Source organism: Tachysurus fulvidraco, chromosome 11, assembly GCF_022655615.1.
Source record: "Tachysurus fulvidraco isolate hzauxx_2018 chromosome 11, HZAU_PFXX_2.0, whole genome shotgun sequence".
In the NCBI taxonomy this organism is placed as follows: Eukaryota; Metazoa; Chordata; class Actinopteri; order Siluriformes; family Bagridae; genus Tachysurus; species Tachysurus fulvidraco.
The window spans coordinates 10527979-10792432 of record NC_062528.1 but is presented as its reverse complement, the minus strand read 5'-3'; the positions used below and the strand labels follow the sequence as shown (position 1 = coordinate 10792432).

The 264454-nt window shown below is 38.3% G+C and overlaps 12 protein-coding genes and 2 long non-coding RNA genes across 32 annotated transcripts in view; 6 read left to right on the top strand and 8 right to left on the bottom strand.

The window, feature by feature from the left end:
• Positions 1-3545: 3545 nt before the first annotated feature.
• Positions 3546-12917, bottom strand: trarg1a (trafficking regulator of GLUT4 (SLC2A4) 1a). Of its 2 annotated transcripts, XM_027146518.2 has the most exons (3): positions 11720-12884; positions 6079-6205; positions 3546-4648 (listed from the first exon to the last, which is right to left on the bottom strand). In XM_027146518.2, the coding sequence occupies exons 1-3, from the start codon at positions 12101-12103 to the stop codon at positions 4641-4643; spliced, it is 519 nt and encodes a 172-aa protein (XP_027002319.1). In that variant the 5' UTR covers positions 12104-12884; the 3' UTR covers positions 3546-4640. The 2 variants fall into 2 exon arrangements, with proteins under 2 accessions (XP_027002319.1, XP_027002311.1); XM_027146510.2 differs by lacking the exon at positions 3546-4648 and having other exon boundaries at positions 6065-6205; positions 11720-12917.
• Positions 12918-14485: 1568 nt separating this feature from the next.
• Positions 14486-42566, bottom strand: aipl1 (aryl hydrocarbon receptor interacting protein-like 1). Of its 3 annotated transcripts, XM_047820914.1 has the most exons (9): positions 42444-42566; positions 30803-31039; positions 28616-28860; positions 27761-28532; positions 17488-17667; positions 16569-16757; positions 16086-16262; positions 15603-15744; positions 14486-15458 (listed from the first exon to the last, which is right to left on the bottom strand). In XM_047820914.1, the coding sequence occupies exons 5-9, from the start codon at positions 17644-17646 to the stop codon at positions 15052-15054; spliced, it is 1074 nt and encodes a 357-aa protein (XP_047676870.1). In that variant the 5' UTR covers positions 17647-17667; positions 27761-28532; positions 28616-28860; positions 30803-31039; positions 42444-42566; the 3' UTR covers positions 14486-15051. The 3 variants fall into 3 exon arrangements, with proteins under 3 accessions (XP_047676870.1, XP_027001947.1, XP_047676869.1); XM_027146146.2 differs by lacking the exon at positions 42444-42566 and having other exon boundaries at positions 30803-32255; XM_047820913.1 differs by lacking the exons at positions 27761-28532; positions 28616-28860; positions 30803-31039; positions 42444-42566 and adding an exon at positions 18504-18654.
• A 10002-nt stretch (positions 42567-52568) lies between these two features.
• Positions 52569-60951, bottom strand: abhd15a (abhydrolase domain containing 15a). Its single transcript, XM_027148151.2, has 3 exons — positions 60045-60951; positions 57415-57767; positions 52569-54978 (listed from the first exon to the last, which is right to left on the bottom strand). Exons 1-3 carry the CDS (start codon positions 60546-60548, stop codon positions 54429-54431), a joined length of 1407 nt encoding a protein of 468 aa, XP_027003952.1. The 5' UTR covers positions 60549-60951; the 3' UTR covers positions 52569-54428.
• Positions 60952-85427: 24476 nt separating this feature from the next.
• exo5 (exonuclease 5) lies at positions 85428-91151 on the bottom strand. Of its 4 annotated transcripts, none has more exons than XM_047820748.1 (6): positions 90282-91151; positions 89504-89625; positions 87631-87881; positions 87422-87526; positions 87111-87283; positions 85428-86243 (listed from the first exon to the last, which is right to left on the bottom strand). In XM_047820748.1, the coding sequence occupies exons 1-6, from the start codon at positions 90393-90395 to the stop codon at positions 85767-85769; spliced, it is 1242 nt and encodes a 413-aa protein (XP_047676704.1). In that variant the 5' UTR covers positions 90396-91151; the 3' UTR covers positions 85428-85766. The 4 variants fall into 4 exon arrangements, with proteins under 4 accessions (XP_047676704.1, XP_047676705.1, XP_027003755.2 ...); XM_047820749.1 differs by having other exon boundaries at positions 87631-87776; XM_027147954.2 differs by having other exon boundaries at positions 89504-89591.
• Positions 91152-91306: 155 nt separating this feature from the next.
• On the bottom strand, positions 91307-94241 carry rflnb (refilin B). The gene is made up of 3 exons (XM_027147957.2): positions 93660-94241; positions 92782-92876; positions 91307-92688 (listed from the first exon to the last, which is right to left on the bottom strand). The coding sequence occupies exons 1-3, from the start codon at positions 93858-93860 to the stop codon at positions 92370-92372; spliced, it is 615 nt and encodes a 204-aa protein (XP_027003758.2). The 5' UTR covers positions 93861-94241; the 3' UTR covers positions 91307-92369.
• A 1084-nt stretch (positions 94242-95325) lies between these two features.
• Positions 95326-115297, bottom strand: vps53 (VPS53 subunit of GARP complex). Its single transcript, XM_027147775.2, has 22 exons — positions 115118-115297; positions 114507-114587; positions 113513-113562; positions 113321-113387; positions 108948-109034; positions 108525-108640; positions 108292-108411; positions 105912-105990; positions 105558-105701; positions 105327-105469; positions 104708-104849; positions 104489-104584; positions 103838-103932; positions 102876-103118; positions 102341-102488; positions 101632-101714; positions 101446-101524; positions 101110-101258; positions 100935-101004; positions 100572-100709; positions 97508-97612; positions 95326-97181 (listed from the first exon to the last, which is right to left on the bottom strand). The coding sequence occupies exons 1-22, from the start codon at positions 115202-115204 to the stop codon at positions 97008-97010; spliced, it is 2496 nt and encodes an 831-aa protein (XP_027003576.1). The 5' UTR covers positions 115205-115297; the 3' UTR covers positions 95326-97007.
• A 702-nt stretch (positions 115298-115999) lies between these two features.
• slc35f2l (info solute carrier family 35 member F2, like) lies at positions 116000-126188 on the top strand. Of its 3 annotated transcripts, XM_047820254.1 has the most exons (9): positions 116000-116154; positions 116607-116782; positions 118217-118344; positions 118480-118639; positions 123212-123368; positions 123549-123601; positions 124244-124398; positions 124696-124949; positions 125811-126072. In XM_047820254.1, the coding sequence occupies exons 1-9, from the start codon at positions 116072-116074 to the stop codon at positions 126055-126057; spliced, it is 1413 nt and encodes a 470-aa protein (XP_047676210.1). In that variant the 5' UTR covers positions 116000-116071; the 3' UTR covers positions 126058-126072. The 3 variants fall into 3 exon arrangements, with proteins under 3 accessions (XP_047676210.1, XP_027002204.1, XP_047676211.1); XM_027146403.2 differs by lacking the exon at positions 125811-126072 and having other exon boundaries at positions 124696-125382; XM_047820255.1 differs by lacking the exon at positions 116000-116154 and having other exon boundaries at positions 116647-116782; positions 118505-118639; positions 125811-126188.
• Positions 126189-130113: 3925 nt separating this feature from the next.
• Positions 130114-131083, top strand: LOC125145871. Its single transcript, XR_007144332.1, has 2 exons — positions 130114-130252; positions 130356-131083. It is a non-coding gene; the product is annotated as an uncharacterized LOC125145871 (long non-coding RNA).
• A 6636-nt stretch (positions 131084-137719) lies between these two features.
• ppm1da (protein phosphatase, Mg2+/Mn2+ dependent, 1Da) lies at positions 137720-144741 on the bottom strand. The gene is made up of 6 exons (XM_027148065.2): positions 144129-144741; positions 140923-141151; positions 140672-140796; positions 140345-140526; positions 139975-140211; positions 137720-139840 (listed from the first exon to the last, which is right to left on the bottom strand). The coding sequence occupies exons 1-6, from the start codon at positions 144595-144597 to the stop codon at positions 139472-139474; spliced, it is 1611 nt and encodes a 536-aa protein (XP_027003866.1). The 5' UTR covers positions 144598-144741; the 3' UTR covers positions 137720-139471.
• Positions 144742-145223: 482 nt separating this feature from the next.
• On the top strand, positions 145224-160359 carry ccdc9 (coiled-coil domain containing 9). 4 transcript variants are annotated; one of them, XM_047820436.1, is made up of 16 exons: positions 145224-145380; positions 145836-145899; positions 146177-146281; positions 147446-147595; positions 150692-151144; positions 151564-151647; positions 151740-151904; positions 152037-152218; positions 152402-152460; positions 152650-152694; positions 153073-153196; positions 154814-154925; positions 155028-155571; positions 155852-155965; positions 156075-156173; positions 158889-160359. In XM_047820436.1, exons 2-16 carry the CDS (start codon positions 145897-145899, stop codon positions 158891-158893), a joined length of 2244 nt encoding a protein of 747 aa, XP_047676392.1. In that variant the 5' UTR covers positions 145224-145380; positions 145836-145896; the 3' UTR covers positions 158894-160359. The 4 variants fall into 4 exon arrangements, with proteins under 4 accessions (XP_047676392.1, XP_047676393.1, XP_047676391.1 ...); XM_047820437.1 differs by having other exon boundaries at positions 152647-152694; positions 155855-155965; XM_047820435.1 differs by having other exon boundaries at positions 152647-152694.
• Positions 160360-165006: 4647 nt separating this feature from the next.
• kiaa0753 (KIAA0753 ortholog) lies at positions 165007-182108 on the top strand. Of its 3 annotated transcripts, XM_047820798.1 has the most exons (18): positions 165021-165134; positions 165281-165393; positions 166489-166782; positions 166888-167140; positions 167234-167340; positions 167885-167947; positions 168033-168254; positions 168388-168574; positions 169257-169441; positions 169653-169786; positions 170903-171040; positions 171760-171849; positions 172157-172244; positions 173873-173995; positions 175137-175212; positions 175788-175908; positions 179238-179456; positions 181400-182108. In XM_047820798.1, exons 2-18 carry the CDS (start codon positions 165331-165333, stop codon positions 181560-181562), a joined length of 2526 nt encoding a protein of 841 aa, XP_047676754.1. In that variant the 5' UTR covers positions 165021-165134; positions 165281-165330; the 3' UTR covers positions 181563-182108. The 3 variants fall into 3 exon arrangements, with proteins under 3 accessions (XP_027003697.2, XP_047676752.1, XP_047676754.1); XM_027147896.2 differs by having other exon boundaries at positions 165007-165393; XM_047820796.1 differs by having other exon boundaries at positions 165008-165393; positions 170906-171040.
• A 1706-nt stretch (positions 182109-183814) lies between these two features.
• LOC113643638 (membrane-associated phosphatidylinositol transfer protein 3-like) lies at positions 183815-227827 on the top strand. 5 transcript variants are annotated; one of them, XM_047820773.1, is made up of 23 exons: positions 184308-184418; positions 184852-184927; positions 186584-186649; positions 187016-187111; positions 191270-191333; positions 197562-197593; positions 197678-197898; positions 205040-205229; positions 206720-206842; positions 207002-207117; positions 208956-209110; positions 209422-209583; positions 212845-213018; positions 214368-214516; positions 215352-215468; positions 216834-216950; positions 217223-217371; positions 217568-217717; positions 217851-218034; positions 220111-220239; positions 220790-221163; positions 225101-225290; positions 227329-227827. In XM_047820773.1, the coding sequence occupies exons 4-21, from the start codon at positions 187088-187090 to the stop codon at positions 221108-221110; spliced, it is 2577 nt and encodes an 858-aa protein (XP_047676729.1). In that variant the 5' UTR covers positions 184308-184418; positions 184852-184927; positions 186584-186649; positions 187016-187087; the 3' UTR covers positions 221111-221163; positions 225101-225290; positions 227329-227827. The 5 variants fall into 5 exon arrangements, with proteins under 5 accessions (XP_047676727.1, XP_047676728.1, XP_047676731.1 ...); XM_047820772.1 differs by lacking the exon at positions 184852-184927 and having other exon boundaries at positions 184284-184418; XM_047820771.1 differs by lacking the exons at positions 184852-184927; positions 186584-186649; positions 191270-191333 and adding an exon at positions 183815-183891.
• Positions 227828-238717: 10890 nt separating this feature from the next.
• Positions 238718-240517, bottom strand: LOC113643639. Its single transcript, XR_007144312.1, has 3 exons — positions 240456-240517; positions 240303-240345; positions 238718-239065 (listed from the first exon to the last, which is right to left on the bottom strand). It is a non-coding gene; the product is annotated as an uncharacterized LOC113643639 (long non-coding RNA).
• Positions 240518-255099: 14582 nt separating this feature from the next.
• pitpnm3 (PITPNM family member 3) overlaps positions 255100-264454 on the top strand; it is a 49021-nt gene continuing 39666 nt past the window's right edge. For both annotated transcript variants that reach the window (XM_027147982.2, XM_047820505.1), the window contains exon 1: positions 255100-255404. In XM_027147982.2, the coding sequence (XP_027003783.1) occupies positions 255380-255404 (25 nt within the window). In that variant the 5' untranslated portion in view covers positions 255100-255379. The remainder of the gene's footprint in view (positions 255405-264454) is intronic.

Below are 264454 nucleotides of genomic sequence, written 5' to 3'. Positions count from 1 at the left end.
GGCAAAAGGTGACCATCACACTCATGTGTTCCTTCTACCACAAAGTTAGAAGCACACAATTGTATAGAATGTATTTATATGGTATAGCTTAGTATTGTATAAGAATTCTCTTCACTAAGAGTTCCAGACCTGTTCCAACATGACACGCCTCAGCCGTGCCTCACACAGAGCCTTAACGTCCTTGAACATCTTTGGAATTGAATGTAATGGAAACTGTGTCCCAGGCCTTCTCACCTCAAATTAGTGCCTGACTTCACTAATGCCCTTGTGGCTAAATGAAGACAAATCCACAGTCACACTCCAAAATGTAGCAGAAAGCCATTTACAAAAGCGTGGATGTTATTCAAAACAAATTAATACTAAATCTGAAATGGGATGTATAAAAAGGACATGTGGGTATGACAGGGAGGTACCCACAAACATCTAACCACAGTGGAATTCACAAACCACAGTATATTGCAGTATATTGCGCTCTCTCTCTCTCTCTCTCTCTCTCTCTCTCTCTCTCTCTCTCTCTCCCTCTCTCTCTCTCTCCCTCTAAAATTGGACTTATATATATATATACATACACACACACACATATATATAAAATATGTATGTATATACACGTTTATAAAAGAACTGTGGGCCTGTAGTGTGTACAAGCTCTGGCACACAATGTATGTTCCTGTCTGCATTGTGACAGAATAATTTTCCTTGCTTCTTGTGCTGCGCTTGGTTTTTGTCATTATAAATTATGTGCCTTTTTTCTTAAAGGTTTTCCATCAGCATGTTTTGTTTCGCTCTCCCTGTGCAGGCTGGTTTGTACTGAGTAAATCCAGTGCTCTAAATGTTTTAACACAGCCAGAGTCATCAGTCCTGCAACAATGCTCTTACCATTTGGGGCTTTATCTAAAGGTCACAGCAGCATCACACTGACTGTTCTAGATATGCTTCCCTGAAATAAAAATAAGCTCAAATAAATACAAATATTTGGTGCTATGGCTTTTCTAATGGGAGGGAAGCTCTAAAAGGAGATTACTGGTTTGTTCCCTCTCATAATTCTCACGTGGGTGTGTGTGCTGATGGGAAATCTCTTCATTCTGACCTAATGATGTATACTTTAAACCCTACTGGATCGTCTTCCTGTGTTACACCTGAGTTGAGGCTTTACAGTTACTTAGAGTGAAGAGATGACTAGATTAGAAGCAGATGGACTCATGATGGACAGATTATCAATCCTCTCACACACTGCACTGTTCTCAGCACTGAGATGTTGCTGGAAGATTCCTCAGTTCCACATTAAATTTAAAAGCATCAAACACTTAATCTTATTTACTTAGAACCTCACAGAAGATTGTCTAGTTTTCACATAATGTGTTTAAAAGTACAGAGTGTTTTTAAGGTATGAATATGTTTTGTAATCATTTTTGCAAATCTCTGTACAAGGGGAAAACTCCCAGACATCCCAGACTTGGTAGAACAATAAAGGACCATACTTAATGACCAACCAATCAGATCAAAGAGGTGCTTAGTCTTTCCTGGTAAATAATTTTGTGTATCAATTCAGAAAAAAATCCCCTTATTTCGTATGTCTACATGTATGAAAGATTGCTGCTGCATTCATTCTGTAGTCGTTTGGAGTGTTGCTTGTGCATGTCCTCCAAAATGAACACAATGTGCTGCATATCACTGTTTGTCAGTGTTCACAACTTAATGAACAAATTAATGTTGTCACAAATCTACTTGTGCACCTGCACGTTCCTGCAGTTATATAATCGACCAATCGTGTGGCAGTAGCACAATGCAAAAAAAAAAAAAATGCAGTTATTCATCAAGCAACAAACATCAGAATGGGGATTATTTCTGTGACTGGGATTGTGGCATGGGCTGGGTTGTGTATTTCTGAAACTGCTGATCTGGAATGCTCTGTAGAGTTTAAACAGAAAATCCTGTGAGCTTGTTGATGAGAGAGATCAGAACAGAATGACTAGACTGATCTGAGCAGACAGGCTACACACTCTTTACAGATGTGGTGAGGAGAAAAGCATCTCACCACACAACACATTAAACCTTGAGGGGAATGAGCTACAACAGCAGAAGAATTAGAAAAACAGTCACCCTGCTCTGGTGTTCAGTGATATTATACTCATGATGGCCTCAGGTTCTTGTTCTTCCTCACCAGAGTGGAGCCTAATGTGCTCTTCTGTTTTTTTTTAGATAATCTAAGTCTAATAATAAACATTTGCTGTTAATTATAAGAAAAAACATACATTAGTTGATATGGTGAAGTTTTCTCATACTATTCTATATAAACTCCTATGACGGTTGCATTGTTTCCATGCAAAATGTTCCCTTTAAGAAAGCTAGCACTGGTAAACATCTGGAAGCTCTGAAGGTGTGTCGTTCAATCATGATGATTAAAAATGATTTGATTTTATTTTTAAATACGTGACTACATAAGGATCATTTTCATTAGATAATTTTAGGTATGTTTCCATACCTGTGTGTGATACAATGAGTTGTGAGCTGTATAGATCAGCACCAGCAGCTTGCATATAAATTGCAAAATCAGCCTGTAGATGTGCAGTTTTACTGATCTGTGCATTCTTCCTTTCCACAAACAGACTGTGAAAAATAGCCGTGCGTGTGTGGTTGTGATGGCGTAAGCCTTTGTCAAAGAAAAGCATAATAACCTCTGTGTGTACTGCTAGTTTTTATTTTTTTTTCCTCATTCTGAATTCTGCTGCACTAATGGATATCTACAAAATAAGTAATCAGACACGTTGTAGACCATGCAGGTTAACATTTATTCCACCCATGCAGAAGTATGCTATGAACCTACGAAATAGAAATTCATATCCTAATTGAACCAAGGTACCATAAACCGTTGAAGGGAGAAATAATAAAATCACAGTTTTAGACACATAGCAGCACTTGTGCATCTCATCAATATTGGCACTGCACTTAAATGTACAGTAAGTACCTGATGTATGAAACAGATATACGTGAGCTGTGTTCGTCTAAATGTTCCACAGCTTAGAGCAAAGCATAGCATTTCTAACTCTTACATTCACACACGTTCTCACACACTCACTGTAAGGACAGAAAAACTGTGGATGAGGTAAAATGGTATACAGAATCCAGTGTGATTCTGGGTGGTTTGTAGATGCTAACAGTCTCTACCTGTACAGAAAAATCAAAACAGAAACAAGTCAATATATCAATGACAAAAATTCATACATTTAAAATTTGTTAATGCATGTGAACAGAATTATTCATCTGGAGTAAAAATCCTGAAAAAACGATCAGGTAATAAAGTGCTTGGAAATCACTGAATGGGGCAGTAAAATTCTTGAACAGAATGAGAAAGTGGTCATGTATTACATTTATGAAGAAAAAGCCTAACAGTCCGAATCTTGGTGTTTTTTTTATTTGACTTCAACAAAGTTTTAGACTTAAAATTTCAATTTTATCATTACCTTTGCAAAGATGCAGGAGATACTGTAATTTGTGTCATATCAAAGAAACAATTTGATTTAAAGTGGCGCTTTTGTGTGTGTGTGTGTGTGTGTGTGTGTGTGTGTGTGTGTGTGTGTGTGAGAGAGAGAGAGAGAGAGAGAGAGAGAGAGAGAGAGAGAGAGAGAGAGAGAGAGAGAGAGAGAATAGCAAACAGATATACTGTCTGTCTACAGCATGCCTAAATAGTTTGGTAAGTATATGGATATATAGCATACGTATACAAGTTAGGAGTCCAAAAGAGCTAGAGTGGCATTCTGCACTAGTGGTTTCAGTGATTGTGGATAGAGTTCAGCTCTGAGGGCTTTGGCACCGAGCACGGTGAAGTGGTCCTGCTCCAATCATGCCTCTAGACGTTTGTCCATGCTTCAGCAGGTAGCTCAGATGTGGGAAGGGGATTTGACATGCGTTTCAGTGTGTAGTACTCGCAGCACTTCCAACAGCAAGGCCAAGAGAATCAGCTCATCTGTGCCGAGACCAGATCCAGTCATGTAGTATGTGCAATTCATTTTAAGTGCCCACGAAAAAAAGTCTTTCTAAAGGGACGTGATGATGTTTGGCTTTTTTACATGCATGTGTTCATTCTTCATAAATCAAAAGCTACAAAATAAATAAAGCAAAACAAAAATACTCCCCCTGTTCATAATCCTTTCGTTTTTCCATTGACAATGTCCATAAGGTCATGTGGCAAAGCTAAGACTCTCCTGCTTCCCCTAATTCAAATCTTTACGTAAAATATATGCGAAGAGAAATATTTCAAATATATCTGTGCATCTGGATATTTCAGGAGTAATATAATGTTAGAATCTATCTTGCAGCTTGAGGTCCCCATCTTGCTGAAGAGATCCACTCTCATCCTTGGCATCATCATCGTCGGTTTGTCAGTAGAACAGTGTTTGGTGTACACTAAGCACACTTATTGTTCACTTTAAACCTATAGTTGTGTTTTTTTTAATCAAGCACACATTAACTTATAGCATGCATGTCATTTCTCTGTAAATAGATCTTATTTTTGCTACACTCCTTTTAATTTCTTTTTCTTTACTATGTCATTTTATATGAAATATCTCTTTTTTAATTACACAGTAGAGACTTTTTTTGCTGTAGATGGTTGTTTCTTGTCAGATGGGTCTTCCTGTACTTTAGCTCACTGTAGGAGAAAGCAGAGACACACTCAGTTATCTATCACCCGATTATCCTTTTACTGATCTTCCACATGCTATAATCTCTAAATGTATCTACTGTATATTCTACAATTAAGCAGAAACAAGCTACATTGCTCAGTGACTCTTATATATATAAAAAAAAGTGATTTTAGATTATGCTGTACATCTAATGTAATATAAGTATATTTTGGAAAGTGTTACATTTAATTTTATATAACAAGACCAACTGCACAAAAACTGGGCTGTCACTTCTTCTTCAGAACACAGTGCTCACAGGTATGTATAGACTTAAGGTAGTAGCACAATGTATAAAATCAAGAGCGGCAGTTATTGTTCACATCAGAAAAGAGAAAAGTTGAAGTATTTCAGAAATATCTGTGGAAGATAATCTCCAGAATGATTCAAACTGACAGGACAGCTAGAGCAAACCAAAAGAATCACTATTTGCATCCATGTTATGCAGAAATGAATCTCAGAGAGATTAATATGTTGAACTTTCAACAGCAGACCTACATACTGAAGATGTGCACATGCTTACTACAACTGGACAGCTGAAGATGAAAAAGTCTAGGTAATATTTTTCATCTCTAGGGTTTGTGTACATTGCAGCCTCAGATTCCTATTTTTGTTTGACAGGAATTGAACCTGCTATTGTCTTTTGCTGTTGTAGTTCATCCAATTTAAGGTATGGTGTGGTGTGGTAGCCTAGTGGTTAAGGTGTTGGATTACTAATTGAAAGGGTAAAATTTTGAATCCCATGTCCACCAAGCTGCCACTGATGGGCCCCTGAGCAAGGCCCTTAACCCTCAATTGCTCAGTTGTATAAAATGAGCTCAAATATAAGTGGCTCTGGGTGAGGGTGTCTGCTGAATGCTGAAAATGTAAATGTGTTGTACATTCTCTTTTCTGCTCAGTCATAAGAAGTTTTTAGTTACCATATTTTTCCTGACAGATCTGTACTCCACCCTGCCTTGCAGTTCTTCTCTGTCTTCTTTCATCACTAAGCTGTTTCCATCCAAAGAACCCAGAGATTTATTTTTGCACAAGATGGAGTAACCTCTACAGACTGTTGTGTGTGAAAATTCCAGGAGATCCATGCCACAGTCACTGAGATCATATTTTAACTGAAACTTTTGATTTTATATATTGTGAGATATGGTATAACACTACTGTTCTCAAATCCTAATCAATCTTATCTGTTTGTTTAAGCAGATTTCATTTCATATATATTTCATTATATAATTTCTACTTCAGTTAATGTTTTCAGCTACTGACTGAAAACAAAAGTATGAATAATTTAAGTCTAGTTTAGACTTCCTACCCTAGATAATGTCTTTTAACAGACTGATACTTTACTAGCACTGGGCCACAAAAAATTACAAACAAGCAAGATAAATGCATCAGTGTGTAGTACCTGACACCACAACGTAGACAATAATGGCGACCAGGCCCAGGATGATGGCCACGATGCTGAGTAGACGAGCCAGGCGACCCAGTCGTTTTGCCCCGTCAATGTCCCCCTGCTGTAGGCTGTTTCTGGACTGAATGAAAAAGACAGAAAGATGAAGAATGTTGCAGAAATATCACAAAGAGCCTAAAGTGCTTATTGCTTAAATATATATGAGTTGCCATTACAGTTGCAAACTAATGAAGGTAACACCTGAACACTATCTCATGCTGCATAAAGATGTATGAAGTCATTTTGACTAGGAATTTTTCCCAGCTGAGAGTATGGAATCTCATTTTGTTAAGACACAAGCCAGCTTTTTATTCTGGAGAATGAAATAACAGCAAGGTGCTATTATGAGTCCAGCCACAACTGTCATCAGTGATGCAAAGACATGCTGAGCTTCCTGATGACTATGTATTTTCGTTAAAAGGGACCCTATGCCACCACTTCCTATTAGCGCTTCAGTGCACTCTGGGGAAAGCCCCTCTAGACTGCATTAAAGCAATCGATACATAGCAGCACAGCTGAAAAAAAAAAGCCCCTGACAAAGGCACCTCACCCTACAGCACACTTTCCATACATACCATTATCCCTATACTGCTGTTTACAAGCTCAGCGATGTGATATAACCTTAAAAAATCTTTCAGCAGATGCAGAAGGGCAGTAACACAAGACTTTGGACTAGCTGTTACACTGCCGCTGTCCGTGGTGCTGAACCCCACTTTGGCACTGTGATGTGAAATGGATGCCTTTTTCCTGCAGTTCATTGCTGATCTCAGAAGAAATATAAATCTTTCACATTCTTTGGTGCATACATCAGGAGTCATCAATTAGACAACCTGACCTCAGGCCAATTTCTCAAGGAATTTCATATACAGCCACAGGGAACATCTGGCAGAAGAAGAAAAAACCTTGGCTATAAACATATAATTTGGTAAATGTTCATCTGTGTTTTAAATATTTAATTGAATAAGATTAACTTGTAATCCCAGTAAAAGCTACTCTTAGACATATATTTCATTTTGTATGAATAAATATAAAATTTCAAATGAAGTCTTAATCTGTTTCAGTATGCGAGGCAATCGTTTTTCCTTTTTTTCATGACCTTTCTTACTGGAGTGTGGTCCTACAATGTGTTAGGATTATATTTAATACTTTACCTTTTTTTCTTTTTATATATATATATCAAATTAATGTAACTGCACAATGAGTTTGAGGATGTGTTGGGGCAGAAAAAACGTATTTGATGACTCCATATTTTAACATCTACAGCAGAAAGAATTATCCCTTTTGTTGTAATAAAATGTTGTGTATTTGTTTGATCCATGGCACAAATCCTTGCCCAGCTTTATATTTAAAAATCAACAAAGTAATTACTAAACAAGCCTTATAATCTTCTATTCATACTAGACTGTTTACACACCACTATTATACTCCATCTCAGCATTGCAGGTGTGTTTGCTTAAAGAAGGGGTCACTACAGCAGGGGATTGAATTACCACCCTGTCAAACTGCTCCTGAGAGAAATGAGAATCTGCCCCCCGACACACACACACACACACACACACACACACACACACACACACACACACACACACACACACACACACACACACACACAGCCTGTGAGCAATAGCTCTGTTTCTGAGAGGAGAGTGATCCTTTGTCTCCAGACATTATACTGAATTTGAATGCTGTATAGCTTCTGTATATGCACATGCTATAAAAAATGGTTCAATTTACTGGACCCATAGCCAGTGGAACCACAGCCCCAGTGCTAGATCATGAAATATTTTACTTTTATACTACACAGTGTGTATATTAGAAAGGAGAAATTTGTAGACCCTCATCACTTCATAAGTTTCAAATACTGCAGAGTGGCTCTGACTTCTTAGCAAAGATATGTGTGGATGCAACAAATCTTTATTGGTACTCTAGTCCAGTCTAGTCCAGAAAAGCCACCTTGGTGCCTTGAATCAAGGGAATCCAAGTTCTAGAAACACAGTAAAGTAAAATGCAATTTACCTCTCAGACCTTTCATCAACTTTGATTTGTAATGGGACAGTATTAGGACAGAGGAGATATCTGTAGTGTAATGGTGCCAAGTCTTGTTAATACCTTTTAGGGTTGGAGCCAATCACAGATACTTTATTCCAAATTAACATCTGTTCAATGTGTATAAACATATACAAAAATAGACAAGATTTTTGACATGAGAGAATTTTTCACATTTTTTTCAGATGGACTAACAAAGATATATATCATATAATAATTCACCATATATATATATATATATATATATCATATAATAATTAAAATTCTATCTATCTATCTATCTATCTATCTATCTATCTATCTATCTATCTATCTATCTATCTATCTATCTATCTATCTATCTATCTATCTATCTATCTTAGCAGTACATACATAGCACTACGATATATATATATATATATATATATATATATATATATATATATATATATATATATATATATATATATATATATATATATATAAGTGTGTAACAAACTTTTATGTTAGGTTTTGAATATTAGTTTTTCATAACTGTGAGCAGTGAGAAGCTAGCTGTAAAGGAATCGAATGATTTATGTGTTTTTTCTGCAAGGAAGAGGACCAGGATTGCCTCCCACAGTGTGATTAATGGATATCTTTATTCCAGGAATATTTTCATCATGGTATTTTACAAACCTGATGACATACTGAGCCTTTGCCCCTCAATACTGGCCTGCTATGGTGAAGTATTTTCTTACAGGATGATGCCATAAATAATGGAAGGAACAGCCCTGTTAGAGGTCAGAAGCAAAAGTGACAACCAAGTAATAGTTTACTGAAGCACTGGAAGAGCTCCTCAACCACTGACTCAGCTCTCTTACTGTACATAAAGCCTCTGCGGTCAGTAAATGAGCAGGTGCACTAGAAACATGATCTCACTGATACTGAGCATCTAAAATGTGATGGTTCAATAGTAGTGGAAGAACTCTGCAAATACGTTTTCAAAATGTGCAGCTTGGACAAATTGCTCAATAAGCGTTATCAACCCTTTTCCTTAGCTTTTATTTGTTTGCAGCTGCAGAGCTTTTACTTAAAGAGCCATCCATTGCTGGAAAGGTTCCTGTTCTACTGAGGTATAATAAAAAGGGAACTGTGAACACAAATGAGTGGGCTTTGTTGCATCTCTGACAGCAATAACTCACCGACAATTCTGCCTAGCATGCGGTCTTGTAGCTCTGACTCTCCCTTTATGTCAAACCTTGCTTCATCCAATAAATGGACTTAGTAATGGGATCCTTCCAACATCCAAGAGCTGCAACTTGCAAGTACATCTTACTGAACCAACATCTCTGTAACCAACTGTATTCTCTGCTTTCCAATTTGTCTCAAGAGTCTTTGATAATGCACTAGCCAAGAAACACCTTAATAATGCACTGCCTGTTCTCTGCCTCTCTTTTTCTCCTACACTTTCTGCAATTGCTAAGATGTGTAAAGGACCTCTGCTAGCATCTAACAGGGTGTAAATGTTGTCTCTGTGCTAACTAACAAAAACTAACAACCTCACTTTCCCTGTCTCTTCTAATAATGAGTTAAAAGGCCAGCTCTTTTTTCTTCTGGAACTCACCCCTCTGATGGAGTAAAAATTCCAAAGCCAAAGACATTTGAATCCAGTCGTCTGGTGAACAGCTCAGGCTGTTTGGATAATTGTGGCTGTTGGTCAAACCATATTTGCAATACAATATCAGCCAATACAAACAACACAAGTATTCATTAAGCAGTGTCCTGTCCATACACACTTCTTTTTGTCCCTCTGTCAGAGCTCTCCAAGGACCTATGTAAAACCCTACATTGGAGTGTTTCTCTACCAGAAAATGGTTCAATATATCTATAACTGGAAGCTAAAATGCCTTCAAAATTTGTGGAAGTGTGAAAAAGTGCTAAGAAAATATCCTCCTGAACTCTTGTGTCATATCTTCATTTTCCCTGTAGTGTGTCAGTGAAAAGTAGAGCAGATTCTAACTTTACTCATTTGCAGCAATTTACTGCATGCACATGATACTGCTGATACAGCACTTCAAAACAATCTGTCTTTGCATTTCTCTAGAGACAACTCTCCATTTTCCCTGTAGAGACAGAATGATAGGTGCAAGGACAGTAATGACACATTAGATCCCAAAGAGTACACAGGAAAAACTGGGAAATAATTATATTATACCCCATATTTCTATTCTTCTCCATGCCATAATAATATAGATAGTAAAAAAAAAAGGATAGAAAGAAATGTTTAAATTCCAGGCTATGACTGGCTAGCTGTGACTGGGAATCCTCAAAACGGAAAAAAGACAAATAAGAAAAAAAAGAGAAGGATACAGGGGAGAAAGGAGGTTTCCTTTTCCCCTTTTAAAGATCCAATTTCCAATATGCAGATATTCAATTTCTCTTTTCTCCGAGTGTTTCTTTCATACTAGCCTGAGTCAAAAGGGCATTCCCATAAATAACTATTTCTGATTCACCAACATCAGGGAAAGACCATTTGGTTCAACATCGCTTATGAGTGAGTCATTTCTCTCAACAGTGCACACACACAGACCAGGCCAATGCATGGAGCCACACCCAACACTACCATCCTGCCTCTTACACTAAATGAGAGGCTGTTATGATTCCCTGTTGGAGACTGCAAGAATAAATGATTACAGTGGGAAAGACATTATCTTGGCACATTATAGATATTCGATATAAGCAGCCAGGGCTTTCTGGTGGCTAATGCAGATTTTTTCTACCTATAAAACTGGCTTATATTGTTAGATTTCTATCTTTCGGGCAAAGGAATGTACTAAAAAATATTAAAACACTACACAATGTTGCACATTGGAACATAATAAGAGATAATATCTTTTTTTTTTTTTAAGTGCACATCCTAAAGTGCATAAGATTATTCTGAGAATCAGTTTGCTTAAGGTTTTGGCCATGAATGTGAGAAACAATATTTTCTCAGAACCAAGCCTTAACTCAGCATGTAGTCTGGAGATAAATCATTTGGGTTTTGCATACTTAGCTCTGCAAATGATCTGGGCATATCAATATGAAATTAACTTGAACTGGTAGACACAGATGAGAAATCTTCCAGTATAAGTATATGTGTGTCTTTAAAGTGGAAGAGTAAATTCAACACAGCTTGATTATTATAACAGTACATTCTCAGAGAAAAGTACCACTCCTAGTCTCTCAAGTCGGACCATCAAGAGTACGCTTTTCATATATTTGTAAATATTTTTTATGTATCTTTAAACTGAAAAAGGTGATATAGTATTGCTTTAAGGCTTTATTCTAAAAGTTAATTTCAGCTATTTCTATACAGCGTTATAAAGGTACACTATTTGCACGTTTCCAGGTGAAAATGAATCTTAAATGTGAGAGTAGTGTTTTCAGAACAGAGTAGATTTTTTTATCATAGTGGTTGATGTACATATCATAGTGGTTTATCTATTAACTAAATTCACACCCCTTATTATATTAAACATTATATGAAATACTGGAAAAGTCGCGCAAATGTGTGGGGAAAAATGCAACATTCGTTTAATTTCCTTACCATGATTGAATAGACGAGCGCTACGATGCTTACGGGCCAGACAGGACAGAAGCAGGACAGGATGACCAGCAGCAGGTAGTCTTTGGGTATGGGCTGCTCATGCACCGCGTTGCCGGTGGATGAGGTGCGGCTCAGGCTTGGTCTGGAAGAGGACAGGGGTGCTGAGGCGAGCTGGACCACCGAGCTCGATCTCTGTGGTCCGCCGTGGCCGTTCTGCTCGCCCTCGGCTCCTTTCTCTACGTCCACAGTGAGAGTGCCGGAGGTGGACATAGTGAGCCCGTTTCCTGCACCGCCGTCAAACAGCAGCTTCTCCGTTTCCTGCTGCACCTTGCCGCGTTCAGCCAGGCCCGTCTTCTCAAACTCACTGTCGGTGTTTACGGCCATGCTTCACCTCCGAAAACCAGTTCACACCGAGATCAAAACTTCCGTTGTCTAGAAGCACTTTAGTAGAAACGAAGTAATGATGCAGCGTTAAACTTCCATCATTTGTAGATCAGTTACGCATTGGTCTAGTTGGTCTAGTTCCCAATAAAACGTGAACAACAGAACCTACTAATAAATAGCACTTTCAGCATCCACTAGACGCTCGAAAGATCAGTCACATCCGGAGAACTGTGGGCTGCAGTGTGCTTCCATTCACATCAGCTCATTTCCTCTTCCCCAAAACACTTCAGATCGGCTCTTCCATTCAATCCGCCCTTTTCACTACACCAGCTATCAAACCCACGCGATTGAGGACACACACACAAAAAAACAAAAAAACAAAAAAAACGGAGAGAAATAGAAGTCATTCACCAAAACGCACCATCATCACTTTTCACTTTTTCTTCTGCGCACACGATTCGAAGGTGTTTGACAGTAAAAAAAAAAAACCCCTGAATAAATAAATAAATAAATAAATGAAATCAAATAATTAGAAAGCCACTTTTCTACACGCACAAACGCAGAGAGAGAGAGAGAGAGAGAGAGAGAGAGAGAGAGAGAGAGAGAGAGAGAGAGAGAGAGAGAGAGCGCAGAAGCTGCGTGTGGCTCCGCAGGCTTTTCGCTTTGTTTTGTTTAAAGCTGCTGATGAGGAGACTTGCTCAAGCTTTACTTCACTGCACTGCACACTACACTACAGGATTGTGAACTGTTTCTCCCATCAGCCTCCGCACTGCTTCTGCGCCCAGACCATCCCAATGGACAGAGGTGCAGAGAGACACTCCCTATCTCTCACATCATTACCACCATTTCAGTGTAACAGAAAGAGGAATTCCACAGTTCAATAATTCAATCATTTTTGTACATAAAAGTTTCAGACTCTAAGATCAATAGAATTATTGAATGGCTTTACTCTTCAAATTTATCATGACTGCAAAAATGGCCATAGTATTTCTAATAGAAAGAGAAGTAATTAATGATTGTTACTGCTGTTTATCATACATGTTGTTTATTATAGATTATAGAGCTCTAAATTGTTTGCTGTAAATGTAGTCGTTTAGGCAAATCTTGCTTTTGTATTGCCAACTTAATATTTTGCATCCATTTAAATGCAATTGAATTAAATCCTATTAATCACATCATTCACGTTATTCAAAATTTTGGCCTCACTGAAGAGACGTGTGAGAAAATCTTGTCATTATTCTGTAAGGTAAAGGTTCTTTAAAGATTAATCAAATGAAATAAATGCAGTTCATACCCATGTCAACATGATTTTTCTTGATTTCATGAACTTTATGCTTTAGTCAAGGGAAGATTAAAACTCCACACAGCCACACTGGAGAATGTGTAAAACGCCTCGTAGACAGTAACCTGAGATTTGTATTATTATTATTATTATTATTATTATTATTATTTAATTTTTTTTAGACTAGAGGACTACCTTCAGTACGAAGCCTAGACACCTAGGATGACTGTTGAATCTGTTATAGTCTATGAACTAGCTGTAGTTTATACAGTATGTTTATTTTGTGCCTATAATGTTATCTATCTACATCTATCAGCCAGAAGAAAACAACAGGAAAAGCTTAACTGAACATGTTAGTTGAATCTAGACAGGTGCTTTTAAAGTAGTTAATGTTTAAAATTACAATTCGCAATGCAGCATTATAAGGTCAGAGCCAAGTGTCTGGTTTCAGTAATATGAACAGCATGTAAAACTTTTGTGAAGATCTAAACATTGTCTTTTGGGGAACTAGGGGAATTTCCTGAAAGCTAATTGACAGTGAACAGTCTGTCTTATATTGGGCATTTTACTTCATGCTACAGATTCCTCAGGTACAGACCTAGAGTAACAATTTGATTACTATCTTCTTGGAGCAGAATTGTTATCTGCTTCTCCACCAGAACCAAATGTGAACCCAGGATAATTCTAGATATATGCACAAACACTAACACTTTAAACTGAACACACAAGTCACCAATGACTATTCCCACTGTCTACCATCTAGACACTGCTGTCCTGTGCTTAATAGGTGTATAGTCTAATGTATAGTGGTGTGTATAGCCTAATATATGACTATTGCCAAAGTTTCCTGGAGTAACTATATTTCAGACCTCACTCAACACACTTGTGACAGTAATATTGACTTTGAGGTTTGCTGTCTGAGTGCATGTGTGAATTATAATGACAATATGATTTTTTTCTTCATTTAGCAAAATAATAATTAAAAGCCAGGTAGTCAGTGCCTTAATAAAGAGGGTGAAAGAGCATGGTAGAAAATCAGCACTCTTTCAAAACATTGAGTCTGATAAATGATGTTTATTGCAGATATACATGTATTGTATGAATAATAGTTTACCCCAAATGGAAAATTATTAATATAAATATTATGCTGTAGTATTTTCTTAAATATCAGATACATATCAGGTTATATCTTAAATAAGACTCCTGAAAGTAAGCAATATGCTCACCTCGTGCCATATTAGATTAATAACCAATAACAGGGATCAGATGGGGATCAAACTCTTTCACTAAGTACCTACATCACTGAAAGTCATTAAAAGTTTTGTGCTACTGCTGAGGTTAACTGTGATACATTTTCTTGTTCAGGATTAACTTGCTCTTTCTTTGCTGGAGCTTCATTCTCAGCATTTCTTTAAGATTTCCTTCTCTGGAGTTTCCTGCTCTGGAGTTAATAACACTGGAGTGCTGTTCTCAGGAATTTCTTGCTGTATAGTCTCCTGTGCTAGATTTATTTGCTCTAGCATTTTCTCGTCTGGATTGTATGGCTCTGGGGTTTCTTCTTCTAGAGTTTCTTCCTCTAAAGTTTCTTGCTGTAGTGTTTTCCTCTCTGCATTCTTTGCCTCTGGATTTTGCTCATCTATAATTTCTTGCTTTACATTTTCCTGCTCTAGATTTCTTGCTCTAGTGTTTTCTCTTCTGGATTGTTTGGTTCTGAAATTTCTTGATGTAGAGTTTCTGGCTTGAAAATTTCTTTCTCTGAATAGTCTTTCTCAGGGGTTTCCTGTAATGTTGTTTCTTGTTCTGTAGGCGCTTGCTCCAGAGCCACTTGCTTGAAAGTTTCTTGTGGAGTAGCTTCTTGCTCTGTTGCTGTGGCTGTGAACATTCCCTTGTATTTCTGTCTTTCCTCTTCTCTCTTCTCCTCCATGCGCAAATTGAGAATAGATAGCTCTTTCTTCACTGACTTCTTCATACCTGGGTCTAGATCCAGCACCCTCTGAAAGTCAGCTCTGGCCTCAGCCTCGTTCCACACTTCCATGTTTGCTTTCCCCCGTAAGTAGAAAGCTTTCATTACCCCTACATGACACATGTAATGTTTTACATACAATTCTCAAAACAACTTGCTTTGGTGAATCAGATATTCTACATTATTACACAGTTAGTGACTTTGGCCAGGAATAAAATCAAGCCAATGATATGGAGTCTATATTCTACACTCACCAGGATGCTGGTTAATGATGTCAGTAGTGTGCTCGATAATTTCGTAATACTCCTGCATGCGCAGCAAACACTGGCAGTAATTGAGTGTAAGAGTATTGGCCATCTTTTCAAGCTTCAGCCAGGGGACCTCCCAGGCCTTCTCCTAAACACACACACACACACACACACACACACACACACACACACACACACACACACACACACACACACACACACACACACACACACACACACACACACACACACACACACACAATAAATACACACACAAAATAAATACATAATACTGTAATCTTGGTATAATGCCTTGGACAAATTCCCACAAACATGACTAATTTATGGTATTATTATAAATAGGTAGGAAAAATCTGGGATTATTGTAACATCAGATGTATATCAGACATTCACATATCAACTAAAATTTTTATTCACATTTATCCATCTACTCATCAACCATTAATATACAGGTCTTAGCTTTCTCACCTTTGACTGAATGTTCTTGATGCAAAGGATTGCCTCCTTGTACTTGTTTGTGGCCTCCTCAAAGCGACCCTGTTTGAACAGTTTGTTTCCTTGGCCATGGAGCACAGGAACAACCTTTAGTCTCTCCTCATCATTCATCGCCCATGATTCCCTGTGATACTCACTCGGCTGCTGAACCTGAACAACACAACCCACAAATACACACTAAATAATTAATATAATGTAGTAATGATGTAGTGTCTACAGTGTTACAGGATGAACCATAAAAATGTACAGTATTGCTCTTAAGCAGCTTTAACTGAAAATAAATCCAGAGCTCAACCTAGTGGCCGTTCTTGAGAAGTAGTTTTGTGCACTCCTCAGATTTAAAGAAATTGCACAACACAAATCTGTTACACAACTGATTCATGAAACACGCTGACTAAATCAACATGGGCTTGCTTAAGATTTAGTATCTCTTCGTATGTGAGAGATAGGAATGACCTTAAGCAGTTCTAACACAAAGATGAGAGGCTGTGGTTCTTTCTGGAGCTCATCCAGGTCATCATAACCCAGGGTGTGAAATGCAAACATGTTAGCCATGCCACAGGTGTGTATGTGCCAGTCCACTGGATCTTTTCCTTCTGCAATGCGTCGAAGACTTTTTGCCACCATGGGGTACATGCCAGTGTGCTGTCCAGTAAACAGACAAACCAGAGAAAATTAAATACATGCACAAAGATGACTGCTGTCTTTGAAGTTATTTTTTGAATTATTTGTATATTTCTTATTGCTTGAATATTCTAAAACTCAAACTAATTCAAGGTGTCGTCCCTTTTTTTAAAAGCTAAATGAAGCAGAGCTATTGTCTTTTTTCTGATTGCTGTGAGAACAGGGAATTGGTGTTAGGTTACAGGGCTCAGTTTTGACAGCAGTACATAATAACTACATCTTCAGCTTAATCCTTCTGTAGGCACTTGAGCTGTAGACACTAGGCTCCTGTCTCTTTACACTGTTAATGAACAGAGCTTATGAGAGCAACAGAGCTTACGAGAGCACAAAAATATCAGCTGTGTGCTGTAGCTCTCACAGGAGCTGAACTGACACTGCATTTAACAGCATTTGCCTCTAACCTTTTATGAATTTACTTTAATATACAAAGCTAAGGATCATGCTGAGTTTGTACACAAACAGCATGACCGTGTCACTTTTGCTGGTAATGAGCATGACATTAAATCATATAAGTATCGCTAACTATTAGATTTTCTGTCAGGTGTGGTTTTGTTGAATTCCTGGAACATTTTTGATTAACTTTTTACAAAGCTTGTTTTGGCCTTTCACTGTGGTCGGCATTTTGCATGGGGATATTTAAAATCTTACATCAGTCATGTACATTTGAGTTGTTCTGAATGATGGTACTTACGATTATGTCACACCAGAACTCTGCAACTTCACCTATGCGCATGGACTTGAGCAGATTCTCCCACACGTCCAACTTGAACATGTTCCCGATCACCACTTCCATGGGCACCCCGACTTTCTTACTGTCATCCAGCACAGTGCGATCGTCATTGCACAGCATGGTTCGGAAATGGAAAGTCACCTGTGAATCACAGAGGATAAAGGTGAGAGGACACAAAATAGCCACCAATTTTAAAAAAAATAAAGCATCGTCAGTATAAGTCAGATACCGTATGTGTATAAAATGTCTAGTTGGCATGGTAATGTAGCTCAGAATCTCTGCAGGAGGGCTAAAATGCTGAAGCAGTTAGTGTTTACCCAGCTCTAATATACATAATCAAAGCCTCAAAGGACTTGATTATTAGCTGGTGAGTTGAATCAGGTCTTTCCAGTCAGCGAAATTGGCAAACTCTGCAATCATGTGTCCCCTGTGGTCTAGGTTGTGCTTCTTATGTTCCACTTCAAAATAAATATTCACTATTACATTAACTTTTCATGTTCATTCATTGATCTGATGGATTCTGGTCAAAGGTGAAGATTCTAAACCTATCCTGGGAGCACTTGGGCATGAGGAGGTAGTAGTATGTGAGACACCAGTCCATTGCTCAGCATCAATTTAGCATAGCCAATCCAATTATCAGCATGTTTTTGGGAGGTGAAAGGAAACCAGAGAACCCAGAGGCAAACCACATGGACCATAAACTGAGCTAAGGATTGAATTGGTGGCCCTTGAGCTGTGAGGCAGCAATGCTTACTGTTCTGCTCACCATTTTACAACTAGTCTTAAAATTGGTAGATTTGCACAGGACAGTTACATGCTTTTGTTTTAGAAACAACTAGTGAGTTTCTTTTTTACTTCCTTTCCTTGTTTACATAACTTGATAAAGAAGAGAAGTGTTAAATATATGTAATATATCTGAAATTAAAGCAGTAGGCTATAGAGTTTGATCAATTTAATTATAAAGCTGCTTATCCTACCTTGGATCCTGTGATGAATTTGGGAATCTCACTGGTTCCTCCATGCAAGATAGTTTTTCTTATTCCCTCCACACCAAGCAGCAGACTGTCTACCATATTATATATATAGATATATATATATAAAGAGAGAGACAGAGACACAGAGAGAGAGAGAGTGTGTGCACTGTATAGTTGAGTATTAAAGACTGAAGTGTTGTCTGTGGATTAAAGGACAGGGATAACAAGATTAGGCCTGACAGCTCCACCTGCCATCCACAGAAGGGCTTTTCTCAGCACTTTTCACCTGTGATCATGTCTTACAGGAAATGTCTGGAAAATGCAGGGAGACAGACTAGTGTTTGTCCCTCTGTGTCAGCCCCCATGGTGGTCCATGCTAACAGGAGAGAGCAGAGAGAGTCTCCTGGACTCAGTGCCCCTGGTGTACACATGTGGCTGACAGCTGCAGAATGTGCTCACATATCTCCTGCTGTACAGCGGTCCAAACAAGTCATCCACTTTTACAACTTCATAAGATTACAGAGATGCACTGCTATATTTTGTGTATGAGTCACATTAGTGAGCAACAACTTCACTTTCAGTTGGAATGTTAGGATAGTAAGGTTTGAATATTAAGCCACAGCTGTGTGGAAAGGGTCCTGAGAAAAGAGAACTTCCTTTAAAAGGAAGCATGCATTGCTTACATATACAAAGTGTGCTTACATTCCTGCAATCATGTGGCCATTGCTATTGCACAACAGTTGAAATGAGAACTTGGATCTAAGTCAATCAGGCCTGTCTTGCAGCATGGTTTATCTGCCCTCTAGTGGCAGCAATGTAGGTACTTCCATGTGCACTGTGATTTGCCAATGTGAACTCTTTCATGTGCACTAAACTATGTGAACATCTGGGATTTGCAGACTGTCTGGTGTGGCCTTGAAAAGGCAGAAATTCTTTTTGAGCCTGGCTCTGGGTTTATTCCTAATGCCAGCTCAGGGACACTTTCCTTGAGTCTGTCAAATCTGGCTTTCACTCAAAAAAAGTTTAGACCTAGTTTCTGTAAAACTGTTTTGTGACAATGTTCATTGCTACTCATAAAACAAGCAAGCAAGCAAGCAAGCAAGCAAACAAACAAACAAACAAATAAAAACTTCCATACACACTGAGCTTATATTACTCTTTGTATATTCTTGCCCTAGTTTGTATTTTTGCACTACAGTTTAGAGGTTACCTGGAATGTTAATTCTTACAGGACTTCTAGTAGAGGTGGAATGAACACTTACTGATTCTGCATCATAACTGGCAATTACCAACCAGTTTCTCTTTATTTATTAATCTCTGTTTTATTTAGGCTTGTAATAAGAAATGGCAGAATTTCCTTTTATTTATTTATTTATTTATTTATTTATTTATTTATTTATTTATTTATTACTAATTTTACTTTGGTTTATAATGCTTTTTTTCCCCCTCTTTCCTTTCCTTTCCTTACTTCTTTTCATTGTGTGTGCAAGGGGAAAAAATAAGCTGAATTTCATCAGTCATACATATAAGAACAATGTTATTGGTTTCCCTTATTCTCAAAAGACTCTAAGAAGTCTTTTTTCCCATTATCTCAGTGTTGCCATGGGTACCGGCTATGTAAAGCCTATGGAATACACAGTATTTAGTACTTGTTTGACTTGTTAGGCCTTTTATGCCTGATGAATTTCAATCATCTTTAATAACAACTTGAGGACAGGTCTATTAATTTGTTCATTTGAGGCTGAGAGATTTACATTTGGTTCCACTTTATTCCTCAGATTAGTACATAAAAGGATATTTGATCAGATGTGCTGCTTAAACATCAGTCATTGTATTGCAGTGTGAATGTAAAACTCTCAGTACCTGGAGAGATTTAGGTGAGACTTACTGTACATGACCTGGAGCAGTTGGAGCTGTTTTATGTAGTATAGCTGCAGTAGAACTGTGCACCGTGCTAGTTTGTTTTTCCACCTGTCTAACACATAAGGACATTACCGTTACCGTATGTCAGCTCTGGTGACTGGTGTGTGAGTCACTGTGAGTCAGTCCTCCTGTGCAGATGCATGTATACGGGTGTGCACTCGTAATAGTGAGGAAAAAATGTGCATCTTTATAATGACACCATGGAAAGGGGATTAATAATTATGCATCGCAATCTGTTTGTGTAATGTGATATTATATGTTCTCTGCAAAGCTCAACTCAACAAAACTTTCTCATTCATAAAGTGATGAGGCTAAATCCCTGGAGCAGGTGCTACAGGGACTTGGTATGGAGTCATGGTTACTGCTTTATCACTAGAGCTAGAGACTGATCTGAGTATGGAAAAGAAGAAACTGTGAGTGGCCCGTTTCCACTGTGTATGTAATCAGTGCTCAAAATGAGGACATCCATGAGGCTACCATCAAAGTTATTATACTGAATACTGTGTTCTTATAGTTATAAGCCTGTTTTAGTGGTCACTCAATGGATTTCATTCAAACTTAATTATAAATTATGCCAATTCTACCTTACTGGTGAAAAATCTCTCAGAAATGGAAATCTATATAGTTCAATAGCAATAATAAATATTCATTTAATCAATTAATCTGTGCTAAGGGGACCCATATAATTTATTGTGCACATAAAGAAACGACTAGGGGAAGATGAAGCTGGTCAAACACTTTTCCTCCACTGGGATTTGGCCTTTTCACACTTTCACCTGTGTGCATTCACACAGCAGGAATTTGTGTAGAGCAGATCAGCTCCTCTGTGATTCACTGAAGTGTCATCTCTGGAAATTTCAACATGTCATGACAGACGCCTGGACCACCATCTAAATCACAGTCTCCCTGCCCTCGACATCTGTGCAACAACAGCCCCTACACACACACACACACACACACACACACACACACACACACACACACACACACACACACACACACACACACACACACACACACACACACACACACAGACACACACACAGACACACACACTCACACACACATATACTGAGTGAGACCTTTACTGTGTGTGTCCTGATAATCCTCTTATTTTACACCCAAGTTGCTGCCTCTGCAGTTACAAAATGGCCTCCTGAATTCTGTGCACAGGGCAGATGAAATGAACTGACCAGATAATCAGTAGGGTTGAACCAGTGTCTTTTATTATATTGTCTTTCAGTATATTTCATTGCCATTAGTAAACATGAAGTGCTGCCTGGCCTAACAAGTAAATGAGGCTTTTAGAAAGAAAGAAAGAAAGAAAGAAAGAAAGAAAGAAAGAAAGAAAGAAAGAAAGAAAGAAAGAAAGAATGAATGTTATTCAGTAGAGCTTTATCCTGGTCAGATCTGCAGGTCTGGAGTCTATTCTGGGGACACCGTATGTGAGGTGGGAACACACCCTGGACTGGATGTAGACATCAGAGGACACCAGAGGACACCAGAGGACACCAGAGGACACCATGCAGACACAATCACACCCAAATTCACACTAGGGGTCATTTAGCATAGCCATTTCACCTACCAGCATGTTTCTGGGATGTGGAAATAAAGCAGAGAACTGCAGGAAACCCGTCCGTACACAGGAAGAACATACACAGAAACCAAACACAGTCTCACACCTGATCTTCATATACAGGCACCCTGAAGCTGAGAGCAGCAACATTTTTTATACTTATTAAAGGCATTTTATTTCTCTATATCAAATAACACTGAGTGTCTCACGATGTTCAAATGTTTGTTTTCCCTGTTGAAATAAAAGCGTGCAAAAGCTATCCGATGCTCCATGAGCAATGAGGTCTGAGAGTCTGGGCCCTGAGCTCCAGTTACTGTCTGTGTGGAAGTGAATATATATGTGTGTGTGTTCATCTGGGGTGTATTTCAAGATCTACTGTTTCCCTGACCAGGATAAAGCAAGGTTGTTGTGTTTAATTTACTTATATATTAATTGTCATTTAACAAAATATATTTCATTGCTATACTAATAACAAGTATTGCTGTTAGATGGCATGGCAGATTAAACCCTTTTCCTCTTTGAGACCTGTATATGTTTGAATGTATTACCTAAACGTTTCACTAGGTGGATGATCAAGAAATTTGAATAAAGCATTAGATGAATGAAACTATAATATGCCTTTTAAATTAAAATCGACATTTTTTGTTGTTGTTTTGAAGATTATAATTTTGTGTGTGCAGGTAATTATCATAACCTAGCCTTCTTCAGATACAGTATATGAGACATGCAGCCACGGTGCTGTCCAGGCCTGTACTGTAGACACACCTCTGCTTCATTCTGCACAAATGTTCTCAAGCTACAGCTTATTGAAGTGATTCCATCCTCTTGTCTGATTTACACAGCATTGTAATTTGAGATAAACTTAAACTTTTCACTTTTCTCAACCCATAATTTTTGACAAATGATTTCATGCGAATTCTTTTACATTTTTGTAGATCTGAGCACAACATACAGTTGTACAAATGCAAGAAGCAAAGCTGGGGTTGATTTCTTTTCTAGACCAGACTGTAGATTTATCTAGTTTATGAGTGGAGTGACAGCCATGCTAAGTGATTACACACAATGGCACGCTGATAATTTTTTTACCCATTTCACTGACACATCTGTAAAAAATTATCAGCAGTGATTGAGAAAGCACATGTGAAATACAGTTGTAAGTTAGTGAACACAATGGAAGTGGATCATTTGTCATCTTATTTTTAAGAATAATCTAAAAGTTGACTGTCCAAAATCAGAAATCACAAATGTAGCTAGCTCTGTGTGTGTGTGTGTGTGTGTGTGTGTGTGTGTGTGTGTGTGTGTGTGTGTGTGTGTGTGTGTGTGTGTGTGTGTATTAATTTGCCCACAAATCTTATTATAAGATTTTCTTATTATACCTTAGGTGAGACCTTGTGATATAATGCACTGCTAAATCCTGACAGTTTCATATAGTGAGCTTAAGGTGAGTTTGATGATAGATGTTAAATTTTAAACCTAAAACCTTATATCAGAACCAGTCATCACTCCTCACATGTTGAGTTGAATTGAGCCCGGCAATTCTATAAGCTTTGTTACTCAGAAAAGGAGATATTATGTAAGGTATATAAGGCTTAGACACTGCTTAACCTCTTTGAACTTTGGAGAGTCACAACCTTGAAGAATTTTACTCTGAAAATGTTTGGCAAAAAATAATTTAATATTCGAAGATGTTTATATTAGACTTGGGACCATAAAGTAATTAATTTTTTTATATTGAAATATAACATTCCTTAAGACAATTTATATTCTTCTAGTGTAATGGATCGTCAGTGTACTGGGAAAAAAGTTCAACCAGTGAAGTTGAAATATTCAAGATGGAGGTGTTGCTGTCAAGCCCAGCTCAGTGAAGATCTACATCTTTTAAGCATCATGATCCAAACTAACTACTAAAAGATATATCATGTCATATATCACATATGATATTCTGAAGGCCATGAGACCCAGAGCTCAGATTCACTATTTGGTGAATTTTATTGCCTAAACAGTCCTCTCCATCATCTTTATCTTTTCACTTACAAACTTTGCCTGTCATTAAGGTTGTCCTGTCAGCTGTGCACAGTTTCCAGCAGTGATGTAATCACTTTGACATATTCTGAACCCTAGAGGTATAAAACAAACCCTCCCTCGATGCCATCACTCCAAACCTCATTCCAAACTCATAAACAAACCGCACAACTCAGAGCCCTTTTTAAACTACATCACCAGCTCAAACCACCTGGTCACTTGAACAGAACATGTGTGTTGGCAGCAAGAGAGGAATTCTCAGTGTTAGTGTGTTGTATGCAAGTGTGACTCAAATTCCTCAGAGGCAGACTCATGTTGGGAGGATTAAAAATTCATTTTTGCTGGCTACAACCATGTTTATGTTCATTCTGACAGAGACAGGGCTAAAATGTTTGAACAGACATTTGCAGGGTGTGAGGTTAACTCTGAAAGTGAACTCCGAATGCACTGTGGCCTACGGACATGGCCACACTCTAAACAAGACGTCCCATAACTCACAAAGTCTGATACATTCACAATCACTGGACCTCTGATTGCACTCACCTGTTTCTAGTCTCCAACACATCCTTTATAAATAGACTTTGGACACTGTTTTGTTGTCATCTAAACTTACCAAGATTTAATTTCTATGATTATTATTCTGGTAATTTTCCTGATTTCTGCATTTTGCATTAGTCTAGTTTACGCCATTTACTGATCACCTCTCTATTGTCTTTTCTGTGTTTTCAATTTGACCAATGATCTGGGATTTGTCTGCCAGTATTTCATATTTTCTGGATAAAAAAATATTAATTAGGACATGTTAAGAATAGCCTTCTTAATTCTTGCACATTTATAGCCTATTCTACAGTGTATTACTACAGGACACTTCAAATGTCTCCATACATAGAGAAAAATAACACTTTTCACAAAACGTCTTCCAAAATAAATTTGTTTTTTTCCTAGAGAGCCTTTAAAGATGCCTCTGACAAACAAAGAACGTAATGAACTCCTTCTTATGGCTGGATCAGGAAGCTGTTGCAAGGTTGTAATGGACATAACACCAGAAGTGTTAACACAAGTGTTTACAAAAAACTGGCAACCATGTAGAGGATGTTTTGCAAATTCAATTGCATGAAGTGTTCATATCCCCTACTGTAGGTATGAAGACTTTTGGGTCATGCTGTATGTTATATCATTATATGTTGTCATGTTATATCACATATATCACAAGAATTTATAATTCACAGCTGCATTTGATCTCAGGAAGTTCTAGTTCAGTCAAATGAAATCTTTACATGTGCTACAAAATAAAAATACCAAGGTACAATTCAGTAGAATTCTGTTTCCTTTTATAGTAAAATATCAGACTCTGGCTGCGGCTTCTGCATGTCTCTCAGTGGTCTGCCTTCTTTTGTGCCTATAGAGTTATGATGTATGAGCTTACATATGATGTAGGTTTTTTAGTGCTGACTAAAAGATTATTCCAGGATTGTCAGTTATTCAAAGCAGCTCAAGAAAATCAAATTACAGACTAGTTTTTTCTCCCTTGACTTAATCTCACATTTCAAATAAACATCCTACGTCCTGTAGCATTAAATATCAATGATGTTATATTAAATAACTGATAAAACATTTTTTTGTGGATATCGTAACTAGCCTTTATATATATATATATATATATATATATATATATATATATATATATATATATATATATATATATATATATAGAGTGAGAGGGAGAGAGAGAATTGATTAAATGGTCTACTAATTCTCTGAATATTTGAGCGAAAGTTTAAGGTTATGAAAATTTTTAAGAAATTCTGTCAAAGTTTGTTGCAAGTAAATAAAAAGTAAAGCACAGATTTAGGGAACTGACACGTCGGTGCATGAGTGAATAAAACAATCTCTTAAAGCATGCTTAGCACGGCATTGCTAGCTCAAAGCAATGACTGCTGAGGGCTTTGCCAGTATTTAATAGAGCAGAGCGCTCCGAAATGCACTCAGTGACCCTCCTGAGTCATGCTGCTTGTCCTCACACATTAAAATGGGTCAATTAGAAAGAACAGGTGGGGGTGGGGTGCGGTGGGAGTGGGGAAAGCTTTAGTGACAGTGAAAAAAGAACTTGGTCTTTCTCTGACAGCCAGAGCTTCGTGCCCAGGGAGAACCTGACCTGAGCCACAACTGACAATTTCCTCAAGTATGTATTTATGTGGCTCACGCAGCTCATGGCCCAGATGAGCACTGCAGCCTGAAGCTAAGCGAAATGAAAGGCAGACTGATCTCACATGGGCCCGCATGTGGTACACAGAGCATTGGGGGACATTTCAGTGCAGATCTTCAGAGAATAGCAATCACTCAAACGCCTTGATTTGCACCGCTTCTGCACGTTAGGGTTCACTGTAGGATAGCAGCGAAGGGAAGCAGTTCCTGTTTCATTATACAATAGTTCTCACTAACTCACTGCTCAGTTGCCATGTGACCTATTCACACAGACCCAGTACTCTTCTCCCAATGGACCTTTAACAGCACAAGCTAAAGGTGTTACAGATATTATACATCTATGGCTACATCTTACATTCGTGCAGGATTAAACTTGACAGGTTAATATGGTCATTTAATTACACAAGCAGTCAAGACCTCTAATGCACTAGCCTAATTTAAGTCTGTTGTGTAACCTCTGCTTTACACTCTTGTTCTAGCAAGTGGCACGTCTTGGCAGAGATCATCACCATGACTGAGAAGGAGCTAAATATGGATTCACTAACAGCAATGCAGCAGATCAGGCTTCTCAGACTTTCTGCAGCCAGTGTGACCATTCAGTATGAAAAATTCACTGACACTATTATTTTATTAACAGAAATAAAATAGGCACATTTAATAAATATGTATACTGTCATATGTATTTAGTGATAGTAATATTTTTATTTATTTAAAAAAAAAAAGATTTTATGCAGAAAACCTTTATGATCTGAAGAACCATTAGCTAAGCCAAGAACGCTTGGAAAAATATTTTCTGTCATATGTCATATTAACTTTTTAAATTGGTGTGCATTTTAAACAGGCAAAATATATGTTTATTACTGAGCTAGAGATGGAATCGAATAAAAATACATAATTCAGATTCATCAAACGTGCAGTCAGATATAAAGCTTGCAAGACAAAGAATGACCACTAACATGAATGAGAACACTGACATGAATGACACTGCATTTATAGTGATGCATTTCATTAACATTAGTAGCTACCTAGTGGGGCTTTAAATTGAAAAAAAAAAAAACCTTATGTGATTTAAATAAAATTTCTACAAATCTTTATTTTAAAAAGTAAAAGACTTCAGAGTTTTGACCACAGTAAGTAGTTTTTCCCCCAAAGAAATATGTTTATGTGACTGATATAATTACAAAACCAGTACCCAGTAAATACCATTAAACAGCAACTGATACTGATCTCATAACGTCGTTAAAATGCTTAAAAATGGCAGCTCACACTGTGATAATAATGGCAGTATATAATGAGAGCAGCCCTTTTAAAATATTCAAAGCAAGTATTTTGTGCTTTGGGCAGCAGCATCTGTGATTTTTTTCTGAGCGCGGAGAAAACGAGACATTTCAGATTTGGTTAAAAGATGCAGAAAAAAGGAAAAGACATTTACTGAGGCCACATGCTCATTTAAAGAGACTGTCTGGCTCCTGCATTTCTCCTGTCAGTTGTTCCATGGAATTACATAATTATTAAGGGGAAGAGAATCAAGTACCTGAAACAGTCTCGTCCTGATGTCACCAGCAGGATTAACTGCAGAGGTAGACAGCAGATTAAAGGCCCACAATGAATCCTATTCACCCACCGTTGTGCCCTTAAAGTCTCTTACTCTCACATTTTTCCTTTTCATCCCACCTCGTGGCAACAGTGCCGCATTAAACGCGACACATTGCCGGTGGCCTCGCTTTGCCGAATGCGTCACAGAGCTTGTTCAGGGCTCCAGTGGAACAGGAGGCTAGTTAGTCACTCAGACATCGTGGTGGCAGTGGGTGTGCATATGCTCTGAGTCATCAGGATGCATTCAGACATCCGCTCATGGTATTTTCCAGCAGTAGTTAATGAGCTGGCCAGACTGAGGCTATCGTTTATTATAGGCCTGGAGATGATGGACTCATCCATTCGTCTGGGGGTCACACAGGTCTTATACATTATCTTTGGCTTAAGGCATGATACATGACGCTGCATCACATCTGTACTTGCTTTATATAACAGCATATGATCCTATTCTATTTTTCACATTTATTTTTGACTATGGATAAAAAGGTGGTTTTGGGATCTCAAAACTGATATGAATCGTAGGAGAGTAGAAAACAGACCCAGAAGCATGGTGTGCTCTACTGTACTGTAAGTGTGAGTGTCTGGCTTGTCGACATGCAGAGTGAAAAAGCTTGTTGTCATGAGTCATATGTCTATGTGCTGCCTCTTCTCAGTCTTCGCGCACAAAATGGCCTCTGCTGGGCAAACTTATGATGAGTCATTGTAAAGTGCTGGGAAAAAAAACGCCTTTAAACATTTGGAAACAAGCACTATAATCTTTTAAAATATAAAAGGCCACCAACTGCCTCATTACCTGTTCACCTGGGGAAAAGTGAGTCTCACAGCACAGCAGGTAACTTGTGTTCGATTAAAACGGCAGCACTCTGCCTCAGTCACAGGGCCAAAGATCAAGCAAGCTTGCAAGAGGTCTGGCACAGTGTTGCAACATGAATATTTCATCAGGTGCTGTGATCTCCTGTCTGCCTGGAACTCAAGGTAATCTGCGTAAGCAGCTTTAACCTGGTGCTGAGTAAGTTGCCCTGGAACCTTCTTTCCCCTCTTCATGTGGCATGAGGACAGCAATCAAACCAGACACAGGAGAAAAAACAACAGCACAGGAACATAAACATTATTTTAGTATAGATAACATCACTATCTACATTTTGAAGATAGAAGGTGACCCTAAGTAATGGCAGCACTTACTGGCAGGAACTTCAACATCAGGGCTTCGGGCTTCATACATCCCATTCCAGTTTAAATATTATCTAATGTGTTGAAATCCCACTGCTGACTGATCGATATCAAACTTCAATGGGTTAACAGGGAGCATCTGACCCTTGACATTTGTAATTCTATTGCTCTTCCTCCAACATAGAGAGTTTAACTTTGTAAGTCTGCACGATGCTGGTTTCTTTCTGCATAATTGATTTCGCAAATGTGATTTTTTTTTAAACTTCTCTTTTTTTGGACAAGTTCAATCTGTGGTAAGTTTTTTAGTATGCTGTTTCAGCACACTTTCTCAGTAATTTCTCAATGACACGTAAAATGGACAACGAAACAGCAAAGCTAAATGTTAATTAGAGCAAAGCTTTAGGTGAATTTTTTTTTCTTTGTCTCTGGTGCACCATCACTGCTACTAATGAAAAACGTTCCTTTCAATTGAAGAATTTAAACACACACACACACACACACAAAAAACGTCCAAACATGCAGAGACAGTTTGTTGTAATAATCATTTATAATACACTTCAATATTCATTATTTACAAAACACTTTAATGTTAAAAAAAATCTCCCCACACAGATATAGGGGGGCACGGTGGCTTAGGGGTTAGCACGTTTGCCTCACACCTCCAGGGTTGGGGGTTCGAATCCCGCCTCCACATTGTGTGTGTGGAGTCTGCATGTTCTCCCCGTGCCTCGGGGGTTTCCTCCGGGTACTCCGGTTTCCTCCCCCCAGTCCAAAGACATGCATGGTAGGTTGATTGGCATCTTTGGAAAATTGTCCGTAGTGTGTGAGTGTGTGAGTGAATGAGAGTGTGTGTGTGCCCTGTGATGGGTTGTGATGACGCCTGAGATAGGCACAGGCTCCCCGTGACCCGAGAAGTTCGGATAAGCGGTAGAAGATGAATGAATGAATGAATATATATATACGTATACGTATATATACGTATATTATATATATTAATATTAATTAACCAGTCTGAATTTCATAAAAGCCTGCCATCATTAAAAAAGTTAAACTGCATCTATATCAGTATGTACAGCAGCCTCAGAGATATGATGAGCACAAAAACAAAAAGTGTGGGCTTCACTTTTCAGGCCATGGGCATCTGGTTCTGCTGAGTGGCGAGAACATTTTCTACCTCACTTTTCATCTGTCTGGGAGGCTTAAGACACATTTTCATATCCTGTTTTCGACACTGCTTTTGCCCTTGAAGTGAGGCTTATTGCTTGCTGAGGGTCAGGCACTTTGTGTGTGTGAGAGCGCACACGTGCATACGCATGTGTGTCGGTGGTTGTACTCATGCACAGTATGCATAAGCCGAACAAATAAACCCAAAATCACATACCACAGCAGGGCCTGGGGGAAAACTGAGGGGAAGTTACAGATGCAAGTCCAGTGAGTGTGTTCTTCGTTCGATCGAAGAACCCGGTGACTTATTCATAAACAGAAACACATGTAAAGGCCTGGGCTTTGATCCAGAGAACACAAGAGCATTGCAGTTCTTCTTTCAAACCCCACAAAACATTTTGATCAGTAGCAGAGAGGTTAAAAGGGTGTTCCTCGCCTGTTCCACACCCAAATAAGGGCAGGAGCATCTCATCCGTTCAGGAATGTTGCTGAGTCAGCATGGGCCTTGCCAGTAGGTTTAGTTTATGCTTGCAGAGAATGCAGAGCCAGGCCCAGACAGCTCACGTGACACCTTCCAAATGGGGCATGGGAGAAATTGGGATGCGCTGGATAAACGAATTAAGATAAAAATCAGGACCTGTCTGACCTGAGATTGATTTTGACTTCTCTACCATCTGGTTCGTCTCAGATTCCTCCAAATCCTGACCCGTGATGGTTTCATTCTAAGCTGGGGTGCCAGGAAAGAGCCAACCACAACAGTTCTTCAGCTGGCAGCTTTAGCTGATACACAAGGACATAAAGCTTGCCAGTGAAGAACTGCTGCGGGTCAGCCAGTGGGCAATCGGGCAAGAGCTGGACATTCCAAGAGATAGAGAGGATCAACCTGTAAAAAGAAACACAAACAGAAACAGAGATGTGCATAAGACTTAGCTTGGAATCATGCAAGAGCTAAAGTAATGGTAGATTTCTCATTTCTAACACACATTTAGTTTTTGATCTCTTTAAATCAGCCTATGCCAGAGGAAGTGTGGTAAAAGGAGACGTATAAAAGCTGATAATGAAGCTATGTGGATGGGGTTTCAGCTGCACCTCCCCTCGCTGCCACAGCTATGCAGGCTAGAACAAGCAGTGGAGTCATGTGCTCTCTGCCCCAGGGGGTTTTCAGTCCGAGGCAGTTTGCTACTGCTTTCCCATTTACTTCGCTTAGCTCAGCTCAGCTCAGCTTCACTCAATCCTTCCGTTCCTGCTGCTGTCAGCTCAAAACAGCACCAGAACTTTAGGTCCAACCAGAAACTGTTCGGGTAGCCTTTTCAACATTCCAAAGGGTGTAGACTGATCAAAGTTCACAAATGTTAAGAAAGCTTATTACATTCGAAATCAAAAAAGGCAAGTGAGGCCATGACAGTGTTACGCAAAACATATTTCATAATATAGAAGCAGTCCTTATAACAGAAACCTCAACGAGTCAGAGAGTCTAGAGGCCTCCATCTCAGTGTGCAGTTAAAGGTGGCTTTGTAGCACTGCATTTTTTCAGCAGTTCAAGGATGAGAGCGGGGCAGGCACAGCCTCAGTAGCGCGCTGAACCCAGCGACCCTGCAGCACCATGGAAAGAGCCAATCCACACAACTCCGGCCAAGGACAGGACACCCACAAACTAACACGCTCTCACAGGCAAACTCACTAACTCCTACACGCTCACCACACTGCTCAAATACACCCCTACAAACACTCACCCACATAAAAACACACTCTTGCCAAACAGCAAAGTTGTTTAAAGCCAGCCACACTCATTTGACCAGGTAGCTGAGGGGATTGAGCCAGCAGCGTGTTGGAGTCATATCAAACCGTGTGTCTGTTCTGTTAACAATAATTGAAATGACTTTCAGTAGCAGCTTCCACTGTGTCTAAAACAGGTTATCAGACACCCAAGCAACTGAATCACATATTGTCTGAGGTGGAGATAATGTCCTCTCTGTGGCCAGGATACGGATGTCAGAGAGAGATGTGGGCTACGGTTACACAGAGAGCAACCTTCTCTGTCTTTCTCATACACGTGACCTGCGCTGCACTACATCTTAAAACTGAACCTCTAACACACACCTCCCGCACACACTAGAAAAGTGGCATCTCTAGGGACTCATCATTTTTATTCAGATATCACAATGTCATTATACACCAATTCTTTATGTACTGTATCTTAGTGCAGTACATAAAGAATTGGTGTATAATGACATTGTGATATCTGAATAAAAATGATAAGTCCCTAGAGATGCCACTTAAATCAGTGATTTCTATATTATGATTTTTTCCCCTTAGTCTATTTGCTTTTAAAATGTTTTTTAAAACCTCACTTGAAACCAGGCTTGATGCATTTCCATTACAGCTGTCAGCATGAATCTCAGTATGAACAGGATACTACACTTTTCATAATATTTACAAAAAAATCTACATTTTGGATGTTCTACTTTTAGTTGCTGAATGATGGCTAAATGACCCAGGAAATGGGCTTTGGGACATTTTTTTTCCCTTGAATCTTGTTTTTCAGCTTCTCGTGAAGATGAGCGGATTGCTTTTTTTTTATGCTTCCATTTAATGGCCTTCTAAATTGTTGAATGTATATTGATTACTAAAATAGTTCATTTATATCTGAATCAGTCATATCTGAATTAGAGAGCTCTCTTGGCTAATATTTATATTAGAATTGTATGTTAACAATGTTTGTATGGATAAAGCTATGTAAAAGTCTGATTAAAACCATGCCTTCATAAAGAACCTTTTAAGAGAGATTTACAAAGCTTTAAAGGATCGATGTTTTTTCGCTTCCTTTCACACCAGACAATAAAAACCATTTACTGTTCAAGCAAACACCACAAAGTCTCTCCTGATAGGCTGTGCTAGTGTTTCCATAAAGCACTTCATATTGAATTCTCACTGTTCCTGGGTACATGCAGGTTTCCTTCCTATAGCGGGATACACTGCCACAAAGCCACACTCTGCGCTCGGAGCTAAAAGCTTCATTCATAAGCAGTCTGCTTTGCACACAATGAAGCATATTTAACCATAGCCCACTCTTCCTGTCTCAAACACACCGTGACTCATTCACATACGCACACTCGCAATGGCTCAAAAATCCCATTGCAGCACATGGTGTTCCAGAAGAGTCAGTGATCCTATGGATGTAGATGTTTCTTGGGAAAAGTACACTCCAAACCTCTGCTCTCTGAGAGACTTTACATAGACATACCACTTACTGTCTGTGCCCATGAACCAGCACATCTCAGGCAACTGGCTACCAAAAGAAAAGAAGCCGTTAATCAATAGCCAGACTATGTGTAATGAGAAAAAGGAACAAATTATATCATCTAGATGTGCTGTAGTTCCATTTAAGACTCAAGGTTTTAATACATACAGCATGTTACTGAACAGTTAACTCCTTAAATCTTCATTAGATTACAGCAAAAAAAAAAAAGTCTTATGTGCTTTAGAGTTGTCTTCAATCTCAACTTTAACCACCTTCACCAACTATGCAGGGGTACAGTTTAGTGACGAGACACTTTAATTAGCCCCATACCTGAGCTTACAGTTATTTAGAGAGGTCAGGGCCAAGGTGACGTGACATAATGATTAAAATCAGCCAAGTTGGAAACTCAAGCTCCCAGGACAAGAAGGTACATTCCAGCCATTCTTGCCCTGTCGAGAATGAGGAAAGGGGGGTTGGAGCGAGAAATAGTGTAGCAGGAGAGAGAAAAAAGTAGAGACAATCCCAGTGGTTCGAAAGCTTGAAAAATGTAGTCTTTCAATGTTCTGAAAATTTTGAGGTTTGCGTTCTTAAACTGTCAGTGAAAACCACTACAGCGCTGAAATACCATGAGACATGCAAAACAGAAAATGATCAGAAGAATTAAATCAGGTTTACTGTGTATCACATTCAAGCAAATTGGTTAGAGTCTGTGCTTGATTTGTGGGTCACTTAAAGTTGACAGCTGGTTTAGGAAATTAAACAGTATGTGAAGGACACAGTCTTTAATTTCATGCTTTATGCTTTTGCTCGTTTTAGCCCATTTGGCCTGAGTATCAAACACTGGATATGGTTTATGTTTCCCTCGATATCCAATGAACACTGAGAATGCAGGGAAAAAAGTTAAATCCATAGCAGGCAGACATTTATTTGCGGCTGCTGTAGAGAATAGAGGATTTTCTCAATAGAGGAAAAACAAATTGAGAGTAATACAAGTTCCTGTAAGAAGTAAATTCAACCGCTTGGATGAAAAAAAAAAAAGGATCAGTTGTGACTGATAAACCTTTAATTCAGTCACATGAGACAGCCATGTTTGTTTTACCAATGTTATCTTTCTTAATAAAAAAGCCATCAGAAATGTACACATATTGTACTCTTATTGTACCAGGCACTGTTATTGACCAGTATAAATTCTAGAAAATACATTCATGGAGCGTGTGCTTGAAAGAAATGGCAGATGATGCACAATTGATGCTGAATGTCCAGCAGCATTCTGGAGCGGCGCTCTCTCCATCTGCGCTGCTCACACAGCACTATACTGTACATGAATTATTCATGGTGAACACTTGTGCAGGAAGAAACATGTTCACTTGACATCTCTTTAATCAAACTGTTAGCTTTCCTCAGGCTTTTCCCGAGCCAAGGCAATCAAGCCAGTTCACCAGGTTAAAACCAACGGCAAGTATGACCTTAATCAGCCATCTATGACTTATACATCAAGCAGTGAATGAGACATGAGACAAAACTAAGATATTGAAAAAACAGATGTAAATGGCAGAAGGACAATGTGAAACAAAAACTCCAGAAAGGGATTATTAAGCCAAAAAATAAAATAAAACCATTACAAGGCAAGCTGCTAAGAAAGAGGATGTGTATGATCTGGATGGAGAGGAGAACAGGAAGCTCAATGAGGACTTAAACTCCTGCCTGCCTGAATGAAGCTCTGGTCGCCCAGGCTAAGCACTGATGCTGATCCTACGAGTGATAATCAGGTATACTATGAGCTTCCTGTCACCCTGTGAAATAAACAGAGCCTGTATATCCTCCTGGGGCAATCCATACAGCCCTTTTAAAGCCATCTTGGCAACCAGTGCAGCTGCTATGTGTTCTAGGTCTGGTGTATTTTCCTTGTGGAATTTAGAGGATGAACCTGATTGGTTAAAGATACCATAATGATAGGAAAAGAGCTGAAAACTACCAAAACCACCAACCTAAAACTCCTTGCAGTCCCACATTCTACCTTTGGGCAGAAGTTTCTTACACAACACGGTGATAAAGCAAGTGATTGTTAGTCATACATGTGAGCACTTCATGCATCTGAGCATCAGGATTAAAGCTGGACTGAACTTATCCACAAAATTATCTAATATTTTAATATATCTAATAAAAATAATAATATTAATACAAAAAACCTACATCTGAGCCATATTAGCACCATTTTGGTTGAATTTCAGGAGAACTGAGGCACATTTTACCCACTTTATAGAAGTATAAATGTATCTCTCTCGCCAAACCACATTCAACAAACAAAACCACACCCAATAGGTGACACACTGGCTCCTTGAGTGCTGACATGCATACCTTAAAACATAACGTAATAACAAAACTTAAAAAAAAGAAAATGGTTTTGGAATGGAATAAGTTGATTTGCTTATTATTGTGCAATACAGCCCTTGGATTTCACTCTGGCTCCCCGGGAGATGCTGCAGGCATAAAACCATGTTGTTAAATCTTATCCTAAATTCCATCCAGATACAAGAGACAATAATGTATTTGAAGAATTAATGCAAAAGGAGAAAATGAAGTGATAAACTGAAGTAAACTACTGGCTCTCTCCGGTATCCAGCCATGACTTCCCTAAACTGCTGTGTGAGAGAATAAAGACTTTGTTTGTGCTTGGTCCTGCAAGCTGCAGGCTCTCGTTTGACTTGCCAGCACCTCACACTCATCTCTCTGTAGCCTACTCTCTCGCGGTGAACTTTGCCCCAATGCTAAACACATTCTTTTAACTGCTTGCTAAACAGACAATCAAATAAACAAAATAGTTTGATGTGGGAAAAAAAAGGAAATTCCATCAGGCTTATACAATGGAAATGACTGTGAGGCAATTCGGAAGTAGCAAAGCCATTTCAGGAATTCATCTAATCTCCTGCTAATATTGGAGCTGGAGGGAGGAGACTAGAGGCTGTCTATAAATCACCCCACAGAGCTGCAGAGACCCACATACAGACACTGCAACACACAGTGTAAAACTGTGTAAGGTTAAACAATCTAGTGGAACTCACTGGCTATGTAGTTTGCAAGAATTCATTAACAACCATTTTTGAAGGTTTACACCATCAGGTTTATGCATCAATATGCAGCAATGAAGGCAACTTGTGCCACTGAAGTGCTGCTGAGGCATCTTTTTTTAATGTATGTGCATTATATTATGTAGCCATTAAATAAAATCTTATCCAAAGCTTAATCTGTTTGCTCTCTAAGCCATCCACTCTTCCTGATTTTTTTTCTGAATTATTAGCCTGTGAATAAATTATTCATATCTCTAAATTATAGAATACAGAGAATATGTCGATGGACAAAATGTTTCGTTAGTTACCATTGTCATACAGATCCCATGACACATATGGACATACTCATGTTGTAAAATAGTCATAAAGCACTTTAACCTCGTTATGTTACATAGAAAAAAAATACAAGTACGTTACTAAAGCTGTGACTCCACCAACACTGTAAAATATGAAAACTCATCCTTTCTTATTCGGTTTGCCTTTTTATCCACACCAACGATACATTTTCATCCCCTGACAATGCATGTTTTCTAATCCGCTCTCAGACCTGGCTTTTTGGAAACGCTCATGTATTATTTTCATGCGATGCTTGTGGTTCCAAGAACACTGAACTCTTTGCGATGCTGCTCTCTGGGTTAGGTATTTAGATTTCATGTCTGACTGCACTGAATGTTCGACACAGTTGTGCGCAAGAAAGCGTACTTTATGTTCATGTTGTCAAAGCAAACATGGCAGAAATTACATAAATTATACGGTCACGCGTCAGACAGCAAGTGCTGTTTTCTGTCATTTTCATGTTTCATTGCAGATGGGAAACTTAGTGTTTTCACTAGTTTTCACTTAGTGTGGAATAGACCTAGTATTAGCAAGTAACAAAGTCTGAAAACACGTAAATCATTGCATCTGTTTTAAAAAAAAAAACAGAATAAAATGAGCCTGTTTTGACGCATAGCTGTTTTAATAAGTGAACATTGTGCTTTTTTTGATCTAGCTCATGCTTGTTTTTATACATCAACATTTCATTTATCCTCACCTGCTACTTCTGGTGACTCAGATCATAGGGTTTACTGGGAGACTGTGTTAGTGAAGAATGTTCTACCACTGAAACAATGCAAAATATTTTCTTCATGCTTTGAACACTGATAAGTGGCCATTACCATAAGATGTAATCATCAAGGTTTGCTGCTTCTAGCTGAAACAACAGTCTAAACAAATACAGTCCCCAAAGCACATGTGTTCTGCGTGTGCTAGAACACCTGACAGATGGAGCTTTCTGAATTGAGGTAACAAGTAGAAACTTTGGATACATTTTCCTGGTCCATATTTTTTTTGTGTGTGTGTTCCAGACAAAAAAGTTTAACCTGTGGTAAGATATTTTGTTAAAACTGCTGTAAGCTTCTGCTTTATTGAAACATTATCTTTAAGACAAATATGAACATGTCTACACTGTGACAGCCTGGGTCTGTGATTAATAATGATACTAGTAATGTATCCTATAATTAAAAAATAGCTCTATTCTTTTAAAACGCACAGCTCCTAACCATTACTTACCCTTATGGCTAAATAGGTCATTGGAAACCAGTCATGGAATTATACACCACAGGTCTGTTCCTGCAGCTTTCTCTCCCCTCCCTCCACCCATCCTACTCTCTCTCTTTTCCATTCCTCTTTCTGTCGTTCTTTCCATTGGTCAGGTTCCTGTGCCACACATTCCGGGGATGCCTGGTACATATGGTATAAATTCCATTCAGTCTGGTGAGGCCCTCTATGCTGTCTGAACTGCTCTGTGCTGGACGGACTCCACCCTGCCTCAGAGCCAGGCCTGCATACACTCCCTCCCTCGTTCTCAAAGAGCCTTGAAGAGTCAAAAAGATTCTTCAATATGGAACAAACAAGACTGGATCAAGTGGAAAAGTTCCCTGCAACGGCTCTGTATATGTGGCTCATGTCTGTGACTGATATTCATTGTCGAAAAAAAAACCCCTTAAACTGGGCCACCAAGCCCACAGGCCATTTAATCAACAGGGCCCCTAGGAAAGATGGCACTGGGAAATTAATTTCAAATGTCTGTACATCAATGACACCAGCAATCAATACCAATTTCAAATTACTGACATCTGGGCTGCTTCCTGTTTGACTTGTCCATATGTTCAAATGTGAACATACATATGAATGCAATCAGAGACTGTAAAGGAGCCATAAGGAAAGAAATGTTTGCAAGCCCAGTTCCATCACTGACTGAATGTCCAGTATTAGTTCCCAAAGGACCACACGGCTGCACTGACAGGAAGCTCCACCATCTCAGAGACAGCAGAGCGAACTCAAACCAAATGCCTGCCTTCCCACATGGACAAGACAGAGACAGTTAACTGCCAAGTGGAGAAAATCACTTTCACAGAGAGCCTCACACACCCCCACAAAGCCTACTCAAAATCTGTTACACCAACCATACATTACAAACCAACAAGCAAAGGCAAGTCTGTGCACACAAATCCCACCAGGGCTCTTCAACCCACTCACAGGATCATTTGCAACAACTTCAGCACAGATATCAGTACTGTGATATAACTCTATGGGTGTGGCCCTAGCTAGCATTTTTCTCCTCAGGCCAATGAACACTTGCCACTAGTCAAAATTAATTTCCAGCATTCTTACCAAAAGCCACAGTCATATCCTTGAAAAAAAGCTGCTCCTACAAGCATGATAAGTTACAGGGGAATCAATAGCACAGTGCAGTCTCCAGAATGCTGTCTCACATATCTCACAGATGTTCTTCACACAGAATTCTTCTCGGCCATAAAGGAAAACAGAGAGCGAGTTAGCAGTGGACAAGTGCGGACCTGGAATAACAATCACGTTTCATTTCAGATTTCGCCATTTGAAGTCTGGCCGTCGGGAGACCAGACCGAAGAAACAGTGAGACAGCCATTTGTGGACATTTGTAGTCGTTTTTCAGTGTAGACACTTCGAGCAGCAGGCAAACATTTACTGAAAGTTACAAAAAAAATAAATAAATAAAATAAAAACCTTGTGTTATTTTGTTCACCTTTGAACAAAATAACACAAGTGCATATCTAAGATGATTATCCACTCTGCACTGTGTTATTGCGTTCTTGTTTCTTCGGGTTTCTTCTTAGCAGGTGCTCTTAGCAAAAACATTCTCGTGCTGGTTCATCCACATAAACGTTTTAACAATTCTAACCCAATGGAAAAACAACAAAAATGATTGTATGACTTATTGAATGACATATATATATATGTATTATATACCTATATATTTTGTTATATGCTTTAAGTAGATTTTAAGAAATGTACTGAATGACTACAGCTGATACTAAGACTTTGTGTGAGTATCTATTGCAGAAAGGAAAAAATTATCATGCCATCTGTAACAAATACCAATATAACTAAGCTTGTCAGACAGTTCTATCAATATCACCCTGCTTAGTGTTGTTTTTAAAATTGCCAGTTACATTTTGAAAAGAGTTAAATAGGTGTCTTTAAGGATGATTTAATATTTTACTTGCTAAACTCGTATTGTCACTTTATAATTTTGAGGCCAACATATACTAGACATCTCTCCATAATAAAATTTCTGAAGTAATAAAATGGATGAAAACCTGATTATGTTGTTAATTCAACTGCTTCTTTGTTGTTTTTTTCTTCCTATAATCATTCAGCATTTCAACTCTTTTATGCAGGATTAAATAGAAAAGAAAAAAAAAAAACATAGCCATTTGCTGTTTGATTTAGTACAGTATAGTATACTAGAGCGAATGATTAATCAGGCCTAATTTTACTGAATATATAATCAGAAGCCTTGTATAAATTGTAAATATATTGCAGACAGGTGGCTGGTTAGCATAAGCATCATATTCTGTTTTGTGCTGTTTATTCACTGGCTGTTTTGCAAAACAGAAAGGAAAGCTGGGTGCCACATCTGTGATCCAGCTGCCATATTGGAAGCAAAACAGAGCCAGGTGACAAGAAAAAAATACAACATAAAAATGTATTAGTAAGCTCTTGTGCCACAACAAGCCTCTGGAGCTGCTTTGATTAAGTTGTCATAGTTTATCAGAGTCTACGGTAATGTACAGGAGCAGAGAAACTTCTATTTCCTAACAAAATAAAAAAAGAAATCAACTTATTCGCTGGTGAAAGGTTCTGTCTTGTCTATAATGTCCAAACTATTTATGTTAAGATATGTTGACTATGAAGGTCATAAGCCATATGAATAATATCTGTTTTACACAAATCAAGTTCACTGATGCCTCGTGCCCTGTGGATGTGGACATTCTGATCCTGGTAGATGCCACTCCCAGCAGGGTAGAAATGTTTCATCACGGGCCAAAGGTGATCAGTCAGTATAACTTTGTATGATTTACAGTAACCCTTCCCTCTAAAGAGCCAGATCGTCGCAGATATACCCCGTAAATCGTAACAGCGTCAGCAGTCTTTCATGTCATGTCTAACCCATGTGAACAGTAAGTACTAGGCCTGTGATAATAGGGTAGGCTGGTAAATGGCGTACTATTTTCACATACTGTTTAGTACAAAAGGCTTATGTTTTTGGGAGCTGAAGTGCTTTTTTTTTTTGGAGATGCGTAAGTAGCCTTGTAAACATTTTAGCCTGCGTAGTCATTAAAACTAGTGTCAACTGACGATCTATCACTACTGTGTCTATAAATTATATTAATCTCAATTAACATTGTATTAAAGAGAAATAATCATTGTTAATTTTATTACAGTTGGTGTTCTGTGCATACTTTAGGTATTTGACATGGCTTGGCTGAGTAAACAGTAATGACTTCTACTTTTATATATAACAGTCCATACCTTTATATCAGCAGGCTGTCAGTCAGACAAGCAAAAATCCATTAGGCCTTGCAGCACTGAGGAGCACAGACGAACATTTCTACTGTTTACACACTATGTATGAACTGGACAAAAAAGAAAAAGTAGTCTTTGAAAACTTGTGCTGACGTAAAAGAAAAACAAAGGAAACAAGAAACTTTATATGGGGGAAAAACTTGCTCATCCATAACGCAGTGTAAAGGGTGGGGTCCTGAGAGGAATCAGTGTCGATGCATAGACTACATAACCGACTCTGCTCAGCTGAGAGGCTTCAGACCTTTCAGTTAAACAATTCATTCACTTGATTTATCAAAACTAACTAATTAAACAGAAGAAGGAAACCTGACGGTCATCCGTGTGCACAGCCCTTTAACTTTTATCAGATGAGATAAATATATATATATATAAAATCCCTAAAGAGGGGAAGTAGGACAGAAGCCGTACCATATGAAGACAAACACGTACATATTATACTGGGTCAAGTATAAAACACTATTATCATTCATTAATTCCAGGAACATTTTGGAGTCTGGATCACAAGACTGTAGCAACAACTTCCCTCAGAGCACTGACTGATATCTAGACTACTTACTTTCACAAGACAGTCTCCTTCAGCACGAAACAGTGCGAAACTTCCCCCCAGACACAGACTTTGTTGTCCGTTTGGTTGTTTAATGGAAGCCCCGACATGACTGATCTCCTCTCACCGACTCCACGCCCTTGTTACCATTTCACGTCTCTTTAACACGTCGACTTTCCTCGGTAATTACACGTTTATTACACGTCTGTTACACTCTGGTGTTGTTTCGCAGCCCTGCAACATTTTCTTTCACACGTCGCATCCTAAACAGCTGCCTCCTTCCTAAAAAAAACAATTACAGATTATAATCCCAGCAGATTATAATCTCAGCAGATTATAGTCACATGTCGTCAATCAACAAACCGGGTCCTTGGTCGAAAGTTGGATTCGAATGTTTTAATTACAGGTCTGTAAAACGGCATTCGCACAAAGCCACACCTTAAACCCTAAAGCCATGCTGACAGTTCGCACCGCTGCTGGAGCTCTAACACGTGTTTATACGCGAATGTGCGTGAGATGCTGCAGCAGTAACTACTAATACTACCTTGTCAACAACTGGGTTAAACAAGACCGTTAGGCTGAGTCTGTCTCTCCCACCGTGTGTCCGTCTTTCCGGTGTGTTCACGTCGCCTCCCGAAGTCTGTCCGCTTCTACTCCTCTCATACCGGCTTCTCCTCCGATCAGCTGGCAGCGTCGTGACGTCAAACTCACCAGCTGACCAATCAACTCTAACGTCAAAGACTCGTTAAGACGCCCACGTTGGAAAGCTCTCCTGATTGACGCGTGCATTCGCCAATCAAGCGCATCTACTCTGGAGTCTGTACAACGTGTTGACCAATAAGATTTCTCTCCGACCAGCGTTCCATATAAAGCGGCCAGAGGAGCGTGGATGCCAGGTTCGTGTTTTTCCCGCGTGATATGTGTACAGTTTACTTTACTAATCCCAATCTTTGGAAATAACAAAGACATCTCACGTTATAATGTTTAATTTTGATTTGCAATGATGCAATTTTTTTTCTCTCTTCTCATTTTGTCTCTTGCGTCTCCTTAGTAATTAGACCAAAGCATACAGTAAAATGCCTTGTTCACAGCTAACACAGGGTAAATCACAAAGTTAATGTTCATGCAATAAGGAAGAGTTACAAGAAGTTTTGCATTTATATCATCATTAATATCTCACATAAGTTAAGCATTTTATATCATTTCTGCACAGCTATGTCAGATATTAGCCTATTGTTTATACATTGCATGTGTAAAAAAAGCTGAGTCACTGGCTATCTACAAACAACAGGTGAGGACCTGCCTCTAATGCTTATTTCCCCGTTTTATTTATTTATTTGTTTGTTTGTTTGTTTGTAACTGTTCTATAATTCCTCCCAACAGAGTTGTCGGATGATGATGTCCTAAGTCTGTAACCTAGTAAACCAGGGGTAATGTATTCATTGATAGAGACTTTAAAGCACTTTTGTACATCACTCTGAATAGGTGCGTATAAATATACATGTAAATGTAAGTTAAAGTCAGACAGATCAGAGTATGTTTTCTATGCACGTAACTGAAGTATCTTTTTATTTCTTTTTTTTCCCAGCTGCTCCGGGCTTATTTCAGAACCAATCATCAGATTTTTCCACATAATAGACTATATTCTTCCATTACATTATCATGATTTTGCTGTTGCCGTATTGGATATATGGAATTTCCAAGAATTGGAAAACTGGAGATCCTACAAAAAGGTCCTGTGTTCTGTGTCCTCATAACCAGTTATTATGGCAATTTCCCAGAGTTGCCTTGGGGTTCAGTAGCATCTCATACACACTCACTTTGATCATATTCACAACATTAGCCAAGTATATATAATGTGTTAATGGATACACCTATACTCAGTACGGCTATGATCTAATTATGCAAACCTATATGTAATGATATTGGGCAATTTTAGGACCATTGTGAAAAATATATTTAGGGAAACTGCATGTTATATTACTTCTTCATTTCAAGTCAAGTCAAGAAGCCTTTATTGTCAGTTCAACCATATATAGCTGTTGCAGTACATAGTGAAATGAGACAACGTTTCTCCAGGATCATGGTGCTACATAAAATAAAGTCAGGGCTATGACTTAGTAAGTAGTCCTAGCCACATAAAGTGCAACTGTGCAACCTGGTGCAAACAGTGCAAGACAAGACAGACAAGACAGAGGAGGACAATACAAACAAGACAGACAAGACTTAATGACTTAATAATTAGATACATTTTAACATGATATTTAAGATAATGCCCTTTAAGACTGGCATTGGTGTTTGGGGATGGGCATTTAAATTTTTTTTAGTGGCACTGTTGTAAGATTGGCATATAGGTGATTTTTAGAAGTATGCCTGGCAACTCTGCTTGAGACCTTTGTTACCTAACCTTCTCTTCCTGCATTAATAATGTTATCTATTTCAGATAAAATATATGGTGTTTTTTTATTTAGGTATGAAATAACTCCTTACACAACGACGTACTACAGTGTTCTCGTGTAACATGCTTAGTAAAGTACATTGTCTGGTGAAAAATATAATTTCTGACATTTTTGGTGAAAAATTGTTTTAATTTCACAATAATAACCAAATTGAAGACAGAAACTTTAATTAGCTGTATAAGAAAAATACAGGGGTATTTCCTTTGAAGGTTAGGAGATATTTGGAAACTGTATGCTTTTATTATTTTATGGTTACACACAGATATGTCAATGTCAGTTACTGTGGTCACATGGGCTGGAACTGTCCAAAAAAGAAAGAAGAAATCTCTTAGTTGTTAGAAATATATGGCACCAGAGCTCCAGCGTCTAACACAAGAATGTGCAACATACTGACAAACCACTCCACCATTAGCAATTCCAAAAATTATACACACAGAGCAGCAGAAAATATATCAGCCAACTCTCTTATTACTTGTAACAGTGCAGTTTCATGCCAAAGAAATGCTATGCAGTTTAAGCAATAAATCCCACCACTAGCTGTGGAATGCACAATAACATCAGACTATAGAAAGAATATGGATTCCGGCTCATGCATGGCTCATGGGAGATCCATAGATATCTTCTTGTTGTTCCTTCCTGTAGGTATTCCTCATACCCAAACCTAGATGTACACCAGAACATATTGCAGTATAGTATCCTGTCTCTTAACCAGCCACATCCAAACCACTACTTTACTCAGAATTGGGTAAAATGAAACACACTTATTTGGTTGGAGTTTAGTAATGTTGCTGCTGCCATTACTCCAGGAATGTTAAATATTTGCTGCTGTGAAAGCTCTTAATTGAACACAGGAGGATATAATTCTAGAGGCTCAGTGGAGGCCAAAAAGTGCAAAAAGACACAAGAATAATCCAGACTTTAGTTTATGCATGACATCTGAATTGGAGAACTATAGTTAAGCTAAGTGGCAACACCTACATTTCATGCATTTTATTGTCTCTTTGTTGTATCAACACATAGTGGGTGTGAGTTTCAGATTTTTTAAACTTATTTAAGGTCCAAAATACCCCAGTCTGCCATGAATTCCATTTAGGAAATACTTTAAAATAGTATGCGCTTATCCTAGATCAACCAGCCATTCAAAATTCAACCAGTCATCCTGTTCTAATTATAAGGATATTTTTAGAAGAAACAGAACTACCTTAAGAAAGCTTTGAGGACTTGATTCAACACCCTGCACCCTTGTTCTACGAGGCACAGTCCCTGACAAAGCCTCATTATGTCAGATGCACTAATGCCACCCATTCAGGCTAAGGCACTGACTTGACTTCAGGGCAGTTCTGATTGAACATACACTGTAGATATGTGTCAGTTTGTGTTTTGTAGCCTTAACATGCCCTGCACACTGGCCTGAGGATACCTTAACCCAGCTAAATGCATTCCAGGAATCCATCACTCCTTTCCAGGCAAGTGCCATCCTGTAGCAAATCAACAGCTGAACATATTTTTTACAATGGGTAAAATATTTTGAAGAAAAAAAAAAAACTGCTTTATTTTTCCCTTTTATTAATAGGTGTATTAGTGAGGTTTTCTGACAAGTAACGTATTATATATCACATTATAGACTATAAACATCCTCGCTGCCTGCTATTTTTCCCTGTCATGAAGTTAATAGGTATAAAATGCATTTGGCCAAAAACCGACAATGGCATAAATGTATTTTGTTTTACGACCAGAGTTGGTGATGCAAGTCTTATTCAAAGACTGAAAGCTGTCATCCTTGGATGAATAAATCTGTTTCAGTTCAAGTAATTTACCAGGTTTACTGGGGTGATGCGGTACCCCAACATTTAGACTCCCAGCAATGCGACTAACAATGAGATGAGAAACTTGATGTGATATCAGCTGGAGAATTTGGTTTTATGATATATTTGTTCTTTAGTAATAAATCACTTGTTTGCTTCCCCAACATTGTTGTTGAGACAGTAAAAGTATATTGAAAAAGTGCATATAGCTTTGTCTGCATCTGTGCTCAGATATCTTCATCTCTTTTTTTTCATTCTTTCATTCATCCTAGCAGCCCAACTCTATTTGCCCTTACCACAACTCTATTTGCCCTTATCCACCCTGTTTGCTCTATCGCTTAGCACACAGCGGCGTCAAAACCGGCGACTTTCACTTTAAGGGCAGACCCCCCCCATTTTTTTTTTTGCATTACATTTTTTTATTATTGGCTCTGACAGCCAATGAATGCCTGCTTCGTGAAAGCTCCAACCAATGAAGTGACGGTAGGCGGGGTTTAATGACACCAGCCCAAACCCAGTGACTCAGCACTGACGAGCTCGTGCGAAATGATGCCTGGTGTTGATTTAAAGACACAGTCCCTAGAGTCTGAAAGGTATGTGCATCCCCCCTCCCCCAACACACACCCCCCCCCCCCTCCAAAAAAAAACAAAAAAAAAAACAACAAAAGTTGCACAGTGTGAGAATTCTCAACTATAGGGAAAATTTGGACTTGTGGCAACAGCATTTAGAGAGGGGGACACAATTGCAGTTACAAACCCAGCATGACTCAGCCTTGCCCTTTCTAACCCGGACCCACATGACTGCCAGCAGGGCAGAAGTTTGGGTGTCTTTGATTTCATAATGTTTCAATGACATATTAACAGACACCAGCAGCCAGGTTCTGATTGTAACATTAACTTAACTTTGAACTTTGGGATCAAAGTCCTACAAAACTGAACTTTTCTGTCATTTATCATTCAACATATATGACAAAAAGCACAGACTATAATGCAATGGTTTCGGAAACCGTTCTAAATTCAGCAGGAACCTTGATCAGCATGTTCCTGCGCCATCAACCAGCAGTGCGGGATGTGAGTCACATGTTGTTCTAGCAGTTCCCCTTAAAGTGTAAGAACAGATTACTGTTGGCCTAGCAAACTCTGATAATATAAAGAGGTTTTTCCCCATGCATTGAAAGCAAAATTATTTATTATACTCAAGTACACAGTGAGAAACTCATGTGATGATGTTTGTGCACTTCATTTAATCATATGTGCCAATTCCTGTATTTAGACAGTCGTAATCAAATGTAATTTTTTACCACATTGGACAGCCTATGACCTCTAACAAACTCTGCATTGAGTCTGGTGAGTTATTTATGGTAATACTTATGTAATGTACTAGTGCCAAGAAAAGTACAATACAATAGAAGTTCATTAGGTTTTATCTCTGTGCTGTTTAGAAGAATTTTGATGACATAAAGAAATAAAGCCTGCATTTTTTTCTGAAAACTATCCCAATAAAATAGAATAGCATTCAGCAAAAATGCTTTCTATAAGTGATATTTTAACATTTATGATAGTAACATTGTGCTTTCTTATTCATCTGAAAAAGCAAGATGTAACACTCCCATTAATCCACTTATTGTTTGCACTTCATGTGGTGCCTGGCTGGTGGACTCTTGCCCTCTGTATGTGAAAATATCTGCCCTGGAGGCAGCATAAATGAAAGTTTTGAGAAATATTTATCGGTCTGTCAGTGTGCAAGGCCAAGGCCTGCTTACAGATAGGAGCTAGCCTTGCTCATAGAATGGAATGAGCTTGAGCTTGCTTGGGACAGACAAGAGAGAGTATAAAAACACCCATGCTGAAATGCAGATGGAATCTGCAACACTGTGTGGACCCCAACAGTGTATTATCTACAAATACAAACAAAAATGTTAGCTGATGCAGATACACAACCAGAGTGAAAGTGTTCCTGGTGTAATCATACAGTATAGTACAGTACATACTGAATAGTGCAGCATTTCTGTATGCATGATCAGACATCAGAGCATATTTCCAGTCTTTTGGTAAAACAGCAATGCAGCAAATCATCACTTCCATTCAGTTCACAAAAATATGCTATTGATTTGACCAATATGAGTGATTTCAGTCTCTTTGGGCATCCACTGCAGGGATAAGGGGTGTGTTTATCAGACTAAAGTTTAGAAAACATGTTTAAATGATTAAATGCTTTCTAGGGAATTCATGTGAATGTGCAGAATGATAAATACGTGGTTCTGAAGGGGAGAACAAAGAAAACATACATGAAGTATAACAAAGACCGAAGAGCCACTTCTCCAGTAAGCGCTTAAGCAAGCTCTACACAGGTTACAAAAATATTTGCTAATCTAGCAATCATTCCAACCCTAAAGGGTTTTAGCCTAATGTTACCCTTGAAGCACATGCTACTTGTGTTGGTATGAGGATATGAGACCAGAAAGAACACTTTAAGTCACTCTGAATAAGGAATCTGATACATGCTATAAATGTGAATAGTGTAATTGTGTCATAAAATATAAGAATCAAGAATCAATTTATATTGTAGATATTGATTTATACGTATAACAGATCGAAAGCTGAACTACAGTTATAATATGTATTACAGTCAATAGTGGAAAATTAATGTTTAAACTGACATTATTTCAATATTGTTTCAGTTCTGTCCGTTCTCGTATGTGACATTGCATACTCTAGAGGATTTAACAAAGGTTTACAAAGTAATGGCATGTGACAAATAACTGAATATGATTTTTGTAAGATAACCCAAATGCAGTCTCAGAGGAAGGTGGCAATTGTGTACAGAGCTGAAGTCTATTGGCCACTTCTATGGTTAAAACCTTTGGTCGATAACCCTGAAATTTCTGAGCAGTTGAGGCCAAATTTTAACTTTTTTACCTTTGTAACTGTGAATGGTTATGGCACTTTTCTGTTACTAGGTGAAACAGCACTTTGCTTTCTGCCTGCAGCTTACATAATGGTGCTGGTGGCTAGAGGTGTGATAGGATCTGACAGGGCACATCACAATGCATTACTGGGTCAAAGTATACTGTTCTGTGAGCTTATTCTTATATCAATCTTCCTAAATCTCACTCATCTGTACAACCTGCTTTAAACAAAACAGATTATCTTAATGTGTTGTTTGGGATCATATGAAACAAGAGCTGAGATGACCAGAGGAAGTGTCCCAACTCTCAACACTGCCTTGGCTTTGTCTGCACGATCACGGTTAAGCTGTGACAGAGGTCTCTGTGGAGGAGGAAGCTGCCATTCACTCTGCTATTCCCTATTCACACCTGTTTGAAATTCGAAACACAGCTGACAGTCTTACAGTCTGACACAGGTCCAGTAAAACTGCCAGCTGATTTTCCATAAATAGAGCCCAGTGCTCCAGCTATAGCACAGAGCTCCACTCAACACTACACATTTATATTACCTGGCATGCAGGCAAGCATGGAGGAAGCAGAGTGTTGCTTAGCTGTGTCACTGCACCACCCCCACCAACCATAGCACTGACACTCCCCTGTCCTGTGTGTGTGTGTGTGTGTGTGTGTGTGTGTGTGTGTGTGTGTGTGTGTGTGTGTGTGTGTGAGTGTGTTAGATGGTATTTAAAGCATGTGTAGATACCCTTCACAAGCACATATATACTTTTACCTAGAATCCTTTTTATTAGCTTATCATTTCAAGTGTACACATGATGGTTCAATCAGTTTATATTCAGTATAATTTTATGAGTTAGTCTGAATGTTCTAGAAGTACAATCTAGTCTACGGATGACCCTTTGCCTCACACTGTAATCAAATACACTGACCATATTAGTCCTTCCCTTCCTGTACCATTCACATGACTGAAAACGGAATCTGATCTGTTCCCTTAGTGCTGTTTCTGATGGTATATGTAGCAGGATGTGAATGTCCTTTCTCTCCCAGGTGAAACTTAATCCATGAAGAATGTGAGCAATTTCTCATAGAGATGCAGCCTAGTTGGCTCAGACTGCACAGAGAACACAGAGGCGACTTGATTTCTACTTTTGGAAGAAAAAGAAAGCAATCATTAGCATAACTGCTGATTCATGATATGCAAAGAGCCACAAAGCTTACACATTCGTATTAGTTTCCTGTTACAGGCAAGTCTTTAGGACAGATGAGTGCTGTTTCTTGTCATGGTGCATTTTTTTGCATTACTAATATAGAGAGATAATATGATACATATAAAATGAAAATGATAAAAGGAAATGACTCCTATCTCTGATGTTACACGATATTAAAAATAACTACAGATGTATAAAATTATGATGCATTGGACCAGCGGTTACAGAGCAACAATCAACTTTGATTGCTGTCCTGTGACACCACCTCCTGTAGTGTTTTATTCCTTATATAATACTTACATTAGGTTGGATGTACAGTGAGAAGCTGGACATTTTAACCCTCACTTTGTAGAGCTGATAAGAGTTTAAATAATAAAATCTATTTGAATTGAACGTTACAAGTGCCCAAGGCTGCTGTCAGGGTGTTGGGTTACAGTGTGACATGCAGCAGATTTAAACTCTGCTCAGGGCAAAGGCCTGTCCCACTTAAACACATAAAAGGCAACGTTCTATTAAAACCCTAATCTTAGAAACATGTAGCTATTATTTATTAAATGGCGATATTTCAATATACTGTGTGTGTAATTATTTTATTGATTACAACCCTAATAAAGTGCTTAAAAGTGTCAAGTATTCAAGCTCTACATACTCCTGTATTAAGTCCTTCTATATCTGTAATTTATTTAACTTCTTTTTAAAAAAAATTTAGATCTCTGTGGTATATGTAAATTCAGTCTTACTACATTTCCATGCAAGGATTAATCACATACAACAGAAAAAAATGGTAGTGGTATTGAGCAGTTTGTTTTGGGAGTGGTGACAAAAGGAGCAGTACTCTGAGGCCTTCTCACGCGGACATAATAAGACATAACATTTCAAAGAAAGATATGTGCTGTGCTTCTCTGGTATGCAAAAGTGCTTCATAGTTTTATCATTAGGAGTGGAAGTTCAGCTCTATGGATTGAAGAATGGAGGTGGAGGACGCCTGTCTCGTTCTCCATAGTTCCTTCTAATGACTAAAGTCTTAAGGACAGAGTTTAGATGATCTGTTTCTGCAAAGCGTTTCCATTAAATAACTGCATGTTGCAGGTAATCAGGGTAGTTATTAAATTAGGTCCTTATTTCATGTTTCATGTTAAGCAGAGAAAATACTAAAACCTACCCAAGACAGGGACTTGCTTCTGGTAACAGCCCTGTGGAATCTAAAGATCCTGTTTAGACTTTTGCAATGTTCAAAGCTCATCTGCTGTCAGTGTCTAGTCATGCTATGCAGGCACAAATCTGCATAATGGAAAAAAGATCTGACGCAAGTCTCCACGAGGGAGTGCAATTTCTCTACAGTGAAACAGGGAAGTGCAAGACAGCTTGTTTAAGCATCACCAGCTCCTTTTTTCTTTTCTTGCAAACAGCTATGAAATGTGATTCATCTGCAATCAAAGGAAGAAGAATGTAAGATCCTCGCCCCAGTTTCTCCACTGATCTGGTCTCTTCCTGCCCAGCAAGACAACATGTCACATTGCATTACATCTTCTTCTGACTGTGTGAGTCCTGCCCAGGGGAAAGACATTAACTGGCATGAGAGAGATATTTTTTTTTAAGGTGACCCCACCTAGTGTGCCTGCGTCATGCTCATGTTGGGAATTTGCCGAACTTGCCGAAGGCCACAGCAAATATTTGCTGCTTGAGTTGGAAGTAGTCACACCTGGATAGTGGAAACAAGGAACAGCTTTTGTTACAGGTCAAACAGCACAGGTGTTTTCAATGGTGTGAAATAAAGAACAATCCCAGGGAACTCGAAATAAATCCAAATAAAGACAAGGCCATTTACTACTTTTTTTTGTAACATCCTGTAAGTGGGAAAACCAGACATTTCGGATGGATAAACTGGTTAAACTTCGATTCCCATGGGATTTATGTTATATGTAGGAGCAACCTTATCATTAAACTATACTCAGTGATTGTCAGATCAAGATTTTTTTAAACAGATGATTACTGAACCCATGAGCACTGAGTCACGAAGGCACATGAACAGATTTACAAAAAACTGGAAACTTGCTGTTTAAAATTCAGGCATAGTCATGCAGTGGATGCATTTAACATGTGGGCTGAGTTTTGATTTATGCAGTGTTTCCACTGAAAAGGAGTACTAAATATACATTTCCAAGCCAAACATGAAGGGACTGTGTCTGCCACGTGTGTGTGTGTGTGTGTGTGTGTGTGTTGTCTTAGTCTGATATAGCTGCTGGTAATGGTAATGCAGTATCTAAGCATATACTTTTAAATATAAAACCACCTATAAAAGAATTTTGGTTTTATTTAAAATAAAAATCATTAAACTTAATGAGAATTCATTTTCAGTCACAATATCATGGGTAAAGAAACAAGCAACAGTTTTCTCTTTTTTTTTCTAACAAGCATATGCCATCTTCCAGAGTGAATTACACACAAATAAATAACTCAATATGAACTCAAACTCATTCACTTCTCAGATTCGTGATGCCTCAGTCACTGCTATAAAGCTATAAAGAAGAAAAAATAAGTAGACTCAACTTTTTCTTTATCTTATTTTCTTTAGCAGTATTTTGTAGGTTAAACCAGACCAAAGTCTAGAGCAACACAATACATTACTCACAGTTTTAAGTCAGTCGATCATCATCATCCTGTCACCTTTCAAACGGTGCTTTAAAGAATCAACAGCTTGTCAAGCCACAACAATTGAAATCAAATGAAAACTGAATAGGTTCTTGGCACTTGGAAAATAATGGCACAGTATGTCTGAGATGAAAAAAAAAGTATTTATTCTTTAAAATGTAATTTATTTTCTTATATTTAGTTTGATTTGCATACTCTAAGTAGGAGTCGGTTTGATTTTTATTTCACTGCAAGTCAGATACTGTATAAAATCTAGAATCCTGAATTAAAAAAAAAAAAACATTTCATGCAATATTACACAAACCTCTACTCTTACCTCTTGCCTTCCCTGTTCCTATGCCAGAATAAACCAATGATATAAATGAAGTTGAATAGTCAGTTGTAAAAAAAAAAATGTTAGAAATAAAGAAAAAAAGAAAAAAATTCTAGCAAAAACTAACGAGTTCTCATTAAGTTTAACAACATTAGACAGTCCACTCTTTTGCTATGCTCCATTTGTTTCCATCAACCCTCTTCAATCAGTTTGATTCTCCACTAGATGGCACTGGGAGCACATTACAATTTCCAACAAAGTCCTTCTTCTGTAAGCCATTATATCACAAGCTATTACAACTTAGCAATTTAAAATATCCAGCTAAAAAAAAAAATGCAGCAGACTTGACAGGTAATTTATATGCATCTAAAAGAGGAACTGCTGGGTACAGAGGTCACTGAAATTTACCAGAGAACGACTGAAGCCTAGATCTACGGTATATTGGGGAAGGTCTGATTTAAACAAAGTGAATTGTGGCTAGAAAAACACATCAACTGATGCAATGAATTTTTTTATTGTATAAATCTGTACAAACCTTCACATACAATACAGTTTTGATTAAAAAAAAGTAAATCTCAAGTATATGATTTTAATTAACCTCTTTCACGGAGCATGTAGATAATTTAAACATTGTGTTATAGATTAAAATTGAAAAAGATTGGCATCTTGAGTGACAAACGCAAGAAGAACACTACAACTCTGCAACCTTAGTGCGGTCAACAAAACCCCAGTAGTTCCGACAACTACTTAACGACACGTAACATGTCAGACAACAAGGCAATTATAAATATCCCAGCAGGCTCAAAGAATTATAGCACAAATGTAATGGCCTTGTGATAACATTACAGCTCATTGCTCCACCTTCCAGAAGCTGCACATACTGAGAGCGTTACCTCATGGAAAATTCTGTGTTTATCATTTTACATGCAGGATGTTGTAATGGCAGTGAGATCAGTGACAGACAGCCGCTGTCCAGATGAATGTAAGCAATAGATGAGGGAATGAGATACAGGAAGCACCATGTAAATCATGGAACTCAGTTCTGTTACATGACTACTTCATTAGCTTTTTTTCTCAACGTGTACGGTCTTATGTATGTAGATATCTGACATATACCTCGTATGTTCTGATATATTTACTTCTTTTGGAAAAAAGAAAAAAAAACTCCTCCATGCTGTGTCAGTAATCATCATCTGGTGTAAGACCTCTGCCAGTTGTAGATGGTGTGGATGTCATGTGAGCAGACTGGTAACCTTTTGTAGCTGCTCACACTGCGATGGCGGAAAGCCTTGGCACCGAGGTTCACACCACGATGCCTGGCGGACACCTTGGCCCGCTCTTCAGCTGCAAAGAAGTCGCTGGTTCCCCTGAAGAACTCAAGAACAGCTTCATGGCTCCAGAGCACAGAGCCTTCATTGGCAGTGGAGAAGCCACAGTGGCCTCCACTTTCTGTCAACAGCAGGAAGAAGTGAGGGTTGCTCTCAAACAGCTCTAGGGGTAGCGTGGCCCGAGTTTCACCACGGATCGGATCGTCACGGCTGCACACGCACAGCACAGGGATTGCCACCTCGTCCACGTCCCTCAATGCGTCATTGCGTTCCCAGTATGCCTCCCAGGCTCCTTCAGCTGGCGCCTCCTTCAGACCGGATTGACAGAACAGTGCCTCTTCCATGGCCCTGAGTGAGTGGCTAGAGAACAGGCTGTCGATATGGATCAGCTCCCCCAGCACTGTTCTGTACCTGCGGGAAATTTCCAACCAAATCACTAAAGATTTTGTCCAGACATAAAAGCAGGCTACCATCTTTAAAAGCATGTAATACATTATTGAGCTTTAACCAATCAGAAGCATTATAGAAATCAATACCACAGTAATCACAATACCACATAATTTGTCAACTGCCAAAATAATAGAAATCAACGAATTCACTTGTACATAGTGGCCAAAGAATAAAAGCAATGTAAATTTAAAAAAAGTTTAAGCCAAGGTAGAAAAATGAAATGTTATGCAATATTGCTTTTAAATTCTAAAATCTGATTGTTCAGAAAATGTTGATTAATTTCCCTTAACAGTAGTTCTGACCGCGTTGCCAACTGTTCATCAGAGCACAGTTTTTTATTAAATGTGCTCTTCCTAATACTTTATCTTGTATTGCTTATATAATGACCTATTCAGGTCATCAGGATGTGCTGTTATAGAACTTTGGGTTGGTAATAGTTTTGTTCAGGCATCATCACTTCACCCCACTGTTGATTATTTTCATAAACGGCTTCAGGTTTCATTCCTTCTGTATTGAAAATGTAAAGTCAATGTCTATATTAAAACAGACTGGGGTGCAACCACAGATCATTTGTTTAAGAAAGTCATGCAAATTAATGAGACTGTGTACTTCACATCATTTGGAACATCCAGTGTTTAGCTGATCCTCAAAAGCGCACACTGTCACAGTAAACATTCCAATTTTGTGTGCAATATGCATGATATGCAAGTTCAACCAGTGGTGTGTAGGTGTGATGCCTGAGGACTACTGTGACCTTAACTGGGATAAACCAAATACTGCAGATCAATTAATTTACTTGAGATTTAGCCTGTTTTAGATAATTGATGTAAAGTCAATTAAATTCATTTCAAATGAAAACTAGTGTAAAAACATATTGGGTACAATTTGGTTCAGAATGATTAGTTCAAATGAACAACAAAACTATTACAATACTGCCAAAGATAGCAGAAGAGTACAAGAAAATATGAAATGCACTATAAAATTCTGGATGTAGAGATCACTTTTAAAAAAAAACCCAAAAAAAACCCCCAAAGAAACCACAAAAAATAAATAGAAATAATGGAGTGTTTCATAACAGTCTGTATTATATATAAAAAAAACCCCCGCAAAATTCATAGTAATTATTTATGTACATATTGGCTGAAATTGTTCTTTTTGTGATTAGTCACACATGACAGGTTTAGTGAAGGTTAAACTTCCAACAGGTAACCAATGAGATTGTGGTTTTATATATAAGAGCAGATCAACAGAGCAGCCAGACAATGAGCCAGAAATCAGCAGTGTCTCAATCAGCCGAGCTGCTTTGTATTTGATTGCTAATTAATACTGTGAGTAAAAGGAATGTTTCATGCTCAGCACAAGGCATGTATTTGAGAACTAATTCATCTATCATTTGCAGAACATCCTTCTGAGTGTTGCATATAATGCATGCATTATTTCAGCATTACCAGTTTTGTCCTGAATAAATGCCCACCATTATGCTAAATAGTTTTTATACAATATTTTGCTATTGTTCTTTAACTTTAAGTATTTAGGTATATTTCTTGATGTCTAAGAATGTTTGCTTTATACATACTGCTCTAGAACAGAGCGAAATTCCAGTATTCCATGGCACAAATGCTACCACACTAGTGTGACATGTCATCGGTGTGATGAGAATAATCCACTGACCAGATAATATCTAGTCAGTTCCATTAACATTGAAGGATGAGGAGGAACTGGAAAATTGATTATAGCAACAGATGGGCAGTGGTCACAAATCATACATTATACTTACAGAGCGCACCTTTATGGTAAGTGTACCTAGTAAAATTGTGTGTGGAGCTGGTTGGATACTACTCTCTGACTTTATGTCCTACCACTGCACACATTTCCTAGTACCTTTTGTATTAAGGGTTCCTGTTTTCCCTAAAATTATATACACTGCCCAACCATGGAAGAGCCTTGTTAAAAGATATCAGAGTAAAATAGGCAGTCCTGGACAGATAAAAAAATGGGAGGGAAAAAAATAAAAACAAGCAAAGCTTCATCTGTCTCGTTTTGATGAACATGTGCCTACTCTAACCTGTACTTGGCCCATAGGAGTGGATCTCCATGTGGTCTTCTGCTGTTGTAGCCCCTCTGCTCTCTATTATGCCTTCTGAGATGCCTTCTTTTCTGCACAGCACAGTTGTCAATTTTTTTAGTTATCTTGGCCTTCCTCTCAGTTCTCTCATCAAAAAGCCACACACAGAACTGCCTCTCACTGCACCCTATCGTGGACACCAAAAATTTGTGGACAATTGCTCATCATACCCATCTGTGAGCCTTATGTGGCATTAACATCCCTGCATTTTTTTTTAAATCAAGTGGTGGGTAGTTTTATAATGCATGCTGATAAAGTATGTTTCATTTTACCTGCTAAGGCAGACCTTCTGATAAAGCAGGAGGACCCAGTGGAAGGGCCAGCCAGGACCGCTCTCAAACCAGCTCTGACAGCGGAAGATGGGCGACAGGCAGGCAGCAGCAGTCATGTAGCTGGAGGAGCCACACTCTCCCAGGTAAGATAGGAGAAGGCCTGAGCCAGTGCTCTCACTCACTGCATAGACACGGCCTGTAGGCTGGCGGTAGCGGATGTAACGTACCGCCTCACGCAGATCAGCTGGGTCACCAAACTCTTGTAGTTTGATGGTGCTGAGTGGCGTACCATTCTGACTGCGCCGGTTGAACACCACTGGGAGGTAGCCATGATTCAGAGCTGCCTCACAGAGCTGTGGAGAAAAAGCAGACACCATTATGTGCCAATCACATGGGGAAGAGAAGTCTAAGAGTCATCACATAAACAAAGATGAGTCTCTTCCAGATGTTCAACTTTTATAGCCTTGAGAAAAGAAATGTTTCTCTATGTGTGTGTATTACAATTTGTAGAATTATTTATATTATGGGTGTGTGAATGTGTGTGTGTACATGTGTGTTTGAAAGATTCTTTTTATCCTTATGCACAGTACTGCCTCAGATTTATTTGAAACAAACAAACAAACCGTTGGACCGTGTAACTGCAGTCGATGCCGCTCAGTATTTTTTCTGTGTAAATCAGGCACATAGGGAATTCTGTCAAGGGGGCTCAAGACTCAGATAAGCAGCACTATTGCTTTACACAACATTCCTCACATGTTCAACGAACCAGAGAATTCATCAAAATCAAGTATTCAGTCAACGAGACAGAATAAGGTCAATAATGGACTTTTATTTCAAATGCTCATCTGTCTTTTGTACAAGACATGACTTCAGCACTTTTGCTTGATGCAGTCCATCACAGTCAGCAAGACCAAAGCAATATTGTGTAAAGTTTCTCTACAAATGATTTTTTATATTTATTGGTCTGTATGATGATAGTTCACATTATAATTACTGCTGTCTATGATGCTGGTCTGACCACAATATGCTACATCTGAAATACAGCAGCAGCCTTTTCATGCATGCAAAATGACACCTTGTGACACGGGCAAAGGTTAATCTACATATCGGTGCAGTATATAAACAGAATGCAAGTTTGCATGCAAGCAAGGGAGAGGAGCAACAGCTGATACAAACCATTACTCTGATTCCACCACCAAAAAGCCTTGCAGGTAATTTAATAAAGCACTCTTAGGTTCTATTGATTTTTGTAAAATTACTTTTGAAAAAGGTTTATAACCAGATGTTTTTAGCTAGAATATTCGATTTTTATGTTATACCGGAAATAGCCTATCACTGGTGCCTATGCAACACTATCCAGTCTTCCATTCAGGGAAGGAAGAACGAATAAAATCCAAGTAAATTGAGAGCAGTAAATCAAATAACCACAAAGACATGAACAAGCGGACTTTACTGCTTTTTTTCTTGGCATCAATCAGATCCCAAGGAGTCTGAGCCAAATTCAAACGTCACTAAAATCATGACCAACTGATCTGTACACAAAGGTATGTACAAAACAGCTTTCCAAGAATGTTTTGGACCAGGAAATAGATGGAACCATCAAACAGGGAACCCTCAACGAGTGAACCTTAAGGCTTGATTTTTCATATGCTATTTTGTTATTATCCTGTCCAAAAACTATTTTTCAATCTTCAAAGCAGCACCACAGACCTGCCAAGCAAAATGAAGATAATGACTTCCACATTTGACTTACTAACCTGAGAAGATTGTGTACACATTATATATTCTTACCTTGTAGCCCAATTACTATAAGGTTACTCATAAAAGTCCCCAACTGTTATTAAGCAACACACTAAAGAATAAATGATCTAATCAGTAAAAGTTTAATCGGGACCTTGGAGTAACAATGAAAATAAAATACTCATGCTCTGCATGCAGGAAGCTTCATAACTGTCAAGCCTATGTGACATGCCTGCTACTGACAGAAAAAAAAACAAAGAACAGCAACCCACATTTCCTCTTGCCACACAGTCTGGTGCACGCCAACATCCACAGAATATTTCTGCATATCATTTCATTACAGGGAGACTGTAAGGCTGTGAGCTCACTTTGTAAAGACTGCAGCCTTATGATGCAAGTAGAGCAACGCGATCCAAATAAAATAAACGCACAGCGGGGTGTCTCCAGTCTCTGTTGCAGCAGTAATCCTCCTTATATAGGTGAAAGGGATCCAGTGACAAAAGACAGTCAAAATTTCTTTCATGCATTTTGAATCTAAGTGTGCACTAATTTTTCTCTGTCTTGTACGTTGCAAGAGGTATATCATGTGTTCTAAATATTATAACAGAGGATATGGCCTTTATCGAGATTATAAGATCTCTGTCATGATCATGCTATGTTTTATGACTCTTCACTTTATGCATATAGTCCATTTCATGAATAAAACATTAGCTAAATAAATAAATAAATAAAGCAGATCATATCATAATACACAAACTGCTGTGGGCGACAGACTATTCATTCCTAATTCTTTGATAGAATTAGGAGATTAATCTTCTCATACACAGTGATGAGACCTGATACTGATTTGGTATTAACATCATATTCGGACAAGTCTTGAATCTGATTACCTGTAATACGTTCCTGGTGAGCTTTCCGAAAGAGTTAGGAATGATCAGAAGAATGGGACTAGAGGAATTGCTTGAAGTCCTCCTCCTCTTTGGACCAACAACAGCCCAATCTAGAGCTACCAGGCCGTCGTCACTCAGCTGTAAATAATCTCGGATGAAATGCACGGCGCAGTCGTGCGGCCAGAGAGCACCCAAAACTGTCTGCAAGCACGGACTCGCACGCCAGTGCCACGCCGGGCACGGTACGTATTTACAGAAGCTCGAGCAGTGTTTAAGCAGATATTTGGCGAGTGCCGAGGGTTTGCAGATGAACGCGACAGGGGCTGATGATTCACCTGCCGGCTCGTGCGCTTTAATAGTCTCTGTCCCGGTTGCAGGCTCCGATGCGCTCCTCTCTCCTCGTGCGATTTCAGGCCCCCTTAAAAACGCTCCCAAATGCGTGAGCACTGGCCAGACCGTGGCCACCAAGAGGAGGACACAAACAACGCCGATCCATTCCAGCATTTGAACGGCCTCTCCGAACGAAAACAGAGAAATCCAGCGGCGGTGAAAGAGGAGGTGGGGTTCGTTTAAAAAAAAAAAAAAAAAAAAAAAAAGACACCGTTTCACCAGAAGCGAAGAAGCCAACGCTCCGAATCCATTCGGTTCATGAGCGCGCGCTCCATGCGCTCAAACCTCTGTGGGAAAAGTCTCGAGTGTGCGCTCAGCTTCTGCAAGTTCAAACAACTTTTACAAGCTGATGCCTTTTACTCTGATTAACTACGACTGTTCACTTCTGGAGAAACAATAATTAACCATTGTATCCATGCGGCAAAAATAATATGCGTTTTAAATCAAACCTGCATCCTTCGTTGGCGCCATTAGGTTTTGAAATGCTGTGTGTGTGTGTGTGTGTGTGTGTGCGCGCGCGCGCGCGCGCTGGAGCTCAGTGCAGGAGCTCGTCTCACGTTGTCAGCGTTTTTAAAGCCAGCAGCAGGCGCCTTTCTCTCCAACATGCAGTATGTAGCATACATCTGTATAACGCCATACGACTGCTGTTGCTTAATCCAGTCCCTAGTAGACATTTCTATAATTCGCATACAAGGTCTCAAGGTGAACTACGCTGTCATTTTGCCCTATATAATAATAGTTTTTTCGTTGTTGTTGTTGTTGTGTGTGTGCGTGTGTGTGTGTGTGTGTGTATTTGTGTTTTACAAATAGAATATATTAGATAAGTATATTTATCAACACAATTCAAATTAGGACATTTAGACAATTTGAGAACTGACACATTTTGACCCTAAATAAATTCAAAGTTTATTTTTCACATACAGAGAAATGCTTTAAGTTTTCACATATTCCAGGTTATTATGAGCCCTGGGGTCAGAGCACAGGGTCAGCCATAATGCAGTGGCCCTGGAGCAGGTGAGGTAGGGCCTTGCTCAAGGACCCAACGTTGATGTCTCAGCAGCTTGTGGGCTTGAATCCCGACCTTCTGATCAGTAACCCAAAGCCTTAACTACTGAACCATCACGTGCCTCAATACATATGTATAAACATTTTGACAATAATGATTTTTAGTAGTGAGATGATTTGATTTACTCGCCAAGTGCATCATGGGGAAACTCTTGCATCATGGGGAAACAATGCTTTTGTGTGAAATAGGATACTTGTTTGTATGCAATATACTGTGTCCAGGCCCTGGTATAACTGGACTGGCAGAATGAAGTCACACCTTTCTTCCTAAAGTCACATCTTTCTTTTTAAACTTATATTGGTGTCTCTTAAAAAGACAAATATAAGGTATTTATTTATTTATGATTTAAATTTTTTACTTTTGTTTTGCATCAATATTTCCTGCTATGTTAAATGGTAAGGCAGACATTTAAATTTTTTGGAACAGCACCACTAGCGGTAAGAAAAAAGACACAGAAATATATTTAAAGAAGTGAGACAGAGGCTGATATTGTTTTAGTCCAGTCTGTGGACTCATGCGGCATCAATGATGGTCATACACAGATTGAAACACCTCCTAGATCCTAAGTGCTGATATATTTTTATCTCATACCAAAGACACATCACGAACCCATCATCAGCTCGGTAATGAAAATAATGGATTATTTTGTCATACCATTTAATGCCTTTAAAACAGATTGAAAAGAAAGACAAACACGTTGATCAAACAAAAGTACAAATGTAGAACTGTAAGTTTCCTTTCTGTTTGGGATTCAAAGAAACTGCTGCATGAATCTAGTGGTTTACTGCAGATTGGACACACTTGGCAAATTTAAAATCATGAATGCATTTTCATAATGAAAATTTTACATAATGAACGTGTTTATGTATAGATGTTTGCCCCACATAAGTCTTATTCTGCCATTACTGAGATCTCATGATTGCTCAGCCCTAGCAATTCCTTGTCAAGCTATTTTCCTGTAAATGCAGCCTGAAAAATGCACATAAATTTTATTTCTATGTTTTTCCTTTATTAATTTAGTGAATAGAGTTCAAACTCTTGTCTGCTTTTTTACCATAACATACACCATGCAAAAAATCATTCTTTGTAGAGTTAATTTGATACTTTTACTTTTTTTGTACACTATTGTGCAACAAAGTTCTTTCAAATATAAAACCAACATTGGCCTGCACCTTATATGTACACATTTGCTTGCAGCTGTAAATCTTTATGAAATATTGTTCTCTTGTGCAAAGAAACATTGTAGGATCAGCATGAAGAATACGAGCAGACAGAAATACAGCTAGTTTGCTGAGAGCCTTATGTTCTCCCTCAGACAATTCACAGAGGAGGCTATTTATTTATTAGTGTTCAGGAATCTACTAAACTATAAACAGTGTTTTGGGCATGAATCATTTCTAATCCATTTAACATTCTGTACATGAGCGGTCATGACTTTATATGTTCTCTGAATTGTAAAATAAGTTACACAACCCTGATATTACAGTACTTATCATCTTACTCTATTTAACCCTTTTCTGCCAGTCAGTTTGCCCTAAAGCATAATTTGCTGCTCTTAAATGTAGCCACAGGTTACCAGAATATTTATAGCAAAAATACATAAATCAATGTTTGGTTAATTCTGCTACAATGCCTTACAGTATTTATGACAGTATGATAAAAAAAAAGAGCCCCTTCATGCATCTTGTTATCATGTAGTGCCTCAGTCTGCCTTCTTTGGGGAATGTAACAAATGTAGCCTATAGGTGGCATTGGGCCATTTGGGTGTATTGCAGTCAGAGATGGCTGGCAGCCTCACAGCTATTGTTCTCTATGTATTATTATAACTTTGAGAATAGATACCAAAATATCTCCCATTCCATTCTCAGCTATTATTTTTCAAATAAAGGACAATCCAGGCAGCAGAATTAGTGAACAAACATATGACACCAAGGTTCTGCCCAACCTTTGAACTCATTTTGTTTAAAGGTTCCCATACACATTCTGCATCATTTTCCAAACATTATTTTTATATAAAGTATGGATATGAATTTAAAAAATACTAATAAGGATGGGAGAGAGATTTTGAGTTATTTCTGCCATCTTTAACCTTCGTGAAATAGTCCCTTAAGGGACAAGTGCAGGAAATCTGAAATCAAACATAACTCACTGATGTATTTTCGGGTGATTCAATGACAATTAGAGCCACAACACTGAACAGGAAGGGCTTAAGAATGGTCTGTGAAAGACGCCGGATCACCAACAAAGTCCTTGGGAAGACAGTGAAGATAAACAAAGAAATGAAAAGACAAAGAGGCTTTAACCTGGAAGGAACATACAGTATCTTTCTGATAAAATGTGACTGTGACCTCTCCTGCTCTTGGTTCTCCTAATCTTGTAATTAAGAAATATTCTCCCCCATATAAAGTGACAACCCTGTATTGTTCTTTGTTGAACTCTGTACTAGAATGCTGGATCACATAGTGGTAACAGAGTCGTGTTGCTTAGAATCTGCTCTTCTTTTCTACTTCCCTGTAAAGTTTTGGCCTTCACTTGGCTCTCTGCTTGAGTGCTGAGTCCAAGGAAACTCCTAAAATGAATATAAGCCTACATAATTACTTGAATCATAGCATATGTACCATCACATATATCATAAATGAAAGATCTCCAGCACAGGCAGATAGCATTTCTGCAAGTCATTTCCTGCTAGTCATGCATCTTTAGTACAACACATTTTGGTTTCCTTTAAATAACAAGGTTAATGGTATAAAGAGAACTGACAGAATATATATATAATTTATTAATTTTTTTTTTAAAGGGAAGTGTACAGGATTTTCAGCTCTGACTTACTGTACTTCATTCTGCACATTTGGTGTGCTAAATTCCTGAATTTGATAGGTCTCATTGCTGGTTCATAATGGAAACCAGCTGTGGCTGTGTTGAATACATTGAATGAGCTCCTGGTTCGGGTTCACACTAACTCAATAAGACTCTTGCTCCAGCTCTCACTCTCAGCTGAGAAATCACTATCTCATTACCACTGAAGGTGTAAGACAGAACTGTCTCTTTCTTTTGCTCTTTCATGGTTTAGCACGGTCAGTGTGGCAACTTTTTCTAATCTTGCAGTCCCACAGTGTACAGTACAGTCAGTGCAATTACTCCTGAAAGTTATTCTAAACGTCCTGTTTCATTCCTAATGTTTTAGCTCTGTGGGCACCGTTTAATAAGACTATACAAATATAAAGTGCTTCATAAAAAGGGGGATGCTAAGAGACAGATCTCTGCTCAGACAGGCACTATGACGTCAAGCAACAGACACACTTCAGCCCTGGCGAGACATGATCTTGAACTGTATGCTCTGCTATTGTAAATAAACACCACAAAAATGATAGACTCATTTTACCCCAAGGACTTTGCTATTTGGACACACTGTTTCAACCTTCACAGAATGACTGATGAACCAGTGGCACATGTTTCATAGTTTATGAACTAATCGCATATGTGTGCACCCATTAGCTCTGACGATAGGTTGAGAATAGGCATAAACTGGCATTCAGTGTGATTGTGGATATGTAAATACATGTGGCAGAATCTATCAGCTTTGTGTAGTAACGCCACAGTGAGCCACTCTATAGTTTGAAGCAGTAACTTCAACCGCATGAAGCATGTTCAACCGCATCCTCTGTGTCAGTCTTCCTGTCCTTCTTACACTTCCTGCTTTGCAATACAAATTACAGATGACCTGAAACTGACACTTGGCAAAGTTGAATCTACTGAGGTCTTAAACACAGACATTGTCCTTGCTAATTTTATTTGTTAATATTTCAGAGGTCTGTTATTACTGTGAGTTTTATTAACACATTCACACCTTCAGATCATGAGAAATGTTGAACACTTTCTCCCAAAGTTAATTTGTTCTGTATTCTTTTTATCTCACGTTTGACAAAGCAAGGAAGTAGGTCAATTCAATGAACTGAAAATTATTAATAAGTATATTATGTCTTCAATTTTGACTTTGTAAGTTATGGGTCAAGGTAACAAGGATCCTCATTAAATTTATAAAACTACTGAGGATGTCTATGAGGAAGCATAGTAAAAAGCTTCATCCTTCCAACTGCCACACATGGCCGGTAAAGCTGTCACTATATATCTGCTCTGTATGACAGGTTGCTTTTAAATGGTATGGTAAATTTATCTCTCTTGAAAAGTTCTCCTTAACACCACTCATTCTGCACAGTCTGGCTGTCAAACCCAATTTAGCAGTGGTAAATAGATTGATGATGATAAGTTTTTGAAGTGTACACTGCCTCTTGCTATTCTTTAGAGAACATGATGTTGTGTAACAAGATGCTGTGGCATGTTAAATATGGATTAAGTGTAATCAGCAGTGACTCTTCTCCCTTCTCTGTAACAATATCAATGTTACAGGCCTCTGTGGATTTCTGGTTCTCACAAATATCTATAATTTATCCCAAGTAATGCAGCTGAAGATTTGGAGTATTTTCCTATTCCTCGTTCAACTCCATCAATTTGATGAACGACTATAGCAAAGCAACTGCACTTCAAGTGCCTAAATCAGAGGTCATCAACTGGTAGACTGTGTTTTGGATATGGAATCGAGTACTGTAAAAAAAGAACCAGCCAAGGTCAATGATGAAAACAGAAAATTTAAAGATTCTGTGAAGTTTGTGTTTATTCTCTGCTGTACATAGCACTAGGAACAAAAACAAAACATGAAGAATTCAAATTGTCTTATTTATAGCCATGCATGAATCACAAATGATCTAGCATATGAAGGTAATTTTAGGTTACAAACTGTAAACGTTTGTAAACAAAGAATTTTATGTTACCAATTACAAAATATTAATTGAATAGCTTTCATGAACATTCTTTGATTTTCTGATTTACTGTAAAAATGTTTTTTTAAATTTGATCATACATAAAATGAGGATTAAATTATTTATTTTCAGATATATGATGGACCAACAATTCAACTTTACCAACATTATTGCTCCATTTGACCATTGTCTAAATATTGCTGGTATGGGTTATTTTTTTTTCCCCCAGGAAATTTAACATTTAAACATATGGAATTGAAAAGAACAATATTCCATTTGCCTAAGTAAACAGTGCAAAAAGACTTGTTCTAGTGGTGTATTTGCTGTCACACATTGTCCTAAATCAACAAGAAACAGAATGGCTTGCAATATCTTCAGGTACTATTAGTTCCAGCTGGTACCAAACACACCTGGAACTTTTTGACTTAAATTCCATTTAATTCAATGATATTTACACACAGCTTTTACCCATAGACAGATGGTCAGATTTTCAAAAAGCATATGAAAACAGATGTGGTTTAAGTTCCTGAAGAAGCGAGCTATGAGGTAAACAGTGGGCACTAAAAAAAAATACAGTTCCAGTTTCCAGTCTTTTGTCAGATTCTTATGAATGAAAATATTAAGCCATTGTCCTTATGGTACTTTGTCAGTAAGATTTCTAGTCAGACCCTCGGGTTAATTTAGCTGACTGTTTTCTCACCAGCTAGCAACTGTGGGCTTTTTTTTAAGTTAACAATAAAAGCAAATTTACAACCAGTTATATATTTGTGAAAAAAATAACTGTTATTGTCTGTACAGTTAGTTTCCATTTTATCTGCCTTCTCAAAATGGAAAACTTTGAGTTTAAAAATGTAAGTTTATGTACAGTATGTCACTGAATGGACGGATGTACAGAAGCCCATTTCCAAGAGCGTGGAAGTTAAATGACAGCTGATATATGTAATAATTAATTTTAAGGTATCTTAGATTAATCAGAACAATTAATTGGCTTTCACATGAATAATACTGCTGAGTCTTTTGCTTCATCTTCAAACCAAGCTAGCTAACAAAGAAAGTAAAGATTCAATTGCTGGTCTCACACAAAAACAAGACCTGACGGTTTCCATAGAGATGTGAGCAGATGTTTCCACACAGTGGCACCGAGGGCAGAGTTTGGCTGTAAAACAACCTAGTAAATTGCATCAGTGAGCAATTTAAGGTCTATGTCCTAAATTCAGGTTAACCTTAAATTAACCTTTGCTAATGTTTGAGTTGGGTAATGGCTGACCAGAGAGAGAGAGCAGGAGCAGGTCTGGTGAACAAACTGAGTCTGCAGAAATTGGTCTCTCTCTTCTTCATGCTATTTGGTTCTCATGCTGGACGCATGAAAGGTGTCAGATGGCCACTTAAGTGGTACAGTACTTCATACATCAACTGTAGGACTAGGCTAATGGGTTAATGTGCGCACAGCAGCTTAAAAGCTGGCAGCTGTTCTCAAGGTATAGCTTAATGGGAAAAGGAATCAAGAAACATAAAGACAGAAAATGAGAAAGAGATCACAAGAGAGTTAGTAAGCACATCCACTACACAGATCCCAAGCTTGTTACTCACAAAGACACATTCACAGAGAAATGTAGCTATTACACTCTTTTCATGTGTACTGTCTATATGTTCCTCTACCCAGTTCCTTTTCTGTGCTATTACTACCCAGTAAATAGAAGATAAATATAATTAATAAATAATTATAATTAATTATAAAGGGCCTATAAATAGAGCATGATCATAGAAAATGGTTGTTCTGATAATGAGGGGATAAGACAGGCAGGCAAAAGCTACTTAGATAAATCAGAAACATTTCAGGTTCCTCCTAGCATCACTGCTCACCCAAGAGCATTCTATAGTCCCTGGTTTATTAATGGAGCTGCTATCAGCAATGTAAATATGTGTAAATTATTAAAATGGAAACTAATCAATACACTCAAAAATATTTTATTTTGTAGCTAAGATACCAACCAGGTCAGAAATATGAAATGCTTTTCATAATCAAAACGACATTATAAATTGCACAGTGGAGCAGAAAAATAACTGCACTTATGCAAGACCTTGAATGGCCCACCAACATTTTATGAGACCACCAATTGAGCATTGTTGCCTTATGTAATGCTGACAGTAATGTGCTGCACCCTATGATGAACCCATGCCAAACCACATTAGACCATGTTGCCAGCGTTCTTTCAGCAGACGTAATAAGCAGACTGTTGCTATAATGCATATTTTTTTCAATTCACCTCAAAATGTGATTTACATTTAAAGAGTTGAACAAGCAAAACTTGGATCTTAACATGTTCTTTAAATTTCAGATTAGGTTTCACTATGTTTGAATCCATTTACAGTACCAAAAGCAAACATAGGTAGAATGACATAAGCCAATAATTCAGTGAAATCTTGAAATGTTACAACAACTTTCAAGTTCAAAGGCATGTCCATACGCTTTCTGAAATCTCATCTTCATGCCTTTTCCCTCTGATTTTCCCACTTCCCTAAAACGTCTGGAACCTTTTATAAATGTACTTCTCGCAGGTCACGTAAAAGCCCTGCCACATCATCGTCTGGATACAAAGCCCTTTTGATTCAAAAGGAAACCTGGCTCAGGATCTGTGTGTTTAAATGAGTGTAATGTCATTCTGATACTGTATCTTAAATCAGTTTAGATTAACTCAATTAAAGCTACAGCATAATTTGTTTGTTTAAAAAAAAAATCATTTTCAAGTCATGGGAAAGAAAAACACTATAAACTGTATTGTTCCTAGGATGAAATTAGTCACCCTGAAAAGATATTCACAGTTGGAGGGTTGGATTTGGTAGGAATTTTGATGTGTGTTTATTATGTGTCTGCTCAGATCTGCTTTAGATCATTTAATTTCAATTTTAAACAAAAAAAATAGTCAGTCTTCACAACAAATGGCAAGAGCTGACAGCCAATCAGGTAGAGACAAGGAGATATTTGAGATTTTATTGTAGTATTTTATTAGACTCTGTTTCAGTGAGTCTAATAAAATACTACAATAAAATCTCAAATATTTTTCTTTTTTTCTTGCTGAAAAACTCAAAAAGCCATTTATTTGTTCTCTAATTTGCTATATATGCAAAATACATTGTGTGATTTACATTGTTACCCAGTTTTAAAGCAGTTTGGCTGGAAAACTCAAGAAAGCCAACTAGGTGTGTTTAATATATTCATGTGCGTTCTATTTTAAAGTCGTTTAAATTGGGAAAGTGTAAGTAAATTGTCACTTCTGTTCACTTTCTGCTATATTTTTCCAGCTATAGTATAACATTGCATATATTTCATCTATGCTTGGGATAGTTTTCTATTCTCCGAAAATTTCTGTAATCCTGAGAGGATGAAATAACAACAACAGATAGTTATGTATTAATAGTATATAGTACACCAATGGACCATTATATAAATGTATGCACAGGTAAGTCTACCTGCAAGGCATTTCTGCCAGACACACCTCCGCCGGTGCCGGGTTTAGTCAACATGTTTGGCATTTTGAACGCAGCTAAATTTTTATTGACTTTGTATTATTTGGCACTTTTAATGCCAAATAATTGGAAATGAATCCAAACCATGGAGAAGGACATGACACACATTATGAAATGTTCCACCATGAATAACATGCAATAGCATCAGTTTAATGAAGATAAATGGCCAAATATGGTCAAATCTTAAATTCAGTTTTAGATCCTATCATTTTGGCTATATAAAAAAAATTAAGCCAAAAATGTGACTTGCTGCCTTGATTGCCCTGTCTGAGCATTTATAAGATTCACTTACACAAGGCCAAGGCAGAACAGTTGCATTAAATAGAGCACCGTTGGTCAGTATTCATTTTTCATTATTCATTCATGCTCTAATGTGCATTTCCTGTCATTTTTCCCGCTGCCTTTGCATTTGCATTGCAAAATAAATATTTTTTTGGTACAACTGAATCTAAGTGGAATTACTACAGTTATTTTTAATTTACACTTAATGTGGAAAATCACGTGGATAACAATTCTGTCAGTGAAATGTAGGACTATTTAATTATTTCTCAATACAGCAGCAGTGGATGCAGTCTGATCTAATGGTCCAACAGAATGCCTCAATTGGGCAACATGGCACAATTTAGATAATAATATTACCTCTGTTGAAAACATGCATACTCTTTTCCCAAAGCAGTCATTCAAAAGGAGACCAATTCATTTCTGACTTACTGGCATAATTTGGGGATATTAGTAATAGAATATTTATATACCGTATTTTCCGCACTATAAAGCTCACCGGATTATAAGGCGCAGTCTCAATTACGGGTCTATTTCTGTACTTAACCCATACATAAGGCGCATGCTAAAACATACGGTCTGCAAAACAGTGAGTTTAGTTGAACTTTATTCTACTATTGATGTTGAATTCTTTCGCAGCTGCTCTATTCCCATTTACAACCGCGTAACTGATAGCATGTAGTTTGAATTGTACCTCAGAGGCATGTCTCTTCACTGGTACCATTTTTGGGGGATACCTACCGGAGGCGTGGCGTAGGTAAGCGTACGTACTGTACGTATTACGTAATGTTCTCTGATTGGTTTAACGCTGCCAGCGTACGTAGTGTATGTATTACGTCCCTGTGTCAGCGGGAAATGGTCGGACAGTCAATCAAGCAGAGCGCTTACCAAAGTCACACAACAACATTTTTACAGATTTTTGGAACTCGGTGCACACATAAGGCGCACCGGATTATTAGGCGCACGGCCGATTTTTTAGAAAATTTAAGGCTCTTAGGTGCGGCTTATAGTGCGGAAAATACGGTAAAAGCATCAGCAATACCACGATTTCTAGCAAAGTGAGAAAGATTAAATATTGGACTACAGAATACTGCAAAGAATGCTAAGGTCTAGGCAAAACAAAACTGCATCATTGGCAGTTAAATCAGTTTGTAAAAATATTGTAAAGTATGTAAAATATTATTTTTGTTTTATAAAATATTGCTGACATTAAATTACACACCTTCCATTAAAATTATACCGTGATCACCTTATTTTATTTTACATTATTGGCAAAACCAATATTTTAGTTCTAGGACCTCAGTACATACTATGCAACTGCTTAGAAGCAGTATATACATGATACATTACAGAGCCATAAAGCACAGCCACTTTAAATTTAAAACAGAACATTGACTAGTTTTATAATGGAAACATCCCAACAGATGTTTGCCAGAGCATCTGGTCATAATTTTATAATAGTTCAAAATTCTTGTTGAGCTAATAACAAATTATTTGAACCTACACATGGTATCAAACTTTAATACATTCAAGTGATAAGTTAAAAGAAAAAACAACATACAGTAAGGCGTCTTAATATACAGATGCTATTGACATAATATACGGGTGCTATTGACATAATATACAGGGGTGGGTGGAGTTTTGTAAGGTGACAGCCCTAGGAAAAAAGCTGTTCCTCAGTCTACTGGTTTTGACCCGGAGTGAAGGGGGGACAAACAATCTATGGGCAGGGTGAGAGGAGTATTTAAGAATGCTACAAGCTCAACGCAGACAGCGTTTCCTTTGGACATCCTGAAAAGCTGGAAGTAGAGTTCACATAAAAGTTCACAAGGGTGGCTGAAGTCAGGTAACATTTCTTCAGATTCCAAGAGTTGTGCTCATGGTTCTTGATTCAACCCCACTGAACTGGAACAAGAATGCACCCCAGACCTCTGTACCTGTCCTCAGTGCCTAAGTTCATAAATGGCTAAATGGTCAGGCCTCCACATCCACTCTCCAAAATCTAATGGAAAGTTTTCCCAGAGGAGTGGAATTTATTATATCAGCAAAGTGCAACAAAATCCGGAATGAGTACATAGTTGATCTTGTGACAGTCAGGTGACCACAAACTTTTAGAAATTTAAAAACATTTACACTATAAAATAGATGAAAGTAGAAGAGACTCTGTTGGTTTCCATGTATACAGTAAAGTAAAATGACTGTAAACTACAACTTTGTCTTTTGTTTAATGCTAGTTAAGCAACATAAAGTTCACTAGCATTCTAATGTGTTTGCCAAGAGCTTAATATTAAGTGACACTTTGTTAGTGAGAAAAGTGTGACATTTCGTCAGCAATATGCTGCCCACAAATTATCCCCATACTTTTGGCAAAAGCAATTTACATCCATCCTAACAGAGATGTCATTGTGTTGCAGCTAGATACTATTGACCACATCACATCACAGAACCCACATAAAAATTAGCTGGATTTCAAATTCTTCTTCAAATGAAACACATTCAGGACAGATTAAAAGAAGAGTCTCTCTGTTTCTTTCAGTCTCTCTGAAAGCACATATCATCACTATCATGAGAAAATCTTGCATGTCTGTGACAGTGACCTTTGAAGAAAAATATTTATAATTTAGATTTGCAGTTATATTCACACACCTGAAAGATGTTTAGACATCTGTACACTCTCATGAGACACGGAAAGCATTGTGCCTGCTTTTGAATCATTTAAAAAAATAAATCAATCCCACAAACTACTAAGATTAATTGTATAAAAGTGCCTTTGTGTGTTCTTCTCTCTAAACTGAATTCATTTTTAATTGTCTTGAAAACATTCTGAGGGATTTATGGCACATACAAGACGTTACTCTAAACATGCGTCAATGGACTTTCCCCTGTAACTGAGATGTATTCCAGCTGACCCAGGCTCTTCTGAGATGCTGGCTGCCGGCCATAAGCAACACAACTCTGCGCTCCCCTTCCTCCACTCTTCACACTCTTCCATGTATGCTAAAAACAACTGTGCCAGCAGAACATCATGCAAATGAGACACATCAATTCCAGTGCTCATGTTGACCATAAGCTGACCTGTACTTCACCACAGCTCACTACTGAAAAGGTTATTGTTTACTAGAGACATAGTAGGTCACCTGATTTATGTCACAATTTTGGAATATACTTTTGAGGTATTTGTTTCAATTCAGAATCTGCTAATCCATGCCTTATTATTACAGTAAAATGAGTCTAGACCCAAACTATTTTATTTTTGGATTAAAGTCTATATACGTTTGTATACTATAAACAGTTTATTTCATAATACTGTTTTCTTCTTTCCCAGGTTTCCTAGACACATGCAAATTACCCCGCTTCTGATCGGCCGACTATTGGATTTAGCCTTGCATATGCTAAATGTTATGCTCAGGTCTCCATCATTGAACATTTGATGGTTTTGCCAGAAAGGAATTTATGTTAAAATTAATGAATTCAAAAATTGCACTGATGCTGATACTGGTTTCTGGTTTCTTCCTCATGTCATCTCAGGGAGTTTTGCCTTGCAACCTTTGCCTTTTGCTTGTTTGTTATAGAGAAATACAAATTAAAATTAATTTATTTTTTCCTATAAAGCTGCTTAGGGACAATATCCATTCATGGTAGTGACCTTACAAGCATAAAGAATTGAAATGGACTGTTCATGCAAGTTAGACTTTCAAATATGGATGCGTTAACTAGAAAAATACATTATAATATGTTATAATATTGTTTACATGGTGTACTTAACTCATTTTAAAGCAAGAAAATTTACAGAATGTACAATTTAAAAGCATGTCCCAGCATTTCTTCAGAATATTTCATAGAATTCCTCCTTTCAAAGACTTTTTATGATTTAAAATTTAAATAACTAAAATGACTTTATATTAACTTTGTACTTTATATTAACTTAGTGACATAAAGTTGAATACTACATAATGTAATGTACTTTTTTAACATTTGTCTCATAATGTGAGTATATTACAGTCATTATTCCTTAAATGAGTTTTGAGTAAACAAAGTTTTTTGTTCTACTCGCAGTATCAGAAAATGTCAAAGCAAGTTGTGCTATAGAAGCATTGAGTAGAGCTTAAATTAAAAAAAAATGCTTTAGTATTATTTGTTACTAATTTTCATCCAGTACCACTGGCTATTATACTGACAACTGAAGTTAAAATGCATAGAAAATAAAATGTTTAACAAAGCTAATTATCCAAAACTGAAACTGAAATCCACAAGGGAACTGAACACAATTTAAAAAGCTAATTAAGAGCACTTTTATAGAGAACACTATTATAACTTTGTGCTGAACTTAAGTTAAAGGGCATGCTGTTTCCATCAGGATATCCATCTCTCTGGTCTTTCTGCAGAGCCCCAGACTGACGTCATGGCTGAGATGCACTCCCTTCTCCCCTCAAACAGTGAAGAGGGCATCTATAAATACCATTCCTGATGGAGCCCTGTGGCTTTTTGCCAGCCTAAGTCACTGCATGAATCCACCAAAGCTGCTTGCTGAGGTGATCTGCTCTTTATCTCAAATACTGTATGTATGTTTAGTGCCCAATCAGACCTTTCACAATGCGGACTCAGAAACTCAAAACTTTACAGAGCCATGAAACACCATGTTAACATTATGAGCTTACAGAGTTTAGACAAGTGATCAAAAACCCTACCGCATATAGTTCACTTAAACCATATCTAACACAGGATCACAGGAGCAAACTAAACTCTCTGCAAAGGTTGCCCTTAATGAAATTTGGTGAACTAAGAGGCTAGAAGACATGATTTATACATCTTTGTACTGGTGGATAGCTGAAATAGTATATAAGATCATGCAATTCTTTATATTCACAATCAGATATAAACCACTATTCTTTTTTGCCTTATCACTTTCGAAAAGAAACTCTGACTTTGTTTAAGTTCAGACTGTTGTTTTTGTACCTTTGCAGCTTTCTTCCTCCTAATATTTTTTAATTGACTTTGAATCTCAGAAAAATGCTTTAAAAATAAATGTACTGTGAATTATTATCCACGGCACTGTTAAATTTTTGATTCTGATTGATTAGTAAGTGTTGATAACTGTTAACATTGATAGTAATGTCTTCTTCCACTTAAAGTACAAGTATATATTAATGTACTTGTTTCAATACGTTATCAATTACACAGAGACTTGCATGAGAGATTCTTTATTTAAATAGTCTGAAAAACAAGCATAATTGTTGATATGTTGAGTTTTCTGTCATGAGAGCATTGTTTTAAGAAGCACAATAACTGTATGGACTGCACAGACCTACACCAAATACACACTCTTCCAGTATACATCCATCAAACTGCTTACATGCTGTTTTGCACACTGTTTTTGCTCTTTGCACATGCTGTCTCACATTTCAGTTGATTGCTGTTTTAATACCTCATGTAACTGCTGCTATAATACTGTGTTCATTCCAGTATTTCTGTACACACAATATTGTTTGAACATACAGTATTTACACTGGTCTGCACTGTTTTTTTATCTTTTGTGTACTGTCTTTTGTGTAATGTCTTGTATTTTTTGTCCTGCACTGTCTTGTTTGTCTTGTCTTGCACTGTTTGCACCAGGTTTCACAGATGCACTTTATGTGGCTAGGACTTACTTACAGTACTACTGTAAGTCCTTAGCTCTGTCTTTGTTTTATGTAGCACCATGGTCCTGAAGAAACATCTCATTTCACTGTGTACTGCAACAGCTATATATGGTTGAAATGACAATAAATGCTTCTTAACTTGACTTGACATTATGTGACATTCGTCAGGACAGAGAGCATAAGTAAAACTTTTTGTTGAAACAGAGGAACATACAGAGGCTGGTCACTAGTTACAGTGCAAGTATTTAACATTTCAGTACAGACTTTCTACAACATTTAATCTTCTCTGTATCAGGTATGTATCAACTCATCTCTGTATCAGGTCTCATCACTTCACATCAAATCACACCGTAACTGATTATTTTTTATGTCTGTGCTATGTTGTGTTTAATTCCTTACTTTGTGTATTAACGATGGTATTAAAATAATATTTGCACCCCATGTTTACTGGAACTGGAAGAATATTTAAATTGTTATACATTTAAATGTCAATTACCAGCATGCCATCCATATTTTTATTCATTCCAGTTAAACACCATTAACATGCCACACACACAGCGGGTGGAAAACCAATTCTGTGCGCATGCTGGCGTAAAAAAGGCTTAACAAGGTTTAACATAAGAGCTAATTGGCATCACGGTTTTAGACCACCATGTAACTTTGTTTTTTCTTTTTTGTAGAGAGCTCTCATGCATGTTAAGTGAACCATTGTACCTTATGCCACTAATCTTCCTCCACATACACATGAGCAAACTATGTATGCCTCACCACACACACACACACACACACACACACACACACACACACACACACACACACACACACACACACACACACACACACACACACACACACACACACACACACACCACACACACGCACAGTCACAACTTCCTGTTTTTGACTATAAATGTCAACATGTCGTCTCCACCTGCAGCCCCCACACTGCAAGAGAGCATCTCATAAAGGCCATATCAACACTCCACAGATACACGACAGCATAAGGAACACCATCTTCTAGGAAGCACAGAGTGGAAAAAATAGTGCCTTTGTGTTAGGATCTTTATTACAAAAGAAAAGAACATTGAGTTTATTCAACCCCACTATGCCTTTCCAGTAATTCCAGCCGGGTGATGACGCTTCTCCTGGCTTGTTTTGTTCCTTTCATAGGTACCAGCTGACCAAAGGATAGCACATGCAATCATGATAGTAATTGTTTGAGGGCTGCAGTCACAGTTACTTGCTGTCATTAAAGGAAATAGCTCTTAAGTGTTGTCAGTAAAGCTCGCTTAAACTCTGTAGGAGTCCTTCATAGCAAATGACCTCAGTCATCGTTAAATTAACTCAATGAAGAGACACTTATGTTTACATGAACAAGGTGATTCAGGGACATGGACACAAATCCTATTATAAATAATAAATGACTTCAGACACCATAGCTGATATGTTTCACTTTAAAAAATCTTTTGTTTATTAAAAAGTACAGAGATTAATTTTTATTCAAACGTATTGTAGGACTCCCACATGTTGTTTTCTTCAATTAGAGCCTGTGAAATCTTTACTACAAAAAAAAGAGAGGAAGGACGCAGCATTCTGTTCTTGCTGTATTTATTCATTCACAAATTACATTTCCTTAGTACATTTTCTTAATGGCCTAGTGCACTCTGCCTTTCACAAAGAGAGCAGGCATACATTATGCTCAAAATAACTAATGAAGCCCTATCTCTCTTGGAGGAAATGGTCTTCGTAAATGTGTGTGTGTGTGTGTGTGTGTGTGTGTGTGTGTGTGTGTGTGTGTGTGTGTGTGTGTGTGTGTGTGTGTGTGTGTGTGTGTGTGTGTGTGTGTGTCTGGTCTGTGTGTGTGTGTGTGTGTGAGATAGATAGATAGATAGATAGATAGATAGATAGATAGATAGATAGATAGATAGATAGATAGATAGATAGATAGATAGATAGATAGATAGATAGATAGATAGATAGATAGATCATAGATAGGCTGCTCACACTGCAGCCGTAGAGTTCACTCATAAACTCGTCTATGCGTCAGACTTGCAGGGCTATTTTCAACTGCCATTTATAATAATCACACATTAGTGCAGTCTAATTAATGCAATCTATTTATTGAGTGTTCTCAAAGGTATTCATTGTGTTCAATAATAGACAAACATACAGTAGAAATAGAAATTTAGTAGTTACTCAGTGTATTGAGTCTACAGTGCATTCTACAGTGTATTCACTAAATGACATTAAATAACACTGATGATTTCTTGCAGAAAACTTCATGCAGGTCGCTCCCTCACATTGGAAACATATTTTCCAAGACAAGAAAAAAATTGCATATTTTTACACAGCATGTACAAAAGCCTTTGGTAACCGCAAACAAACATCTCAAAAAGCCTGGTATAATATCCATATAATTACTATTTTTATTTACCTGATCAGAGCACATGCTTAGTCACTTAATCACTGATGGGTCTGCTTTTTTGTGGGTTTCTTTCATTACTTTCCCTTTTTTTTTTTGGTTGTCTGGACAAAGTGATATAAAGATTATCTAGCAGCTACCTCAGACGAACCTTTTGCACACTATACATTGTACATTGTGCACTTAACTTCCTTCTCACACTTTACATTTACTTTATTTTACTTTGCACACTGTCATGCATACAGTATATATATGTTTCAATAAGAAACAGTCATAAAACACATTTCACTGCATCATACTGTATATATTTATACATAATATTTTAATTTGATTTGAATTTGATATTAAAAAGATTACTGTGTATCCTTTTTAAGCTACTGGTGAGATCTTTAGGCCTTGGGTCCATGTGGAGTTGGAAGTATATCAGCCGTTTCCGATGTGTCTGAGATGCATAGATACATATACATACTGTGTATTTGTATATTCTACATCCTGTATCTCTGACTTTGTATTCTTCAACCACTGACATATCCAAATTTACAAAGCCAAAAGTTATACACGTCTATTTCAGTCTGTCTTCTGAGAGATACATTTAGAGCTGTAACCAAATTATGTGGTCACATATTTTCATATACTGTACATAATAAAGTGCACTTCCTTTAATTATATATGGCCTTAGCTTAAACCTACTGAGGCTTTCATCACTATTTACCAATTTGAATTTTTCCATATTCTGTAGTGTTACAACCTAGAACCAAGATGGACTTAATTGGGAATACGGTTGTTCTTTTTCATTAAACCCCTTCTTTAACTGTTTTTCTGGTATCCTTGCCATGTTTTAATCAAGAATTTAACTTTGTTCGATGGGATGCTCAATCTTCTGAGTATTTTAACTAAACCCTGACTGATATTTTTCCAGGTTGACATGTTGTCCCTCAGTGATTACTTAAGGTGTCTTTTTCTTATCATTCAGTTCTCATCAGATTACTTTTATTAATTTTTTTCTGCTTTTTTATTTTTCATTTGTAAATAATTTTGCATACAATATTGTTTCAAACCCTATTCTCTCTCTCTCTCTCTCTCTCTCTCTCTCTCTCTCTCTCTCTCTCTCTCTCTCTCTCTCTCTCTCTCTCTCTCTCACACACACACACACACACACACACACACACACACACACACACACACACACTATGAATTATTATATATTATATGTTTTCCACTTTTCACTAGATCTTGGTGTAACAGTATGGTGGCCCTCATGTCCCGAGGGCCCTAGGATAGACTCCTGGCTAACCTTGACCCTCTGTATGATGTATGAGAAGCGTTACATAAAAGGAATGGATGGTTTATGTACTTAATGTTTTGATGGTGATGCATTAGACCTTACAGTTACAGATGACAATGTTGTTTGTCATATTGGAATATAACTAATAAGACATGGGGGTCTCACACCTTTTTTTTTTTACACCTGGTCACTTCATGCGTTCTCTGTGATCCGATAGCTACTGTATCCGATCGTAAAAAGACCAGGTGTAAATGCCCTCCGAAACGTTTTCGAGACGGATATAAATCTGATCGCTCAAACCCCTTCAGGAGGTGGTCTGGGACACATTACAGATGAAACTGGACAGGTGTAAATGCATGTGGTTGTTTAAGCCACATACGTCAGCTCTATACTCCTCCCAAACGTGATTACGTCACTCGCAGGTGACTCGCGAGTCGTGCATCGCGCCAGAAACAAACATGTTTTCCCACCAGCACTGGCTCCGGTCTTTCACCCAGGTGTCTCGTTGGGTCTTAAAATGCACTGCTGCCGCCAGCGAAAATGCAACAAACAGTAAATGCTGTTTTTTTGTAGCAACCGCACACACCAAAGCGTGTTCCATTTCAATTGGAACGGTTTTAACAAATCAGATAGCTATCGGATCAGAAAAAAAACACATGAAGTGACCAGGTGTAAAAAGGCCCTTAGATTTCCAACACCAGGCTGATGTTGACACCGGAAGGATGTTGAGGCTATGGCTCCCTGAAAGACCTCCGGTCAGGGTATTTTTCCAGTTTAGGTTTGATAGATTATGTGTCTCAGTTTTCCCATGTCTGGAAAGTGTAGAGATCTCCAAACATACAAGGGTGGAGGTCTAACATTACCTTATTCATAATCAATGTCAGCTTAACAAGGTCAACTCCACAATCAGTTGACAGGCTCAGTATTTATTTCTCTTTCATTTTTCATCTTTTATTTATTTAGTTCAAGGCTTTATCCTTGAAATGTTTATTATATTTTGGTTCATTTTTAGTCAAAGAACTAAAAAAAATGTTGTGAACCAAATGAATGATTCACCAACTGGGATTAATATAACAAATCATAATCTGTACTATGTAATTCTAATTCAACAAATTTCCCAAAAGGATAGTAACAGTTCAAAATGTTTATTCATAGTGACATTAAATATTGTACTGTATTAATATCTCTGCTCATGTTCTTACTTTTGCCACACATTCCTTTTCCCTGTAGATAAATATGAGGAGGACACATTTCCTTCTCTGAGCAGCTTTATAGGCACTAAGTGAGCTTAATGGCCTCAGCAAGTAGGACATTGTGTGAATCAGTGGAGGACATTACAGATGGCCAGTTCCTCCATGTGCCAGGTGTTTGTGGAGTGTTTAGTGGTGAGCAGGAGAGCTTTTATGGAGCCTGGATGAGCAGGTCATTAGTGTCTGAGTGACTTCATTAGTGAGCCTGAATTGCATGGCCCTCTGTTTGTGCAGGCATTTTCTACAAACAGTACAGTGATTGCTCTTAACTTATCAAGCAGCAGATTACAGCCTAAAAGCAGCGATGTCCTTCATCCTCCAAGGGACACGAAGAGGGACAGAGTCAGTAGGTGGAGCACAGATCGAAGAGAACTCCCTTTTCCTTTTCTATGCTGGTTGAAAAAGAAACTTAGACTGTAGTTTCTTTTTATTATCATTAATTGGAGTCTTCTACTAGGTCCAGGCTTAATTAAATTGCACAAACATATGTTAGCCATTGTTTATCATAAAACGTGAAACCTTTATGTTTCAAACTTCAAACTACAAAAGTTAAAGTGTTTTAATCTGTGTTTCTCCAGATCTGCATCCATGCTGACATTCTATGGTTAATCTGACTGTGAGTCATTAAGGTCTAATGACTTAAAATAGTTAACACATGTTTATTTTCTTCTTACAGTAAACTAGGAAGATTTAATTACACTTACTGTACAAGCACTTTGCTGTAAGTAGTGAAGTTAAGACTCGATGGAATCTGAAAACAGCCCTCACAATCCTAAAAAGGAAAATACTGGCCCACAACGCAGCTGGAAAAAGGAATAAAAATGTGTTCAGAGATAGCCTAAAAACTACATTCAAACACAAAGACAACAGCCTAAGACAAAACCTGACAATGCACATAAAAAAAGGCCACAGAGGAAAAGAAGTCATTGGTTTTATCATATTATTATACAGGGTTGTCTCATTTTTGCAGGTAACTGAACACTTTTGAAGTAACAAAATATATTATGCAGCACGTATAGCTTTTCAGAAATAACCGTCTTAAATGTTCTTGTACAAATACAAAAGGCTAACCACTTCGTTTTTTGGTTTGGAAAATTTGACATTCTCAGATCTTCACTAAATTCACCTTTTGATTTAAATTGGTCAAAAGTAACACAACAGTACAATTAGTTTCATCATATCACATGTCATTGCTGAGATTCAGTATAGTATACAATAGTGCTGTATGAGTTAGGAGGAAATAAGTTGCTTAGATCTCAGCTTTTAAATATGATAGTAAGTGCACTACTGTGTTTGTACTGACATTTCCAATGCAAGGTGTAAATTATGTGAAAATTGGTAGACTTTTATTTTTCTGATAAAAAATACATTTTTGTCAGACAAATGTGGCCTTCCTAATGCATCATGCATGAAATCAAAGTATGGCACATTTTGCCAAAAAAACCCACAAAGGGTAAAACCTTAACGATTTTCTTGATGCTCTTAGATCTTCACTTTACCCTGTGCATTAAGACAGTTAAGAGAAACAAAGCAGTGCACTTAGTTTCATCCTGTCACACTCTAAGCCTGAGATACTGTATAATAAATGTGCATTGCTGTATAGTACAATATAGTGTATGTAAAGTATGTAAATATAATGCTTACAGCTCAGTGCTGGAGCACAAAGGGTGAAATATGATGTGTTTGTCTTGAACTTTTTTAAGTCAAGAGGAACGCAGCTGTGCACTTAGTTCCATCCTTTCATACTCCAAAGCTGAGATACAATATAGTACACTACAGTACAGTGTAATAAAACATAGTGTAGTATACGGAGTGTAAATGTCTGTAATTCACTGCTCAAGGGACATATGAGAGATGCATCTTCCCACATATGACAGAATCTCTGAGTCTTTTAAAACAACAAATGCAACACATGGCTACTATCAGTGAACAACACACCATTTCAAAAATAGTACACACACACACACACACACACACACACACACACACACACACACACACACACACACACATCATGATTTAGTTTCAGCTTTTATTTGCTCCAAGTAACCAGTGCATATGTGTGTGTGTGTGTGTGTGTGTGTGTGTGTGTGTGTGTGTGTGTGTGTGTGTGTGTGTGTGTGTGTGTGTGTGTGTGTGTGTGTGTGAGTGAGTGAGTGAGAGAGAAAGAGAGAGAGAGTGTGAGAGAGAGAGAGAGAGAGAGAGAGAGAGAGAGAGAGAGAGAGAGAGAAAGATAGAGAGATAAGTGCCCTGAAGGGAGTCTATCAGGCCTATTGCCAGGTTTCTGATGTGTTCAGCTCTTCTGTGTCCTGGTAATAATGAGGACGAGGCCTGCAATATGACACACCACTGCCCTGACTGCAGATTCAGTTACAAGTGCAAATAAACATACAGCTTTTTTCTGCCCACATCAACACTCCAGTGTCAGAGATGAATTTAATGTCAGCAGTAAATGTCACACAGATTTTATGAACAAGCTTTTCAAGAAACAAAGACAGAATTGTATGTCCTTATTTGGTTATTTTGCAAAGCAAAATGGGCTTTATCATGTCACAGTATCTAATCTGTGTTTCCTTTGTCTAGTTTCTATTAAAAAAAAAAAAAAAGACCAATAGCCCCACCTAATGGATGACTGCCACAAAATGCACACATCATATATAAACTGATTTATGGGAAAATTATTTTTATCATTAAAAAAGATATAGCATATCAACTTTGTGAAATTGGCAGAAAAAAAAGAAATCAGTGCAAAATATCAAAATTTCTGAATAAATGAATGGCAAACCTTGCAGCATTTCTTTGCCTCGTTTCACAAACAACAATGGCAGCAGCATGTTGCATCTCTAAAATGTACACAGAATCATATGGGGAGGGGGGAAAGGTAGATGGTTAGAGGAGAATGTCCAGACTGCTTATAGATGACAGTAAAGTCTACAGTAACTCAGATAAGCTTTCTTTAACTGAGCTGAACAGAAGAACATCTCAGAAATGTAAAAGATCACACTGATGTGGTTGAGCTAAAAGAGCAGAACACTTTACCATGGTACACTCCTGACTGTCAAAAACAGGAATCTGAAACTGTGGCACAGGCTCACAGAAACTGGACAGCTAAAGAAAATTATTTTAACCCACATAAGTATTTTTAAGCACTGCATTATACACAGCTGTTTTAGTACATGTACTGTTATATAGCTGGGATGTACTGCTGGAATGACTGCTTCAACGTTTGCCAGTTTCAGTGGGATTGAGGTCAGCTTTCTGACTTGGCCATACTCTTGTTAATGTATTATATTTCAGTTGCTTTAACCTCATGCTTTAAAATTCATCGAGTTCTCTGGTCATTTAGTGGGTTTACTCCAAATATCACCCTAGTATTCCCAAAATATTTTGTGTCAACAAAACCTTATAGAAGGATAATTGGAATTTGGAATGAACACAGTGTTCTAAACACATACAAACACATCATTTATTATTTTGTAGACATCTTGCCACAATAAAGTTCAAAGGGCATCTGGTTAAAACTAAAGATATTCATTTGGATCAGGATCCCATATGACATAAGTACAAATCCACACATGTAGAAGGTTTATACTTACAGTTTGCAGGACAAACACAGGCCGCATTCGATTACCATGAACATGCTGCACTGTCAAATGCAATTACAAGGTTTATTCATTCATCTTTAGAGGCTGCCGGGTCTGGCTTGCAGTGGTTTAAATTAGGCTGCTAGTTTGTTTGAATTTTATGAACCAATTATAAACTCAAGCTGAGGTTGAGGAACTGTTACAAACCATGCAGAGAGTGCTTCCATTTCTACATCTGTTTATTTCCAGGATTTTCACTGAGCATAATCGTAGGGCTCATACTGAGTTATACAACAACACAACCTTCCTGTTTAGAACACACCCAATTTGGGTTTAAATCTGAGTAAAGATAAATATATGAATATTCAGAGCAGAAAACATACAGATTCAGGCACTGAGATACATCCATCCATTTTCTGTACCACAGGATTGCAGGGAACCAACCACGTGCATTCAGGGGATTTAGAGCACAAAGCAAGGAACGCCCTGGATTGAATGACAACTCATTGCAGCTCACAATCTCACACACATTAATTCAGAGACAATTTAGAAATGCCAGTAAGCTTATAATACGCCTTAGGACTGAAGGAGGAGACGTAGGGGCATCCTCCATTTTCCTCCCGAAGTCTGAAGACATGCACTGTAGACTGATTGGCATTTCCCACATAGGGTGTCCCCATCTTTTGCCACAAGTCCACTTGAAGTATGCTCCAGATTCCCTGCAAACCTGTGTAGCATAAATGGCACAAACTGAAAGGATGCTGCACTTTTGGTGAATGTTCTAAGAGACAAGCTATATTACAAGCTAAAGTGCGCTTTAACAAAATATCCATTAATGAGGTATACAAACTTATGCAACCAGGTTATCTGTTAGGTTTTTTTTTCTTTTCATTGTTTTTCCTAAATAAGCTTCTATTTGCTTTTCACTTGTATTTTGTTGGATGCTATATCAAATAAGAGGTGGTAACATCTGAACATTTATCTTAGCTTCATTTTCTTATTACAAAACCCTGCAAATGTAAAGACTTTTTATACACTGTACCTGCTGCATTTTAAGATGAGTTGAGGTTTTTTAACCCATGAAACATTACCAGAGAAGGTGAAATCAGATAGAGAAAAAAGGTAATGAAAAAAGACTGGCTTTATTTATCATGATTATCAGAGGATTATCAGAGGAAGGTAAACTTGTTCCATACATGAATTAAAATAGTTTAACAGTCTCAGTTTCACCTCATGACACTTTTTACACAATCTTTGTATTAAAAAAGTACATTATATTTTAGTAAAAAGAAAAGTACATTATATTTTACATTAAAACACCATTTTTTTTAGATTTGGGATTAAGAGTTAATGCTTACTAGAAAATAATCCGTATTTCAAAAATATAATAAAAATCAGTAGTTAGAATCACAGACACAAGTTAATGAAATTAGCATAGCTGAGTGTAACAAATAACTGCATGTCAGTTCATGTTGACTCTCTTCCTGGTGTGAAGACTCTGGTCATGGACCAGAGATCTATTTTTTTTCCAGTCACAGATCTCTTCATAGACACAATATGTGCATTTCCAGGCATCTTCTATATCCACCCCCTTGGGCTCTCTCTGTCCTTTCCAGTATTCCAAGTATCCACGAAGGTCTGCCCTCATCTGGGCCTCGTCAAACTGCACCGACATGGTGCCAATGAAACTGCTAGAGCTCTGGTGACAGTACTCCAGCTGAAGCACGTCGACACATGGCAGATCAGAACAGGACAAAGTGAGGATAAAGGCATCCAGCAGTTCATCAAAGGTGGCTACATTTACTTGGACGTCTGCGGCGTGAGTTATGACATCAGTTCCAAGAGCCAGGGAGGCTTTGAGCTTGAGGTGCTCCAGAATTTGTTCTTTCTTCACTTCCCCCCTGACCAGTGCATCAAATAGAAGCTTATACATGCCAACCTAACACACAAACACAGAAATGACAGTCAACAGAGCATTGACAGACACAATAACAATACTAAGCCTAACTTGTAAGTGTATCTTGGTCCCTCGTCCAAGCTATTTTATATGCTATTCTTGTGCATGTGAACGTCCCTCTTCAAATCAGGCCAAAAGTCTTCAAAAGAGTTAAATATCCTCATTGGGATAATTACTGGAAAAAACAAAACACAGGCTATGCTACTGTACCTTTCATTATTGATTTGGAAATATCAGTATTTAGCGAAGACTAAATCTCCTGCCAGAGAATATAAACCAGGTCAATGGCTAAAATGTCCTAGCACATGGAGGAATACACTATGCCCTCAATTCTTCACAACAACCCCTGAACCACTAATCAGAAAACAGCCCCAATGCATCAAAGATCCAATGTCAGATTTTCTGTTTTTATTTGGTGCTATTCCTTGTGTTAAGTTCACTTTATTCAGAAAACATACTGATGTAATCTTGGCCAAGTAAAGCTTTGGTCTCATCTGACCACAACACATGATTGCAGTCATAGTTAAGGCTGCTCTTAGGAATGGTTTCTTTCAAGATCCTTGAGGAAAATCAGGGTTTCAACACTAAAGAAACAAATAATCGAGATGAATGTACATGAGGTGTCAATTTTACCACATAGGTCTGTTTGGAATAATGTGATTAATAAAACATAAGATTTAAAAGAGGACAGAGGAGGACTAAGCAGTACCACAAATTTGATGATTTAAATTTTTTTGCCCATTCTCTATAATTGTGTTGGATTTGATTGTTTTTACTGCATAACATAAAGGTCAGTTAGGTCAGTTTAAGAAGAAAAAAAGGTTGTGGGAGAGAAAATATTTCACACACCTGAAAGCGATGGCCGAGAGCCTGGGCAGCACCGGGCAGAGAGTCATGCCTACGAGTCTTTAGCTCCTTCAACACCAGCTCCCCCTTCTGGTTATAACTCAGCTCATCAATAATGCCCTTAAAATACACACCCTCTACTACACCGAACACTGGAAACTCACGCACACACTGCCCTAAAGACACCATAAACACACAGAAAAAGCCAATTAGATGTGTGGACATACAAAAATACATGGACATATACAATCTTGAGCTATCTAAACGGACATTCTGTTTTGAACAGCGATATTGTTTTCTTGCTTTTGACTTACCCGTCTCTAAAATCGGAATCATGTTTAGCATGTTGATCAGAGTAATAGCCACAGCATCCTCACGAGTTTGAATATTAATCGGTACAACATCATGAACCTCCAACTCTGTGTGGATACAGATATGCAGCATAGAATACACATACTACTCAGCTAGGACATGTTACAGAAAAATAAATGGGAAAAAAAAAAACAAAGCCAGGCTTTTTCACCTCTTGCTAGATGAATGCTAGAGCCGTTCTGCACCTCAATTCGCTGTTTATCTTTCTCCCTGATTTGAGGTTTCAGTATGCCATACACAACTTTCTTTTCGCACCAGGTCTGCTCACACAGGAGGCTGACACTCAGGTGAAGCTTCCTGAAACGCAAAGAAGGGATAAGGCTGTCCTCAGCATCTCGCTTCCTCTTCGCACCTGTCTCTTCATTTCTTTTAACAGGACCCTGCTTTAACTGCTCCCGAGTACTGCAAGTCAGGATAGAGACAAGTACAATATTTATAAAGAACTGAACAGAATGGTACTGCAGAGCAATTGCTCAGGTATTATCCCACATCAACAACTAGATAGATAGATAGATAGATAGATAGATAGATAGATAGATAGATAGATAGATAGATAGATAGATAGATAGATAGATAAATAGATAGATAGATAGATAGATAGATAGATAGATAGATAGATAGCAAATAGTAGAAAATGTGCAAAGGAATAAATTCAGATAAATATATCAGTATATGTACAACGATAAATCAAGCATTGCATTAGTTCTGGCACCCCACGTCGTCAAGCGTGCATCAGCTGTTAATCAGCTGTCCGCGACGTGCACCAATCCGGTTATGACATCCGTATTACCCGACCATTTAAATTCCCATTCATAGAGCTGTTCAGCGCTTCGCTGCTGCCGCGATCTAAACTCCCTCCTCCAACCCCGACTCCACCACGCCGGAACCCGTGTTCGCTGTACCAGTTGTCTTAAATCTCCACATACCTTTTTCTCTCTCTCTCTCCCTCTCTCTAATTATTTGATTATCTATCTATCCATTAATTTATTCTTTCCAAAAACGTGTAAGTGAGCTTATCAATATTATGCATGCTAGTGGTTCTGTTAGGGGGGGTCTATTCTATTTTCTAGTCGCTGCTCTCCCCGCTCTGTCCATGCATGCACTTGGACAGGCACGTGGATTCTTGCCCAGAACAGAACCATACCGCCAATACTAACTGTATGCATATCATCTAATTCCCTTGTGACAAAGTGGTCCTGACAGAAATAAGGTTATGGCAGGTAGGTTGTGCATAAGTATAGTATGTGCATAGGAATATGTGCCAGTTGTATATTGAGAAAGCTCAATATGTCACTTAAAAAATAATAAACAATTAAAAAAATTCAAATGTCTGTTTTATGTGCATTTTATGTACCAGACTAACCAAGAAATATACAGTGTATGTACAGATAATATACATAAACACATTAAGGGGTATAAATTATGGTATGCAATCGATGTACAGTTATATACAAATATTATTGGTGGAAAAGATGTAACGGAATGTACGGGGTGGAGCAGAAATGCAATGTGATTACAGATAGTGAAGAAATATAACTCAAACGAGCACATCTGTCACCAAAAATGCCATTTTCAAAATCACTGAAATTAATTTTCCCCCATTCTGATGGTTGGTATGAACATTACCTCAAGCTGCTGGTCTGTATCTGCATGATCTAATGCACTGCACTGCTGCCACACAACTGACTGGTTAGATAATTGCATGATGGTGTAGGTGTACAGGTGTTCCTAATAAAGTGCTCAGTTAGTGTAAAACAATCATGTCATTTGAAACATGACTTTTAAATATGCTACACAATAGACCTTGCTATTTCATTCATATTTATTAATCATGGAATTACATACTAGTAAAATGAACACTGTCCCCAGATCAACTCTGAAAAGTAGTTTAATGAAGAGGGATGGTGTCATTTGTGTAGAAAGTGAAGGCTGGTCAGTGCATTTGTAGTTCAGCTTACAGGCAAAGAAGGGCTCTAAAACCCACAAATTTCTGAATCCAATATTTTGAAATGATCTTGACTTACTTGGGCAGTGATGTGGGGAAAGTAATGGAACTAGTAATCGCAGGGTCTCCGCTTGTGGCACTAGAGCTAGTTGCCTCAGAGGACTCTTCTGAAATTTTACACACACAATCATGTGGCAAGAACTGAAACAGGTTTATTGTAGTATGGGTAAGAGACGCGTTTAATTAAGTGATACAGATTAAAACAATGGAAAATAGCACAAGCTATTTAAATGTGCAGAATACTGCCTCGGTGGATTTGAGCAATTCTAAAATCTTTATAATAATTAAAATAAAAAAGAATAATAATGAATAATAATAATGAATGGAATAATAATAATAATAATAATAGTAGTAGTAATAATAATAATAATAATAATAATAATAAAAACTTAAGTGATTAGTCCTACAAACTGGTACAACAGCGACATCTTGCGTTATGACAGACTCATTACAGTTTACTCATGGCGCAGAACTAAATTTGGAAATGATGCATGCCGTATATCATCAGGAATAGGATATATATCATCAGAAATATTGCATGACCTGTTTGCCTAGTTCAGCCAGCAAAACTGCAGAGTATTGCTTGTACATTAATAAGAATCAGCACTAATAGTAGACTATGGCTTTAAAACGCCGTTTTCTGCACTCACACACACACACACACACACACACACACACACACACACACACACACACACACACACACACACACACACACACACACACACACACACACACACACACACACACACACACACACACACACACACACACACACGCAGAGAGATGTTATTTACCGATACAGAAATGTTCTGACTGGATATCCAGGAGTTCAGAGTCGCTGATGTTGCCCCAGTCTCCTTCCTGCTCCATGACGCACGCGCTTGAATATCAGTGGTGTTCCTGGGCATCTCACACAAAGTGAGAACTTAATCCACCCTTAGTGTGATGTTTGAAATACCTTGGGATTTACTGTTTAAATTAAGTCTCCCACCTCGGATTTCAGTGCTTTTCCCCAAATCATTAACCCGGGTCTTGTCCAGACTTAACCCTACTTTAGACACGCCCACAAACTGGAGGACATATACAAAGCTGAGTTTGCAGAGAGAAGAGGCTCAACAAAACCTGGACAATTGAAGACTAATAAACGTAGCCTGGTCTGATGATCTTGATTTCTGCTGAGACAAACAGATGCATGAATCCATGGACCCAGCCTGCCTTGGCTCAACAGTCCAAGCTGGTGGGCGTGGGGAATGCCTTGAATGAAACAACCTATTGTGTTGTTGATGTGTATGTAAGTATTGTTGATGTACATGTGCATCTCTTTATGGACACAATTTACCCATCTTCTAATTGCTAGTTCCAGATAATGCAACATGTCACAAAGCAAAATCTTAAACTGGTTTCATGACTCCAACAATGAGTCCAATAGAAAATCTTTGGGATGTGGAAGAACAGGAGATTCAAAGCACGAAAGAAAGCCTGAACAATCTGCAGTAATTTCATGATGCACTTGTGACCAGAACCTCAAATAAATGTTTCCAACATCTTTTGGAATTATTTTTATGAGGAAGTAGCAAATTGTGGCTCTATGAATTTATTTATTTATTTATTACATTTTTTCCTTGTAGGGGGCGTTAAAGAGCTACAAATAAGTTCATGGTTCGTACGATTGGGTCTTTATTTGAAAAGCAACATCATTTATATCAGGATTTACCTAAACCTTTTATGCTTGACTTTGAAGCATACATATTTTAATAAATTAAAACAAACTTTTTTATTATTATTATTTTAGTCTGAATTTGATATAACAATACCAAGCTAAGAATAAACCGATGCTTTAATTTAATTGGAAAGCAATTAAAAACATGAATGTAGTACAGCTGAAGTACTTGTGTGCTGTTGAAACCATTAAAAAGCTTAAATAAATATACTGCAGTAATATTTATATCTATGCATGATAAAACTGTTCTAGAACAGGTAAAGTGCTCTAGAACAGGTAAAGTCATTGCAAAAAAAAAAAAAACAATGATACTGTCTTTGAGTTCTGCAATTTAGGTTTGCACAAATATTCAAAACAGTTCAGTTCCTCTCAGAAGAAACCTTTAACTTCCTCATTCTGACTGCAGCGGTGCAATTATTTAAAAATATTTTATAATTTTGGAATAAAATGTTTGAAGAAACAAAACACTTGAATGGATGAAGTGAAATGGATAGAGAAAACATCAAATTGACATCAAATAAAATAAAAAAAAAGCCCAAATGTGAACTTACAGTAGTAGACATAAACAACCTCTATCAGCCTGTTCTATTAAATCTTGTGTTTCAAACATCCATGTACCTGTTCTCACCTAAATGACTGTGCAATATGTCCCACTATTCCATACCTAATGAAACCCATTTACAAACTAAAGATTACTGAGTCATGTAATATTGCAAATTCCTGGACATTTTACAAAATTTTAAATGAATGCAACTTTCTTTAATGCCTTTCTTGTTTGAACACTTTCAACACTTTCCTGTTTCACTTACAGCTCTTCTCTGCATTTGCTAAGCACAGTACGACTACATTACCATGAAACTTTCTAGAAGTGATGGATCAACATCACTGAGCAGAATTTTAAAACCAACAGGGCTTTAAATGTTACATAGAATGTCTAATATACATTTATAGAGCTGTGACATTAAAACCCATCCGAACCTCCAGACGCAGGATATCCCATCCATCTAAAAACAATCCTGCTCATAAAACCAATATTATACCTAGATAGCAATGCCACCCATGCCATTTTAAACACCCTCGATGGTGAATGTGGTTTTTAATAACCAAGGATGAGCATAATTTGTTAGCATTTTTCCAAAAAAAAACAACAAAAAAACTTCTTTCAACACTGATTGACCATACAGTCAGACGCCTCTAGTTCCACACTGGAGAGGAAGCGCCTGGCCAGCTTGCGTCCATCATAGCTGAGCTGTGTGGTGTACATTGTTCTGGCATGTTTGGGGTACACAATGGTAGTGCTTCGGTAGCAATGCACCCGCTGACGGGGCTTGAACTCCAACTGGGTCTTATATCGTCTCCATGTGCTCTCAGAGACAGCTATGATGGTCTGGCTGCACAGCTCCAGGCCCAAACCCGTGGGCTGTAAACACACATCCTGGATGTAGTGGCGATCTGAATCATAGCGCACTGATGATGTGTATCTATAAATGATAAGATAATGCATGTTTAATTGATCACAACCTAAAAGAACAATGTACAAAGCTTCAGTCAGCTGAACTGCAAATGAGCATCACCTTAATTCTTTTGGGGGCAGAGGATCAAGCTCAATTCCTTCACCATAGGAAAATGGTTGCAATTGGAAAACACCTCTGACAGGTTTCATAGGACCCTGAAAGAAAAATGACAGGAATTTTTTTTTTTCTAATACAGTAAAGATTTCAGAGGTGTAGATAATAAGATATATACCTGTGACATATTTTAAAACAGGTTTGCTTTGTATTCAAAGAAAGCTCATGAAATCATGGCATAAAATACTTCGGTAACTAGATTGAACTGGAAAATATGTCAAATATATTCCAACATATTTGAGCCTGATAGTTTAATTCAGTTTCTTTCTTTTCTTTCTTTTTTTTTTGCATTTTAATTTGTTCACTGATTTAGCAACACATTTAAGGTTAAAATGTCTCGTATGTACATTATACATTATACTTATGTACATTATATTTTATATGAAACGTTGTAGTTTACAGCATCCAATAAACAAGTGAGCCTCATTATTAACTCAGTACATCCATATTGGTACTACTAAAGTTTCCAGGTACACAACTGCACACTATTTTAGGTATGCAAAATACATTAAAAAAATATGAAACATAGATACATATACAAATATAGATACAAAATAAAGTTTCTTGTAGGTAGCTTTTTTAAAATTGTATAGTACCTAAAACAGTGTTTTAAAACTTTTTTTTTTAACCCTAAACTGTGTTAATCATTAACAGCTAAGCAATAAGAAGTGGTGTCTCAGTGGTTAAGGTTTAGGCTGCTGGGTGGACGATTGTGAATGCATATCATCGCCCACTGTTCGGTCAGTTTTTGCTTATGTGTATGACGGTTTTAACTGAACGCTGATTTAGATTAAAACATCATTTAGACTGTGCGTAAAACTAACCGCAGCGGGTGTCGTGGCTCTGCTGTCGTCCTCACACACGGAGCTGGTGGTGCTCCGGTCTCCACTCAGCCACGGGCTCGGACTCACACTGGGACTGGGAGGCAGACCAGAGTCCGGACTGTCCAGCAGTCTCTCAGCTTTCAGATTCATGTCCAGCAGGTCTTCATCATACACATTGCGCAAATTGAGCCTCCCCACCATTGCCAGCCTGAGTGTAGTGTAACGCGTAATGCAGTACCTTTTAAATCTGCAGCTTTCAGTGGTCCTGAAAGCTCTTTCTGCCCTTAGATCCCTTCACGGATACTTCTTTAAATCCACTTAGCTACTTGTATCCCTGTTTAGTGCCCTGTTTAAGAGAGTAAGTGCAGTCCTTGTACCTGTTCAGGAGAGAGTCACCGGTTTAACATTACGCATAAACATCCCACCGGGGTTTAATCGTGGACTTAAAATCGGTTACATCCAAAATCGTGCAAAATACACCAGTTCTGATTTTGCCTAGTTTTTAAACATGTCCTCCTTCAAAGACGCTCATTGTTTTACCCTCAGCAGGAGAAACGGAAACGCTTTTAATACTGAGGTTCAGGAAACGCTGTCCGGCGCACAGCACAAGCCCCGCCCACTTCCCCACAATAACAACAGCCAACAGCAGAGTGTATAAAGTCAAAGGTACAGCTCATAGCTCATCCTATCCGACACTCACTCAAATTAATCACACAACATTCTACAACAAACTGAAGTGAACTATAAAACTATACAGTCCTTTTGTCAGCCAGAACCTGATATTACCACAGACAAGATTTCTCTTTTTCTGTGAAATAAAACAACAACAAAAAACCTGATTATTCAAAACTGGTTTATAATAAAGGTCTAAATCAAGGTGGACTTGTTTATCCAGCTTGCAACCTTCTACTTGTTGTTCCCTTACAAGTGTCTGCACATTTTTTCAATGTTCAATTTTCAATGTAAGTTATCCTTTGTACAGAGATGAGATTTTACACTTCTTTGTTGCAGGGCTGGTACCAAGGGTTTTGAGGTTTTCACTGGAAACGTGGATATAACCTACCTTCAAAGATAATTTGAACAATATAAATGGACCACAATCAGAGAGATAGTAAAGATTTAAATATACAGTACATCCACAAGTGCAAAAGGTGTATGCTTGATGGTACAACCCTAACAACAAGGTACAGTTTAGTGCAAATGACGGTTGAAGACCTACTTACTCATGAAACATTTCAACTAGCACTTCCTTCAACTAACACTTATATATATATATATATAAATAAAACTTTGACAAAACAGAGTTTTAGACTAAAACTTAAGCACTTTTGGACGTCGCTCTGGATAAGGGCGTCTACCAAATACTGTAAATATAAATGTACTCTTTTTCCTGAGTGTACAGTAAATGGTGTGGACACAGAAAACACAGAACTGTCCATTTGTGCCTGATCATACACAAGTCAGATACTACAAAATCAGGAATTACTTTCACAGTGTTTCATTGCTGAGACGTTTGATATTTAAGAACTACTTAATAACAGCAGCAGTAAGAAAGTAATAGTAAAAACATGCTTAAGACCTTTTGGCTAACAGTAACATTTTCAGTTTGTTCTATATGGTCATACATTTTAAACATTTTATGGTTTCCCAAAAAAACAGACTTTCATTAGATGTGAGTTTTAATATAAAGGTTTTTTGCTCAAAACAGTACAATTAGCTACATATTGAACAGATTGTACAGATGCACTGGAGGCAGATTATGTTGTAAAAGTGAACACAATATGACAGATGGCAAATTAGCTGTCGGCTTGCCTACCAAAGAAGCACATTTAATATTCATAGATAGTTAAGACATACCCTATACAACCAAAAGTATGCAGACACCAGACCAGTCATACCCACTGGCTTAACAAACATAAAAGCTCTGTGTAGACACTTACTGTAAGTACATTTACAGTAATCCAGCCTTGGCAAACCATGTCTTCACTGACCTTACTTCATGCTCAGGGGAAATGTTTCAAACCCTTAGTTCCCCTGAAGGGAAATTGTATTCTGTAACTTTAAAAAGACATTTTTGACAATTCCACACCTCCAATTTTGTGGCAGCAATTTGGAGAAGGACCACATACGGGTATGAGGGTCGGGTGCCCATTTACCTTTGGCCACAGTGTATATGTGGTATATATTACTGTTATTACAGTGTGGTGTTTTGCACTATTTACTATACACTACAGAAATTACAATTTATTCCAAGGAAACAAGTCTTTGCTATGTCTTTTAATGTCAACTGAATGATTAAAAGCAGTAGTCAGAGTAAAAAGCAGTAAAGAGGTGGCAAAAGCACCACCTGTATATAAAGTGAAAAATCTCTAAACTCAAATCCATAACACGCAAACAAGTAGACAGAAAAAATCATATAAATAGTTCACATTTTCACACATAAGCATCAAATTTAAGATTATGACTGTTATGAAGATTACCATCAAGATTATGACGGTTATGCAGAGTCCCTAATAAGGCCCTTTTAAGGAATTTCAGAAAGACTCTGTGCATAGGATCTGCTCATGTGCTGAAAAATATCTCAAAACATCTTTAAACCTTTACAGTTTTGTCCATTCCAAGGCAACTCGTTTGTGTCCCATTGAGAGACAGGAAATCCCTAGTTTCTCTGTGGCACAGAGCACCTAGGGCTCTACTCCTAAACCTGGAATCTGCATTACAGACTCATACCGTTTACGCACCGGGTCCCCTAACACACACCATTCGCAAAGTGCCTCATAACCATTTACTGTAATGGTGAGGGTGAAGGGGACATTTAGAGAAATCACTGCCTTTAAATCATTCTGATATTTAGATTCCCAAGCCGGAAGAATTTGTGCCAAAGTAGCAGCAGTAGGTACTTTTTGGACTATTCTGCCATCCACTTTGCTTTAAGTGCAAACATATTTCAGAAAACTCTGCAAAGTAAATGACATGCATTCAGCCACTATGGAAAGCCTGTGCATTAGTGTTATAAAAGAGAAAAAAGGAGGAAAAATTCAGGGACACTAGGGTAAATGACTCATACATGCCAGCAACACAGCAATGTGTTACAGGAAATTTTACAAACAACTACTGATTCATGGGGTTTACGTTAATTGATGGAATGAAAGCTTCATTATTTTAAGGGGGTTTCAGTACAAGACGGCTGATTCATGTTAACATGGGAATGTTCTCTTTTACCAGCTTTAACATGTATGAATAATGCCTCTTTGATCTTTGAATGTTTTATGAGTTAAGACACTGCAAGAGAGCCATAATCGGATATAGCTTTAACGAGTCCTGTGTAATACATTGATAAAGAAATGGTCACTGAATTCGTTTTTTGATCAGCTTCTCCAGTTTGCGGATGCGTGAGGACTCCTGCTCAGGCGTTGGCGTGCTGAAGGACATTGAGGGCCCTGTATCTGGCCCCGAGGGGGGAGTGGGTAACCTCTGTCTGAAAAGCTCCAGCATACTGCTCTGCTCACTGCGCTTCAGTCCCTGAGGATACACACAAATACATACACACAAAAACATGAGAGGCCAACAAACACAAAGACAAACCGGCTTCAAGAAAAGCGCAAAAGGACTAAAAAGTCAGACATTCTCTTTACACCAGCATTTTGGCCCATGAGCCTAATTCATTTATTATTAAAAAAAATTTCAACGAGAAAGTACGTTTAAGTTTATTTTGAAGGTTAGAAAAAGTTCTACAGTGACAGTCTGAGCACATAATACATACTGACAGCTACTTTAGAGTCCATGTAACCATTAAGTAACTTCAAAATATAATAAATTGCACAACTGTGACTTGTGCATGGATTTACCTTCATGTCTAGAATTTTCTGGAAAGTCTCTGGGTTCCCATCAGCAAGAAGCTTGATATAATTATCCACAAAGACCACTGATGGCTCATGAGGAGCCATGACCACCTGAAGAAGAGAAAAGTCTTTAAAACTGAAAAGACCTTGGTCCTGTCTCAGTGCTTAAATGTTCCCACATGAGCAAAGTATGGAGAGCAAAAGAGCATTAGACAGTCACCAAATTGCAAACAAAGCAACACTCAGGAGTTATATTTAGGACCTTTTTTAACAGAGCAATTACTCTACGCTTGAACGGAGCTGAATTAGCCTAGTCAGTAATTGTTTTTGCTATAATGAGAGACTCTGGGCAAATAAGCAGTTAAAAAGGTTAAAAAAGGCATGGGCCCATGACATGGAGATCTTTTTTTTTATTGTGAGAATAACTTGCAACTATTCATATTTATAACAGAGCTGGAGAACACATGGTGTACAGACACTGAAAAAAGATATGGACTAGCACCCCCGACATTTCTTTCCCTGCCAACCTCCATTACTACTCATGTATGCCTCGAGGGACAGGGCTCACAAATATGCACAAGTCAAAGTTGGAAAAGCGAAATTTAACTTTGTGGATTTTGTGGAATTTTAATGACAATCCCTCCCTTCAACAACGTGATTTACTTAGTGGCTGCCTGGAGTTAAGCCAATGAAAAGCCTTGAAGCTGCTTGTTGTATTTAGCATGTTGTAAAGGAGAGAGATAAAGCAATGACACGGGTGAGAGTGTAAGAGAGTGAGAAAGGCAGAGATATAGACAGACAGACAGACAAACAGACAGGGAGAGGCCAAAGGGCTGCCTTTCCGTTTAGTTTCCAAAAAGAGCCACAACAGGAGGGAGAGAGACTGTGGAAAACAGACACGTCTCACTGGCTGCTTGCTTGGCCTGCAACACCTTTGCTAACTTCTCATCTCTACTGGGTCAGGAGCAAACTCTTTCCCAGCACAGAGATCTAAGAACATCTTTAACAGATTATTCTCAGTGTTAGCTCTGTAATGAACATCATAAGGACAGCCAAACACTAGCTTCCAACCACAGTGGGCTCACATTTCAACCCTAAACCAGTGAATGTGTCACGGAAGTAACAATGTTTCACAGAAGTAACTCATTTATGCTTGGAAAAGACTAACATTGTGAAATGCAAACTGACAGCAGTCCACTGAGCACAATATACACATCAACCCTTGCTAATTCAGTGGTCTTTTGAGTTAAAACCCAAAGCAACAATATAATGTTTGATTTTTTTTTCACCAATAAAACAAACTTTAAAGCTCTGCAAAAGGCAAAGTGGTACAAAAGATGGGAGCAATTACCCAGGATGTACCTGGGGCAGTGTAAAGTTAATCGTTAATGCTAACCAGATCTAAAGGATCTCTGTATGCATTTATTCAACTTGTCAATAGTAAAAGGAATGCATATAAACATATTCATTACCAGGATATTAAACAAGATCAACAGCACATAGCTTTTATGCTGACACAGTCCAATAATCCATATTATCTAGCAGGCTAATGGGTAAGAAGACACACCAAAAAGCCAAATACTCAAAAAAAAAAAAAGTCCAACCTCATAACATATTTGTAAATTATTTTGTAATTTATCTTCAGCCGTTAAAAATAAAGCAGTATTGAATAAAGGTTTCCATAAACAGATATTTTATCAAAATCGTAAAATGGTCTTGTTAATACACAGCCTAATTTGACAAAATTAATTTTATATGAGACCCACAAGCGGTACAGCAATTCACTAGCACACACCAGACACAGGCTTTGGGCATAAGTATGATTTTATCTGAGATATTTATTACACTTATGTTATTAGATATAAGTAAAGAAAACTCTCTTCCCAAGACAGCTGTGATAACTCAAGACCTGGCAACACCAGTTTGACAGCAGTTCAGTTGCAAACTGAACCTCGAAAAATAAACATTCCTGTAATGAACAGTACAAGCTGATATTTTTAAACAAACTTATCCTAATATCAAGATGTCACTGTTCACTAAACGTTTATCTGTTAGGAAATTGCCTGTGCTGGCATGAGAGTGCACAATTAAACCTAATCCCAGTCTGCCATTAGGAATATCAAGGCTGAATTCCAGGCAGATGAGTAAAAGAACAGGAAGTCCCAGGGGATCCTGGTGGGTGGCATGGGAACAAGGGGTCAATGTGTCCCATTACTGTGGTTTCCATCCACCTGTTTTGATGTGAGGTCTGCACACACGCAAATCTGAATGAAAGAAAACTGACTGCAAGTATGTGGTGTTGTTTTGGGTTTGTTTTTGTTTTTTTGCAATGAGTGCTTTTTCAATCATAGCTTGATACTTTTCAGAAAGTCACAGAGATACTTTTCTCAGCAAACTGAGCCAAACCATCTAACCTTGTCTATTTATGCTAAAGGAATAACCAAGCAAACCAAATCAGAGAGAGAGAGAGAGAGAGAGAGAGAGAGAGAGAGAGAGAGAGAGAGAGAGAGACCCTAAGTAGTGGCCTGCTGAGCCCAGGTACTTCCTGCTGTGGTTACAGAACTCATTAAAACACATGGACATAGCGGTGAGTGAAGCTCCTCTTCAGTGCATAGCCATTAGGACCTTTATGAGCTGCTCATAATGAAATACTTTTCAGACCTGTATATATATATATATATATATATATATATATATTCTTCTTCTAATGTGTATACATTCAGTCTTATATACACATGCACACTTTGTTGTTGTCTATGTCTAAATTAATGACTGATTCAAAATGTAGACACTTAAAACAATGCTTGGCCCATTTGGGAACTTTGGGGGAGAAAAAGCCATCATGAAGCTGTTTGAAAAGATAGCAAGAGTGAGAAAAGCTTCATTAGGAATACGGTTAAGAACTTAAACATTAAATAATGTGAAGTGTTTATCACTTTTCTTGGTTAATACATGCATGCTCACTGATACTGTAATTGTTCTCGTTATTATTATTATTATTTGAGAATAGTTCTCCGCACAGATACAACCAAACTTTTCACTGCATTGATGGATGAATTGAGGCGATTACCTTTAGAATCATCTCTGCCCGAGTCATCCCTTTGACCACTATTTTAGTGTAACTTGCTGGAGCTTTGCGAAGGACCTGCGAGCCAATGGATGGGAGGTCTAACAAAACTGTCTTCAGAGAGTGCGTGTCCAATAAAAGCTACATACAAAAATGACAAAACAACCCGGAGGGAGCTCAAATTAACTTAATTTGTTTTTCTTTAGTATTACAAAGCTAACGAAAACAAAAACAAGATGAAAAGATTTACTGCACCACATTTCATGGAGACACAGTTAACCAGCAACCATTTTTGGTTAATCAGCAACCATATAAATAAAATTAAATCAATAGTTTCACATCTAATCGCTGTGGCTTTGTGTTTACCTGCTCAGCTCCAACCATGCTGATGGGTTTACACCTGAACAGGTGGTTGATGAACTTTGGAATAAAGGAGCTGAAAAGATGTTACGGATATAGATGAAAATATTTATATTCTGAATTAATTGTTTTGATTTAAAAAAACTGTTTAAAAGTCATTTGATAGGGTTCAGATACAGACTTGATGAACTTTATGCAGAACTGGGTGAAGTATTTGCGGGTGGCAGCCAAGTTGTCTCTGATGATTGGGACATTTTGTTTTATATGCATGATGACTGAAGTAACGTAGGGGCTTTGGTCACCAACATGCTCCACGCTCTGCCATGGCATCTGCACAATCAGAGGCACACACACGCACATGCAAACGTGCGCGCACACACACACACAGTTGCTAGTCTGACAGAAATACACCAGTCATCACTGTGGGATTACAAAAAATTAATAAAGTTTGAGGCAAAAAAACCCCCAAAAAAACAATAAGTATTTTAAAACAGTTTGATGCATGTCTTTAACCTACCTTGCTCATGGCTGAGAGTGCGGGGTCACAAGCCGCATCCAGATCCTGAACCAAAAGCTGGATGCTGTTGGAGATCACACTGCCACGCAAGCAAAAGCAGTTATAGCTAAACACATGCAAATAAAGAGAAACAAGGAATTTATTTGAGAATCATATGCTGTATATATTTAACCAGTTGACAGTTACGTGCTAAAGGTGTCCATCTCTCCTGTTAGATTAATCCGTTCCATGAGTGGCTTGTCCACTTTTTCCTTTAGCTTCTCCTCCAACTGTGGGCAAAACAGCACATAAAGACCATTAAATAAATCCAACCATCAGTAACATTTTGCTAAGTTGAAACTTCAGCTGTAGCTTTAAGTGCCAGGCATCCATGACCAACAGAGAAGACAGTTCACTAAAATAAAACAGTACCATAGACTGTCGAGTGAATAATGTATGAACAGTTCCTGATTTTTTCCCCTGAATATTCAGTTCTGTTCCACTACTTGGTGGAATAATCTTTTTTCATTGGAATCCAGCAGTGCATTTGCAAGCATCAGAAAGTACATACACATAATTCAGACTGATTTCTTCTGGTTTCATCTTGCCAATATGATATGCAGTACGCACTCCCAAACATGGCAATTTCTGAATACCTTAAATGTACTTATCCAAGTCACTCCCTTCTATACCACTAATAATTACTGATATGTTTGGCAAGCTAAAATATTGGAAAATGAATCTATATCGTGTAGGAACATATTGCATGCAAATTTTTGATAGTGTAAATAAACACCTGAATGAAGCTGCTGCTGCTGTCATTTTATTGTTTTGTATAAGCCTAGACTCTTTAATGTTTGGGTCTATATGACTGATTAAATAGATAGGCAATCTGGTGTATTGTGTTTGTAATGACCTGCTGAGTGGTAGCAAGGCAGTATTCAGCTGTGCTGAGGATACTACATATAAGACAGAGCTCGTCTGTGGTAAATTTGGCCACCTCTGAACCCTCTTTTTCCTTTAACAGGCTGCTTATGGTCAGACCGCCACTGTTACTGCTTGTCCTGTAACACACACACAGACACACACAGACACACACAGACACACACAGACACACACAGACACACACAGACACACACAGACACACACAGACACACACCCTGTTCAAACAACCCACAAAAGATTTTTCTTCAGTTTATATCCTTTAGTTTGAATCCCCAATTATATTACAGGGTGAACCAACCATGCTAGAGATTGGTACTTATTTGCCTTGGCAGTGCAGCACAACGTACTTTTCTAAATGATTTTGTTCACTAAGCATTAGCCATAACCAGAGCATAAACAGCTCCACATAGTATCAAAAGCCAGTCATGGCAGAAATAGAAGACAAAAAGCAAGTCAAAGTTAAACCATATGAGGGGCTGGGTGCACTGCTGTAGGCCATCACTTACTTGGGCAGATTCCCAGACAGGATCTTCCAGGCATACTCGCGCAGGTACTTCTGGAAGATGGTAGTAAGGGCAATCATGGGTTCTCCTGTGCTCAGCTGAGAGCACTGGACCATACACTTTTTATAGTATACAAAGAGATCTGCACAGCTGGGCAACACAGCTCCCCCTTCTTCTGTGCCTGACTTAGGGGGACCTTGTGCTCGGAAATCAGCCACAAAGCGGTCAATCAGCTCCCCGAGGTTCCTGTTACAATGGCAAACAACAGAGAGCTGAAACACCAACAGTAATATGACTGGTACTGTGCTGAGGTGTGAGAACTATGTGGAATAAGGAGCACATTGTCTGTGCCAACACTGTGGGTCATCCCCTTCAGCACTCAGTAACCAGATAGCAAATGCCCAAGTAAAGAATGTGGCCATTTTTCATGCCAAACAGGTCAGCCTGTACTGGAATAAAGGAGTCCATTGTCAAGAAAAGGTCAGTCTACTTTAGCCAATGTACCATAACAAGAATAGACAAACCCCTCTTTAGAGCTTACAGCTTTGGAAGTTCTGGTGAGTAAGAAAAAGGGCAATGGAGAGAATATGGGAAAGAAGGAGAAAATAAAAGGAAAATGCAAACAGAGACAGAGAAACAGATCTCCTGCTATTACACTTCTCGGTTGCTGTGGTTAACATGGGAAACATTTCTGCTCGATGGAAAGATGAAATTGGAGCACAGATGAGGGAATGACTGATGAGGGATTAATGCTGGGGACATTTATAATGTATGCAGCATGATGACAGGATTACATATAAGTACACAGCACACACATATGAACACGCACAGAGGACATGAAAGCAAACTGCTCACTCCAGTTTGGAAGTAAATAAAAGTCCAGTGTACAATGTAATACATAAGCCACTTGTATTGAGTGTATGGGTCACTTTGTCCTTGTATAATGGCTTGCACATTGCACTCACTTGTCCTGTGATTCGATGTAGACGTAGAGATGAGGCTCGAAGCATTTTGAAACAATGCCATGGAACGGGTTCTCTGGGGTCTTGGGCTTCTTCGGCTGAAAGCAGGAAAGTATTTAGCAAACATGAGGTTCTTAAGAAGCTTGACAGAATATCTGATAAGTCTGAGAACAAGGAAGGAAATTGCACTGTGTGTACATTTGCAATCTTGTAGATTTGCAAGATGTAGAAATGCCAAAAATGACGCATCAAATTTCAAATAATACTAAAACTGCACATTATCTTAATTCACATAAAACTGCAGGACAGGCCGAGATGAATTGCTTACAATTTCACCACTGAGTTGTACAATCAAACTGTATTTTATGAAGATGTTGATTACATAACAGAATAGTAATGAAAACAGTAACATGCTCTAGACGTTTGGTGAAGTATCACATCACATGGGGTTTGTTGATTCTGGAAGTGTTTTTCTGTACATTCCTCAGCCCCAGCTGACCTTCACACAAATGTTTTAACTATCTTTGTTTAACTATTGTAACTCATCCATGAAATCTTAATTCAAGCAAAAGCAATAGACAAAAACAATCTATATTACTGACTGTAATCCATAAAGACAGGATGAGTGATGATGAGGATGATGAATAACCTCACCCTGACCAGATCTTCATCCTTCTCAGAAATGTTGTCCTCTCCTGACTCATCCTCCAGAAAAGGGTTAGTGGGCTCCAAGGGCGTCTCAGGTCTCTTCTGCAAACAAAGGAACATTAAACTTACAAGGAAAAACATCTCTGCCTCATTCACTCTGGTTTAACGCTCCAGAACTCCACCGTGAACTGGACAGTAGAGCCAGGAACATCCTGCTGGCCTTACCCCCGGGCTGTTACTCAAGGTGCTGCCTGAGAAGCGCTTAGCCAGCAGCCCCTCAAAATTGGTGGTCCTCTGAATAGCAAAGAGCAAGAGTTTGACCTCAATCTCCCTGGCACGAGCTCGCATCAGCTTGGCCAGTTCAGTCCTGGCACAAAAAACACACACAGTGATCAGCAAAGACCTCACATACGGACTGGAGCTTCAGGTCAGGCAGTTAAATAGGGTAAAACATGGACATGGTTAAACTGACCATGGCTGCAGGCCAAAAATGAGCTCCACCTGCTCTAGGTTTTATAAATGAAGCCTGACTGAATAGAAATGTATGAAGCTTATGCTGATGAAGAGGGGAGCAATGAGTTCTATGAAAATTACAGTGGAACAAAATCAAACATTCTTTCCATTGAATCTCTGGTAAAACTTTTGCCTGTGAGTAACAGACAGCACTTAAAATATTTTGCTTTGCCTATTCAATTATTTACCTAATCGTTTCCTTTGCATAGGTTTAATTAAAGGATTTGTCTAGAATATCTCTTCCTAATTATTTTATAATATTTTGTCATTTAAATCCATGAGAAGCTGAAGAACTGGAAAGATTTAATTTTAAACCCTTGTGTGCAGGCACCTGGTGATATGGCAGAACTCCACGGCGATACGCTCAGTCATGCACCACTCTTCAGGAAACATGCGGACGTACTTCTCCTCATAGTCTACTAGCTGACGCTTTATCCATGCATATCGGCGGTCAATCTTATCCAACCATGCCACCTGCATTTAAGGTACGACTGTCAGCATTCAGATCCGCACATTTACACTAGGAGTCTTATAGTGAGGACAAACTGTAAACCACACTTACATCCTGGTTCTCTTGAAAGAGTACCAGGTACTCAGAGAGATGCTGCCTAATAAACTTCTTGATTATTTCCTGCTTAATGCGAGGATCCAGGACATTGGCCACCAAACAGGCATCTCTAAGCACAATGCTGGGGCCTCCAGGCCTCTAATAAACACACCAACACATAATTATTAGAGAGTGCATATGAGTAAGTAATTAATTAACACTAACAGCAATAAGAAAAATATATGGATTTTATAATACATATTAAATTGACCCTTTTTATATGAAACCCGAACATTTTCAAAATGTAATATAATATGTTACATATATAATGAATGCAGTACTTCTGATTTTTTTGTTACACTGCATTACCTTTGAGCCCTGAGCAGGAAAAGCCTCATCAAAGTCAGCTAAGATCTGTGTGCCTAGTTCACTTTGTGCTGCTTTCACTCTGCAGAGGAAGAAAGACAGACACACAAGTTTCAAAGGGTAAGAACCCCCACAGGCACAGACTGGAAATCTCTTGTGCAGGATCGGCTTTTAGGAGAGGTAGAGTGACTTTCCTTGTCACATGACCCCATAATGGAAATCCACTCTATCCGATCTTACTCCTAATCCTTTGAATTAATGATCAGCAGAAAGTATCATGGGAATGAAACAGAATATTACATATGTATTACGTACATGCATAATATTATCATAGAATTATGCAAAAAAAAAATGTTTAGCACCAGGTTTTTATATGCAAACAATATTCAGTGTCCATCACAAGAAAAGCAGCCTTCTGCTAAGTCATTTGTTTATTAATACAGTAAGTTATTCAGCTATGGAGAAATAATACATTGCACAAATTTTGAGCAGGAACTGCTTATCTCTGCTTCTGGCAAACTGTATCCCTGAAAGCTTTGGCATTCATGTTGTTCAACAGAACTTTACTAATACTTTTCGTTTCATTAATCACACAGGATCAGCTAGTTCTAGCTGAGGTGCATTTACCAACAGAGTTTTTATTTTTGGAAAATAAGTCAAATCCGACCTGATATCGATCTAGCTTTTCATGCCAATCATTAAACAACAATGCTTAAGCTCTGATTTGGGAATCCAAACTGGATATGAATATTGCAATGTATAATTATGATAACTGCTCTATAAATCATCCAGTCCTAATTTTGCATGTTTATTTAGTTTGCACACAACAAGTTACGATTACATTTTATTCCTTTAGCTTTTTGCTGTTTACCTTTAAAACACAAAAAGCCAAACAATGTGAAAAATCAAAGAAAATGCAATGAGGCAAAAACCTTTTTAATGATACTGTCTGCAAATCTGTGTGTATTCCTGCACAGTGTTTGTTAGGTTACTGCACTCCCAGCAGTGTGCAGGTTCATGGTTATTTAAAACTGACATTAAAGTATCACAGAAGGATCACAACATTTTTTGATGCTGGATGTAGCCTTCCAAGTGCTTTCCGATATTAACAGGAAAGGAGAAAAAGCCGAGCTCATGGACGAGTCTTTCTCAAGTATTCTCAAGACCCAGCGGTGTTTGAAGTGTGGCAGGACTCACAGCTGCTGTCCTTAATCAAACGTCTTTACCACACATTTGTCTGTTTCTATTCAGGGTGGTACGGGGTGGGTGAATAAAAGTATTTGATTTCTCCCATTTCCGGACTGGAATAAATAATCCTGTATTGCTGTAGGGAAAGAAGATGCAAAACATCCTCCAACAGCTTCTATGCATTGCTCTTTCCCCAAAGTTACGTTCAGCATTCAAAACACAGAAATCCTTATTGTGCTCTAACAAAAGCACCACCCAAGCAACAAAGGGGGTAATATATGTTTACACTGTTGTAAAAGTCAGAACAAAGCCAAATGGTCCAGCTTTTTTAATAAGCTGCAATGGTTTATTACAAATATACAGTAGTAGAGCTCCTCATTTGAAAAATTATATTTGCAGCTCTTTAAGGCTGCATCGCACTTATCCATAGCAAGTGCTGGGGTGGGGAACGATAACTATAGGAGCAGGGAAGGGCAACCAAAGCTACAAGCCTTTCCAGATAAACATAAAGGCACTGGAACATTCTGTGGAATAGCTTTCCACATGAAAACACCCTTCCTTGCCCCTTATTTATGAAACAACAGCCTTATCAGTCTACCCAGTATAAATACACAGTGGGAAGCACTGAGCATTAACGACACGTGGAATGAGATCCAGGTCTTAGGTCTCAAGATCTCACAGTCTTCACTAAAAGTCTAGTCTCTATGTCTGCAAGTACAGAGACCACACCACACAGCCAGAGACATGGCTCCACTGTTGGAAGAATTAGCCTGAGAAAAAGAAAAAAGAAAAACACACACACACACACACACACACACAAACACAAACACACACACACAAAAAAAAACACTGGAATAATAAAGAGCAAGTGGAACAGATTTCCTTCCTGTGTTGCATCTGTAGTAAACATAAACAGGAACCTCAAACCCTCAACATCATTCAATTTAGTGAATTACACCAGAAAATTAGTCGTATAAACACTGCCTGCCCTTTAGCTCATTCAGATAACATACCGATTGTCTGAGTATACAGTTAGACCACGGCTCACATCACATGCCAAAATGTATTACAGTTTGGATGTTTATTTTTTTAATTCAGGTTAGATTGTAACATGGTTGCAACATTAGGATGACCTTCAACAGAGGATAAATGGGTTGAGAAGGGCTGGAGAACAAGATTGCGAGGGCACGTTCACCTTTCAGACAGTTGGCGGATCTGAGGGATGCCCATATACTTTTGGAAGTGTTCCAGCACGTTGACTACTCCCTGGAGCAAGTTGGCGACCTCCCCATACTGCCTCTTGCGTGTCATGGCTCTGAAAGATATGCAATTAAAAAGACATTCTAAACTTATATAACTGACCAAACAGCACATGGTTCAAGTGCTTCTATCTCTAGTCTGTTTATAGCAAACAGTGTGGCCACTTACTCCAGTGAGTCCACCCCTCCTGCTAGCATGTGCAGGTGATTAAGGGTAGTAATGGACGTGGTTAGGTTACGCTTTGCATGGTCCAGCTGCTTGATGTCCCGGGTGATCTCTTTTACCTGGGCAAGAGAACAAACATCTTAGAGCTGATGGCTCCAGCATATCCAGGCCTATGCGGTTTCCCCATTGTTCTCCTGTCCCACTAGCTCCAGATAGCCATACCCTGCCCTTCCTCTGACCTACTCAGCACCGCTTACATGCAGATGGCTGATGCATAACTCAAGGATTAAAAAAGGCTGCAGCATAAGGAGGACACAGGATGTCATGATTTCCTTCCTATTTAGCCAGCAGCAGCAGGAGTGTTGGGAGACAATTTATACATTTTGACCAGACCAGATTCCTGTGTGTAAGCTTATTTTTACTCACCATTTGCTCAGATTTTTCCGCTTTGTCCTTGATGTCTTTGATTTTGCCAAACAGTTGCTGGATGGCTATCTGAGCCTCCTCCAGGGCCTGGAATAGATGCAGAATTTCAGACACACTGCATCTGTGATCACTCTTGGACGTGCCATAATGGTTTCACTGCTGTCATGGTGCCGACAATGATACTTCAATTCAATTCAATTCAAGTTTATTTGTATAGCGCTTTTTACAATAGACATGGTCTCAAAGCAGCTTTACAGAACATAAACATAGAGCAGTAGGTAAACATAAGGAATGATAAAAGAAATAACGAATAATAAAAGAAAAAGAATCAACAGAATAAAAAATTCAAGATTATTATTAGATATATATATATATATATATATATATAGTTCACAATGTGTATGTATTTATTCCCTTATGAGCAAGTCTGAGGTGACTCAGGCAGCAGTGGCAAGGAAAAACTCCCTTAAATTGGTAAAGGAAAACACCTTGATACTTGCTGCATCATTACAATAGTGGCAAAGGTTTAAAGGGTAAAAGCTAATGCACATTAAATACTATATTCAACATATCAATTCCAATTGTAATTAAATGTTTTGTTTTTTAGACAGCAAACTCCATTTTCAAACCACACCAAAGCAGTTTAAAATCCTAAGTAAACACTGTTTCAGAGTATTCTTTAGTCAAAGGGTTCAATAAAAAGAGACGACGAGGATGATGATGATTATGTTGTTGTTTTCCTCCTCCTCCTCCTCCCTTCACTTTATTTTTAGTGCCCGTCTTTCACTCATACAAGCAGAGAAATGAGAACCAAATGGGAACACTTGATGAAAAATCCTCACTCACAGTTTGTCCTCACATTCCAACAGGGTAAGTGTACAGCAGATGCTTTGACCAGCATTGGCCTGCCACATGTTCGCCCACCTAACCCACTGCTATTGACCAGGCGCCCATCCTAGCCTTGAAGTAGGCTGCCTTCCACACCAACAGTTATAAACAGAGCCAAACTTCACAAAGCTATGCAAGGTCTTGCTACACAGCTCAGCTGGGTTTTAATAATGGTAGTCACTGCTAGTATTTTTGCCAGGCCCAGGGCTAAGCTGACCAGGAGGAGGATGGTTGGCTCTCACTTACTCTCTCACAGGCAGATGGAATGCTAACAGCTGGCACCAACTGCCTCGTGGAATTTACCACTTTAAAAATATATATAAAGATTTATCCGCTTCAAAATATAGCCAGACACGGACTTTCTCTGTCGCACATGCAGTTGACAGAATATTTTCAAAAGAGCAACAAATCTCAAAACAATCTGAAGGCTTTCCAGTTACTTCTCAGTGAAAATTTTGAACTCAGCTGTCTTTCGCTATGGCTCTGTTGTCATGCCTGATAAAGCCTATGTAGGAGTGTAACTGAGAAACCATTTTCCAAACTTAACCTCAAGTTCAACACTGCAGATATGCAGATAGAGGGATGAGTGGCCAGCCATTTCAAATGATTTATTTCCAGAGTAAGAATCTGAATGCTGGGTGTGTACCTTCCTTCCTCGTCCATGGCCAATATACCGTTGGCTGATGAAATCAGGTGTTAAAAGGGTTCAAGAGATCTGTATTGTTGAAATACTTCAGGAACATCAGGAATACAAGCCTTGTCTGAAGTCAAGCAAGCTATTAAGAAAGCAGCTTTTGAGCATAATAATTTACCCAGAAATACTAAAAAGGGACAAAAAAAAAGAAAAGAAATAAATAAAATAAATCAGGGTTGTGCAAAGCATAAATAAGCAATCTGTGGGGTCCAGCTAACTCATTCTCATGCAGTGAATTTGAACAAGTCTTCTTCACATACAAATGAAATGTCAACATTTACATTTACAGCATTTGGCAGATGCCCTTATCCAGAGCAACATACATAAGTGTTAACATACTCTAGCTGTGGTTTCTGCAGAACACAATGTTTATAGTTCCACATTGATGGACTAAATACAGCAGTAGAATATCACTCTTTACAGGGACTAGAAGAACAGCGTTTTTGACAATGTGTGATTGTCTACCAAGATGCTTCCAGTGACTAATGAAAATATAACCATATACCATTCACCGTTCAGCTAATTAGCCTATTCAAGCTGTAAAAAAAAATAAATCACATTGATCTAATTGATTATTTCAGTTACTGATGTACGCACCAACTAGACCTGCTATGGAACTCAAAGAACCATTAGTTCACAAAAGACAGGCATTTCCATGGCACTTCTTTTCAGTTACATAATTAAGGAATCAGACATGAAAACACACATTAAAAGCATCAAGAGTTTCTGGTTTTTAAGTTTTAATAATCCACAAACAAAACTGACTAGGTTTTGACTAAATACAGAAAATTATATCCTAATATTATTATTGTTGTTCTTTAGAATTTCCTCCATAAAATAGAAATCATTCAATTTAATAATCATTAAGATTATTTTTTGTAAACTCCTTAAATCTTAAGACTCTTAATAAAAAGAGTAATACAAGACTGAGTGTTAAAAAAAACAAACCCACACACACTTTCTGCATTTACATATTTTTAGAGTAGTTCCTCAGCATTCCTAATAAGCAGTTCCACATGCCAGAAACTAGATGAGACTCAGGACTCCCTACTCACTCTGTCACAGCCATAAAATCCTTATAGGAAGCCCCTACCCCCAGCCCCATCTGGGAACACAATACAGCAAGGTTTTTATATGGAATTTCAAACTGCATCAAAGAAAATAATATACATGACAGTTTTGGCTGGGCTAGACAACAATGAACCAATGGGAGGGACCAGTGACAGCAATAACTGGCACCAAATGCAATGGTGTCTTTGTGATTTATGTGCTCGGTAGAATGTTGACGCGTAAATTTCACCGTATTGTAATACTGTTTTTTAGTATTATGGAAAACATCATCCTTTGTGTCAAGAAATATCACAAGCAATTAATCAAATGAGATAGACCGAACTTCCAAGGTTGTTGACCGAACAGTGTCAAAAATGTGTGAAGGCAATCAGGAAGAGAGAGGTATGTAGCTACAGACATGAATGCAGGGTAAATAAGGTTTTTCTTCAAAACAAGGCATTTAGTGAATTAGCTTTTTTCCTGGGGTGCGCAGCTGCCCATAACTTCCACTAAGTGAGCCCGCTCAGCAAACAGACAACACCATTTCTTTTTTCTCTTTCCAAGATGTCCACAAGGCATTTAAACAGGGTGAACATCTGTGGAACGTCGCTGGAGTCACTGCTTATCTGGCCGTAAACCTCTAACTCAACATAAACGCTCTGAATCACTCTTCAACCTCTCCTGACAAAACGGCGAAGAATGATCTTTTCAAATCTGAGAAGGTCTGAACAGTTTAAAGACGCATGTTTTCCCACCACCTCCACACAGCTAGAATTATCATCATGCAGGCCCCTGAGACTGCGTTTCAGAAGCAAATGTCTCCACCCTAATGATAAATACTTCTCAGACTAAACAAAGAACAAGCTGGTGTGTTTTCCATCTCTCCTCCATCAGCCCCCGGCCTCTACATCTGTAATCCAGCATTTCCATCTGCAGAAGGGATTTTCCTTTTGCTTGGTGGAAACATCTCAGAGGGATACCGGCCCAGAGACTCCAAACCTTGACTTTCCACATCTCGGAGTAAGGTGGTTATGGGACGACCACCAGGCCCCTCTCAGTCTTCGCCTGCACCGGCTCATACCTCACAATTAGGTGTCACATTTCACCTCTGCCTGCTGCTCTGATTGAGCACGGATCTGTATTGAATCAGGGTTTTCCACCAGCTCCAAGAAGCAGCAGGACACAAAACCACAATATGGAATGCCAGCATAGCCGAAAAACAGGGGAGTCTAAAAGAAATGTGCTTTCTCTTCCAGTGAGAAGTGGGGGCTAGGAACGTGACAGCTCTGAAAAATCACAGCTAATATGAACACAGGAAACAGAAATAAATATTAAATGTCATTGGAAAAATAACTGTGATATTGAATATATGATTTCTGCTTAGAAAAAAGCATGCGATAAGCGTGTCAAACCCAGGTTATGAGAAAACGTGTGAGAGCAGACAGAAGACCTCTGACAGCAATTGCAGCTCACAGGATCTGGTTTCACATCTTACACTACAGAACTGTAGCAGCTTCCTCGTATTCATGCTGTAGCCATCAAGCAAGCTTGACTAACATTTCTCTGCTACTCCAATTCATCTTACTTCTCTCCCAACAAGAATCCATCATCTTACACAAACATTTATTGTCAAGGCCCCTTTTCAGAAAGTACACATCGACAATCTTTCGTTTATTTTTCACTGCGCATGGATTATTTGACTGAGCCGGCGACTGGCGATGTGCGGATATGAGACACCCACCTGCCTTCCATCCTGTCCCACGTTAGTTTGTCCCCTCACCACTGTCCTGATGTTGTCATCCAGACGTCTGTGTAAAAGACACAAAAAAGTACAAGTCACAAATCATAAAGACACCAGGGAGCGAATCACTAGTGTAATACACTAATCAGTATCAGGCATCGTAATCATTTTAATGGCTAATGAAAAGCTCACCTGATTTTTAGTCGAATCTTGTTTACCACTTCATCTATGTTTGCCAATGACTGTTAAAAGCAAGATTAAAAACATAAAAAAAAACTTAGAACATAACTGACTAAAAGTCAATATTGCTATAAATTAATGCATATTAACACAAATATTCCCCGAAGTCTAATTAAGCAGTCCTTGAAAGATAGGGCACAGGGTAATAGCACAACCTAGTGGTCAAACCAAGAAGAGGCAAACAATGAAATACATAGTGGTGTAAAATACAGATACAAACTAGTCCCCCAAAATGAAATCAACATTTAACAAACAAAACCTGGTAGACCCTTATGACTAAACCAGTACATGTGTACCTTTATCAGTTCGTCCAATAGAAAACGTGCAAGTCTTTTATCACTATTATACGCTTATTTAGGAATATTAATCATTTCCTTTTGCACTGAGCATTTTTTATTTTCTCTGTTACGCCGTGCTTTTCAGTCCCAGTCATGCCCCATGTTAGTACACCTAAAAGACTCTGATGTGTCGAATGTAAAGGAGGTTTTAATATCTGATTCTCAATCTCAAACAAGTGTGTTTATTTATGTAGAAGTTTTTGTGACAAGTGTCAAGGTTCTCTTAAACTGTCCGTGACAAAACAAATAACAGAATCACCAGCCAAAAAAGCTTGCATAATATTGAATAACACAGGAATACTTGTTTAATATATTTTTTATTTCATATATTAATAAAACAAAAAACTTTAGCTGACCATAACCTTTGCCTTGCAAAGTAAATAAAGGATATATAGATGCCTGTGACAAGCTCAGATAATTCTCAAATTATTTTTGAGCGTATGTTTAATTTAACTAAACAAAAATCAAAGATTCATTTTAATCTGCTCTTAAAATCTTCCTATATCCTTTCTAAAATATACCTTTAATCATTTTTGCTTTTTGGGAAAAGTGCAATCATCACATAAACTAATGTTTTATGCAAGCTGTCAGACCATCAAGTTACTCACCTGCTCAGTTGGAAACAAAGTGTTGATGTATTCAACTGCATTGAAATCAGCTCGATCCAGTGGGTCCTGACTGGGAAACACCTTAAAATAAAGGGATAATGAGGAAAATAATAATAATAAATTATTGTTATTAAACCATATCAAACAATAATTACTCAAAGTGTATGTCTTGTTGATAAACCCAGCTTGTAGCATTGTTTATTGAAAAACATATTTCTCTGTTCGTTTTTGTAGCTTCATACAGCCCTGTGTGTTTTATAGGTGCAAAAACAAATGCCAAATAGTCTAAATACAGCCAGATCACACAGACATGAAAAATATAACGTCAAACTAACTAGTATGTCTTATAGCTAAGCTAGCTAGCAAACACTACAACTATGACACTTATTAAAATAAAGTATTTACAATGGTTAGTAATGTATTTATTTAGTTCATTTACTCGACGATTTGGTCAGAATTACTGTTCAAGGTGATGAAGGGAAATGACAATGATAAACAAGCTGATAGAAGCTAGCTAATTAGCTAGCTAGCTAGCTAACCTGGAGTGACAGCTAGCTTAGCCTAGACAGGAAAATGTAGTAACTGTCGTATTTCGAAACATATCTATATACCTGCTCGATGGCCAGCTGCACTTCGGGGGTAAGGTGTAAAATCGCGTCCAAATCCTCCACAAATTCTAATTCTTCATCTTCCATCATTGTATAAAAACAGCCGGGTGACAGCTAGCTGTGAGTCTGTAATGATGCTGGAGACCTGCTACTGATCGCTCCTCCAGCTCAGGACTAATGCCAACCCATTACTGCCCCCCACAGGACTGGAGTCTGTCTTACATTTATTAGTGACATGCAGAAAGTTTAACACAATGAAAGTCAAAACCACCATTTTTTTTTTTACCTTTTCTGTAATAAATAAATAAATAAATAAATAAATAAATAAATAAATAAATAGTTTTCCTTCAAGAACAGTCCTGTAACATAAGATACAGTTGCATTCATTGTTTCGTAGAGTTTATTAGCTCATTGCTTTTTTATTTATACTGCAGTGATTTCTGAAAATCACAGCAGGATCAAAGAGGTGTATCAGATTTCTTATATTCATTAGTCAATTAAAATAAAAAACATTCGCATTAATTTACAAAAAGACGGAATGTGTAAAATTTAAGTGTCATTGGTAAGAAAGGTTTAAAACCTTTCAGTCCGTTGTTTCCCTTAATTTTAACAACGGACTGAAAGGTTTAAAACCTTTCAGTCCTTTGTTTCCCTTAATTTTCAAATATGCATTGTTTTGATAAAATCTCTCTTTCTGTAACACACCCAGTTATATACACATTTCTATTAATACAAATATATAACGTATAAAACATAGTTCTTTATTATTTGAACGCTCTATAATGAGCTACAAATATACTCCACACTTGGGTTGTAAAAAGTTTTATCATTCTTAGCCTTGTAAGTTACACAGTAAATGATTCACTTTGTTAGTTAAGATACGGCATTGTGTTCTTCTTGGACACGTCGGCTGACGGTTCACTTCAGAGCAGGAGTGAGAACAGCAGAGAAGCAAAGATGAGTCATGACCAACATGAATCAGTCTGCCAAAAGATTTCAAGGGAACTCAGGCAATTCAAATGGAGGGAAATATTCACATGGTGAGCGAACATATGTCCTCACTATTACCCATTTCCTTTCCATTCTAACAAATAATAATTTCAAGCTAATTTACTGTTTGCATGAGTCATTCTAAATGACTAAAGTGCACCCTAGCATGAATAAATGCATAATAATAATCTACAGTGTTAAAACAATTAAACAATGTTTAATAGGGATAATAGGGATAAACTCAGGGATTAATAGGGATAAACTCAGAATAATAGGGTGCTAAACTGTACATTTCCTAGTTGTCTGGTTAAGGTATTAGTAAATGAACACCTTTTGTTACTTTAGTATGTATCTTTCTCCTGGAAAGGTTCAGATGTTATACATTTAAAACTTAAAAAACAACTTTTATTTACTACCCAGTGGCAAAGATATATACAGTATAATGCGATTTTCTGAGATTGTAAGGAGCAGTTTTAGTTTTATTTGTGCATGGTTTTTATAGGAATCTCCTGAAAATGCTGGCCATGGGCCAGGGTCTCTCAGCACTGATTTGTGGGACTGCAGTCACCTCTCAATACCTGGCCACAGAATTTAACCTGGACGTACCGATGCTCCAGAGCTGCATCAATTACACACTTCTATGCCTCACCTACACTACTGCACTGTGTTTTAGAAAAGGTTGGTTTCTTTGCTTCAGATTATTGATTAATAGCTTTTCTAAAGAAAAGTCTAGCATGTTTTAACTTAAGCTCTATCTACTGCATATAAGTGTATGTGTGTGTGTGTGTGTGTGTGTGTGTGTGTGTGTGTGTGTGTGTGTGTGTGTGTGTGTGTGTTTGACATGTTTCCCTACAGGTATTATCAAAGGAAAGAAAACCAAGCAAAACTCACATATTACAGCATTAAGACACTTGTTGAACCGAATACATACAATGCATTAAAAAGCCTCCACACTCCTGTTAATAAGTGACATAAAAATAAAAGGAAGATAAATAATTTCAGAACTTTTTCCACCCTCACACTGAAATGTTAATGTATAAAAATGAAGTTAAAAACAATCAGAAAAAATATGAAAAAAAAAACCAAAACAAAACAAAAAACAGATTTTTTGCACATCCCTAAACTAATGCTATACTTTTGCTATACCTTTATCATACCACTTAGTTTTTTTGTGGTAAGAGTCAATCAGCAAGGCACATATTGACTAATCTCATTCCTGTGTAGTTAAGTAGTTAAGTAGTTCCTTTGTTGATTTGGATATATGCTTTTTGTTATTGTCGTTCTAAAATGTGAAATTCCTTTCCATCTTCAGCTTACTAGCACAAAACGTAACATGTTTTGCCACATGGTTTGGGCTGATTTAGTTGAGCTTGGGATGTTGAGAAAAAGCCTCCATCTAGCCTACCCCTTACTTAGACGTTCAGAATACAAGAGATTGCTACCACTGCTTGTCAGATATTCCAGCAGCTTCTTCAAAGTTGCTGTAGGTCTCTTGGTAACCTTTCTGGTAAATGTTTGCCTTGTCTTTTTATGAACACCTTTTGAAAATGAGATTGAATGTCATTGTTTAATTCTGAGCACTGCCATGTACTCTGTTATAAAACAGTGTGCTGACTCTCAAATATCTTATTATGAGTTTTTCTTTTCCTATTTTTCCCAAAAATGTTTTTAATTGTTTCCACTTCATTTCTATATGTTGTAATGACACACTGAGGATGCAAAACGTTTTGACATCATTTATGTTAATATAACATAAACTTTAGTAATAACTGTCTTGGAATCAGAATGTAAAAGAACGTTTTATACCATGTAACGGTTATTAACGTAAAAAATCCCTTAGGTTTTGTGATTGAAACTATAGCAATTCTGTGACAGTTATACCTAACAACAAAGCATAATTTCTTTATGAAGCATTCTACAGAATAAATATAACTACTTGTAGACAGCCGGTAAACCCTTAACTCTGTAACAGGAAAATATATTGAAAGTGTACAGAGAAAAAACTAAAAAGTAAATAGATATTAAGCTGAATGTATTTATTCAAAAAACCACACATTCTGAGATTTAATGAATAGATCCTATATTTATCTTCTTTTGTCTTTTATATACTAGGCAATAAAAACATTCTGCAGATCTTAAGGACAAAATGGTGGAAATATGCATTGTTGGGGCTGGCAGATGTGGAGGCAAATTATGCAGTGTTGAAGGCTTACCAGTACACCACACTAACCAGCATACAGGTGAAAAGCCTTTTCTGTAGATATTATAATGCTATAAAAAAGTTAGTGATTTATTGCATTTGTATGCACCTAAAATAATTGTCCGATATGTTAATGCTGCTACATGGCTGTTTTGACTCATTTACTGTGTTTCAGCTTTTGGACTGCTTTGTTCTCCCAGTGCTTCTGGTCTTGTCCTGGGTCTTCCTGAAGGCACGCTACAGAATCATTCACTATGTAGCTGTGTGTGTGTGTCTGGCTGGTGTAGGAGCCATGGTTGGAGCAGACCTAGTCTCAGGCAGAGACCAAGGATCAAGTGAGTGAATTGCTTATTGACTTCCATTTCATTAAAGAACATGCTTTTTTTGCAGTGTTACATCTAGATGTTAAGTGAGGAATAAAAAAAAAAACATGAAGCACCTCCCGAACGCCAGCAAAGGGAAGCATCCCCAGAATATTAAGCTCTTCCGGACTACACCTCCCAGAATCCTTCACTGCCACTGCCACCTGTTCCTCATCAACCACTCCCTACATAAGCTGAACTTAAACTCTATGCCGGTGCGAAGTCTCGATGTGTTTCTACTGTCATTCTGAGTGTTTCCTGTGTATTTCTAGTTTGGTTTTGATCCTGTTTCTGTCTACTGGTTTTTCTGATTGCTTGCTGTCTGCCCCGACCTTCTGCCTGTTTGCTGTTGCCGATTTCTGTATCTGCTTTGATATTGTGTTTGCCGGCTTTGATATTGTGTCAGCCGCCAGCCCATGACTAGCCTTACCGGAGAAGTTTAACGGGGATCCCGGAAAGTGCAGGGGCTTCCTTATGCAGTGCTCGCTCTTCGTAGTGCAGCAACCAGCGCTGTACCCGACTGAAGCCAGCCGCACCGCTTTTGTCTGCTCGCTACTCACCGGCAAAGCGCTGGACTGGGCTACCGTGGTGTGGCGAGAGGACGCTTTTCCTACCTTCGAAAGCTTCCTCACACAATTTCACGCGGTCTTCGACCACTCCGCCACAGGAGAGAGCGCGGAGGAGTGCTTGCCGGCCATTTCGCAGGGCGATCGCATGGCTGCTGAATATGCACTGGCCTTTCTCACTCTTGCTGCGGAGGCAGGCTGGGAGGAACGATGTTGAGACTGTTATTCCGCAAAGGCCTGTTACACTCTCGGCAAGGTCACAGACACTCCGCGCGCCCCGAGCCCATGCAGATCGACTTCATGCACCTCAAGAGAGAGCGCAACGGTTCCGCCTACAGCTCTGTCTCTACCGTGGGAACCCAAACACAGGCTGGTCACCTGCCACACCAAACCGTCTAACAGGCAGACCACTCCGGTGAGTTGAGATACTATTTCTCATCAATCACGGGACTGTGCTCAGATCAGTGCACGACTCGAGGTACGAGGAGAGAACATGAAACTATCCACTCTTATCGACTCGGGTGCGGCGGGGAATTTCATGTCATGGAAGTTTGCGCAAAGCAATAACATTCTAGTAATGCCCTGTGTTACCATTTGGCGGTGGAAGCAATAGACGGACGACCGCTCGGAGAAGGACGCATCACACACGTCACCAGGGACCTCAATCTACAGGTGGGGGAACACCATACTGAGCACATCCGTTTCCATATCATCCACTCTCCCCGATACACCCTCATCCTTGTACTGCCATGGCTCAGACTCCATAACCCAGTCATCTCCTGGCCCTAACTGTGAATCTCAAGCAGGGAAAGTGCGTGCACCCAACACCACAGGCCGCTCCAACTCAACACCACGAACACCACGCCTACTGCCCTTGACCTACCCGAACTCCCGATCGAGTACCTGGACCTCGCAGAGGCATTCAGCAAAACCAAGGCTACTGAACTGCCACGGCACTGCCCTTGTGATTGTGCTATTGAACTTCTGCCAGGTGCTATGAGTGAATACATCGAGGAGGAGTTAAAGACGGGGTTCATCCGGCCCTCCGTGTCCCCAGCATCATTGGGGTTCTTCTTTGTCAAGAAAAAGGACAGGGGCCTCTGGCCATGTATCGACTACCGAGCCCTAAATGACATCACGGTGACGTTTCGGTACCCCCTTCCAATACCGTCGGGTTTGGAACAACTCCGCCGGGCACTGTATTTCACCAAATTGGATCTTCGCTGCGCCTACAACCTTATCCGCATCAGAGAGGGAGACGAGTGGAAGACTGCTTTCTTGACCCAATCTGGCCACTATGAGTTTTTGGTCATGCCGTTTGGCCTTTCTAACAGTCCGGCGGTCCTTCAGTCCTTCATCAACGACGTGTTTCGCGACATGTTAGACCGCTGGGTAATCATCTATATCGACATGTTAGACCGCTGGGTAATCGATGACCTCCTCATCTATTCCGAAAACCTGCAGGAGCATGTACAACACGTGAGGGCAGTATTGCAGTGCTTGATTCAGCACCGCCTTTACGCCAAGGCAAAGAAGTGTGAGTTTCACCAGACCTTGACAGCCTTCCTGGGCTACGTCATTTCGGCTGAGGGGGTCGCCATGGACGACACATAGGTACAGGCGGTGCTACAGTGGCCTCGACCATGGACCATCAAAGAGCTGCAGTGCTTTCTAGGGTTTGCCAACTTCTATCGCCGTTTCATTCGTGGATTCAGCACAATCGCTGCGCCCCTGACATCCATGACCAAGAAAGTACCTACCCGGCTCATTTGGTCACCGGAGGCGGAAGCTGCGTTCCGGCACCTCGGCACCTATTCTTCACCACCCAGACCCAGACTGGCCATTCATAGTGGAGGTGGACACCTCTAGCACGGGAATCGGGGCCATCTTGTCTCAACGCCAGGGATTGGCCAATAAGATGCTCCCATGTGCGTACTTCTCACACAAGTTGTCACCTGCGGAGCGCAACTACGACGTGGGAGACCGCGAGCTGCTGGCCATAAAAGCGGCTTTTGAGGAGTTGCGGCACTGGCTGGAAGGCGTGCAGCACCCCTTCGTTGTTCTCACCGACCACCGAAACCTCGAATACCTACGCGCCGCGAAACGCATGATCCCACGCCAGGCACGGTGGGCCATGTTTTTTTACCCGCTTTCAGTTTATGGTAACCTACCGACCAGGGAGCAAGAACACCAAAGCCGATGCCCTGTTGCGCGTACACAGAGAGACTGACCAGAACACGCCGGCTGAACCCATCATCCCATGTAATTTGCATCCTCGCTCCCATCCAGTGGGACATCCTGACTGAAATCTCCCACCTGCAAACAACAGCACCAACTGAATGCCCTCCGACCAAGACCTACGTGCCCGAGAACCTGCCCGAGAGCCCTCTTGGAGCTCTTGCACGCCAGCCCTTGCTCCAGCCACCCCGGCATCTCAGGAACTATCCACCTTGCTCAAAATCAATTCTGGTGGCCATCCCTACCCATGGACGCCAGGGAGTTCGTAGTTGAGCAACACCTCTAAAGCCTCCCATCAATGCCCCGCGGTTTTGTTACAACCTCTGCCCATTCCACAACGACCATGGTCTCACATCGCTCTAGACTTCATTATCGACTTGCCCCGATCAAACAACTACACGGTCATCCTAACCGTCATTGACTGATTCTCTAAGGCCTGCCGCCTGATCCCTCTGACCAAGCTCCCCCTGCCTTCGAGACAGCAGAAGCACTATGTAATTCAGTTTTCCACTTTTATGGTCTACCTGAAGTCATCGTTTCTGACAGAGGGTTCACGTCACGGGTCTGGACGGCTTTCTTTCACATTGCTGAACATCAATATCAGCCTCACCCCGGGGTTCCACCCACAGTCCAACGGGCAGACAGAGCACTTAAACCAGGAAATCATCCACTTCGTCCAGTCATATTGCCCAAGCCAACAGAGCGAATGGAGCAGATACTTGATGTGGGTGGAATATGCTCAAAACTCCCTCGTTAAAACCGCCACCGGGCTAAAACCCTTTCAATGCGTCCTGGGTTTCCAGCCTCCCTTATTCCCGTGGTCCGACACACCCACCGACCTGCCGGCCGTGGATGATTGGTTTCGCCAGAGCAAAGAGATCTGGGGCGCTGCTGGACTGGGGGCATCCCCAGAATATTAAGCTCTTCCGGACTACACCTCCCAGAATCCTTCACTGCCACTGATTACACTACTGTTTTTTCTGATTGCTTGCTGCCTGCCCCGACCTTCTGCCTGTTTGCGGTTGCCAATTTCTGTATCTGCTTTGATATTGTGTTTGCCGGCTTTGACCCTGCCTGTCTGACTTTGATTGTTTGTTCATTAAAACCACTGCACATGGATCTTCAGCCTGTTGACCCCTCATTACTCATGACCCCTAAATTATTTGATTCTTGTTGTTTACTAATGATAACCATTTTATAAGTTCAGTGACTTTTGATTTGTTTCTAGTTACTGTACATCATTACTTTATGTCTATACGCAGTCATTCCCTCATTTGTGAATAGTTAATCACAAGTGCAAATTCCTCTACATTAGACTTTCCGATGGTAGAAACAAAAACATGATCGTAACCAGTTTATTAGACAGATTAATTTAAGCATTTACTATATAGGTCCCTACAAATTAGCTGTTACTATAGATACAGTAGCGGCTAGAACAAACACATTAATATAATTAATATTAATACAATTTTGTATAATAACCACTGCTACTGTCAGAGCTGCTGTTGTATACAATTAATCACCATCTTCTGACCAATCAAAATTCAGCAGAGTTCCTGCTATAAAGCAATTTATTCTTAATATAATGATGATAAACCACTCCCCACCTACTGATGTTGACTGAATTATTCTGTATAAACTAATTAACTACTTTTAAAATACATTTTAACAAACATTTGTATCATACGGTTGATCATCATACTTTGTTATACTGAATGCTGCATCATTGTGATTTTATCAGGCAGTAACATCCTGCTGGGAGATGGTCTGGTTATCATCAGCGCCACTCTGTATGCAGTCTCCAACCTGTGTCAGGAGTACATTGTAAAGAACGGGAGCCGGGTGGAGTTTCTAGGGATGGTTGGCCTCTTCGGGACACTAATAAGCGGAATACAGCTGTGAGACTCATTTGAATGTTGAATTTGTATGTTGAGGTACATGTTTGTAATCAGCCATGTAGGTTATGTATTCAGAAAGATTTCACATAATACTGTGCCTTATGATTCATGAGTGATCTAATTGAAGTGCTCATGTTCACTACAAACACTTCATGTACTGATTTTTGGTTTTTATTGCAGAGGTATTTTAGAACATACAAAGGTGGCAAATATATACTGGACGTGGCAAATTGGTAAGAGTCACACATTTAGATTTACAGTCATATATTTTATGACCAACTATTCCAAGGACGTGGCCATATGGGATGGTGCTGGGAGGCAGGTGCCACTCTAATCCTTACAACACCAATTCTGATCTTAACTTTGAAAGCTCTGTTACTTTACTACTACATATTTAATGGGTTATACTGTATGTAGCTCATTCATGCTGTGTGACAGAAGATTGTCAGCAATAATCAAAGGAAAGGTGCACAAGACTGTAGTGAGACTTGCTTGCTATATGGGTTAGAGACTGTAGCAGTGAGCAAAAGACACAAGCAGAGATGGCGGTAGCAGACATGAGGATGTTGAGTTTCTCTTTAGGAGTGACAAGGATGGACAGTATTAGGAACGAGCACATCAGAGAGACAGCTCAGGTTGGCTGTTTTGGGGACAAGGTCAGAGAGCCTAGACAGTGAGGGGACAAAACAAGATTAGGTCAAAATCAGGCTGGTATGTCACACTAAATTATCTACCCTTCCCACTAACCCATTGCCATTCCATATTCAAAACCTTACTTGTTAATTGTTTATTCAAACCTACACCCTACTTTTTCAGTGTATGCATTGCATTTGATTATTCGTTTGTCTCAGTTATGTCTCTGACTCTCTCCTCAGCTTTGCTCCTGTGTGGTTTTGCTATGTGTATGTATACACTGTACAGCTGCATGCCTGTGGTGATCAACATGTCCAGCGCCACAACAGTCAACCTCTCTCTGCTCACAGCTGATCTCTTCAGCCTCTTCTGTGGCCTTTTCCTTTTCCAGTACACTGTGAGTATTAACAATACCACCATGTGCATATGCAAAGACACACTCAAGCATTGCAGGACACATTGCAACACCTTTGAACTTTACTTATCATAAATTGTAATCTTATGCACTCTGTTTTGCTCGAACAGTCTTAGATATCTTATTGCTGGGTCACAGTTACCTACTAACTGTTGATGACTTTGTTAACGTATAATCTTGATTTTGAATGTCCATTTGCTCATTTTCAAAATGACTAGTCTTACTAGTCTAACTTTTTAACATGAAGTCACATGGAGTGATGGAGTTCTTTCTACTCAGTTCTCAGGGCTTTACGTTGTGTCTTTAATGGTGATCATGCTGGGTTTCATAATGTTTAACACCGTCCCTGCACCAAACCAAACTCCTGAACCAGCTTCTGAGGAGGAAGGACATGACAACCAGGCTGCTGACACCGATGATGAGAGGCAAGTGGGCTGTGAATTTGAGATTCAAGAGAAAAGCCAGACTGATTCCAGTGGAAAGAGTCATCCAGCTGAAAATGGACACGGATGGGTTTTAAGCAGTGTTAAAATGTAAGCTCAGAAACTTCAGGTCAACATTGCGTGTAGATTTATTGTAGACCGATGAAGACATTATGCTGACTGTAACTTACTTTTCAAAATATAAAATTTATTGCCTATACTTGAATGACAGATGGATTTAGGTCACAGTTGGGAATCAAATTATTGTTTTATTTCATATCTAAAAATGTCAGCTGTCACTCTCTTTATGTTTTGGATATTGAACAAGATTAACTAGAAATGTGGCAATATATATTATAGACTATAAAAAAATCTAATGCTGTAAATAAATCTAATTCAAATTACGCATAAAATCTCTAAATGTATTTATTTATTATAGAAGTGCTGTGCTGTTTTTTCTAATTTACAGAAAGATAATTATAGGCAATAAATAATATATGATGAGACATTAATGTGGACATAAAAACAATATTATTCATCACTCTTTGAAACTGGTCTGTTGTCTATTATTCTGCATTTCCTGGTAATGTAATGGTTAATTCGTGCAATAAATAAAAATGGGTCTTGCAGACTTTTTATTACTGATCACATGATAATGTCACCAACATAATGTAGGATTTCAGCTTCAAACCTAGAATTCAAAAATACTGTTATATGAGTAAATCTAGACATTACAATATGACTTTTATGGGATGTCCTAATTTTGTCAAATGACTGTACAATATATGCAGTTTATTCACCTTAACCATATAAATCATATCACCTTAATCATTTATATATTATAGACACCATCAGTAAGAATTTTCCCGAATCCTCTGCTCACTGGGAGCTTTTTTGGTGTCACGTGACACGTCGACCTGGTAATGGCATTTGTTTGTGTTTAATCAAATTGCTCACTTTTCAAATCAAAAGTGTCACGGGTGGTGAAGCTCGCAAGACGTGGATTACCGACTGCAATATTTCTACACCGCTATTTTCCTTGTTCTCCGCCTCCAATTGTGTATTTTCATCCGTACACCGACTCTATACCTGGAGCGATGATGAACTTAGGAGGAGACGCGACGCAACAGCACCAGGATGTGGATCCCGAGCCGGGATGGAGTGGACTGTTCGACCCCTGGAACGGCGAGTTACTGACATTTGTCTTTGCTTCACTTAAGTATCAAGTGTTTAAAGCGCTTTTATATTTCGCTAAACAGGCGAAAACGCAATGAGGAATCTGGTTTTATGTGGTTTAGAGAAACGCGACCTGTTCGGCTAATCGTTATTAGGCTAATCGATGTACATACACGATCATTATGCTAAAGTTAGCGGACATGAATTTACAACACTGCAGTCAATACTGACAGTATCGAGGCCAACAGACTCGATTAGAGGTGTCGCTAAATGTATTAAATTATAATTTTAAATTGTTCTTAATGTTTATTGGAGTTTATTAAAGTCAAGCCGATTAGGAATGTACTTAAGTAAAGTTGGCCCCATATTCCCAGATTCGAGTTTCCCGAGTCAATAGCTCCTGAACTAAAGGGTGTTACTACACAAATAACACCTCTTTATTATCTTAGTAATGTAGAGAGGCAGCTAAAACCAAATTTTTCTCAAAATCAGCTTTAAGATAAAATTTTAAAAAATTAAAATAAACAAGACTCTATGTGCAGACAACTGAGAAACAGATTCCAAGGGACCGTCTGAAAAGTGCAAAACCCAAAAAGCGAATACTATAAAAACAGTCAATAACTTTACTGTAATACACTGTACTGTCATCAACATTAGCTAGACGGCTAGTTAGCATAGTTAATTATTTTTTACAGAAATTGATTCATAAACAGTATAACAAAAGTCTAAAACGTTAAACCATTTGGCAAAACGTTTTAATAAATGTTCACTGTATGATAACTAAGCCTATGGTTTTTAAAAATACAAGCTGGTGGTGAAAATTGAAGCCATTATTTATTCTGGTACAGAATTGTCTTTGTACATAATTATGTATATCTCACAAGAAGAAATAAAAAAGGATGAAATTCCTTAATTGTTTATGTTTTGAAGATATTTCTGAGAACGAATTTTCGGTGTCATTTGTTGTTAAAGCTGAGTTTGAAAGGTGCGGTTAGGAAAGGCAGCGACCTGAGCAAAGCTCAACCAGTACAAATAAATAGAGCTGGTGTGGCAATGTACAGTGCAGATTAACCAAAAGTATAAAGTTGCTGTTTAAATTCCGGACAGCGAGGCTTTGTTTATCACTATAGTGTATAATAAATGCTTTTTGTGTAAAGTGAGATTTTCCTGCTGTACAAAACAGACACTGTGCTATTCAACTAAAGGTTTCTGCTTCCTTTTATCAGGTGGTATAAGATGTGTTGCATTGCTTGTTTATCTCTTTTGACACAGGGAGACGGAGAGAGACGGCTGAAAATTTTCCTCACGATGAGCTCTACTACAGCTGGGAGCTCAGCGATTACGAGGACGACGACAACAGGCCTGAGCGACAAAATGAAGAAGGTGATGGTGATGAGCATGAGGTGTTGAACCCATCCCCACCTATGAGGGGTCTATCCCCTATATGGGGCCTATCACCAGTGAGGAGCCCATCCCTTCTAGGTCTAAGGGTCCCATCCCCTCTTAGGAGTCCATCTTCTTTGAGGAGGCCACCCCCTTCCCAGAGTCCACATCGTTCTACAATCCTCTGCCCCGACCTCAGTATCATGTCAACATAGAAGACATAGTGCCTGGTCAGCCTTATGCTCCTGCCATCATGGTTGTTCCAGTCGCACGGCAGGGCAGGAGGAGTAGGGATGCAGAGGACATTGATCACGAAGCCCCTCCTAGTAGACGGCGGGGTGTGGATCCTGATGGGGAGGTGGATTTTATCAGTAGGCCCGTCCGAATCTCTGCTAGGATGATTTCGGCTTTAATGATAGAGCTGTAACTTACATAGTTTTAGTACATAGTCTAGTACATAGTCCTCACCTCATATTCATCACCTCATATTCTTCACAAGAGGTATGATCTATATAGTAAGATTTTTGTCTTGTTGTAGATATGTAAATATGTATATATTATTTAATATTTTTACAAGTATTTTTAAGATGAAAAACATCGTTTACAAATATATTTTTAGGATTTCAAGAAGAAAATAATTATTTATTTATTAAATTATTTTAGTAATTTAGTAATTTTAGAAAGTAATTTATAAACATCTGTACAAATTTTACAGTTTATTAATAGCTTTTAAATAATCAATAAATTATTAATTTTTTTTTGTTCAACACTCATTATTACATTTTTTTTTGTTCAACACTCATGTCTCAAGTGTCTCTTTCTTGTAAAACATTATAAGCATTTCTCATTGGTTTCTCCTATAATTACACTGTAGAAATGGTCTATCAGCTGAAACCTCGGTGTTCAGAAGTAATTACACTGTTTTCCTCTAACAAGCAGTTATATATTTTTGCCAGCAGTCTGAACCTGTTAAATCTGTATAACTAACAATCTGGTGGTGTTGTAATTTAGCCACGTCTTAAATTTATATGCTCGTCCATTAATTTGTTCTTTTATCAAAATGCGTTTAGTTGCTGGCTCAAGCCCGTCGCTAACAATCGGCATCAAGCCTATTGCACTCTGTGTAAGAAGACTTTGGAGCTGTCTAGTTTAGTCATAAAAGCCTTGAGGTCGCCTGCAAAGTCGGAAAAGCATATCGTTGCTAAAATAATAAAGACTTTTGAAAGGAATTTTAATTACTTTTTAAAAAGTTATTTATCGTAATTCGTGTAGGTCATAAATTCAAATCATAACGGTCATAAAAAGGTCTTAAAGTCTTAAATTTGACTGATTAAACCCTGCAGAAAATGATAATTAAACATAACACTTGGTGCTCCATTTATGGTAATATTTTCATGAAAAAAAGTAATTTACAAGTCAACAGCCAAAAACTTTACATTTACTTTTACTTTTATAGTTACTGTTAAATATGTGATGCTGTTACATACATTTTTCATTGTTTTTTGGTAAAAAGCTGGCAGCTGTGGTTGCCTGAGGTGTACTTATAAACAGTATTGCTGTACTCTATCAGTATTTTTCTATACAGTAACTACAACAATCATACTGTCAAATAGTGACAAAAATTAAAAGTACTGTCACAGATAAACACTAAAAATCCAGCTTTGTACATTTTTGTTAAATATAGGTGTGGAGGAGAGGATGTGTGTGAGTGTGTGTGAGTGTGTGTGGGTGTGGGTGTGGGTGTGGTTGTGTGTGTGTGTCCAGTGAGCTAAAATAAATGAATAGGGGAGTTGAAAAAAAAAGAGAAATGAAGAGCCACTTTTAAGTTGTGTGATACCTGTCTCCCATCTCTTAATTTTTATCAAACTCATGGGAGTGTGAAAATAATCAAAACACATGTTACTAAGAACTGTTGTAAACAATCTTCCTACTGTAATTAAAGTCATACAATTCAAACACTCATAAAACAGAGATGTGAAGGGAGGTTTTAAGTTCTTTAAAAATTGTGGCAATTATGGAAATTATGAGGAGTCTTTGCTGATTTAATGGTAGAGGTAAATGTGTTCTGATACAACACTCAACACAAAAGCTCTGCTGTAAACGCATGCATCCAAACCAAACATGCAAAATAAAACCCAGCTCAGGTAAAGTGAGAAACAAACAGTATCAACTAGGACTAGGCAAGCATTACTGCATGGGCATTCTCATCTCCAGTGTGTTTTCTATTTCTCAAGGCTTTAAGAGACTGTGGTAGAATGCATTTGTTGGATGTTCCTCCGAGACAAGTTGGATGTATAGGGGAGAGTGAGCTTTGGTGCCCCCCCCACACACAGCACCTTTTTGCTCTACTGTCATATTGCTGCTATCTGTCTTGCACCTGACAAATGCCCTCGTACTCAGAACTCAGATTGTTTACATACTGTATATTTGCACATTACAAATTCACTGTTTACATTTACTCATTTACTTTTACTCAGATTTACATGCTATATTCACTTGTTTTATTTACGTCTATTTATTACAAGTACACTGCTGTTACATCCATACAAATCTGTTTCTATATTGCACTAACTGCTCATGTTATTGTACAAACTCTTTATATTGCATATGTGACATGTGCAATATCTTTTTTGGTTTGGTTTTTATTTTGATGGGGGGATTCCGGGTCCGGAGACACGCTCACTGCAGCTGAGCTGCGCATCGATATGGCGCACACCTGTGCCACATAATTAGTGCAGCATGCTAGTGGCTTTATAAAAAGCACATTGGAGTGGGGCTGTTTAATTTCTCTTCCGTGTGCATCTTGTGTGGGCAGAAAAGGTCTTTTGGCTATATTTTCCTGTCGCTTTCCCCTGGTGAGTCACTTGCTTTATTCCCTTATTTTTTAGTCGCATAGCATAGCGGATTCTCTTTGGGAAGGGGGGAAACCTTTTTGAAATGTTTTTTTCTGTTTTTCAGGTGCGGCCAAAGAGCGCTAGCTGCTGTTTCTAATGGCTGTTTCTAGCTGCTGTTTCTAGCTGCTGTTTTAAGCTGCCGTTTTATTACGGCTATTTTCTTAGTTGCTGTTCTGATTATTGCTGTTTGTATTTATGTATATTTTTCAGAGCTGTTTTAAACTTGACTCATTATTGGGTTACAGTCGGCATAGTGCGGACGTTGCAGCGGTGAACACTATATCTTGAATACTGGGATGATACGTCAGTACTGCACAGTACTGTATATTTATTCTGAGTACAAGTTTATCGAATTAACCGGTTTTGTATTTCCTCTTTCAAACCGTTTTGGTGCTCTTTAAATTAATCTGTTTTTACCGGTTATCACTGGACTGTCATTTGTATTGTTTTTCTTTCTTTTCTTTTGCGTCTTTTGTTTGAGTGTCTGTTTACCGCATATATATCCACCTCTGACTATCGGACAACGAACTGTGATTAGTGAGGCTTAACAGAGGGATTGTATGTTTGTCGTCCTTTTGGTTTATCCCTTTTTTCTTGGTTTATCAGTGTTTATTATGCACTGCTTTGTTGTGTGGTGTGTCCCTCTTTTGTTAAGGCGGACCTAGTCTAGTTGTTTTCTCCTTTGTTGGTAACTAATCGGTAAACTGTACACTTATATCTTAATGTTTTTAAGAGCAAATGGTTTTCCTTTTTCTTGTTTTTGTAAAATAAAGTTGTACTCATTTTTTTTTTGGAAAGTCACGTCTCTGTCTTCAATCCCATTTGAACCAGCAGGGTCCTTCATATTATTGTAACTTATTTTTGGTTTAACTTATTTTCCTGGGTAACCCAGGTGGCGTAGTCGGTTCCTTTTTCCATTCTTAATGCCTTAACCAGGAAGGTTACAATTCTGGCGTAGTCGGCAGGATTTAATTTGGTGTGTAAAGCAGAGACGTGACTATTTTATTTTCTTTGTGTGATTTTTTAATTTGTGTTTTTGAAACAGCAGCTAGCGCATTAGGGTTTTTGTTTTGTGTATTTCCCTCTCCTGATTTTTCCCTCTAATTAGGCTGTCACTATGGAGGAGGAGATGCAGCAATTGCGAGACTTGGTGGCTCAACTTAAAGCTGATAATGAACGCCTGCGTCACGAACGGGTTGGGGTGCAGGCAAGTCCTGGTGTTGCACCCTCTGGGTCTAATGATAGAGGGGTAGGTGTGGGCCCAATGTCTCCCTCCAATGTTAATTCAGTAGTGACAGAAAGGTTGATGTATGTCCCTAGGGAGAGGAAATGCCCTGTTTTTAGAGGCCGCACCGGGATTTCTTTGACTGATTGGTTAGAGGAGGTGAAGACTAGCATGCGTGTTCGCCACTTATCCATTATTGATAAAGCACACTTTTTGTATGATCATCTAGAAGGGGAAGCTAGAGAGGAAATAAAATTTAGGCCTAGGGAAGACCGGGAGGATCCAGAAAGAGTTATCCAAATACTTAGTGAACTGTATGGTTGTCCGGATTCATACATTGTTTTGCAGGAGAATTTCTTTTCTCGACGACAATTAGAGGAAGAGACACTTCAGGAGTTTTCACATGCTCTTCTTGGCTTAATGTCAAAAGTAATCGAAAATGCTCCTGACGGTATGCCTAATTCTGAGGTTCTATTGCGGGACCAATTTGTAGAGTATGTGTTGGATTCTGCCCTCCGAAGGGAATTAAAACAGTTTGTACGTCGAAATCCTAGGGCTACTTTACTTGATGTTAGCGGGGGAGCTATTAGATGGGAACGGGAGGGCCTGATGAGGGGTCCTAGGGACCGTAGTTTTTCCACTTCTTCTACCCATGGGTTGCAGTATGGGGTTTGTGGGTCTACCTCAATCTACAGGTTCTGAATTAGCTGAGCTCAAAGAGAGGCTTAGACAGCAGCAGGAACAGCTTGATCAGTTAACCCGTAATGTGTCTTCACTTCAGAATCCAAGACGCTTCCCTCCCTCTACAAGTACCACTAATCGGGGTTCAGTTATCTGTAGAAGGTGCCAACAGCCGGGCCATTTTGCCCGTGAGTGTAGTTCATTGTCAAGGGTTGATCGATCTCCCTCCCGTCCTCCTCAGTCAGTGGTGCAAAGGTCCCGGCCCATGGTTACTTTTCCGGAAAACTAGAGCCTTCTGTCCTCTTGAGCCATCGGTCAGAAGGGTATGTGTTTGGCTCAGATGTCTCCCCTGATGTAGAAAACATGGCCCTCTTATTATCCCCATGCCCCCATGTGATCGTTAGTCTGGGTGGGGTGTTGACGCCCTGTTTGTTAGACACCGGCTCGATGGTGTCAACCGTAACTGAAAGCTTTTTTTTGAAGAACTTTGAGCCTTGGGGTAGGGAAAAACTTCACTCTTGTCATTGGTTACAGCTTAAGGCTGCAAATGGCTTAGATATCCCTTATATAGGCTATTTAGAGCTAGATGTCGAAGTCTTTGGTAAAGTGATCCCTAACCGTGGCGTGCTCATAGTTAAAGACCCTCCAGGTACTACTCGGATCTCTGGTGTTTTGGGTATGAACGTTATTCGAGAATGTTATAGTGACTTGTTTGGACAATATGGGTCAGCCCTTTTTGAAGCAGCCTTAGTGCAGCAGGCCCCTAATCCATGGCAACAAGCCCTTCAGAAATGCCATCAAGTTCAGGTAAAGGCCCCTTTAGACTCTTCAGCCTGGGTTCGGGTTCGAGGAGGTAAGTGTATTTATGTACCACGTGGCACCATGAAGTTTATCCCCGCTACTTGTTCTCAGCAACATGCTGGATTGACAGTTGTGTTTGAGCCTTCTAGTGTGGGGTTGGCAACAGGCCTTCTTGCTTTCCCTGCTATTGTTAAGGTAGCTTGTGGACAGGTTTATGTTCCAGTTATCAATGTTGGGCTAGTTGATGCTACTCTTTACGCACGAACTGTCCTTGGTACTATTAGTCCAGTAACCGTAGTGAGTTTACCTCCAGGTGTTGATGTTCCCTTGCGTGTACAGGCCACTGTCTCTTCCCAGGTAATTACTGGTTCCCTGCAGGATAAGATAAACGCTGTTGATCTGTCTCCATTAACTGTTGAAGAACAATGTCAGGTTAGGGTACTGCTGTCTAAATATTCTTCTGTGTTTTCAGAATATGAGGGTGATTTGGGTTGTACCACTCTGATTACACATGATATTCCTTTGACTGATGAGGTTCCCGTTAGGCGGCATTATAGACGCATCCCTCCCTCAGAATATGAGGCAGTTAAAGCTCATATTAATCAGTTATTGGAAACTCGGATTATAAGAGAAAGTAGCAGCCCCTTTGCTTCCCCTATTGTCCTGGTAAAGAAAAAGGATGGTAGCCTGCGAATGTGTGTTGATTATCGTCAATTGAACAGTAAGACAAGAAAAGATTCCTTTCCATTACCAAGAATTGAAGAATCTTTGGATGCTCTTTCAGGTGCCCGGTGGTTCTCTACAATGGATCTTGCCAGTGGCTACAATCAGGTCCCAGTGGCTGAGAAGGACAAGATGAAAACTGCCTTCTGTACACCTTTTGGGCTATATGAATGGAATCGGATGCCGTTCGGCCTGTGCAATGCACCTAGCACCTTTCAGAGATTGATGGAACGCATGTTTGGTTCACAACACTTTCAATCATTGTTGCTCTATCTGGATGATGTTATAGTGTTCTCTTCCACAGTGTCTGAGCATTTGCAACGCCTGGAGGTGGTTTTGAAATGTTTACACCAAGAAGGCTTAAAGGCCAAACTGGAGAAGTGCTCATTCTTCCGGCCTGAGGTGGGCTACTTGGGGCATTTGATCTCCGACCAGGGGGTGGCGACTGACCCAAAGAAAATCGAGGCAGTTGCTAATTGGCAACCTCCCCAGCAGGTCTCAGAACTTCGGTCCTTTTTGGGCTTTGCTAGTTATTACAGGAGGTTTGTGGAGGGTTTTGCCAAGCTGGCTGCCCCTCTTCATCGCCTAGTAGCTGATCTGACTGGGGCCAAGAGGAAGAGTACTGCCCAGTCTTGCAAGGATGCTTGGACAGAGGAATATCAACAAAGTTTTGATACTTTAAAGCAGCGGCTGGTGAGTGCTCCCCTCCTGGCCTATGCAGACTTCTCACTGCCGTTCATCTTGGAAGTAGATGCAAGTTACAGCGGATTGGGAGCAGTTCTGTCCCAGGAGCAGGGAGGCAAAGTTCGACCAGTAGCCTATGCGAGTCGAGGACTAAGACCTTCGGAGAGGAATATGTCCAATTATAGTTCCATGAAATTGGAATTTTTGCCTCTTAAATGGGCAATGAGTGAGAAATTCCGTGAGTATTTACTTGGACATAAGTGTGTGGTATACACTGACAATAACCCCTTGAGCTACCTGAATACTGCAAAATTGGGTGCATTAGAACAGAGATGGGCTGCTCAACTTGCTGTTTTTGATTTCAGCATCAAGTACCGGTCTGGACGCAGCAATCGCAATGCGGATGCACTATCACGACAGCACCCTGCAGGGCCTGTACTGGAAAGTATGCTTCCAGGAAGTTCTCTTCCCGAGCCTCTCAAACAGGTTGTTTCCATCAGATCGCCGAACGAAGGTGTGCAAGCGTCCATTACAGCTTTTCCTGGGCATTCTCCTGCAGATTTGCCTGGGCTGCAGGAAGCAGATGCAGTGTTGGGGGCGTTGACCCAAATCAGTTTGTGACATGGAGAGGTGATCACAAGAAAGCGAATGGTTACGCTATGAGACAGGCCCACTCGCAGCTCGATCACCTCAGTGGTGAACTGAATTCGTCCCTTTCCAAACGGCCGCCCTTCTATCGCCTCCACTGCCAAGGGTGAGACGCACTTAGTCAGTGAAATGGCATTAGCCTTAGCGAACTCCTCCGAGATGAAATTTCCTGCAGCGCCAGAGTTGATGAGCACCAGACTCAACTCCTCTCGCTGAGCCTTTAATCGTACATCAAATTGAGCACAGTTCTGCGATCGGGGAGTGAACACCAGGGTGTCTCGTCTACTGCGTGGTCTGGTGGGAAAGGCTGGTAGCAGATTTCCGGACCTCCCACAGTACAGACAGGGCTGCTGACAGACGCGGTGTGCTCTCTCTTCAGGTGTGAGGAGCATATCTCTGAGCTGCGTGGATGCGGCATACTAGCATGACTGGATGCGCGAGGGCGGTCGTCGGGTTCTCATCAGGTTGTCCACCTGGATTGACAGCTCCACAAAAGCCGACAAATCTCTCCCCTCATCGCGGCAGGCGAGTTCAGCCTGCAGCTCATGGTTCGATCCCCTGTAGTAGAGAAGCTTGAGTGGTCTCTCCTCCCAGCCCGCTTGTTCCGTGAGGGTGCGAAACTCGAGAGTGTAATCCGAGGCAGTACGGTCTCCTTGAGCCATGCTCAATAGGCGCTCCTCTGCGCTCTCTCCTCCCGCGGGATGCTCAAACACGTTGCAGAATTGAGTCAGAAAGTGCTGGAAGGAGGGGAGCGTGGTGCCATCCTCTCCCCATATCATGGTAGCCCACTCTAGCGCTCTCCCTATGAGAAGGGTGCAGACAAACGCTGTTCCACTAGCGTCAGTGGGGTAGAGGAAAGGTTGCTGGGTCACGAAGAGTGAGCACTGCATCAGGAAGCCCGACATTTCGCTGGGTTGCCGTTGAACTTCTCCGGGAAAACCAGCCGTGGATTAGTGGTCGGGAGAGCAGCGCACAGGGGAGCAAGTGTAGAAGCCGGGGGTGTTGTCTCGTGTGCCGCTGGGCTGCTCCGCCAGTTTTGCAGTGCGGCGACGAGTTCACTCATGAGCAAGGTAAGGTGCGTCAGCTGTTCGTAGTGGCCCGCGAGTTGTTATGCTTCAGCTGAGAGCTCCATGGAGAGCTTGGAAATTATTGCTGGATCATTGTGTGGCGAAGTCTTCTGTAATGAGGCGTCATGAGGCTGAGGATCCATTTGCAGTTTTATTATACTCTCTCGTAATCACAACAGGCAGTGTCAAACAACAGCAGAGACAATAACGTAGGCAAAGCAAAGACAGGGTCGAGAATAACAGGCAGAAGGTCAGGGAAGGCGGCAAACAAGCGGAAACAAAGATACAGAAACAGAGCAAAACACAGGGAATCATAAACGGACAGAAAACGCTCAGAATGACAGGCCGGAACAATTCGAGACTTCGCGCCGTGGTCAAGTCCAAGTTCCTTTAAATAGGAAGTGAGTAATTGGAACCAGGTGGTGGTGTAATCAGTCCCGGGTGGTTATGGAAAGTGTAGTGCGGAAGTGGTTTGTATTCACCCCTAGCATAGCAGTTAGTGGCTACTTCTTACCAAGTTGCATAGATCTTTAAAGCAACCATAGATAAACATAATTTTAGAATTTCTGTGTTGGTAGCTCAGTGCTAACACTGTAAAGTCCATACTGAGAGCTGATTGGCCAACAGCAGGATACCAGGCTAGCATTAGAAGGTCCCTCGGAGATTAGTACAACAACACAGTACACCAATTTGTAGCATGATCTGACTTATGGGGCCCGAGAATCTGTAATGTTAATGACTCCCTGCACCCTGTACAATCCACACCCCAACTTTTACAGATAGCCTTAGCATTTAGTCCTGAATAAGGCTTTTAACCTCATGTGAATCACAAAATAATGTGCAGCATTTACAATATTTATGATGTTTGAGTGGCAAGGTAAGAAACTATACCTTGAGATGTGCTATATTATGTTATGTGCAAATCATGAATACTTCCTCCAGTGGTCAATTTGCATGAGATTGCCTCACTTACGTCTGGATTGCTATTCAAGTTTAACAATGACAGATCAGTGCCAAATACCAGCCAAAACCTGATTGGCTGATGGTAGCTGTTTTGAAAAAGAAAGAAAAAATCCAGAAATCATCAAAAAAGAGCCCTGTATTATGTACAGTCACATTTCCTGCCTTTCATTATTCATGTGAATCAATTCAATCAGACTTGCTATAAGATTAGCTTGTGGTGGCTGTATTGTTTATAAATGTTCACCTATTTTTGACAATTATGTAAAGTTAAACTCTCCCGAGACGTTTGACCCTAGCTTACATTTTGTGACTTATGCAAATTATCCAAGTGGATGGAACCAAATTGTTCCGGAGGCTTTTTTGGGAGAACCCAAAGATTCAGTAGGATTTAAGTTTTATGACAAGAGGAAGAAGAAGAAAAAAGGGGATGAAAAGGAAGATGAAAATAATAATAATAATAATAATAATAATAATAGAAATAAAAAAGTCCCAGAACCTTCAGTGTTAACAAAGAAAATGTCTAAAGAAAACAAGAAGGTTCTAAGCTCATTGTGCTTGCCCCAGTAATACTACTACTACAAATAATAATGATAGTAATAGGAGAATGATAGCATAAATCTGCTTAATACACTATGAGACGGTAGCTCCATTTTTAATATTTAAAAATAAACTACATTAAAGCACCAGTGTTAATATAACAGAGATGCAATGAAGTGAACAATACAGTTGTTACAAAATAGCCACATACACACAAAAACAATCAATCAATCAATCAATAAATCAATCAGGGTTAATGATTATGCCAAATGTCACTAGTCTTGACTTGCTCCATTAAAATGACCTCTGTGCTTCAGGGAGTTTCATAATCCATAGACACACCAATTTCTTTGGTGGAATAAACAAATACAGAGCAGGCAATACAAGAGTTAGTAAATAACAGAAGATGTGGGGAAAAAACTGAAGTCTACTGTATTCAATATGATATGTGTTAACTTTAATTACTGTTAGAATTCATAATATCCACAGGCAAACATGAATGTAGTGGCATATAAACATGTTCGGACTAAGAGCTAAACTATAGGCATGCCAGTACTAGTTTCTGGTGTTTACATAATGTACTTCTTTAACCTAGATTTATAGGTATAGTTATAGTTGGATCTAATATATTTATAGTTGGATATATCGGCACAATTAGAATCTCGGTATGTCCGCCAGTTCACTTCAAAACATAACTCAGAAGTGTCCATTAAAGGCTTTTCAGCACTTCATGCACAGACATTTTTTATCACTTTTTATAACTGTGACAATAGTTAGACAGCTAATAACAGATATATTAGCTAGAGGTCACAGCTAGCAGTAGAGCTACTTTACATGAGTAGACGGCAAGTTTCAGCAGCAAACGATAGCTATATTAGCTAGCAGGTAATAATAGTGAGCTAGCTAATGAGACTAATGTTAGCTAGTGAGTTATATCCTGAAAATTGCAGCTCTGCTAATGATATTCTTTTGTGGAGATCCTGTTCTACTTATATACCACAAGACATTCGGTGGCAAGTCAACACATTTGTAATTTACTTTATTATTTTTTATTTACCTTGTTAAACATAGCAGCACCTTAAGTTGCACAAAGTTCTCACAGATAAGAAATAAAAAACATTAAAAACTAATAAACAATTATCTGTAAATGAGATTCGGGATAATGCGAATATGTATTTAAAACTTCGACTTTGACCTGTATATATTTCTTGCTTGTTTGACGAGGTAAGATCATACATAGTGACAGGAGATTAAGATACCATGCTAGTAGAAAGTGTGTGCCTTCTTTGTTCTGTAAAACAAAGCGTATAAAAATACATTGACTGGCTCAAAGTAAATTGTCATTTTTAAAATTGTTCTTTGGAATATGTACATGTCGCCTGCGAGGAGAAATATCTTCCCGGAAGATATGCATTCTTCTGTTGAAATTTTCACACGATCCTTCCACTGCGATGAACGGAAGACAGCAGGAATTCTTCAACATAAAGTGTCCGAGCCCCAAGTACATACAAGGCCAAAAATGTGTAGGTGATATTACTGCAGCATTACAAGATTGAACATGAACAATATAGAGAAGTTGACTATGGAAAATTTGGGGCATTTTACATGACCCAGAAAAAAGTGAAACAACAGGTTTGCCACGATATACCAGATGAAAAGCAGAACACCATATTGCATTGTCATGCCTGCTTTCCTCTTAAAAAATTCCATCATTCTTAAGTTTTTACCTTCTAACTTTAGAGCCTGGTTTCTCAGTAGCTTATAAGAAGTTAATCAGAGTTTGTAACCATCCAACATGTGAAAAGCGAAAGAGTGCATTAAAAAATATATACATCACGTGCAAGACAAACATTAGCAAACGCATACAGTAGCATTTCCATGCTCTTGTAATAGACCTTGTACTTTGCTGGACTGCTTTTGATTTTTGCTCCCGCGTCTTAGCGACGGACGCTCGCTGTACCTTCGACGGGTAGTACACGAGGAAGCGTGGCTGTGAGGGAGACTACGACGTGCCCTCTTTCCTGCAGGGAGGGAGAGATCCTCCAGCACTCGTTTGCCAGTGGGCACAATATCACTATTCTTGCCACTGTTCAAGCTCTCATCATTTTCATCTTTGCTAGGAAAGTTAGACTTTGATAATTTAGAACCTCTCGTCCCGCTGTCTGCATTTTGTTGGCCTGACGATTCCAGTTCACACCTGGAAGAAGACACATCTGCATCCTACAAAAGTCAGACAAATGCATAGCGATAGTTTGTTATTTAGGCCATAATGCATGTCTAATATACATGATGACTATTAGAAAGTTTTGTCTGTGTTTTCTAACCAGACAGTGCTCACTGGTAGTGATACAAACCTGGATGTGTGATGTGCTGGATGAAGATTCTGTTGAAGAGCATGACTTTGCTCCCTGTAGGTTGTACACAACTTCATACGGGGGCAAAGGTTCAGAAAAGGTCCCTACTTCTTCCAATGAAATGACTATAGTGCTGGTGTTGTCAGCACGAAGCAGGCGCTGACTCCATCTCTGAAGGGCCTGGTTCACCAGCTCCTGAGCACTACAAACGTTTTCCCTCGTCTTATGGCACTTAGTCTGTGAGCATATTGAAAATAACAAAAATATTTAAAACATGCTCCTTCGATAGCAACAACACGGTTTTTATAAACATGAATCACAAAAATAATACTGTCGGCTTTCTGAGCTGTCTGCTCAGAAATAATCTCACCTTGGCCCTATCAGTCTCCTGACACATGGATACTGCTTCTTGTGGTGAAACCATGTTCCAGAGGCCATCACTACCCAGGATGATGTAGCGGTGCCGTTTTAGATCCAGCTTGATGACAGCTGTGTCAGGCTCAGGTGAAACTACAAACTCTCCACTGTAGAAGTCATAACTCCATAGATCACCTGGAAAAAATATATAGTGACAAAGCCATATCGAGACAAATAAACTTTTTTGATGTTGAATTGTTTTTAACAAATGATGCTTTTGATTGTTATCATCAGGAGTACAAACACTAGCTCAGCAGTTATTGAGCATGAGCAAACTCACCTAAAGCTCGAGCTACAGCGAGGAAAGGAATCTGATCAATGACTGTGCTTCTTCTGACTGGCCCATTGTGCGTTAGCCTGGGTCTCTTCCACACCACTCGATTCACCCCAGATTTTTTAATCACACTTAAACAGATAAGGAAAAATCATGAAAAGTTTAGATTGCTAAACCTTAGCATTATTCCTCCATTACATTCTTATAATGAATTCAAACTACTGAAGTAAAAGTACATGCATGTGTGAGAGACTCACCTCCCTCCCAAGCCCTCGATTCTTTTCCTCTCTTTTGGTAGCTCAGGTTTGTGATCCTGTGTTATTTCTTCTGCACGAAGCACCTCATCAGTGGGACTGTCCTGCACCCCTAAAACCACCGCCGAGTCTCCAACGTGGGCCACATACACACGATCACGGCGAATCACAACAACGCTTGCAGTTGTTCCAGATGTGCTGGGGAGGCCGGTCGCTGTCCTCGGCCATTCAGCTGCAAGAATCACAACGACGCATCCCATTTAGTATTATAAATTAAAAAACAAGACTAAATTAAAACTTCCTTTACAAGTCATATGCATTGTTAGTTTGGTGTAATAAAAAATCCTTTCCTATAATAGAATTCAAGTGTTCTGAGAGCTAGAAATAAAAAATGGGGACATGCCAGTTCTTTTCCTGCAAATCCAGATGTTTGATACATAAACATGATTACTGTCTCATGAATTTATTCATAGAAAAACACAATCATGATGTTCTATCCATTTAATAGGAATTTGGGAAAGGATTAACTTTATGTAAATATGGAGCGACTTGGTGCAGTGACTACAAATGGGAGTGAAGACAGTAATACAATAATCCTTGGCAAAGAGCAGACTTTACTGCCGTTTTCTATATACATTGCAGAATGTAATATAGGAATGCCAAATCTCCATCTAGATTTGAAATGCTAGTTGTGCCATCTACTGATAAACATTATTGCAATGGCAACCAGTAGTAGGAACTCCTACTGGTGATTCATAGTACAACGGCTGGCGAGAAGGTGTGAATGCAACATAAGGCATTACACCGATGATGTATCTACTGTCTTAATGAAACTTTTTAACCAGAGTCCCGCTCTGCTTTGCTTTTTTCTTCCTTCTAATGATCTCCTGGTGAACACACAATATAGATACTGTAAACCTTAATGACGAAGATTGTAAAGACTTACATCCTGTAGTAATATTTAAAAAAGCAAGTGTTGATTCAATGAGACTCTCCTCGGTAATGGCCTCTCGATATCGACAAGAAAAACACTGCACTTTGTTCAGGTTTCTAACAGATCAGGTTTGCAGCTTTTTTGTTTTTACTTCTCTCGTCATTCTTGTCCATAGTACAAAACAGTCACACGCAGAAGTACATCACACTGAGTATTAAACAATGAAATCCTTCTACAATATGACATGCTCTAAAATGTTCAAGACGTTTGAGACCCAGTGCTTTAAACCTTTTGTAGGTACTACATTCTCAAGGCTTGCACGTTTACAAAACAGTATAGTTTAGTTAGCTTTAGTACATAATAGGGACAGATCAGTTATAGCTTCAGTATAGTAAAGTCAGAAATAAGTCAGAAATCAGAAATAAGCTCAACTTACACTCTAATTTTCACTTCTATCATAAATTTACATTTTTGGTTTTGTTTATTAAATATGCCGAAAAAATGATTTCTAATTATAGTAGTATTTAATTAAAAGGTAATTACAGTTTCTCTCCAGCTCATGGTCTTTATGCATAGAAAGTGAGTATAAAACAGCTCACAGTCTGAGACTTTAGTATGTCATTTAGTGTTAAACACCACCACTAAACCATGCACTGTGTTGTTCTGCACTGTTTGCACCAGGTTGCACAGATGCACTTTATGTATCTAGGACTACTTACTAAGTCCGTAGCCCTGTCTTTGTTTTATGTAGCACTGTGGTCCTGGAGAAATGTCTCATTTCATTATGTACTGCAACAGCTATATATGGTTGAAATGAAAATAAAAGCTTCTTGACTTGACTTGAATAACGCTTTGACTAGTAAAATTTATTGCTGCACATTATCACTGTGTGCTGAAGGATGAACATTTTGCACAGATAACTAATCTATTTTGTATATGTACTGTGCTTTAGTTTCAACCTTGTGAACTAGTTTAATTAACACATATGTGTACCGCTTATTTATAACAATGTAAGTAAATAGTAAAAGACCGTTTTTGGTCCATGGTGTCAATATAATTTGGGAACAATTCCTAATACCGCTTTATAAAGTTTTACTTTATATAGAACTGTTTTAGTTTAACTCTTTTAAAAATCTTTGTGAGCAATGTAGGAACCCTTAAACTAAAGTAAAAATAGACAACGCCAATAGTGATGCTCATGTACAATACATCATGTAACTGCTGCTATAATACTAATGTGTTCATTCCAGTATTTTCGCACACGTAATATTGATTGGACATACTGTATGTACATTGGTAGGTGCTGTTTTTGTGTATTGTCTTTTGTGTAATGTCTTGCATTTTTTGTTTGCACTGTCCTTTTGTATTTTTTCCTGCATTGTCCTTTTGTATTTTGTCCTGCACTGTCTATTGTCCTGCACTGTCTTCTTGTCTTTTGTCCTGCACTGTCTTCTTGTCTTTTGTCCTGCACTGTCCTGTCTGTTTTGTTTGTCCTATCCTGCACTGTTTGCACCAGGTTGCACAGTTGCACTTTATGTGGCTAAGACTTATTAAATAAGTCCTTAACTCTGTCTTTGTTTTATGTAACACCAAGGTCCTGGAAAAACGTTGTCTCATTTCACTGTGTACTGCAACAGCTATATGGTTGAAATGACAATAAAAGCTTCTTGACTTGACTACATGCCACCAGTGGTGCCAATGGTATTTCTGCTGGATTCAACTAGAAGTGGAACTCAGCATTAGACCTTGCCTTGTGTTCACACATCAACATCAATGCGCTTATGCTTTCTAAGACCCCTGACCAGTTGTGCCAAGTCTTTGCCATAATGCTGATATATACAGCTGCACTGCATCCTGGGGCTTTGAGTCCAACCCTGGCAATGGATCTCCTACAATGGCTCTCATTAACATAACACCAAACGATGCTGGGGAACAACGAGTGCTCAAAGCCCTAGCTTTTTGTTTATAATTAACTCTAATGTATACGGCGCTCAATGTCACCCTGTGACGTCAGCGCGGCAATATTCACCGCAACAACTGATATAAAACATCATCAACACAAAACACTAAACACATCACTGACATCCCAGTCTGAGGATATTTAACCCGTTTAAAGAGTGACAAGAATGTAAAACTGCTCACATGAAGGCCTTTGCTGGATTCAGGCTCTGCGTGTTCTGTTTACTTGGGGAAATAGTGCTATTATAGTGAGGGTCTTATACTGTAATGGCACGGAGAAAGCGCACAAAAAGCGAGTAAACACGGACTGACTTACGCAGTTTCTTCCACATAGCGTGGTGGCAGGCGACGAATCCTTTCCGTATGGCTGCGCAAACCTCTTCGTCGTCTGTGGACCAGAAGCCTCTTTGTTTTTTGATCAGATCCCAGAGATGAGTCTGTGCATACCGCGCTGCGTCGGGGCCGCCGTGCCCATCGAACACCGCGTAGAAAGCCACAGCCCGGGACCGACGGCTGTGTGTCAGAGCACCGTGACCGGCTTCATCGCTCTCCAGAGCCGGAACACCTGACGGACCTGACGGACACAGTTGCGACCCCTCTGTTCGCTCCGCGGGCGAATGTTCAAGATGATCGCCGGTGTTCTGCACTTCCGTCTCGGCGGCGGCGGCGTTCAGCTCGTCCTCACTCGGCTCATCGTCTTGTTTAATCTGAACAAAATCCTCCATGTATTTCCTGCCTCCTTGGTCTAAATAAACACTTGCTCGACACGAGAACACGTTTTCCATGGTCGCTCGGACGGTAAACGCGGACTAGAATTCAAACTGGACCGAAATAACACAAGGCTCTTTTTTCTGGGTCTTTGTTTATTTTCGACCTTTGTAGGCATGCTCGGAATACGATGACGTCACCGACATGCGCGCTTAAAAACCGGATGTCATGAAAATAAAAGTCCAAAATGGCAATGGCGCAGTTTGTGCGCAAAAGTATTCCAGTCGTGTTCCTTTTGTGTGTGTGTGTGTGTGTGTGTCAGTCACAGTGCAATCATTTGCACATTTTAGACATGTCTGATTAGACGTACTCAAGCTTATTTACACGATAAAGTCTCACACATTAAATCTGGCCTGTTGTATGCGACCACAAAACTTCATAAGTTTCTCTGTTCACTATAGAGATGTATATGCAAAACTTTCATGCTAGTTGACATCTAGGGGTTATCATTGCCAGATTTTTAAATGGAGTTGTGGTCTATATTTCTATCCACAATCAAATATTAAAAACGTATATATAGAAATGTATATATGTAAAATAAATAAATTAAATTAAATGAATAAAAAAGTCACGTGAAAAACGGGTTCAGTCTCGATTTCAAAGCCCGCGCAAATGGGCTTTTATTTTGATATGTCCAGTTGCTCTGTATGAGGTTTGGTTCGTTGTTAGGAAGTAGATGCATCTCTTACCGGAAGTAGTTATGGGACACTATTGACAGTTGCTCTTGCCGTAGAAGCACGACACACAAGCGTTCTCGTTTTCGCGGCTGTTTGTTATATTTCGGGTGAAATAACACAACGGTATGCGAGATACATTTTAAACTTTGATTTTGATTATTGTTAGCGGCTCCGTTTGCTACTTCGGGTCTTTGCTAATTAGCCTCTATGCTAACACTGGTGTCAGTTCGCTCGTCGGTGTTAAACTCGCTGTGTAACTGATTAGGAAAGACTTTAAGGGGCTCTGCATTCGGTTGTGTTCTCTAACGTGGACGCTTGGTCCTTTTTTTGTAGCATAAACCTATTCAGAATAGCTTATCATTAACTTTAGCAGTTTATTTTTGGCAGTTTTGTATAAAAATGAGGGGAAAAAGCAGCGTTTCTCTACAATAGGCCTTTTTCTAGTTTATTTACTCAGAATGTTTAATGTGTAGTAGATTTTAATGTGTAGTATTGGGTTGAAATGAAGTTGTAGCATAGTGTGAACATTGTGTGTGTGTGTGTGTGTGTGTGTGTGTGTGTGTGTGTGTGTTTTCTAGATTGTTCGATTATTTACTTCTTCCCTGAGAGGTTGTGTGTGTGAAGGACAGGCTTCCAGCCATGGTAAGTTTCTAACATACTAAAGTGAAGTGAACATGGCCAGCGAATTAGTTACAAAAAAAAAAAAACGCGTTGGTGTTTGTACAGAGATATGTGCAAACAAACATATCTTGTACAAAGATGTGTACAAACGGGCTGAAATGTATTTTGACCCAAAAAATCAGAGACTACTGTGCAACTAAAGCCAGCGCTTTAAAGATTAGATTAGTCATATTATATCAGGATTCCATGAACTGAACCGTTGAACATGTTTGTAAATGAAAATTCACTCTGTGTTTAGTCTGCTGTGTTGGATCTGAAGACGAAGGAGGAGAAAGATGCAGAGCTGGACCGGCGTATTGAAGCTTTGCGGAAGAAAAATGAGGCTCTAATGAAAAGACATCAGGTATTAGATGGCACACTGTCTGTCAGGCGTGGGTTTTGTTGGTTGTAAAATTTTATGAGGAAAAAAGAAAACGTTGCCATGTCATTTAGAACTTCCCTCAGCTCCAGAATGATTTGTACACTTGGTGAAGACCGCTAAGCTGCTGTTTAGTTTATAGTTTAGTGTAAACTAGTATATCCATGATCCTCTCTTATGTAGAGGAGACTGTGTTGAGTAGGTCTAAAGCTTAATTCTGTACTTGGACATGGAGTCCGTAATGCCCAGAATTATTTTCAAGTCAAAACAGTCTTGAGGGTTTGTTGCCAAACGCTCTCATCTCACTGGCTCCAGTGAAAGTTTCAGCAGCATATAGCAAACTCCAGGAGCATGTATTTGTGGTTAAATAAAGGAAAATGCTTTCTGTTGGCATACAGAAGTGGCATCTATTTGTAGATTTTATGACCGTTGGAGAAATATTTGATTCTCTTAACTGCTGATGAGGGCAAAATACATTTGTTTCTTCTTACAGGCAGGTTCATTACAGCTCTAATTGTTAGATAGTTGAGTGTTAAGTGTCTTTAATCCCCTAACAGTAAATGTTCAGGTGCCTAGTTATTTATTAATAGCCATTTCCATTTGTTTTATGATAGTCAGCAAATCTTTGTCTCATTGCTTTTGTGTATTCTTAAGCCTTCCTTATACTAATGATGGGAAGGTAATTTGCTCTCTTTGTCACCTCAAAATATTGGTGGAACAAGTAGTCATGACCATGTTTGAAAATACTCAAATTTGAAAGTAAATTTGTTCATAAGAGTGTCTAGAGGTGCCTATAATTGTGTAAAAAACATTCTCATTAGGGGTTTTTCTTAGTCATTCTCAGTGGGAGATTTCAACAAATGCACTTTCCGTAGCCTCTAAAAAATCTTTACTGAAAGTGCCAGTGATTCAATAGCCAGCTTGTTAGCTGCTACTAGGTGATATTTTGTTTTGTATTAGCTTCTCTGTATTAGATGCAAAACAATCGGTAAGCATCACCATTTTTTTTCTTGGTGTTTTTTTTTGTATGGTATTCATGTAGTAAAGTAAAAGGAAAATATTTTCTGATTTGCCCCAAAGTGTTTCTTTTTTATGGAATAATAAGTCTCTTAGTGAATTTAACCTGTGCACTTGTTTCCCCTACATCAGGAAATAGAAGAGGACAAAAAGAAGGCAGAGCAGGAGGGCATTGCTGTGACAACACACCGCAAGCCCCGCACTCTTGAGCATGATTCAGACCGGCGGAAGATTGAAAAGGAGAACTTCACTGTGACAGTGGACCTGTTTAAACCCAGCGGGGTAAGACCATTGGTGTCAAAGTGTCAGTGTCAGTTTGGTGCAAGTCATCATGGTGTATGTTGAAGTTTGGTTTGTCAAGGAATTGACAAAAGTTTTAGTGGTTTTTATAATCCAATATAATGGTTAGTCTTGTGTTCTAGTGTTCCTGGGCATGGGTGTTTTGAAAATCTGGTATCTGTTCTTTTGTATGAGGAGGAATACTTCCAGTGTTCTACAAAATGACCTACAGCAGGGTACTGGCATGCATGTTCCTGGCCAAACTTTTAGAAACAGACTCTATGAAGATGGCATAAGGAGCCAACATCCTCTAGTGGGACCTGTGTGCACAACCCAACACAGTGTTGCTTGATTGGCATTTGCCAGAGAACACCAGAATTGGCAAGTCTGCCATTGTCGCCCTGTACTCTTCATAAATAAGCAGAGACACACTGAGCACTTTTGACAAAGAAGTGTGTAGATGCTGTGGGGAACATTTACATTTACATTTACATTTACAGCATTTGGCAGACGCCCTTATCCAGAGCGACGGCGACGTACATAAGTGCTTAAATCTCTAACACTGAATACATTAATGGTGGTTCACTATTTTACACACTTAAGATACTATGAGTTTAAAACATTTGTTCAAAGTTACAATGAAAAAGTGTCAAAGTTTTTTTTTTTTGTTGTTGTATTTTTTTTGTTTTTTTTTTTTGTTGTTGTTTTTTTTTAAATGCAAAAGATAAGGAAAGAAGTTCTAGTTGAAGTGTTTCCTGAATAAGCAGGTCTTCAACCGCCGCTTGAAAATAGGCAGTGACTCAGCTGTCCGGACCTCTAGGGGAAGTTCATTCCACCACCTTGGTGCCAGAACAGAGAAGAGTCTTGTAGTATACTTGCCTCTTACCCTGAGAGATGGTGGAACCAGTCGAACAGTGCTGGTAGATCGGAGGTTGCGGGGTGCAGTGCGAGGAATGATGAGGGCTTTGAGGTAAGAGGGAGCTGGTCCATTTTTGGCTTTGTAGGCCAGCATCAGTGTTTTGAATCTGATGCATGCAGCTACCGGAAGCCAGTGGAGGGATCGCAGCAGCGGGGTGGTATGCGAGAACTTTGGCAGGTTGAAAACAAGCCGGGCAGCTGCATTTTGGATCATTTGCAGAGGACGGAATGCGTTCATAGGTACATAATACTGCCTGCAACATTATCCAGCATGACAGGTTTTGTGGTGGGTCAGTGATTGTTTTGGGAGGAATAGCCTTAAAATGCTGGCCAAAGGTACCAATTCTTTTGTTAGGTACCACAATGAAATACTTTGTCAGAGCCATTTTTGGACCTTACACAGGTGTAGTGAACCCTGCCTCCTCCTGGTGCATAATGCCCGGCCTCATGAAGCCAGACTGTATAGAAAGTTTCTGGATGATGGAGGCATGTCATTCACTATCCCTCACATTCCCAACACTTGAATACAGTTAAGAAGCACTGGAACAATATGTAATGGAGTATCTGAAGTAGCACCACAGATTGTTCAGGAGCTCACTGATCTTGGTCTGGGAAGCAATCCCCCAAGGACATAATCTGCCATCTCATCAGGAGTATCCCCAGCCATTGTCAGGAGTGCCTACAGGCACATACTGTATATGCTACTGTCTTACATTGAGTTGTAATGAAATTCATGCATATTGGATCAGCCTGTAATCTCAGTTTTACTTAGATTTCTGGTGAGATTTTTAATCCAGCCGTCAGTGGGTTGATTTTGGTTTCCCTTAACCATTGCCACGTCATTTAGTTATCAAAACAAATTGCAACATCTGTATATATAGTAAAGATTTTCAACTTGAATATTTATTTATTTAATTTTATTTATTAGGTAATTTAAGCGTTCTCTTTATGCCTTTTAATGTTTACAGCATATTGAACTCTGTTTATTTGCTACGTTCAAAATTCCACTTTAAGTTCACCATCCTACAGCTGAATAAGTAAAGTAAATAAAAAGAAGACTTGATGCTTCTGGACCTTAGACCATAATCGCTGCACCTTTTCCTCACAGCTCTCGAAGGTTTTAATTTCCCACCTGGGGTTCACTGAGATAGATTGTAGTGCATTTTAATCAATGCCTGTAGAGTTATCTGGGACACAGATGGCCCGTGCAATGGCGATTAGAACTCCCACTGTGTACCGTGAAGGTCAGACGTCTCACTGAATGGACTGTAACATATGATGGAACTTAATGAATGTAGATGAGGAATTGGACAGGCAGGAGCTTGCCTTAAGTGTAAAACCTGTCCACTTCTAGGATACATAAGGCATCTAGGAGTCAAATCTTTCTATGGAAAATATTATTCGTTATTCACTTGTCTGTTCACTAGTTGTTGAACAAAAAGACTGTCAGTGAAAATGATGTTGCTTTGTTGAATTTAGGTTCTTTTTGTCAGCACAAAATTGCACAAAAACAGCACAAAATTGTTTATCCATTTGTTGCTTATTCATTTGAAATTGAGAAGCACCTTACCAAAAGAAAATCTACTACTTAAATAACAGAAAGGGATTAGATGCCAGAAGTAATGTAAAGCATTTTTAAGGGATGTTACAATCTAAATAGTAGGTATAAATAAAAAAGGGACCCCAGTAGAATAGTCAGAGACACAGTTTTCTGGTTAATGTTTCATATAAGAACACAGAATATCCTGCAGTGATTAGACAAGAAAAACAATGTTTCTTTCCCGTTAATGGATAGTAATAATTAAAAATTATTGGTGCAAGACTCTGTGGTTTGTAAAGTGCAATTCTGCTGTCCGTGTTTAAATGATGGAGTTTGTCATGTGAGCATGGGTAGCTTGAGTCATGCAGTATAAGGAGTATTCAGATGAAAAGATTAGTTAATTCCCTATTTTGAGAGTCAATTTTATGAGAGAGTATGCAATTTTTTGGAGCTCGTTGGTCTTGGAGCTATAAACCTTCATCATGACAAATTTTACTGTATCAAGTTTTCAGTACCAGTATTTCAAGAAAATAAGGTGTACAGGAATTTGCATGTAAGAGCAGACGGTCTTGCTTATGCCATGTGGTTATAAGTGAATTATAAGCTGAAGGTCTGATTCTGATCTTTCCTGACATTTCCAGGAAAGTCGAGTGGTGAACGATAGGCAGTTAGCACAACAACACGCTGACCGTGAAACAGAAGACGGGTTTGCTGGCCGGCCCCAACCTAGAGCAGGTTCTGGGCGGCTGAGCAGAGGTGGGCAGCGTGGGGGTGGTCACCGCCCTGAGAGGAGAGAACAACGAGAACCGAGAGAACAACGAGAACCGAGAGAACAACGAGAACCGAGAGAACAACGAGAACCGAGAGAACAACGAGAACCGAGAGAACAACGAGAACCACGTGAACAACGAGAACCACGTGAACAACGAGAGCCATGGGAACCACGAGAACCATGGGAACCACGGGAACCACGAGAAGGTGAAGGAGGAGGAGAGGGCCCTTTACACAATGAACGCTTCCGAGGACGACGGGGAGGAAGAGGGGGAAGAGGAAACATGCAGCAGGTTGGCGCAGGGGGAGACAGAAAATCAAAGGTGAATTTCTTTTATGACAAACACCTTTAAATGCAAGTCTAGACACAAACATGTTGTTGTGTTCACTAGGTGCCAGCTGGATCATTTGCACTTGGGTTTCTACTGATAGATGAAGCATTATGTCCATTATGTCTTCCCTGTCAGATCTCCGACTAGCAAACATACAGTGCCTTTGACCCTATCGCACAATGGTTTCATTCAGAGACATGTTTAATGGAATTAAGCTTCAATATCATATTTATTTATCTTCGCATTACATAGTTTTGTAGGTTATACAGTGAAATAGCCTTGTTGCTGACATAGCATTAAAAATCAAATAACTGTTTTTCAAACACTGTGTGGCCTATTTTTAACCAGTAAAAACAATACATCGATCTTATAAAATGTCAGCTATATATGGTGCATTTGCCTTTACTCAGGAGTGGGAAGAGAAAAGAAGGCAGAACATTGAGAAGATGAACGAGGAGATGGAGAAGATTGCAGAGTATGAGAGAGGTCAAAGGGTGTGTAGCTCAAAGCCTTTATATCTGCTACTCTGCTTATCGGTGAAATATTGACATGACTCGTTGTTCAATATTTGAATCTATTCATTAAGGCCGATGGAGAAAAGCCCATCAGGAACTTTCTTGATGATCCACGGCGCAGTGGACCAATCCCTGACACGGATCGCAAAGAGGGAAGCCGCAGACACGTCCGCAACTGGGGTGGATTAGATTTTGAAAATGTTAAGACTGGAGCTGAGGCAGAGAAAGAATGGACGGTTAGGATGGTTGTTGCATTTACATTATAAAATGATAGATAGTGTTGTCTGGGGGGACTCAGAACATTAAATAATCACTGGCTCTATCTTTTGCTTTGTCTCTTTTTCACATTTTCTGTATCTTTCTGAAAGATTCGGAGGCCTGGAGGGAAAGGCTCAGTGGATATGACTTTGTCGATGACCGGCAGAGAACGGGCTGAGTATCTGCGCTGGAAAAAGGAGCGTGCTGAGATAGATGAAGAAAGGTTGGCTCGTCATCGTAATGCCACTGGTCAATGGAGACGAGAGTGGGATGCCCAGAAAACCGACACGATGTAAGAGTCATAAAAACACAGCTGTATATTGTGCATCTGTGTGTCATTTTCATTTTATTTCATTTAATATGTTTTTACAATTCCTTGAATACACGATTATTAGTTATACATTAGGGAACAAAAGCAATAGAATGTTCACAAGAAGATACTGGCAAAATAATTGACCCCACATTGCCTTCACAGGTTTACAGAAGACCCAGCTGTGGCTGGAGAGGGCATGCCAGAACCATGCAGCAAGAGAGGCAAGTCTCTCACTTTCTCTCTCTCTCTCACACACACACACACACACACACACACACACAAACCCACTCTGCTAACATTTCAAGTGCAAAGCAAACTGTCAAAACAGAAAAAGTATGTCACTTAGACAATACTCTTCCCCTCTTCCTTGTCGGTGTTTAGTGATGTTTTGTGATGTGCTCTCTCAGCAGATAGGGGGCGTAATGCCCGTACACCACAACGCAGTGGGGTTACAGGTCAGCTTGTGGCATGGGACATGTCTGTGTATGGCGTGTGGCTCATTTTTGTTTATAATCATATAGGATTTTTGGCTATAGCTAAGCTTTTCAAGTGACTATTAAAGCAGCTTGCATCCTTTGTCATATGCACTGTTTAATGCTAATTACTTTGCTATATCATGTCACATATTAGCTCCATGTCAAGTCAAGGCCACATTTGCATGTTTTTTCCTCCTTATTAATCTTCAACAACGTGGGGGGGATATCATGATGACTAGAGGGACATCTATTACTTAGAGCTCGTCTGTACCCTTCTCTGCTTGTTTGCTGTGCATTTGCTTTCAAGATCAGCCTGTCATCTTTTCCATCAGATTACTTAACTCGCTCTTCTTGCAGATGATAACAGAAAACCTCCCAAGACACCCACTTTTGGAGATTTCTTAGGGCAGGGCAAACCCAGAGAAGCGGGCCATGGAGGTAGAGGAAGAGGGAAAGGACGAGGTCAAGGAAAGAGTTACAGGTAGAAGCATTCTTTTCACTGATGAGAGCAATCAATCACTCTAAATGTATGATGACTTTTGACTGTTGATTGCTTCTGATTGTGTTTATAAATTACTTTTGTTGTACATGTTCCCTGCCCTAAGCTCTGTTTAAAGCATTATTTTGACAATCTGAACACATTTAATGTACAGTGCACTTGTGCTGCACGATTCATCATATCGCAATCGCGATATCAAGCCTGTGCGATTATATGACGCAAAATGCTGAACTGGTGGCCAGAAAAAATGCTACCTCTGTTAAATGTAGTGTTAATTTCGTCAGATGAGACGAGACGAAATATGTTCAACAACCTTTTTTTTATGACTAAGATGAGATAATGACAAGACTGCATCACTGTCCAAAAACGCTGACTAAGACTAAATTAACATGCATATTTGTTTACGAAAAAAGACGAGATGAAAATGTTTTGTATAAAATAAAAACTAAGATAAAATCTCTCTTCATTTTCATCTACAATTGTCTCTGCTTTTTTCATCAGCTGTTACGCTTCTAAAATATTCAGAACGAGTTCGCGGCTTCGCGCTGTTGCTCGTTACAGGTCTCATACACCTGTGGCTGCAACACGAAACTGCTGAACAATTGTATTGCTTCCGCTAAAGAAAATAGTGCGCTCCGTCTCTACGGTTAGAACCCTGTGTGTCCATGGCAACGCTCTGTTTTTCATGGCAACGGTGTGTTATAGTTAGCAGCGGTCTGTTATCAAGAAATAAAATAGTGTGTGTGTAGAAAAAATTCGTCCACGCCGCTCAAAAAAAAAACCTGAGCACAAGTCCACCGTCTAGGCGGCTTTTTAGGTTAAATGGTGTTTCCTTTCGCTGCGTAGGCGCTTTTATTGTACACGACAGCTTATGTCCCGATGACCGGTCTTTACATTACGATTAAAAGCAGTATCAGTAAAGTAAAAAATGTGATGTGCAGTCAAGTTCGAGTGTATGCACTGTTTAAACGAGTGTTCTCAACTTCTCACTGATACTTTTGTGATTCGCTGAGTTTTGACAAGTTTTATAGCCGTGATATTGTTTCTTATTCAAAAGTGGTGACAGAAAAACTCTTTACCCCCAACCTGAAACCTCTTTCCCTGTCACAATCACATCATAATCAAAATTAATAATTAGGCTTAAAAGCAAAGGTATATGTAAGGGAATCTAGTTTAATAATTACATGTAATATTGCTCCAAATATTATCAATAATGGTGTGTGCAATACCATGTATAACTTGCATTAAGTTGGAAATTTACTTTATATATACTGTACACCTACAGTTTTGATCTTAGGCTTTTCATCAATCAGCATTAATGTTATTTTATATTTTAATTTGAAAACGTTTTGCATTTGTTTGTTGCTAGTTTGAGTTTAGAAATACAAATTTCAGCATTATCAGTAATCTGTGTGTGCATTTTCCTTGAGAACCAAGCAAGTTGCCTCATAATACCATTTGTTTATTATATCGCTATCGCAATATTGACCTCAATAATCGCAATATGACATTTTCCCTAAATCGTGCAGCCCTACAGTGCACTGAACCTATTGGTAAACAACTTCTTATTTCTTTTCCAATTTACCATTTCTTGACTAGCATGCATGATAACCGATGGGAAGCAGAAAAAGAGGAGGAAAAAGGGAAAAAGGAGGAACAGGAAAAGGAGAAGACAAAAGAAGAGGATAAACCCAAAGCTCCAGCAAAAAAGGTGAGATTTTTTTCTCTTCCAAGGGCTTGTTTCATTACTTCATCCCTATAAGATGTAGGTGATGTTGGAGTATTAAATAAATTACTGTTAATTTTCCTGTAGAAGCAGATTGCAGTTGCGCCGGAGAAATCAGTGGCTGAAGATGAAGACGACGAGTGGGAGGATGCCAGTGATGGAGATGAAGTTGAAGATGAGGAAGCTGAAGAATCTGAGGATAAAAAAGGAGTTTCTCTGAAAGAATCTAAACTCTTAGAGAAGAGCTCTAGCTCCCCTGCTGCATCTAGTCCCAGTCCTAAGGAACAGAGGACACCCAGACCAAAAGTGCACATCCCTTCTTCCCCACAGGAGTCTCTCGCTACTCCAGAGGGCACAAAGCCTGTCAGCCCCTTTTCCCCTCTGGAAGGCCACCAGCCTGTATCAGATTGGGGAGAGGAGATGGAGATGCTTTCCCCCAAAAGCAGCTTGGGTGAGAGTCCCTTGAGGCCCAGCAGTAATGAAAGCAGTCCAGCTCAGAACAAGAGCCAAGAGGAGGAGGAAGAGGAGGAGGAAGAGGAGGAGGAAGAGGAGGAGAAAGAGGAGGAGGAGCCCAGCGATGCAGCCAAGAATCCACCCCAGCAGTCTGACAAACAGCATGACACCCTGACTGGTATGAACAGGTTACTGCAGTTTGTGTGTTAGCAGAAAATAGCTATTGACAAAGTCCCTATAAATGTTCTTGACCTTAATGTCAAAAATATTAAAACCCCATACATCATGGGAATGATTTTGTCACATTTTAAGAAAAATCTCATTGAAACTTTTGAGTTAGTATTGAATACATGACCGGCAGGGCTACTGCCTGACAGAATTTTTAGGACCAATCAGACCGTTATCGAATGACATTTCATAACATGCATGTGTAATACATTCATATTATTTTATTTTAGAAGCAGATTTAGCTGCTCCTGCACTCCTTGAAGAATCATCATCACACCAGTCTGATTTAACATCTAGCAGCAATAAGCCCACAGAGCCTGCAGAGAATTCAACTACACAGAAGGGTAAGTAAATAGAAAAACAGTTTCTTAAATTGCTCTCAGTGAGCACTGGAAAGTAAGTTTGTTTATTTATTTATTTTTTAAACTAAGCCATTGTAATTTATTCCATCAGAGGAGCGTGAAGACACTGAGGTGACTGTACAGCTGGATTTGAGTGAATCTAGATGTGAAAATACAGCTCCAGCCGAGTCCACGGATCAGCCATGCTCAGGTGCCGTTCTTATTACAGACTTTGAAACAGTGGTTTTTCGCAAGAACTCCCTTACTTAAGCTGACATCTGAGCATGTGCCAACACTCTGCCCTGTCTCACTCTTTCTTTGGCCCCTTCTGTCAAAACCTGTCCCTTCACTCACCTCTCTGTCTATCCCTCTGTCCATCTGTCTTTGTGAGATGGCATCTGCTGCTATGTTTGTCTCTGTAATGACGCATGAGAATCTACCCCTTCTGCTCCTCTGGCTGTGACCCTCCTCTTCTGCTCTGGGACTCTGTGTTCTTGTCTACAGGTTCACACTGGCTGTCAGTCACCACAAGAGCTGTACTAACATCTCCATTCACTGCTTCCTGGACCTCATTTTGTCCATTGCACTGCTTTTGTTCTCTGCTGGATTGCATATGGGCACGTCATGCACATCTGCTTGCGCAAGCTTTTTTTTTAAATTACATTTCTTCATCTGCTTAAACGAATGATCTGTGATTTCTGGTCATTTGAAAGATGGCAATTAGATCTGATCTTGTAACTCCTATCCTGCTGCATCTCATTTGATTGAATGGTGTCATTAACATATGATAGGATAAACGATGGCTGAATTGGTTGCTGCACCAGAGCTGCTTGGTTGTCAGGCAGCATGTATTTAGACAATTACGTTTCACTCCAGACATCCACCAGTAGTTGTATCTTGAATGGCTCAAGCCAAATTTGTTTCCCAGTTGTTACACTTTGTGTACTGAGAGGGCATCTGGACTTTAATTCAATGATGTGAACAAACATTACAACCAAAAGAAAATCGTAGCATTTTAATATGTACAATTATGAATTTTCTAACATATTAAAAACTGCAACAAAAACAGTATTTATGAATGTTTATACAATGCTGTTAAGCACTGGCACATGAAAAAAAATCCATTTTTATTTTCTTTGCTTTCTAACTTTTTTCATATTCATATTTATTGATAAAGGTTTAGGATGCAGTTCAAGGGATATTTCTACCTCTATATAATTGCAACAGTTTCTGTTTTCAGTTTCAGAGATAATTGATTTTCTCCAATAAAACTTTGGTTTTGATTGATTTTATTTTTTTTCCACCCAAACTTCAATTAACCTTCGTTCTCACCGGACTCATGATGGATTAACCAAATACAAAACCCTATGTATGTCATGACCATTTCTAACCTATCCAGAAATGACCTGAATATCACTATGCTGAATACACAGTGCCATTTGTTTCTGTCCAGAATGGCATTAAAGATCTATTTGTTTGTTTGTTTATTTGTTTATTTTATTTCATTTTGACATAAAATCAGACTTCATGTGCACTGACACATTTACATCTGCAAAAGACTAAAAAACCTAATCAGTTTTGTTGGTTTTCTTTGTCGTCCTTGAAACAATAGTCAAGAAGCCTATTGGCATTGTATCATCATAATGATCAGTGTAATACATTCTTATATTTCCCCCAGATCCAATTACTGACACACATTAAGCCTGTTTAGAGAAGGCAGGAAATTGCAGTAAACCTCTAATTATTGCTAAAAAGCCTTTCTGTGGAAACAGATTCCTAAGATGATGGGTGGAAATGGAAACCTCAAAAAAACAGAAGAACTCGTCGATTGTCTTTTGATGCATTTTACATGTTGGAGCCACTTAATGCACTAATTATTTAGTCACAGTGTTAGCGTTTTTTTTATTCGAAGAGTTACTGGCTATCAAGTCACTTCTGGAGTGAAGGAATAAATGTGTTAAATAATTTATTGTACTTCAAGCAGATATCCCTCTAGGGGATAGAACAGAGACTGCATTCTTAAATGTTTAGAACTGTCTAAACTCTACTGTAAAATACAGTGTGTTCCTAAATTCATTCATCCGAAACTCATTAAACCTGCATCTTTAAAGGTTCTGTAAGTGTGCGTTGGGATAATTAAGGGTTTTGAGCCTCCTAAATGGTTCTATATGTAACATTTAAAAGTTTCTGTCCACTCTTTTTCAAAATTGAAGCTTCTTCTTTCGGCTTTTCCCTTCAGGGATCACCACAGCGAATCATCTCTCTCCACCTATCCCTATCTTCTGCATCCTCAACACTTGCACCCACTAGCTTCATATCCTCATTAATTACATCCATATACCTCCTCTTTGGCCTTCCTCTTTGCCTCCTGCCTGGCAGCTCCATGTCCAACATTCTCCTACTAATACTGTATACTCACTCTCCCTCCTCTGAACATGTCCAAACTATCTTAATCTGGCCTCCCTAACTTTGTACCCCAAACGTCCAACATGAGCTGTCTCTCTGATGTACTCGTTCCTAATCCTGTCCAATCTTGTCACTCCCAAAGAGAACCTAAACATCTTCAGCTCGGCTACATCTAGCTCTGACTCCTGTCTCTTCCTCAGTGACACTGTCTCTAAACCACACAGCATGGCCGGACTCACCACTGTCCTGTACACCTTTCCCTTGATTCTCGCTGATATTTTCCTATCACACAGAACTCCTGACACCTTTCTCCACCCACTCCAACCTGCCTGCACTCACTTCTTTACCTCTTTCCCACTCTCTCCATTAGTAAATACAAGGTTTTTATGGTACTCATTTGATTTATTGTAATAATAATAGTAATAATAATACATATGCTTTTAGCTGTGAAGTGGGAGTTTTTGAGCTTCTTAAAGCACTACGATGACGCCAGTGCTTTGCTCTTGTTTTCTGTCTCCAGGCTAAAGAGTAACTGCAGTAAGTGCAGCACTAGTGATCTTGCAAGATAGGGGGAAAAAGGTAAGAGGAGGTGTAAAGAAGACATCTGCTGTAATGGATATCCACTGGCTGAAAAACAGGAGGATGGCAAGCCCTATGAGGATTTATCCCAACCTCCAAAGCAACTCATCGTTTGGTTTTGTGTTCTTTCAGCACGCAGACTATTCTATTATGTGTTTCAAAATTTAGGACTGCAGTTTATGGGGCTCTACAAACCATTTGTGTATCACTGTAAACTCAATGAAGAGCATTATATGCAAGGCAAAAAGTAAGTATAACCTAAGAGCTGTAACTTTGTTTGTTTTACGTGACATTTGGTAACATCTTATCCTAGTCACAAGACGCATTTTGTCAGTAATAGTTTGGAGGCAAACTTTCGCTTCTTGCTGCTTTAGGTCCTCAAGGGTTAGCCAATCAAATGCATGCTTTAGTTTGTGTATTATACCTATGCAAACACAATGGAAACAGGCATTAGAATTATCAAAGCTATTTGTAAAAGTCTGGATTTTTCTTTTAAATTCATGTCTAAGATTTTAATTTACCTGCAAAATAAGGCGTTACAAAATCTCTCCTTTTATAATTTATACCCAATCTGTATGTGTATTGCATTCTGACCAAAGATACTTCTTAGAAGGTGTTTTGTAGATGAGTCTGTTGGATAAATAATGACCATTTGAGGCAAAAAAAAATGTGTACTTCATTAGAACTAATCTTGGTTGATGTTGTTTTTTTATATTTATGTATATTTTTTGCTTTTATGCTCTCCATTTTCTTTTGTCAATGATTTTTTTTCTTGATTTTCTTTAAATGCAGGCAGTTTGGTTTATTGAGATTTAGTTTTAGTAGCACAGGTTTCTACCGATTAGTAAATTTAGTGGAAGTATCTGGATTGTAATAACTTTTAAAAATGGTGTACATTCCAATGCTTTGTGCATCATCTTTCATTGTTTGCTTTGAGAAACCTTGTTTTTAAAACCCAAATACACAAAAGTGCTCATGGAGCAGCAAAAATCATGAATTGTGATTGTATTACATCGATCAGATCATGTTTACTTTATAATTAGATTTAGGTTTGCCTCTGTTGGTGTTTCAGCAGTGCACATGTGCTAGTGTTTGTAGGATTCGTCCCGCAGTGAAACACTATATTTCAGTCACTTATTAAGTTTGAATTGATGCTTATGCGTTTTTATTTTAATATGTGAATGATGCATTGTTATTTACGTTGAATTTTCTTCTAAAATAAATGTATATCTTTGCCTTAAATGTCCTGCTGTAAATTAATGATCTACAAATTATTTTAGATGTAATTCTTGGTCAGAGTGTTTGTGCGTGTCATCAGGCAGTAGGACTGTATGATCATAATCCTCTGTAATGAACATTTACTTTATTAAATTATTTTTGGCATGTAATAAACATTTCAGGTACTGCGTCAAGTGGATGTCTAAATCGTGAGATTTTAAACTCGTGATTGTGAGAAATCAGGTCAAAATTGTGTAATAAGAACTCGAAATTGTATGTCAAATTTGAGTGTCAAAAATAAAACCGAGGGAAAGACAGTCAGAATTATAAAGTCAAAGACAAAGGTCAGAGATTTCAATTCACAACTAGCTTTTATTTCTTTGTTTATTATATATATATATATAATATAATATAAGATTTGGCTTATAAACATTTTTATTCTGCTGTAATATTGTCAATATTGTTAAGCCAGTGTGGCACATAACTTGCTTCTCAGAGCAATAAGGAAAACACACCACCAGCTAACAAATGAGCCCCAGCATTGCTCCGCTAAACACTTAACATGTTGGAAGGTTGAGCTTTTACCGAAAACCATGAATCCTTTCTGAATTCTAAACCCCTGGTTTGTACCACAATCACCTCCTCAAGCCCCGCCCACAAAACGGGATGCAGTGCGCGTGTTTTTTTTTTCACTGCGAGGACGCGCACTTGAGTGATGCTTGTGGTGTAAAGAGCTGGAGCTCAACTGTCCCATACCGAGTACGGAGACTTGTGTGCAAGCTGTCCCAGCTGAACTGTTCTGAGATCTCGTCACAATATCCAGCAAAGGTTTTATCCGTCATAACACAATGAGGGGAGGCAAAAAAGGCGCAGGAGGAAGGCTAAGCGTGAACGCATCCAGGAGACCGAGTTATCCGGCTGATCCGTGGATAAATCAGGCCAAGTCAAGCACCAGGGTTTGGGTTAAGGTTGCAATGGGCATCGCTTATTTTCTCTGCGTTTCCATCGCTGCCTTCTTCTTAGCGATTTACTACGTTTTCTTCTGGACCCCTGACACTTCCAACTCCACTGATGTGGTCAAGCTTAACAACAGCCTGGATTGTGGAGGAAATCAAACACCTGCTGGGAAATAACAACAATGAAGAACAGCACAGAACACGCAGGACATTTCTGTCACTGCATCCAAGAGATTCCCTGAATTTTTCGGCCGTTCAGTCTTTAAGACAGACGTTTGAACTGTGACTGAAAATCACTGCAAACTTTTTCTGCAAGGTTCTATCATCAAGTTCCGTTGTTCTTATTGTTCAACCTGGCAATAAGGTCATGTAACCAATATATATATATATATATATATATATATATATATATATATATATATATATATATATATATATATATATATAGGAACAAATCTATGCATTTAATCTTAATTCTTAATCTTATTTATTTCCTTGTTTGTTTGTCTTGAGTTCTGATCCTTGCACAGTCCTGGTAAGAATGACATATTCATGTATTGTAAGTAAACATAATAGCACTGGACTTTATAATGAACAACTAGCCGATATAATAGTGATAGGTAAATGGAGAAAGGATCATGACACTGATGATCCAAATAACGTTTTGAACATCATGATTTGCACAAATAAATGCTGACAAACAGGTGATTATGTTTGGTTTCTGGGAAAAGTTTTGAACTGATTTATCTACAGGAGTGTTATCTTGTGTGTACATAAGGCTGTGACGTTTTTCTTCTTATTCGCTTTGCTTCTATAATCACTCCTACACCTGATGTCTCAATGTCTGCTTTCCATATCATGCCCTTTTTGTCTGTCCTCTGGCTGTCTAACGTGCTGCTGATGCTATGCCAGCCTGTAATGAATAAAATAATCAGTTGATCAACTAGCTAATGAACTTGTTTACATTTTAATTATTTTTTTCACATATTAATCTTCAGTAAAATCTTGATCCTGCTCAGGATCTCAATGGATCTGGAGCCTACGCACATATTCACACATGCTTTCACATCTAAGCTCAGGATCAAGCCAAGATTGCTGGTGCTGTGAGGCAGTAGCATTTCCCCTTTAACCAGGGGGAATTAGTATTTACTACATTTAATTCACAAGTACAGTAAGTACAGTATGTTCACCACAGTTCTAGCCTACATTACCTTTAAAATATATTTCTGCTGTGTACTTGGTATTATGGGACAGAGTGAAAATATAAAATAAAGTGGGAACAGTATACTTACAGTATACTTATACTTGGATATTTCTGTTCACTTATACATGCATACTCTCATTACCATAAACATGTTTAGTCATGGTTTAAAGTAAAATAAAGACTGTTTTTTAACACTTCCTATATTTTCTGAGTTCATTCTAGAATTATACTTTAGAATAAACAAATAAATAAATATATATGGCTTTGTAGTTTGCACATTTTCCTTGCTCCTTTGGAGTGCTAGGTTTGATTTCTCCTATGTGTGGAGTTTGCATGGTTTTCCTGGGCCACTGGGGTTTTCTCTGAAAACTCTGGATTTCATTAGAGTCCAAAGGCCTGCGTTGTAGGCTGATCTCGAAATCGTTCATATTATGTGTGCACTGTGATGGGTTGGAACCCCATCCAGGGTGTTCTAAGTCTTGTGGCCAGAGTTTCCTATGATAGACTCCAGGCACCCTGTGACCGGATAAATGGTACAGAAGATGGATGGATAAATATATAAATACCATGGCTGGCTCTGAAGACTACTCTAGTCACTCTTTAGTGGGACTCTAAAACACCAACCATTGATATATAACGATATATTACATCAGTATATGAGTGAAATACTTTTCCTATTAACTACTTAGAATCAGTTTTATTTCAGGAAATAATGGTTTAGATGCTTTTAGAAACACATCATGTAAATGTGTTGTGGAGAACATGTTCAGCATTTAAGAGTAAGAATACTTTGGAATACAAATCATGGAAATGTAAATTGCTTGAAATGTTTATTGCAGCTAATGCATTAATGCGGTCTTACAGATTTTCTGCCAGAAGCAATATTTATCCTGCTCATTCAGATATAAATTTTACATCTATTATCCGATGTATGTGTATGTGCATTAGTTTATATATTTACTGATAAATTTAACACTTGACACAGAGTTTTAACATAAGCAATTTGAAACAATAACTCATTTCATGATTATGTGAACTAACATTTTGTACTTTAAGATGATGGTTAATTGCTAGTTTAACAAGTGCTGAATTAAAGCAATATCAAAGTCTATATTTCATATATAAACTTCATAGTGTATAGATTTTCAGCTCTAAATGCATTGAATAAAAAAGAAACAGGACTGTGGGTCCTTGGTCTGTGTGTATTTATCATTTTGAAAGAGCTTTGGGAAAGCTTCCACTTCTGCACTGGATTAGAGAATTGCATACCACAGGCGTACTGTTGCTCTTATATTTAACTGACACTTTGAGGAGGTCACCTCTGCCTTTACCAGATACACACTCACAGCTTTGTCCTCTTTTGTCACACAGCCTCTTATTTTCAGAGCATCTGTCACTTTGGGTTTTAAGGTGGTGGTGGACTGCTTGGCCCACGGGAGCGCAGGGCAATCTGTGTACACACTGTGCCTATTCTCACATTCAATTATTCAAGTGCCCTGCAAGATGCCAAGACAAATTTCTTCTTGTGCAAACTGTCCAAGTTCCTTACTTCCTTGTCTGTGGGACACTTTTCAGAAAGACTGTACACAGGGCTGGGTAGGTATGAAGGAGTACACTCCAGCTGGGAAGAAAAAAAACCCTTTTTTTAACACATACAAAGACGGTACAAATCCACTGTTAGGATACAGAAATAAAAAGTTCAATGTAATCCATGAATCTCAGGTTGTCTATTTTTCTTAGCGAAAGTGATGGCTGCTTACTGGATTGTTTCCTAACATTCTGGCTCGGTGGTGGTGGTGGTGGGGGATTGTTGGTTAGATAAATGAACTTCTTGGACACACATGGAAAAACTGCATTGTTAATAAATTCCTTCCGGCAATTTAATTTCCAATTAGATTTGTTAACATCTGATGCAAGCAACCCACGGCTAGGCTTGCCCATATTTTGGTGTTTCCTGGTTTATTGATTTTTGATTCTAAAATGTTAGACTTTAAGATGTTCAGTTAAAACACAAGTCCAAACCCTCTAACAGCCATATTTGGTATTTTCTGTTACCATTTAAGGGGGGCACGGTGGCTTAGTGGTTAGCACGGTTGCCTCACACCTCCAGGGTTGGGGGTTTGATTCCCGCCTCCGCCTTGTGTGTGTGGAGTTTGCATGTTCTCCCCGTGCCTCGGGGGTTTCCTCCGGGTACTCCGGTTTCCTCCCTGGTCCAAAGACATGCATGGTAGGTTGATTGGAATCTCTGGAAAATTGTCCGTAGTGTGTGATTGTGTGAGTGAATGAGAGTGTGTGTGCCCTGCGATGGGTTGGCACTCTGTCCAGGGTGTATCCTGCCCTGATGCCCGATGACGCCTGAGATAGGCACAGGCTCCCCGTGACCCGAGTAGTTCGGATAAGCGGTAGAAAATGAATGAATGTTACCGTATACTTTTCTGTTGACAAAGTGATTGATTCTGCTAGACTGATTGGGTTGTGCTAGACACTTAAGCTATAAGAACTTTAATAATGTCTGGTTTATAATTAATCCCTGTGTCAGGGATATACATAGACTTATTTATAGACTGCTGACTCCAGTATTTGCATTAAGTTTTTACAAGGGAGCATATTAAAAAGCTTGAAAGACTTTCAGTTACATGCCATACACGCTAGGTGGCGGTGTCGTGCTTCTACTGTTAATCTGATACACAATCGAAGAAGAATGTTGTTGTCATGGCGGCGTTTTAGAACCAAATCTTTGTCTACAGTTATTTGTGTCATCTAGCTAAATAATTACTGTTCGCCGTGATCAGTTATTTAGGAGAACACGGTCGTATAATATTTAATGTCATAATATTTTATAATTGTCACGAATTGCCGATTTAAGTTCGCTGGCTAAACTCTTCTCTTGTTAGCTGAGTAGTTAGTCTTGTTTTTGACAGCTTCTGGTTCTGACTTCTGGTTCGATGACCACAGATTATCAGAGGGGATCCCCAGTGAGAGCAGCTTTGGGAATAAGTAACCCAATGGAGAATGGATCATGGGTTAAAAAGGACAGTTTAGATCGGATCCCTGGACCTCAAACGCAGGTAAAGCTAATGATGCTGTTTAAATACCGAGTCTGAAGTAAGTTATCTGTGAAACAGGTGATGAAATACATACATTATCCCCTCATCAGATACTTTCCACTTTCCATTGTTCGTCAGCACTCCATCACATATTATTTGGGAATCGACACTGCTATGATTAATCTATACACTATTATTATAATACTACTGCGAGGCTTTTTTCTCCCCTTACTTCTGATCAGGTCTTTTTTCCAACAAGTGTGTTATAGGGTAGTGTGTTGTGTAAGAATTACAGACATTTGAGCCGGTTTTAACAGATAGTGTACCCACCTTACAGCTCCAGGGCCCCTAATTTAATCCTGAGTGTGGGCGCTTCGCTGCATCTATTCTCAGTATCTGGATTGGCTACACACACTGAGTGTGAAGGTGTGTCCTCTGATGGACTGGTGTCCCATGCAGGGTGTATGCTTGACACAAACCCAGTCTTACCAGAACTGACTCGGGATCCACTGACGCCATGAATAAAGCAGTTACTGGAAACGGAATGAATCTAATTCGCCTGCACTGTCTTGTGTATTTATTGCCCTAAGTTTAAATAGCATATTTTGCACTTGTCAGCCTCCCACTGGTGTGTGTTTGTAGCTTATTGCTGTGGTTACATTTCATTTGAATGTACGCGAGTCATATGGATGCATGTCAAAAAAAACTTACTTGACTTCACATCACTTCACATGATAAGACACAACCGATCAACAATTTGCGTTAATCCTATTCGGTGGTGTCGGTGTATTCCCTGAGGACTGCTATTGTCCAGCTATTTTGATTTAGTGGATTGTCCTCACCCATTTATGAGGAAACAAAGCTACAATGCTACACCTGACATCCAACCATCACCATACAATAATACCATGTGAAAATAGTCCCCCATCCAAATAGAAAATCCGCTCAAGAGTGGTCTTGGAGGAGAGCAGGGAGGACAAACTATATATATAGCAATAGATTGACTACAAAAAAAAACTGTGTATACACTTTGTGATGACTTAATAATCAAATGAATTTCATTCCATCACATTAAAAGGACTGTTCATTAAGAAAAACTCTGCCTCTTTCTCATAGCTTTTGTTTAATCTTGCATTGCCAACCAATGTCCTGAACCGAGCCACTCGAGTAGGTCCTCCAGGTCCTATTGTGATCGAGAAACTTATGGCTCAGCGGGAGCATCAGGACAACGGTATGAGCTGCAGTAGCTCCTTACGTCTTTCTGTTCTATCTGAGGATCAACTACAGGCTGCGATGAGACTAGCAAAAAAAGACTTGCGTCGAAAACGACAGGAATCCATAAATAGTCAGTCACACAAGACAATAGCGAAGTCTCCAAGTCCAGATAAGAATAAAACTGACCATCAGCAGGTACCAGTAACCTTTATGTTAAATGTGAATTCATTTTTGATGTCAAGATATCACAGTCATGTAATGTACATTAATCCATGCATGGTGATTCTCATTTAAATCTAGAATGGGCTTTCTCCTGGTGGTAACCAGAGGACAAGAAGTCTAAGGAGGCAGACAAATTCAAGCACACAGGTACTTGTATATACTCCTCAGAAGCTTTTTCCACCCTCTAAGGCTGAACAAGTACAGTCTCCTCCAACCAGAGACCCTGGATTACAAGCCATCAGCAGTGAGCCACAGCTTAGCAGAGAGATCCGCAAATTACAGAAGGAACTGGAGACTTACGTCCAAAGGATAGAGCAGCTCGTGAATAAGGGTAAAGCTGGTCACATCGAGTCTTAACATTGTTATATATTGTGTAGTTTCTGTATGGGTAGATGCAGAATTGTGAGTGTGCTGTGCTCTGCAGGACGAATAGTGGCGAGTTTAGAGCCAGATGAAAAGCGCAGGATTGAGATCCGCCAGCAGGAGCAGGCTGCTCGCTCTGCACGGATTATCTATGTTTTGCAGCAGCAGGTCGGTACAACAAATCCTCAGTGTAACAAATTTCATATGCTTTATTCTTTTGGTTTTGCATTGTTATAATGTTTATGAGGAAGATTGGCTGTAAGTGAGTTTATTTACTGGGATTCAAATTATTTTTTCAAATAATATATTTCATTTGTTTTATTTAAATCACTCAGAACATGCCAGTAAATTGAAATTTTCAAGTCACAGTGTAGTAACTATAGATTATATTTTAACTTGCAGTATTTTAATTTTCTGTTTAAGATGGACATTAATACACATGAGGCTATTATTGTTATTTTTAAGCCTCCAAGTGCACATGGTTTTAATAAAGCATTCATTTAGTTTAAGTCCCTTAAAGGTAAGCCATTAAATGCCAAGAATTTGTTGTTTGCTGAATGACTTGATATTTTTACCTCATTTAACTGGCAACTTGGATCGTTTTGTTTTTTCTAAGCACTATTAGTGATTAAATTGTGAAAAGAATAAACCTTTGGTCTCTGCACTGTAGAATAGCATACAATAATATTAACGATTTTTTGTATATATCTAGGTAAAAGCAATTCAGGAGGATTTAGACAAGTTGCGTTCTCAGAGTGTAAGGACTACCAATAAGGTAAGAGTTCTGTGGCTCATGTTTCAGAGGATTGTAAGAATGGCCTCTTCTGGCAATGAGTTGCTGAAGTTATTATGCTTTTCAGTGCATTGCAGTGAACAGGTTGGCAGCGGCTCATCGCGGGGCAGTCCGAGCCATGCAGGCGTTTATTCAGCAGCTGTCAGACCCTGCTGAGAGCAGAGTACCTGTCCAGTGTAAAGAGCTGGGTCAGCTCATACGCCAGCTTTCTCTCTGCTCTGCCAAGGTGGTGGTGGGCCAGGGCTCAGCTGTCCCAGAGACCACACTGGACATCCTACAGAAGTTAGAAGTAATGACAGACTTTATGTATTATGACTTCTTTCCCCTGAATTCATCTTTGGGGTTTCTGACTGAATGATTTATCAGATATGAGTGCATGGAAGGCAGCAGTCTGAAACCTATTTCTTACAATTTCCACTAAGATGCTGGATTTGGCACTGAATAAGCAGGATAGTCAGCTGGAGCAGGAGACACGTATGCAGAGTATCTCTCCTGTAAGAGAGAGGACTTCCAGGGTCGGTGGACGCTGCAAGTCCCTTAATCGTTTTCCTCAGGCCCAGACTGCCAAAGCCACTCGACGACCAAAGAAATCATCAGCTCCAAGAAATTGTAAGCTGTTTTCTCTTAAAAGAATACAAATGACTGTTACTCGAGTTACAGCAACTCTGAGTAATTTCTTTAAGGTTAAGTAATTAATGTAGACATAACCATTCCAAAGAAGTAGAATATCAAGTAGGTCAGAAATATATGTCTTTATAAAGTGGGGATAATACTGAGGAAAGGGGATCAGTTCCAGGAGAATGTTTAAAATACACTGTTAATGTAAACTAAGAGTGTAGACAAGTCATTTGAAGAAATCTCTTTCTAAAGCCGTAGTTTCAGTAAACTTTCTCATACCGTTACACTATATAACTCTTAAACTGTTATTTTGCTCAATGGAAAGACAAAGATCTTCTGCTAGACCACGTCAGCACCTCAGTTTATCATATTTGTCATGTTTTTGTACAGATTTAATAAATCATGGCTCCCGTTTTGAGCTGTGCCTTAAGGTGCTTTCAGACTTTCCACTAGGCATGTGATGATTTTAAAATTTTGATAACTACAACTATTTTATCGTGCGACACTCTGTTAACACTCTATTAAGTAACAAATACTATATATAAATGAATATGTAGATACATGCTTACATTTAATTATTAAAAAAATATTCGTGGTCCTTGTTATAGCACAAAAAAAGAGAAGAGATTAGGAATAGTAAAGGACAGTTCTTGTATCGGTTCCGATTACTTAGACAGAAGAACAGCAGGCCGACCTTTGAAAACAGGACGTTTCATGGATCAAGAGCGCAAGGATGTTCTAAAGGCTGGGATCCAGAGCCTAGTGCGCATGCGGGAACTGAGAGAAGGAGAGAGTCAGAGCAGGCCAGAAGCTGATGTCCCTAAATCAACTAGTTCTGCCCATCCAGATAAGTGCAAGGTGAGACTGGGGCTCACCATTATAAAACATGGTCTAGTGAATTTTTACTTCTTTAACACTTGATCTCTGGTCTCTCAGAAAAAAAAGATGGTCATATTTGGGCTATTCATGAGATTATATCATTGTATTAGATTGAAATTTAATGGACTGAAAACATGAAGCTTCTTGCTTTAAATGTTTTAAACAAAGACCGATCTCTTAATTCATATAGCTCTCCGTTCATGTTCGTGATGCTGGTTTCCAGCAGCCCACTGTTTCATCCAAACTCAGAGAAAGTCAGCTACCACAGAGAGAGGCGGCAGTGCCGTGGATCCCTACATCTCCCCATTCTCCTGTGAAGCAACGGTCAGTCACAATCAGAATCAGATTCAGAATCATCTTTATTGCCAGGCATGTTTTCACATGCGAGGAATTTGTATTAGTGCCAGAAGCTCCGCACATTTAAATCACATACACACATTACTCCTGAACCTTATGTGCTTTCTTCACTTCTCAGCATGTGTAGAATAATTTGAATAACTAGAATAATGTCTCAGGGTTGACCAGTTTAAATGAATTTGCAACATTTTTATTTTTGAATGACTTGACATGAGAATACCTGCTAAATTGAAGATTTTACCAGGCTCTTTTAAGAAACAGGTAAATCTGGAGAAATGGTATCTCTGTGGTTAAGGTGTTGGACCACTGATCAGAAGATCATGAGTTCGCATCCCGGGTCAACCAATCTGCCACTGCTGGGCCCTTGAGCAAGGCCCTTAATCCTCAATTGCTCAATTGTATATATTGAAATAAATGTAAGTCACCCTGGAAAAGGGTGCCTGCTAAATACCATGTAATCTTTGTTAGTTTTAAATGTTATTGCATCATAAATAATAAGAGCCCATCATGATTCAAATTTGAAGTGAGGTGCATTATAGATAGGAGTGCTCTCTTTTTTCAGTACATTTGGGACCATTACTAATTACTCACAGTTGTATGATGGTATAGAGCATTTGTTGTTTGAAATAAATAGCCATCTATAGTGTAGTTTTATGTTTTCTTTTGCTAACTGAATGTCATTAAATTTCATTTCATTCATTCGATTTCAAGTTCGTTATCTTTATTTTAGATGTATATATTTTATTCATTTCAAATAGATGTAGGTGTTGTTCTTCTACTATACCTCTTCTATATATACTATTTTATTAGTATTTATTGTACTGTAGGTTCGTGTACGTTTTCTAACAGTCATAATTACAGAATTAACACGATAAGAAACATCACTGATCTCTGAAGGTTATGAATATCCAATAAACATGTGCATTTTGTGCCTGCTTGTCCTTCTGCTCCCTTCAGAAGTTAACAGGCCAGAGTTTACTGTATATAGTACATATATTACTTTTGTAAATTTGCTACTCTTAAATTTTATTTAGTGTGTATACTTTCTTCTCAAATCTTCAATAAATTGTGTGTTTGTTTTAGCAGAGCTGTTTCCAGCAGGCCAGAGCCAAGATGTCTCTTCTCTCCAGTAAAGAACTCCTCATTTCCCACAGGTGTGCAAGCCAACAGCCAAAGCCAGGGAAACACCAGCACGGACAAGGTCACAGACCAGGCCCTCAGGTCAGACACAGCTTCCGTCTACATACTACATACAGGAACGTCATTTTACTACATGAACATATCTTTTTACATTTTTAATTTTTATATCAGGGACATTCCTTAACTTTCTGAGCTTTGTGAGGTATTTGGTACCTCTTATACCTCTTATACTATTGTTCCAAATGTAGAGCTATGATATTAAGAGCTGATGCACATTTGGTTTTGACGATGTTACCATAACCTACCCATTTTTCACTGTAAAAATGATCTTTTCTTATTACTGTTATTAATTGAACAGTTGTCAAGTCTTTAACTGTACAGAGGATAAAAAAAATAATTGCCTATGACTATTCCTGTGGGATTATATTTGTTTAAGTAATTTAAATTCTTAATTCATTTCAATGTGTAGTTGGAAGCCACAGGCTAAGCATTTTCATCAAATCACAAATGAGTCATTACCATAAATTACTTGTATATGTCTGCTGGAATTAATTTTCCAATAACAGCTTTTCCTAATCTAAATCTTTATTTCCCGATACAATTATAGTCCATAGATTATATCAGTTTAACTCATTTAAATTCTTAATTCATTTCATAGTGTAGTTGGTAGTAGTCAGTACAAAACTTTGCATGATCCTTGACCATGCGTATGTTGTGTTGGAGAGTATTTGTGATATATATGTTTAGTAATCATAAATGAATAAAATGTGATTTTGTTAATGTTTTTATGTTTACTGCAGGCAAGCCTGGCTGGCTACAATTACAGAAAATCGACAGAGAGAACTGAATCCAGTCAGTAAAGAGGAAATGGGGGATGTTCACACACTCAGGTACATGGACATCACAGGCCACTTGCCAAGGGCATGTGGGAACATTTGTGTGTGTGTGTGTGTGTGTGTGTGTGTGTGTGTGTGTGTGTGTGTGTGTGTGTGTGTGTGTATGTGTATGTGTATGTGTATGTGTATGTGTATGTGTATGTGTATGTGTGTGTGTGTGTGTGTGTGTGTGTGTATGTGTGTATGTGTGTATGTGTGTGTGTGTGTGTGTGTGTGTGTGTGTGTGTGTGTGTGTGTGTGTGTGTGTGTGTGTGTGAAGGAGAGCTTGCGCATTACCTACGTCAGTGTGTTTGTGTATTAGGGAAGAATTGGGCACTACTACACTGTGGACTAAGCGAGCAGAGCAAGCAACTAGAGAAAGACACCAACCTCTGTTGGATCGTGTGAAGGTAAGTATTGAAAGAAATTTTGTTAGCCTTTTGGAGCCCTGTGGCCCAAATTAAATCACTGCTATAACAGATGGGGTTTTAGATTGCTTGTGTACAGTGTCAGACTGTCCTATTTATATAAAATTGGACAGGTATATGACCAAACTCAAAATAATGATGTTTACATCATTACGATTTGGGCTTTAAGTTCATTAGTAATTCTATTTGTTAAAATCATAAGCAACACTCTACACCACAAATATTGTCTTTAAAACTGTTATTTAATAACTACTTTTTAAAAATGTTTGTTTAAATTTACAATAACATTCACGTTTACAAAGTTTACAGATTTTTCTTTTATATTGCACTGAATGTAACGTCCCAGCCACACAAAGTTAAAGCAAATACTTTGATCATTAAAAACACAGTTGTCATGGCAACCTAAAATCACCTTGCTGTATGTCATGTAGATGTTTTTCCAGGTTGTTATCTTAAGTACGGTCTACTGTAATATCAAACCAGTTAGAGGACATTCACTGTCTTTATTATGAAGAAATCCCGTAAGGTTATAAGAAAAATAAACAAAAATAAGTTATTTATAAAATCAATTAGGTTTCAGCATCAAATAGTGTGCTTACACTTTAATTAAGGGCATTGTTTATAACGTGATTTACATTAGTTTGAAATAAAACCTGCGTCTGGGTTTAGGCTGGATCATTGTGAGATCTGACATAAAGTTTAGATTTAGAAGACTGTACCATAGGGTAGAGGTCTTCACGGGTCCACTTTAGATCCGAAAACCCGAGGTCCAACCCGAGACCCGAGCAGGTTTCACGTGTGCCTCGGACACGGGTCGGGTATAATATTAGCGGCACCGGGTCTCGGGTAATTTAAAATGAATGTGTTTTTACCGAACGGACCCGAGAAGACCCGAACTACTGTATCTCGCGTGTGTGCATCGACTGGAGTCCTTTTCCAACCTCTCCTGTTTGCCAAGACCGTTTGCAACATGTGGCTGGTGACGTGTGGCTGGTGGTAAGCTCATTTTGGTTGAAACAGACCTGTCAATCAATTTTGAATCCACTCTGTAGTGGTTAATTTAGTGTAGAGTTATGCAACATTCGGGTCCAGTCGGGTTAAAGAAAAATTGCTGTTGGGTCGGACTCGGGTGTAATTTTTTTGGGTTTGTCTTGGGTCGGGTTTTTCTATATAAAAAAAAAATGGTATGGTAGAGGTCTTCTCGGTTCTAAAAAAAAATGTACCTGACCCGAAGCACTTTTTATCTGAACCCGACATGCAAAAAGTGCTTCGGGTCACTTCGGGTCGGGTACATTTTTTTAGACCCGAGAAGACCTCTGCCATAGGTCAGTTTAATCAACAGGCAGCACTAATGAGGGCCTATAAAGGGTAATGAGACTAAACCAGTAGGGGTCTCTAAAGTTTCATTTGTGAAGCAACTATGAAAGTGACATCAAATACAAATGATGTTTATGTAGAAGTGAAATGAATAGACATTTTGTGTTTAATTGATTGATTAGTAAATATCAGGATGAGGAAATAGACAGAATTGAACCATTATTCTTTTCTTTTTTGCCCAGTGAGGGAAAACCTATGCACTGCAGTCATTTTATGTGTATGTGTGTACCCAGACTGCAGTGAGTACAGACGTAGAGGCCACACTCGGTGCTCCGCAGAAGGTGGACGGGGAGGATGACCCACTTCTGCTGGACCCCGTGCTGGACAATATGTTACTGCGCATGGAGGAGATAGAGGTCAGCACTCTGAACTTTCTCCTGACTAACATATGATTACTTTATTTATACCTTGATATTTAAATGTATTCACTCTACCGTTTAGAGGGAGTAGCTGCCAACTGCTATTTTATCAATACCTTTTTTTCATACATCATAAGATAAGATAAGATAAGATATACCTTTATTTGTCCCACATTTGGGAAATTTCTCTGTTACAGCAGCAAAGAGAAAGAAATGCAAATATATAAAAAATAAAAGACATATAATATACAGTATATACACAACACAATGTATAAATTCTAAAAAGAAAAAAGAGACCACAAGTAAGTAGTTATGCTAACAGACATATTGCACACAGGTAATATTGCAGAGTTTTTCAAAATGTCTGTTATTGCACGTGTTGTTTAAATACTTCGTTATTGTTATTATTCCAGTTAAACAGTAATCCAGTGTGTAATTTTGGTGACTGGTTCACTGGGAGCAGCTTTGATTGTAAAGTCTAATAGCAGCAGGGAGAAAAGACCATCTGTATCGCTCCTTCAGACACCAGAGGAATCCCAAGGACTGAGCTGGCCTTCCTGATCAGCTTGTCCAGTCTCTTCCTTCCTGCAGTGGATTAGCTGCTGCAACAGCATACCACACCATAGAATATGTCCGAGGCCACCACAGAGTCAAAAAAGGTCTTCAGTAGCTCTCCCTGCACTCGAAGAGACCATAGTCTCCTAAGCAGAAGGAGTCTGCTCTTTCCTTTCTTATAGATTGCCTCAGTATTGTCTGTCCAGTCCAGTTTGTTGTTCAGATGAACACCCAGTCCACTCTCACAATGTCCTTTCCCTGAATGATCACTGGGGGTGATGAAGTTTGTTTGTGCCTATGGAAATCCACCACCAGTTCTTTGGTTTTCCCCGCATTTAACTGGAGGCAGCTCCGGTGGCACCAGTCCACAAAGTTCTGGATCAGTCCTCTGTACTCCCTGTCATCATCATCTGTGATCATAAATGAAACTAGTTGAATGTTTGGGATAAGCAACATTGATGCTTTGTAACTATTTGCTAAACTTGAGTCACAAACAAAGCTGCTCACTTTGTATTGATTAAAGTGAAGTGCTGAAATAGCCGTCTGATGTTTATGTTGTGCTTCTATTTGTGTCCATGTTTAGAAAGACGAGGAGGAAGTACGGAGGCGTTTTGCTATGATTTCTTACTCTGACCCTCTTCTCTGGGACATGGAGACAGGTGAAAATAAAAAAGACTAATGATTAGAATGTGTGTTAGGTGTTTTTACAGTTCTCAAGTCAGAAAAGCACAGACCTACCGGTCACAATGTGTTTTCTTACAGCAGGATGTACACGTTACACTTTTTTTTAACACTTACTAGCTTCACTTATGCATAATAAGTCTTTTTGTGTACACCTCAAAGTTTACTTGACATCTATCTCCATATTTGACAAACAGTATGCATTCTGTCATCACCTTTGAAATGCTGGCTCCATTATACTGAATCTACAAGACCTTGCGCTTTCTGCCAAATATTTTAGCCGGAATACATGGATATGCCGTATTTGTGAAATCTTTTATTATATATTTTTAACATGTGGTACTATTTTTCTAGCACACTACATCCCATTTATGCAAACACCAAATATAAACAAAATAAATTCCTTGGATATGGATGTGTATCAGCGCCACCAAAGTGTTGTAGACTGTCTAAATTTTTGCAGTTTTACAAGGAGTCTTTTTTATTTCCGATTTGATTTGATAGTATTGTCCAGCAGGTGGCACCATTGTTGATACAATTGTTGCTCTTATAGGAACCAAGAGAACACATAATAGCTCAAGACCTGCGTCTCCTCAACCCATAAGACTGACTAAACCAGCTCAGAGACACTCTGCTACAGGAGACATTGTCTTACAAAAACCAATAGAGACAGGGTAAGTAGCTGTGAGCCTTTATGAGTCCTGACACACCATAAGGACTCTGATGGGTCAAGTTGGCAAACATTCTCTCTTTCTCTCCATTTGATTAGTAGCTGTTACAGATGTTTTACCATTCTGATTATCTTCATACCCATCTGTCTAGAAGGTTTGAATAAAAATGTATTAAAAGGAGTTCAATGATAAAATGATTAAGGGTGTCTTCAAGTTAATGATATAATGCGCCATTAAATCCTTCATACGCATATTGGATTATACCAGCCTAATGTATTATAACGCTAACAAGCAAAATCCCTTGAGTAATTTGCAGTAATCAGTAAGGCAAAGAAATAGTGTGTCAGCAGGTTCTGTTTATGTACTATAATGTTTAGCCAATGCAGGTGCCAAGTCAGCTTTCTATATTTCAGCCAAAGTGTGAAAAGCTTGAAACTGACTTGTGCCTATGTCAGGCTTCTGGTTGCACCTGGAGAGGCATTAGTTCATTTGGACACTAATACAGCACAAAATAAGGGAAATGGAAAAATTAGGGACACTGGGAGCCTACGTGTGACAGGCATCTTAGCAAGATTTAGTGCCTGAGATGAAACATTATGTTTAAAAGATGAAAAAAAAATCTCCTTTTCTAAAAGCAGTCAAAGCTCTGAGGATAAAAAAAAAACTTTAGGTCCAACTTTGTGTTTCACAAAGTCAGCAGTTTATGTAGCTCACAGTGGCCAGCAGTTTCTAAAGAAAAGGGCATGCTCAACACAGCATCTCCTATTTGCTTCACAGAAAAGCAGAGGCTGAATTTCCAGGAGACCATTTAAACCCAGTTCTACTGCAATGACCTGCTACCATAGCTGTTGAGCCCTCTTACTAATGTAGTCTTTGTTGGATATCATAGGTTCTCTTTTGTGTTTCTGTCTGTGGGTAGATGCAGATACTTTGTTTGATGTACAGTCTATATATGTACTATCTATGTAGTGTACTGTAGTTAGAATTTATACTTCTTGAACTAGATAACATCCAGACTGTCAAAAAAGCTTTAGTTTAAGCTTTCCTGATGGCTGTAGCACAAATATTGATTTCCAGAAAAAAGCATTGGCAGCTCTAGTGACAATGATTAGAATACCTGCAGAACAAGCACTACTGTAATTGTGCACCTCGAGGCATAAGTACTCTCCTAGCAATCATTTACTCAGCAGAAAATTACTGGATTCATATGTGTGTTTTTTGCTCCCTGCAATATGAGAAGTAGAACAGGAAACAGCAGACAGGTGGCATAAAGGAAAACCAGTGGCTCTGCATGTGTGTGGGACATTGTGCTGGAATGGTTTGGGTCATTTTTTCCCCCTTTAAAGGGTCGTCACTTCTAATCAGTACAAAGTTATTCGGACTGATCACATTTATTACACGAGGGAATATTTTTCATGGTGGTAATGATCTCTTCCACAGTGATTATTCTTTTGGTGTATGAAGGACAGCTATACAAAGTAAAAGTGTAGGCATAGATAATAACTTTATGTGCTGTTTATGTGAACAGAAACCATTTAGAAGGATGTGGAAGAATTACATACATTCTATATGGCCAAAAGTTTGTGGATGCTTGACCATAATGCCCATATGTACTGTACCTGTCCAGATTAAGTCCCCTTCACTGTTATAATAATTTCCACTCTGCTGGGAGTGTGGCTGTGGGGATTCAGCCGCAAGAACATTAGTGAGGTCAGGCACTAAGTCCTGGCCCAAAGGCCAGCTTTCCAATTCATCCCAAAGATATTCAGTGGGGTTGAGGTCAGGGCTCTGTGGAAGACACTTGAGATTTTCCACTCCAGCCTTACTGAAACCATGTCATCATGGACAACACTTTGTGCACAGAGGCATTATCACGCTGGAAAATTTTGGTTTCAGTACCAGTGAAGTGAAGCTGTAATAGCATGCGTGTAATGTTGTTGCACGACAGATTGCCATTATTGGGAGTTTGGTACCGTATTTAGTCTCTTTTAGAGTATGAAGTTTTGGCAGACATTGCACTAAATTCCTACTAAAAAGATTCTTGTGCCTGTGGAGGAAAAATTCCAGCCAGATACATTTATTCAGAACGATTCTGGGATGAACACATTGGGCCAATCAAGGGTCTGAAATATTTTTAGCACTACCTGTTTGATTAGGTTCTGCTTGCATAATATCTGGGTACAGAGGTGCAACCAAATCCAGCAGAAATGCATAAGTATTGCTCAGCCCATGTATAGCTCAGATATAGTGAGATAAAAAATTTTTTCATGTAAACTGTACATATTTAGAGTGCTCTCTGAATGAGTGTCGCAGTGGTGCTCCTTGAGAGTGAATTGACTCCAGAGAGAAACAGATTGATATTATTTAATTATATATGAAGTGGCAGAAACTCACCTGAGCAGAACAATGGAGAGCCGAACTGCAGAGTGAGATTTTCAGGCACTGATTTTTTTCTTGGCCTTATTTTCCATATAATTCTCCAATTCTAAGGTCAGTCTCCAAAGCATTGTGTACTCAGTGAAAGTAGGTTATACACTTGCTCCTGGCTGGCTATGACAAAGTAAAATACATCACCTTCACTTCTTTTATTATTATTATTATTATTATTATTATTATTATTATTATTATTATTATTATTATTATTATCAAAAAACTAATCAAAATCATACCCTCATAGTACAAAGCATTAACTGGTCATCTACTGCACTGGTAAATTCACATCCATACTATTTTTCTTGCAAGAACCCTCCCCTGTCTGTTTGATATAGCAAATTAAATAATGCAAAGCCTGCTTAAGACTACAAAACGAATTGCATTCCCATTCAAATTCCTTTTCAGCTTCTGCTCAAATGAGACTATTAACAAAGGGGATTTAATTCTGTCATTTGTGTGAAATTTTCAGCTGCTTGATTATGTGCCTCTTTTTTTTTTCACAGTGCAAGCTCAAATGGCTTAAGGCAGCTATTAATGCTGACTATTAAAACTTCCATCACCGGTGAAGGTTCTAAATCTGGATAGTTAAAGTGCTGCTTCTATGTGACTGATTTGTGCACAGTGTGTTCTGTAACTCAGGCTTGCCTAGAAGTGCCTTAACATGTATCTCACTTCATGTGATCAGAATGATTGGCCACTGGCTGTGAGACCTTACAGTTCTTTCAGCTTAGACTTATAGTAACTGTCATATGAAAATGAGCTTAAGAAATGTGTTTCAATTTTATCTATGCATGTGTTTTGGTTCCATTTAATGGTGCATTAACAACAAACCGATGATCTGTTTTATTCAAAAGTACAAAATGTGTTGAGTAACCACTACCTTGTGTGTGCATCTTCAGTGTAGGGTCTGAAAGCTCCATGCTGGATGAGGAACCACCTGATGCTGTCCCCAGCAGTCTACCCACAGAGCGAGCACAAAAGAAAGGAGGGATTCGGGTGAATATCCCTAACAGCATTCAGAAGAACATCCAGCAGTACAGGAAGGAGTATGATTCTTACCTGCGTCTGGTTTCCCATGCAGCAGTGGGTAGTTTTAACCCCTGGGCTGTAGCAGAAAGGTAAGACTCTGATATATAAAATCCATCTGTAGAAATATATAATTATAGCAGCAGATGGATTTCATATGTTGAAAATATATTTTCTTCACTTCACTTCATCTCTGAAAATGTTTGTGGCCAAAGCGGAGCCACACATTTCTCATTGCTTGTGCTGTTGTTTTCCCAGTCCCACAACCAATAAAACTTAATTTATAGCCTAAAGGCCAAAAAAGAGCCTGAAACATTATGGCATTTTATTTATTAATACTAACCTCACTGTATTCAGGCTGTTGCGGTTCATGATCAAGCACACCCACTACATCATTAGCATTGTAAACAGAATTTTTTAAGTTGGTGCAATGCGTAAGATCACCAGAGAGCCCTTGATATTAACACACTTCTCGATTTAACATTCACTCCCAAACTGCATGAATAAAATGAACAGAGATGTGCTTAGAGCATTACCACTACACTGTAGTTGAGGCTGTTAACCTTTATTACTAATTACAAAAAGGTAGTCGACTGGTCATCTTTTCCATAGATAAAGCAAAAACCAATTCAGGACATTAGACTGTTTTTATGTTAATGTATTACTGCTGTAAAATGCTAAACAGATTTTAGGTCCAATTTAATCTACTCTCAACAAAACCACAGAATAATAATCATGTATATTTTGCTATTTAAGGACATACTTTAGTTCTTAAAATGCACTGTTGTGGATGCCCTAGCAGCTCAGCTGAAATATCAATGTTAATTCCATGAGTGTGCAGTGCAGATGCTGATTAGCAGAGCTGTTGTTATACAGCATCTCAATGAGCAGCCTTCCTTCACAAAATTATGCCGTGTCTACAGCATCTGGGAATTTTTCAGAGTCACTGGCATCTGGAAGCTAGTCTGGATCTCTTTGTATGGTGGTATGTGCCAGGGTCAGGCTAGAATAAAGCTGAGAGAGATTGGATAGTGACATACAAGCCACAGCACAGAATGCTCCCTATCACAGAACGTTAGTTATATTGGAATTCGCTGTGCCACAATGTAAGCATGCAAGTGTAAAACAGACCTGTCCTTTTATTAATCCCACACCTGCCTGCTTGCACTGAGGCAATACACTTAACCACAAAAGTGTTGTGTTTCTTTAAATCAATTCAAATTCATTTGTATAACGCTTTTAATTGACATCGTCTCAAAGCAGCTTTACAGAACATAAACATAAAACAAAAGGTTAATATAAATAATAATACAAAGACTAATAAAATACAAAAAAATCAGGATTAATATTGGATATATTTAATCCATTAATGCAAAAATGTTACTCTGCATTGTCTTTGACTTTAAGACTACAAATCTATAGATTAAGCTTAATCTTGTCTAAAATACTTTCACGCTAAGAAAGTAAATTTAGCCTGATTTTACCATCTACAGCATACAATTTCCTGCACCCTGATTATTCTCCAGCTCCCTGCAGCAGAGATTAATGAATGTTGTAGTCACCTAGTCTCAAACCTCTCAAGGGATTTCATGATCCACCATTCACAGCTCTGTGAATTCAGTTAGAGTAGAAGGGAAGAAGTCGTTTTTTATAAAGAAAAATGGCAAAAAATAAATAAATACACGCGGAGTCAAAGTGTAAGGATTTGAAATGATTCTTTATTTATTTAATCATGTGAAAGACATGCTATTGCATCAGGGCACAGGCTTGCTTCAGTCCCCCAATGCACTCTGTGGTTATAGAGTCTCAGTTCTGTTCTGCTTCTCTGCACTGCATACATGGAATGCAGTGAAGTGAGAAGTCTCAAGACTGTCAGCTGGAAGAAACATGGCAGGTTTCAGCATTTGGATTAACTGATAATATTGACAGTGATAAAAAAAAAGGCCTGACTTGGAATAAAATGCCTTAGCAAACTGGAGTCTAATGTAAACAGAGACAAGAGCTAGTGTTTACTTTGTTGTCTGGTCTCTCTCAGTTTGGCTGAGGAGCTGATGATGGAGGCCTTGGCTGACGTGGCAGGAGAGTTCCAGGATGTTTGTGAAGAGTACGCAGAAGCCATCTTCACCTCTGAATTTCTCCAACCGGTTCAGTCTCCTTCTCCATCTGTGTCACAGAAATGTGACCAACCGGACGAATAGACTTTTTCATTACGAGTGCTTTTTTTTTTAGTGATTTAGGCAGTTGATCTCAGGAACACACACAGGGTTTTAGCACAGAGGTAATACATGTATATCATGCTTGCCCCTCCCGATAGAATAAGATTTTTAGAAAATCATTATCTTAAATTTCCTCTTCCATATATAACCTAAATGAGACTTGTGCAGGCTCAAGGATACTGTTTTTTTATTTTTGTATTTTTTAATGTATTATCATTTCCAATGTTGTGGCGTATACATTGGACTTGAGAGATTCCTGTTTTTGTACCCTATTCCTGCTCCCATTGACACTAGATTGAATTTTGCTTGTCATGGGTGATCGAAAAAAAATTTCCATTATTGTATTGAATGTGTGTATAATTATATAACATTCTCTATAAAATGTGAGATTGTTTCATACGTCTTCCTTACTGGTGGTATTTGGGCAACAAAGTTACTCCAAATGAATTCTTTCAAGGTTTGAATATATTTATTTACACACATAATGCCCCATTTATGAATAAAATAAAGCTTTTTATAAGAGTGTAATGGAATTGTCTTTTTTTTTTTAAATAAAGCATTGTTTATTTTTATTTAAGAACAATTGATTAAACATTTCAAATTCAAGTGACACTAATTTTTAAATCAATTAAAATGTTTTCTTTCTTTACTAATTTAAACAAACAGATGAATGAATATATCAATAAATATATGAATGAATGAATGAAAAGTATGCTTTGTACCTTACACTTCAACATGGCTGTATAAATGAATAAGATGCCTTTCTTGGTTCTATTTCTTCTATTTTATATGAAACTATATTGATCGCATCAAGAAGTGTTTTTTCTGGGATTTTCTCTCTGATTCTAATAGTCTCAGTCTCTAAAGGAGTGTGCTAATGTAGCGTGGCCTGTTTACTGAGATTGCAAGAGAAAAGCTAACCCTCACATCATTGCCTCTAACAGTCTTCATTTAGAGATACTTGCTTACAGAATAAATCTGTTTGCTGATGTTCGATGTTGCCTTGTGTTTGAGAACTTTTTTTTATATATATATTTCTTATGAACACAGTCATAGGTGAAAATGTACTTATTTATTGCCCGGGGCTATCTATATAACACATTGTTTATGAAATATTCATTACATGCACTGTTGCCTCAAATTGAAATTAATTGTGAAAGTATCCCGTAGTCAACTTCTGGACAACAGCACTGATTTCATAGTCATGGTTTTATTTAATATACAGTATACATATTTCATTAATTGAGATTTGTTATTTGATATGTTGATTGCTTGAGAGCTGTCATGTAATATGATTTTGTGACAGTGTATGATTATATGCCAGCTGTTGCTGCGAATATTACAAGAAGTTGCATTAAAATGAGTCCTTCCGTATTGAACCCAATAGAATAGTTCTCAGACTATATTTCATTGACAGATTGGACCACAACCAGCTGAGAACTTTTCAGTAGTGCAAGTATAAATTAGTTAAGAGCCTGCAGTCTTAAGAAACTATACTACAAGCATCCATCATGACTTTTATTCATTTAACTAATGCAACAATTAACTACAAAAACAACAAAAAAACAACAACAATGAATCTGGGTGCTTTTAAGCCATTGGCACAAAATATACTACCAAATACATACTAATAACAAATTACATTGCTACTTGTTTCAATAAGATCCCTAAAAACATGAAGTCCTCTATACAAAAGACCTTCTTGGAGTAAAAATCTTAAAAGAAACAGTTTGTTTTTGTTTTTTTAAACTTGCGTCTGATACAAAGAGATGACACTGTGGGACTTCCTCCATAAATGCTTTCCTTTAAAATCTTTCTCGTTTGCTTTTTTGATTTTGATTATCTGGACCGTCGGTTATAGAAGTCACAATAGGCAAATCTGACTGCTTTCCTAAAAGTGGCTATTGAGGTGAAAATCACATTTTAAATAACCCAAGCTCAGTCTGAACATGAAAACCTGAACCAAATCAAACCTGGACCATGTCTAACACACAATGTCTTACATTGTCTTGTATTATTTAAAGCTATGACTTGCTTAGATGAATTTTTAGCTATGCCCTAACCCTCATAACTGTAGACTTAATTATATGTTAACTCATATTTCACCCTAAGGGATCATTCCTATAGATCTCAGATTGTATGTTTAAAATAGATTCAGTCGTCACACCTGTTGGGAATACAGTTCATTGCAATTTCTACCTGGCAGTGTAGAAAACAGGAAGCAAAGCCTATTAAATGCCACCAGTGTAACCAGTTTAATCACACTGTGTGAACACAGGTTTGTAAAGCTTTCTTGGGCTCACATTGAAAGGTAAGGTATAAATTACATTTGATGTCCTTATTTTGTAAGCACTTTTTTTAAATGGAATTTAAAAAAAAATTCCAATGGAAAATTGGAAACATGTCTGCATTGAAATCATGTAGGTTACATAGATTTTAAATGTCGTGAGTCGTGTTTTTGCACATTTACATTTCTCAACATTCGTCCCCAGATTCCACCCCAAACCAGTAATAATAATGAATTATATCATTATATCGAATTGATGTCACAGTGAGAGAACAGTGAGAAAACTCAATGTCAGTTATCGAGGCGTTACAGTGAACGGAAATTAGTAAGACAAGACGCTTGCTGAAGCAAACACCAGGCGCTGTACACACACTGGGAGGGTCTGTGTGAAGTCTGAACACGTACAGTACGCCTACTAAAACTTGTGTGTGTTTCAACAGAAAACACGTTTTAACCCTTCATGACTCTCACTACCTACAGACAGAACAAAACGCTGGACATCCTAAATCCTGCTGCATTGAGAGCAATCGCTAATCCGGCAAAAGGCAAAGGTGAGTGACAGCCTGACAGTCTGTTTTCTTGAAGAAAGGGTCAGTGTTGTAATTTCTAAAAGCTGACAGAATGAGCGGCTGTTACTGACTGTGTTACTGGCGGAATGCGTGCGTGCGGTCCGTGCACCCAAAAAAACCAAAACATTTTTACATGTATTTATTTAACTCACTTGTCTAATTTACTTACAATAAAAAACACAACAATGTGAATAGATGGACCCGTCAGTACTTTTATCTCACACTGAATATAAACTTTTGAAAAAAAAAAAAAAAAAAAACTTCAAAACTTAATTTAGCAAATGTCTGAGGTTTAATGTCTAATTTAGCAAATGTCACCACAAACTTCTAGGGCTGCGTGTTTTTCCATATAGTATTCTCACTTTTGTTTAACCTTCTCTTCCTACATATGACGATGCAAATCTTACTTGTACAGGTTATCTTGTGATCGGACATCTTTAATGCCAGCTGCCCACTGCTACAAATTTATGCGCGCACATGCCGTTTAAATGGTGAGATTCACGCTTGCCATGTCATCTGGCAGTATACTGAATTTGGAACTGCTCCTATTTGGCTGTGCATTGTAGGAATATCATGAGTTGCCTTCCAGTAAAGAAACTGCCATGAAGGATACTTGGCACACTGCAGTCACAACAGAACTCTATGGAAATTTTATTCATAGTGATTTCAGGTATTTAACGACTAATGGTGTGAAGCCAGGTCTTTTACATTAAGGTGAACATGAAAACGAACTAAAAATGAACTGAAGAAATTCAATATTCATTCATTCATTTTCTACCGCTTATCCCAACTTCTCGGGTCACGAGGAGCCTGTGCTCCTCATCTCAGGCGTCATCAGGCATCAAGGCAGGATACACCCTGTACAGAGTGCCAACCCATCACAGGGGACACACACTCTCATTCACTCACACACTACGGACAAGTACCCGGAGGAAACCCCTGAGGCACGGGGAGAACATGCAAACTCCACACACACAAGGCGGAGGCGGGAATCGAACCCCCAACCCTGGAGGTGTGAGGCGAATGTGCTAACCACTAAGCCACCGTGCCCCCCAAATTCAATATTATTCCTCCAAATAATAAATATTGTTTGCAATGTTTGCTCACCTGCTTGATTGTTGTGGACATTTGGAGCAGAGAATAGCTGATTCTGTGCTTTACTAAACGTCTTTGGTAACACACAGCACTGACACTTTTCACTGTTGGACAATAAAGTGATTAAAATCTTCTCTAAATGTTGTAGTGGGAGTTGTTAAGTTTCACATCATATTACAGTGTTAAGTACTACTACTTATTGTACTATTACAGGTTATGTCTAGGGAGGATGCCCCTTGCCACCCCATAGTTATGACCATTCATATGTAAGGCGGAAAACACTCTGTTGCATTAACAGGGTATGAAAGTCGAAAGGATGTGTTGTGGATATAGAATTTAGTGTTAAGTACCCTAGAGAGTGATGTAATGATTTTTAATAATACCTCATGTGTTTTGTCTTGGCTACTGATACACTTAGATGCTCTTAACTGATATGCTGCATTTGTACAGTGGTTTATCTATAAACGGATAAAATGCAAGTAGCTATTCAAGTTTATCATTGCTTTCCCGTTTCCTTTTTATATCTTTCCCCTAGCTAATGTAGTATGTGGGTAATATAACAAATATGTAGAAAATGTGCCATTTAACTTCATGAGTTTCATTTACATGTTAACATTCTCAATCTCTGAACATCAATTCAGTTTATGAATGGATGTGTTGCCTTTGGACATGTGGGTGATCACATCAGTATGGGTCAGAAAAGATGTTTTCTAACTGAAACTGTGACCTATGGTTTTTATGTGGTTTGTTCTGTCAGTTCACTGAGTTCACGCTGCTGTGTATAAAGTTCAAACATAAGGCTGGGGAACTGTTAATATACCACTTAGATTTTTAAAAACTACTGTAGCTGCACTTTTTGTTTGATGTATGCATCTTTAATGAGATTTTATTTGTTGTAGAACAGTAATCACCAATGCTTTCCAGAGAATTATCTTTGCATCCAGCACTAAATTGATCAATCTAGTCTATGGATGTTGTTAGAATTATATACAGTATATATATTTTTTTCTTTTAATCTTTTATTATATATTTCACTGTAATCTAACTTCTAGGAGACAGACGTTTTCAGAACAGTTTGATGGAGCTTTGGAATATTTGTTGTTTCTTAATTTAACAAAGTAAGTATGAGCTGTTATATATTTAAAAAAAAAATGTTTCATGCCATTTTACAGTATATAATCAATTGTGAATCTAACCCTTATAAACATTTTGAGAAATATTGCTCTGATTTCCTTTAACATTTCTTATAAACTGTGGTTTATTTGATATGCTAGATCTTCAGGGATTTTTGGTATATGTATATAGTCAGAATAACAGGGTTTTACACCACAATATTTTAGCTGTGTCAGTACTTGAGGACTACTTGAGGACTAGTAAAAATAGAACGTTTCTAGCAAAACCTTGTTGTTATTATGCCCTATCTGGCTAGGTTAATTAGTAATTACTAATTTTGCTGACAGTGTTTTTGACATCTTTCTCTGCAGAAACTGTGTCTAAGTGCATAGCTTCCACCTTTCAGACTGAATATATCACCCAAAAGTCCATGGACAGCTCAGATGATGAGTTTTTTGATGCTCAAGGTTAGTGTCACTTCTATTCCATTGGTGCCAGAATTAATTTTTCAAACTTGTCCTTCTCTTTCTGCATTTTCTGTTCTTAGACACTTAGTCAGTTTGCTGGCTCTGTTTTAACAATGGGATTATTTGAAAGATAGTTCAAATTACTACCCTGTGTTCTTGTAGATATTCGAAATCTTCCGTCTTAAAATAAATATTAATAAAATAAATTCAGCATAATACTCCTCTCCTGTTGTGTTTCTACGCTGTCTAATCTGAGTCAACATCTGTGTTTTATGGTTGTATTTATAACCGAGGTGAATGTATGGCACAATGTATACACACATTTACATACTCATTTACAACTAAAGGCAATTTACCAGTCCACCTAATGGCACCAGTTCACCTCATGGCATGTTTGTAGGAGATGGGAGTAAAGTCATATGAACAATTGGAGACCATGCAAACACAGGTATTAAAACATACTCAGACTTGGGGACCTTGAAGATATGTAAAGGTGCTACCTGCTGCACCACAGCATCATCAGCTAACATACACAGCAGATTTTTTATGTAAACATTTGTGTGAGAATACCTGTGGAATTGTGCAATAGCTCCAGAAGCAGATATGTGTAAACTACTAACCACTGCAGAAACATTTCTATAGCTTAGTGCTTAGTGAGGTAAAAAAAAAAATAAAAAATCGCATCTTGAATGGTTATGTGGTAAATGCTTACAGCCTGTACTGAGGTTGCTAGGGAAATCTCAGCTGAATGCTTATATGTGCGATCAGTGCTAGTTACATAGGCTGCAATTACAGTTGAAGGTCTTTTCGGATATGTCTCTATCCTGATATTTTAACATTGTCTTGAGCAAATATGCTGTGTCAAAACTAAAATCTGTAAACGTTCAAGATGAGTGAACATTTATGCATGGTACTGTAATATTTTAAGTGTGTAAAAATTGAATTTTAATTATCCTAAAATATTATCTGTTGTGTGACCAACATTGTCTGCCCTCACCTGTCTCACTATAACATTCAGGTTTTTTTTTGTATGTGTGTGTGTGTGAGTGTGTGTGTATGTGTGTGTGACATGTCATCTATTGACTTGACTCAGTAATGCTAGATGGAATTAAATGTGAGGTCAATGTGGTAATATAGTAATAATTATTGAGGAAGTTACACATTGTCTTTCATTTTCCAGGAATGAACGCGGAGTTAAAGACAAATTCCTGGAAAATTGCATCTAATCTAGTACTATGAGTAAAAATGTTTTACCGTGCTTGTTTATCGTTAAACTTCACTGTTCCAATGCTTATACTGACATCTTGACAAATGTTTATGGTTGATTTATTTTATTGACGTACACCCACCAGAGTAATGAAAGGGATTTTGATGGAGTTTGCCCAACCTTGTTTGCAATTAATTATAAGCTCAGGCACATGATTTAGATCCATTATGACTTGCTCTTGCAGGCAGATTGCTTCCTCCATTTACACTGTTACTGCAGGCATTTGTTTTGCTGTCATTACTAATTCATTACAATGATATTATCCTATATATGAGCATTCAAATTTATCAGCACGACTTTTCCTATTAATTATGTAACAGCTGCTGTTGCTCAGAGCCTGACTGGACATTAAGTCTTTTATTCCACTTTAAACCATCATTAATGAGTCTAATCAAATTTACTTCAAAAGGTATTTTGTAGGGTTAAAGGGCACTGTTGAATGTCTTCACTGTTCATTAATGTCAGTGTCCTGGCTTTTGTGTAAGAAATAGGGTGGTTCATCATTATGTGGATGTTGGTTTGGATCACCAAGTGTAAGGTTGTGTTGGGCAGATGACAGCCCATTCCCTTGCACTTAGCAGATGTTCAGAGTGTGAACAGCAACATTGTGTTTGCCTGAACGGTTTTTATAAGAATCATGAGTTAGAGGACATGATTTTTTTTATTATTAAATGTGACTGGGACTCCTGGTAACAGGTTGTTCAGCAGGCACATGAGACACAATCTTGATGTTGAAGGTTTCTGTGAGGATATGTGTCAGAGATAAAGCTCATGGGAGATTATTCAGGAGTAACATGACTTCATAAGAGAGAAAATAATAAAAGCTGGTAAGGGTATGGTTGTTTGTAGCTGCTATAATGTAGATGATAACAGGAACAACTTGTTCCATAGATATTCCACAACATTTGCTACTAAGTACCTCTTCCAGAGATGAAAGCCCTGTATTTACCTATATTCAGAATTTTGTTGATGGAATTTAACCAATTGGAGATGACAAATACTTTACTATTATAAGCACGATGAACCATGCATATATCATGATGAATAAGAGTTGCTGATCATGACTTCTAGACTGTGCCATCTATAATTGCACAATTGAGTCTTTAATCTAACTGCATGTTGATGATATCCTTTGCATTGCATTCTGTACATAGGCCTTGAAAACCCATATCCCATCCTTTTTTTGTTTATTATAGAAGACTTTTCTTTTATCCTTTTGTAAGATAATAAAAAGCTCTTGCTTTCTCTTCCTTCTTTTGAATGGTTTGTAGGGTTATTATTTTTTTTTCCAGAATTTTTTTTCCTTTCGGTGCATCCGACATGCCACACTACCACAAAAGATCTCTCTCTCTCTCTCTCTCTCTCTCTCTCTCTCTCTCTCTCTCTCTCTCTCTCTCTCTCTCTCTCTCTCTCTCTCTCTCTCTCTCTCTCTCTCTCTCCATTCTTTCATCATCATTTCACAGGCCTGTAATCTTCCCCGATGTTATATTTATCCATTTTTTTCTTACCAGGCAGCTTAATAATTTCCACCATTCAGTTTATTTCTTAAAAGCTCTTTTCTTTTAAGACACAAGGATGGCAACTTATTAAGGGTGCTATTTTTAGTGCTTCTGTTTATCCTCATCTATTCACCAGTCAAAAGCATAGAAGGGGTCAAGATGATGGATGAGTGACAAAATGGCTCCAGAGTTCAAGTGTGTTATAATCTCTGACATATTTGTTATTGAAATATCACCTAAAAATAATATAGTGAACATTATCTAACACATAATAAAACATAATGTTATGTGGAAGTATTCGATGATGTGGTGATGTAATATGGCACAATAAGAAACTGTATTACTGCTCCCACTCCAAAGGTGGATTTACCTACTTGTAATTACCTTTGATTTCATTGCATCTACAAAACAGGCTATTTCACATGTCAGATGATACCCTTCTTGACGCAACTCTCCCATTTTATACATATAGCATACTTGTTATTAAACCTTACTTAATTCTTATTTAAGTAGTGAAATAGTTTTGAATTACATGGTCCAATGCTGCAATTAATTTCAAACAACAGCTATTGTGAAATAATACCCGCATTCCATGCACAAGAGAATCTACTGGGTGTGTTGTTTTGGTGATCAGGCTTAATCACACGTGACAAAGCAATAACAAAGCTACTGCTTAAAATTCTGCTCAGTCTTAGACACTTGAGATTCTTAACACGAATCTGATTCTTCGAGTCCAAATTCATTCAGTTAGGGCATGAAACGTGTAAATACAAGCCTGGAAAGACTGGTTGATGATGCAAGTCTGAGTTACTGTTCACACAGAGAGTAACATTTAAGAGACATTTTGCTGAAAAAAATAAGTAACTCAGGGGGCATGGTGGCTTAGTGGTTAGCATGCTTGCCTTATATCTCCAGGGTTGGGGGTTCGATTCTCGCCTCTGCCTTGTGTGTGGAGTTTGCATGTTCTCCCCGTTCCTCAGGGGTTTCCTCCGGGTACTCCGGTTTCCTCCCCCGGTCCAAAGACATGCATGGTAGGGTGATTGGCATCTCTGGAAAATTTTCTGTAGTGTGTGAGTGAATGAGAGTGTGTGTGTGTGTGTGCCCTGCGATGGGTTGGCACTCTGTCCAGGGTGTATCCTGCCTCGATGCTCGATGATGCCTGAGATAGGCACAGGCTCCCCGTGACCCAAGGTAGTTTGGATAAGCGGTAGAAAATGAATGAACAAATAAGTAACTCAATGAGAAGACATTCAGGTACATTCAAAACACGAAGAAATCTAGGACTGCATGGTTGTTTCATTGATAGTTTTTCAGTTGATACTGTAGGCTACTCATTTCGTTTGAGCAGGTAGATTATGTTAGCATGAGCAATGATGTATGTGTGATTTTCAGGATTGCTTACGGGAGAAAAATTGGAGCTTCAATTGTAGATCATTTCTACAGAGTGTAGAAACTGGTAAGAAAAAATTGCTCCTCATTTTGTTGCACTGATCAGATTTCCACATGAATGAATGTGTGTTGTGTGTTTGCTGATTTCTGTTAGTACTTAAGCAGTGTAAAAAACTGAGGTGTACAAAACACTAACCAGGACACATCATTTTCTCTCTTCTCAGTAATCCCTGTTAACACGATGAAGCTATTTAGGTTTTCTTACAATATTTTAGTGTTCACAGGTAGGACAATTTTGATTAGAAAAGCAAGTTTAGTATATTCTTCTGTTTAAGCTTTAGCTAACATTTTTTTATTATGTTCATACTTTTCTGAATGTTAATGTTAACTGCCTACTAAGTATCACAAAGAGAAAAACATGTAGCACAGTTCAAGGCTTGTGTAAACCACATTCTGGGGAGAAATACTCTACATTAGAAAACTAATTAGTCCAGACGGCTTTTTAGAATGCACTTGGCCCTCCCTCTGTTTCCAGATATTATCACAGATTTTATCTGCTCTGGCTATAATCTGAGGGCTGTAACTGACTGGCTTTTGGCCCTGTTGGTTTAACACACACACACACACACACACACACACACACACACACACACACACACACACACACACACACACACACACACACACACACACACACACACACACACAGCTCATTTGTATTCTCACCTACACCAGCTCCCAACAAGTCTCTTTTCTCATAAGCAGCAGACGTGATCTCCTTGACATGCTAATTCTCATTTAATTGCATTTTTCTAATTTCTTTCGCTTGTTTCACCATTTTAATGCATAATGCCTCCATAGGAAAGGAGACAAAAATGGAGATATAGTGCACCCCCCAACACCCCCACCCAACTCGCTATCTTATTGTATTTGGTCATTTACATATTTGTGCAGAAAGAAGCTTGTATGCAGTATTAGGACATTTTTCTACTCCTGAGTGCACTGTGATGTAATGGAAAGCAAATGGACTTAAACAGAACCTAAACAGAATCCTTTATGTGTTTGAATGAAGGAAAAATTATAAGCCTTGTTTTTGGATGTGGATAGGGTAAGTAGAATCAATTGTATTTGCACAGTTTTTTGTTGTGTGGAACAGTGAACGCAGCCATGTTTATAGAAAATGAGAGTGTGAAGGTGTTGTTAACACAAACAAAAGCTGTGCTGGTGACGCTTTGCTAGCAACCAGATCCCAGACCTGAAGTCATCAACCGTGCAGTGAGACTGTTAAGGCATGTCTGTTCACAGCACACACACCCATGGATTTGCATCAATCACTCATCCCCCTGTTTTCTCTATGTCTCTCCCTTTCCCACTTTCACTCTCTGTAATATACTCAAATATTTCTCATGCCTCTGGCATCTTTTGGGTATTTGTCTGTATCTGGCTATCTTGTCTCTGTAGCTGTACCTATATATGTACAGTTGAATCCAGATATTTACATACACTTCAGAAAAAAACACAAAAACTTTTATTTCTTTACTGTCATTTCTGCAGCAAAGCAGCCCCACAACATTATACCTCGATGGTGTTCTAAGTCTTCAAAGCTTCACCCTTTTCCCTCCAAATATACCGTTTATCATTATGGCTGAACAGTTCAATTTGTTCAATTTCGTCAGACCACAGGACATGTCTCCAGAAATTAAGATTTTTTCCCCCATGTGCAGTTGCAAACTGTAGTCTGGCTTTTTTATGGTGGCTTTGAAGTAATGGATTTCTCCTCCCAGAGTAACCTTTCAGCTCATGGTGGTACAGTATTCGTTTTACTGTGGATAATGACACTGTCTTACCAGTTTCAGCCAGCATCTTCACAAGATCTTTTGCTGTTGTCCTGGGGTTGATTCGCACATTTCGTACCAAAAAACGTTTCTCTCGGGGACTCATAATCCGTCTCCTTCCTAATATTTATTGATTTAAAACTGATTTAATGTATGACAGTAAAGAAATAAAAGTTTTTGTGTTTTTTTTCTGAAGTGTATGTAAATATCTGGTTTCAACTGTATCTAGCTGTATTTGTAGCTGTATCTGTATTTGTATCTGTAGCTGCTTCTTTTTCATGTTTGTTTGTACAACACAATTTTGTTAGTGTTTCTGAAGAAAACATTTCAAGCATTATGTTTGAATAAAATACAAGCACGTAGTCAAAAACAATCTGACAATCTTAAAGCAATAAGCAATAGTGTATAAGCAACAGTGTGTTTATACCGATTATCGTATAAACGAAACTGCTTGCTTCATTATGCACAACATAACATTATTTTGTTTTTAAACAAGAAATTAATATTGAGTAACTGATATTATCAGACACAATATTTTCTAGAATCTTGATAGAAGCTAGAATCACTTTATAGCTTGTTGGCTAGTTTTCTAGCAAGCTCACATTTATGTGTACATTCCTGTTATAGTTGCTTTGGTGAAATTGGCTTCCCTTCTTCCTTTTGAACTTCATTTGACACGCTTTCAAATTTTAAGGTAAAAATGTATCCTTTGGCATGTCTGCTAATATTTTCAAACCCAGACGACCGGAGTGATATATGCAGTGAAATGTCTCTGAGCGGTTATGCTAAATATAAGCACTCTTGGAACGCTGCTCAGCCAATCAAATTAAAAGACTAGAACTAGCTGCTGTAAAATTTTATTTAAACCGTAAGGCTGTTGAATATTCAATTCTGATTGGTCAGAGAAGGTGTTGATTATTATTTCCAGATTAAAGGAACACATAACCTGAGAAACAATTAACTTTTTAAAAGGTTGAATCTTATTTAACAACTCAGGTGTCAATGCTTTTTAAAACTAATTTTAAAAACATTTTCTGTCACAATTACAGTCTCGCTGTGTGCCTTGCTCCCCTCACCTGCCTTCGCCGTGTGCCTTGCTCCCCCCATCTGCCTTCACCGTGTTCCTTGCTCCCTCACCCCCACCACAGACCTTGTCAGGATTTGGTGCTAAGAGAATTTTCATATAGCCATGTTTAATGTTTTATTCAGTGCATTTCCCTGTACTATAAGTAAACATCTACGTCTTTCTCTTTGTTTCTCATGCTTTCTCGTTTGTTGGTTTGTGGGAGCTGGAAGTGGAAAGTGGGATTTGCGACACTGTCTGGTAGCTTGTTACAGAAATACAGATACAGAAATGAGATACACAGATACAAAGGTTTTCATTGCATTTACAGATTATTTGAAGTCAAATTGTAATGATTCTTATGGAATGATATATTAATACTAGTACAATGGATTGCATGCCTTCAACAGGTGATCTGATCAGGATTTAGCTTTAAATTGAAATCACTTGTACTTAGATCACGCATGCTGTGGAGGGAAGGAAAATCAGCTTGACATCTGGCATTTGACAGTCTTAAGTGCTTCTAAGTTGGGCTGACTGACATTTGCTTATTGTATGGAGTGCTAAGAACTAAACAGCTCCATTCCTATGGTCATGAATGATAGAGTGCAGCTGGGCTGCCTGCAACTGAGACCCTCCAAAGCAGGCAAGGCTTCTTTTTTGAGCTTAATGCTTTCATTCAGTACAATCACTCCTCAGAGAGCCGTCAATTTGGAAAGAAAAGCACGTCCTATTTAAAGGGCACCCACAATCTCCGTCTGGCTTTCATATTATCAGTCAGCCTTGGGTTGTCATGACATCCACAGTATAACACTTGCAGCCTAGAGTTGCACTGCTTTGTTAATTGATGGCACAGATGGATTAATGTCTATTTTCTGTTTGTTTGCCCAAGAGATTTTGTGCTGTTTCTAAATAAGGTGCAGTATGTAATTACAATTTGAAGCAGTGCTGCAGGTGTATGAACTGCAGAATGACTCATAATGAATGCTCATTCCCATGAATATGCACGTACTGTAGCAGAATTTTAAACATTTAAACCCAGCGGTTAGTCTACAGGAGCATTCTGGCTTGTGCGCTTGTACAGCACTTTTAGCTGACTTTCACTGCCATGAAGGACGGTTCTTTTTTGTTTTTATTTAAAGTTGTGCATATGAGCTGCTTTCTGTGATGTAACTTGATAATGAACCTTAAACATTCTTTCTATTTCTATTCTCACTCACATACCGAAGCTACTGTACCTTTTAAGTACATACCTTGTGCACCATAACAAATCAAAAACACACTCAAATACGCATTCAGTGTTCATCAATGTCTACAGCATCACCCATATATAACTGTTTACATGCTGTTTTTGCACATGCTGTCTTGCACACTCACTCAATTGCACTTATTTCTGCACGCTACATTTCAACCTCATGCAACTGCAGCTATTACACAAGTGTATATTTGTTTGCTAGAACCCTCTTTGTTCATAATCCCAGGGCTGTCAAGTATCACGCATTGAGGGGAACTACCTCTCACCCACTCTTGCCTGTCTTCAAAACTTAAGAGCCCTGTAATCCTATGTTTTTGCACAACGTATTGTATAATATAGAGAATGGACACTGGTTGGAGTTTTTTTGTGTGCGTGTCCTGCAATATTTTGCATTGTCTATTTACATTGTCTTTTGTCTCGGACTGTTTGCACTTTAAGTCCTTAGCAATGTCATGTTTTATGTGGCAAATCAAATCAAAATCAAATCAAAGTTTATTTATAGAGCACCTTTTTAAAACAGCAGGTGTTCACCAAAGTGCTGTACAAACAATAAACAATATAAAATAAACAATAGAACTAAAAAGCATAAAAAAATAAAAATAATAATAATAATAATAATAATAATAATAATAATAATAATAAAAACTAAATAAAAGTAATAAAAATGCAATAAATACAATAATAATTAGTAACACACACTAAAAAGAACTCCTAACAGGTAACTCTCATACTGCGTTGTATGCTGCACCATACAATTATGTTTTTAAATGTGATTTAAAAACAACAAGCGAAGGAGCCCGCCTAATGTACAAAGGCAAATTATTCCAGAGTTTGGGGGCCGCTACTGCAAAGGCACGGTCTCCTATGCCCTTCATGGTCCTAGCCTCCGATCTAAAAATAGTTGCTGTCACCCCAATTCTGAATTGATAAACAGTACACCAATCACATCTATTCCTTAACATTTTGTATGTGCCTTTCAAATCTGAAGTCTGATAGCATAGATCCTGCCCTCATGAGGGATGTTATTAACCTTCTCCTGTGTGTGGATTCAAGGACCCTTAATATAATTCTGCCTTGTGATCTGAATAGTGCATTTAACACATGCCGTTGCACACTTCCAAGCTGCTGGCATCATAGGGCATCATGCTCATTTCACCATTTTATTACCATCAACAAACATAAATCCTCTTTAGTTTCTGTTAGTTGAGGTGTCGCTTAGGGCTCTGTACTGACTGGCCCTTTTATTCACAGTCACAATACTTTTCACTGTTACTGTATGAGGATGACACACAGCCTATAAAAACAATGCTAATCTAACACAGTCTTACCACCGCTGTTTATTTTCCTGCATACATTAACTCAACAAACTATTATCTTACATTTTTTAAAATTGTGCCAAACCGTTAATATATAAACATTTAAACCTGTGTGCTGTATAATATGACATTGATGGGTTTATTGTTAGACTGTCTGAAACAGTTTAGAAACATTTGTTGATCTTTGTTGCATTACTTATTATGTCTTACACCACGACTGCATTCTTTCACGTCCACACTACAACCTGTCCTACTCCTACCACACTGTATGCCAGACTTCTATATATATGTAATTCTCTCTTACCAACTTTATGTTACACTCGATAGTTTACTCATCCTCTATCATATTCAATACTAAATCCTGGTTCTAGCATCCTCTAGTCCCACTTCACCTGTGATCCACAGATTTAGACTTTCATGGGTGACTGGTGTTAGAATTCACTCCCTCAAATCCTCCCTGAATTCTCCTCTCTCATTTTCTTTAGAACACATCTCAAAACCCAGCTCTGTTCTCAATGTTAGAAGTCTCTCATCAGTAACTAAGCAATTTCTCTTTTTCTATCCAGTAGCTCTTTTTGATTTCTGACTTTGTAACGGATCTTTATGTGACTGGTCGCTTTTTCATTCTGTTGTTTGTATGTGATGAGTGAATAATATTTATTATTATTATGATTATGGTTATGATTATTATTTTATTCATTCATTAGATATATATAGATATTAGATATTGTTATATTTATATTATATGTATTTATTTGAAGAAACCTTTCTAATTTCTCTTCCTGACTCATTTTCTGTCTGTTTTTTTCTTTGGCTTGCCATTCAGAGAGCCATAAAGTGGAAGGCCTGGACAGTACGGTAAGATAATTGTTAAACCTTGGAAGCTCTGCCTTTAACACCTTTGTTAATTTAAGCTTATGTTTTTCCCCCCTTTTCTTCCAGACAAAGTGCAAGACTCATGTGCTAATATTGGTGGTGCATGGAGGAAACATTCTAGACCCAGCCAGTGGTGACCTGCAGACAAAGGAGGCAGACGTAGCCACTTTGTCCTCAGTGCTGGAGAAAGTGGCACAGGCACACTTTAAAACTGCCACACATCAGATACTAATCAAGCTGGTGCCCTGTCCTGCTGTATGTGCAGAGGCCTTTTCCCTGGTTTCCAAGTGAGTCACTTAGATTGATTTAGAGTTATAAAGTAAGGTTGCATGTTAGAGAATATATTAAGTTAAAATAAGTAGGTACATCGATAACTCTCTTTATATGGACATGTCTTGTGCTCCTTATAGAGATTTTGGCTGTGACACTTTAGACTGAGACACTGAGACTTATATTATATTTTATATCAATAAAAAAAACAAAAAACATTTGATACACGATGGCATGTAACTTTCTTTTATATCCTAATATTTTCCTGCCACCTCTTCATTGTTATAACATTTCTGTAAAGGTGCTCTATCTTGTTAAATCATAAAATAAAAAAAAATTCTAAGTGTATGTGAAACATATATATGTATATATATATAGTTTTTTTTTTTTAAACTAATTGCTGCACAGACCATCTTGCTTTTCTAAACTACAGTCAGCTAATCCCTACTAATCATTAATAAAGCATGCACTTGATATAGTATTCTAAGCAAATGCCTTTGAAATCAATCATTTTTCTTCTGGTGCTGTTTCAGCAGCAATTTGCTGATTCATTATTTAGTGTCATGAAACCATGCAGATAAATTTACAATTTTTTCACTTGACAGACACTTTTATCCAAAGTGACTAAGTGACTGAACTGTGCAGGTGAGATTTAATTGGCTTGCTCAAGGCTCCAGCACTGGTAGCTTGGTGTTACCACGATTCAAACTTCATACTGTACAAGCTTTTGAGCAGCACTATAGAGCACTAACCACTGAGTCACCACTCTGACAGTTCAGTTGCTTCACCTTGTTCAGTTTACCTTTCTTTTCAATTCATTCCTAAGAAATCTGGTGTTAGAAGAGCAGATTTATTATATGCAAGTGAAGATTATTGAATGACTTGAGAGAATTGCATTTGAGGACCAAAAAGAGATTTGTGTGAAGCTTTGCAGCAGGATTAGGAAAGGTAATTATCTATGCTATTTCAATCCTTATTTTGAGTCTGTGTTACTGCATAATCTAACTGGAGGGATGTGTATATTATTGCATAGTAGCATATTAAAGAGTATATTAAAGTATAGCACTGCAACTATTTCATTCTGCGTCTCATGCGGAATGTAAATGTCTGTTTCTTTTTTTTAGCACATTTTAACACAGAAATGTTTAGAAGACAATTTCTGAGTAATATTGTACCCACTGTTTTGTGTGTATGTGTGTGTCTGGGAAAAAGAGACACTAAGAAAATGTGATGTGGCATATTTAGTGTGCTTATTATAGATGTTCTTATAATCCATCTTGACTGCTGTTGTTTTCTAAAGTCTATAATAAGTAAACAGTGAAAAAAAACAGCTCAAAGCAGGCAAGTAATCATAATATGCATTAAGAAAAATTGCACCAGCAATATATTATCCCAAAGCCCTGAAATTGTATTTGTCAGTGCACACTTTTTATTTTTATCACCTCAAGTGGCTAATAGTGAAAAGCCTGTGTGATGCAGAGGCTAGTGTCATATATTTTCTTTTCTCAATGGGTTTATGGTCTGCTTTTGGTTTATTGGCATCATTTGCTCTTTAAAACAGAGGGATGGAGAATAATAAATATTCAATGTTATGAGGTTCATAGGCTCATGGGGTTTCAGCTTGCTTGCCATCCAGCATCCAGGCCTCAAATATTCATAGAATAGCAAAATAGTATTCATTCTTAAAATAAGTTGTCAAATCTTTCATTCATACAAGAACTCTATGCACACTTTAATGAAATTCATTGTGCTGTATTTTAATCAAAACAGGAGTAGGTGGATCTGTTCTGTTTGTGCAGAGTCAATCTGCATGCCATTATAAGCCAAAACGACTCCAGTGGGGACAGATGGATTCTGAAAGGCTGATTTAAAATTCTTCTGAAATCTATAGATAAATGCACAGATAAATAGAATAAATAAAACGCAATTTTAGGATTTTTAACTTTTGTAGGATTAGTTGCAATTGCCAAGTTAATAAATATTCAAAAAACTAAAATTTAAAGATATGTCCAAACTGTAATGCACGATTAAATGTATTTCTGAGTTGTGATGAAACCGCTGTTAAAAAATATGGTACTTTAAAGAGTTTGGGATTCTGACAAAATATGTTTGATTGCACTTACATTAAAGCCATTTCTGCAGTCATTTCTTATGCATAGTAATTTCTTCTTCAAGTATCCTTCTCATATTTTTGAGAACCGATGCAGAACGATGTCGCACACACACACACACACACACACACACACACACACACACACACACACACACACACACACAGTCCAGGAATAAACAGAGCCGAGAGAACAGTCCGCAGAAAAAAAAAGCTCCCTCAGAGACAGTCCAGGCTGACGCTGTCCTGCTGGGTCTTTAAGTGGAGGAAAAACACAAAACAGGAACAAAGACACAACAAGGCTTGACACGAGACAAAACGGCTAAATAGACATGACAATTAACACATGAGGGACAAGTGTGCAGAGGCAGTGGCACGTGGCCAAAGTCTGGGCTGGATCCTGACAGGTAATGTTAAGGGATGAATAGAATTCATAGTTACTTTGTAGGTCGCAGTCAAACTCAAATAAGAATAGGTTTTTCTTTTTTCTTGAGTAACTACTGCGCTCTAATCAAATGCTTCATCAATGGCTCACAGAGAATCTGACATCATTTGTACAGTTTTTTTCACCTCTAGCTTCAGGGTCTTGAAAACAAGATCGTTGTAAAACAAGACTTTTGTGAAAATAGATATTTAGCTGTGAATCAAACTTAAGCTTTTTAGAGCAAATCTGCCCTCATTCTTCAAGTTAATCAAAGTCCATTTCTCAGTGAAAGCAGACCATTTTTCCTATTTTTATTGACACTGCTGTGCTAAAATCTGTCTTGTAAGCTCTGACCCTGAACTTAATCCAAACCAATGTATAGGAAAGAGTGAAATTTATTCTAATTATGTTGCTTTCTCAATTTATTTTAAAAATCATCTTTATGGTTGTACATCTTTCAGTACAGATCATGCCTAACACATCTACAAGTATTTATTGTTTTGTTATTGTACAAGTACTTTTATATGAATTCCAGTGTAACGTGAACAAATTGGATAAGAATAATATCTTCAAACAGGAACATGGCATTCATTATTTCTCACCCAATTTTCAAGGCTGGAATGTTTTCAGCTGTTTACTACCAGCCCTAGCAGTGGGATGATGTCATATTAACAATAAACAGCAAAAAGGAAATACAATACAATGTGCCACCCCAATGGGTTATGAGGTTAAGTGAGAATGCATGAGCCAGACTTTAGAGTGGAGTGGTTGTTTCAAGCTACATCCCCACACACAAAGGAGGCAATGTCCTGGATGTGGTATTCAACCATCCTTCTCCAGCTACAGACATTACTGCTACCCCACTACACATCTCCAATCATCACCTGGTATCCTTCACCATCACTCTCCCTATCCTACCTAAAACTACCTCTCACCCCCTCGCTCTTACCCACCACAACCTTCACTCTGTCTCCCCTTCTTCTGTAGCTTCTGGCACTTTTCTCTTCCTGATCCTGAGTCTTTTTCCTCACTACCCTTGGACTCAGCCACAGATACTTTCATCTCGTCTCTTTCCTCAACTATGGACTTTCTCTGCCCTCTGTCCACTAAACCCCAGAAAACTTCTTGTTCTGCTCCTTGGCTTTCAGGTGTGCTGCGCAACAATCGAAGAGAGCTAAGATCATCAGAGAGAAAGTGGAAGAAATCACAACTTGATGCAGATCTTGATTCTTACCGTAGACTCCTGGCCAAGTTCTTCTCAGATGTGACTTCTGCCAAGACTTCCTTCTACAAGGAACAGCTTGAAGCTTCGTCACATGACCCTCGGAAGCTCACAACATCATCTCTTCTCTACTCAACCCCCCGGCTCCACCTTCTTCATCCTCCCTGACTGCAGAAGACTTTGTTTCTTTCTACCATGAGAAGATTGAGGAAATCTGCAGGACCTTCACTTCTGCCCCGACTGCACTTACATCTCACAGTATGGGTTCCCCCATTCCTTTGTTGTCACATTTCTCAACTGTAGAAGCAGAAGAGTTTTGACAACTCATCCAGTCCTGCAATCCTACCACCTGCCCATTGGATCCACTCCCTTCCTCTATGCTCCAGACCATCTCGCAAGACCTTCTGCCCATATTTACCACTATCATCAATAGATCCATAGCATCTGGTCAGGTACCAACTACTTTCAAGAGAGCAAGGGTTATTCCACTTCTAAAGAAACCTGCTCTGGATCCATCAGACATCAGTAACTACAGAATGGTATCACTTCTCTCGTTTCTTTCAAAAATCCTTGAACGCATTGACTATCTATCTATCTCTCACAGAACAACCTCCAAGATCCCAACCAGTCTGGCTTTAAAGCAGCTCATTCCACAGAGACAGCCCTTTTGGATGTCTCTGAGAAACGACATGCTGCTAGAACAGCCAAACTGTCATCCGTCCTTATCCTCCTTGACCTTTTAGCAGCGTTTGATACGGTCAACCACAAGACTCTCTTATCCACCCTCAGAAGTATTGACATTTGCGGATCAGCTTGGGAATGGTTCGCTTCCTACCTGGAAGGACGCTCATATCAGGTAACATGGGGGGAGTGACCTCTGCTCCATGCAGACTCTCCACTGATGTCCCACAGGGCTCAGTACTTGGTCCTCTTCTTTTCTCCCTGTATACTCACTCTCTTGGTGAAGTTATTTCCTCACATGGGTTCTCTTACCACTGCTATGCTGATGATACACAACTTATCTTCTCTTTCACACCCTCAGATACCACAGCTTCTGATCAGATCTCAGCATGTCTAGCAGAAATATAATCATGGATGACTGCTCATCAGTTAATGCTTAATCCTAGCAAAAATGAACTGCTGTTCATCCCAGGTGATTCATCCCCAGGTCATGATCTTGCTATATCCCTGCACAACGATTTGATCTCCCCTTCAGCCACAGCTCACAACCTTGGAGTAACCATGGACAATCAACTGTCCTTTTCCTCTCATGTTGCTAATATAACTCGCTCATTACGCTTTCTTCTCTACAACATTAGAAGGATTTGGCCATTTTTGTCCACACAGGCTGCTCAGGTACTTGTACAGTCTCTTGTCATTTCAAGACTGGATTACTGCAATGCACTGCTGGCAGGTCTATCTATGAACGCAATTCGTCACTGGCTATTTTCAAACGGCGGTTGAAGACCTACTTAATTAGAAAACACTTCTAGCACTTCTTTCCCTATCTTTTGCATTTATTAAATAGAGATTTAAGCACTTATGTATGTTGCTCTGGATAAGGGCGTCTACCAAATGCTGTAAATGTAAATGTACTAGTATTAATAATTAGTATTATTTTTATTAGTATTAATATTAGTATTATTTTAATGGATCTCTTATCAGCACTTTACTCATCAAATCTAAAAGAAAGATAACACACATTATATTGCTTGTGTGTCGCTCGGCTCAGCTTGGCTCAGCTCTGCTTGGCCTCGATTGCCACATTCTTTATCTGGCATCTCTCTCTTCACTGTGGGATTACTTCAGTGGGTTTTTGATCATGAAAAGGTGTAACTGATAGAACGTCTCCTCACTTAAGTATTTTGAGACCTGGCATTTGAAACTTTTGTCTTTAAAATCAGAAGATGGATCGCATCCACATTTCTAGGTATGAGTCATAAGAAGCTGTGCATGAGTATGAGAGAGACAGACAGAGAAAGTAAATAAAAGCCAATAGCATGGCTATCTCATAATACATGTGCTCACTGTCATTCCTTTCCACTCATGCTACCTTTTATTTTAATTTTTATTATTTTGTTTATTTGTTTACATATATTTGGATGTATATTTGCACCTTACAAGTTCACTGTTTACATTTGCTCATTTGCTTTCAGATTTACGAGTTATATTCACTTATTTATGCCTTTCCTTGATCAATGAACCTTTGATAGGTTGAAAAGCTATGGCCTTTATAGGTTGTAAAGCTATGAAAAGCTATGGCCTAGTAAAGTAAAACATGTACTGTACCAGTATGCCAGAGTGACAGCACCACCAAGATTGCATAATATAGTACATTACTTACGATACTGTAAATAAATTGAATCCTAGGATGGACGTGGAGAGACTTGGAGGTGCTATGCAACCTGCTGCTTATGTAGATATAGCATAATTAGTTGTATAGTTCATCATTAGTTGTATAGTTTCCTGCCCTTGTTGTGGTAATGACTGTGGTCGTGCCAGGACATCTCATGTAAACATGACAGGAGCAAGCTTAGACACAGAATCACACAGCTCAGGTCATGCTCTCTGTGGGGTGAGCTGCCTGCTGGGAGCATAGACAGGGACTCAGCACCATCTGTATTTAGAGGAGAAGAAAACCTGAAGGACAGAGAGAATGAGGGAGTGATTAGACAAGACACATTTCACACACACTAGTACAAGTAATACATCAAGAGAGAAAAAATATTGATCTACAGAAGCAGCCCAAATTTAATGATTTCCTTTTTAACCATGAGACACCAAGTGGGACATTAAAAATAAACTGTAGTGCCCCTGGACAACAATTCATTTTTTGTTAGATTAGAATCAGGAACAAATGTAAAAATATTCAAAAGATACACAGATTTAAATGTGACACTAACATCTAGACCAGAAAAGATGAATAATGTATATGCTGAGTGCTGAGTTTGCTGTCTTTATTAAGGAGTATGGGTTCAAAGTTCATCCCGGAACAGAATTAATCCTACATCAGTGGCTGTAAATTATACAATATACAGATAAAGGTATACAGAAAATATAATTTATTTATATATAACAGGGTAGAAATTTGTGTAAGTATAATGCCATCTAGGAGTATATGAATATGGAGTATGGCTATGTATTATGGAAGGGTTAAAAAAAGATTTAAGAGGGAAATGCATTTTCAGTTTTCTGTCCAGAAGAGATGAGTGAGAGGCTGCAGATGATGCTGATGAAGTGCTTTGTTTACTTCCTTGCCTGATTAGGTCTGAAGAAGAGATTAAACAAATTTAGGCTGTGCCAGTTCAAGGCAGGTACTAAAATGGAGGTTTGCATTTGGACCTAATTTGCTTTGTAGTGTTTCTTTTTAACATAGATTTATTTTCTCTGTTTTGGTTGCAGTTTGAACCCTTATAGCCACGACAAGAGCTGTGTGTCGAGCAGTGTAGACCACCTTCCACTATCAGCACTCCCACTTTTGGCTGTTGCATCACCACACTACAAGGATTCTGTGGCAAGTGTCATCTCCCGAGTCAATGAGGTCTACCGCATCTTCCTACAATCTCCTGATGGACATGGCTTCAGTGGTCAGGTTGTTCACTTGTTATCTCATAGCTTTGGGTAAAAAAGCATAAAAACTGCGATGATTTAGAATAAGTCAAATTCTGATCTGAGATTGTTTTTCCTTTTTGTTATAGAAACTTGGCTTCACTTTTAAGAGAGTGGTTTTTGGAACAGTTTTGAAGTGGAATTTCACAGAACTTTTAGCACAATATATACAGTAGATTGAAATGTAATGCAGAGTGGTTAGATGAAAAAAAGATAGAACGTCTGGTTTCTTTACACTGATATATTCTCTAAATATTTTTTATATTTTATTTGTATAGTTTGTTATCCAAACTTCCACAGAAGTCACAAATGCATTGTTGGTTTCCATTTCTAGCGTCAATAACACTAATGTTAGTTTCTAATGTTAAATCTGTGAAAACCGTTTTGATTGGATACTTTTTGCAAACACTTTAAGCTTCCCTTAACATTAACTGTAAATATTTTTTCCATCTAAAACAGAAAAAAAAATTACAAAAATTAACAAAATATACCTGCACTGAATAGTTTTTATTGAGCCATGAATAGTCAACATATGGTGAATGAGCAGAAAATGAGTCATTAAAGACTTTTATTCATCAATGATAAGTTGCCACAGACAATCCATTGACATGCTTCAAGGTTAGTCCAGCTATTGATTACTTGACTTAATTAGTTTATTCTATAGAAAATTCACTTATTTTAATTGTTATATATGACATATGTTAAATGTAATGCAATGCGTTACCCTCTTTTTTCAGGTATACATGGACTGTACTTATTGTACTTACCCTCTTATTGGGTATCTCACTTTCTGGTAGTTTAGGGGCTTTAAAAACTTTGGAAACCTGGTTCCAATGTCTAAATGTGCATCTAATATTCTCAATTTGACTGACTGTTTGTCAAAAACAATGCAATGTCGATCAAAAAAATGGGTGGAATTTTCTTTTGAAGAGCAACTTTTTACCAGAGCAGTAATGGGTATTATTCCTGGCTCATGAGTCATTCCTGATGAGTCATTCCAAACAATAGAAGTGTCTCTCTACTCCTCCTGCATCCTAATGTGTCATGGATAGGTCCAATAATACACACGTGATTTTGTGAGTCAGCTTGTGTGTGGACCAGGACATTGATAGGCAGCATGTTTAACACACCTGATCTCCATAATCTTTGAAAAACTATGCATTGTGATTAGGCTTGGAGTTTTTGATTTAGTCGACATGGAATGATTGGCTTTTGGCTTTGAAGTATATGTTTGTTTATACAGTATGAGTTTATATGCCTGATTTCCATCACTGCCATTGTAAACAATACTGACTTCATGGTTTATGCAGATATGTGAGCATGTCCATAAACAGTATTGTAGCTGTAATTAAGAACAATAATGAACTTATTGAGAGTCATATTGAAGAGTAGCCAATGAAAGCCAATGAGTCCGTAACGAAATGGGGTGCTTTTAGGTTCTGACATTGTGTGTTTGTGTATTCTGTTTTCCAGGTGTGTCTGTTGGGTGACTGTGTGGGTGGCGTGCTATGTTTTGATGCACTGTGTTTCAGCAATAGCCCGCAACATGACAAGCCAAGACATAGAGGGAGACACAACAGTTTGGAGAGTCTAAGGGTCAGTACTTAAAGTTAAAATTACTCCTCTCACTTTCCACTCATCTACTGTAGCTATTGATTCACTTTGTTATTTTGTTTCAGCTTGAGTATATCTTCCCTTTTAGCTTCTTTGAGCTGGGTTTCAACCTTTCTCTTTCTTAAACATCCATATCAACAGGATAACCCTGGACTTCTGGGTGAGGACGACTGTGGCTTGAGCTCCAGCAAGCGACAAAGCAAAAGCAACAATGACATTTCTTGTGCCACTGACAGTCAGCATCCATTTTGCAGCAGGTATATTTTTTTAAATATGGAACACACATACACTTTACAGAATGCTACATTTTTATCATAAAAATACACCTTTACTGAAACTGAACTAATACGATACATATGCTTAAATATTTCATGATAAAAAAATATATTCAAATGTTTCTTATTTTTTCTGTGATTGTCAAACAAGCATTATACTTTAATGTCTATCAGCTTAGGCTGTGGGCTTTCAGCTGAAAATAACTTTTTCACTGAGCCATTAATAATACAACACAACTGGTCTGCCTACTGCTGCCTTTATAAATAAATAGTGTAAAGAGTTTCTTCCTGTATATACACAAAAGAGACCAAACAAGGAAATTTCCTTCTCAATTGTTTTTAAATTTCCCTGAAGGTCTCACAGCAGAATATTAATATTGTATGGCTTATCATTCATAAAAATGATAAAAAATGATCTTCTTCAGTGGACACCAGTGTGGGTAAAATACTATGTTCAAATCTATTATTAACACATACAAACTTTGCGGTAGGATTTGACAATACACCCATCAAAATGTACCTCATTCGATTTTTACCACACTAACACTACCTCCCATCAGTAGACATTATATTACATACAATAATACAACACTATAATAACATTTTTCAATTATATTTATTTAGAATGGTGAAGCTCTGTTGCATGGCATAAGCATTTTTTCCCATCTAATCCACAACCCTTGTATTTCAGCAGGAATGAAATAACAGTGCACTTTTTATAAACAAGCAAACAAATAAAGCTAATAACCATAAATACAACAGAATTAACAGATCATGAGGATTAGGCAGAAATAAAACATACTTCCATACAACATACTGTATATAGTCTTATATTGTTCTATACTGTCTAGAAATTGCCTAAATCTGGTTCTGTTTTTCACATTTTAGAATTTTCTCTCCTCTAATATACCCAATTCAACTCAAGAAAGGCCATAAAATTAGCTAAAATGTGGAGAACAGGGAGTATTCCTGGACCAATGTTGGAAAGTTGGCCCGGAGACTGGCAGTGAGACTCAAGCTAATATCTATCATCCTTCTAATCACCAGCTATTGAAAAGCTTGACACCAGACAGCGAAAATTCTTCTTAGCACAGAACTGTGTACCAGTGTCCAGCGGCCTGACCCATAAGGAATAAGCTTAAGCAGATGAAAGCTGTATAGTGAAGGCACATATTATCCAACCTTCTTTGTAGCCTTGGGCTTGGCAAAATGCCCACTTCCCTTGTGTGCATGGTGTCTTGTGTGTAAAGGCTTAGTGTATAAGGTGATAGCTGAAACAATAATGTTAGTCCTCCAGGAAATACCTCTCTGTTAGTAGTGCTGCTGTGTTCCTCTTGCTTTTCAATCTCTTGAGTCTAGAAACACTACTAATATTTTTAAAAACCTTGAAAGCGGTTCATCTTTAGGTAGTGTGACACCAGTTACAGGTTTCAGCATTTTATTGAATAGAAAAGGACTAGAATACAATAGATAGTTGATAGTTGAATAGTGTTTCCTACAGATCTGAAATAGACTTGGTTGGCTTTATTTTTACAGATGTTTACAGGGCTCTCAAGTTTTGAAGACAGACAAGTGTGACATCCCCCCCAACCCCACAAAAACTATGATTCTTACACAAGAGCAAAAATGCTGATTCATGCAAAACTGCTTATTTATCTGTATAATTATTAAGCTCCTGGTAAAGTGGAGCATACAGTTGTGGGATGGGCATGGTCATAAACTTGTATGTATGCAATCCTTGAAGTTACTGTAATAAAAAATAAGTGAATATTAAGAGCTCATGTGACTGTGTGTGTGTGTGTGTGTGTTTGTGTGTATAGTCAAGTCCAGGATAAAACAGACTTAAACTCGAGAGGAATCAATCCAAAGTGGAATCCAGGTCATTTTGACTTTGAGGTATCGGAATGTTTCCTGCTAGGCTGTCCACTTGGACTAGTGTTAGCCCTGAGACGCACCGTTCTTCCTTCGATCAAAGGTCAGTGTCATGCTGAAGTACCACAAGAACACAAGCAAATACAGCTTTAGCATAAAAATCCCCAGCTCATCCTTTGCCCATTGCCTTCTCCAAGCACTGTTAGCTTACACTTGACAGACAGTCTAGTTATTTTAACTTAAACTTCCAGTGCAGGGCTGTCACTACATTACAGTGGCAAGCCTTCAGTTACAGTGGCTTGCCAATCATTTCACCTCTTATATATAGAACAAAGATAATTAAGAACATACTATTTGTCTATACACTCACTCTTATCTCACACTTTATTACTTTTTTACACCTCTTTCTGTCAGTGACTCAGCTGCAGCCGGCCTGCTCGCAGATCTTCAACCTGTTTTACCACTCTGACCCATCAGCCTCCAGACTGGAGCCCCTCCTGCATTCTTGCTTTCACCAGTTGCCTCCATTCCCTGTTTCACGCAACCCGCTAGGGGATGGCTGCTCAACCCTCATTGGTGAGGTTGAAATTATTTAAACCAGTTACTTCTTGTTATCATGTGCAGCATGTTATTTATATAAAATATTATCTTTTAAGTTTTATTCTAATCTCCTGTCTCCTTCTCCTTACAAATGCATTTATAAACAGACACTGCCAAAAACACTATGCAACATAGACACTTTCCAGGCACACAAATTACAGTTAACATGTGCAAACACTTTCTGTTTAAACAGACCATAGAAACAGTAGCTTCATCTCTGCAAGACCTGCATTTTAAATGTAATTGCAGCTCACTGCTTTTGTCTTCCTGTCTCCTCTAGTCTCCCTCAGGATCACCCAAGCACTTGCACTCTTAGCACTTTCTCTCTATTTGTCAATCTAGCCACAATCCCCAGAGTTGCATTTTCTCTATAAGCTACCTTGAAAAGAGAACATTATAGTCTGATTTTTGGGACACATATTTATTAACTAATTTCCGTTACTTTGGCATTAGACGCCTTTAATATAATAGGTTGCCTGGCACTGAAAATTAACACAAATGTTGTAGACCTTGAGTATGAAATACAACAATGTGATGTGCATATGTTTATTGTTTGCCAAACATCAAATCAAAGCCTGTGGTATTATAATAGTTATAATATTTCTATATGGTGGTCTCACAGTCAAAAAACTGACATTAATATTAATATAGCTCCTGTGTGTGGAACTTGAGCATAATTAAAACTGTAATCTTGCATCACAGCAGTAATGATCCAAAGACAGATAAATGACTTACAGCCTCAGAGAAGTATAATGCAAACTGAGTGAAGAGACTGAAGCAACACTCTGTTTACAACAAGAAAAGCTTTTAAAAAGTATTTACATATAGTGTAAATGTTCTGGTAATTGGGTTTTAGCCACATATGAAGAATCTCTGAAACAGCCCCTGTAGGAAAGTTAGAAATGTGATTATTGTCTTTAATATCCAGGAAGAACTGGTGTGTTTCCTTTTCCTTTTTTTTTAATTTTTAATAATTTTCTTGGTGTCAGTTTCATTGACTTCATTTGTAAGCTTATTCAAAGGAAAATTGCAGCAAGGCTGGTTTTGCAGAGTTTCTTGTGCCTCTTTATTCATAGGAACTGTCAAAAACCTATAGTTTTCATGAGCATGGAACTTGCGAGTCTCCAAGTTTATATTACTCCTCTCCTACTGGCCAGAATTCTTCATTTGTAATGTGCTCAGTTGTATTGTTGAAATGTCTGTGCTTCTTTAGGTCTACATTTCTACATACAAAATCTGTCTCATGTAAGACAGACATGTCTGTGAGTCTAATTGTTCCCTACAAGTGATTTACCTGAGTTTCATTTCATGCACAGAAGGAGCTGTTTTTTTTTGTTTGTTTGTTTTTTTGTAAAATTTAATGTCTAGTTCTAAGAAAGGAGCACCATGTTGGTTGTGTCTTTATGTGTTTATCTCTATCTTTTTCCTTTCTTGCTATTTTCTCTCCCTTTGTTTCTTTCTTCCTTTGTTTCCGAGACAGGGTTTTAAGCAAAGCAGACGAAGACCACTTATGGTGTGTATTTTGATAAATGCGTGTGGGCTACTTGCCCTTTTCCTATTTGCATATATTATGTTGTTGATTTAATTCAGCCATGGATTTTAGCCATGAGCTGAAACTGGGTACCTTTGTCAAACTATTCTGATAAGGCTTGCCCTGTTTAAAATTCACACCTGCATCCATCTGCTCTCTATCTCCTCCATCTTTCATGCTATATGAACCTCACCTCCCCACTGCTGCTCTCAGGTTTGTCATAATGGAAATTCCCCCATCCCTCTCCTTTGTCACCTGCGCCAAACAGCTCTTTTTATAAGCATCCAGGCTCTTGCTGGCCACAAACACACTATGCTGGTAAATGGAAAATGGCAAAATAGGCAATTGTTAAAAGGGCAAGTGTGAACCTCTGTCACTTTTTTATTACTGTGATTGACACTGTAACTGAGCCTTGCCTACTGGTATATTACATTAAGTGCCTTAGTAAAATGATGTTTTGGCTCCATTACACCATATGGTGAAGACATACACATAGAGGCAGATGTTATAGCTATGACTGACTTTTAAAATCAAAAATACGAAAATTATAGTTTTAAAGACCAAAAAATGTTGTCTTTATATTAGGAACACAATTCTAAAATCATTCTATATAATTAGCTCCACTGCCATCTTATTGTTAAAATTGTTTGTTACATGCTATTGTGGTGTAAATAAGCATGTAAATTGTATCTACAGTTCTGAAATGCAATAGTACAAAGACACTGTAAAATAATTACAGTAATTAACTTTATGTGAAAAAGGAATAAATATAATAAATTCTGGAACAGCTGTCACATTACTGTCATGGTTTTGGAGAAATTAGCACTTGACTACATTATTCATTAGCATGACTTTGTCACATGTCTCTCTGGTCACTCACACTTGACCTGTGTTTTAACTCATTAGCTCCTACTGAGGTTTTGGTGTCTGTGTACCTCATTCTCATGCTGCTGTTGATCTTGTGTTTGGTTGTTGCTTTGTCTGCCATAGTCTGGCTCATCGTCTGTATGTTTTGCTCTTTTGTGTGTACTCACTACCTTAGTTGTTAATTATAAATTCATTTAGGCCTTGAGGCAATATTATATTGCATGCTTGAACAGCTTCTAGTTTAGTCCTGATCTGCATTTTGGTTTTCAGAACATTTTCAGGAATGTTGTAAAAACAAAAAATTCCAAGCCTCTATAGTCTGGACTGGATTCTCAAAGTTGGCCTGTATGATTGAAGACTTTTAAACCGAGTCTGAAGCACTAGGATCTGGAATAAGTGTACACTGATAAAAGGCAAATAGTCTGTTTGCTCATACTCTAATGAAATACCTTGACATTTGGAAGAAGCCCTTTTCCAGAGAGACTTACATTTTTAACTTATTTTATACAACTGAGCAATTGAGGGTTAAGGGCCTTGCTCATTAACAGCTTGGTGGACCCAGGATTCAAACTTCAGAACAAAGGAATATCAGAAAGAATCATTGGTCTGTTTTGTGGAAAGTGAATATTGTGGATGGCAGATGGCAGTATTGTAATAACCAGTACAAAACAAGTCTGCTTGTGCATGAGTTTGTCTATGAATGCAGTTTTTAGTTATTAATTAATGTCATTGCTCAATACTTAATACGTAGGGTTATGTCACTCATTTTCTATACAACTCTTTCTCTGAAAGAATTTACAGCTTGTCTTAAAGTGTACATTTTTGCTTTTGCCTTTCAGTTGATGAGATCCATAGTCACCCTGATGTGTTCATGGATGAAGGCCCTGCTCCAGGCAGTGCTGCATTCTCCTCCTGTGAGGACGAAGCAGAGAAAGGAATGAAGCAGGGGGTGGATGTTGACAGCAAGCCCTCCGGGTGCAGGGAGAACAAGCTAAGCCTCACTATTGCCAACAGTGAGTGTGTAGGCAGGCATACTCTATTAATCAATCTAAACTCCTCCACACCCACTCAGAACTGCTGTGTTTTATCATGCCAGGCATACACAGTGAGATGTAAAGCAGATTTGGTCAGTAACAATCAATCTTCACAGTCAGGCTGAGTTTGAGCTGCATCAGCTCTTGCTTGATATGGGAAAGTGGGCTCAATTAATTGCCCAAGCAATCCCAAAAGGCCTTTATCCTTTATCTCTATGGATAAAGGCTAACACATGCTTCATCAGTGAATGTGAACCCACCCAACTGTACCTCAGAGAATCTGTTAAGTAGACCATTGTCACTAGAGAGCATAGCCAGTTACAGTATTTTTGCTACTGGTTATGATATTATTCGAAAGTGAGCATGTGATCTCTGAACCACAAAGTAAATGTGTTTCTTGTGACCGTTCAGGAGCTGCCTAAATGATCTCTGATAGAGTTATTAAAAGGCTTAATACACCAGCCTGGTTGACCAGCAGGTACCAAGGTCTGTTCCAAGGTCTGGTGTTCAATACTGAGCTGTCTCTTTATGTCAACTTAATTTTCCTAACACATGCTGATTACTTTAATATAGTTCCTAGGTATAAATGAGTATTGTTTGACAGCCTCCAAATCCATTGCCACTCTCGCAATCATGAAGCATTTACTGTAGATAAAGGAATGAATTAAATTTTTGCTCAGATGGTTGCCGTGTGAGCAGTTTCTCAGTAAATGTTAAGTCATGAACTGAAATTGGCGCATCTGCATGCGGCAACAATGATTACAATTGTTTGATTGAACTGTAGCAACAAGCCACTGCTATTCTTCTAACCTCAAACTGAGCATGAGTAACAGCTTCTCACAGATAAGCAGTGCTTACTATTCACACTTTGACAGATCCACCAATGCTGAGAGATAAAATGTCTTTTCCAAACGAAAATTGTCAATATAAAGAACTGTGTACAGAACTGTTTGTATTTCATACAACATGAGGATTTCATATCATAATATATCGACAGTGCTGGTGTATAAGCTTTACAGACAGTGATTAAAATGTGCATTGTGAGCTGTCATCAAAGAACATGATTTTAAAAGGCATTTACCGCGTGCCTGGTCATATTCATTCATCTTTGTATTTAAGTCTATTATACAACACATTACCACTTACCTGGATTATTGTGTTGAAAGTTTTAATGTGACATTGATTCACCTTATGTAGAACAAGTTTAGTGAGACATTTATAGCTTCTATTTAATGATGTAATCAGATGATTGTGCATAATTGTGTATGAATGAACGATCGTTCGTTGTAAGGCAAAACCATAATGTAGACCTATTGTGTGTGTTTCAGTCTCCAGTAACTGGTGGGGCTCTAAACGACTGGACTATGCTCTTTATTGTCCTGATGTATTTGCTGCATTCCCCACTGTGGCTCTGCCTCAACTCTTCCATGCCTCTTACTGGGAGTCTACTGATGTGGTGGCCTTTCTGCTCAGACAGGTAACACATAAATCGATAAATGGAAATTTAAATCGATAAATGGAAAATTATAGGCTTCTATAACAAAGAATATACATTTGCTCACATTGGTTTAAAGAGGCCAACTGAATAAGAGTTGTTTTCTACTGTTTAGTGTAAATTAGTATCATAGACATACACCAAGGTTAAGGAAGCAATAGACTATTAAGAACAATTGTCAGTAGTACATTTTCCCTTCTGCAACTACAAAAAAAGGTGTAATTTTCAAAATTATGTGGCAATATTAAGGTTTTCAGTTAACTCACCCTTAATAATACTTTACAGGATTAGACTGTATTGGGAGTAAAAGCTTCTTACTGCTCCTGAATAGCAGCTCTAGCCTTCACACAGTGTAACATTATGTCTGCAAGTACTTTTATGAACCATCACATTGTGAATAGTTTCATTTAAATATTTCTAGCATTACTTTTTATTTGGTCGGTGTGCCAAATATTTCTCATTTGGCACTACAAAGGTTAGATTGATGTGAAAACAAATTTGAAAAGCAAAGTAGATCCTTCTCAATAAATTCATATAATCAGACAAAGATTTACATAGTGTATTATCCTGATTATGAACAAACAGTGAAGCAAGCCTCTATTTGTTGAGTAGACTGCCAGAGTTTGTTTTTGAGCTGAGTGATTTTGCCAACTGTCTGAAATAAGGCAACAGTGTGATATTGTTTGAGACAATCAAATAATAGGGCACGATTTCATTGCCTTAAAACACCTTCCTGTAGAGCAGATGCTGGCTGGCTTCCCACCTTGTTAAGGAAGTGTGCTCATTGGTTGCCAATGTGTGTTTTTGTGATTGACAGGTGATGCAGTGTGACTGTGTGAAGGCTCAGGAGGCAGACAGCTTTGACCTCACCTGCTTTTCCCCTTCCAGCCCCAGAGAGAGATGGCTACGAAGACGTACACATGTTAAGTTAAGGGTGAGTGATGCACAATACACCCATACAGTGCGGTATTAGTATACATAGCAAAATGTCATGCCTGAACATGGATGTGTGTGTGTGTGTGTGTGTGTGTGTGTGTGTGTGTGTGTGTGTGTGTGTGTGTGTGTGTGTGTGTGTGTTCCAAAGGGTTGTTGTAAACCAATTATCCGGCATGTTTTTACAGTCTCTGCTGATCATTAGGTATTGAGTGACTTAATTAAATCCCCAGTTCCCCAAAAGTCTAAAAATGTTTAACTGCCTCATTAAAAACAAATCTACTCAGTCAGGACCATGAATACTGAGGGCTAATGATTGATAGAGCAGCTAACAATGAGATCATGAATCCATTCAATGCTGTCACTTTAAAAATAACCTCAAAAATAATTTAAGGTATATTTTTTATGTAGGCAATTATTGCAGTTACAGTAAAGTTCCTTAATTTAATTCTCAAAGGCTAAGAAAATGTATACATTATTTAATCTGGTAGGCCAGAATAAAATCAGTGTCATGAACATTCTTGGTATACTCCTTTCTGACATACTACTGTATATATCTTTAGTGCTTTTTGACAAATTTAATCTTCCTGCTTCTTGCTAATGATTATTAATATTATTACTACGGTGGCCGAGAAGTGCAAAACACTAACAAATCCGAAAACACAACAACAATTCAGACAACCCGGAAACGGTAGGTATAGTTTGCGAATGGAAACTTACAGTACCGATCATCGGACAAGACAACTGTCTCTCAAGGTATACATGAAGTTCAACAGTCTGCCACAGGGAAAAGTTGGAATGGATGGATGGAATGGATTACTGTGGATTCATTCATTTTCTACCGCTTTATCCGAACTACTCGGGTCACGGGGAGCCTGTGCCTATCTCAGGCGTCATCGGGTATCAAGGCAGGATACACCCTGGACGGAGTGCCAACCCATCGCAGGGCACACACACTCTCATTCACTCACACACTCACACACTACGGACAATTTTCCAGAGATGCCAGTTAACCTACCATGCATGTCTTTGGACCGGGGGAGGAAACCGGAGTACCCGGAGGAAACCCCCGAGGCACGGGGAGAACATGCAAACTCCGCACACACAAGGCGGAGGCAGGAATCGAACCCCGACCCTGGAGGTGTGAGGTCTTCATACTCCACTAAGGGATGAGGTAGAAGAATGTGAATAAAAATGTGGGATTAATGTGAGATGCGATTTGAGGAGAGGACTATTAATTTGAAATGGAGACAAGACACCCACTTTTGTACTGCAAATTTAAGCATCAGTATAATAGCATCTTGTTATCTTTTACACTATTGTAGCAGATTTTGTAGATGAAAACTATACAATTTTGTTTAAACAGAACATCACTGCCAACCACAGAGTGAATGATATCATTGCGACGGAGGAAGGACCACAGACTCTGGTTGGTCGCTTTATGTACGGTCCTTTGGACATGGTCACTCTGACAGGGGAGAAGGTATGAGAACAATGTTTATTAGCCCAAACTCAAGAAATCACTTTTGTAGTTTGCGCATAGATTAGTATCTTTAGTTTAATATCTTAAAATATTAATAACGTATATATATATATATATATATATATATATATATATATATATATATATATATATATATATATAAAATAATATAATTTAATTTATAAATAATTTATATATATATATATATATATATATATATATATATATATATATATATATATATATATATATATAAATAATATCTTCATCAGGTGGATGTGTATGTGATGACTGAACCACATTCAGGACATTGGGTGCACTTTGACACCAAAATCACCAGCAGCAGTGGCAGAGTGTCTTACACGATCCCGGACAGCAAAAAATTCCCTGTGGGAGTTTATCCTATTAAAATGGTTGTTAGGTATGTTGAAGAAAAGTATTTATTTTCACAAGTACCTGGAATTAGTTCCTTTAAGGCTGTCTGTGTAGGCTTTGGGTTTGAATAATTTATACACGTTACTGAACAGTGGCTTATGCGGTAAAAGGTTAAAGTTTAGAGACATTAATGACATTTTGTTCTCACCGTTTCTTTCTTACCTCTTAAACATACCCTACAGGGGAGACCAGACAAGCGCAGAAGCTTTCATGACTGTGCTACCACAGGGAATGGAATGTGTGGTGTTTAGCATTGATGGGTCTTTTGCTGCTAGCGTCTCCATCATGGGCAGTGACCCTAAAATGCGTGCAGGTGCTGTGGATGTGGTCAGGTGAGTATTAATAGATAACATGTAGAGTGTCTGATTTAAGTACCTACTTATTTCAGATTATACTATAATCTATAAAGCAATATTGATGTATTGAGTATATTTTAATGTTAATATAATGTTATACTTTAATTAGACACTGGAAGGACCTCGGATATCTGATCATCTACATCACTGGGCGTCCAGACATGCAGAAACAGAGAGTGGTGTCTTGGCTTTCCCAGCACAACTTCCCACAGGGCATGATCTTTTTCTCAGAGGGTTTAGTGCATGACCCACTGCGCCAAAAATCCATCTTCCTTAGGAATCTTATTCAGGAGGTAGAATGCATCTTCTGTGCTTCTAAAATAACTCAGATGTGCTGCCTTATTGGCACCAAAGAAACTTTGCTGTTCTTTATATAATTATTGATCTTTACATTCTTGATCTAGTAGTTGAACTGGCTCTGAAGAACCTTTTAAAAAATAAGTTGAACTGGGGTAAATTATCATTCTCAGCTGCCAGGCTTGAGTTAAGCCATCACACAAAATAGTGCTAGTCTGTGAAATAGCCATTTTAGAGTGTGTCTAACTTTTTTTTATAAAGTGTATAAAAGTACTGCAATATATACCGTGTGTCATCCGTATTTAGCTATTAGTTTTAGGGGTTTTTTTTACACCTGGTCACTTCATGCGTTCTCTGTGATCCGATAGCTACTGTATCCGATCGTAAAAAGACCAGGTGTAAATGCCCTCCGAAACGTTTTCGAGACGGATATAAATCCGATCGTTCAAACCCCTTCAGGAGGTGGTCTGGGACGCATTTCAGATGAAACTGGACAGGTGTAAATGCATGTGGTTGTTTAAGCCACATACGTCAGCGCTATACTCCTCACAAACGTGATTACGTCACTCGCAGGTGACTCGCGAGTCGTGCATCGCGCCAGAAACAAATATGTTTTCCCACCAGCGCTGGCTCCGGTCTTTCACCCAGGTGTCTCGTTGGGTCTTAAAATGCACTGCTGCCGCCAGCGAAAATGCAACAAACAGTAAATGCTGTTTTTTTGTAGCAACCGCACACACCAAAGCGTGTTCCATTTCAATTACCCCGGAAATGAGGTGAAATAGATTTGCATATTGTGCGGGAGTAGAAAGATCGGATTGATATCCGGTTCGCCAAGACGCATTTATGTGGCCTAATGTAATTATTTCCTGACATTTTTGCCATTAGAATCAAACCATCTGTGATTTGGTAATTTGTTTCTTACTGTTTAATAATTCGCCATTGGTTTACATAATACTAGTTGGTTTAGCCATTTTTCAGTAAAATACATTTTCAGAGATCTCTCTACTATTTGGCACTCCAGATCCAGTCAGCCAGGATCTCGGTCAAGCATTTTATTCCTTCAGATAAAACAACATATGTATTGATTTGATTTTCATTTAAAATATCTTGATTCACTTAACTGCTTGAAAGCATTGGGTAAATATTAACAATATTAATTGGCCATCTGGCTGGCTTGTAATGCTTTTGGGTCCACGGTAATAGTGATGATAATATGTTTTGTTAGTACTTATTTGTTGAAAGTTGAAAGCAAATCTCCCCTTTCTCTTATGTGATTTTTCCAGAATATTTTTCATTGACCCTACACAGGGATTTGGGTAAATCCTTTAAAAATTAAAGCACACAAACATAATGCAACAATGAGAGATCACAATTCTAGTGACCCTTATAAGACACTTCTAAACACTGTACAGTATATAACAAATGTTTTTTTTTTATAAGCTGGTATCCAAAAGCTTTTCTAATGCAATTATAAATTGAAGAACCATCAGGTGATGATGAGAGACCCTTATGATAAGGGGTATGAGGCTATAACCATAAGGCTGTTTTTCCTAGAGGAGATAATTAGGTAAGGTAGGTGTCAGATGGGCTAGTATGTTTATTTAAAAAACTGCTGATTTTCATGCACAGCAGACTTTAGAGTTTTCACAGAATCATGTGAAAAACTACAATGCAGAAGTTTTTGGGGGAGAAAGTGATGGAAGTGGTCAACTCAAATATCTTAGAACGCACAACACGTCAAACCTTGAGGCAGTAGGGCTACATTAGAAGTTGGCAAAATAACAGGACACCAAATATGGACAGGTGATAGAAAGTCAGACAGCATTTATTAACTGCCCAGGTAAGCAGCAGTTTCTGGATTACTTGAACATGAACAACCACACAATGGACAATGTCACTGAGATCACATTTATTCTGGTGTATGATGTGACCATTAACTAACCTGACCTGCATTTACATGATTTTATACACTGTGCTGTTCCTAATAAATTGGCTAGTAAGTGCATCTAACATTTCTACCAGAACTTACATTCTGCCCAAGCCTGAAGCTACTTTTTTTTTGTCATTGTTAGTGCCACATTAATATCAGATTGGCCTACGGCTCCATGAAGGACATCTCTGTCTACAGCATGCTGGGTCTCAGCCCCAACCAGATATATATAGTGGGCAAACCATCCAAGAAATACCAAAACCAATGCCAGGTGAGCTAACCAGGATTATGTTTTGATGTAGACCATATTTTCTGGGATATAAATGTACAATTCCCCATCAATCTGGACACTTAAAGGCAAAAAAATCAATAAATGTCAAGATTTCATGAATAGGTCAAGGCATCTTATTGGCCTTAAAATATGGTTAGGTTGCCATAGTAACTGCAGGCATGATTTTTTTTGAAACTCATTGCTTAATTTCATTTAATAAACGAATAAATATGTAAAACCCCAATTCCCATGGTTTCATATTAAATATCAGTATATTTAGTATACAATGTAGTGTTGCTATTGGTGTGTAATTTGTGTAAAAAATTATTTTAAAGTGGATTATTGGATGTCCAGCACCTGGATGTCATTCAGTTTAATGGGTGCAGTTATTGTTGGAAATAATATAAGGTCTGCTTGTAATAAACTAATAATACTTATAATGTATAAAAATATACGTTCTACACTAATGTATAAAACTATACAATCTGCACTATTTACATGTGTCCCTCCTCATCCTAATTTTACCCTCTGTTTATACTGTCCTGTCTAGTTTCTAAGTGAGGGTTATGCCATGCACCTTTCCTCACTGCAGTTTGGCCACCAGGGCCGATCCCAGAAGACTTCATCCATGCGCATGCTAATTCGTAATAGCTCTTTTGGCCTTTCAACAAAACTAGACTTTAATCCCAAGCGTACACTCCTTAGACGTACAATGTCTGTGCAGCAGGCTGAGCTACCCAAGACACTGATTCCTAAAGCAGAGCGCTCCCAAAGTCAGCCTGAGTCTGATAAAGACCACACGTTTGGAGGAGGAATAGACCATAGCATGTTTGTGCTGGGGAACATGCACAGAGGCAACACCACCCCCTGACCACAGATAGAATAAAGAGAGAAGGAGGGACAAGAGGAGAGAACAATGACCAGGTAAGCCCCTCCTCTGGTGCATACATACAGTAGCTTAGTTGCCAGGAAGCGTGAACATGTTTATTCATCACCCACAGTACAGCATGTTGTTTATGCTGCATCATCAAATTATGCTAGCTGTAAGCCTGAAAGCTATTAGCAATTTATTTATTTTGTTTATTTTTCCAAATCCCAGTATAAGGGTATTCTGAAAATACGTGAAAATATACAGAACATAATATTTCACACAGCAACGTATAAATCAATGTACTTGACTCCACCTAGTATGCACATTCTCACACACGCGCACACACACATGTTTCTGGGTATGTGGACAGCAGTCTGAAGCTTCAATAAATCAAATAGTAATTTTAAAATGCTCATCCCCACACTGACTATACTGCAATACACATGGCAGGGTTTTGTCTAAGCATAGCTATAGCTCATTAGAGCCTGTAGGGAAAGAGCTGACACCTTCCTGTTTGACTCTGTACAGCAGAGCTTTTTTCCAGCCTCATTGGTATTCACAGACAAACTCAGGGAGAGCTATTATTAGGAGCAGGTATTTTGTGGTCAGAGCTCATGGTGCTTCCTAGTCTGTAAACAGAAATCTGAATGCAAATATCCAGTAAAGCTGAATGGGGTGTCTTCTTATCTTTGAACTTATTGCTCACGCATTCTCCAAAACCAGCAATTACTTTAAAGGAAATAATTTTTTTCTTCATGAGCTATAAGGGATCAGAGGTTGTATGCTTATAGTGTATTATTGTCTATAATAAAGTAGTGCTTAAAACCTAGACTCAGGAGGGATTATATGTGGATATGCTCTTTAGTGCCCTATTCCTCTTCTGCAGCATGATAACCATGAGTGTGGGGATGGTAGAGGTGTGAGGACTATAAGCTATCTAGCAGAGAATATAGCTTGCATTGTGCAGAAGTTAGTTTTATATTAGGGTATATCCTTAAAATCCATTGAAAAGTGTTTGGCTACACTGTATTGCTTAGAGCCATTTGCGAACAGAAAAAAAAATCATCTGTTGTATACTGTGGTTGTGTAGCTTGATGTGAAATGACTGATGTTACATGCATTTAAGCTACAGAGTCCATTGCTGTGCTATAATACTAATCACACCTTCCTGCATGCCTGGCCATGACCTTCTCTTCACCCTAAAACACTGCAGACCTTGCGTCTGCCTTAGCTTGCTCTGCCTCTATCTTGGATATAATACAAAGCTCATCCAATGTATTTATTGCAATTAATATATTTACTTATTTAATTGAATACATCAACCCTCTCAAATAAGCAGAGAATATGAGCATAAGCTCAGAAACATTTGCTCAGTTGAGCACTTGTGACTGTGGCACAAATATAGATTCTCAATAGTTATCCCACTGAGTAAAGTCTCAATATTGTTGCTAGGCTGGAGAACAAGCAGTGACATGAAAGATAAGAGCCACTGTTTCAGTGTAACTGCACTTATAGGCATAGCTGCTATCTGTCTGTCTGTCTGTCTGTCTGTCTGTCTGTCTGTCTGTCCATCTGTCTGACAGTTGGGGTTGCTTGAAAGGTTAAAAGACAAAGGTTTGCTTGCATATTTCACAGTAATAGATTTTATAGGCATACTTGCTATTTAGGGTGGAAACATAAGCTAGAGCTTACAGTTATTTTAAATGCTGTAGTAAAATAATGATTCTCAATTAAGCATCTTGTAATTATTTTCCATTGGGTTGTGAAAAACTGGTAGTATATTTTCTCTGATACACATCAGCCTTTGTGTTCCTATATTGCAGTTCTAAAGGGAGAGGTGAAATTTGTCAGAATTACCTTTCCAAGGACCTCCCTGTGGACTGACCTCTTTCATTACCTTATCTACCACTGTCTGCTCATCTGGCTTCACATGTCAGTCATAATACTGCAATATATATTGCTGTAATATGCCCGTAGTGGTTGGAGTTTGGAGACATTTTATGAAAGGATTGCTAAAACATTTTGAGCCACTGCTGCTGAGTCTGGCTCCTTAGAAATTGTGTAGCTATTTGTTGAATCCATCATCCTGTCATAGGTTTAATGGGGGCAGAATCCTCTTTCTCTCCGTGTATTCCAGAGTGTGCAGAGCCATGACAACAGCAGGCAAAGGTTCCTCCCATCTGGGTCCTGATCAACGATTTTCAGGCATGCTTTAATGGGTTTTATCAGTCATTCCAAAGTTTCTAAAGATTGCAGGTGGCTGTATGTGGTCTCTGCTTTACACCTAAGCTTCCTGAATTCACAGTGTATCAAGCTTCACATCAGAGAGTCCACACTGGACAGCTGCATTTCTGAATGTGTGGCAGAAGAATGAGCACTTTGATTTTAGTCTGTTTTGGCAACACAAGCATTTAGTTATCAAGTATGAGTAGGCGAATTTACATTTCTGAGTTGTTGTTTTTTTGTTATTGTTAGATATTTTTTGGAAGGAAATAATTATTGGAAACAGAGTCTTAGAGCTGGATACCTATTTTATTTTAGCTTGACAGTTCTTGGACTCAAATATTAATAACTGTTGAAGTGGGTTGGCTTTACTAACTACTGAACACATTTATTCGGGCTAGAACTTGGTGCTGTTAATCAGCAATGCTGCCTGCTATGATGCTGCACCACCAAGATGTAAATCAAGCTTAGAATAGGATGCACTACACATGGTGTTGGGTTTGATGTGGCACAGATGTAGCCGGTGTGGATTAAAGTGGCAGAATTGTGAGTCTAAACAAATACCTCTGATACATTTTACTCTGTCAAAAGGATACATCATCTGCACATCAACTGTTCCCACAGGATTTTTTCTAATGGCTCTGCTGTGTTTGCATCTAATAAAATTGATTCCTGGGACCACTGTGTATCTAATCTCCTCAACTGTTGTCACCCCTCATTATGTATGATACACAACAAACAGACTTTTGTGCAATACAGTACGTGTTCTTTAAGCAAACCTAGATCTTTCTTGTGCTCCTTCAGTGTTCCTGAGAGATAAATTAAGTGTCTGTTTTCCCAGCTTAGCATGTGATATATGGTGTAGAATCTTCAGCAAAACCATATAGGTTGGATGTGTCTGAGATAATGTTGTTGAAACAGTTATGCTTCACTGCCTGGTAAGATGTCAAACACAGGAATCATTGGCTTTTTCCACAGATTGCATCACCCATACATCAGATGCAGTTTCACTTGATGTACCTGCAAGAAGCTCACATATAGGACTTTGTTTGTAGTTACAATTTCCAGCTCAAAAGCAGGTCATATGTTGTGTTTTTTTTTAAAAGCATGAGCTGTACTCCAACCCCTTCAGAAATGTGTTACCCGTAAATGTCAATTTTAACCTCTTTTGTATCACTAAGAGAAACAATTAATCTAGTAGAAAATATACTCCTCTGTTGTATAAGTAAGTCATCTACATTACAAAGTAAAACAGAGGAGGAGGAGAAAAACAGGCATCTTTCTGGTGGTGTTCCAGATGAACTGAATGTAAACTCCATTAAAAATAAATGAAATATGTTTATAATGTCTTCGCAGATCATCTGTGCCAACAGGTTGAGAACATTTTTGCACAGTTATGTTTACCAAATCTCTTTGTTTCTTAAGGAGATTATGCACAGCAAAGAGGGAGGATAAATTATACTCCCTGCTGTTTTTAATACTGAAAACAGATTGAGCTTTCTGAAATTGCTTCAATTGGATTGTGAGAACATTATTTTTGCGTTAACATATTGTTTGCATAGCATATACATTCACAGTGTTTTCTCATGAACTGTAAAATGAAATGTTCTCAGATGTTGTATGTTGCTTACAGGTTGGAGACCACTGTTTTATGTTCTGCCCAATGTGTTACTTGCCTGTTTATTAAAAATGAATGTAATGATATATTCACTGCTGTAATGATAGATTCACAGTAACCGGTATCTTTTATCCGCATTTTGTGTTAAGAGACAGGATACTGCATGCTGGAAGAAGTGCCACCTGAACCTGTTCCAAGCTGAGTACAAAAGAAAGGCGAGTTCTTGGAAAATATTCGAATGCTAAGAGGAACAGAAATACCTGCATCCGGTTTTCTCGCAAAGTAGTGATCAGTATCAGATCCTGGACTGTAGGGCACATTCCAGTCCTGGACTGATAGGTAAGACCCTTGCCAAGTAATCTGCCAGTCTTTAAGACTTGATTATTTATTAATTTTATTTGCTTAGAACATGTTTGAATTTGAGTATGAGAACTGGAAATGTGTGAGGCCAAAGTCAGTGTTGCATAGTACTTACTATGCTGCAGATCTCACATTATCCTCAGACACCCCCAGTGCCATCTCTAAAAATAGGTAAATGGGACGTTCGCCCAGGGCCATGGTCTTGAGGAGGCACCCTGACTAGGCATCAGCTAGATTTATAGTGCTACATTGTATGGGATATGAATATTAAGGTTCTGCAGTAACTAAGAAAAATGCAAAACACCAGGGAGTTCTTAAAAGGTTTTTTAAAGCAGATTTTCTAGCATGTTCTTTAGGTTTATCAGTGAGACGCTCTAATGAGAACGGGGCAGAAATTAAATACAAAAACATTACAGGATTTTGAGAGTGCATATAAGAATGTAAGGTTATTATTTAGAGAAAATTAGTTTTTAATAGAAAGAAAACAATCTGTATGTGAATTTTATTTTATTCATATTCACTCATTTAATTGTATGGCCTTTTTGGGCTTAGAATTAAATGAGTGGAAACTTCCTTGGACACCTGATAATCACACCCATATGTGCTTTTTGAACCTCCCATTTCATATTTAATTCCCTTTTGCTGATATAAATACCTCCAAGGTTATTCTGCTACTATAGATTTTGCAGCAAGATATAGAGATTTGATCATTAGTGAGGACATTAGTGAGGTCAGGTACTGATATCAGGTAGAGGAGACCTAAGGAGCAGCCTGTGTTTCAGCTCATCCCAAAGGTGTCCACTGGTGTTGAGGCCAGTGCTCTGTATAGCACATTTGAGTTTCTTACACACCAACTTTGGCAATTATAGACCTTGCCTTATGTACATGGACATAGCCATGCTAGAGGTCCAGTGAGGAGAATAGTACTTCTGTTACAAAGACATTCCATAAAATTGTGTACTTCAATTATGTGATGGCAATATTTTGGGGAAGACCGTCTTTTTGGTGTGATAGTCAGGTGTCCACAGTTATTGACTTTATAGTGTATGTAATATTACATGTGGTATACATTTTGGAGATATTTGTCCTGTATAGGGTTTCAATTCAAATCATGTACATTCCCTCTCATTACATTACAATGTGCAATCATGCATGCAAACCAGTACTGCAGTTTTATTGACCGTTTATTGTATTTTTATCGGCATTTGTTTACAATATGCCTACTGGCTGATATTGCTGTTAAATGTTGTGCATACTCCATGTATCTGGCACAACACAAGAGTGCATGAGTACAATGATAGAGAACCTCATTCTGCAGAGCAGTTACAGACAGAAAATCTTATGATTGATGCATTTAAGCTGTGATCACCACCATCCCAAATAGACATCTACCACAATTCAATTCTTTCAGTTTTGCTCTTTAAAAATGCTTAATTTCCTGCAGATTATGTGCCAGTTATGCTCTTTCTTTTGCACACACACATCACACACAAGCCATATAGTCCTGACAGCCTAAAAGCACAAACTTTAGTGCTATTTTCTATGTAATTATTAGCACTACTGTATGTATCATGGTTTTCTATAACCATGATAATTCTATAAGGTTTCTTTCTGGGCAATGAAAAAAAATGGTTCTTTAACATTCCTTAAAGAGAGTGTGATGCGATGTTGCAGGATTAGACGTGATTCTCAGTTCAACACTGAAAAAGATAAATTCAAATTTCCAATGAACTATGTACCATCAGAAGATAAACTCATTCATAGATGTGAAGTTATTCTTAGTGGTTGGTTAAATGACAAATTATTATACACAAGGAGGCAACGTTCCCTGACAGGGAAAGGGTGAGCTCTATGTCTATTTCATTTTGCTGCTTCCATTCGGTGCATGCCACACAGATTGCAATGAAATGAGATTTCAGAGTGGGAGACTACTGAACTACTTTAAGTCACTGTGACCTTTATCAAACCAACAGGTGAACATTGTTGTTGGATTTATTCTATCTCTTTGTATCTGCAGAGCCTCTGTGTAGCTGCAAAGCCTTCGGAGGCCCAAGCCTAAACGACAGCAGAATACATAGGATTTTTATGATAAAGTTGCAGAGACTGTCTTTACACCGCCCTTATCCAGAGTATGCAGACACCACTTTCATTTTCATCAGCCAATCTCCTTTTTCTTTGTCACAGCACTGTGTTCAAAACAAACTCTTCATTGTTAACTCACTCTTTTTATCCTAAATAAATTTTTTTTTATTTCAGAAAATATCATTATTTATATTATAGATATTTATATAATAATATGTTTTTTCTGTATACTTGCATTGTTATATGGTTTTGTATGACTTGTTGATCTGTTACAAGACATAAGCATGTGTCTCTGCACATGTATCATCATTCAGGTTTATTTTATTTTAATTCAATTCAAGTTTATTTGTATAGCGCTTTTTACAATGGGCTTTGTCTCAAAGCAGCTTTACAGAACATAAACATAGAACAGAAGGTAAACATAAAGAGAAATATAGAGAATTAATATAGTAAAAATTCAAGATATACAGTATATAGTTCAGTGTGTATGTATGTATGCATATGTATTTATCCCCAATGAGCAAGTCTGAGGTGACTCAGGCAGCAGTGGCAAGGAAGAAACCTTGAGAGGAACCGGACTCAAGGGGAACCCATCCTCATATGGGTGACACTAGAGGGTGTGATTACAAATATACTGTCAAAAAAATGTTGTATTGGTGTAAAGGTCACATGGAGTTCAGATCTCCTCTTGGTATCATAGAGTCCAACTGGAGCTGGTAGATCTGTAGATGTCTCAGGATTCTCAGAGTCAGCCTCATCTCAGTGGCAAAATCTTCATCGCACGGAAGATGACCGGAGCTGGTACAATGTCTGGATGCCTCGGGATGGGTGTGAAAGAGAGAAGCAGTGTAGAGGGATTAACATATCTGCTGTTCATGAAAATGTGCAAGTCTGATGTAATGGTGCATAATTTTATGGGATGTATTATGTGTGTGTGTATGCCTGACTAAAGAGATGAGTTTTTAATCTGCTTTTGAACTGGGAAAGTGTGTCTGAGCCCCGAACACTATCAGGAAGACTTCCAAAATTTGGGAGCTAAATAAGAAAACGCTCTACCACCTTTAGTAGACTTAGATATTCTTAGATATTTTACATTTTTAAACCAAGGATTTCATAGAAGTGGTATTTATTAGCTTTATTTCAAAAGTCCCTTTACAAACAAAACTATTAAATATATTTACTTGCACATAGAATAACCCCTATTTATAACTGTAATAAATATTACCAAAGGACCTGGTGATATTCACTTTAATGTGTAAATGGAGAGATTTCACTCCAGTAGTATCACACTCCTTTCAATACCATTTAATGTAAAGTGAGAATAAGAGTTAAACTAATTAAATTAGTTCCTACTCAATAATCATTCATTTATTCTTTCATTCGTCAGTAATTACTTTATCTGGGTCATGGAGCATAGACTTTGATGCATCTCAGGCAGGTGTAATCAATGTTAGATATCTTGCTGTCTTACTTGACTCTAGATGATGCTTCTGTGTAGAAGCTCTTACAAGAATCTCAGTGCAGATCACAACCAGAAGTGTTTAATCATTGGATGTCCTGACTGACACTACAGTCTTTATGGCTCCTGGGCTATTTGTAATCGCCGAGTAAATGTTGTAAGAATTTCCGCAATTGATGAGTTTGCAGACACAAGTGGTTCATGGTTTTATATTGTTAAGGCTTTGCAATAATAAGAGACCTGCTGAACCTCATATTTTTGGTTGCTTGTGAGAATTGAAAAATGTTTCAATATCTAGTATTTAAAAAAGGTTTACACCCCGATCTTTTACAAAATCACGTAGTTGAATGTGATTGTAATAAAATACCTGATGGTATACAGTCATAAATTCAGAATTCACTGATTTGTCCACTGTGATTTTGCACGTACAAATATTGGTTAATATAATAAATATATGTTAATATTGGTTGGTTACCATTTGAGCCTCAATTTTGCATTAATAACTAAAGATTTACTGTAGATTTTTTTAACCATTTGATGATGTTAATATGTTACAAAGGGTCCTAGCTGCAGCTGCAATATAATTTTTTAGCAGAGCCACATTATTTCAACTCCAATTATTCCACATTTCTCTTATCTCTATAATATCTTTCATTCAAAGTATGCCAGCAATAGATTTTTATAGTTATTTATAATATATAGTGTCATTACGTACTATACGTTTGTGCTTAATACATCTAAAAATGCCTTACTGCCAATGAAAATCAAATGAAAATGAAAATAGTACATGCACCGTTTTTATATTTGCTTGTATATACACTCATTTTGTCTGCATTCCGTAACATCAAAGCTAATACCAAAAACATTAATAAACAATAATGTTACAGAAAATTGCTTGAATTCCTTTCAAGGATCTTTAACATTCCTAAATATGGTGTAATTCTTTCTGTTTCTGTATTTTTTTTTTTTGTGTTGAAGTTTCAATTGATCAATCATCTAAGAGAGGATAGAAAAATAAACCTAATCTTTTTATCATACCTCTTCCTGCAGTAATCGTCCTGTGCTCCAGCATTACTCATTATTTTCCAGGACTACATGCTAAGTTCTGAAATTACCTGCTGACAAAAACAATTACAATGTTCATAGCATCTGCACTCCTTTACTAATACCAAGCTTCATTTACAGCAATATATGTCATGGTACCCCACTGGTTTAAATATGCAGCCTAGAATGAGTATATGAATCTGCAGACTTCTTTTGTCTATAGCATATAGCTCAGAATTTACACACATATTCACACACTCATTCACACTTAGGGGGAATTTAGTGTAGTGTAAAATACTCATATTGACCTACCTGAAGGTTTCTGGACTGTTTGAATAAACAAGAGACACAGACATGCCTTATCTGTTCCGGTACATTTACGGGGAGTTTATCTGTAGATGGAAAGACTAGAAATTATCCATCCTATTTCATACCTTTACAATCAGTTAAACTCCTACTCTGAGCATGAAGATGATGACCATGTCAGTATTTTGCTTTCTGTGCAAAATTTCAAAAAAAAAAAAAAAAATGAAAAAATGTACTGGCTCAGTGAAAAAATAAGCAAATTCAATTCCTTGTATACTGTACACAAGTGATCTTGGTGAATGAAGCATGAGTTTGATTCTGATGATCAGAGCTCTCCTCATTTCTCTCCACCTCCCACAGCAACCACACAGGTAATGAGCAGTATCGATATTGTTAAATGTTTAAATCATAGCAATGGACAGGGAATTATATGGTTGAATCTGAAAGAGTTTTTCTTTTTATATATATATATATATATATATATATATATATATATATATATAAATATATATATATATATCAGAATAGAAATAAGATTTCCAAGCATTAAATAAGCCTTGTTTTCTCTTTATTGCTTATTTTCTGTGTTGTGAAGCAGCAGTTACACATGGAGGAATGTGTAGGACTGGAGACATGGGTGTGTGCACATACAAAATAATTTATCATTGTTTCCTAACTGAAACTTTCACATCTTTATTTTATTTGGGCTAGTCTAAAAATGTATTTAGCTCATCCTCTGTGTAAAACGTACAAGAATAAGGTCATCAGATTGCTCCGTTTCTTTACACTGTACGATTAGATCACTGTGTGAGTTATGGAGTGAGGATCAATAAATTATTTAATTTATAAATGATTTAGATATAATTTATAATAAATATATTGCAGGCAGTACAATAGAACTCTGTGAAACTTTTGTGACTACAATGGGGGGGAAACAAACAAACAAACAAACAAATACATTTAAAACAATAATGAAATGTTAATTACTGACAATGACATATTTAACATAATTCTTGCTCACTGACATTCAGCAGGATCTCAAATGCAGCAGGAACTTTAACCCAGTCTCAGAGAAGGCCCTGCAGCGTCTGTACCACAGAAGCTGTTGATCCTATTCTACACAGCCACTGAATCAATCACCACGTCTTTCATATCTGTCTAGTTCACTTCTGCAACTTCAAACTTCAAGCATATCTTGTTATGTGTAGAGAAAATCATTGGCTGCCATACTTCCAGTCTTAAACCATCCAGCGTGATGAAGAGGACACGTAAAATCATCGCCAGAACCTCTCATCCCAATCATTCTTTATTCCAGTGTTTTCCTTCACAGCAGAAGCCAAGATTAAGCACCAGCTGACACCTGCACCCCCTGCTAGTAAACAAGGACCCTTCTCATATTCATTTCTAATAAACTGCAAATGCACTTTATGGCAATATCTCTCTGAGTGTAATTGCACTCACTGAAACATTTGCTGCTATGATATTTAACTGTACTTTTTCCAGGCAGATTTGAACTGTATAATGTTATTATTATACATTTATATATGTAAATATGGCATGTGGTAGCCTATTGTGTTCAAGGTTTTGTCCTACTATTTGGAAGGTTGCCTGTTTGAATCCCAAGTCGACCAAGCTGGAAATGCTGGGCCCCTAAGCAAGGCCCTCAACCCTCTATTGCCACACTAAAGGCAATTACTGCAGTACTAATCTTAAATTCTTAATAACTGTGATTAATTATTTAATTTGGAGTGTATAAGCCCAGCATGGACATGTCCTATTTGTTGCTCAGTTGCTCATGTTCTGTTTTTGTAGTGTCTAGCTAGAAACACTGAACAAACCAATATTCATGCTATATGTATTCATGTTGTCTGAGTTAGATAATCTGCAGTGCTACTCACAAGCCCAGTCCTCTCGTTAGTGCTTGCAGTTGCTGGCTTGTAAGAGAGCCATTCATTACTAATGTGTGTATCTCGCCATATTTGATGCATGACATCTAAATGTGAATTTTTAATACATTATTTAAGTATTTTTTCCCCACAAGTGTCCTAAATACAATTCTTCAGACTGTATTTGTTTTATGTCTGTCTGATTCTTGCACTGTTTCTTTCATTTTTTATGATTTTTTTCTCATTTCTCACACAAGTGCACACATAATGTAGCACCTTTACAGATAATAACTTAAAAGGGTTTTGCACACAACAGTTTAAAGGGTTTAATGTTTGTCACTGTCATTTTTTGTTATGTGCAATTGTAGTTGATGCTATTGCATGATTTCTGTGTCTATATTGTTATCAACAGATAAAGACAGTGTTCTAATGATTTATTGTTTGAGTCTTGATTTCCACCCCCACCCTTTGTGGGATGTGGTAGCTTAGTGGTTAAGGTGTTGGACGGCAGGTGAGTTTGAATCCCAGGTCCACCAAGCTGCCACTGCAGGGCCCCTGAACCCTTAACCCTCAATTGTATACAAATTAGAAAAGGTTGCTCTGGATAAATGTGTCTGCCAAATGCTGTAAATGTTGTGTAAATAATGTGTGTGACTTTTGCATGTTTTCCCCCTATTTCAGGGGGTTCATCTGTGTACTCCAGTTTCTCCCCTAGTTCAAAGATTGTTGCTGTATACTATTTTGATATCATGTTTGCTGGATCTGTGAGTGTATATGATTGTGCCCTGTGATGCCATACATTAGTCTCTATAAAAGAAAAGCACAACCTGTCTCCATGAATCGTGATCAAAAGCTTAAAGACATTTTTCAATAAAATCTGATGTTTACCATCCATAAACAAATTCAGATTTTTAGAGAAGGACATAGTACTGTTTTTAGTTCATAATACTTTAGTTCTTCATGCTTTAAAACAGCAACAGAGCAAATTTAATAATTAATACAAATCACCCAAAACTCAAACACAAAGGACTTGAGAGACATACACGCACAGCCACCCAAGTCCTTGAAGTTCATTAGATATTTCTCAGAGTATGGAAAAAACACTGGACTATCTCGAGTGTCTCTTTTAACTCCACTAAGCCCTTCTAGAGGGTAAAAATGTTGTCATGTTCATGCTGAATAAGCAAAGACCAAACCTATAAAACATGTGCTGTCTTCAGCATATACTGTATGTGAAGATATGTGCAGTATATGCAATAGCATGGCCATGCTTATATTATCTCCTGTCCAGTCATGCAGTACTAAGCTCTAAGCATTTACTCCCTCCCGGAGCTTGGACGGAGTCCCATGGATAAGCAATACATGGCCTACTTGTTTGATAGCAAGGATTTGCTTTTGATAAGACATGCTACTGTAACTGTTGCATATTAGTTTCTGTACTTAAGTTTTCATTTTGTGGGCTTCTCCACCTGCATTCCTTGCATGGTGCTTTTGTCTTAAAAAATAAGACTAAGGGGAGCCTAGGTATTAAAAGGAATACATCCTCAAGAATAAACTGGAAAACACATTGGGGAACCCATAAGATCAAGCACAGAATATCTGTACAAAGTGTAACTCAAGCTCAGTTTGAGACCATGGAGCTGGAGCCATGAGGTGGCAATGCTACTCACTGTGCCACCTTGCTGCCCAGTTAGATAGCGTGTGGGTATTAATTATTAGAGCTCATGAACCTCCATGACATTTATATATTTCTTCATGATTGATAATATTGCCTGATAATATTGCCTGCACATTGCCTGAAAACATAAGTCTACACTATAGGGTAAGACCCTTAATCTAGGCTCAATAAATATACCTGATGAGTGGTTCACTGGGCATTTTCACAAGTTAGCTTTAGCTGTGCAGTGATCTGAAAGAAACATGCATCCTCCACTGTCTCCACTCGACACCATTTCCACCCTTATTAGATGTACAGTACGATATCCTGTGCATCATTCTCAGTTCTCAAGGATTAAGAGGACATAAAGGAAAACGTTTTCATAGGCGGCTTCACTGTCTTTACTCTACAGATGAATGGTAGTTTTTTGTGTTTAGTATTTTTTGTTCTTAGTTTTCTGAAGCACATTGATTTCAACAAGTCTGGGGTGCATTCCAAAACTCTAATGGATGACTCTTTTTTAATTACTTGGGCCTTTGTCCTTCATAGATCAGTATGGCATATTTTATGTACTAATTCATAAAATGCACTCAAATAAATCAATGAATGAGGGAAGAAAGCAAACTCAAGGATATCTGCAATACACAAATACCTCACATGCACAAGTCCTTTCTTTACATGTGTATTTGTTGTAAGCGTACTGTATGATATATACTGTAAAAGTATCTTAACTCTACAGTACCTAGTTCTATCAAATTATTAAACAATATAGAACCAAACATCTTCTTCTTCTTCTTCTTCTTCTTCTTCTTCTTCTTCTTCTTCTTCTTCTTCTTCTTCTTCTTCTTCTTCTTTCAGCTTTTCCCTTCAGGGGTCACCACAGCATAATAATGTTAAATAAATACAAAATGTCTGTCAAAAAGAAAACTTGGTTACAGGTCAGTTAGCATCTGTCTTATGTTTATGTTCCATATGAGATGTCAAGTATTGTGAAGAATCTTGTTTGGGTTAAAACATCAACATTTAAGTGTAATACACATGTAACTATGTCTTTGTTACTTGTTATAGGCCTAATTACTTTTCTGTACATATGAGATCTGTTAAATACAGTAGTACAGCTCAACAGAGTGTCACCGTAACCTGTTGCATCAGTGAGCGAGTCTCATTTGGTAAATATGTATGTTTGTCCTCAATTTCTTTTGTCCTCATTTCTTTTCCTAGCATCCTTTGTTCCATTGGGGAAGGAGCTAAGAAAAGAAAGGAAGGGAAGTAAGGTAAGGAATCAAGAAGGTGCATTGTTAAAAGCAAGATGTACCCTTTAGACGTACGAGATGATGTCTCCAGTGACACATTTTGACAGACAAGGTTTGTAAGCTTTGTAAGTTATTCCAGTAAATCATCTGTCGCAAAACACAGGAATCACAGTTGTAGTATTTGACCTGCATCAGAATCAGCTGTCACTGTTGTTTAGTGTATATTACATTTTTTGAAGTGTTGAAAAAAATTACAGAATTAAAATTGGGCAGAAGGACACACATACAGTATCCCTGGGTTCCTGTACACCAATTCCAAGCGTGTTCAGGAGTGTTCATTTTAAATTGTTGTGCATTGCTTTCATTTTTGGTCTTTCTGAACATGTATTACATGTTTTAATTTCAGTCTTTTCAGTCTCCTCCAGGGAAAACAGCCTTATTGTTAAAGCTTCATAGCCCTTATCACAAGGGTCTCTCATCATCACCTGAAGGTTCTTCAATTCATAACTGCATTAGAAAAGCTTTCGGATACCAGTTTCTCAAAAAAAAAAAAAAAACAACCTTTGTTATATACAGTGTTTAGAAGTGTCTTATAAGGGTCACTAGAATTGTGACCTCTCATTGCATTATGTTTGTGTTCTTTAATTTTTAAAGGATTTACCCAAATCCCTTTGTAGGGTCAATGAAAAATATATTCTCTCTCTGTCTCTCTCTCTCTCTCTCTCTCTCTCTCTCTCTCTCTCTCTCTCTCTCTCTCTCTCTCTCTCTCTCTCTCTCTCTCTCTCTCACACACACACACACACACACACACACACACACACACACACACTTTCAGCTCTCTCTCTCTCACACACACGCACACATACACACACACACACATGCACACACAAACACCTAAGCCTATTCAATTTTCTGTCTTGCACTCAAACTGCTCCATCCCTCCTCCTTCTTTGTTATAAATAAAATCTAGAGCTGGATTTCTTTCGTCTCTTTGTCTCTCTTGCTATCACCTTCCATCTCTAACAGTTTCATAGACTCTATCTAGGCCATATTGAACAGATCCATTCATTTTGCCTTCATTCACTAGATGTAGCATTTGGCTTATGTCTTAAAAGTCTTCCATCCAGGAGTGATGAGACAGGCTTTTACTGTATGTTCTGCAATACTTTGTTCATTACACTATAATTCGGATTCATTTAAAATAAGCATGTCATCAGGAACTATGTAGCTTGCTAATACATATAGTTGCTGCATGTACCCCTTTTAATGAGCTTTCTATTAGATGATGCTAAGTTAGACAGGTAATTAATGTTCACATTTTTACCTAGAACCAAGGCAGATGAATAACAGGATATTGAACACTTTGCCAAAACAATATATACAACTGATTTCCATTGGTCACACAAGAAGGAAGTAAATGATATTTATTTGTACAAAATAGTGTTTTTAACTGTGACCTGTGGTCAGGTTGAGGTTTAGTCTTACTATTATATTCAACATTTTGAGGAGAAGTTACACTTTAATGAACCCATTTTTACAAGAAAAAGGCTGTGCCATAAGGCAGGTCATTAAGGCAAAGAATAACACAATTAAGTGGGAATGTGACATTTGTTGCTTCATGCTGCCACAAGGTTCCTCACTGGACAACTGTGCATAATTAGTATTTTCAAGGTTAAGTGTTATTGATATGTGCATTGTGTTTTTATTGGGAAGTAACACAGGACTGACAAGTGATTACAAGCAACTTTATGAATAAAACATCAAAAATAAAAGGTTTTACCTTTTGTGGGCCAAAGCTGGTAAAATTCAAACATTAATCAAAGACCTGCAACAGAGAAAAGTCGATGCTTAAGCTTAAAGGCAAAGGCACAGCATGACTGCCGAGCTAAATGCTGAGACTGGCAGTATCAAGCATTGTTTCCTGCTGCATCAGAGTCCATGAGCAGCAAATGAGGTGAAGAGGATAATGGTTCTTTTTCAAAGTTATGTCCTTCCAAGTTGGAGGCTTTATCAGCGGTTATAAATGTAATAAAAACCCTCAACAACAAGAACACTTACAGTACATCTTTTAATTATTAGAGCTTTGTTTTGGCCAGTTGCACAAATCGTAGCACATTCTGCACCTGCTTCCTTTTGTACAGTTTATTTTTGCCCATAAAAGTGTGTCATGTATTTAATTTCCTTTTGACTCAACTGGACTGTGTTGTGACCTGGCAACCACTGTAGCAGGGGAAACAAACAGAAAGCTCAGGGTACTGAATGCCTAAAACTTTGAAGATTAGTTTGACAAAGATCATAAATCTCTTAGCATTAGGGTAAGTGATCTTTGTGTGTGTGTGTGTGTGTGTGTGTGTGTGTGTGTGTGTGTGTGTGTGTGTGTGTGTGTGTGTGTGTGTGTGTGTGTGTGTGTGTGTGTGTGTGTGTGTGAGAGAGAGAGAGAGAGAGAGAGACAGAGAGAGAGAGAGAGAGAGAGAGAGAGAGAGAGAGACAGAGAGAGAGAGAGAGAGAGAGAGAGAGAGAGAGAGAGAGAGAGAGAGAGAGAGAGAGAGAGAGAGACAGAGAGAGAGAGAGGAACAAAGGAAATCAATTCAACAACAGTATTCGCTCTTCAAATATTTCTGTCACAAATCCCAGTCTTCTCCATTGTCATGACTGAGATCCCTGTTTTGATCTTATGATTTAGTTGATTCATTACATCAATAATCAGCTAGTCTTGTGTTCTTACTATGCCATTCCAAAACATACTATAATTTATCAAGATTAGTCAGTGTTTAATCTATGGTTGAGTCTTTTCTCTGGTATCTACAGTACAATTATTTATTTCCAAAAGTAGTGAAGGACAGCAGGTTTCAAGCAGAGACGAGCAGCTGAGAAACCTAGAGCACACATTTAGAAGATGAATAGGTGTCATTCAAGTTCCCTCTTCATCTTAATGAAATCGATCTCAATCGAGTTCCTCTGCCACTTCTCCTGCCAATCTTATCATTTCATCTCCTCCTGGAAAGTAAAACAGTGCAAAGGGAGCCATGGTACAAGCAGCATCACTATGCAACATGTTTGCATAATCCCTGGAGCATTAGACAGGAACCCAAGGCACCATCTGTGTTTGAAGAAGAAGAGAAAAGACAGTAAAGGAAACAGAGAGCATTAGACAGGAACCCAGGGCACCTCTGTGTTTGAAAAAGCAGAGAAGGGACAGTAAAGGAAACAGAGAGCATAACAGAAAGTGAGAAGCATTAGACATGCACTGTCACGCAGATTCCAAGGAAAAAAATTGATGGATTTTCTGAACCACATTCACTAGCATTAGTGTTTGTATTTTCCATTTGTATTCCTGATACAAATGTGGAGAGATGTATCTCCATGGCTGGCTTATCATGTATGCAACATCAGCTAATTAGAGCAGAGACACCAGGTGGTTGCATCTGGGCTTATTTTTTTAAGTAAAATTATATAACATAGCATTTAGAGAGTTCACAATTTACAGTACAGTATTGGTGCTATCTGGTCCTGGTCCTGCTAACTCCATGTCAGGGAGCCATCATGTCACTAAGCTCTGTGTATGACTGCTGATATTGAAGCAAGGAGAAATTGTTCAAGGAGAAATCATTTGGTCATTGTAACCTTTTAAAACTCTCTTGCCAACTGATGCACTCATGAATCTATGAATCTGCTCACACACATACACATATACACATACTGTACACGTATACACAGCTTCAGATTTAGAACATGATGTTAAAATGACTCTGGTTATAACAGTAAACATTTTTTAATAACCTACTTGCAATACATAGCATCTATGACATTTAGGATGTCTGTTGATCTAGTGTCTTTGTGTGTTTGACACGGAGTGCAGTTATGATGAAAGCTGTGTATCAAGCAGAGTGGAACACTTGCCACTGGCAACACTCCACCTTGCTTGCTATTACTTCTTACTTGAAGGATACAGCAGTGATTGTCATTTCCCAAGCCAATTAGGTCTTCTACAGCTTTCTGCAGTTCTCTGATGGATACTGCTTCAGTGACCTGATTGCCCTGGTATCTGCTCATTCAACTGTGGACAACTGTAGAGTAATGAAAATGTTTGTCACAGGTGTCCTACATAGCTGATGAGATTGGCATTACCATTTATTTCAAAATCCTCTGCTCATTTTAAGACGAATTCAGTTTGTATCAGAGCATTAATGGGTGTCTTATTAGTAAATGCCTAATTAAAAGCATTCTTGTTCATTTTATGCACAAAAAGAAACAAAGAAAATGGTCTTTGGTTATATTCCTGAGTGGATCAGCACACTGCTAAGGCAGCATGAGTAACATATTAACCATCTCATTGAAAGAATGCTGATAAATTTGGAACTGCTCATTCATTGTGTTTGTCTCATAATAAATAATTTGTTTTCAATATTCATTCAAACAGTTAAGACATTATAACATAACCTACAGCTTTTCTGCTGTAATTTAGAAACTTAATTTAATTGCATAGTAAACAGTAAATTTATCCAACACCTCCAGACCTTCCACTATTGAGTTTTGACTGGCAGCACTGAGTTCTGACAATGGAACAGGCACAACAGTGCATAGAAGTATTGAGTCATCACTAAAACAAACTGTAGCTTGAGCCCCAGTCCTGGATCTTAGTGACTTGGTTTGCTCCCTCTCTAAAATCTGCTTATCTAGCTTTTGATTCCATATTTGTTATTTTTTCACTTTCATGTACCTTGCATTCTATAATAGATTAGAAACTTCACTTACAGTACATCCTTAATATATCCTTATATTTAAAACTCTATCAGTTTAAGCACTCACCAGATATCTCTCATTACATAAAATTACTATACTGTAATATATTTTTTAGCTCTTTGTAATGGTAATTTGTCATGTCTTGGATTCATATCCGAAATAGCATAACCCTGTGCATCTGAGAAAACCATTTCTGACCCAGCACCAGCAACACTGAATGATTATGTCAGTTTTCTTTCTTGCTGCCTTAATCAATATTTTATAAAAGGCAATGTTACCCACTTTGCCTCCTGCAGCCTTCTATATATAGTCTGTACCAGTATGTCTATGCAGAAGAAGAAGAAAAAGGACATTTTTCCTTCATTGTTGGTTTGAAACTATATGGGCAAAAATTTGTGGACACCTGACCATCACAGCAATATGGCATAGTTGCCAGAAAGTGCTTTAAATTGACAGCAAATAACAGTAAACCATATTTACAGTAATGTACTATAATATCTATCATTACAGATATGTACCTGTTATATTAACAGCCTATTACTGCATTTATTTTCACATTACCTCTCAGCAGAGTTTTAGAATGAAAGTATTCGTAGTCCATGACCTAGTGAACCAGTATCGATGTGTTCATTGATAGAAACTTCAAAGCATTTTTGTAAATCTCTCTGGATAAAGGCATCTGATAAATACAAAAATAAATGTAAATTTGCTCACTTGGCTGATGCAGGATTCACCTCAGCTAAAAGTTAAGGGTCTTGCTCAAAGACCCAACCATGGTAGCACTGTGATTTAAAAAATCACTTTTTGAATCACAACCAATGAGTCACTACAATTCACTCAACTATTAGTGCATGCTTTAAATATTATGTACAGTTAAACCCAGGGTCAAAACAAGGAACTTTTTTTTTTTTTTACCATTCTGACCCCTGGCAAAAACATTTTTTGGTATTTTCTTTTCTTCTGGTGTCATAAACCAATGCAATATAAATGTACAGCAATTTCTACAGTGTGTTTTTGAATATCACATTTCAATTTTAGTCCCTCTTTGCTGTCATAATAATCTCTACTCTTCTGGAAACACTTTCCACTAGATTATGAAGCTTGGCTCTGGAGATTTGCTCGTTCAGCCACAAGAGAATTCGTGATGTCAGGTGATGATGTTGGGCAAGACGTCCTTTTAGTTCATCCCAGATATTTGAAGGGGTTGAGGTCAGGACTCCAATTATTCCAAACCATGTCTTCAGGGAATTCAGTTTGTGCACAAAGTTGGGCCTCTTAGAGGGGAAATAATCTTATATAATTGTGTGCTTCCAACAGTGGCAACAGTTAAAAGATCAATTTGTGGATATAATGGTCAAGTGTCCACTAACCTTTGGGTTTCGTATTTTTTGGCCCATGTGTTTCTGAGCAGGCAGAAAAAAAGGTAATGCTTAATAAATCTTAACCAGAACATATTATTCAATTTCATATAAAAGTCTGTCTTTTAGTAATTCATTTTCATTAACCACTTTAACCTGCTCAGGATGTGGTGATTTTCAGTCTATGGGATACCAGCCCATCACAGGGCACCATTCACACACATTCACACACTCCTTCACACCTACAACCGCCAGAGACCTTAATGAACCATGCAGACACAGAAGAACCTGCTAAACTCTGCACAATAACCTGAGCTCAGGAATAAATCTGGCATTCTGGAGCTTTGACTCGACAAAACGCACTGTGCCACCTTGCTGTCAAATCGCTGTCTAAATTTAAAAAACAGAGAGCACCGTGAGCACTCAAAAACACCAAAAAATGAGAAAAAATGAACCAGGGGAAAGAGGTTTTTACAACATTGGCTGGTACAACATTTTAATTGATGTTTGTTCTGCAAACAATGCTTCTTCCAGCCAGGAATCAGCCATACTGCTGGTCTTCTACTGTATATATACTTTATTTCTGTGAGCTATACTTGTTGACTCACCAGGTCAGAACTGCTTTCAGCTGTAGACAAGCAAAGAATATGTGAGTCCTGTCATAAATGACATATGCTGCTTCAGTGAGTAATATCTTTTTTTACTTATAGATTGAAGCATTGTTTTTTGGAGTGTCCCACTGCACCACAATACAAACATTTTTTCCTGCTTTATATACAATCAGCTGTGATTGTCACATTTGAAGATCATTGAAAAGACTTTCCCCTATCACAGTAAACAAAACGTCTATAGGGATCACATGGTTCAGTGAGTCTCTCAAGGGTACTATAACACCCTAGAAGCAAGGTACCTAATAGTCTAAGATCAGTGACGTGTTGTTAAAGTGTAGCTTTTTGTTCACTTGGTGCACAGAACATTAAATATTCCTATTTAAGGAGACTTTTTTGTATTGGTAAGGTTAAATTTGTTTTTGGTTTGTTTTTTTTGTTTGTTTTTTTGAGAAAAAAATTGTTAAATTTGATCAGCATGATATTTGGCCTTTATGAAGGTAAAGTAAATATGTTTAAATAATGAAATATGTTGGATTTTTTGGAGAGGGAGTTTAATAGACATGCTGAGATGAAAAGATCAGAGATCTCATTTTAATAGATCTGTTTGCCAAGATTGATCATTAAGGGAGTTCAACATTATTGATAAGTTAATGGCTGGGATTTTCTGGCTAGCACAAATAAAAATTAATAGCTCTGATAAATGAGCTTGTCCAATGCATGCAAACGTACCACAAATTAACATTTGGATGCATTTAACTGCATTACAATGCACTTTTCTGTAACTGGGTGAAATAAAGTCCATAAATAAACATCTATAAATGCTTATTACTGACTAAATGAACAATGAAGGAATGAATGAATGAGCATATTTTTAATTAATTCTGCATTTAAGAACCTAAAAATAGAATATATACATTAACAGTGTTACAACTGTTTGTTCTACAACTGAGTTAGACATCAGTTGATATATTTGAGCAGCTTTTGATGATTTATGACTGCCTACAGAATACCTAAAACAGACTATCCAAATGAAGTGGTACTGTAGTGATTATTATATATAACTAAAAAATATAAAGAATAATTTCTATTTGTGTGGATTACCATCTAGGAATATGTTTAGGAATAAATCTATTGAAATAATAAATGTGTACAAAATAAACTGAATTGCATGTCTTGCTTTTATTACCTCTTTTTTCTCCATCACTTCCATCGTTAACAACTCTGTAACATCTGTTTATGTAACAATTGCCCACGAGACAGAAGGGATTATATGCATCCTGAAAAAGTCCACATTAGATACCTCAGAAAACACCATCCAGTAGCTGGTATCTCTCTATCTTCCTAATCATGAGCTCTTTTTTATTTTATTACTTAATTATTTGTCTATTTTTCTTACCCAGAAATCCTCCAAGATCCAAACCAAGTGGAACACTCTACAAGAATCACTCTTGTTGTTACTAGAAGGTGCTCAGGTCCTTGCTTCAAATAACACTTTTTAATCTAAAACCTTGTAATCAGTCAGATCTTCTTTGTGGTACTTACTAGCATACAATCTTAAATTTTGTATTCTATTAATCTTTATATTATTCTTTATAATATATAATAATATAATAATGTTCTATGTGTATATTCTGTAAAGCTGCTTTGAGACAAAGTAAATTGTAAAAAGCACTATATAAATATGCTTGAATTTAATTGAATTGAATCATACTTATAAAAAAAAATTGAAAATTTCAATTTTCAATCCCAAAATAGAATGAGGCAGTTGTAAGCTGTAGAACCTCTTTGCTGAGACGTCCTCACTCTCTAGTATTCCCAGCATACATCTGTGAACACTTGGTTGATTAGATTTAGAGTGTTCTTTGCAGCATTTGCTGGAGCAGTGTATTTGAGTGGCAGGGTTCATTACATCCTCTATGGCCCCAATTCCTTTGTTCAGCGAAGTGTCCAGAGAAATTACTAAAAAATGTGTCTTTTTTAGTATTATTCAGCTTTAAAAAGATGTATTTGGATAAACCCGAGTTCCTTCTTTCCACATTTTTATTAAACAGGCTTTATCTATGGTAATTGTTATGTGGTTTAATGGCTTAGAGGTCAAATAAAATAAAAAGGGCGAGAGAGCGCATGGATTAACTTTAATGGAGGTAGCGCTCCTTCCTCAAATGATCTGGGACCTTGGATGTGTGGCATATAAAATTATCATTGTATAGTAACTACTGTACATACTGTATGAGCATTGTTTCATTTTTCTCACTTTTTTTTTTGCAATGGTTCTTTTATGTTTTATGATGCAATATTTTATGTGGAATCAACTGTATTGATACAGTACATGTTTCTTGCACAAGCTGTCTCACATTTGATTTGATTGCTGTTTTGCAAAATACTTTTTACATTTCCTCATGCAACTGCTGCTATAATACTGTGTTCATTCCATTATTTCTGCACACACAATATTGATGGAACATACAGTATGTACATTGGTCCATGCTGTTTTTGTTTATTGTCTTGTGTATTTTTTTTTGTGATGTCCTGCACTGTTTGTACCAGGTTGCACATTTGCACTTTATGTGGCTAAAACCTACTTACTAAGTCCTTAGCTCTGTCTTTGTTTTATGTAGCACCGCGGTCCTGGAGAAACGTCTCATTTCACTGTGTACTGCAACAGCTATACTGTACATGGTTGAAATACAAATAAAAGCTTCTTGACTTGACTCTTGACTTGACTTGTATTACTCTTTCCAAATCACTCACAAACAGGCCTAGTTATCCAAACACATGCAAAATGCTCTCTATCTGAATGTACCAGGCTAGGGGATTCCAAACCCAGCATGCGAGCCACACTTTTGTCGGACACACACTATGACTGGGTATACATATTCCAGGCTGTTTCCACTTGAGCAGCCATGGAGAAAGTAGCAATTCTTCCTAAGCTAACCTGTATTTTGACTGTAATTACGGTTCATTCTTTTGGTTTCCTGTCTCCTCTGTTCTTCCTCAGGATACCCTGAAAATCTGCAGCTCATGTGCAAAATTGTCAATCAATATACAGTGGTTTTGAAGGAATTGATTGGGTAACAACCCGCAGGCTAAGTGATTCAAAAGCATACTACAGCATTACTGTATATAATATCTGAAAAACATGTATTTTTTTTGCCTGTCATTTTGAATATAGCCAAAAGGTTAAAATGCAAAGAAAAAAGAAAAGAGCATAAAAAAAAACACAATAACGTATTTATTTTTGTAAAGTTGAAACCAAACATAAGGCCTATAAAAGCCATTCTTATATTTATGCTTTTCACATATTTTGGCATTGGACAAGGAACACTGACTTTCTTACCTAAGATGAAAGTCAAAAGGTTTACAAAGTCAAAACTACATGTTTCAAATGTGGACACCTGACCATCATAACCATAGACGCTTGTTACCTCCCATTCCAAGGTTACCAAAACAAAAAGTAAAAAAAGTAAACAAAAGCTTTTCATTATGCCTGCTTTAAATGTTAGAGCTCAGTCACAAATGTCAGATGAGAAGACTTGGTGCTCAGTTGGCATACCACTTTATCCCGAACGGGTTCACCAGGCTTGAAGAATCAGTTTAAGCACCCAGAGGGGCACAGAACTACATTACCTTATCAGTACCAGAATGTCACATATCTCAATCACTGTCACCACTTGTCACATTGATTAGCACCACTAAATATTATCCAGTTTATTAGCATCTCATTGTCAAGCTGTTGTTCTTTTCATGTGTGACTCAGCTTGTATTCTGGATGTTTTTGCCTTGTACCCAATGTTCAGATTTATGGTTCTTGTAATCACAGTTTTAGTTGTTTTGCTCTGCTTCACATAGATTAAAATTTATAACAATAATCAGTAGTAAACAAAATGAAACACAATAAAGCAACTTTATTGCAAAATATTTTTACAATTCTAGAAAGTTACAAGACTAAAAATGAGATCAAGCCTCTATAAAGCAAGCTGGTGTACACATTCTTTCACCATCAAATTTAAAATTGTAAAGCTGCAACAGTTTTTAGCATACATTTTATACAGGTGACTATGTACTGTATGAAGATACCAACAGCATTTTCAACAGGTTCTGTGAGGAAACTGTAATACAAATCTTTGAAAAAGAGTTTGCTAGGGTGTGGGATGTGCAAATGTTGAGTTAATAAACTGAAAGCCTATTGTTCTTTTGGTAACGATGACAATAATACATTCCATGTGGAAATGTTCAAATTTACATGCAACATGCCCTGAACTTGTTAGTTCATTGAAGATTTCCATATAAATACATTTGTATTCATAAACGTCCACAAAATCCTCTTGTCTGATCTCAGAAATTAATTAATTAAACAAAATCCTTTGCATGTAAACCATGATAAAGGCTTGATATCTGCATTAGAGTATACATTTGGAAACCATAGAAAATTGATAAGTAGTTTGACTTTTTGTATTTTTTAAACCCTTACAGAACACTGCTTTTAAACTGTTAATAACAGGATTGATTGGGCTTGTACCCCATGAGACATCAAGCTTATGTCCTGCCTGTCAGACAGTGCTCTAGCAGACTGCATTCTGCTACAGCTGCGTTGTGGAAAATCTGTATTTTAGCTCCATGTCTGCAAGCAGAACCTCTCAACATCTGATACTTCTCTAAGCAGACCATAAATGAGTAGACATTGTCTTTATGGCATAATGTATCTGACACATTGTTTTGTTCTAATAGGCTCTGAGGTGCGTTTAGTGACTTTTTGATGAGGACAAACAAGCTGTTTTTCCTCTTCTCTCTCCTCTGTTAATATACTAGACAGCTGGTTGTCTACCTTACACCTAGCTATTCTCTGCCACAATCCAGCCTCTCTTCTTCTGACATTGTCTGTTCATATATTACCTTGTATCACAGACAGTGTTTAAAGACAGGCACATAAGAATTATTTGTTTTTCCACTGTATTTTTCCTTTTTGCATTTGCTGGTGTAGGATATTAGACCTTGGTGATTCATCAGCACACAACTGAAGGATGCTTCCGTGCATTTGTATTCTGCTGCTGACTTCAGTATCTGTACTAACATGAAAAATTACACAGGGCAGAATAATAGGCCAGGCTCAGACAGCAGAGAGATTTTCCCAGAAATGTTTTGCAGATTTAAGCCATAGAATGGCTCTACAGATTAAAGTACCACTCTCCTTCCCACTGTTGAGAGATAACAGTGGTGAATAGAACAGAAGAAAGGTGGACTCTGTGCATATGAAGCTACTCATGTTGGTCGTTGAATGGGTCGGTGCACACATGAACACACAAGCTGTGCCTCAACTTGTTACTGTATGTAGCCTTGCCTAATCATATGTTCTGTTTTCACAAAAGCACATGTTATAATGAGAATGATTTAGGAGTGCATAACTTAAATTTGTAAGTATTCAGCCACAGACACAAAAAGATGGTATTGGAAATAAGTGGAAGGTAATCTTGGTCTAACAATATCCAAAGTGGTAATAAAGCTTTAAACTACTGTGTCTTGAGCCAGACAGTGAATGCATTCCCTTTCTGTCAGTCACAGATTAAAGGCTTCAGTAACACAACATCTCTATAACAGATGCACGAGTAAGCAAGTGAATATTTAGCTACATACAAAAGCAAGTTATTTGAATGAATCGTTTAATCTCAACAGATTCTGAACTATAAGGGGCAACTATGATATAGACAATCATTACAGGATTAAAAAAATGTGTGCATGTGTGTGCGTTCCAGTCGCTGTTATCTGGAATATGCTCTGTATTGTTCTGGTGAATTGACTGCATCCCCCGCCTGTAGCTCTTCTTTATCTGTTTCATGCCTCCTGCTGGGAATCAACTAGCATGTGGCATTTCTGCTCAGACAGATAACACACAAGATCTGTTCTCTGGGTATTATCGTAAGTACCGTAAATAAGCAAGCAGGCAATCTTTATTAATATAGCACTTTTTCTTGATTCCATTACAGAGTACTTTACAAGGGAATAAAATATAACACAATAGCAACAATGTAATAAAAAATAAAATGATAATAATGACAGCACAGTGGGTCTAAACAGCATGACATATCTGCAATTGTATGTGTTCGCTTTAATGCCATAAACATTTAGTATCCTGTCAAACTGTAAATAAAACAGGATGTACCAGAGCTAGTAAGCAGGATATATCCTTATTAAGCATTTATATCATTCAGAAACACTTTACACGCTGTATAAGGTGGTAAACCACAGAAATGTGTCTTGCTTCTGTTTTTGAAGTGAATGTGTTTTTGAGCCCAGTGGTTTTGTTGGATGGGTGAAAACAAACACATCATTTCAAATTTTCAAATTACTGAAAAAAAAACTCCTAATTTATTTTTCTCAGATGTTCAGACAAACAAGTGGTGGACTCATAATATGTCTTGCAATATTATAATATGATATCAAGCTGTTTCTGTTTTAGTCTAAAGGGAATGCGATACTTGTTTGTTTTTTTTATTTAATCCTGCAATCTTTTGGAAGTGTGATGGGAGGATGGTAGGATGCCCATGTAGGTTTGTGTGATTGACAGGTGATGCATAGTGACAGTGTGAAGGCTCAGGAGGCAGACAGCTAAAGCTCCTTTCTTTTTCTTTTCAAGTCCTGGAGAAACCTGGCTATTAGGATGCATATCCTTATAATGACAAGCTGATGGTGCACTACACACACATAAAATGTTCTCATCTTCTACCCTCACTCAACCGTTCTCCCAGAGAAAAGCATAATCAAATACAGCAGCACCAACAAAATCCTAGTGTAATTACATTTCAATTCCCCACCCCAATGTGGGTGCAGTGTTATGATGGTATTTCCACCCTTCTAATAATAATGTGCATGATAAACTCAATGTAATTATCTGTAACACTTTGGCGGCTGATCTGCCGATTAATGATCTCATTTAATTTTGAGGCAAGAAAGAAGAGCAGCCTAGTGCTAAACTGTCTTCACACACACGCACGCACGCACGCACGCACGCACGCACGCACGCACGCACGCGCACACACACACACACACACACACACACACACACACACACACACACACACACACACACACACACACCAGTCAAGTGACAGCTCAGACAGCAGTAGAGCCCTGCCATGGTGGAAGATGGGCTAAAAATACTCTCAGTACAAAAAAAATACAAACTAAACCTAAGGCTGTCTGACCTTTACTCACAGAATTCAACTATCCCAATGCCACTGAAACCTGACAATTCTCAGTTCTTATACAAGTGTATATACAAGTGTTTCAGAAAACACTGTTATTCAGCGATTTTGAAAAATAGAAAAGGTAGGATTATGTCACCACTCTCAACACTCCTCTTGTTAAAGTAAGGCATTTGGATCAAATCAACAAGTCAATCAAACGTCAGTGGAAATGCCCAACAAGGAAATTTTTCTCAATTTACTTTTAACAATGTACTTTGTCCATTACATAAACAATGCACACTGGACATTATACAAATGTATATATGTATTTGGGTGCATCTTTGTTTGTAATTAATGATTGTTGATTAATGATTAAAGATTGGTCTTTATTATAATCATAGAGTGTGCTACCATCAGATGTGGTGGGAATGTATTATAGAGCAGCTTAATTAATATGCAAATCCCTTGGAAATCGGAACATGGTTAGCCGCCTCATTAAAGACAAATCTCCTGAATTGAGCTCACTAGACACTTTAGGGTAATGATTAAGCACTTTAATCCATGTATTGCTGTCATTTTAAAACATAATCTCCCATAAATCACTCTGGTTAAAGTGGCCATGTTTGTGTAACTACAATTCTGGTCATTTATTAATAATTCTCATTGTATGCGATCACATTCTGTTTCCTGGTTGTTACCTCAGTAAAGAAGGTGGGATTTACATCTGCAGATTACACAGTAGTGTACGATCTCTCATTGCTGGTCCCATATTTAATGTTTTCTTTACATATTAATAATTGTATGAATCTAATTGTATTTTCTTCTATCTAACCTGGGATTTATTTGTTCCACAACAGTGGATTATTTTTACTTGGGTACATCACCATGGTAACATGCTGCAAGCCCACCTGCTCTGGGGCATGATCGTTTCATAGCTCTTGAACTAATTGGCTATTTGAAAAGTGGCACTCATTTTTGACTAAATCCAGCTTTCCCAGAAGCAATGGTCTCACTGTTCCTTGAAAATCCTCTGTATTTGGAAGCATAAAGCTTGGGAAGGTTGATTCATAGTTCAAGGGCATTTAGATATAACAAAAATCTCATGGCTTTCAATTTTTTTTGAAACTTTTTTCTTAATATGTTGGATCTAAATATTAAGGGAATATTTGCAGTCTATTTGCAATATTATTATTTTTTTCAGGCATCAAATTGCAAATGCCTAGGCTTTGATAAGACAGGCACATCATATCACAGAGAATATACAATTAGTCTACTCTGAATATACCCTCAGTGTTCAGGCAGCACACATGATTTTTCTTTATCACTGATCTGATAGATGTCTGCATCAAATGCACATTGCTGAATTACAGATTCACTTATGCATGTTGTGTATCACAGAACTGAGCCGGTAAAGACAACGTTAGCAGAGCACAATTCACTGGATCGGACTGGATGCTTCAAACAATCTGAGACTAATAATAAACACTGACCATGACATTTTCATTAAAATCATTGGTTGTTTTTAGTCGTAATGTAATTTTTAATTTTTAAGTTTGATCATCAAAATGCTTTACTAAGATCAGATCAACATTAAGAGTGTCTACCATTTCAAGACAAAAAGCATTTGAAGAAGTAAGCATTTACCAGAAATGAATCTAAATAATCAATCAGAATTTTTAATACTTACAGTTTATCGCACAGCTTACACGGACATTAACACACAAGTGCACAAACCCACTTTGTTGTGTTCATATGGGTCACATTAACACACACACCTCAGACAGAGATACTGCACCTGCCTCTCACTTGCACTGGTCCACAAATGTACAATTAATGTACAGTTAATGTTTCCATCTGCACTGAATGTAACATTTGTAATTTCATGTCTACACTGGTTCACTTTTTATATACATTTTTGGCAATAAGGCTGATTCTGGTTCTGATATATTTACAATATTTACAAACTACAGTACTACTGCAGGCTCTGAGTGACACAGACTCGTATCGATATGTTTGACATATCAGTCATGTTCATTACCATTTCAGTTGGTTATAAGGTTATATGCTTCATTACCATTTCAGTTGGTTATATGCTTCTTCCAAGCATAGTAAGAAGAGGTCAGATTTCCACTTGAAATGAACAGAGAGGGCATGGTTCAGTAAATTCTGAGATGTATTTTTCTGTGCAAAATGCATCCACTGGACTGGACGGTGTACTGGAAAGTGATGTGTTAAAAGCCTGTTGTTCGACATGCATTAAACGCTGTGTATGTCAATCAGAAATAAACACTCAGATGCAGGGTGAACACTCAGGGTTCACTCAGGCTCTCTTAGCAGTGTTTAGTATTAGCAGACCATATTAGCAGGGCTTCAGAACACACAGTCTGGGTTGTCTGGTGAAAACAGTTTAAGTTAAATGAACGAATTCACTAAAAAATGGAGAATTTCATCAACACTGATGAACAATGCCAATTATGGCAGTAAACAAAGAATGGCACCCAAATTTTTAATGCATGAAGGAGGACAGTGGCAACTATTCTCAGTAACATGTTCTTTTCTGTCTTTGTTTTTTTATATTAAGGCTGTCTTCTTGTCTATCTTTCTTCTAGAATATTGTTCTTGCAGGTTCTTGGGAGTTGGACTCCCTGTAGTCTCACACACACTGTGCTCTCAGTGAAAGTAGGCTATATTTTTGCTCCTGGCCATGACTCTCAAAAAGAACAGAATCTTTCCATTTCTTTCACGTGAGTCTTTTTCCAATATACCCTCACTACACAATCATGTCACAAGGTTGGTGAAAATCAGAAAGTGCCACCGTGTGTCATATCTTCAGGCTTCAAGAGGTTCAGTAAGCAGACCCCTTTGTTATTCATGTTCATCCTGCTAGCAAGAGATTGATCTAAACTCCTGCTGCATGACTTTCAGTTCTTAAACCCTCTGCATAGTAGAGGCACATGCCCAGTAATGACAGCAGGAGCTTGTTTGGAAAAGAAAGTGAGAAATGGAAGAAGGGAGAAAGTTATTTTCGGCTCTAGGCTCTATCCTGTCAATGACATTTAGGTCACCTGTTATAGGCTTTGATAAGACATCCCAGTATGTGTGATTTCATGGTTTTGTATGTACTTCTTTGTGGTGATTTTCAGCATTAGTTTTATGTTAGTGAAGTGTATTAGTTTTATGTTAGTGAAGTGTAAATTTGCCAAATTTAATGGATTTTTAACAAACATCTTTGGCCCAACCTCTGACAGTCTTGAAGACTGCAAAACAACACATGGCACATTAAGCTCACACCTACATACCCATATGGGTATGTGTGTGATAGTCAGATATCTGCATAAATATGGCCATACAGTGTATTAACCCAAATTAGAAGGGATGGAGTGGTGCACTATCTAGTACCCCCACAACATTTACAGCATTGTGAACAGAATCTGATATCAGGCAAAACCACATCACGTCAGTCTACTGAGAGTAACTGAGCTTGATTAAATTTAAACACGTAAATGTTCCCAATTTGTAAAAACAATCCCACAGATCAGCTCGGAGCAATCTTAGAGGAGACTTTGCCCACTCTACTTGTACAGTACACTCTGTGTGAGAGATAATTAGAAAATAGTCTTGACTCTGTCTATATTTTCCGCCTTCACTCTTTTAGCTGCAGAAGAGATACACCAAATATTTTTTAAACACACACACACACACACACACACACACACACACACACACACACACACACACACACACACACACACACACACACTTGTTTCAATACACTCTACCATGTGCTCAGCTGATCACTTTTCTCTGTTGAAAGTAGTAGAGGCTATAAATTGTTAGGCAATACTTACAAAATGTATTTACATTTACAGCATTTATCAGATGCCCTTATCCAGAGCGACATACATAAGTGCTTAAATCTCTAATACCGGATACATTAATGCTGGTTCACTAGGTTACATACTTAAGATACCGTGAGTTTAAAACATTTGCTCAAAGTTACAATGAAAAAGTGTCAAAGGTTTTATATATATATATATATACATATATATATATATATATATATATATATATATATATATATATATATATATATATATATATATATATATATATGCAAAATATAAGGAAAGAAGTGCTAGTTGAAGTGTTTCCTGAATAAGTAGGTTTTCAACCGCCGCTTGAAAACAGTCAGTGACTCAGCTGTCCGGACCTCTAGGGGAAGTTCATTCCACCACCTTGGTGCCAGAACAGAGAAGAGGCTTGTAGTTTACTTGCCTCTTACCCTGAGAGATGGTGGAACCAGTCGAGCAGTGCTGGTAGATCAGAGGGTGCGGGGTGCAGTGCGAGGAATGATGAGGGCTTTTAGGTAAGAGGGAGCTGGTCCATCTTTGGCTTTGTAGGCCAGCATCAGTGTTTTGAATCTGATGCGTGCAGCTACCGGAAGCCATGGGAGGGATCGCAGCAGCGGGGTGGTATGCGAGAACTTTGGCAGGTTGAAAACAAGCCGGGCAGCTGCATTTTGGATCATTTGCAGAGGACGGATTGCGTTCATAGGTAGACCTGCCAGCAGTGCATTGCAGTAATCCAGTCTAGAAATGACAAGAGACTGAACAAGTACCTGAGCAGCCCGTGTGGACAAAAATGGCCGAATCCTTCTAATGTTGTAGAGAAGAAACCAACATGTCACATTAGCAACATGAGAGGAAAAGGACAGTTGATTGTCCATGGTTACCCCAAGGTTGCAAGCTGTGGCTGAAGGGGAGATCAGATCATTGTGCAAGGATATAGCAAGATCATGACTTGGGGATGAATCACCTGGGATGAACAGCAGTTCAGTTTTGCTAGGATTGAGCTTTAACTGATGAGCAGTCATCCACGATGAAATTTCTGCCAGACATGCTGAGATGTATGGAAGGTTTACCCGAATAAATGTCCACTGAGTGTATATTTGAAATATTAACTTCTTGGCATTAATCACTGAAATGCCTGACATAAAACATTTGGTAAGAACCCTAAGCCAGCTCTTTGAAACTGTACACTTGGGTCCACCTTTATAATCGATAAAAAAAGCTATATGCTATATGCAAAATGCTAATTGTATAAATTGGCTCTATACTGCATTTCTACACAATATATGTATCTAGACTTCATAAGAATATACAAGTTTATCTTGCTTTGCTACCAAAAGTGCTCTCTATTTTATTTATTCTCCGCACTCTCCAGAAATCACCTTTGTTAGGCAAGTGCAAAAAGATCCCAGCAGGAAGATTTCTGGCAGACCGCAGGCACTGTTCCGTTACAGCACCGGCCTACAAGCCGCCATGCTGTTGTCTGTACCAGCACACAAGCCAAAGTGGTATTTGGTGTACTGAAGTTATGTAAAACATGAGGGCATGGCACAGCAGTGTGTAGGCTATAGAAGTCTCTCCATATACTTCCAAACTACGTTTACCAACTTCAAAGCAGGTAACAGCATGCTGAAGTCATTCACTCATTGTTCAAATTTAGTAAACAGATTTACTCCGAACAGGGTCATGATGATTCTGGCCACACTAGGCACAAGGGAGGAGAATTGTAGTCCAGATGGGAAGACATACAATAAACTCAATCTCTCACAAAATCTTTCACAAAAAGGGGGCAATCTAGTATATCTACCCAACATGCCTACCTGCATGTTTTTAGAGAAGACCTACACATACTCAGGGAGAACATGTGAAACTCTGCACAGACGTTGCCCCAAACTCAACAAAACCTACAGTGGGAGCGACAATGCTACACACTGGATGTCACCTACGACCAAAATCAATAGCATACATTTCCTAGTTATATATGATCTTTGGCCCTAATGTGTAGTCTATAAGCACTGCTCCAGTTCTCCCAAATTAGCTTTATAAACCTCAATCCAGGTCAAGGCAGCAGAAAACAGTAGTATGCAATTACTACTTGTTCGTGCTCTATGATATCTGCTGGATATCAAAGGAATGCCCTCTACAGTCTGGATGCTACAGTCTTGATTCTTCATGAAAATCCTGAACATAACGAAGATTGTGTTTTGACATGATGCAATCTGAATTTGCGAAGAGTCACAGTAGTAAAAACGACGAGCAGTCGCTTGCGCCGCTGGAGGCAGTCGAACATAAGGCACTACAACACGCACACGCACGCACGCACGCACACACACACACGCACGCACGCACGCACACACACACACACGCGCGCGCGCGCGCGCGCTGGAGAGGGTCGGCGCAAAAGACTGCACAAGTAAACCCAGCGCGTGCGTGTGTGTTCAGCAGAAGCCGTGTTTCATGACTCCCTGGAGGCAGAATGCGCTGAGCATCCAGAAACAGGGATTAGTGTGTGGAGGTCTGAGGTGGCTTGTGTCTCTACAGACCTGCTTCCCCGCTGCACTGAGACGTGCGCGCCGTCCAAACTAACTGACAGTCTCCTGTCTTCTGGACGGCGGGGAAACACACAAACACACCTGCGAAATGGCTAAAGAAACAAAAGGCAAAGGTGAGTCCCAGTTGCATTTACCCTTTTTATACGCAGCCTCGGTGTTGTTATTCTGTCATGCTGTATTTCGTTAACAGGTAGAAATAGTCACCGCAGCGCGCGCTACTTTTCCTCTCTGATGTGCAGGAATGCGTGCAGTTAACACGCAGTCAATACTAATCACGTGCTCATTGAGCATTTAAACAGGATTTACTGTTCACAAACTTTGATTTCGCACACACTAGAACGGCTTGAATCGATGTATTATTTAAGTCAGTGGGATAAAAGTAGCATAGGTTAAAATTTATTCTTAATTCAGATTATTGGGGATTATGCATGAAGTACATTTGCACAGATTTCTGGAGTCATTGTGGTGATTTTGATTGTTCTCTTTTTGCTTAAAATATTTCTCTCGTTTCTCCCTTTAAACAGTAGAAAAGCAGTTATATTCGAGAAATTAGCAAGATTAGAAGAGCATTTTAAGGCAAGATGCAGTTTATAAATGGTTTATAAACAGGCCTTATTTTGGAGTCACATTTACATTTACAGCATTTATCAGATGCCCTTATCCAGAGCGACGTACATAAGTGCTTAAATCTCTAGCATTGAATACATTAATGCTGGCTCACAAGGTTACATACTTAAGATACCATGAGTTTGAAACATTTGTTCAAAGTTACAATGAAAAAGTGTCAGTTTTTTTTAATTTTTTTTTTTTTTATTATAATGCAAAAGATAGGAAAAGAAGTGCTAGAATAAGTAGGTCTTCAGCCGCTGCTTGAAAATAGTCAGTGACTCAGCTGTCCGGACCTCTAGGGGAAGTTCATTCGACCACCTTGGTGCCAGAACAGAGAAGAGTCTTGTACTATACTTGCCTCTTACCCTGAGAAATGGTGGAACCAGTCGAGCAGTGCTGGTAGATCGGAGGTTGCGGGGTGCAGTGCGAGGAGTGATGAGGGCTTTGAGGTAAGAGGGAGCTGGTCCATTTTTGGCTTTGTAGGCCAGCATCAGTGTTTTGAATCTTATGCGTGCAGCTACCGGAAGCCATTGGAGGGATTGCAGCAGCGGGGTGGTATGCGAGAACTTTGGCAGGTTGAAAACAAGCCGGGCAGCTGCATTTTGGATCATTTGCAGAGGATGGATTGCATTAATAGATAGACCTGCCAGCAGTGCATTGCAGTAATCCAGTCTAGAAATGACAAGAGACTGAACAAGTACCTGAGCAGCCTGTGTGGACAAAAATGGCAGAATCTTTCTAATGTTGTAGAGAAACCGACATGAGCGAGTCACATTAGCAACATGAGAGGAAAAGGACAGTTGATTGTCCATGGTTACCCCAAGGTTTCGAGCTGTGGCTGAAGGGGAGATCAGATCGTTGTGCAAGGATATAGCAAGATCATGACCTGGGGATGAATCACCTGGGATGAACAGCAGTTCAGTTTTGCTAGGATTGAGCTTTAACTGATGAGCAGTCATCCATGATGAAATTTCTGCCAGACATGGTAAGATCTGATCAGAAGCTGTGGTATCTGAGGGTGGGAAAGAGAAGATAAGTTGTGTATCATCAGCATAGCAGTGGTAAGAGAACCCATGTGAGGAAATAACTTCACCAAGAGAGTGAGTATACAGGGAGAAAAGAAGAGGACCAAGTACTGAGCCCTGTGGGACACCAGTGGAGAGTCTGCATGGAGCAGATGTCACTCCCCCCATGTTACCTGATATGAGCGTCCTTCTAGGTAGGAAGCGAACCATTCCCAAGCTGATCTGCAAATCCCAAGACTTCTGAGGGTGGATAAGAGAGTCTTGTGGTTGACCGTATCAAACGCTGCTAAAAGGTCAAGGAGGATAAGGACGGATGACAGTTTGGCTGTTCTAGCAGCATGTAGTTTCTCAGAGACATCCAAAAGGGCTGTCTCTGTGGAATGAGCTGCTTTAAAGCCAGACTGGTTGGGATCTTGGAGGTTGTTCTGTGAGAGATAGATAGATAGTCAATGCGTTCAAGGATTTTTGAAAGAAACGAGAGAAGTGATACCATTCTGTAGTTACTGATGTCTGATGGATCCAGAGCAGGTTTATTTAGGAGTGGATTTGCCCTTGCTCTCTTGAAAGTAGTTGGTACCTGACCAGATGCTATGGATCTATTGATGATAGCGGTAATGAAGGGCAGAAGGTCTTGCGACATGGTCTGGAGCATACTGTAGTGGAAGGGAGTGGATCCAATGGGCAGGTGGTAGGATTGCCGGACTGGATGAGTTGTAAAATCTCTTCTGCTGCTACAGTTGAGAAATGTGACAACGAAGGCGTAGGAGAATCCATACTCTGAGTTGTAAGTGCAGTCGGGGCTGAAGTGAAGGTCCGGCAGATTTCTTCAATCTTCTCCTGGTAGAAAGAAGCAAAGTCTTCTGCAGTCAGGGAGGATGAAGGAGGAGGAGCCGGGGGGTTGAGCAGAGAGGAGATGATGTTGTGGAATTTCCGAGGGTCATGTGAGGAAGCTTCACACTTTTTCTTGTAAAAGGAAGTCTTGGCAGAAGTCACATCTGAGGAGAACTTGGCAAGGGGTGTTCGGTAAGAATCAAGAGCTGCATCAAGTTGTGATTTCTTCAACTTTTTCTCGGATGATCTTAGCTTTCTACGATTGTTGCGCAGCACACCTGAAAGCCAAGGAGCAGTACAAAAAGAATTCTTGGGTTTAGTGGACATAGGGGACTTCAGATTCACAAGAGGATATGCATTATGCACATGAGACACGATTTTTATGAGACATACCTGACAATCAGGACAGGGCTGTCATTGGGTTTGCTTTGCATGGCATGTATACCATCAGATCATTGTTGTTTTAATAGTTTATGACGGCTGGTAGTTTGCAGACATTCTCTATAGACAGTCTCTATTGTGTACAATATGATGTGTCAGCGTCGTTTATAACTACAGATAGTGTAATGCTTCATAGCATTATTCAGTCCCAAAATTTAAGAGCACGATACTGTAGGCATTTATTCTTTTTTCAGACAGATTTACAAAAAGGTAAACTTTCTCAGAATTCATTATTTTGTGTAGATTTGCTGTGCTTTTGTTTGGAATGTGTATGTACACACACACACACACACACACACACACACACACACACACACACACACACAAGTTTCTGACGTTCTCCTGAACCTCTCTTACCATTCTGAGGTTTTCTTGTCCTCTCTATCTGGTTTTGTGCCGAAAGTTATAAACCAATATTAAGCTTAACAAAAGAAATTGCTACCACAACGCTAAAGTCTTATTCACAATGGCAGAGGGACCAGAGAAAGTAAAAAAAAAGCATACGTTTGCCATGTTGTGTATAATCACCATTAGATGCTCATTGAGCATCGTACAGACCTGTTTAGCAGCGTGCATCTGTCCACATCTGCTGCCTTTAAGCCTATAATGCACAGCTTTTGTTCATTTCCAGGTGGGTCAATTCAGTGTCAACAGTATCAACCTTTTACTTGCACTCTGTGGTCGAAACCATTATAGAGTTCAGTATTTTGGACCAGCATTAGTACATCATTAGTGCACTATATTTGTAATTACACCTCTATAAGGGAACTTTTCTTAATATTGAGTTTAGCTGCAATGAAGGATTAAGTAAAACTGTTCATAGGACTAACTGACTAATAATGTAGCATTTACTTTCCTGTTTCAATCCTGTTTCAATGATTATACTTTAATTACACTTAAGGTTGACAAATAATTTTGAATATTCAGCTGAGTCATGTTTAATAGCTTTTTTAAAATTGCAGTACATTTTATTACTCTGAATGTACTCATAAACCTTTCTGTAATCTAATCTATGACATGCATCCTGACAGACGTTTGCAATCTTGTGTATAACATCTTTTTTGGTATTGCTTAAGTAAATAACACATGATGTAGTTGATGTAGTTTTAATAATTTGACAATTGATTTATTTTAAATTAAATAAGCATAAATATTAAATAATTAGGTGATGTGTTACTTTTAACTGCCCACTAGTACCTCAGTGAGACTATTTTGGAGAAAGTTCATTGAACATTTCATTCTGACTGGTTAATGATTCTCTACAGCGTTCTTGCACTGAAAAATTGGCAGGTTGGCACGTTGCATGAGACCAGCATAATTCATGGTGTATGCATACAATTTTGAGACTTACCAAAAAAATCTTTGCCTGAGCAGGATGTTCTTCAGTGTTCACAAGTATTTTTGTATGAGAACAAAATAAGCTTTGTAAGAGAAGATGGAATCCTGTTCGTGAATTTAAATATTATACCTTTGAATGTTCAAGATAAAATAATGAAAGTGATCTTTCATAGCAACCATTTGATATAACATAGTTACCTTTAAGCACTATATTGCATTTATGTTGCATTTTATCTGCTGCTGTATCAAGGGTATTTGCTAACAGCCTGTTCCATATCCACAGTTCATTTCATTACAGGGCTGTTCCCATCTCACAGACACACACACACACACACACACACACACACACACACACACACACACACACACACACACACACACACACACACACACACACACACAAACACACACAAACACACATAAGCAATATAGAAATATTGCTGTTTTATAACAGATTGATGTGGTGTATTTAAAATGAAAGAAATGTGGATAGATAATTGTGGGGAGATTTGTTTGTTTTTCATTTACAAAGTAACAGGATTTCCAACAATAAATTATAGCCATCTGTTTTTCTGCCAATCATTCTTTATCAGATCTGTCATAATGTAGTCAAGTATCAAAAAACACAATTAATTTGACACATGGGCGAGTGCACATCTGTGATGGTTAAAAAGAATGTTTTCTTGCTGAACATTTCATTTTTTTTGTAAAACATCAAAGCAGACGATTGTGACAGGTAAAAGCCTGATAATATAAATATACGTGTCTATTGTATGACTCTTTTAGTGAAGTACTCTTACCCTAACCCTAACCCTAACGCTACCTATAATAACATAGAATACTTCAGGTTTCCATGATCCCTTATAGGAAATACCATTATCAGTGTGAGCAGCATGGTTTTCCAGTAAATGCATTAAATTAATTATAGGTAATATGGAAACCAAAATTCATGTAGAAGATTTTGGTGTTATTTAATTATATTATAATATAAATAATATAATATAATATTCTATAAAAATGAGATAAAATGACCTTTAATGTGTTGTTAGGCTATAATGAAATACAGTATGTGCTAATAGTCACAATTTTTTAGTCACAACAACTAACTTTGACAGGGCATCAAAAGCAGAGTTAAAAATAACATGCTGTGTTTCCTGCTTTTTTTCTGTTGTTGCTATGGTGATGTGAATGACTTCTCAAATGTCTAAATTGCCTAGGTTAAAAGAGTAAAGCATATGTAGACCTTTGTTACAAATCTTTTTCACTTGTGCCAGACTCAATGACAAGAGACACCAATTAATGATCCTTCAGACCCAATGCAAATGCAATATGGTGTCATAATGAACACCAATGTTTGTGTAGATATTTTATTAAGGTTCTAATACAGCTTAACTGAAGCAGTCTTGAGATAAATAAATTAGTCAGATAAATATTTCATGTCATATAATCAGCAACATATATGTTTAGTATAAACCTTTATTGTTTTAATGGAATCACATTTCATCAATTATTTAGATTTTTGTTTAACAAAGTGTTTATTATATTAATGTATGCACTGTATATAGTATTTTAATATATAGTATATATGTTTGGGATCGATAAGGTAACACTATATCCAACGTTCTTAAGGGCTTTAAATCAAACAATCCATTTCAGTTCTCTCTAAAATGTTTGTGTGCACTGCCTAATTTGCACAACCATTTGGATGTAGTACTGAGCTAAAAATAGACTTCCATGGGATGCAATAACAGACAGCAGGTCCATGTTCGCCACTACCCTGCAGTCTTTTGTGAGCAGGAGATGGAGAGTAAGTAAGAAAGACAGCGAGCAAACAATCCCACAGCCATTCATGACTGCTTCAGACACTGCTGTTTAGATATATCTGTGAGAATGTAAGAACGAGAGCTATTTCCTTTTGTAGCTATGGTTCTGTAAACAACACTGTAACTCCTTGTAGAGTTATACGTCATGGTAGGGGATGGGTGTTCAATTTGTCTGGAGACCAAGGGGGCAATCAATTCAGACACATATTCTGACATTGGTGAGGCAGGAGCTGATTCATCTACAAAGGTAATTGTCTACTTGAAATCCCCTGGTTGCAGCTAAAGACATAGCATCATGGTACTCCATTAAGGAGATGCTGCATCTTTTAGATGATCAATGCTGAGGCAGTACCCATTTTCGGCTTCAGATATCAGTTGCACAGGCATGAAATTTGCAGCATGGATTTCTACAGTAACCACCAGAGTTGGGTAGTAACGAGGTACATTTACTCCGTTACATTTACTTGAGTTTTTGAAAAAATTATACTTCTAGGAGTAGTTTTAAATCACTATACTTTTTACTTTTACTTGAGTAGATTTGTGAAGAGGAAACTGTACTCTTACTCCGCTACATTAGCCTACAATGAACTCGTTACTTTTCTTTTTACCTCTTTGGTATTCTACGCATCAATTTTAATGTTTTTTTTTTTTTTGACAGAGAGCGAAACGTCCGCTAAGGCTCTACCACGTGACTGTGTTTCACCAATCAAACATAGTTGTGCAGTCTCGTCACGTTACCATACTCAATCTCAGCGGCGGGACGGGTTAGTTAGCGACACAAACCGTCGGCAATGCAGACGGTGAAGCTTAATAGTGACATCACTGAGTGATTTTTTGGTGAAATAGTCTGTTTCTGCATGTTTTCACACACGCACACACATGTTTTACGCTGACCGGTGTGCAGTTTTTTCTTCAGCATGACTGGTATGAAATGTGTGTGTTTCCTTCTGTTGTTCTGTCACTAGACACACACACACACACACAGTTTATGAGAATTTATGGGCTGCCTCGTTCTAGTTCTGCCTGGTAAAAAAGTATAATGGTTTGGGAATTTGTGTTACTTGTGCGTATTTATTTTTTATTTATTATTATTTTATTTATTTTATTTATTAAGTACTTGAATTTACCTGAATTATTTTAATTTAATCTATTTTGTAATTAATTTAAATAAATTACAATTTATTTTATTGATTGGATGAGCCACAATTTGCCTAAAGATTATTTTGTATTTTTGTCTGCCTGATTGTTGTCTTGTGTTAAAAAATAAATCAGACGTTACTCAACAGTTACTCAGTACTTGAGTAGTTTTTTCACCAAGTACTTTTTTACTCTTATTCAAGTAATTATTTGGATGTCTACTTTTTACTTTTACTTGAGTCATATTATTTTGAAGTAACAGTACTTTTACTCGAGTACAATTTTCGGCTACTCTACCCACCTCTGGTAACCACACATGGTATGAACCCACCAAAAAGATCTGTTGCTGCAAGCAGAGAACTGTGGAGTCCAATCTATCCTCATGAATAGCATTCCCAGAGTCCAGTTCTTGCAAAGATGCATAAAACAATAAAGAGAGCAGAGTTGAACATACTTTTCAAGTTTTGAGATCCATGCTAATTGTGTGAAATGCCTGCAGAAACCGGACTAGCTTTAGGCAATGATTTTGATGTAATTCCTTAAAAATCTAGTTACAGATTAGCAGATGAATACAGCTAACCATATTGAAGCTTGTAGTCTTTATATTTATTATTTACATTTCAAACTGGGTGTCTACAACTGCACTGTCAGTAGTTAAAAACAGTAATTGGATTTTTCCACAATACACATCACAGAATAAAGAGGTGAGATCAGCGTTTCAGACAGTTTCTGGAACAGCGGCTCCATAACAACTGGTTTCACACAACACAAGGATAGAGCCCTGAGGACTGGGTTGAGAAGCACTTTATAAAGCCTTTCAAGTGAACCTGTTGGTTATTCCAATTCAAAACTATTAACTTAGAAAACTAGAATCAGTTTATACTGTTATGTGCAAGTTTGTATCATCTTATGACAGCTTTATTATTTTGTAGCAACACATTTTTTTTAAATCCCTAATTTAACCCAAGCTTGAGTATTTTTGTATACTCTATTAATATTATATACCATTTTTTGTGTTTCCTGGTAAACTACCCAAACCCATTTCAAGCAGCTCAGTTTGAATTCCTTCAGTGCTGTGACCATGTAATCAAATTTATAGTTGTTTTTACTTCCCAGCTGGGCTGCTGTCTCAATAGCCCCCCAACATCCATCCCAACCCAAATCTTAAAGTCATTTAGTCCGCATGCTTCCTGTGTACGTTACTTTATGTGTTACTTGGTTCTACTTTGCATTCTCTTCCAAAAATAGTATCTTCCAAAAATAGTAACAAACTAAAGAATGCAGTGTAACGATGTTTTTGTCTTTGAAACGTACAGTAAGCGCACTTGAACATTTTATTAGCACCTCGATGTTTTCAGGGTTAGAGGGCCATATGCAGCATTTCACAGTGGAGAGTGCCACTTCAGGCGGAGCGCTACCAGATGGGAGTGTTTACCAGCCACACTGCACATATGCTGTGGGGAAACACAATCATAGAGGTGACATATTTGAAGGTGTGTGTGTGTCTGGTGTGTGTGCATTTTTTTTGAGAAGCCATTTGTTGTTTAGCAGAGAAGCTGATTGTTATGTCTAATGGTCCTCACTTCTAGAAGCTCAGACCTCCCGATAGGAGTGAAATTAAAAGACTCAAATGGATTGACTTTATCTTACAATCTTGTTATCTAAATGGTTCTAAGTCAGGAGCATGCACTTAAATGTTGCCATATCATTTGAAAACGTCTAAACCTAACCGCCTCACTAATCTATTAAGCAAGTATTTAACTTATGTTACCGTTTTCAGATAACATTATTACAGTTGTCGTTTTTGAGTGGAAAAACTTTATCCAGTTTTAACAATATACATATTACCATTGTTCTCTTATTGCCATAATTTGAAATTCAGTCTGTGGGATTTATGCTATTTCTATTTATGGTGCATGCAGAGCCGATTTGCGTAGGGCCTCGCAAATTACGCAAGGC

What these genes read in the sequence shown, in the direction of transcription:
- LOC113643638 (XM_047820771.1), top strand. Translation starts at nt 184,328, where the DNA reads ATGACTCTCACTACCTACAGACAGAACAAAACGCTGGACATCCTAAAT. An exon ending in TGGCTGCTCAACCCTCATTG is followed by an intron (nt 209,584 to 212,844) that starts GTGAGGTTGAAA and finishes TTTGCCTTTCAG; the next exon opens with TTGATGAGATCCATAGTCAC. An exon ending in TTAGGAATCTTATTCAGGAG is followed by an intron (nt 218,035 to 220,110) that starts GTAGAATGCATC and finishes TGTCATTGTTAG; the next exon opens with TGCCACATTAATATCAGATT.
- trarg1a (XM_027146510.2), bottom strand. Translation starts at nt 12,103, where the DNA reads ATGGCCGTAAACACCGACAGTGAGTTTGAGAAGACGGGCCTGGCTGAA. An exon ending in CGCTCGTCTATTCAATCATG is followed by an intron (nt 6,206 to 11,719) that starts GTAAGGAAATTA and finishes TTTTTCATTCAG; the next exon opens with TCCAGAAACAGCCTACAGCA.
- ccdc9 (XM_047820435.1), top strand. An exon ending in ACCTGTTTAAACCCAGCGGG is followed by an intron (nt 147,596 to 150,691) that starts GTAAGACCATTG and finishes TGACATTTCCAG; the next exon opens with GAAAGTCGAGTGGTGAACGA. An exon ending in GGGGAGACAGAAAATCAAAG is followed by an intron (nt 151,145 to 151,563) that starts GTGAATTTCTTT and finishes GCCTTTACTCAG; the next exon opens with GAGTGGGAAGAGAAAAGAAG.
- slc35f2l (XM_047820254.1), top strand. Translation starts at nt 116,072, where the DNA reads ATGAGTCATGACCAACATGAATCAGTCTGCCAAAAGATTTCAAGGGAA. An exon ending in CCACACTAACCAGCATACAG is followed by an intron (nt 118,345 to 118,479) that starts GTGAAAAGCCTT and finishes ACTGTGTTTCAG; the next exon opens with CTTTTGGACTGCTTTGTTCT. An exon ending in TTTTCCTTTTCCAGTACACT is followed by an intron (nt 124,399 to 124,695) that starts GTGAGTATTAAC and finishes CTTTCTACTCAG; the next exon opens with TTCTCAGGGCTTTACGTTGT.
- rflnb (XM_027147957.2), bottom strand. Translation starts at nt 93,860, where the DNA reads ATGGTGGGGAGGCTCAATTTGCGCAATGTGTATGATGAAGACCTGCTG. An exon ending in GAGCCACGACACCCGCTGCG is followed by an intron (nt 92,877 to 93,659) that starts GTTAGTTTTACG and finishes TTTTTCTTTCAG; the next exon opens with GGTCCTATGAAACCTGTCAG. An exon ending in CTGCCCCCAAAAGAATTAAG is followed by an intron (nt 92,689 to 92,781) that starts GTGATGCTCATT and finishes TATCATTTATAG; the next exon opens with ATACACATCATCAGTGCGCT.
- vps53 (XM_027147775.2), bottom strand. Translation starts at nt 115,204, where the DNA reads ATGATGGAAGATGAAGAATTAGAATTTGTGGAGGATTTGGACGCGATT. An exon ending in AGGATGAAGATCTGGTCAGG is followed by an intron (nt 103,933 to 104,488) that starts GTGAGGTTATTC and finishes TCCTGCTTTCAG; the next exon opens with CCGAAGAAGCCCAAGACCCC. An exon ending in AGAAAATTCTAGACATGAAG is followed by an intron (nt 97,182 to 97,507) that starts GTAAATCCATGC and finishes GTGTATCCTCAG; the next exon opens with GGACTGAAGCGCAGTGAGCA.
- kiaa0753 (XM_027147896.2), top strand. Translation starts at nt 165,271, where the DNA reads ATGACCACAGATTATCAGAGGGGATCCCCAGTGAGAGCAGCTTTGGGA. An exon ending in GGGGATGTTCACACACTCAG is followed by an intron (nt 171,850 to 172,156) that starts GTACATGGACAT and finishes TTTGTGTATTAG; the next exon opens with GGAAGAATTGGGCACTACTA. An exon ending in CCCTGGGCTGTAGCAGAAAG is followed by an intron (nt 179,457 to 181,399) that starts GTAAGACTCTGA and finishes GGTCTCTCTCAG; the next exon opens with TTTGGCTGAGGAGCTGATGA.
- aipl1 (XM_047820913.1), bottom strand. Translation starts at nt 18,599, where the DNA reads ATGGTAGACAGTCTGCTGCTTGGTGTGGAGGGAATAAGAAAAACTATC. An exon ending in AGTTCTGGTGTGACATAATC is followed by an intron (nt 16,758 to 17,487) that starts GTAAGTACCATC and finishes TTTACTGGACAG; the next exon opens with CACACTGGCATGTACCCCAT. An exon ending in TCAAGAACATTCAGTCAAAG is followed by an intron (nt 15,745 to 16,085) that starts GTGAGAAAGCTA and finishes GTGTGTGTTTAG; the next exon opens with GAGAAGGCCTGGGAGGTCCC.
- abhd15a (XM_027148151.2), bottom strand. Translation starts at nt 60,548, where the DNA reads ATGCTGGAATGGATCGGCGTTGTTTGTGTCCTCCTCTTGGTGGCCACG. An exon ending in TCACCAGGAACGTATTACAG is followed by an intron (nt 57,768 to 60,044) that starts GTAATCAGATTC and finishes TTTTCTCCACAG; the next exon opens with CTCTGTGAGGCAGCTCTGAA. An exon ending in CAGAAGGTCTGCCTTAGCAG is followed by an intron (nt 54,979 to 57,414) that starts GTAAAATGAAAC and finishes AATTTCCCGCAG; the next exon opens with GTACAGAACAGTGCTGGGGG.
- exo5 (XM_047820748.1), bottom strand. Translation starts at nt 90,395, where the DNA reads ATGCCCAGGAACACCACTGATATTCAAGCGCGTGCGTCATGGAGCAGG. An exon ending in TAGCATTCATCTAGCAAGAG is followed by an intron (nt 87,527 to 87,630) that starts GTGAAAAAGCCT and finishes GTATCCACACAG; the next exon opens with AGTTGGAGGTTCATGATGTT. An exon ending in CTCTCGGCCATCGCTTTCAG is followed by an intron (nt 86,244 to 87,110) that starts GTGTGTGAAATA and finishes TTTGTGTGTTAG; the next exon opens with GTTGGCATGTATAAGCTTCT.
- ppm1da (XM_027148065.2), bottom strand. Translation starts at nt 144,597, where the DNA reads ATGGAAAACGTGTTCTCGTGTCGAGCAAGTGTTTATTTAGACCAAGGA. An exon ending in ATCGAGGGCTTGGGAGGGAG is followed by an intron (nt 140,797 to 140,922) that starts GTGAGTCTCTCA and finishes TATCTGTTTAAG; the next exon opens with TGTGATTAAAAAATCTGGGG. An exon ending in CGCTGTAGCTCGAGCTTTAG is followed by an intron (nt 140,527 to 140,671) that starts GTGAGTTTGCTC and finishes TATTTTTTCCAG; the next exon opens with GTGATCTATGGAGTTATGAC.